General features: G+C 48.7%; 5 protein-coding genes and 1 non-coding gene across 16 annotated transcripts; 5 read left to right on the top strand and 1 right to left on the bottom strand.

Moving 5' to 3' along the window:
- The first annotated feature begins 50,071 nt into the window (after positions 1 to 50,071).
- Positions 50,072 to 133,442, top strand: BICRA (BRD4 interacting chromatin remodeling complex associated protein). The gene is made up of 14 exons (XM_077131313.1): positions 50,072 to 50,103; positions 107,907 to 107,952; positions 108,067 to 108,109; positions 109,973 to 110,038; positions 111,999 to 113,942; positions 114,558 to 114,734; positions 125,907 to 126,539; positions 126,621 to 126,801; positions 127,069 to 127,178; positions 127,749 to 127,810; positions 129,222 to 129,370; positions 129,538 to 129,632; positions 129,812 to 129,914; positions 131,735 to 133,442. Exons 2-14 carry the CDS (start codon positions 107,912 to 107,914, stop codon positions 132,781 to 132,783), a joined length of 4,653 nt encoding a protein of 1,550 aa, XP_076987428.1. The 5' UTR covers positions 50,072 to 50,103; positions 107,907 to 107,911; the 3' UTR covers positions 132,784 to 133,442.
- LOC143658905 (uncharacterized) lies at positions 68,483 to 99,838 on the bottom strand. Of its 8 annotated transcripts, none has more exons than XM_077131314.1 (5): positions 99,639 to 99,838; positions 92,901 to 93,049; positions 92,204 to 92,335; positions 91,295 to 91,331; positions 90,567 to 91,118 (listed from the first exon to the last, which is right to left on the bottom strand). In XM_077131314.1, exons 2-5 carry the CDS (start codon positions 93,010 to 93,012, stop codon positions 91,094 to 91,096), a joined length of 306 nt encoding a protein of 101 aa, XP_076987429.1. In that variant the 5' UTR covers positions 93,013 to 93,049; positions 99,639 to 99,838; the 3' UTR covers positions 90,567 to 91,093. The 8 variants fall into 8 exon arrangements, 2 of the variants coding, with proteins under 2 accessions (XP_076987429.1, XP_076987430.1); XM_077131315.1 differs by having other exon boundaries at positions 90,567 to 91,025; XR_013163361.1 differs by lacking the exons at positions 90,567 to 91,118; positions 91,295 to 91,331 and adding an exon at positions 68,483 to 68,675 and having other exon boundaries at positions 99,639 to 99,837.
- A 4,264-nt stretch (positions 133,443 to 137,706) lies between the features above and the next one.
- EHD2 (EH domain containing 2) lies at positions 137,707 to 155,446 on the top strand. Its single transcript, XM_077131312.1, has 6 exons — positions 137,707 to 137,776; positions 139,886 to 140,344; positions 140,908 to 141,005; positions 145,693 to 146,105; positions 151,362 to 151,526; positions 153,741 to 155,446. Exons 2-6 carry the CDS (start codon positions 139,941 to 139,943, stop codon positions 154,290 to 154,292), a joined length of 1,632 nt encoding a protein of 543 aa, XP_076987427.1. The 5' UTR covers positions 137,707 to 137,776; positions 139,886 to 139,940; the 3' UTR covers positions 154,293 to 155,446.
- A 1,460-nt stretch (positions 155,447 to 156,906) lies between these two features.
- On the top strand, positions 156,907 to 167,050 carry NOP53 (NOP53 ribosome biogenesis factor). Its single transcript, XM_077131311.1, has 12 exons — positions 156,907 to 157,153; positions 157,485 to 157,549; positions 159,071 to 159,176; positions 159,924 to 160,123; positions 160,508 to 160,578; positions 163,471 to 163,566; positions 164,781 to 164,885; positions 164,967 to 165,155; positions 165,668 to 165,843; positions 166,008 to 166,074; positions 166,816 to 166,892; positions 166,990 to 167,050. Exons 1-12 carry the CDS (start codon positions 156,930 to 156,932, stop codon positions 167,048 to 167,050), a joined length of 1,437 nt encoding a protein of 478 aa, XP_076987426.1. The 5' UTR covers positions 156,907 to 156,929.
- LOC143660471 (small nucleolar RNA SNORD23) lies at positions 166,123 to 166,233 on the top strand. The gene has a single exon (XR_013164069.1). It is a non-coding gene; the product is annotated as a small nucleolar RNA SNORD23 (small nucleolar RNA).
- A 28,799-nt stretch (positions 167,051 to 195,849) lies between the features above and the next one.
- Positions 195,850 to 200,772, top strand: SELENOW (selenoprotein W). 4 transcript variants are annotated; one of them, XM_077131310.1, is made up of 6 exons: positions 195,850 to 195,980; positions 197,450 to 197,474; positions 197,599 to 197,652; positions 197,843 to 197,917; positions 198,024 to 198,121; positions 200,369 to 200,772. In XM_077131310.1, exons 1-5 carry the CDS (start codon positions 195,934 to 195,936, stop codon positions 198,102 to 198,104), a joined length of 282 nt encoding a protein of 93 aa, XP_076987425.1. In that variant the 5' UTR covers positions 195,850 to 195,933; the 3' UTR covers positions 198,105 to 198,121; positions 200,369 to 200,772. The 4 variants fall into 4 exon arrangements, 3 of the variants coding, with proteins under 3 accessions (XP_076987425.1, XP_076987424.1, XP_076987423.1); XR_013163358.1 differs by lacking the exon at positions 195,850 to 195,980 and adding an exon at positions 196,560 to 196,986 and having other exon boundaries at positions 197,599 to 197,665; positions 200,374 to 200,772; XM_077131309.1 differs by lacking the exon at positions 195,850 to 195,980 and adding an exon at positions 196,629 to 196,986 and having other exon boundaries at positions 200,374 to 200,772.
- Positions 200,773 to 247,074: the final 46,302 nt, after the last annotated feature.

The raw sequence follows: 247,074 nt of genomic DNA, 5'->3' as shown, positions 1-247,074 counted from the left end.
CTGGGGAAGACAAAAGAAAATGGCAGAGGGGTCTGGCACTTTATTTTTTTATTGAGTACCTGTTCTAGGTGCTGAAATGCATCAGGGGTCCAAGTCAGACAAACAATCCTGACTTCCTGAGGCTTGCACTGTAGGGCAGCACTGTCCAATAAAAAGAGCCCCAAGTGCAAGCCTCATAGGTGATTTTACATTTTCTAGTAGCCATGTTAAAGAAAAAAGGTAAAAAAATAAATAAATAAATAAACAGGTGAAATGTAGATACCATATTTTATTTAACCCAAAATGTCACTTCAATGTAAAAATATTGAGGTAATTTGCATTTTGTTTCATAAAAAGTCTTTAAAAGCCAGTGTGTAATAGACACTCACCAAATAGCTCAATTCAGACCAGTCTCGTTTCAAGTGCTCCAGATCTAGTGGCTGGGTACCAGGCGGCACTGCTCCACAGGGAGGACAGACATTTATGATACAATGTAATTATACTTTAAAGACAGAGGAAAGAGTTTAGAGAACGTCAGAGGGTGCTTTTTTTTTTTTTTTTTTTTTTTTAAAGAAAGACAGAGAAGGAAGGAAGGATGGAAGGAAGGAAGGGAGGAAGAAAGGGAAACATCTTTAAACATTTTCTTATTTTATTATATTTTGTTTGTTTGTTTGTTTTTTACATGGGCTGGGGCCGGGAATCGAACCGGGGTCCTCCGGCATGGCAGGCAAGCACTCTTGCCCGCTGAGCCACCGCGGCCCGCCCAGAGGGTGCTTTTAAATGCATGTCAGTGCAGGACTCTGCTGAGGTGACACTGAGCAGAGACCGGAAGGAAATGAGGAAGGGAAGCATGAAAATAAATATCGGCAGGAAGAGAGGAGAGAGCCGCAAGTGCAGAGGCCCTGAGGCAGGAAGATGGGAGACCCGTTTGCAGGAAAGCAGAGACTAGTGTGTGGCTAGAACCACATGAGTATAGTGTCAGATCATGTAGGGCCTTGTAGATGACAGCAGGAATTCAACACTTAGAAACCATTTAGAAGGAATTCATTTATTGAGCAAACAGTAAAAAAATAATGTTTCATCCACACGATCTCTCCCCAAGGAAACAGGGACCCTGGTCACCAAGTAGATAGTTTTAATTAAAGACTGAAGTTTCTGAGATATATGCACACCATTCTGCCCTTTGGTAAATGTTGAACACTTTGTGAATGACGACAGAAGATACTGACGACATGCCACATAAAGGATTAACACTCAGAATTTATTTCCAAAGCCCTAAAAAGTAATGGGACAACCCAATAGAAACATGAATAGAAGATATGAAGAGGCACTTCATACAAGAGGAAACACATGAAAAGACATGAAACCTCAATTACAAGCGAATGTAAAGTAAAGCCACAAATACCACACCGTACCCCTCAGTTTGGCAAAATCTAATTTTTTTTTCCCTCTCAAGTAGAATGCAGGGAATTCAGATAGCACTGGTAACTGGTAGAATTGGTGGAGTCACCTTGGAGAACAATTTTGCCGTATTGAATAAAATCAAAGGTTTAACATGTTCAGTGCCTCAGCAAATCCCCACAACCAGAGGTTGACCATAGAGAAATTCTTGCCTATGTGCTCCGGAATATTCACACATGAATAGTTATGTGAACAGTGAAAAAAAATCCTGGATTGGGTCCTGGAGCAGAAAAATGACATTAGTGAAAAATGATATTTGTAAAGTCTGCCCATAGTAATGGAGGTATGTTGGTTTGTTAGTTTTGGCAAGTGTGTTAGTTAGTAAGCTGCAGGAATACGATATACCAGAATTGGAGTGGCTTTTAAAAAGGGGAATTTAATAAGTTACAAGTCTACAGTTCTAAGGTGAAAGTGTCCAAATTAAGGCACCAGCAAGAGGTTACCTTCACTCAAGAAAGGCCGATGGGTCAGGAACACCTCTGTCAGCTCGTTAGTCATTTGTGTGGCTCCTTGCTCCTGGGCTCTGTTGCTTTCTTGGCTCTGTCTAGGTTCTGGCTTGCTATATCTCATGGTGGTGTCTGCTGGGCTCCAAGCGTCTCCAAACATCCGTGTCTCTGCTCTCTGAAGCAACTGTTCTCCAAGCATCTACATCTGCTCTCTCTGTCAGCTCTGAGGCTTCTGTCATTTCTAGCTCCCTCTAAAGTGTTTCCTCTTTTAAAGGATTCCAGAAAACTGATTAAGACCCACCTTAAATAGGCAGAGTCACAGCTCCATCTAATTAAAAGGTCACACCCACAATTGGGTGTGTCACATCTCCATGGGGATCATCTAACCAAAAGTTTCCAACCTACAATACTGAATCAGGATTAAAGAAATGGCTGCTCCCACAAGATTGGATCAGAATTAAAACATGACTTTCTAGGGGTATATTTTCAAACCTGTACAGCAAATATGTCATGAGATGCTTATACTGGGGAAACCCTCGTGAGGGGTATATGAGAACACTCTGCATTGGTTTTCAACTTTTCTGTTAATTTAAAGTTATTCCAAAATTAAAAGTTTAGACAAAAACAGGAAAGAAAAGGAATGGAGAAGGGATAAATTGTGGTATCTTTATTCAGTGGAATATTATACAGCAGTGAAAATGAGTCAACTGCAGTTACCTGGATCAAAATGATATGCTCTCATTTACTTATAAACTGTCAGAAAAAAACGTCAAAATTAAGCTATATACAGTTCAGGGAAACAAAATATATGAAATTATTTTTAAAAAACTAACGAGGGTGGGCAATGGTGGTGCAGTGGTAGAGTTCTTGCCTGCCGTGCCAGAGACCCGGAGACCCGGGTTTGATTCCTTGTGCCTGCCCATGCAAAAAAAAAAAAAAAAGCTAAGGAAATAGAAATATAAAATTTGACAAAGTAGTTCCCTCTAGGGGGTGAGGGAAGGGGATGAAGTGCTGAAAACCCATAAAGGGACTTCAAAGGAAGTGGAGTTTTTTGCTCCTTAAATTGGGTAGTGGGGCCATGGATATTCATTTTGTTTTTATTTGATTTTTGTATATCGATATTAAATCATATTTAATTTTATTTTATCTTTTTTATTTCTCTTTCCCTCCTGCATTTAATTTTAAAACGCTAAAAGAGAAATAAGAGGCAGAAACCAGTTGGGGAAATAAGACTATGGCATCTGAAACAATTCAGATGGTCTTTCTATCCCCTCCAAAATCTTGAAAGCCTTCTGGGCACTTCTTTGGAGGACACAGGAAACAGAGGAGATGGGAATGTTGATCACAGGAAGAAAATGGTCCAGTTAGACAGACAGGATGGTGGTTGGACAGACAGGCTTTAAACCCGGGAAGAATTGTTTAAACATTTGTTCCTTGTGTTATCTAACAAACATGAGGAAAATGAGACTCTGCTGGAGCTGGAAAGAGACAAGAAAATCGGGAGACAGTTCCCTGGGCTTGGAGAGTCTACTTCGGGGAAGTAGAACATAGCCCCTGTAATGATTCGAGAATGAATCATTCTTTCTTTACTTTAGCATGCATTGAGTGTCTACTTTGGACCCAGTGATTAGCTTTTCTACAGAAGGGTCAAGACTAAGGAAGGAAGGGACCCTGGACAAGGTGAGAGGGGACTGAAACCTGGTAATGAATTAACAAGAATTCTTGCATTTATTTTAATAGACTTTAAGAAATATTGGAAGTCTGTCTTCTGCTCAGAGTACATGATGAGAGATGAAAAAGAAGAGTCAGAGAGCCTGGTAAAAGCTGGGCAGTCTCAGTGAGGGGTTCTGTCCTTTGTTGACTATCATATTGTGGTTGGCTAAGTGCTTACTTTGTGCCCAGAGTAGATTCCTGCCTGCGGGAGAGCTTACAGGGAAGAGAGAGGTCTCCGACCCCGAGGGTCCTGGGGAGGAGGAAGGTCCCTAGAGATGGTTTCAGAACCACAGCCTTCACCTTGTCCGGAGGTTCTTTTGCCCCTATTTTTAAATGGGGTTAGATTTTTAGGAAAGGTTGTTCCCATTGAGAGAGACAAAAGCACCCCCAAATCCTCAGTCAGCACTATTCACAACAGCCAAAAGGTGGAAACAACCCAAATGCCCATCAACTGGTGAGTAGATAAATGAAATGTGGCATACTCATACAATGGAATATTATTTGGCTATAAAAAGGAATGAAGCACTGATCCATGCTACAATGGGTATGACCTCAAAAGCGTAACTCTAGGTGAAAGAAGCCAGACACAAAAGGTCATATGTTAATGATTGCATTTATATGAATTGTCTAGACAGGCATCTCCATAGAGACCGAAAATAGATTCATTTTGCCTGGAAATGGATACTGGGGAAAGGCCAGTAATGGATACATAATATGCTTTTGGGGTGGGAATAATGTTTTGGAACTAGATAGAAGTGATAGTTGCACAACACTGAGAATGTTCTAAATGCCACTGAATCATTCCCTTTTTTCTTTTTGGGGGGTGCATGGTCCAGGAATCGAACCCTGGTCTCCCACATGAAAGGAGGGCATTCTAACCACTAAACTACCCATGCACCCTGAATCTTTCACTTTTAAAGTGGTGATTTTTTTCTGCATGATTTTTCTGTAAACCTTCAACTGCTCTAATTTTTAAAAAATATGGTAAATTTTATATGTGAATTTAACTGCAATTAGAAAAACAAGAACTTACCTACTCCTGTATCAAAATCACCTGGAGGCTGATATTCTCACAAGCAGTGGGGACAATCAAAGCAATAGGTCAAGCCCTCCATCTTGGGGTTTGCTCATATGAAACTTATCCCCACAAAGGATAGGTCAAGCCTACTTAAAATTAGGCCTAAGAGTCACCCCCAGAGAACTTCTTTTGTTGCTCAGATGTGGTCTCTCTCTCCAGCCAACACAACAAGCAAACTCACCACCCTCCCCATCTCTATGTGGGACATGACTCCCAGGGTTGTGGACCTTCCTGGCAATGTGGGACAGAAATCCTAGAATGAGCTGAGACTCAGTATCAAGGAATTGAGAAAACCTTCTCGACCAAAAGGGGGAAGAGAGAAATGAAACAAAATGAAGTGTCAATGGCTGAGAGATTTCAAACAGAGTCGAAAGGTTATCCTGGAGGTTATTCCTACGCATTATATAGATATCACATTTTTAGTTAAGGTGTAATGGAGAGGCTGGAGAGAAGTGCATGAAAATGTAGAGCTGTGTTCTAGTAGCCATGTTTCTTGAAGAAGATTGTATAATGATATAGCTTTTGCAATGTGACTGTGTGATTGTGAAAACCTTGTGTCTGATGCTCCTTTTATCTACGGTACGGACAGACGAGTAAAACATATGGATTTAAAATAAATAATAGGGGGCAGGCCACGGTGGCTCAGCAGGCAGAGTTCTTGCCTGCCATGCCAGAGACCCGGGTTTGATTCCCAGTGCCTGCCCATGCAAAAAAAATAATAATAATAAAATAAATAAATAATAGGGAGAACAAATGTTAAGATAAATTTAGTAGATTGAAATACCAGTGATCAATGAAAGGGAGGGGTAAGGGGTATGGTATGTATGAATGTTTTTCTCTTTCCTTTTTATTTCTTTTTCTGGATTGATGCCGATGTTCTAAGAAATGATCATGATGGTGAATATACATCTTTGTGATGATATTGTGAGTTATTGATTATATATCAAGAATGGAATGATTGTATGATAAGAACGTTCATGTATGTTGTTATGTTTAAAAGATAAATTAATTTTAAAAAGTCATCTGGAGGACTCCGCTACCACCACCACTAGAGTCCCTGATTCAGTAATCTGGGGTGAGGCCCGAGAATCTACATTCCAAACTAGTTCTCAGGCGATGTGGCTGCTGCTGAACTAGAGGCCATACATTGAAAATCACTATCGTTTGGATCAATAATCTTCTATATGAGTTTTGAGTGCTCTGTTGGCCTTGTTCAAGAGGGACCAGGAGTCCCCCCACGCTCTCAGCACTCTGCTCTGTGCACAGCACTCGCTACCCATCCGGCAATGACCATCAGCAGGAGACTGCATGACAAAAATTGCTGGCTGCCCCTCCACCCTGACAGACAATCTCCGCAGTTATTGACAAGCTGTTTCTGGCTGAAATTAGGACTTCAACAATCCGATGCCAAAAAAGAAGAGGAAAGCAAGCAGCTCTCCTTCTTAATATTTAGCCATGGCAATGCCAAGCCCACAAATGGAATATCATTTCCTTGGCTCAATAAACAGATAGTAAGTGGTGACAATTGTAGGGGAAAAAGGAGATGGAAGACATCTCAGAGACTGGGTAAATTGTGGGCCCCCATCAGCACTATTCCATTTGAGCTTTAATCACTGTGCAAATCACTCAACAAACACCTTTTGACTGCCTGCTATGCACAAAACACCATTTGCTGCAATGTGCGAAACTAACAGCATTCTGTCCTACGGGGCATGCATTTTAGATGTCTAGTTATAGCTGTAACTACTTTATATGTTATAAAACATATTTGATACATTCTATTTTTATTTTACATTTACTTTTATAATTCCTTTGCATCTTGTACCAGACTGCATACTCTTTTTTAAATTTAAAAAAAAATTATTTTTAATTAGCAAGGTTGGAGGTTTACAGAAAACTCAGGCAGAAAATACAGTTTCCATATAGTCTCTCCCCCATTATTAACACTTTACGCTAATGTAGTACCTTTGTTACAGCTGATGAAGGAATATTATTATAATTGTACTATTAACTATACTTCATAGTTTACATTAGGGTTCACTGTTTATGTTATACAGTCCTATGTTTTTTTGTTTGTTTAATTTTTATTCTAGTAACATATATACAAACTAAAATTTCTCCTTTTAACTGCATTCAAATATATAATTCAATGGTATAAATTACATTCACAGTCATATGCTACCATCACCCCAAACACTCTACAAATTAAACCTTAATTCCCCATTCCCTACCCCCACCCTAGCCCCTGATTACCTGTATCCTAGTTTCCGACTTTCTGAATTTGCTTATTCCAATTATTTAATATTTGTGAGATCCTACAATATTTGTCCTTTTGTGTTTGGCTTTTTCTACAGTCAATCTGGTTTCATTCAATGGTGTATGTCCCATAGTAATTAACAAAGCATCTTCTATAATAATAGCTGTCATGGTCAGGTTCATGTGTCAACTTGGCCAAGTGGTGGTACCTGTTTGTCTGGTTGGGCAAGTCAGCACGTGTGTGTTGCTATGAGGACATTTCATAGCATTAAATCATGATCATATCGGCTGCGTCCACAGCTGTTTCCATTTGTAATCAGCCAAGGGGAGTGTCTTCTGCAATGAGCAGTGCTTAATCTAATCACTGGAAGCCTTCTAAGGAGGATTCAGAAGAGACAGGCTCTCTTCCTGCTTCGGCTGCCAAGCTTCCCCTGTGGAGTTCATCCAGACCCTCCATCGAAATCGTCAGCTTCACAGCCTGCCCTCCAGATTTTGGACTCTACATTCCACAGTTACGTGAGACACTTTTATGAACTTCATATTTATGAATATTTCCTGTTGATTCTGTTTCTTTAGAGAACCCTAACTAATACAACTTGATAGCAGGAGTGGGTCTTAAGAAACAGAATCTTAAAAATGGGTTTTTATGAATAGTTTTCTACTCTGACTGGACTCAAAGGCACTAAGGACTCTGATTCCCATAATCAGAATGACACTCCCAATCCTGGGGTGAGTTGGCAAAAGAGATAGTCAAAATATCATCGTTTGATTCTTCTAATGCTTCGCTTGTACGAAGCCAGACTCTGGGGGATAATGTTTTTTGACACCTTTACAGAGTTTTGTGGAACTAGGAGGCTAGAGATGCTGGCTGGTGGTTGTTAGATACACTGGATACATTAATGAGTCAAAGGGATGGGCTTAAGGCTTCAAACGAGAAGTTAAAGTGCCATCTGACAAATGTAGAAGTTTCTATGAGTGTTCTGAAGGAAAATCTTATTTCCTGTAACCGTAGACTTGAGATCTCTGAAAAATCAGACTCAGAATCTTATTGTTACAGTGGCAACTTTACAATGAAAACTGAAATCTCAAGCTTGCATGGTATCTACCGTTAAAGTGAGGGCATTGATTGGAAAGGAGTGGGACCTTGAAAAATGGGATGGTGACATACGGATTGATAATGATGTGTGAGTTTTCCAGTTTATATAGACAGATATCAAGGGAATATGTGTTGCAATAGATTTTAAGGGTGTGGGATAATGGTGGGAGAAATATAAGGTTGGCTCAGGTTGAATTTATTGATATGGGCCCACTAAGTAGAGATTCTGCATCCAATGTTATAGTTCGAGGGGTTAGAAAAGGTATTAACAGTTTGTTTGTATGATTGGTTGAAACATGGATCAAAAGGTGGCCGACATTACCTGAGATTGAAATGCCAGAATTGCCCTGGTATAATGTAGATGAGGAGATCCAGAGGCTTAGAGAGATTGGAATGTTAGAGTGGATTTATTATGCAAAGCCTGCTCATATATCCCAGGAATGTCAGGATGACACACCTTTTACCAGAACAGTGAGAAATAAATTTGTGAGACTAGCACCATCATCCCTGGAGAGCTCTGTAGTTGCGCTTCTCTGTAAGTCAGATATTAATGTAGGAACTGCTGTCACTGAGCTGGAATCCTTAAACACAATGGAGATGACCAGATCCTGAGTTGGCAGAAGCCAGGTAGCAGCACTTAATTGCCAAAGAAAGGATGGACGTGGCTATTATAATAGACAGCAAACTCAAAGCAGGAGTCAAAATAATCTGACTCACAGAGATTTGTGGCATTGGCTAGTAAATCATGGGGTACATAGAAATACAATAGATGGGCAGTCTACTAAATTCTTGTTTGAGCTGGATAAACAAAACAGTTGTAGGTGAAATCAACAGAAATCTAACCTGAATTACAAAAACACAGAGTAATGGCCCCTTAATCCATTTCCAGATTTGAGACAGTTTACAGACCCAGAGCCCCTTGAATGAAGGGGAGGCCAGGTCCCTTTGGGGGAGAACCCTGTTACACTGCCACAAATTTATACTGTTAATCTTCCTCCAAGACTTTCCCAAGGAGACTGATAGCCTTTTACCAGGGTAGCTGTGCATTGGGGAAAAAGAAATGATCAGATTTTTCAGGGATCATTAGACACTGATTCAGAAGTGACATTAATTCCAGGGGACCCAAAACATCACTCTGGTTTACCAGTCAGAGTGGGGGCTTATGGAGGCCAGGTGATCAATGGAGTTTTAGTTCAGGTCCATCTCACAGTGGGTCCAGTGGGTCCTCAGACCCATTCTGTAGTTATTTCCTCAGTTCCAGACTGCGTAATTGGAATAGACATACTGAGAAACTGGCAGAATTCCCACATTGACTCTCTATAACTCGTGCAGTGAAGGCTATTATGGTGGGAAAGGCCAAGTGGAAACCACTAGAACTGCCCCTACCTAGAAAAGTAGTAAATTAGAAGCAATATCGAATTCCTGGAGTAATTGCAGAGATTACTGCCACTCTTAAGGACTTGAAGGATGCAGGGGTGGTGATTCCTACCACATCCCCATTCAACTCTCCTATTTCGCCTATACAGAAAGCAGATGGATATTGGAGGATGACAGTGGATTATTGTAAACTCAACCAGGTGGTAACTCTAATTGCAGCTGCTGTTCCAGATGTGGTTCAATCTGTGATTGAACACAAATCAATACATCCCTGGTACCTGGTATGCAGTTATTGATCTGGCGAATGCTTTTTTCCCAATATCTATTAGTAAGGACAACCAGAAACAGTTTGCTTTCAGCTGGCAAGGTTAGCAATATACTTTCACTGTCCTACCTCAGGGGTATATCAACTCTCCAGCCCTATGTCATAATCTTTTCCACAGGTACCTTGATCATTTCTCCCTCCCATAAGACATCACACTGGTCCATTATATTGATGATGTCATGTCAATTGGACCTAGTGAGCAAGAAGTAGCAACTACTCTAGACTTACTGGTAAGGTATTTGCGTGTCAGAGGATGGGAGATAAATCCGACAAAAACACAGGGAACTTCTACCTCAGTAAAATTTCTAGGTGTCCAGTGGTGTGGGGCACGTAAAGATATCCCTTCTAAGGTGAAGGATAAGTTGCTGCATCTGGCCCCTCCTACGACCAAAAAAGAGGCACAACGCTTAGTTGGTCTCTTTGGATTTTGGCGACAACATATTCCTCATTTGGGTGTGCTACTCTGGCCCATTTATCAAGCGACCAGAAAAGCAGCTAATTTTGAGTGGGGACCTGAACAAGAGGAGGCTCTGCGACACGTCCAGGCTGCTGTACAAGCTGCTCTGCCACTTGGACCATATGATCCAGCAGATCCAATGTTGCTGGAAGTGTCAGTGGCAAGTAGAGATGCTGTCTGGAGCCTTTGGCAGGCCCCTATAGGAGAATCACAATGCAGCCCTTAGGATTTTGGAGCAGAGCCTTCCCATCTGCTGCAGATAACTACTCTCCTTCTGAGAAACAGCTTTTGGCCTGCTACTGGGCCTTAGTCGAGACTGAAAGCTTAACCTTGGGTCACCAAGTTACTATCAGACCTAAGTTGCCTATCATGAACTTGGTGTTGTCTGACCCATCAAACCATAAAGTTAGGCTTGCGCAGCAGCACTCTATTGTAAAATGGAAATGGTATATATGAGATAGGGCCAGATCCTGAAAGCTCAAGTAAATTACGTGACAAAGTGGCCCAAATGCCCATGGTCTCCACTCCTGCCACATTACCTTCTCTTTCCCAGACCAGAGCTATGGCCTCTTGGAGAGTTCCTTACAGTGAATTTACTGAGGAAGAGAAAACTCGGGCCTGGTTTACAGATGGTTCTGCACACCCGAAAGTGGACAGCTGCAGCATTACAACCCCTTTCTGGGGTGTCCTTGAAGGACAATGGTGAGGAGAAATCCTCCCAGTGGGCAGAACTTCGAGCAGTGCACCTGGTTGTTGATTTTGCTTGGAAGGAGAACTGACCACAGGTACGTTTGTACACTGACTCATGGGCTGTTGCTAATGGTTTGGCTGGATGGTCAGGGACTTGGAAAGACCATAATTGGAAAACTGGTGACAAAGAGGTCTGGGGAAGAGATATGTGGATGGACCTTTCTGAGTGTGCTAAAAACACGAAGATACTAGTGACAGAGAGGAGATCAGTGGTTGCCCAAACTGGAAGTGAGGAGGAAGTGAGTGGCAAGAGGAAGGGATTACAAAGGTAGTCGAGGAAACTTTAGAAGTAGGGATATGCTCATTATCTTGACCAGGGTGATCATATCACTATTGTGTACACATGTCAAACTTAACATATGTACATTTATATATTTTATAATGTGTGCAGTTTATTGCTTGCCAATTATACTATAACAAAGCTGCTAAATATATTTAGTAATGTAAAAAATAAATGAAGATATTTTTGTCCCATGTGAATGTGCACCAGAGGGTGACTTCAGCAGAGGAAGATTTTAATCATCAAGTGGATAAGATGACCTGTTCTGTGGATACCAGTCAGCCTCTTTCCCCAGCAACTCCTGTCATTGCCCAGTGGGCTCATGAACAAAGTGGTCATGGTGGTAGGGATGGAGGTTATGTATGGGCTCAGCAACATGGACTTCCACTCACCAAGGCTGACCTGGCTGCAGCCACTGCTGAGTGCCCAATCTGCCAGGAGCAGAGACCCACACTCAACCCTCGATGTGGCACCATTCCCCGAGGTGACCAGCCAGCTACATGGTGGCAGGTTGATTTTATTGGACCACTCCCTTCATGCAAGGGGCAGCAATTTTTTCTAACTGGAACAGACACATACTCTGGATATGGGTTTGCTGTCTCTGTACGCAATGCTTCTGCCAAAACTATCATCCGAGGGCTTACAGAATGCCCTATCCATCGTCATGGTGTTCCACACAGCATTGCTTCGGATCAAGGAACACACTTCACAGCAAATGAAGTGCGGGAATGGACACATGCTCATGGAATTCTCTGGTCTTACCATGTTCCCCATCATCCAGAAGCAGCTGGATTGATAGAACAGTGGAATGGCCTTTTGAAACTCAGTTACAGTGCCAACTAGGTGACAATACCTTGAAGGACTGGGGTGATGTTCTCCAGGATGCCTTGTACGCTCTGAATCAGAGTCCACTGTATGGTGCTATTTCTCGCATGGCCAGGATCCATGGGTCCAGGAACCAAGGGGTGGAAATGGGTGTGGTGCCACTCACTATTACCCCTAGTGATCCACTAGGAAAATTTTTGCTTCCTGTCCCTGTGACCCTGAGCTCTGCTGGTCTACAGGTTTTAGTTTCAAAAGGGGGAGTGCTTCCACCAGGAGAAACAACAATGATTCCATTGAACTGGAATCTAAGACTGCCACCTGGTCACTCTGGGCTACTCATGCCCCTGGATCAACAAGCCAGGAAGGGGGTTACATTATTGGCTGGAGTGATTGACCCTGACTATCAGGGGGAAATAGGACTGCAACTACACAGTACAGGTAAAGAAGAGTTTTCTTGGAATATAGGAGATCCCTTAGGGCGTCTACCATGCCCTGTGCTTAAAAATGGAAAACTGCACAATGAGACTCTGTGAATGTGAAAACCTTATGTCTGATGCTCCTTTTAGCTACTCTATCAACAGAAGAGTAGAACATGTGGAATAAAAATAAATAACGGGGGAACAGATGTTAAAATAAATTCAGGGCGGGCCGCGGTGGCTCAGCGGGCAAAGTGCTTGCCTGCTATGCCGGAGGACCTCGGTTCGATTCCCGGCCCCAGCCCATGTAACAAACAAACAAAATACAATAAAACAAGAAAATGTTTAAAGATGTTTCCCTTTCTTCCTCCCTTCCTTCCTTCCATCCTTCCTTCCTTCTCTCTGTCTTTCCTTCCCTTCCTCCCTCTTTAAAAAAAATAAATAAATAAATAAATTCAATTTGAAATAGTGGTAGGTGAAGGCGAGGGGTAAGGGGTATGGTACGTATAGTTTTTTTCCCTCTCTATTATCGTTTTATTTCTTTTTCTGTTGTCTTTTTATTTCTTTTTCTAAATCGATGCAAATGTATTAAGAAATGATGAATATGCAACTATGTGATATTACGAATTACTGATTGTATATATAGAATGGAATGATTTCTAAATGTTTTGTTAGTTAATTTTTTTTAATTAATAATAAAAAAAAAAGTAAAAAAAAAAAAATGGAAAACTGCAACAACCCAATCCTGGGCAGGACTACCAATGGGTCTGAAACTTCAGGAATGAAGGTTTGGGTCACCCCACCAGGCAAAAAACCACGGCCAGCTGAAGTGCTTGCTGAGGGTAAAGGGAACATGAAATGGATAGTAGAAGAAGGTAGTGATAAATATGAACTACGACTACGTGATCAGTTACAGAAACAAGGACTATGATGCTGTTTTGTTCATGTTGTACTATTTAAGTTGTAAGATATCAAGTTTAAGAATGAATATTACCCAAGAACATGCACCCTATTCTGGAGAGATTTAATGTACTTCCAGTTATATGCAGTTGAGTATTGTTAGGTGAAAGAAAAAAATGTGTGTTTTATTGTTTTTTATTTAGAAATTAGGTATGGTTTAAGGTGATGCGTATGGCTGCCAAGCTGACAATGGGTGGACTGTCATGGTCAGCTTCATGTGTCAACTTGGCCAAGTTGTGGTACCTGTGGGTCTAGTTGGGCAAGTGCTAGCCTGTCTGTTGCAATGAGGACATTCCATAGAATTAGATCATGAGCACATCAGCTGCATCCACAGCTGATTCCATTTGTAATCAGCCAAGGGGAGTGTCTCCTGCAATGAGTGACGCTTAACCTAATCACGGGAAGCCTTTTAAGGAAGATTCAGAAGAGACAGGCTCTCTTCCTGCTTCAGCCAGGGAGCCTCTCTGGTGGAGTTTGTCCAGATCCTCCATCGGAACCATCAGCTTCACAGCCTGCCCTCCAGATTTTGGACTCTACATTCCCACGATTACATGAGGCACTTTTATAAATTTTATATTTATGAATATTTCCTGCTGATTCTATTTCTCTAGAGAATCCTAACTAATACAATAGCAAATACTATTTTAATAATATATATATAATTATATCAGGATGACCAATTCATCCCAGTTTGGCCAGGACTTTCTCAATTTTAGCACTCCACATCCCATGTTCTAGCAAACTTTTCAATCCAATGCAAACTGAGATCACTGGTCACCCTAATTTTACTAGAAAATAGTATAATAAATAGCTAAATTTATTGAGCTCTGCATGCATAACTTCACTCCTCACAACATTTCAATGAGCTAGAATGTTATCTTCATTCTCATTTTGCAGATGAAGAGACCAGCTCAGAGACCTCAAGTAACCTTTTCAAGGCCACATAGCTAGGAAGAGGCAGAGGTGAGAATCAAGGCAAGACAATGGCCTTGGTAAAATAGAGTCCGTCCTTTGTACCACCAATTTACATTGCCTCTCCTGTCCATAAAGGCATACAATAAATATTTTTTGGGTGAATGAGTGAATTAAGAATCCTTAGTACCTGCCACAAAAGACCACAAATCTGGTCAAAGAGATAAGACTCTCTCTTACTTTTTATCTCTATAACCTAGTAGAACCCGATACAGAGTAACTGTAACACACATCCAAAATGTTTAAGGACTTACACCAGCAGATTTGATTACATATTGTTAGAGGAGTTTAGCTCCCACAGGTTGTGAGATGGAGAAGGAGTTCCAACTTCCACTTAAAACCCCTGAGGATCTGCCTGCACTGGGTCCACGTTCCCGCACAGGGACAATAGACTGGAACTGAGAAGTGAAGCTGCCTTTGCACAGAGCCTGCACACTCCACTTTGCCACAGTCTCCACCACTCCCTATTCTCTCATACTCTCCCAGCTCACTCATTTGATGCTCCTGCTAGGCACCCCCTGGAGGCAGCTGATTTAACAGTTTCCCTTGAACAACCCTTCTTTACTCACCTCTCCCAAATCAAACTCTTCAAAATCAAGCTTAAATCCCACCTCTGAGATGGTAAAGTCTGAGATTATTTCTCCCTCCTCTAACTCTGACAAGCACTTGTCTGAGAATCCACGTGGCACTTAATCTGAAATGGCCTCGGAATTTAATCATCTTTCAGGTTCTGCTTTGTTGCCCAGACCAACCCCAGGATGGCTTGGGCTCTGTTTCACATATTAATACTGCTCACAGCATCTTGTCTGGCACAGAACATTGATCACAGAAGGCCCTCAGCATCCCTTTCATTGATGAGTGTCAGGATTCCACTCTGCCACTTCTTTTCCTCTTTGCAAAGCCCCAGTGCATTCTGCCAGCCTTTCTCTTAAGCACCAGCTTCTCCCTTCCCTGTCCACATCAACGTTACCAGGCAGCGAGAGACCAAATTCGAGTTGCAGCAGGTTGGGAAGAGGTAGGGGAGCTAGAGAGACTTGTAGCTTTTCCCTTAACAATTGCAATTTCTTTCCCTGGTGACCTTGATGCAGAACGCAGATAAAAAAAGGCTCTGGACCTAATCTGCGTCATAAAGGGCAGATGGACTGTGGATTCAGTTAGCCCGATAGATATTGATCAGATGCTTCCCCCGTGCAGGGGACTTTGCTCAAAGGCGTCACTGGAGCTGGCGAATCTCCCTACACATTGGTGTGACTCGAAACATGAGCCTGGTAAATTCAGATAGGGGCCAGATTCAGATCTGAGCTGAGGCACAGGCTGGATGGGACCATAATATAACAACAATAACCACAAGAGGATACATTTACAGCGCATCTCGCATCAAGCCCTCTGCAGAACATTCTACACGTATAGTCTCATTTAACCCCCGCAGCAGCCTTACAATCAACTTGAGGCAGGTGCTATTATTCATCTTATTTCACGGAAGGGGAAACTTTGAACAGAATGTGAAAGACAAAGGACTTCTATACTTTGTCCTACAGACCACAGGCCATCCCCTAGAATAGGATTTTCAGTCTTGACACTACTGACGTTTGGGGCCAGAAGATTCTTCGCTGTGCGCGGCTGTCCTGTCCACTGTAGGATGCCTAGCAGCATCGCTGCCCCTGTCCTCTACCCACTGTCCCTGGTACGACAACTCACATGTCTCCAGACGTTGGCAAGGGTCCCCTAAGGGGCGAGATGATGTCTGGCTGAGAACTGCTGTGCTGAGCACCTAGATATCTGGGTCTCCAGTTGTTTCCCTGGGAGCCCAGAAACACAAGCCAGTCAAGATGGGAACTTCAGGGTTCTTCTGCCCTCTATTTATCACTTGCTTTAGATTCTGCCTTTCCATCAGGGAAGCTCAAGGCTTTTAAAATAAGGAGCAGATCTTGACTACTGAGTTTAAATTCTATTGCATAATTTTCTTTTCTGTCTTGTGAGAAGGAAGGAGAGATCTCAAGGGCACTGGACTTTCTCACGGAGCCCAGAAATGGTAATGTGGGTGAGAAGCGGTGATGCACCGGGTTAAGGACTGCAATTCAGGGTTCCCATGAGCACCCTCAGATTTAGTGTTTCACTAGAAGGACACACAGAACCGAGAAAAGTCACTATTGTCACAGAGTTCATGACAGCCAAAGGATGCAGATTTAAATCAGCAATGGAGAAAAGCACACAGGGCAAGGTCTGGAGAGTCCGGGCGTCAGCTTGCGGTAGCCCTCTCTTACTGGAGTCGTGTGGTCCCAGCAATAATCTGTGACAACACACATGACGTTTCACCAGCCAGGGGAGCTTGCCCGAGCCTTTCATGTTCAGCATTTTTACTGGGGGTCAAAGGCATGGCTGGCTGCCCATGCGGCACAGGTGGATCTAGTATGGCCAGGCCCAAAGCTCCGAGGAAACACTTTTCAGGCAGGTTGTTCCCAGGCTTCAGAGGCGACCTCTGAGGAGCTGGGCAAGGTTGAAACCTTTCTGTTAAATGTTCCAGTATGCACAATCCAGGCCTGCTTGGTAGTTAGATTCAGTTGTCAGCTTGGCCAGGTGAAGGCACCTAGTTCTGTTGCTGTGGACATGAGCCAATGGTACGTGAACCTCATCTGTTGCTCATTACATCTGCAGTCGGCTAGGAGGCGTGCCTGCTGCAATGAATGAGTTTGACTTAATTGGCTGGTGGTTAAATGAAAGACCTCAACGTAGCACAACCCAAGCAGCTCAGCATACCTCATCTCAGCACTCACAGCTCAGCCCAGGCCTTTGGAGATGCAGAAAGGAATCACCCCGGGGAAAGTTGTTGGAACCCAGAGACCTGGAGAGAAGGCCAGCAGAGATCATCCTGTGCCTTCCCATGTAAGAAAGAACCTCAGTTGAGAGTTAGCCATCTTTCCTCTGAAGAACTAACAAAATAAATCCCCTTATTAAAAGCCAATCTGTCTCTGGTGTGTTGCTTTCCGGCAGCTAGCAAACTAGAACACCTGCTAAATTAATCCTCTACTGCCCAAGGATTTAGAGCCAGGTTTAGAACCCGGTCTCTGGCCTTCTAATTCAGGCTCCTTCCTCCCCTGCCTGTATGAACATAAGTTGTGTCAGAAGCAGAATTGAAACCTACACCTACAAACACACTCCTTTTCCCTTTGCAGCGTTGCTGTCTACCGCCGTGGGGGCAGCTGACTGATTCAGCGATCTCAGCCCAGCATGGGAGATGCCTGGCCCAGAAGAGGCTCAGGTGAGTGAATATTCTGAAGGTCTTATTTAATCCTTAGACTCCTGCCTTCCTCTCTGGGCTTCAGTGCATTCAGCCATCACGTACTGTGTTCCGTCTGCACACCAGGCACGGTGCTACAACTTGGAGTTTCAAAGATATGGTGCCTGCCCCTCCAGACACTTTCAAGATCCATTGTCTCCTTTCATCCATGAACATGGATCAGATTAGATCTCTCTGAGCTCTTTAAACCCCACAGTGACGCCCATAGAAAAACTTGCACACGAATGCTCACAGCAGCATTCTTCTTAGCCAAAAAGGGGCAACAAAGGAGGTGCATGGGTTGTTCAGTGGTGGAATTCTCGCCTGCCTTGCGGGAGACCACGGTTCGATTCCCAGCCCATGTACTCCAAAGAAACAAAAAAACCTTCGACAATTGGTGCTGTGAAAATGAGATCTTCACATGGAAAAGAATGCAATGCAACTCCTCCCAGCACACAGCTTATATAAAAAAAAAAGTGGAAACGACCCAAATGTCCACCAGCTGAGGAACAGAGAAATAAAATGTGGTCCATCCAAACAATGTAATATCATTCAGCCAGAAAAAGAAATGACGTTCTAATCATTCTAATCAAGGTCACAAGATGGATGAACCTTGAAAACATGACGCTGATTGAAAGTAGCCAGACAACAAAAAGCCAAATACTATATGATTCCATTCATATGAAGTGTCCAGAATAGACAAATCCATAGAGGCAGAAAGTGGATTAGTGGTTGCCTAGGCCTGTGGGGGAGGGGGAAATTGGGGAGGTCATGACTCGGGTGTCTTGGTGGGAGTGATAAAAGTGTCCTAATATATTTCTGAATTGATGCAAGTGTTCTAAGAAATGATGATGATGATGAATATGCAACTATGTGATGATGTTGTGAATTACTGATTATATATGTAGAACGGAATGATATGTTAAGAATGTTTTTGTTCGTTTGTTGTTAATTTTTTTAAAAGTAATAAATAAAAAAACTAAGAGTTAAAAAAAAAAAGTCCTAATATAGATTGTAGTGATGTAGTGAATACAGATTCTCACAATGCTGAGAATATACTAAAAGCCATTGAACTGCACTCTTTAAATGGATGAGCTTATGGTAAGGGAATTATATCTCAAAGCTGTTAATAAACACAGGGACTTCCTGTCATGTTTTGAATAAAACCCACACTTCTTACCCTGACTTTCTGGGCACTCTGTGCCCTGGTCTCTGCCTCCCTCACCTCCCTGGGCTCCTTGCTTTCGCCCCCTGGCCTTCTTTCTCTTTTCTCAATTAAACCAAGATCTCCAGTGCTCAGGACATCAGCCCAGGCTGCTCTCTTTGCCTGGAATGTTCGCCCTGGTCTTTGCATGGCAGTTCCTCCTCCATTACATTTCAGCTTAAATGTCATTGCTTCAGACAGGCCGGCCCTGCCTCTCTTTCCTAGAGTAATTCATCCTACTTGATTGTCCCTCTTTTGTTTTCTTCTCAGTTCTCACCACCATATGTAACTATCTTCTGTGTTGGTGTTTGTCGGGTGTCCTCACTAAAGTGCAAGCACCATGAAAACAGGAAACCTGGGTTTTGTTCTCTGTGCACAGAATTGTGCTGGGACACGGCAGTCTCCAATAAATGGTTGTTGAATGAACAAATGAATAAACGAGTACTCCCTGCCACCCAGTGCAGCAGGCACATAAGGATTCCCTTATGTTCGCCCATCTTGTAGCCTGGATTAGAACTTCATTCCTTTTTCTGGCTGAGTGCTCTTACATTGTTTGGATGGACCACATTTTATTTCTCTGTTCATCAGCTGGTGGACATCTGGGTTGTTTCCACCTTTCCTTTTGCTTGTTTTTTTTTTTTTTGGTATGCTGTGTGGTGGGGGCAGTCATATTGCATTCTTTTCCATGTGAATATCCCATTTTTGCAGCACCAATTGTTGAAGGATTTTTTTTTGTTTCTTTGGAGTGCATGGGCCAGGAATTAAACCCGGGTGTCCTGCAAGGCAGGCAAAAATTCCACCACTGTATAACCCATGCACCCTCTTTGTTTCCACTTTTTGGCTATGTTGACAGTTCATGAAGACACTGTCACTGTAAAGCTAGCTGCTGTGTCAAAACAATTCTCGTTTTCTTAATACAATAAAAGTCTACTTCTAATTCATGGGGTTGAGGGGCTCTGCCTCAAACAGTCACCCAGGGACCCAGGTCGACAGAGGCTTTGCCATCTGCAACACGTGCTTTCCTGGGTTACCTTAAGCATCAAGTTCCAGCCAGTGGGAAGGGAAAGATCATGTAGGACTGGGTGGGGAAGATTTTTCTGGCCAGGCCTGGGGCGGCACTCATCACCTCTGCAGATACCCTGTTGTCCGGGGTCAGTCCCATGGCCGCAGTTAACCGCAAGGGAGGCTGGGAAGTGTAGTCTCACTGCGTGCACATACAGGAAAGGAACCAATTATCGGCTAACCACAGACCACAGGTGAAGTGATGGCCCAAGGCTGCAGGGGGGGGGCTGGCAGAACCAGGACTCGAATCCAACTTGCCTGCCTCCTGGCCCAGTGCTGTGTCCACGAAACTCTTTACATATGTGACATCAGGAAGTTCTTTTTTCCTGGTTTTCTGTTTTGAAAGAAGAGCTGATGTGTTATCTTTCTTTTTTTTTTTTTTAAACATGGGCAGGCACCGGAAATCGAACCCGGGTACTCTGGCATCACAGGCAAGCATTCCTGCCTGCTGAGCCACCGTGGCCCACCCTGATGTGGTATCTTTAATTTGCCCCCCTGCAGTACTTACTGCCAAGGGACCCTGCTTCCTGGAACATCATCCGGCTTAAAGGAGCCGCCCTGGCCTCATGGTTTTTGCTGTCTAAATCTGCTCATCCTTCCAGACCTAGCTCAAATCCGACTTCATCTTGGACACCTTACCAGGTACTCTGGCTCTCCTTCCTCCCCTCTCTTACAGCACTCATTTACCCATCCAGGATTTCTTGGGGCTCATCAAGCTCCAACGGCTTGTTCCCACCCCCACAGACACCCACGGGGCAGCAACTACGCACCAGGCCCTGTTGTAGGCTCCGGGGCTACAAAGCCCTGCCCTTGTGGAGACGCTTTCTACTTTTTATTCCATAGCATGCCATAGGATGTTGAATAGTGGTGCTAGGAAGAAAACTAAAGCAGGTTGTATTCATTTCCTATAGCTGCTGTAACAGATTACCACTCACGTAGAGGCTTAAAACAATGCGAATGCGCTCTCTTAAGGTTCTGAAGTCAAAAGTCCGAAATGGGTTTCACTGGGCTAAAATCAAGGTGCTGGCAGGCCACGTTCCCTCTGAAGGCTCTAGGGGAGTATCCATTTCCTCTTTCCAGCCTCTAGAGGTCGCTTGCATTCCTAGGGTCCTGGCCGCTTCCTCTACCTTCAAAGCCAGCAGTGTGGTCTCCTCACCTCTCTCTCTGGCTTTGATCTTCTGCCAGCCTCTTCCATCTTTTAAGTCCCTTGGTGATTACATTGGGCCCACCCAGATAATCCAGCACAATCTCCCCATCTCAAAATCCTTAACTTAATCCCATCTGTAAAGTCCCTTTTGCCATGTGAGGCAACACAATCAGAGGTTGCAGGATACGGAAACATTGGCAGTCACTCCCGATGCCTCCGTCCCTCAGCTCAGCCCCTGACAATCACTAATCTGCTTCCTATCTCTATGGGTTTGCCTGTTTTAGACAGTCACATAAATGGAATCATACAATGTGTGGCTTTTTGTGTCCAGCATCTTTCACTAAGGATGTTTCCAGGTTCATTTTGCTGTAGCATGTTCCAGAGTGTCATTCCTTTCTATGGCTGAAAAAATTCTGTTGTATGGATTTACCATACTTTATTTCCCCATTCACCCGTTGATGGTCACTTGGGTTGTCTCTACTTTTTGACTCTTGTGAGTAATGCCGCCGTGAACATGCGTGTACAGGTTTTTGTTAGACACTTGTGTGCACTTCTTTGGGATATACACCTAGGAATGGAACTGCTGGGTCTTATGGCACGTCTATGTTTAAATTATTGAGGAGGATTGATTTTGAAAGTAGAGGATTTTCCGGGGAGAGAGAATGAGATGAGTAAAGGATGGTGTCTGGAAAATTGAGCCCAGCAACGGGATGAATGGGTGGTGGTGCACTCACAGCAAGGAGAAGCACAGCACGGGTTGGGGAGGCAGAGGGCAGGTGGGGGCCAGTTATGAGCTCAGTTCTAGATACATTTGGATGCAATGAACCAGGCCCTGCAGTTATAGCTGAGCATGCCAGACCCTGTTCACATAGTCTATAGGGGAGTCAGATATTAAAGAGATAATTATGCAACTGGGTAATGACGGTGGCACGTGTTATAAAGGAGAAGCTGAGGTTCACTGAGAGGGAATACCAGGAGAACCTGGTCTGGCCTGGAGGATTAGAAAAGGATTCCTGAGCAAGGGATGTTGGAGCTGAGACTCGAAGGATGAATAGGAGTTAGCCAGTGTTCCAAACCATCTACTGCTGCAAAACAAATGGCCCTAAAACAGCGGCTTAAAACAATAACCATCACTTACTTTTTTCATGAGTGTGGAGTTGGCTGGGCTTGGGTGGTTCTTGTTCAATGTCTCTCATGTACTTGTGGTCAGACTGTGTCTGGGCTGAAGGCATCTCAAAGGCTTCTGCACCAGCGTCTGGTGGCTGATGCTGGTAGTTGGCCAGGACTCCTGATGGGGTTGTTGTTCAGAATACCAACACACGGCCTGTCCGTGAGGCTGGGCTTCCTGCCGGCGTGGTGGTCTCAGGGAACCTAGACTTCTTACAAAGCAACCCGGGGCTCCAAAGCTGAGGGTCCCAAGAGAACTAAACAGCAACTTCATTACCTTTATATGACCAGCCTCACAGGTCACACGGGGTCACCTTCACCACAGTCACAGCCTGTGCAGATTCAAGGGGAAGGAACAGGGGTCCCCAACACTTAACAGGAGAAGGGTCACATCGTAAGAAGAACATAAGGGATGGGAGATGGTATCATGGCAGTATCTGGAAAATACAAATGTCAAGTGCTAAAGACAAGCTGGGAAAGAGGTATGGATTTTTGGACAAGGGACCTGCTCAGCAACCCTGAAATCATACCATGGATTTTATTCTGAGTACAGTAAGAAGCCATTGCCAGTTGTAAGCGGAAGGCAGGGTTGGGAGTGGAGGTAGGAGTTGGGAATTGTGTTGAGGTGAGACATGATCAGATTTATCTTTTTAATACATCACTTTTGCTACTGTGAGGGGAACTGGATGAGAGTGGGGGTGAGGAGTAGAATTGGGAAGACCAGTTCCAAGACTATAGATCAAGTGAGAGATGATGTTTTGGAGTAGAGTGAGCAGGGGAGATGGAGCGAATGGAGGAGTTCCAGCTATGTCTTAGGGGAGAGCTGATGGGTTAGATGTGGGGTGTGAGGGAAAAGGAAGAATCACAGGAGGGTCTGGCATAAGATCCCCCCTGGGATTGATGGTACAGCCAGTTCTTAGAAGTGGAAGATGGTGGAGGTAGGGGTGGCAAAAGGGGAGGGAATGGGGGGTGAGGAGCATGTTGTAGCAGACATCAGAAGTTTGATTGTACAATTCAACAGCAAAAAGTCAAATAACACATGTTAAAAATGGGCCAAGTCTTTGAAAACTATTGCTTTTTTAATTTCTTTGCTTTGTATATATGTTATATTATAGAATTTAAAAGTTATTTTAAAAATAGGCCAAGTAAGAGTCACCCCCAAGAGAACCTCTTCTGTTGCTCAGATGTGGCCTCTCTCTCCAGCCAATACAACAGGCAAACTCACCACCCTCCCCCTGTCTACATGGGACATGACTCCCAGGGGTGTGGACCTTTCTGGCAACGTGGGACAGAAATTCCAGAATGAGCTGAGACTCAGCATCAAGGGATTGAGAAAACCTTCTCAACCAGAAAGGGGGAAGAGTGAAATGAGACAAAGTGTCAATGGCTGAGAGATTCCAAACAGAGCAGTGAGGCTATCCTGGAGGTTATTCTTACGCATTAAATAGATATTACCTTGTTAGTTAAGGTGTAACAGAGAGGCTGGAGGGAACTGCCTGAAACTGTAGAGTTGTGTTCCAGTAGCCATGTTTCTTGAAGATGATTATATAATGATATAGCTTTCATAATGTGACGTGTGATTATGAAAACCTTGTGTCTGATGCTTCTTTTATCTACCTTGTCAACAGATGAGTAGAACATATGGATTAAACATAAATAAATAATAGGGGGAACAAATGTTAAAATAAATTGAGTAGATTGAAATGCTAGTGATTAATGAAAGGGAGGGGTAAGGGGTATGGTATGTATGAATTTTTTTTCTGTTTTCTTTTTATTTCTTTTCCTGAATTAATGCAAATGTTCTAAGAAATGATCATGATGATGAATATGCAACTATGTGATGATACTGTGAATATATGTAAAATGGAATGATCATTTAGTAAGAATGTTTGTGTTTGTATGTTGGTATGTTTAATAAATGAAATAAATTTTTTAAAAAATGGGCCAAGACCAAAAGGGAGAAAAGAAATGTAATAAAATAAGGTATTTGTGGCTAAGAGAGTTAAAACAGAGTCTAGATGCTATTCTGGAAGCGACTCTTAGGGAAGCTTTAGCTACATAGTGCTAATTACCACGCTTTGCCAAACTCCAACCAAAATCATTCCTGTTAACCCTAAATAATTAGAAGGCGCAGAGTCCAAATACCCCTAAAGATTGGGAGAAGGATCAAAGGAGAAGGAAGAGTTATAACAGAGAAAATAGGATTTAGCAAATGAGCATGACTGCTGAATCGTTATACTGATATTTCTTTTAGTCTCCAGTGTCTTGGAGCAGCAAAAGGAAAAACCTAAAATTGTGGAACAGTAACCCATTCCAAACCCTGAAGTCAGTTCTATTACTACTTGTTACAATGAACTTTGAAATTTATTGCTTTTTTGTATATACGTTATATTTCATAATAAAAGCTGTTTTTTTTTAAAAAAAAAAAAGGGCCAAGGACTTGAATAGACATTTCTTCCGAGAAGACAGTACAAATGGCAATAAGCATGTGAAGGTGCTCATCACAATTAGCCATTAGATAAAGGCAAATCAAAACTACAATGAGATACAACTTCACACCCAGTAGATTGGCTATAATTAAAAAAAAATTGTAAGAGGTGGAAGGAATGTGGAGAAATTGGAATGCTTGGCCTTTGCTGGTAGGAATGCAAAATGGTGCAACTGCTATGGAAAACAATTTGGCAAGTCTTCAAAAATAGAACTATCATATGCTACAGCAACTCCACTCCCAGGTATATATGTACCCAAGAGAATTTAAAGCAGGTATGGAAACTAATGCCTGTAAACAAATGTTCATAGCAGCATTATTCACAATAGCTACAAAATAGAAACAAGTGAAATGTCCGTCACTCAATGAATAGATAAATGTGTATCCATACAATGGAATATTGTTCAGCCATAAAAAGGAATGAAGTGCCAATATATACTACTGCTTTAGTTTCCTAAATGCTAAAACAAATACCATACAGTGGGCTGGCTTAACGGGAATTTATTGGTTCACGGTTTCAGAGGCTAGAAGGCTTGCTTCTTCCTGGGATCAGTATTTTCTGGCTGGCAACCTTTGGGTTCCTTGTTTTTTCCATCAAATAGCAATGCACCCAGCAATGTCTTCTCCTTTCTCTTCCGGGTTCCATTGACTTCCAGCTTCTGGCTGCTCTCTGTATCTTCTCTCTCCATCTGATTTTCACTCTGCTTGTAAAGAACTCGAGTAATCCAGATTAAAACCCCACCTGGGGGCGGGCCACGGTGGCTCAGCAGTCAAGAATGCTCACCTGCCATGCCAGAGGACCCGGGTTCAATTCCCGGTGCCTGCCCATGTTAAAAAAAAAAAACAAAAAACCCACCTGGGGCAGTGCAAGGGTAGTTCAGTGGTAGAATTCTCGCCTGCCATGCGGGACACCTGGCTTTGATTCCCGGACCATGCACTCCCCTCCACCCCACCTCCCAAAAAAACTTGATTCAGCAGGGCTACCTTAACTGAAGTAACATCTTGAAGAGCTCTTATTTACAATGAGTCCACACCTACCAGAATGCTGACCAACTCCAAACACATGTCCAAACTGGGGTGCAGCACAGCTACAATATGGATGAACCTTGGAAACTGTTCTAGTTTGCTAGCTGCCAGAATGCAATATACCAGAAACGGATTGGCTGTCAGTAAAAGGGGATTTATTCAGTTAACGTACAGTTCTTCAGAGGAAAGGCAGCTAACTTTCAACTGAGGTTCTTTCTTACGTGGGAAGGCACAGGGCGATCTCTGCTGGGCTTCTCTCCAGGCCTCTGGGTTCCAACAACTTTCACCAGGGTGATTTCTTTCTGCATCTCCAAAGGCCTGGGCTGAGCTGCGAGTGCTGAGATGAGGTATGCTGAGCTGCTTGGGCTGTGCTACATTGAGCTCTCATTTAAGCACCAGCCAATTAAATCAAATGTCATTCATTACAGCAGACACGCCTCCTAGCCGACTGCAGATGTACTGAGCAACAGATGAGGTTCACGTACCACTGGCTCATGGCCACAGCAATAGAACTTGACACCTGAATCTAACTACCACAGAAACCTTAGGCTGAGTGAAAGAAGTTGGACAGAAAAGGACATATTACATGATCCACTTATAGGAAATATTCAGAACAAGTCGATCTGTAGAGATGGAAAGCAAGTGGTTGCCAGGGACTGCAAGGAGTGGGAAATGAGGAATAACTGCTTAATGGGTTTCCTTTTGGGGTAATGAAAATGTTCTAGAACTAGACAGAGGTGATGGTTGCACAACACCATAAATGTACTAAGTGCCACTGAATTGTACACTTCAGAATGGTTAATTTTATGTTTTGTGAATTTTATCTCAATTTTTAAAAATCAGAGTTTGTTTTGACGTGACCTTTGGGATACTTATGGGGTGTGTAGTTGGAGACGCCAAGCGTGTGGCTGGATCAGCCAGCCTGGAGCTCTGTGGCGATTTTCCGTGAGTCCAGTCACGTATATTGGGCAAAGAAGTGGCCCAGAAGCTTGGCTCTGGGGAACTCCTAATATTTCGAGGTCAAGTAGGGAAAGAGACAACAAGGAAGACTCTCCGAGGTCAGATTCCCCCAGAAGCAGAGCCTAAGGCAGAGGTTCAGTGTGGGTTTTTGAGAACAAGCTCTCAGAAGAAAAGGGTGAGGGAGCAGGACGTAAGCGAGGATGTGGTCTCAGGGGAACCAGCTTCTGCCTGTCCTACAGGGAGGGCCGCAGCATGGGGCCCACCTCCTGTACCCGCTCGGGGGGGCCGTTAGCTACCAGCTGCCCTGGTGTCACCTACCTGGAGAGGGGGGTTGGCTGCAGGCGAGTCTCCTGAAGCCAACAGCAGCCAACACCCATGGCCGCTGGTGGGTGGGAGAGCGACCCTTACTGATGAAAAGGAGCTCACAAAGCAGGAGAACCAGGCCGAGTGTCATCATGGTGGCCGAGAGAGGAGGGCTTCCAGAAGGATGGGGTGGACAAGTTGCAGCGCTGCCCAGGGTCTAATAAGGCGGCCCAGACCCTCCCGGTGGGACACAGTGAGGCAGGAGTAAGAGCAGTACGGTAGAAGCCATTGGGAGAGAGTCAAAGAATAAAGAGGATTTTTAATTTACACATGTTTTTTTGTATCTGAAGCAACTGGCAAAACAAGATTTTCTCAGAGACCGGCAGGTGTTTGGATTCATTTATTTATTTAAAAAGTATTAATTGAACATCTCTCAATTGAACATAAGAAGCACTGACCTACGCAACACAACAGCTACACCCCTGCCCTCATGGAGCTTATGCTCTAATAAGGGAGATGGATGGTAAACAAGCGACAAAGATGTTTATAATACAATGCCAGGTAGAGATAAACATTATGAAGAAAACAAAGCAGGAAGACATGCCAGAGGGGGCACGTGTGAGCAGAGGCACCGAATGAGCCAGCGAGTGTTCCAGAAAGAAGGAAGCAGAAGTAGGAAATCACAGTGTGACCAGGCCGGCAGAGCCACGGGAGGGTTTGGAGTTTTAGTCCATCGTGACTTCCTGATCCTCTGTAGGTCTGAAACGTTTCATAATAAAACTTTAAAGAAAGAACAAGAGGCAATGAAAGCAGAGACAACGTGTGCAGACAGTTTTTGGGTATGAGATGCCGTGGAGCTGGAAGGAGGGGCAGTGGAGTTAAGGGAAGGATTTTTAAAGACATTTTTAAAGAAGCACATGTCCAGGCATATATAAAATTGGAGTAGTAAATTCCAGATATCACATCATTTCATCAACAAAGTCTCTGTCCACATCTTTGAAGGTAAACTCTGTTTTTAAAAACATGACCACAATCGCGTGATCCACCTAAAAAATGCACAATAATTCCTTTACATCATTGAATGTCAGTGTTCAGATTCTCAGATAGCCTCGTGATTCTCTTCAGCACTAGTTTGTTGCAGTCAGGATCCAAACGAGGTCCTCACATTGCATGCAGGGGAGAAGCCTCTGAAGCCTCTTCTAATCTAACGGGTTCCCCAAGGGCAGGATTCTTTAAAAGACAGAGAGACAGGTGATAGGCAGGGACATTCAAGCGTGGTTAGGAGCATGGCCTGGCAGAGGGAGGGAGACATGGATGATGCAGGAGAGAAAAGGAGGAGGAGAAGGAAAGAAAGGAGAAAAGAGGAAGGGAGGGAGGGAGGGGAGAAGATGGGACGAAGGAAGGATATAAAGAGGGAAATAACTTCCATTCTTGAGAGAAGGGCTGTAACCCAGGAAAGGCCTCACCTGGCAGGAGGCGACAAAAGGGAAGAAGCCAAGTGGGGGCTGTGCTCTGGGGGTGAAGAATGAGGAGTTTCCTTCCGATGCTTCTTTTTGTGTGAAGAGGTGTGAGAGGCCGGGCGGTCACGTGGGAGATCCGGAAGGATACTGCCCTCCCGAGAGCAAGCAGTCTGAAAGCAAGCAGAGGATCACCCCGTGCCTGCTCCAGATCACGGGTTTCAGGTAAAACCCGTCGGGCTGGCTGGGCGGGGCCCTCCTGCTGCGTGCAACTGGCACGGGGAGGCAGATGGCTGGGGTTTGGTCTGGAGGAGAGGGACCAGGAAGTGATTCATAAGATGAGTCATGGCTGAGACCCAGCAATTCCACTCCTGGGTTGAGTCGCCCGGAGAATTGGGCACAAGTGTTCAAAAACTAGAGTCAAAAGGCGAAAACAGCCCAAATGTCCACCCACTGATAAATGGACAAACAAAATATGGCACGTCCATATAATGGAATATTATTTGGCCACAAAGAGGAATGACGTTCCATACATGTCACAACATGGGTGAACTTCAGACTTGATGGTGAGTGAAAGAAGCCAGACACAAAGGGCCACATGTTGAATGATTCCATTAGTATGACATTTCCAGAATAGGCAAATCCATAGAGACAGAAAAGCAGATCGGTGATTACCATTGGCTGGGAGGTAGGAGGAATGGGAGTGTCTGCTTTAGCATGGGGCTTCCTTTTGGGGTGTTTGAAATGTTCTAGAACCAACAGTGGTGATGGTTGCACACTATTCAGACTGTACAAAATGTCACTAATGGGAAAGTTCATGCTCTGCACATTTTACCACACACAAAATAAGATGAATCATAGAAAGAAGGGCTGATCAAAGCAAGTGAGTAAAGATGAGAGGAGAAGCCAGTGGCCAGAGTGGACCCCATCCCCTCCTGGAGATCATCTTCCCCTTACCTTCGCTTGGGCTTCACTCTTTGTGGTTTTCCTTCTATCTCCCTGTTCCTCCCTTTCAGTATTCTTAGTGGCTAAATTCTGCTCTTCAAAAAGCCTGGGTTTCTCAGAGCGCAAATCCAGATCCCCTCTTCTCCTTCTAAGTGTTCTTTATGATCACTTTCCCACCCTTCAAAGCGTTCAGTGACCAGACAAGCTCTCAGTGAAAATAATTCTCAGTCTCTCGGCCCCCAGGAGTGCGATCCCAGTTTGAGAAGCACCGCCCCAACCCTCAACAAGATGGTCTGCGCTGAGGTGGGCCAGTGCCAGGAGGTGAACTGACCATGGGGACGGCCCCATTGACCTCTGATCTAGGGAGACCATGGTGGGGATTCCAGTACTGAGATGTTTCCTGCGGTCCCAGTGACGAAATCCCACCCTGGCTGCATGCTGGCATTGCCTCGGGAGCTTGAAATCAAAACAAACCAGTGCCTGCTCGATTAATTCAGAATCTGAGTGAGATGCCATTATCTGTATTTTATTTCTAATTGTAGCAAAATTCATCCAAGATAATATTTACATTTTAAAGTGTACAATTCAGTGATTTCTACTATATTTACAATGTTGTGCCATTATCACCAGTATCTAGTGCCAAAGCGTTCTCATCACTCACCTGCCATGTGGGAGACCCGGGTTCAATTCCTGGCCCATGCACGCCCCACCCCCCCAAAAAAAGAACAAGTTGTGAACAAAATTCCCTATGATATACATATCATAAATAAACCTCTGAGCGTGTGTATGTATAGACAGAGATATACATATATGTAGGGAGATACATTAAAATTTTTTTTCATCACCCCAAAAGAAAACCATGCCCTACTAAGCCGTCACCCCCATTCGCCCTCTTCCCAGTCCTTGGCAACCATGAAAATGCTGTCTCTCTCTAGAGATTTACCTATTCTGGACATTTTATATAAATGGAATCTATGTGTCCAGCTTCTTTCACTCTGCATCATGTTTTCAAGGTTCATCCACCTTGTAGCATGGATCAGGGTTTCACTCTTTTTTATGGCTGAATAATATTCCACTGTTTGGTGTATTTTTTTTTTTTAAGTTCCCCATTGATACCACTGAGCGAAGTGTCTCCTTTCATAAATATATATTTAGTCCTAGTGATGTGCTAGAGCAGAGTGCTAGACTTACTGGCTCTCCAAAGTTAACAAACTTCCTTCCTGTTACCCCTTCAAGCTACCATCTCCCTCCTCCCCTTCACAAGCAAGATTCTTGAGAATTTTCTGCACTTATTGTCCCCATTCCTTCATTTCTCATAAGCTCCCTCACCCATGGTGCTCTGGCCTCCCTCTCTATGTCAGGGCTCACAGGGAGATTATCTTGTGGCTTCCTCCGTGTGTGAATCCAGGGGACCCTCTCTTGTGGATGCTTACCCGACCTGACTTCTTGGAGACAATGGGCCTTCTTCAGTAATCCTCTCCACTCCCCCACCCCACATACTCCTGGTTTTTCTCTGCTCTCTTGGGCTGTTCCCTCTGCATTTGGACAGCCTCTCCTGCCTCTTACTGACCTTTGAATGTTAAGGACACACTCTCTCCAGGGTCCTCTTCCCTGACCCTCCCCCTATCCAGGCCCCAGTATGTTCCCCATGATCCTTTAGTTCTCTGTGCAGCCCAGATCTGCCCCTAAGCGCTGACCTGGGCAAACTATGGCCTGACTGGTGTCTCCCCTTGGCCTACTCCTCCTGGACGTGGCACAGGCACTGTGGATGTGACTCTGCAAACCTGACCTCCCTTGGCACTTCCTGTCCCAGAGATTGAGACGGCAAGTCAAAACTACTGGGGTCATGTGGTCACCTCCCTCCACCCCATGTCCAGCCACATAGCAGGCTGGGTTGATTGGACGGCATCTCACTGCTGCTGCTACCCCGCCCTCATCCAAGTGCATGTCATTGTCCCCTGACAATGGCACCGGCACCCCCGGGCATCCCAGCCCTGTGCCCCCTCCACAGCAACCTCCTTGCAGCAGCCACCAGACTCTTTTTAAAATGAAGATCTGGGCGAGCCATGGTGGCTCAGCAGGCAGAGTTCTCACCTGCCATGCTGGAGACCCGGGTTCGATTCCCGGTGCCTGCTCGTGCTAAAAAAAAAAAAAAAAAAAAAAAAAGATCAGACTGTATTTATTCCCCTGCTCAAAAACCTTCTGCAGCTCCCCTGGAAAAAAAGCCTGAGGTGCTATAGGCTTCTCCAGCTGCTCCAGCCTTCTCTCTCTATTCCCACCATCCAGGACACACCTCATTCCATTCATTCTTAGGTCTTGTTCATTCTCACTCATCTTCTGGACCTTGATTAGATGCAGCTTCCTCAAGGAACTGCACCTGCCTCCCAAGCTCCTTCTGTGTGGGAGGAGCTCAGAGCCAGGCCCAGCCGGGCTCAGGTGAGGCAAGCGAGGCCAGGTGCCCAAGGCGCACATTTCAGGAGGCACTCGGGGCAATCAAGGGTTAACTCAGTGTGGTGGGATGTCCAAACCCTGCACATTCCAAAGAAAGGCCTGGGCCTCGATTGGCTCCTGGGAGGTAACCTCCATGCCTGGGAGTGTCCTGACTGATAGGGATTTCCCTGAGTACCTGGGCCTTGGGCCATGCTGACCATGGGGTTTACGGTGGGGCTTTGGGTCACACACAGTCAGCTTGACTTCCAGAGGGTCTTCAGGTCAGCAGCACGGGGCGTCAGCCATGCTGATGTGACCAACCCCCAGTAGAAACTCTGGGCACCCCAGTGTGCATCTCTGGTTGGCAATCCCTTGTGTGTACTGTCACATGTTGTAGCTGGGGAAAGTAAGTGCTATCTGAACAATGTGCCCCCTCACCTCTTTTTTTTTAATTTTTTAAATTTTTTATTAGGTTATTTTTTTTTTTTAACATGGGCAGGCACTGGGAATCGAACCCAGGTCCTCTCGCATGGCAGGCGAGCATTCTTACCTGCTGAGCCACCGTGGCCTGCTCCCCACCTCCCCCCCACCTCTTGGGGCAGGGACAACTGGAGGCTCATGCCTGGTCTCTCCTGGATCCTGCCCCAGGTGCCTCTTCTTTTTGCTGATTTTAATCTGTGTATCCTTTTGCTATGCGAAATCATAGCTGTGAGTATAACAGCTTTTCTGAGCCCCGTGGGTCCTTCCAGAAAATTACTGAAGCTGAGGATAGCCTTGGGGATCCTGACACCTCTCCTTCTTGAATGCTGACTCTGCACTCATGCAGGAGGGAACTTTGGAGGCAGGGGTGCTTCCCTGAGGACAATATATCTAAGTTGATGTTTCCCAGCCCCGTGCTTAACACCCTGTACTTCCCCTCAGGCATTGATCAAAACTGAAGTCTGCTCAAAAAAACACTTAGAAAGGTCTTCTCACTTGCCAACCCCTACTCTCCACCCTGAAGAAACAGCAGTGACTAAAACAAAGCCCCTGCCTTCATGACAATCTAACAAGACAGGAGATAAGCATTACACAAATAAACATATGCTATAAAAAGAAAACCAAAAAAACATATAATATACCAGGTAGTGCTAAATGCCAAGGCTAAAAATAGCATAGAGAGATAGCATCACTGGGAAAGCTTCTTGGAGGAGGTGGCATCTGAGCAGACACCTGAATGAAATGAAGAATGGAAGTGCGTAGCTGTCTGAGTGAAAAGCATTCTGGGTGCAGGGGCCAGTAGGTGCAAAGGCCCTGAGGTGGGAACAAGTCTGACATATTCAAAGGACCACAAGGTGTCCAAAATGGCCCTATATTGTAGGGAGAATGGTAGAGGATGAGACTGTGGCTTTTACTTCTAGTAAGGTGGAAGCCACCGGAAGGTGACAAGCAGAGGATTGACTTGCTCTAACTTTTATAAAAGGGTTTTAATTTGTCCCCAGCTTTTTATTTTGAAAAATTTCAAAAATGACAGTGTTCTAGTTTGCTAGCTGCTGGAATGCAATATACCAGAAATGGAATGGCTTTTAAAAAGGGGAATTTAATGAGTTGCTAGTTTACAGTTCTAAGGCCTAGAAAATGTCCCGATTAAAACAAGTCTAAAGAAATGTCCAATCAAAGGCATCTAGGGAAAGATACCTTGGTTCAAGAAGGCCGATGAAGTTCAGGGTTTCTCTCTCAAGTGAGAAGGCACGTGGCGAACACAGTCAGGGCTTCTCTCTCATCTGGAAGGGCACATGGTGAACACGGTCAGGGTTCCTTTCTCATTTGGAAGGGCACATGGTGAACACTGGGTCATCTGCTAGCTTTCTCTCCTGGCTTCCTGTTTCATGAAGCTCTCCAGAGGCATTTCCCTTCTTCATCTCCAAAGTTCCCTGGCTGGTGGACTTCGGCTTCTTATGGCTATGTCGTTCTGCTCTGCTCTCTCTGAATCTCCATTCTCCAAAATGTTTCCTCTTTTATAGGACTCCAATAAGCCAATCAAGACCCACCCAAATGGGCGGAGACATGTCGTCACCAACTTAACAACTTAACAACCACTCTTGACTAAATCACATCATCCAGGGAGATGATCTGATTACAGTTTCAAACATACAGTATTGAATAGGGATTATTCTACCTTTACGAAATGGGATTTTGATTAAAACATGGCTTTTCTAGGGGACATACATCATTTCAAACCAGCACAATACATATGCTCGAATATTGTGCTGCTGTAGAAAGGAACAAAGCCATGAGGCATGCTACAATGGGAATGAACCTGGGGGTCATTGTGTGCTGCAAAATAAGCCAGAAACCAAAGAGCAAATATTGTGGTCACATTTAGAAAATACTCATAAGAAAATTGGGGCCTAGACTGTATGCTTTTATAGCAGTCAACAGTTAAGGCCGGAGCTGTAATTGTTATTTCTAGATTTTGAGAGGCTGTGCTTTAAGTATATAACCTGATATTTCCCTGGAATTTTGGGTACCTTTGTGACATCTAAGACTCGGAGTAGGAGTTCTGCAGCTCTGAAGGTCAGCATTACCACATACAATAACAGTTAAAGAAACTGAAAAAGAAATCAGGGTTCAATTAGAGTTAAAAACGAAGCTGATTAGGTCAGCACTAAGGTCAATCAATCAGAATACAGGGGTAAGGAGGACATTGTCTGTATTTTAGAACTAACCTATTCTATGAGACCAAAGGAAAAGAGGCTGATTTTGTCCAAAACCTAAATTTTCTGTAACACATGATCTAACTCAATCTGTCTGGATTTAAACAACTCAAATACATGGAGCCCAGAATGGGAATGAGGGCTTGTCATTCTCTATAGCTTAATGTAGTACCCGGATACATCCCAGAGTATATTGGACAGATAATTAAAAAGTATTGGCAAAGTTCCTTGAGGGATGGGAGATAAAATAGAAATATTAGACTTCGCCATGGGGAAACCCCTGATGCTATCTCAAACATTAGGGACTCCAGTCAATAGTGCAAGCCCTTGATCTTTTTTTTTTTTCTAATTAAAAAAATTTTTTTAAACATAGCAACATACAAACACGAACATTCTTACCATATGGTCATTCCGCTCTTGGTATATAATCAATAACTGATAATATCGTCACATAGTTGTATATTCATCACCACGATCACTTCTTAGAACGTTTGCATCGATTCAGAAAAAGAAATAATAAAAAGGAAAAAACTCACACATACCATACCCCTTACCCCTCCCTGTCATTGACTGCTAGTATTTCCATCTACCCAATATATTTTAGCCTTTGTTTCCCCTATTTTTTCTATACCTCTTACCATTCCCTTTCATTGATCACTAGCATTTCAATCTACAAAATTTATTTTAATATTTGTTCCCCCTATTATTTATTTATATCTAACCCATATGTTTTACTCATCTGTCTGTACCATAGATAAAAGGAGCATCAGACACAAGGTTTTCACAATCACACAGTCACATTGTGAAAGCTATATCATTATACAATCATCTTCAAGAAACGAGGTACTGGAACAGAGCTGTACGTTTTCAGGCACTTCCCTCCAGCCTCTCCATTATACCTTAAATAAAAAGGGGATATCTATATAATGCATAAGAATAACCTCCAGGATAACCTCTCAACTCTGTTTGGAATCTCTCAGCCATTGACACTTTATTTTGTCTCATTTTTCTCTTCCCCCTCTTGGTCGAGAAGTTTTTCTCAATCCCTTGATGCTGAGTCCCAGTTCATTCTAGGACTTCTGTCCCTTGTTGCCAGAAAGGTTTACAGCTCTGGGAGTTATGTCCCACATAGAGAGGGGGAGGGTGGTGAGTCTGCTCGTCGTGTTGGCCAAGAGAGAGAGAGACCACATCTGAGCAACAAAAGAGGTTCTCTGGGGGTGACACTTAGGCCTAATTTTAAGTAGACTTAGCTATCCTTTGCAGGGATAAGTTTCATATGAACAAACCCCAACATTGAGGGCTCAGCCTATTGCTTTGGTTGTCCCCACTGCCAAGCCCTTGATCTTGACGCTTATTCATGTGAAGCTTATTTATGCAGCAGAGAACCTAAACCTACCTATAGGTATGCCTAAGAGTTACTTCTGGATGACCTCTTTTGTTGCTCAAATGTGGCCTCTTTTCTCTAAGCCCAACTCTGCAAGTGAAATCATTGCCCTTCCCCCAACCTGAGTCATGACTTCCAGGGGTGAAAGTCTCTCCGGCAGTGTGGGGGATGACTCTCGGGAATGAGCCTGGCCCTGGCACCATGAGATAGACAATGCCAAACTGACCAAAAGGGGGGAAAGAATTGTAACAAATAAGGTATCCATAGTGGAGAGAGTTCAAATAGAATCGAGAACTATTCTGGAAGCTACTCTTACACAAGTTTCAGCTAGATATTGCTATTTACTATGGTTTGCCAAACCCCAACCAAAACCAGTCTTGCCGACCCTAAAGAATACCTAGGGCTCTATCTGAGATTCTGCAAAGGTTTCATACACTGTGATTACTTTCCCGAAAAGTACAACCTCCAGATGGGTTCGGTTCCAAGGCCAGATAAATCCTGAAACCCAGAGGGGCCAGCCTCTCCAGAACATCAACTAGTTCCACCCCTCATCCCATATTATCGACAGCCCTTTCCAACATTGAAAATACCCATAAAGATTGGGAAAAAGATCAAAGGAGAAGGTAGAGTATAACAGAGAAGATAGGATATAACAAATGAGTATGACTGCTGAATCATTATATTAATATATCTTTTGGTCTCCAGTGTCTTGGAGCAGCTAGAAGGAAAAATCTGAAACTGTGGAACTGTAACCCATACCAAACTCTGAAATCTGTTCTATAACTAATTGTTGTGGTGTGCTTTTAAATTTATTGCTTTTTTGTATATTTGTTATTTTTCACAATTAAAAAAAAATAAGGGGGAGGAATTTAACAAGTAAACAGGATCCAGGTTCACAGATAACCCTCCCTTCCTCACCAAAACCCTCTTGGTTTCCCCAATATGAAAAGAAGAAAGGACAGAACATGGGTGCTGTGGGCCAAAAGCCAGTCCTAACTGGGGATGTACAAGGCTAAGGTTGTTGCATCTCTCACTTCTAGAGGTTATCTGCCATCACATTTTCTGAAACTCACCAAGATCACCAATTCCTCTAAAATTAAGACCACTGTTCCTTTACTTAAATGACATTGGTAGCAACCAGCTAATAAATGACAGAAGCTCCAAAGCTGTCATTCTTTGGCCATGCCATTCTGCCTTTGTTAATTCAGCATCCTATGAAGGGAAATGCACTGTATTATTCGCAGGAAGACGAGATCTAGATATTGGCAAAGAAATTTCAAGGAGAGGAGGTGAAGGAAGGGTGAGAGAACAAATGTTTAATTTCTGTTGTCATTCAATAAGTACTAAAGCACCAGGTGCTAGGAGGGCCCATTCTTTTAATCTTAGTTCCTAGTCTCTCCTTTGTAGCGGTTAGCTAGAGCTGTGTAACAAACCATCTCAAAACTATGTGGCATCAAATAACAACCATTACTTTTTCTCACATGTATTTGGGTTTAAACAGCCAGGCTTGGCTGAACTTGCCTGGGCTCACTCATGTCTCGGTGGGCCTCTGGTACATCAACTGGAGATTGGCTGGTCTAGAATAGCTTCAGCTGGTATGACTCAACTCTTCGTTCTTTCACATCCTTCCAGTAACCTAGTCTAGGTATGTTCTCATGGTGAAGGCAGATGTGCAGGAAGGGAAAGAGAAATACACAGAGCCCAGGTTGAGAACTGGCACAATATCACTTCTGGTTTATTCTGCCAGTCAAAGCAAGTTTCAAGGCCAGCCAGGTCCAGAAGATGGAGTAACAGTCTTCAGGTCTCAATGGGCTCAGCTGCAAAGTTGTATTGTATATGGGGAGGGGAGGAAATCGTGGTCCCTTCTGCAATCCATCTACTACATCCTCATGGCAAAGAAGCATGATAGTTACAATTTCTGGTCTCTGCTCCATTAGTTGGTGACAGCCTGAGTCCCACTGGCCACAATTGCCCCAACTGCACAACCTTCCTAGTTTCTGACCTCAGTCTGCTCCTTGATGCTTTCTGAGGGTCCCTTTGCTATTACAGGGGGTGCTGTCTCCTATCCTTCAGTCCCCAAGCCCCTGACCTCATTTGGGTGCACCATCAGAGGCTGATCATGACGTTGTACTTTAGGACTAGCACTATTCTGGTTTCCCTGCCTCTTCTCTGCATCTTCCATCTCCTTGCCAGAACATTTCTTCTATTCTCGAGGTTAACCCTCTTACAGATTTCTGTGAGGGTTCAACCTGGATTTCTCCCCCTGCCTCCCCCTCCATCCCTCCCCAACCAGCCAGTCACTGTTCCTGCTCGTGCACTGGGCATAGGACCTCTTGGATCCATCCCCATCATCTCTCACCTGAACCAACAATCAACAATGAAGATGAAGGGTGGGGACCCAAGTTTTAACCTATTTCATTGACTTCCTAGCTGGGTAGCCTTAGCAGAGTGACTTTCCCTCTCTGTGCCTCAGTTTCCACCTCTATAAAGTAGGGGTGATAATAATACCTACTTATGGGGCTCGGTATAGGGATGAAGGGTCACAGAATTTGAAGACTGTCTTGAGACAGTCTTGGGTCACTGTGATAGAAGGTAATAAGTGGCGATGACAGGATGGTGTTGGGGAGTTGATGCCAGGTGACGTGTCATGTCTGTGCCACCCTCGAGGTTAGCCCCATTTTTCTGACAAGACAACTGAGGCTCAGAGAAGTTAAGTCACTTGCCCAACGCCACAGTTACACTAAATAACCGAGGTCCATGTAATTCCCTGGCTTATCTAACTGTAAGCATCAGCTTTCTCATCGGCCTTCCTGCCTCTCCTGTTATTACTTTTCCAAGCGATTCTCCCTGTGTCAGCCAAAGGGATGTGGGAAAAGGGAAAGCCGATCAAACATTCTCCCTAAAATCCTTCAATGACATGACTAAATACAGTACACGGTCGCCTTTGGCTCCTGCACCCGGGTGTGTGTGTGTGTGTGTGTGTGTGTGTGTGTGTGTGTGTGTGTGTGTATCATTTCCATAAAGGTATCATTGAGACAAACAGAGAGGTTTGAATTTGTGGATAAAACAATGGTATTATTGTATTAGTGTTACATTTCCTGATTTTGATCATTGTTCCGGAGTTTGTGAAGGAAATATCTCTCTTCTTAGTAGCTCCATGTTTGTGTGCTTAGGGGTCCAGGGACGTGTGGCCTGCTACCGACCCTCAAGTGTCAGAAAACAGTGACATAAAACGAATGTGGCGAAATGTTATTGATTGGCGAATCAAAGAAAGGGGAGCTCTCGTCACCCTTCTTGTTAGTTTCTGTGATTTTGAAAGGATTTCAAGTAAAATACGTAACAAGAACAAAACCAAACCAAAAGGAAAGTCTGAGTGTGCCCACAGGAAAGCTTCCACACCGATCGTCTTCACAGCATTATTCACAGTAGCCAGGAGGGGAAAACAGCCCAGCTGCCCACACAGCTGACGAACAGATCAAGTGTTTAACCTTGCAATGGAATATTACTTGGTTATAAAAAGGAACAAAGCACGGATCCATGCTTTCATCGTGAACAAACCTTGAAAAAACATGATGCTAAGTGAAGGAAACTAGACATAACAGGTCACATGTGGGGGTGCACGGGTGGTTCAGTGGTAGAATGCTCGCCTTCCATGCAGGAGACCCGGGTTCGATTCCCAGACCATGCACCCCCACCACCCGCGCCCCCCCCCCCCAAAAAAAACCCTCACATATTGTATGATTCCATTTATGAAATGTCCAGAATAGGCAATTGTGTAGAGACAGAAAGCAGATTCGTGGTTGCCAGGGGCTGGGGGGCTACAGCAGTGGGGAGAATGACTGCCTAATGAGTATGGAGTTAATTTTGGGGGGTGATGAAAATGTTCAGGATTAGGTAGAAATGAGGGTCATAAAACATTGTGAATGCACTAAAAGCCTTTGAATTATGCACTTTAAATAGTATATTTTATGTTATAGATTATATCTCAATTCAGCACAACAACAAAAAAACCTGCAGTGACTGTAGACTGACTTCAGGGTCAAACCCCGAATGCCTGGTATATCTGCAAGGCCTCTGGACCCTCGTTCCCCCCACCTATCTAAGCCACACTCCCCGCATGCCAGTCCTCTGTGCCCTTCCTTCTTTTCTAATTCCATCGCCTCTGGGCCTCTGTGCTTGCTCTTCCGTGTGCTGGGAACACTCTTTCCTTCCTCACTTGTCTGACGATTCATCCTGCAAGTCCTAGCTTCTCAGTAACTTCCTTCAAGACAGGATCCCCAAAGTCTATGTCATGGATTTCCAAAGTGGTATTTGAGGTGATTTCCAGGCAACTTATTTTAACGGTCATGTGTCTATTTTTAAGTATATTAACAAAAGAAAAGCAACACGGCACACCTGTGATTTCATGGCCATTGCTGCCTACAGTGAGCCTGAGGTGGCCCTATGGGAATCCATTCAAGGAAAAAAAATAAGTTGGTTTCAAGAGTAAATTTAAGTAACTCACAATAGAGGCAGCATTGGGGATTGAATCATAAAGACATGTATGAGTCTTAATCTGTGATCCCATGGGAGCGAGCTCATTTGAAAACAGGAATTCTCATCAGGTAAGATCTGGGCTTACCCTAATCTTGGGGTTTGTTCATATGAAACTTAACCCCACAAAGGATAGGTCAAGTCTACTTAAAATTTAGGCCTAAGAGTCACCCCCAAGAGAGCCTCTTTTGTTGCTCAGATGTGGCCTCTCTCTCCAGCCAATATGATGAGCAGTCTCACCACCCTCCCCCTCTCTGCGTGGATGACTCCCAGGGGTGTGGACCTTCCTGGCAACATGGGACAAAGATCCTGGAATGAGCTGAGACTCAGCATCAAAGGACTGAGAAAAACCCTAGAATGAGCTGAGAATTAACATCAAGAGTCTGAGAGAAACTTCTCAACCAAAAGGGGGAAGAGTAAAATGAGACGAAGTGTCAATGGCTGAGAGATTTCAAACAGAGTCGAGAGGTTATCCTGGAGGTTATTCTTACACATTAAGTAGATATCACCTTGTTATCCAAGATGTAATGGAGAGGCTGGAGGGAACTGCCTGAAAATGTAGAGCTGTGTTCCAGTAGCCATGTTTCTTGAAGATGATGGTATAATGATATAGCTTTCACAATGTGACTGTGTGATTGTGAAAACCTTGTATCTGATGCTTCTTTTATCTACCTTGTCAACAGACGAGTGGAACATATGGAATAAAAATAAATAATATGGGGAACAAATGTTAAAATAAATTTAGATTGAAATGCTAGTGATCAATGAAAGGGAGGGGTAAGGGGTATGGTGTGTATGAATTTTTTTCTGTTATCTTTTTATTTCTTTTTCTGAATTGATGCAAATGTTCTAAGAAATGATCATGATGATGAATATGCAACTATGTGATAATACTGTGAATTACTGATTATATATGTAGAATGGAATGATCATAAAGTTAAGGAAAAAAAAGATCTGGGCTCATTTGTGAAGAGGGTCTTTGAAGATCCCTCTGAGATGAGGCCCGTCAGGGTGGACCTTACTCCACATGAGGCCTTAGCAGAGGAAATTCAGATGCCGTCACCAGTAGAGGCCCGCAATCATCAGAAACCAGAAGAAGCCAGAGAAAGAGCTTGCCGGATGTTGGGGGATCCCCAGGATTGCTGCAGGCCAGCACCACAACACTGCTGACTCCGGGAGAAAGCACGGCCTGGCAGGACTTAGATGCTGGACTTCCAGCCTCAAAAACTCTTGAGCCCAACAACTGCTGTTGCTTGAGCCCACCAGCAGGTGGTATTTGCCATTGAGGGAAGGAAGGCAGGGCCCTGCAAAGAGTGTGAGATGGTCCTTTGGGAATACAGAAATCAGGAAAACCCAGGGCTGGGTTCACGCCACCTGCGCCCCCACCAATAGCAGCCACCAGGCTGAAATCTATCACCGGGGAATGGTTTGTTTCATGTCTGCTGCCTACACTGGGGTGTGAGCGGAGGTGCTGTGAAGGCAGGGCCAGGCCTGCTGCAGTCACCGCTGTGTCCCCAGCACTGCCTGGCACAGGGCTGGGTACAGAGAGGGCCTCCAAGGAGTGTGTGGGGAATGAACAGAAGCCAAGTTAGGGAGCTGTAGACCTGCACTTTCAAAATTCCAGGTTCCCTCACTTACTGGGCCCAGAAAACCAACACCCCTCCCCACACTACCTGCAGTCATTCCTAGGACTGCCGGGATGATATTCTAGCAAACTGGGTGGCTTAAAACATTAGAAATTTGTTTTCGCACAGTTCTGGAAGCCAGAAGTCCCAGATCAAGTGTTGGCAGGGCCATGTTCGCTCTGGAGAATCCTTCCTGGCCTCTTACAGCTTCAGGGGCTCAGGCATTCCTTGGCTTGTGGCCACATCACCTTGGTCTCTGGCTCTGTTTTCACATGGCCTTCTTCTCTGGATGCTGCTGGGGTCTCCACTTCCGTCTTATATGAACACATGTCATTGGATTTAGGACCCACTTGGTTAATCCAAGATGATGCCATCTTGAGAACCTTAATTAAATTATATTCGTGAAAACCCTTTCTCCAAATAGCAGGCACAGGTTCTGGGCAGACACTTTTTTGGTGGGGGGGAGGGAGGTGCGGTGGGAGGCACCATTTAACCCAGTAACCACCTTTCCTTTAGAAAGAAACCACCTTTCCTTCTCTTCCAGGAAGTCTTCCCAAACCCCAGGCTGGGTCTGGGGCCTGTTCTGGTTCCCACAGCCCCCGCCGAGGGTTTTATCCTGGCCTGTGCCCCAGAGACCCAGGAGCTCCACGACGGGGGGCCTGGGCTGCCTCTGTCACCCCTGTGGAATAAAGTTCTCCCCATTCCAAAGGCTTTCCCTCCGCCAGCCCCTCCCCAGCTATTTTCCCTCCCCTCCTTGCACAGGCTGCCATGTGTATTATTTTTTAACTGCTGTGAACTCAACACCGCTGCTTTCTCACCACCTTTCGTGAGCTGACCTCATTGCCTACCGCCTCCCTGAAGCCAGTGTCCCCAGGAGTTATCAGTCCAGTGGTATATCTAATGCGCCCCTCCCCCCACACCCCTGCCTGGTCCTGCCCCTCCCCCTCCAGCCATGCCTGCCCACTCTTGGCCCTCCTTCTTTTTGGGAGAGAAATGGGGGACTTTGAGGCCAGTTATTAAACTTCTCTTTATCTGTGAAAGGGGGATGATAACAATACCTCTCTCGAGGTTGTCACAATGATTGGATGAGTTCATGTGCAACAAGGGTTTAGAGCAGCACCTGGCTGCAAGTACCAGGGAAGTGTTTAATGGTGATAAGGATGAGAACGCCAAGGGCAAAACTTTTATGTATACAAAAGTATATATAGACATATAAATAGATGCTGTGTATATATAATATTTAATATTTTATATATAATATAAAATATATAGTAAATATAAAAGTATGCATGTGTATGTATGTGTGTGTATATATATATATAACGTTTGCCCTTGGTATAAAATTTTGGGAAAAACCTTCAAAAATCCTTTTATTTAAAGCAACAACTGCTGCTGCAGAAAGTGAATGTGAAATCGTTCAGTTTCATTAAGAATTTGCATTAAAAGCTTCTCAGAAGTTTTAAAACAATGCATCCAAGAACAGGAGCTCTGGGGGCAGTGTAAGGCGCCGGGTGAAGCACAGGAACTTGGGAACCAGCGCTGCCTGGGTTAGAATCCCTGGGGCGCGCGAGTTTGGTAATTTTGTAACTTCTCTGTGTCTCTGTTTCCACATCTGCTGACTGGGGCTAGCATTAGCACCTCGAGTACCATCTACTGCTAGGACTTTGGGGGCGATCTGTGAGTTCGCGGCCCCAGCCAGCACGGGTCAAGGGTCACTGACGACGCAGCTATGTCTAAACCTCACCCGAGCCATCGGAGACTTTCAAATCACGTTTCACAGCCCTGCAGCGAACTCAAACAGAGGGCGGTCTCTAAAAGTGAAACAAGCAAAAAAATCTCGACCAGTCTCATAGCCTCCAGGAAGCCGGTCTCCTCCTCTCGTCCAGATCTCTGGGAAACCAGAGTAGTAATAAAAGTCCAAATCCGGTCAACATCCCCCCACCCCACCCCACCCCACCCCCGGCCCGGCAGCTCAGTCCGCCGCGCGTCTTTGTCCGGAGGTGGCCGGCTCCCCTGCTTAAAGGGTTCTCTGGTTCTCACTTTCCCTTCTTTTTCCGAGGAGGTGTAAGGGTTTCTCCTCCACACACACACACACACACACACCCTGGATCTCCTACGAAGGGCCCCACCCCTACCCCCGCCCGCCCAGGGCAGCGATTACGAAATCGCTTAAAAGAACAAACAAATAAAGCCACTCTCGTCTTTGGGTTTGGATAGCTGGTGCTTCACGAGTTATAATAACACTTTATAGATAAGGAACTCATTCCCAGCGTGTCCCCAACAGCCCCAATACCGCTGCTGGGCTGCAGGGAGCCCACATCCTCTCCAGACCGGTCAAGGGTTTGCACAAGGAGAGGCACGTGGATGCCAAGGGCACTCTTTCAGAACTTAATAGCTTTATTTACATTGCGTGTGTTTATTTGAATAGGTAATAGCTTAAAGCCTTACAAAGGTACAAAAAGACCCTCCTCACTCCCGTCTCCCTTCTTCCAGACAACAGCTGTTAATCAACTGCTTTCTGCTTTCGAAGATATTCTGTGCATTTCACAAGCAAAAACCTGTATTTTCTCATCCCCACTCCCACCCCTTTTAAACTTTTATACACTCTGCCCTCTTCTTTGCTTTTTTCCCTTGACTAGATTCACAGGAGCTCGTTCTGTATCGGGTAACACTTCCCCACATTACGTGTCCCAACGTGGGCTGGGCCACTGCTTATTTAATGAGTCCCCGCTCGATGGACATGTAGGTTATTTCCGGCCGTTTGGTTCTTCCTTACGCATTTTCATGAAGACAAATAAAGACAATGTGCTACCCCACTACACCCCACGGTTAGCGTTTATCAAGAGGCTGGCGGAAGCCCCAGTCTTCTGTCGCCCCCCGTATCCTCCAAGGGGTCCCCCCCATGTCCGGGTCGCAGCGCGACGTCCTGTGCCGGCCCGGCCTCACCGCAGCTGTCCGGCGCGGGGCCCTGGGCCCTCCGGAGCCCCGCCTCCGGCCGGCCCGCAGTCAGCCCGATTCAAATCTAGCCAATGGCGGCGTGTAAACAAACCCAGGCCCCGCCCCTCGATGAGTAATACGCCCCGCCGGCTGCCGGCCCATTAAATCGGGTGGGGGCTGGGGCGGGACCGAACAGTGGCTCCGCCCCCAGACCTGGGCCAATGAGCGGTCAGGCCCCGCCCCCCGCACTTGCGGCGCGGAGGACCCGCGGCCGGGCTGGGCTCGGAGCTGCCTGATTTCGTCGCCGCTCGCCGGCTGGGCGCTCGGGCTGGGCGGGGAAGGCCGGGAGCCGGCGCCGGGCGCTCCTGCTAGACCCGCCAGGCCTCCAAGAGCGCGGCCGGAGGGCTCAGGTCCTCGGAAAGCAATGCCCTCCGGTGCCCCCCTTCCTTCTCTCGCCCTGCGGCCAAAATCCGGATCCCGGAAAGGTCTTTCCTGCAAACTTTCTCCCCTACCTTGTCTTCCCAGGCCTTTCTGCCGCCCGTTTGAGGGAAACCCGGGGAGAGGGCCACAGGGCTGTTTTAGGATCGGGCAAAACTCCGCTCCTGCCCCGCGGTTGTAATTGAAGTGTTACCTATGTCTGAAAAGGCTAGTATTGTAAGTGCTCGGCCGAAAACTTAAAAACACCCGTAGCACCAGTGTCCTCCCAGACCGGGAAACGGGACCTGGGTTGGCAAGCTCTTCCCACTTCGCAGCCGCCAGCCGGAGGGAGGAGTCGCGATGGGTATTGCTTTGATTTTCAGAGGCGCAACAACCGCTTATTAAAACAACAGCGACAACAAGAAAGCCCAACAACATCCTTTCTCTGGAGGGTTGGCGATCGGGCTCCCACCACGTATTGATCACGCTCTGGATGGAGCCTGTTCGAGTTGGACGGAGTTAGGACCTGGTTGGGAGAACTGGGGGCGAGGACTAGAAATGTAAGTGGACGGGATAGAAAATGCTATGGTAGTTCAGTGCCGGAAGAGGGGATCTCCGGGCTGCAGGCTTGGGACGGGTAGAGGAACTTGGAGCTTACAGGCCGGATGTGGAAAAGAGCATCAAGCCTTCCTGGGAAAGGGTGGGGTTAGTTCTTCACTGTACCCTGCCTTTGCCTCCTGCCTTTTCAGCTGCACGATTGTAATTAACAGAGTCATTAGATGTTGAGGTGACAAACCAGGAAATCCAAGCTTATGTTGGGACTACGGTTTTCGTGACCCCAGGTCTAATGTCTAGGGCTACACCTGGTGTTGAGTGGCTGCAGGGGCCAATAGGAGAAACAATTTGCCTCCCAGGAAACGCTTTTGGGCCCCTCTGTTCATTCAGTAAGCGTTTGTGAAGTGTCCTTCACCTGCCCAGCTCCGTGTTGGGAAAGGGGAAATTTGGTGCCTGGAATGGGGCCACCCAAGCAAGTCCTAAGTAGGCAGGCACGGATCCCGTGCAGAGAGCCCAACACCACAGGAGGGAGCAGCCTTATTTGCCCGTGCAGGGTGAGTGGTAGGCCTTCTCCCGCTCTGTTTTCTCACATCTGCATGCTGCTTTGTTCCTACCCCATAGAACTTCGCATTTCATTCTCTCCGTTGTCCTCCTAAAGTCTGGACTCGGGACAGAAAGCTGAGCTCGACTGTGACCTTGATTGGTTTAAGACAAATCTCTGAACCTCGGTTTTCCTCCTTCACAAATGGGGACAAGGATAGAATTGAGGTTTGAATGAGATAGGGTTGAGGTTTAATGGAGGTTTGAATGGCAGCCGGAGCCTAGCAGGTTGCTATTATAGTCCTCAGCATTTGTCACCACCGGATGGAGTTCCATTTGCCTGATTAATGGTGGACATGAGCCGAAAAACATCAAAAAAAAGGATGGATGGATCTGTGTGATAAAGCAAGTAGAGTGATGTGTCCATGGCCCACTGTAGGTGGTGGCTATGTGGGTATTTCACTATAGTATTTCTTCTGCTTTCCCATACGTGTGGAAATTTTCATAATAAAATGTTGTGGGGTGGGGGGAGAGGGGGAGCGCAGAGAGGCGGAGATTTTAGCATTTGGCTACATCCTCCTATTGAACAGATGAGAAAACAGAGGAGCCTGAGAGGAAGCAACTTGCCCCAGGTTCACGTGATGACTCAGCCACAAAGCTCAGTGCACCGGGTCAGACCCACCCTGGCTGGGTAGCCCTGGGGCAAGTCCCTGAACCTGTCAACTCAGTTTTTACTGTTTGCATCTGATTCTCAAAGGGAAGGGGGTGGGTTGCCCCCTGAGGATAGGAGGTCTCTTCCCAACCCGGCCCACCTTTGACCTCTATACAGACTTCTGGCCATCCCCTTGGCTACCTCTGAACGCAGAGCATACCTCTGTCACTGCTTCTGAAGCTGTGCACATAACGTACAGCAGCAACTCTGGAGCGTGCTTTAAAGGATGTCAGAGGCCAGAGCAGGAGAGACGGATGACTGATTGTCTGGTCTTCTGGACTTTCCTTTGCTGTACCAGCCATGGTCGTGTTTGGGGCTGGCCTTTTGTTTGTTTCCTAGGTGTCTGGCGAGGCCCCTCCCAGGAGGCCTGTTCTCCAGACCATCTCTCTGGGAGGTGTATGTGAAATGGGTGGGAATGGATTGTCTTATCTCTTTGCTTAGCAAACTTTTCCCCAGCAGTTACAAAGTGCCAGGCAAAATTTTAGAGGCTGGGGACAGCATGTACCAAACAGATCCGGTGCCTGATACAGCAGGTCCAACCTCGGGGGGTTGGGGGGACTGAGGCTAAGTGACTTGTCAATTTGCTCTTGCCTGTGTCCCCTAATAGAGTGTGAACCACGTGGGGACAGGAACCAGGACACTATCCCTGGCATACACTAGATGCTCAAAAAAATATTCCCTTTAATGAGTGAATGAACTTGGACAAGTCATCCCCAATGCCACAAGTCAGTCCCCAAATTCTTAGTCTGCAGCTGGCAGCTAAAACATATACAGAAATGCCACCCACGCCTAACCCCCTTACAGTGAAGTCTTTAGCCTGGGGTGGAATCCACTTCCTGTTTGTGTGACCTTGGGCAAAACACTTCCCCTATCTGAGCCATGTCAGTTTTCTACCCTATAAGACAGGGTAATTAAGGTCTCTTCCTGGTGGCCAGTTCTGAGAATTGGAAACCTTGTACTCACCCCCAGTTAACACTAAAAGTGCGGTGCACTTAATATACCATCACGAATGGAAGTGCGTTTAGAAGGGGAAGGCTATGCAGAAACAAAGTCTAAGCATGTGTATGTCACTGTTTCCCAGGCTCTACTGGCTTATGGAGCCACAGCACAGTTATAGATTTGCATGCTGTTCTCTTTGGGGTAAACCATAATGTGTTCACTCTTGGGATTGATAGTTTCCTTGATGGATAATAAGGCACCATTTACCTGGTATTTCCTGAGGTGCTGCTCTCCCCCATTCCTTTCCTCTAATGGCTCTATAAAGTGGGCCCTATTATCATCCCCTTTTCAGAGATGAGAAAATGGAGATACAGAGAGGGCAAGGAATTTGCCCAAGGTCACACAGCAAGAAGTGGGAGAGGTAAGATGTAAAGCAGGTTGCGGTCAGGGTCTTCTCAGAATGAAATGCAAATGAAAACGCTATATATGTACATATTATGGAGAACACCACCAGTATACTGGGATAAATGCTAAACATTAAAAACACAGATAAGTCTCAATCACTCATTTATGCAACATATTTATTGAATATCTACTGGGTGCTGAGAGCTTTTACAGGGTACTGGGGAGACGGAAGGGAATAAGAGATCAGAAAATAAATTCCGCTGGCCAGTGCGCCCCCGAGGGCAGGTCCGAGCCGTGTGGGTCACGGCCAGGACCCCAGCCCCGCCCGGCACCGCGCATGGCACACAGTAGGCGCTCACCAGTGTTCCCTGAAGGAAAGCGTGAATCCCTGTGTGCCGCCCGCAAGGCGCTGGCCGCCCGGAGGGGCGGAACCTCTGAACTGAGGCAGGGGCCTACCACCACCCAGGCGGCCCAGGGCTTCTGGGAGTTCCACCCGCGCGGCCCGAGAGGCCGTGAGTTGGTTCTGAGACTGGCTCGAACTCCGCGTCCCCGGCGCCTCTCCCCGGAGCCGCGGCGGCTCGGGATGAGTGACCGAGCCTTGTCCGCGGTTCCGGCCTGTCGCCCCCCACCCCCACGCCCACTCCCCGTTCCTCGCCACCTTCCAGCTTTTAGGCTCCGACTCCGGGCTAGCTCCTCGCGGCCCCACCTCCGCGGCCTCCCCTCCTCCTCCATCTTCCACTCCCGCTACCTTTTCGAACCGTCCGCGCTCCCCGGGGCGGGTCCTCTCCGCCCCCCCCACCCCTCGGCGACGGTCCCCCGCGCTCCGGGGGCGCGCCCAGGGCGCACGGGCCCCCCTCCCCAGCCCGGCTGGGCGCTCGGGCCTCGGGAGCGCGGACCCCCTCCACCTTCCCCCAGGCATCGCTCGAGGCTGTCGGCAGGCTTCCCCGGGGACCCGGGAGGGCGGCCCTCTCCCCCAGGCCCCCAGGACTAGGGCTGGGCGACGCTGGTGCGGGGGGCGCCTCCCGGGGCCTCGGCCGCCTCCCATTCGCTGTTGAGCCCGCCGCTCGGCCGCGCCCGCGCCGGGGCTGGTTGGGCGAGGCGCGGGGCGGGGCCTCCCCTAAGCCCGTCCCCCGGCGCGGGCGGAGGGAGGAGGGAGAGGGGGAGGAGGAGGAGGAGGAGGAGGGAGGGAGGGAGAAGGAGGAGGGGGGGCGGGACACAAAACCTGCAAGGGTTTTTTTTTTTTTTTTGCATTTAATTACAATTTCTTTTTTTTTTTTTTTTCCGCCCACCCGAGGGGTCCTCCCCGGCACGGGAGCGGGTCCGGGGCGGCCCGGGCCGCGGCGCAGGGCGGCGCAGGGCCCCGGCTGCGGCGCCGCGCGGGCCGCCATGCGATCAGGCAGTGCGCTGACCGGCCCGGCCGGCCGGCCCCTTCTGGGTCCTCCCTGTGCAGCCCGTGCGGGGCCGTCCCGGAGACCCCGCGCCGACGGCTGCTCAAACATCAGGGTGAGTTTCTCACAATGTAGCAATTTCTCTTTAAATCTCTTAACTCTCTCTACCTGCGAGTCGGGGCTGTGACAGGGCGCCAAAGCGAGGGGGGGAGTGGGGGTTGGCGGCGAGGGTGTGTGTGGGGGGGGGAGCCGGAGCCGGGGCCGAACCCACCCCCCCGACACACACACTCAGCCCCCCAACCGGGGCGCTGCGCCCGCTGCCTCCTCTTTTTTTTTTTTTTTTTTTTTGCTCCGCGCCCACCACCCACCAGCAGTTCCCCCCCCCGCTCCCCTACCCCCACCCTCCCTGGCTCCCGGCGTCTCCCCACCGGCACCGCCGCCCCGATCCGGCGGGGACCCCCCACCCGCCCAGCCCCGGCTCCCCTGCCCCAACCCGGCGCCCGGTGCCTCCCCGGCCCTCCCGCCGGCTGTCGGGGATACAATGGAGCGGCGGAAAAACGAGACCTAATGTTCCACGGGGGGAGGGGCGGGAGACCACCCCCCCAGCGCCCCCTCCCCTCTCCCTGCTCCCCGCCTTTCGGGGGGGGAAGAGGGCAGTGGGGTAGCGGGTGGTGATTTCCCGGCCGGAGACGGCGAGCTTTCTTCCCCCCCTTCTCGCCAGTCCCCCGCGCCCCCCTCCTCAAATCCCTTCCGGGGGTGCCGGGGCGAGCCTGGGCCTCCGGCGAGCCGGGGAGGGCTGGATGGGGAAGCAGGCCACCGGGTCTCCCCCCACCACTAACCGCCCCTAAACAATGAAAGGAGTTGACTTGCCCCCGTCGCCCCCCCCAAGCTGGCTGGTTCCGGGGGAGGGGTCGGCGATACCGAGTGGGGTGAGCCTTACCCCTGTCACCTCCCAGGATTTGGAGGGGGGCCCCCCGTCTCCTCCCCCTCGGCCTGGGCAAGGGAGGCAGCAGGCCCAGCCCGGGCACCGCGCTCGGGTGGTGACCTTTAGACAAAGGCAGCCCTTTCCCTGGGGTGAGCCCGGACGAGCCGGGCCCGCGGCCTCCCCGGGCCCCTGCGGAGGGCGGCCAGGCCGCGAGCCCCCGGAGGGAAGGGATGGAGGAGGAGGGAGGAGGGATGGAGCCATCTGGTTTTCCCATCCCTGTCTCCCCTCGGCTGCTTCGCCGGCTCCTGTCACCGGCGGCCGCGGGAAGACAAGGGACCAGGGACTGCCCGGGCCTTGGTCTGCGGCCGCCGGAGATCCGAGACCCGAGACCGGGCCGAGGAGCCCGCGGGAGGCAGAGGGTTCGGGGGACCAGCGGTGATTGGAAGGCACCGTGGCTCCCTCCTCTCGGCGCCCCTTTGTTTTGCTCTGTGGTTCTGAGCAACTGAACTTCCCGGGAGGTGGGGTCAGAGGCTGCCCTGTCAACTCTCCAGGGGAGGCCAGGGTGACAGCTCCCAGCCCTCTGGTGTCCCCAGCTGTGGGCTGCAGTCCATGCCCAGCCCCATGTCTAGACAATCATTCCTTTTGTGTGTGTGCCCCCCTCCAATAATATAAAAATCTGGGGATGTGTTGAGCGCTTGCATTTCCCTTGCTCCTCTTTTTTGAGGGCACTTGTCCGGGAAACAGTTTGTAGAAATACCCAAGGACTCCAAGGCCTGTGATTTATAAGTTCTTTGTGCTTTCATCCTCCTGATCTGAGGTGGAGATGGGGTCTCCACCTACCCCTGGTGGGGGGGATGTGATGGGGCAGCAGGAACCTCCCCCTCCCCAGGCACCCACCCCTGGGACTTAAGGAGCAAGTGGACCTACCCCACCCTCCTTCATGGCTCCCTGCTCCCAGCAGCCGGAAATAACATCTCCTACCCAGTGAGAATTATGGATTGGCTACTGCTAAGTGCACTGGCCACATGCCGAGGAGGAAATAGTGACCATTATCATCCCCATTTTCCAGACCAGCCACTTGGGGCTCAGAGAGGTTATGCTGCTTGCCCAAGGTCACACAGAGCCTCAACTCATGACCACCCTGAGTTTTTCCGACTCAGCTCCAAACTTTTAAGCCCTCCTGTCCCCCTCTTTGGCATTTTGTCCCTTTGACCTCACTTCACCTCAGTCTCAAGTGTAGACAATATCCCTGCCCTGTACCCCATACCCCACCCCACCCACAACAGTGGTAGCTTAAGCTTTGTGGCTGCTTGCACCTTTGCAAAGAGCTGCTGGAGTTTTGTTGTTGTTCTTTGAGCACTAGTTTTGGGAAGTATAGGGCACCTGCCTAGAAGCTGGGCTGAGGGCAGTTTCATTGCATCTGTGGCTGGAGCAGAGCTTTTGCTTACAGGGGCTAAGAATTGGAGGTGTATGTTGTGGGGTGGGGGGTGCCTCAGGTCTGTCTGTGTGGGTGGGCGATGGGTTGGGGGCACTTATGAGCCGGAACCTCTCTCATCCCCCTCATCTCCACCTCCACCAGCTCCCATCCATTGCTGCCTTGTGACCCACCAGTGGCCCCCTCAAGACAGCTGGCAGAGAAACTTTCCCATCTTTTCTATCCTGGGGGTAGGTCTCAGACCTCAGAATCCCCTGTTCCACTCTGCAATCTTCAGCAGGCCATTCCATTCACGGATCCTTAGTTTCTTCCTCCAAGAAATGGTCATAATTATAGAGCTCCCATAACTGACCTGGAGGTGGGTGAAATGATTGGCCAGACGTGTTAATTTTATTTAGCATTCAGCAGATGGTATATGGAGTGCCTGTGGGCCTCGAGGCAGGGGGAAGGCTGATTGCTGGCCCTTTAAAGGGGAGCAGCAAAAAAGGCCCTACTCTGCAGCAATTTCCGGTAGTCAGCCTGTAAATAAACAGTTCCACTTCAGTGACAGTCCCCTTCAAGCCCCTGGGACTGGGACCCTGCCCCCTCATCACTGACAGATGCTCCCTAGATCTTTTCTAAATCCATATTTAGCTATGGGGCTTGGGGGCGGGGAAGAGGACAGGGAAGACCAAGTTCACCTGGTGAGGTGGTTAATTCGGGTGATCTTCCATTTGACAGATGAGGAAACTGAGGCCAGGGGTTCCCCTGAGTTCCCCACCCAGTTCCATGACTGAGCTGGGAGGCCTAGCCAGATGGGGGCTGGGGGAGGCATTCCCTGGGAAAACAGGGCCTCCTGTAGGGTCTGGTCCTCGGGACTTCGAGGGATCCCCGGTAGTTACCCCCACCCCGGCTTCCATCCAGTTATCTTCCTTCCTGAGAGATGACAGAGCAAAAGCAGTCATCATTCTCTGGGCGGGGAGGGGGTCTGGGGGCAGCACACAGGTCCCTGGAGGCTGAGTGTTTCCTGAAGGTAGGAACTGATTTGGGGGTGTGAGGGAAGCATGAGTAAGGCCCAAGAGGGCCGTCCCTGCGGCCTGCCCCGCTCATAGCTGCCTTCCCTTCCAGAGGCCGCCGGGGTCTTCCCAGGGCTGCTCTTCAGAATGTGGGCTGTCCAAGGGACCATAGAAGGGCCAGGGGGTCAGCGCCAGGTCTGGGGCCACCCGGGGCTGTCAGGTTCCCCAGGTCTCCAGACCTTTTTAGCCCCGGGTCCAGCCACACTGGAGTGCTCGCCAGCCTTCCTATCTCCCCTGAGGCTGCTTTGACTCCTGGTCTCAAGAATGCGGAGGGCTGCTGGGGGGTGGGGGTGGGGGGGAGTTAATTGGAAACAGGAAAACATGGCATTCCTTTCTAGCCGGCCTGGGCCTGGGAAGCCCTGTAAGAGAGAGGGGTGGGGGGCATGCTGTCTTGCCCTGGTGTTTTGTGGGTCTTCTCATCAGGTCCCCTCACTCCCAATGGAAACAGTAGTTATCTGACCTGTGTGTCCAAGATGTCAACTGTTCTCCCCCTCCCCTTGCCCCCAAATGAGGTGCCATCATGTACCCGAGTCTGTCCCCTCTCTTTGAGGGCAGAGGGCTTGCCAGAATTAGCTTCCTGGCATGGGATGCTCAACGCTGGAACCCCTAGGAAATGTTTGGTTGACTTCTTCCATGGGTTGATTTACCCCCCCTCCAACTACCTCCGTCCCCCCAGCTCATTCTCAAGAATTCTCCCCTGCCAGCACCATCACCCTTAGGGGTTTGCCCCAATTGACTTAAGCCTTTGTGTGTCTCAGTGAAATATGAGTTCCCCCAATGGGGAGAGAGAGTTTGGTGACAATTAGTTTTGTGTAGAAGGGTGTGTATTCATGGGAGGGGGAAACACTTTTGGTTGGCAAGGGAAACACTTTTGTTTCTTTTAATTGTCCCCAATTAAACTTGGAAGGGCCTACTGTGTGCCAGGACCCAGCCCTGGAGGAGAAAGGTGGAACTGTTTGTTGCTGTGGTACTTAATTCTGTCTGGGTGGTCTGAGAAGGCTCCAAGGAGGAGGCAACTTCTCTCTCTCTAAGTGGTGGAAGCCCACGGGACAAATTCAAAATTCCAACGATAATAAGACTCCCTCCTCCTTCTCCGTTGCTCCCAGCTCTCCTCCCCAAAGGCCACCCCTCACTTCTCACCTTCTGTGCTTACACATTTGTGTATCTTTTTTTTTTTTTACAGAGAAGCTAGCGTTCTCTAGCCATTGTTCTGGTTGTTTTTTCCCTCTGTCTCCCTGGGAGGTCCCGCGGATCAGTACAGAGAGGTACACAGAGGTCTCCCTTTTTTTTTTTCTTGACAGCGTGGTATTCTCCCGCATGGACACATACCTGTTTACTTAACATGGACGTGGGAATGTCCCCAAACTTTGGCTTCTTTGCGCAGAGCCAGAAGTACCCACGTGTCCTGTGGTGCAGTGGGCTTACAGATGGCATAAATTCCTGCAGGTGGGGGTGGCGAGGCCAGGAGTCTGCGCTTTATCTTTTGGTAGCGCTCAGGAGGCCCCCTGGGGAGCTGGCATCTGGAAGTCTCGTCCGTCCTCGTCACTCTCAGCCCATCTGTAGGCCAGGCTGCCACGGGCCACCTGCTGCACCGTCCTCCCCGCCATGGCCCGAGCCACGTGCCTGCCCCTTGATGTGGAGGTCAAGGGCAGGGATGGGGGGGTGGCCTGCCACTTGCTGGCTGGAAGGCTGTGGGCAAGGGGCTTGCTTGTGCTGTGCCTCGGTTTCCTCCTTTGTTAAAGAGGTGCCCGCACCTCTTTTGTCAGGTTGTGGAGAGCTTGAAATGACAACCTGAAAAGTGCCTGGTAAGCCTCTCGGGTCAGTGGTGATGTCGTCATTCTTGGGGGGCCTTTTCCATCCAGCTGGGCCGTGACCCACCCCCAGCGGCAGGGCCCAGGCCCGGAATGGAATGCTGGCTTTTCCTCTCGTTTCCTTCTACAGAGTGGGCCCGAGAGGCCGTGCTCCTGGGCTCTGCTGGGGGTGCCAGGTGAGCAACTCAACAGCAAGTCAGAGAAGTAGCAAACGATGTCGCTGTTATTGGTTCTCCCTGGGACCCGTGCTGCCCACTCCACTCCTAGAAGTCCCCCATGTCCTCCCGTAAGGCTCACGGGGAACAGCGCTGGCATTCTTACCCGCGTGCAGCTGAGGGCACGTGGCAGGCTGATCCGGCACGGGGCTTACCTGCTCTGTGCCTCAGTTTCTTCAACTGGAAGGATAGGGATAGCAGGAAACTCCTTGGGCACGTTCCTGCATGTTCAGCGCTTCACACAATGTCTGGCATACAGCAGGCGCTCAAAAACGGTTCTCAGTTGTGATTATAATTGTTCTTTTTATTAAGAGTCACAGCTGGGTCTCCCCTGGGATCAGATACCCGAGTCCCTGCTGTTTTCCCCCAAACCCAAGGCATTCAGTGTTGGTGTTTCACACACAAGGCGACGTCCAAAGCTATCAGTTACCCTTTTGCCTCAGTTTCCTCATTTGTGATGGAGCCTCCCTCATTGATGTTGCAAAGTTTAAATGAGACTGAAATGAAGATGCAGAAAGCTTTTAGAGTGAGGCCTGCCTCCCAGGAGGAACCCAGCAAAGGTTTCTTTTGCTTGTTATTGTTATTTTAACTTTTTATTATGGAAATTTTAAAGCACAAGCCAGGAGTTGAGAGAATAGCATAATCAACCCCCGTGTACCCATCCCCAGCTTCAACAATTTTCTTCCAGTCTTTTTTTATCTATTACTCCCTCCTTCCTCCCTGTTTTTTTTTCTCCTTTTTTGCTAGAGTATTTTGAAGCAATTCCAGATTTCATATCACTGCAAATGTATATTATTATTATTCCAAATAGATGTTGTTGTTGTTAATCCTTCCTGGGGTCTGGAGTCTGTTTTACCACCTCCAGGAGCTGCCCTGCCCTGGGAGGGAGGTGGCATTAAAGCCCCTTCACGGTCAGGGGAAACCAAGGCAGTGGGCAGGGAGACAGGTGGGCCTTGGCCACTTGTCCTTTTGCAGCATTTCCCTCCTAGAGGCCTTGGTGAACTCCCCATGTTGGCCTCTCCAGGTCTCCCACCCTAGCGGCTATTTCTGATTCCACGGTTTGGGGTCACGTCCCTGGAAGCTGGCACCGGATGTTCTGCAAGGAAATCGTCCCCATAAAAGGAAGTCGGAGAGATTGGTCTGGAGGCAGGGGCATGGATGGAGTGACCCGGGAAGTGAGGGGTTACTGGGTCAGCTGCTCAGCTCAAGTCCTGTTTCTGCCCCCTTCTAACCTTGTGACTTGGGGGCAACTTCCTTCCCTTCTCTAAGCCCAGGTTAGGGAGCCTAAGTGCAGGTGTAATAGTAGACGCTTCTTTCCAGAGCCTTTGTGCCAGTTAAATCAGGTCCTGCGTGGAAAAATGTTTTGTAAGTGCCTGACCCGGGTTGGTACCCAGTGGATGGCTGTCGCCGCTGCCGTTGTTGTTAGCTGTTGTTTCTATGTGTACCCCCAAGGGGAGAGGAAATGCTCCTTCTAGGAGTAAGTTGATGGCCCTGAGCCCCCTAGCCAGGCTTTCTGTCTCATCCCCTGTGCCTTCTGTCTGTCCCTTCACACTTCCCCTGTTGGCACTGCCTGTGCTCCTGGGATCTGGGGGGCTGGCTGACTTCAGGGTGACCCCCTCCAAGCCCCCTGTGTCCCAGCTTGGCTGCCTTGGGGGCCTAGAGAGGGGCATGCCTGTGGCTGTGGGACCCTCGTTGAATGAGCCCTGGGGCCCTCGAGGGGGGCCCTGGGGACCTCTGGAGAATGGATGCTGCCTTTTGCCCACTGGGCCTGGGATGCACGTAGCCCCTGCCTCCAGCTTGCTGCTGCTGATCGCCGGTCTCCAGCCTCCCTCCTGTCCTTCACCCTACACCCAGCGCAGTGCCTCACCCATCCTGCAACGCACAGGCCAGGTGGTGTCCCTGGACCTGTCCCTATTTACAGAGCCGCAGAAGGGCTCTGCACACATTAGACTCTGAATGGCTGCTGCTATTGTTATTAATGGCACATAGTAGGTGCTTACAAAGGAATCCTTGCTAGCTCTTTAACCTCCTCTCATACCACCTTCCTCTTGGCTGATTTCTCAGCCTAGAATGTTCCCAATGTCCCTCCCTCCCCTTTCTTGGAAAGTTTTTTTTTCTTTTCTTATCTTCCCCTAATCCCTCTTGTCATTGAGATGTAATTTACATACATACAAGAAAATGCACAGAATTTAAGCATGCACTGCTGTGAGTTTGACAAATGCATGCACCTGTGTCACCCATCAAGCTAGAGAAATTGACATCGCCCCCAAAAGGTTCCCTCACTCCCCTTCGTGGTCAGCCCCCTTCCCAGAAGCATCTGCTACACTGTCCCCATCACTATAGATCAGCTTTGCCCTTTCTAGAAGGTTCACAGACATGGAATCATTCAGTGTGTAATTCTTTGGATGGGATGTCTTTGGCTTGACATCCTTATTTTGAGATTCAAACCTGCCCTGTGTCTGCAGTTCCTTTTCATCAGTGCTGAGTGTTCCACGGCATGCTTTTAACTCCTTTCTCTCAGGAAAAGAAGTTTCCTTGCCCCCGTCACCTGGCCCATGACGTCTCTTCGTCTCTTCGATCCTAACCACCCTCCCCCTGGGAATCCTTCCCAGTACCCCCCCCCCCCCAGCCCATCCCCAGGGAGATCTCATAGTTCACCTCACCACTGCGATGTCGTGGGTCTCACTGAGTTTTTCTTCAAGCCTGACTTTCCCAGTAACTCTGAGCTGCAGACCATGGGGAATCAGACTCGTCCAGGCCACGGGGCCCTGTTCTCACCTCCCGGCACTTGTGCTGATCTCCATAGATATTTGTCGAATGAATGCATGTGTGAATGAATGATGGTCATATTGCAGGATGGAGAAAGCGGAGCAGAGCCTGTGTTTCAAGGTCCTAGTCTGGGGTTTCTAAAAAGTCTGAGAAATCACCAGAGGGGTTTGTTAAAAATGCCGATTCTTTCCCTACCCTCACCCCCACCTCCTGGGAATCCTGGTGCGGTGGGGAGGGGGCCAGGAATCAGCTTTGCCTCGAGCGCCACCTGTGCACGCTCCTTTTCTGCAGGCAGCCCTGCAGAGTCCACGTGTGCAGAGTCCACGTGTGCAAATTCACCTCCTCACTACAAGTTATCTGAAAACCTAAAGTCGGTATGTGCGATGCTTTTGTGATCATTTGCGGACCTACACGGAGTGGCGAAAAATTTGAGTTGCCCAACATCCATGTTCCCAGCTGAGGTTGAACAAGGCCATGCTCTGCCTTCTTTCAGCTTCCATCCTGCAAACATGTCCTTTTCCATGGTACAACTAGTGGCACATTTTTCACATTTTTGAGGGTTTTTTTGGGGGGGAGGCTGGTGAATTCGTTTTTCAGAATGGTCCCAAGTGTAGTGCTGAAGTGCTGCCTCGTGTTCCCGGTGCCCAAAGGAGGGACGTGCCCGTGGACACTTGTGTGACACGCTTCATTCATTCAGGAGTGATTGTGCTATCGGCCCTGAGCTTCGTATCACTCCATCAACAATATATATTTAAAAAGGCATCTTTAAACAGAAACTCATATAAAACAAGGTTATGCACTGATGATCAGTTGATGAAAACGTTGTGACCAGAGGCTCGCAGGAACCAAACCCAACATTTCCTCCAGGAGCTATTCAGGGATTGCAGCGACTTTATAGAACAGAACTGCGAATATAAGGGCTGTATATAGATATATGATTTCCCTTCTCATCCCAATCCCCTCCACAGCCCCAAAGACCACCTCGTAATGTATGTAATGTGTGTCATTTATTTCATCTGTGCCCTCGCACAATGTTTGCTTTCCGTGGCGGATTTTGACATCCATAAACAGGATAGCTTGTATTTCACCTCCAGCTTCTTTTTCACCCAGTGAAATGGTTTTAGGCGCCGCCCGTGTTGCTCCTGGTACGTCTGGTTTGTTGTTTCTGAAGGCTGTGGTGCTCCTTGAACAGGCATCAGGGTTTACCTTGCACTCCCCAGGGCCACACCCCCAGGTTGCCATCGTCCGCTGGTATAGCTGGGGTTTGAATCCAGGCATTCGGCTCTGGCCGGGCCAGCCCTGCTGGTTCATTCAGCCACAGGGGTGCCTGGCCTGGCTCCCCTTAGGGAGCAGGGGTATAAATAGCCACAGCTCTGCCCTCAGGGACTGGAGAGGCCAGGGACCGGAGGGAGATAAGCCAGGTACACGCCAATCCTTCTGCAAGGTGTGCAGTGTCTTTTAGAAGGGCTAGCTGGGCCAGCGGAGGTTGGGGGAGGAGGCACTGCTTGTGGGATATGTTAGTGCATCAGGGCAAGCTTCTCGGAGGGGACTGCTGGGGGCATGCTTTGGGCTTCAGACCATTCCCAGCAGAGAGAGCCTGGGTTACTATAAATGACGGCCAGCTGAGGCTTCGTGGGGAAAGAGAGCCAGGATCTTGGGGCTGGGACATGGGTGCCTGGTTTTCTTTGGGGGAAGTGGAGGGGGAAGTAAGAGAAATAGAGAGCCTCAGATGATCTGGAGTTTGGCCTGAGCAACTCCGTGGGTGGAGTCGCCCTTTCCTGAGACAGGGTAGAGATGCCTGTGGTTTGGAGAACACCAGCTGCAGAGGGCAAAGCTCTCATACCTTCTTGGCTGATAGAGAGATGCAGAGAGGAAAGAGGTCGAGTGGATGAATGAGATGCAGGGGTCACGCGTGGAAACAAACACCTTGAGGGGGCACGGCGTGACACCTGAAGGCCCAGGGAGGGGCAGCGTTCCCCAGGGAGAGGGCACGAGGCAGTTGAGAATCCACCTGGTGGCCGCCCAGGTGGAGGGGCAGAAGCTAGACTGGAAAGGACTGGCCGCAACAGAGGAAGCGGAAGGGGAAGGCTGAGGCTCAGGCAGGGTCGGGCTCAGGAGCAGAGAGGGGGCGGGAGGCATCCGGGAAAGTCACCTGCTGCAGCAGAAAGGTCTTAGCTTCCCTGGACTGGGGTTCGAGCTTCCTGGATTTGATGCAGGTGTTCAGGAAGCGAAGGTTTCAGGAGAGAGGTTGGTAGGGGCGGGAACCAGACTGGAGTATAATGAGGGAGCTGTGGAAGGAAGGAGAACAAGCGCTTAGCAGCCAGAGATTTTATTTTATTTTTGGGGGGGCAAAGTTTTTTAAGCCTTTTCTGGAATTGAATTGCTACCAATCTATTGTAGATTTTTAAAAACTTTGTGTTATGGTAACATATACAACTCTAAATTTTCCATTTTAACTGCTTTCAGGTATATAGTACAGTGGCATTAATTACAATCGCTACCATCACCACCATCCCTTACCCCAACTTTTCATCCCCTCAAACAGGAACTCTGTACCCATTAAGCAATAACTCCCCATCCCCTCCCTCCACCCCTATCCTGTAACCTGTAATCTGTCTCTGTGAATTTGCACATTCTAGTTATTTCATATAAGTGAGATCATACAATACAAATATCCCTTTGGCTTATGTCCTGCACTGTGATGTCCTCAGGGTTCATTCATGTCGTAGCATGCATCAGAATTTCATTCCTGTTTATGGCTAAATGATATTCCATTGCATGATAGTATCTCGTTTCACTTATCCATTCACCAGTCAGTGGGCACATGGCCTGCTCCCCCCTTTGGGCCATTTCATGAATAATGCAGTTATGAACATCAGTGTAGAAATATCTGCCCAAATCCCTGCCTGCAGTCTTTTTGTGTATACCTAGGGGTGGGAACTCTGGGTCATAGGGTAATTCTGTGCTCAACTTTCTGAGGAACCACCAAACTGATTTCCACAGTGGCTGGGCCATTTTACATTCTCACCAACAATGTATAAACCAGAGATTTTTTTAAAAAGTCAAACCACCTTTGTGATGCTCCCTGTTGTCCTCAGGTAAAGGTCTGTCCCCTCGCCTCCCCTTGCAGAGCCCACATGGTCTGGCCTGGGCTTTTGTCCCTGACCCTATTCCCTGCGCTCTCTAACAGCTGCCTCCTAGCAGTGCCTCACATTCGCAGCTCGTTCTCATCCCTACCCCTTCCTTGGCTTTGCTGTGCCCTCTGCCTGGAGGGATCTTCCCAGTCTCTGGGGAAGAGGGGCATCTCATCTCTCAGGGTTCTGCTTGAATACCACCTCTTCCTCCGGGAAGCCTTCCTTGACTCCCCTGTCTAACTTCTTTCACTTCACTTGATGTCTTTCCGTCTGAGAATTTGGGATCTCCAGATTCTGACATGGAGTTATTCCCTAATCAATATTTACTGGGTGGATGCGGAGCCAGATGACCTTTACACAGACTGTGATGTGAGGGGCACACTGGGTCGTTAGGATCTGGGCAGTACTGAGAGGTTTCAGAGGGAAAAAGAAAGAGCGAGGGAAGGTTCTAGAAGAGGCAGAACTGTCGTTTCCTCACAGGTCATGAGGTGAGGGGAAAGGGGTATGGAGGCAGGAGAGGTCTGTGCAGTTGGAAAGGTGTCAGAAGCCCATTGTGGACCTTCTTGTAGGCCTGGGGGGAGGGGCCTGTGGTGTGGGGGGAGGGGCGCATTGGCAGCGGTTTGGTCTGGGCTGGGAGAGGCCTCTCTGGTCCTTTTTGGGCGTGAGGTCTTAAAAGCATGTCGTGGTTCTTAATTCTCAGAGGCCACAGACCTTTCCTTAAAGAAATCCGCACCGGAGTCCACATCCCAGACTTGGGGAAGGATTTCAGGAAGGCTGTGGATGTGGTTAGGAACCTCTGTGGGGGTGGCGGTGGCAGTGCACGCTCTTAGGTCCACACTCCCATGTGCTCACCCCGCCCCAGGCCCTGGGCTCAGCCCTTTGCAGGTCTTCGGTAACCTCTTTACCTGCCCAAGGACCTTAGGATACAGTGACCATCCCCATTTTACAGGCAGGGAAACCGAGGCACGGTTAAGGCACACAGCTGCTAAGTGGCAGAGTGGGGACTGGACACGGGCAGTCTGCCTTTAAACCCTGGGGCTTGCGGCCTCCCGTGGTGGGGCCAGAAGCTGCCTTTCTTCCCTCCCTGGCCCCTGGGAGCCTGGCCAGGGCGTGGCCGGGCCCCTCCCTCCTCCTCCCCTTTCCCCTCCTTTGCGTCTCATTAACATAACCTGGCTGGCCGCCGCCTCGGCCCGCAGAGGTGTCCGGGAGCTGGTGGGTGGAAGGCGCTGCCGTGAGTCAGCAGGCGGCACCCACTGAGGCCCGGGGCGCCCTAGGCACGGCCGGCTGGCTTGCAGCCAGCCTTGGGTCTTGGAACGAGGGCCCCACCCTTCCCAGCCTCAGTTTCCCCATTGGCAGGAGGGGCCTGATGCCCTCTCCTGGGAGGTCCCCCTGGAGGTTAAGTTGTGGCAGGAGCCGTCCTTGCACGTGTTGTGAAATTCAGACCCTTCCAGCTAGGGGCATGTGCCTGTGCGGGGCTGCCCCGGTGGTTGGGTACTTCTGCAGCTGTTGACACTAAGAGGGATAAAGGTGGGGAGCTTGGGTCAGGTTTGCTCCCCAAGTGAGTCAGGGAGAAAATAGCTCCAGTTTCCAGAGCTGTTTGGAGTTGGGAATTGCGGATCAGGGGTCACAAATCTAAATGCCTCCCCGGTGGGCTTGTTGTGGGGTTTAATTGGGATCGTGTATAGCTGAGCGAGTGGCACGTAATAAGCACTTTGTAAATGCTTGTTGCTATTATTATCCCTGGTGTGGTTATTATTACGACCCGCCTGCAGTCTACCTCCTGGGACAAGCAGAAGGGGCTGGGCTGGGGATCAGCGGATTCTCAAACTTTCATAGCACCGGGGTCTCCAGGGGATCCTGTTAAAATGCAGGGCTGGTTTTGTGGGGTTTGGGCAGCTCCGAGACTTTCTAACAAGCTCCCAGGTGACGCAGCTGCTTCTGCAGGTGGGGGACCCAAGGAGATGGCTCTTTGGCTAGCAAGGGTGGCGACTGTTTTCCCCATCGTTTTTGAGCTGCTGCTTCAAGAATTCTGCCAGTGAAATGGGGACCTTGGATGCTGGGGCTAAAGTAAGATTCTTCAGTCCTTGGTTTTTGGGTTAGAAAACACCAACTTGCAAGTCTTTTTAATGCCACTGTCTTCCTTCTTCCCCTCTTTAGAAGTGACCTCCCTGAGGAATTTGGGGTGTATTCTCTCAGCCCCCCCTTTTTATAAATACATGTTTTTTTCTCTTGACTACACAAACTTTCTGAATTTTTTCCTTTTTTTTGGAGAGTATAACATATATACAAAGCAAAGAAAGAAAAAAGCAATAGTTTTCAAACACTCTTCAAAAAGTGGTTACAGGACAGATCCCAGAGTTTGTCAGGGGCTACCATACGATCCTCTCTGAGTTTTCCTTCTAGCTGCTCCAGAACCCTGGAGTCTAGAAAGAATATTTTTTTATCATCACAATCAATTTTTTTTCTTTTTATGAAAAGTACCATATATACAAAAAATCTATGCCGTGCTATTTAAAAGCCATTTAACAAACGGCTTAGAGTTATTCCCGTGTCAGCAAGCTAGAGCCCTTTTTTTTTTTTTAAGAAATTTTTACCAAGGTGTCATGTATACAGCATAACATTTCCCCTGGTCACCACCTGTGCAGGTAGAATTCAGTGCTGTTCGTCGCATTCACAGTATCAGACCGCCAGAACGAGTCTATTCTTTTCACACCAAGAATTGTTCTTTAATTTACTTGACTACCCCACATGGATGTTTATTTTGGTTTAATTCCAATTTTTTGCTCTTAGTATATATGTCTTTTTATTTAAACGCATCTGCATATGAAGTGCACTTCCTGTAGGTAGACTGACCATCTCTGTGTGGTGATCAGAATATTTAGACGAGCACTGTCCAATATAAATATGTGAGCCATGAGTATATTATGTTGTTTTAAGTTTTTTAGTAGCCACAGTAAAAGGAAACAATGGGAAATAATGTTAATAAATTTGAGGTAGCCCAATAGATCCAAATTATTTTATCATTTCAATGTATAATCAATATAAGAATGATTAATGAGATAGTTTGCATTCCTTTTTTTTTTTTTTCTATCTTCACGGAGTCTCTGATATCCAGCGTGCATTTTACGTTCTCTGCCAATCTCAGTTTGGACCAGCTCTATTTCAGGTGCCCAGAAGCCACGCGAGGCTCAGGGTGGGCAGTGCAGGTTCGGACCATTCCTTGACATGGTCTGATGCATGTTTGCAACTTGCCAGTTGTTTTCTGTTTGTCTCGTGTATTCCTGTGTCTTCTTCTCCTGCCTCCTTTAGGGTAGTTAAGTGTTTAAGATTCCATTTCACCTCCACTATGGGCCTGTTAGGACTCCCTCTTGCTCAACAGTTTCCATTCTCCGTCCTTCGCCGGGCCTTTGGCTTCGATTCTGAGTGCGCTGGGAGCCACGGGAAGCTTCTGGCCCGGGGGGAGACCCAGCCTGGCCTTCTCGTACCCACATCTTGGGCCACTTGCGCAAGGGTGCTCTGCCGGCCAGATTCCTGGAAGTGGAACTGCTAAGGGAAAGAGGAGCGCGCGTTTGGATTTTGGTAGGTCCTGCCAAATTGCATTCCAGAAAGGCTTCGCCGTTCTCACCCCTTGCAGACAGCAGCCGGGATTTATCAAGCAGCCGCTCTGAGGCAGGCCTCTGCAGGACGCTGGGGATGCGGTGGGAGTCAGCCCGGGCCCTGCTGCTGGACAGATCTCTATCCTGGAGGCTCAGAGCAGCCTCAGGCGATACCTTGGCTCCCAAAGGAAGGCATGGTGGTCAGAGGGGCTAAAGAGGAAGAGGCAGAAAATATTCTAGGTGGCAGAAGGACCTGGCACGTCTCAGGCGTGTGAGCTGGCTGGGTCCTCCGGTGCGGCCGCAGGGAGTGTGGCAGAAAGGCAGACCGTGTTGCTTTGGAGACTGAAGATGTGGGCTTCCCGTTGGCGAGGCACAAGCCAGGGTGCGGCTTTGCAGTTGAGGGGTAAGAGTGATACCTGCTTCATGGGGCTCGTCTGTGAGGATTCGATGAGAAGGCAAAGACCAAGGCGTTGGCACTTCAAGAGCAGGAGTTGCTTGACCGTCTCCAGGTTGGGACAGGGTCACCCCAGGAACGGGGTGACCTGACCTAGAGGCAGGCTTGACCCAGGTTTCGGGCGGTGTTTAAGGTCTGGGTCAGATAAAACTTGGACTAGTCCCAGCTCTCTCCTTCCTTCCTTCGACGGGAAAATAACTGCAAAATCTGCCTCCAGGACTGTTGGGAGCGTGAAATTCAATGAGGAGGCTTTGCACCCTTGCAGACCTGGTCGAGGGAAGGCTCGAGGAGGGCCAACCACCATGGTGATCATTGTTATTAACCCAGGGTGAGCTCGAGGCACCAGTTGTGACCCCCAGGACTGTGGCCCCAGAGACGTGAGGTCAGTGGCTCAGGGTTGAGAAACCGCAGAGCTGGGATTATTCACAGCCAGGTTCGCCCGGCCCAGGCCCATGGCCTTCCCAGGCCTTTGGGGAGCAAAGACCCTCCCCCACCTTACACTGTTAGTGAGTGAGGCGCGCCACCCAAACAGCACCCCACAATTGTGATGACAACGGCCGCTGAGAGCCTTTGGCCAGCTCACTTTACTGTGAATATTCATATTTGGCTACAGAGAGGTTGAGGTTTGATTTCGGAGGGCTGCCCTAGAACCCGCGGGGGCGGGGGCGTGCACCCACCGTCTCCTCGCAGAATCCCAACAGCTGCGTCTCAGAGCTCGTCTCACCTTAAGGGTGTCTGGTTTTTTGAAACCTAAATAACTTCATTGAATATATTTGATAGTCACTCTAATTTATGTTTTACTTTTTAATTTTTTCGTCCATTATCATGAAGCTTTTTTTATTATGGTGAAATGTACATAACAGAAGTCATAAAATAAGTCACCTCGGGGACCTCTTCAAATAGAAATCCTGCACCCCCCTTGCAGACACCCCAGCTTGCACGAGGCCCACCTCCCGGTGCTGTGTTTTATTATATTTACCACTGAGATTCTCCGCTCTTTGCTGGATGGTTTAGAGTGGGCAGTGGCGTCCAGCGGGGATTGGGTGGGAAAGCGAGGCGGAAGGGTGGGGGGTAGGGGTGGGGGGTGAGGTTCTGGAAGCCCATTCTGGGAAGGAGGAGGGAGGTGTGGGTGATGGGCCTGCCTGGAGCCTGCCTGGAGGCGCCCCTGGGGACCTGGGGGGGTGGGTGTTACCTTGGACAGATGCAGTTTTCAGGGAACCAGGGGGACTCAGGCCTTTTCCGTGGTCCCTTGTCCCGTGGAGAAATTAAGGAGAGAGAGCCGAGGAGGAGGTTTCATTTGGTTCCTTGCTTCTCAAACTTGTCTTGTCCAAGCCTGAGCTCCTGGCTCCTGCTCCCTGCCCAGGATAGTCCCCGTTGTGGGTCGTGGTTCCCTGCTGCTCCGTCCTCCCAGCCCGGGGGCCTCTTCCCCTCCTTGACTCAGACTCTCTCCAGAATCCGGCCTCGTCTCCCCACCTCCGCCCTGTCCCCACTGGTCCAGCCACCCACCCCTCCCGTCTGGACTACACCGTCTCCTCTTGGGGCTTCTGGCTCCCTAGTCGCCTCCCCCAGGTGGCCAGAGGGACCCTGTTACAACCCAGCCCAGACGTCCTTTCGCACAGCGTCTCAGAGTAAAGGCCAGGTCCCCGGGAGGCCCGGACCCCGTGGGGCGCGTGTGGCTGCCGGGCATGGGAAGCAGCTGGTCCGGACCGAGGGGTGCTGCGAGGGTCGCACACACGCGGTTTCCAAGGCTTAGAGTGAAGAAAAGAGAAAGAAAATATTTCATTAAAAATATCATAGCATTTTTATATTGACTACAAGTGGAAATGATCCTTAGGTTACATAAAGTATATTATTACATTAATTTCACCAGTTTGTTGTGACTTGAAAATTTAGAAGCAGCTACATGGTTTGTATCCCATTTCTACAGGACAGGGCTTTTCTAGAAGGGTCCTCCCCTGTAGGGCTGTTGGGAGGAGCAAATGAATGTGTAACGCTTTTAGAACAGTGCCGATACCAACATAAATAAGTATTAGCTGCTATTATTTTCATTTAAATTTTTTTGTTGTTATAGTAGTTGTACATTTACAGAAAAAATTATATAGAAAATACAGAGTTGCCATACCCACAGCCCCACAGTTTTCCCTGTTAAGTGGTTATTACTGTTAATACATGATCTATTCCCTGGCTTTCCATCTGAACTCATCGCTCACTAGTACCTGCCCCTCAGTCACTCGTCTCCAGCCGCTCTGGCCTCCTTTCTCCAGCCGGACAAACATCCTGCCCCAGGGCCTTTGCACCTGCCCCCCTGCCCGGAATGCTGTCCTCCACATGCCCACGCGGCTCCCTCCTTCCCCTCATCAACCACGCCTGTCTGCGGCACTGAGACTGCATATCCCTTGCCCTCCTTCATTCCTTTTTTTCCATAACACTGAGCAACTTCTGACAATTACATCTATTTTATAACATTGTTTCATAATATTTGCAGATATTTAAATATTTATTAGCTAATTATAAAATAATTTTATGTATCACACTGGGGTGTTTATATCTTAATATTTATGTATCAGGCTATGTGTTACATTATTTTATAAATGAAATTATATCATTTACATATATTATAAATTAAAGGCATGCAATTAGCCATTTATAAATATTTAATGTAATCGGTTAGTTCTTGTTTCTGTCTGTTACCATTTTCATCCTCCCCCAAATGTAAGCCCTAAGTGAACGGGGATCTCTGTTTTGTTCGCGGCGGTGCCTCCAGCTCCCAGCACAGAGCCTGGCACTACTTATTTTCAGAATGGGTGACTATTTACTGGATGATGAATTCAGGAGGATTTGAATGTGCCAAGAGAAAATGTGCAGTCTGGAGGGATGAGGGAGTTACCTGGGGCTTACCTGGGGGAGGTGGCCCAGCCCTGGGGGGGCTGAGCACCCCGGGACAGGACGTGGGGTCCGCAGTGTCCGTGTTTGGACGTCAGATCTCGCCTTGAAGCCTGGCTCCCTCTCATTTGCTGGGTGACTTGAAGTCGTTGGCATGCCCTCTCTGAGCCTCATTGCCTCGTGTGTAAAAAAGGGAAATCAGCAGCAGCTTGTTCATTTATCTAGTAAATATTTATTGCACATCTCCCAGAAGGTAGGTCGATGACGTGGGCAACGTCCTCACCCTCACGGAGCTCCTGTTCTAGACGCCCACCTCCCAGAGCTGACATGTGAATTCGTGCGTGGTAAACTGCGGTTCCCAGAGCCACATGGGCTCCTTTAGGCTCCCCGTCCTTCATCTGTAGAAGCCCCTGTGTGCAGAATTATGAAAAGAGTAAGTAAGGACTGTTAAAATGCCCACCAGTCCCTGGTTCACGATGAAGGTGATTTATAAATGGGGCTTATGCTATGGGTGCCATATCAGGCTGAAGATAGAGATTGGGGCTTGATCTTGGAGCTTACGTTTCTCCCAAAATACTTAACGTGATGTGGTCTAGAACACTTTGTGGACAGCGCATCTCTGGACCCAGATGTGGCCCTCATGCTTTCTGCAGGCTTTTGGTGGAGACTCAGTTTCCCCTCCACGCTTCTCTTTGGGGAGCTTCTGCCAACGGTCATTCAGACTGCTGTGTTGCCCAGCCTTCACATAGAGGGTCTGAGTTGGTGCAGACCATGCTAGCTGCTGTAACAAACAAGCCCTAATTCTGTGGCTGAACACAATAAAAGTATTTTCTCGCACATGTCATAGACTAGTGAGGGTACTCCTGGTGGGGCCTCAGGCAGCCTTCCCTCTTGTGACTTTGCCTTCCCCCAAGCCCGTGGGTCCACCATAGATGAGGAAAGAGCTTAGAGGAGCACATGGCGGGATGTTTTCTGTGTCAGACCTGGAAAGCATGTGTATCATGTCCACCTACATCCCTACTTTTTTTTTTTGGGGGGGGGGGACCAAATTACTTTATTTGAAGAAATGGTACAAACAAAACAACTTGGTGGGTGTTGATACAACTTAATAGAAAAGGCAAAGGTAAACCCAACATGCATGCACTGCCCTGGTGACCACAGAAGTCACCCCGTGACTCTGGGGAAGACAGCATAAGGCTTAACTCTCATCATCGCTGTTTCCCAGGGTGTGTTTGTCAAAGAGATACTCTGCCAAGCCAGAATCCGGGGCCCCCATCTTGTGCAAGTTGGTCACGCAGTCCTACATCCCAGTGGCCGGAATTCAGTCGTGGGGCCGCACCCAACTGCGAAGGGTGCTGGGGGATGGAGTCCAGCAGTGTGTTGAGATTTGGGTGAACATGCAGCCGTCTTTGCCCATGTGGGCAGCATTTGTAAATGCCAGCATGGCTAGTGGAGTGGGCGGGAAGGACGCGTCTCTAAGGGGGGAGGCATCTGAGCTGACTGTTGTTCTGACTTGTTGGCTTGCAGCCCCACTAAGACATCTATCCCACCCAGAACACACGCACACACGCACACACGCACAGAGCTCTGAAACAAAAGTGTTGTGAAACAGCGTTTAGCCTGACTCTCTGAGTCCCTCAGCCGTATATTATTCACATTCTATTCTCTTTTTTGTGTAATACATTCTACACTTTTTCATTTGTTTCAAAGCTGGTCAAGACCCACTAACTTGATTTCACTACTCCTCAAAGGATTGTGACCTGCAGTTTGAAAAGCACTAAAAATGGGAATGGAAGTATGAAAGGGAAAGATGGGAACATTTTACCTCAGTGGGCAACTTCTGGACTCCTGAGAGTTTGTCTTCATTTCTTCAGGTGTCCCAACCCCAGTTCGAGAAACATATTTGAGGCATCGAGGCAATATCCTACTTCACAGTGATCTAGTTTTGGGATCCCATCAGGTATATTCCTGCCTCAGGGCCTCTGCACTTGCTGTTCCCCCTGCTTGAGATGCTTTTCCCCCCAGAGAGTTGCCTGGCTCTCTCCCTCCCTCCATTCCTGCGTCTGCTTACCTGTCACCTCTGCTCAGAGGCCTTCCCTGACCTCCCTGTTAAAAACTTCCTCATCATTCTCTTCCCTGCGTTACCCTCTCCTCAGAACCCTGCTCCGGTGGCTGATGGTACATTCTAGAGGAATGGGCTCCCTTATTTGAGGTTTGCCCTCCTAGAATTCAGCTCCCGAGGGCTGTGCCGAGGGCTTGGGGCCCACTGGCATCTGCCGAGGGAGCCGGTCACAGTGGGAAAGCCCTTCTGTGCAGTCAGCAGTGTGGGAAGGTGAATTTTCCCCAAGTGTTGGGTTGGAGAGGAGGGTGGAGCGTGCATAGGGGAGAGGGCCACTGGAGCCCCGAAAGCCATTTCCGGGAATGCTCTGGGATCAGTAGCATGGCTGCGTGGCATGAGAACGTATGTCTGTTGATTTATTATTTCATTAAAGAATTGCTTCGGAGCAAACAGCTTCTTCCCCTCCCATCCCGCGCAGTTCCCGAGTGGCACTTGCAAAGGCTGCAGCTGGTTAACCTCCCGGGGACCCTCTCCCTTCCACACCCCCAGTCTGGTTTTCTGTGCGTCTGTCTTTCTGACCTTTTATCAAAGTTTGATGATTTCTGTGGTTTTAATTTTTATTTTTTTCAGTGACGTTTGAAGGGGCCTGTGATGCTTAAACCCGCACTTGACCCGCTCATGGGAGTCCGCGCCCTCAGCACACCCCTCGCGTGGTCCGGGGGGGCCTCTCCATCCTCTCACTGGGGCTGTTTTTGGCTTTGGGTGGGGGCTGAGTGGAGCCTGGGGCCAAAGCCCCGGGGCCCCCCTTCATCGCCCCTGCACCCTGGCCGGCAGCGGGTGTGGAGAGACCAGCAGGTCGGCCTGGGGGACACCCAGGGACACCCCGGCTGGAGCCAGAGGGCGCAGTCCTGCCAGTCTTGACCAGCAGGGAGGAGGGAGAGGGGCAGAGTGGAGGGTGGCCGCCAGGCCCCTTGCTGAGAGGAGAGGCCTGGAGGGTTGTGCAGCCTGAGAAGTGCAGGCTGGGATGAAAGGATCATGGGGGTGATATCATATGACCATTTCTCTTTTTTAAAACCCTTGCTTCAGTTTTTTAACAGCTTTATTGAGATAGAATTCATAGAGCTTGCAGGTAACCATTTAAGTGTACCGTCAGTGGTTTTTAGTACCTTCACCGAGTTGGGCAGCCATCACCACCATCAATTTTAGAACATTTCCATCACCCCAAAAAAAGAACCCTGTACCCTTTAGCAGTTATTTAGTATTCTCCCAGCCCAAACCCCTGGCAGACGTGAATCTACCTTCGTCTCTGTGGATTTGCCTATTCTGGATATTTCATATAAATGGAACATAAAATATGTGGTCTTTTGTATCTGACTTCTTTCAGCATTCTTGTTTTCAAGATTCATTCATATTGTAGCATGGATCATTCCTTTTATTTTTCCGTTGTCTTTTTAAAAATTGAGGTATAATTCACATATCGTAAGATCCATCCTTTTAAAGTGGTCAGTCCTGTGGTTTTTTAATATATTCACAAAGTTGTGCAACCATCTCACTGTCTATTTCTAGAACGTTTTCACCGCTTTAGAAAGAAACCCAAACCCATTAGCAGCGCTCCCCAGTCCCTATAATCTCTAATCCATTTTATGTTTCTGTGGATTTGCCCGTTCTGATATTTTGTATAAATGGTGTCTTCTAATCTGTGATCCTTTTGTGGCTGGCTTCGTTCACTCTAGCCTGATGTCTTCACAGTTTATACACATTGTAGCATCTATCAGATTTTAATTCTTCTTTATTGCCAAAGAGTTTTCCAGAGTATGGATAGACCAGGTTTCGTTTAGCCTTTCACCAGTTGACGGACGTTGGAGTTGTTTCCACATTTTGGTGATGGTGAAGGAAGCTGCTCCAGTGCTCTCCCGTCAGCCCGGGCAGAAGAGGGCACTTCCAGCTGCCCGCCACCCAGGCCTCACCGTGCTGCTCCATTGTGTTCTCACAGGCACACAGAGGCCTCCTTGTCTACTTCCTTCTCCGTCCTCCCTCCCCCCTTTTCTGCCCCCCCCCTGCAGCCCCAGCCCCAGGAGCGTGAGCCTGGAAGTAATTTCCAGGGAGCCCTGGGCAGGTCTCAGAGGCATCCCTGCACCCCCGGGGAAGCCACCGCTGGTTCCTGTCTTGGTTCTTGGAGGGAAGGGAGCAGAAGGGACAGCCAGGGCTTCTGATCCGGCCCCAGGGGAGCTGCGGGGCAGGGCTTAGGAAACAAGACTTTCTTTGGAGTCTTTAAAAGAATGTATGTATTAATTGTGCTTTGTTTTTTGCAACAGAGAACACTTACCCCATATAAAACTCAAACCCAAAGACTTCTAGTGAAAGGTGTCCCTCCTTCCCCTGACTCCCACCACCCACATGTTCATCTTTGTCCCAGAGGCGCCCACCATTACGGTTTTTGGGTGTTCTTCCAAAGAGATGGTCTGTGCGCACAGAAGCACCGCACATGCACAGGACCCACCTTTGGGACACTGGTAGCAGGGTCCTCTTATGTCATGCTGCCTTTTGCCTCTTGCTTTCATTCATCTGTCAGGAGATTCTCATGCATCCAGTCCAGTCTTTTTCCCAGCTGCATAATATTCTGGAGAAAGGACCTAATGTGCTCCCCAGGTCCCTATTGCTGGGTACCTGGTTCAGTTACAGACAAGGCTCTGACGGGTAACCCGGCTCAGACCCTTTTTTTCGTAAACATGAGTGGAGCTGCAGGATAAAATCACAGAGATGAAATAGCTGCATTAAAAAAAAATTAGGGAAACTTCCAAATGTGCACAAAAGAAGAGAGAACAGTACTATAAAACCCCACTGCCATCCCCATATGCCCTAGAGACCTAGATTTTGCCACACTTGCTTTGCTGCTCTCTTTTTTGTTGTTGGCATATTTTAAAGCAAATCTCAGATCTGCTGTCATTTTACAAACAGAAGATTTCTTCATAAACACAGAGACATTCTGAGACCTAATAAATGTAAAAGTTCTTTGGTATCATTGAGGGATGTGCTCTTTTCCTTTTTTCACATTTTAAAATTGAAATGTAACTCACATCCCATAAAATCCACCATTTGAAGTGTGCAATTAAGTGGTTTTAAGTTGGTTTGCAGGGTTGTGCAACCACCGCCACAGTCAGTTTCAGAACATTTTTGTCACCCCAGAAAGAAAGTCCCTGCGCATTAGCTGTCACTTCCCACCCCTAGCCCTAAGGCAGCCACTAATCCACTTTCCATCTCTATGAGTTTGCCTGTCCTGGACATTACACGGTATCTGTCCTTTTGTATCTGGCTTCTGTCACTTAGCATCGTGTCTTCAAGGTCCATCCATGTTGTAGCATGTATCAGAATGTCACTCTTTTTAATTGCTGAATAATAATCCTTTTCCCAGAAAGACCATGTCTTGTCTATCTAGGCATCTGTTGATGGACATTTGTGTTGTTTCCACTTTTTTTGGCTGTTATGAATAATGCCGCTGTGAGCATTCATATACAATGTTTGCGTGGACATGCGTTTCATCTCTCTTGGGCATCTGATCCATTGCGGGAGCAAAGGGAGACTCTGTGTTTAACTATCTGAGGACCTGCCCGGCTGCTCTCCACGGTGGCTGCACCATTTGACGTTCCCACTGGCAGTGTACCGGGCTTCCAGTTCCTCCAAGTCCTCGCCGAGTGTTTGTTCCCATAAACAAGTGTTTATTATCAGTCTTTTTTTAATTGCAGCCGGCCTAGCGGGTGTGAACTGGTGTCTCACCGTGGTTTCGGTTTGCATTTCCTGATGGCTAATGATGTTGGGTGTCTTTTCACATGACGATGTGCATTTAAAGTTCTGATGTGTATCTCTAAATGTGGGACCGGAAGTCTGTTTTTGACGGCTGTGTCAGTTTTGTTCAGCCCCCAAACACTGCCCTTCCCTGCTCAGTTTGTCTGGCCTTTGTCTCTCCCTTTCAGAGAGCCTCACTCACGGTCATGGTTCTCTGTCCTGACCATGTTCTCCTGCAGAGAGACCTCCAGTCCCTCCTCCCTCGGGGGTGGGAGCCCTTGCCCCGCCCCCTGCTTGCTGTGTGACCTGGGGCAAGCACCTTAACTTCGCCAAGCCACAGCTGCTTCCTCTGTAAAAAAATGGGTAGCAGCCACCCTTCACAGGGCAGTCTTGAAAACTGCTTCCTGCTTCCCTTGGGCTTTCTCCTTCCTTCATTTATTGGACACAAGTTACTCCCCAAAACGGGTGTACCTCTGTTCATTTATTTAAGTTATTACGGAGTGCCTGCTGCGTGCCAGCCACTGTTCTCGGTATAGGAATTCGGCCTGAACAAGACAAGACAAAGGTCCTTGCCCTGGGGAAGCTGAGTGCTTCATGGACCAAAAGAACACGGGAAGGAGAATGGAGGGAGTGGCGCCAGTGGTAATTTCAGCCATCCCTCACTGAAAAGGTGATCTTTGAGCAAAGACCTAAAAGAGGTGAGGGAGCAAGCCAAGGGTATTCCTGGCAGAGGGAGCAGCAGGTGCAAAGGCCCTGAGGCACGGGGTGAGGACGCTTGTCCAAGTCACAGCCAGTGACTGGTGGACCCAGAATTTGAACCCGGGTCGTCTGGAGAATGAGTCTGTCTTTTTGTTACTTTATGAACCTTATTGAGCTGTAATTTACGTCCAATGTAATGTACACATTTTAAGAGTGCTATTGGATGTATTTTGACAGACATATGCCTTTGATGCCACCACTACAATCAAAATACAGAACATTTCCATTACTCCAGAATGGTTCTGGTGTCCCTTTGCAGTCAGTCCTAACTGTCAGTTGGTTTTGCCTTTTTTAGAGTTTGGTATAAATGGAATCATTCCTCTTTCAAGTTTGGCTTTCTGAGATTCATCAGTATGGTTGCATTTATCAATGACTTGTTCCTTTTTGTTCCTGAGCAGTAGTCCATGTGTGCACGTATCATGGTTTGTTGCTACATTCACTGTTGATAGACATTTGGCGGATTTCTAGTATTTGGCTGTTACAAATGAAGCTGCTATGAACATTTGTGTACAAATCTTTTTATGGACTTGCACTGTCATTTCTCTTAAGGAAATACCTAGGAGTTGAATGGCTGAGTTGGATGATAGCTGCATGCTTAACTTTATTAGAAACTGCCAGACCGTTTGTCAAAGTGCTTGTAGCATTTTCCGTTATCCCCAGCAATGTATGAGATTTCCTGTTGTCCCACATCCTCGCCATCACTTGTTATTGTCAGTCTTTTTAGACATTTTAGACATTCTAATGGATTTGTAGTGGTATCTCTTTCTGGTTTTGATTTGAATTTCCCTTATGACTGAAGATGTTGAGCAGATTGTGATTTGTGTATCTTCTTTTGTGAAGTGTCTGTTCAGATCTTTTGCTCATATTTAAATTGGGTGGTTTGTCTTCTCACTGAGTTGTAGGAGCTCTTTATATATTCTGGGTACATGCTTTTTGTCTCATATGTGTTGTAGACATTTTCTCCCAATCCACGCCTTGCCTCTTTTATTTTCTTGCTGGTATTGTTTAATGAGCAGAGAGTTTTATATCTCTCAAAGCCAAGTTTATCTTTAGAGCCTGTGCTGAGTGGGCAGTATGGCTGAGACCTGTGTCAGGCCATTTGGCAAGACAGAGATGGTCCCAGACCATGTACCAGCTCTGGGGGGTGTGAGGAGGTTGGGGAGGACGTTACAATGAAAGAGGAGAAAGTGGTGTGAGCCCCAGAAGAAGGGGACAGGGAACACTCCAGCAGGCAGGGTTCCTTCATTTGGTGGGTGGGGGGGTGGGGGGGTAGGCTGCATATTGGTCCCCCAAAGAGATCTGTGTGCATCCTCATCCAGACTGTGAATATGGTCCTCTGATGGCAAAAGGGATCTTCCAGCGGCAGCTAAGTTCAGCATGGTTAGATAGGAGGAGATCCCGGCTGGTCTGGGCGAGGCAAGTGATGTGCCCCACCACCTGCTGCTGCAAATCGTGACGACCCGCTTGGCTTAGAACAATGGAAATCGATTCTCCCGCCATTCTGGACCCCAGCAGTCCCGAACCCATTTCACTGGGTCAGAAGCAGGGTGTGGGAGGGGCGCCTACATTCCCTGTCCTCAGCCACACCCCCTCGCCCCCTGGGGTCTCACCTCCTTCTGCCCACCTCCTGCGCGGTCACCTGGTGGTACATCTAGGGCCCACTGGATGTCCCGACAGTCACCTGCTCTCACAATCCTTAGCCCATCACACCCTTCGCCATATGGGGTGACAACCACGCGTTTCATGGATTGGCGTGGGACTGTCCTCGGGGGGCCGTTTTTCAGCTTACCACACAAGAGTCCTTGAAGAGCTGGGGGCTCAGAGACAGGAAAGGGGCTGTGACAGTGGAAGCAGAGCGAGCTTGAAGACGCTCCGCTGCCGGCTTTGACGCTGAAAGGTGCAGGAAAGAGCCCTGGCCTCTTAAGAAGCCGCGAAGGCAAGAAAGCAGATTGCCCCGGAGAGCCTGCCGAAGGAAGCAGCTTTGCAGAGCCACCTGACCTTCCACCCCCGGAACTGATAACGGAGCAAGATGAGATCCCGCTAGGAAACTCGGGGCGGGGGGGCCGTGGTGGGCCTGAGGGGTTTGGCTGGGGGTGGGGGTTGGAGGTGGACCCCGGAGGCCACAGACACCCCCACCCGCTTCCTTGCTGTGGGCCTCTGGGCAAGCCCCTTGCCCTCACTGAGCCCGGCACCCCTGAAATGCAAAGGGCAAAGTACAGCCTCGCCCCAGCCCTGGTGTCACCCTCAGGAGTTGGGGATTGGTGGGGTGACAGCTCCCCTTTGGGGGTGAGCACAGTGTCCCACGCACCAGGTGGGCTCACGTGGCCCTCAGCAGCCTCTCGAGGGAGGGCTGTGATGGCTGCCGTTGTACAGGTGGGGAAACTGAGGCACAGGCTGGGTGAGAAGCCGGGGAGGAGTGCCTGATTCTGGGTGACCCTTGCAGCCCAGGGTCCTGGGGGAGGCCGAGGTACACTGTCAGAACCCCAGCTGCCGATCCCTGGGGCCTTTTAGGAAATCCTGCTGGTTTTCCAAGTGCTGGGGAGCAGTGAGGCCCGGTGGCGATCACCTCACCGGACGCAGGCCTAACCCCAGATGTGTCTCATTTTTTTAAAAAATATTTTTATTGAGAAATCTCCACACGCGTACAGTCCAACCATATTCTACAATCAGTGGCTCACAATATCGTCACATAGTTGTGTATTCTTCACCATGATCATTTTTAGAACATTTGAATCACTCTAAAAAAAGAAATAAAAAGAGGAAAAAAGAACTCATTCTCCATACCCCTTCCCCTCCCTCTCATTGACCCACAGTATTTCAATCTGCTCAGTTTTTACTCTTTATCTCCCCCTATTATTCATTTTTTATCAACTCATCTGTCCATATTTATTATCAACTCATCTGTCCATAACCTGGATAAAAGGGACATCAGACACAAGGTTTTCACAATCACAGTCACACTGTAAAAGCCGTGTCTTTATACAATTGTCTTAAAAAATCATGTCTACCGGAACACAGCTCTACAGTTTCAGGTACTTCCCTCCAGCCACTCCAAAGCACCACAAACTGAGAAGGGATGTCCGTATAATGCATAAGAATAGCCTCCAGGGTAACCTGTCCTCTCTGATTGAAATTTCTCAGCCACTGAGACTTTATTTTGTCTCATTTCTCTCTTCCCCTTTTTGGTCAAGAAAGCTTTCTCAATTCCATTATGCCAGGTCTTGGCTCATCTCAGGAGTTCTGTCCCATGTGGGCAGGGAGATTTACACCCCTGGGAGTCATGTCCCATGTCGGAGGGAGAGCAGTAAGTTCACCTGCCAAATTGGCTTAGAGAAAGAGGCCACGTCTGAGCAACAAAAAGTGTTCTCTGGGAGTGACTCTTAGCATAATTATAAGTAGGTTTAGCTTCTCCTTTGCAGGAATAAACTTCATAGAGACGAACCTCAAAATTGAGGGTCAGCCTTTTGAATTAGTTGTCCACACTGCTTGAGGGAATATCAGGAATTACCCAGGTGGGGAAGTTGAAATTTCCTCCTTTCTCCCCAGTTCCCCAAAGGGATTTTGCAAATACTTTTTTATTTTTTGCCCAGATTACTCTGGAATACATCAGGGCATCACACTCACTTGTGCAGATCAAGAAGAGCTCACGCCCTATTTAAGATTCCATGTAATTTATGATGCTCAAGTAAACTAACCATACAAGTTAAATTAAATTAGATCATGTGCTACCCAAAATATAAATTTTCCACCAAATAAACATCTCTCCCTTTGGTCATGCACAGAGGTTGAAGTTTGAAAATATGAGCCATTTCATCCTTTCCCCAGTATTCTGATGTACCTTAGTCCTATCCAGATCAGCTTCCTTCATATCTCCAGACAAAGCCAGACATCTCCTAATGCGCCCTGTCTCTTCTGCAGAAGCCCTGGGCCCCCCCTCCCCCCCCCCACTTGCTCCAATTTTTTTTTTTTTGGTAATAGTTTTAAGATAATTCACGTACCATAAACTTCACCCATGTAGAGTATACAAGTCAGTGGCTTTGTATATATTCAGAGTTGTAAGCCATCGCCATGATCAATTTTAGAACCTCTCTTCACCCCCTGAAGGAAAGCCTGTCCCCTGTAGCAGCATTTCCCACCCCCACCTCTCCCCCCCTCCACCCCCTGGCTGCCTCCAGTCCACTCTGTGCCCAGAACCCACCTATTCTGTGCGTCTCCCGTGAATGGGGTCGCACGCTCTGGCCTTTTGTGACTGCCTGATTTTACTCAGCATCACGTTTGCAGGGTTCATCCAGCTCGAGGTCTGTGTCAGAACCTGCGCTCTTTTCTGCGACTGAGTACTGTCCTGTCGTATGGCTGTGCGGGCTGGGTGTGGCGTCTGTCTGCGGACGGGCCTTTGGGCTCCTGCCATGCAAACACCCATGGGCCACAGGGACAGCTCAGGACAGGCCCCCCTGCACCGCCATCGGTGTCTGGTCTCCCCCTCACGGAGACGCTGCAGGGGTCACAGGCACCTGGCCCTTTTTCCAATCAGGAAGCCGAGGCTCCGGGTGCCACAGCTGAGCAAAAAGGCGGGTGCCAGCCCAGGCGGCCCCCGAGGCCCAGACGTGAACGGCCCAGCCTGGGTGTGGGGTGAACCTTAGGCTCGGGGCTGGGGGGCACTGGGGACTGCCGACCACCCCTCCCCTACCAAAAGAACCAGTGGCTGCTCAGTTCTTCGTGTAGGTCAGATATTCCAGTTTCTTTTTTCAAAAAAAGGTCAAAAACCCAGATTCTTATTAAAAACATTTTTTCCCCCTGGTTTCTAAAAATTGGCCCCCAACATAACTCTGTGTAAACCAACGCCAGCACATCCGAGCCTTGGGTTTGTTGCCTGTGTCTGACCAGTGATGACTTTTTTTTTAATTAGTGAGGTTGTGATTTACAGACAATCATGCATAAAATACAGGATTCCCCTGTACTACGTTATTACTACACCTGGCATTGGTGTGGTATATTTGTTACAATCAACAATAGCACATTTTTATAATTGTACTATTTACTGTAGTCCATGGCTTATCTTAGCATTCGCTGTGTTGTACAGTTCCGGGGATTTTTTTTTTTTCTTCCTAGTACCATATATACTACCTAACAATTTCCCCTTTTAAGCACATTCGAATTTGTAATTCAGTGTCCTTAATTCTGTTCACAGTGTTGTGCTACCATCACTGCCATCCATTACTAAAACTTTGCTGTTGTCCCAAATAGAAACTGTACGTTTTTAAGCCAGTCGTCTCCAAGTGATGGATTTAAATGTGCCTCGGGGCCCCGGCTCAGGGCCTGGCCACTGTCCACCGGAGGGCGTCAGGAGGCGCATCGGTCTCCAGGGCCGGACATCTGGCCACGTTGTGAGGTCCCCAGGGTCTAGGCTAGAAGGGGTCCTGGTGGGGGTCACTCATGGCGGGGCCGCCAAGGTCTGCAGCATCAGAGCCAGTGATGAGGGACCAGGACAGGCGGACGAGAGAGACGCCACATTCTTACGGTAGCTGGGAAGACGAGGCATGCGTTTTTTTGTTGTTGTTTTGTTTTGTTTTTATTTTTTTTTAATATTTTATTGACAAAACAACATGCAAACACAAACATTCCATTCATTGTGCACAATCAGCAGCTCATGCAATTTCATCACATAGTTGTGTATTCATCACCGTGATCATTTTTTTGAACATTTGCATCACCCCATAAAAAGAAATAAAAAGAAAAAACTCATACATCCTATACCCCTTATCCCTCCCACTCATTGACCACTAGTATTTCCATCCACCCAATATATTTTAACCTTTGTTCCCCCTATTATTTATTTTTTATCCATATTTTTTACTTATCTGTCCAGACCCTAGATAAAGGGAACATGAGACACAAGGTTTTCACAATCACCCAGTTACATTGTAAACATCATATCTTCATACAATCATCTTCAAGAATCTAAGCTACTGGAACACAGCTGGACAGTTTCAGGCATGTCCCTCTAACCACTTCAATGCACAGTAAGCTAAAAAGGGATGTCTATATAATGCATGAGAATCACCTCCAGGATAATGTCTCCACTCGGTATGAAATCTCTCAGCCACTGATACTTTATTTTGTCTCATTTCTCTCTTCCCCCTTTTTGTCAAGAAGGTTTTCTCAATCCCTTGATGCCCGGTCTTGGCTTATCCTGGGATTTCTGTCCCACATTGCCAGGCAGGTTTATACCCCTGGGAGTCACATCCCACGTAGTAGGGGAGGGCAGTGAGTTCACTTGCCATGTCAGCTTAGAGAGAGGGAGGCCACATCTGAGCAACAAAAGAGGGTCTCTGGGGGTGACTCTTAGGCCTAATTTTAAGTAGGCTTAACCTATCCTTTTCAGGAATAAGTTTCTTAGGGGCAACCCCCGAGATTGAGGGTTTGCCTATTGATTTGGTTGTCCCCACTGCTTGCAGGGGTGTCAGAAATTCTCCATATGGGGAAGTTGAATCTTTCCCCCTGTCTTCTCATCCCCCTAAGGGGACTCTGCAAATACTTCTTTATTCACTGTCCAAATCAGTCTGGGATTTTTGGGGACATCACACTATGATGGGCAAACCAATAAAATCTTAGAGGCATATACTTTTATGGTCTTGGTTTCCTCTGGGGTGATTCTGTCATCCCAGGGTGGCATGGCCTTATTAATAATGTTTCGTTAACAATAACAGTTAACACGGACTGAACATTTTCCAGGCCAGGCACTTGGACTCTTTAAGTCCTGAAACTGCCCTGTAAGCTGGGGTGAGGCTGAGAATATTGAACCACCCAGAGACCCCCGGCTGCAAAGCATCAACTGTCCGGGTAGAATTCCCGTTTTCACAGAAACCAAGGCCCAGGGAGGGGGCTCTAGCCCCAGAGCTTCTTAACTTTATATTTTGAAATTATTTCAAAATTATAGAAAAGTTGCAAGCATAACATAGAGAACTTTTATCTCTGTAGTTTTAACATTTTGCCATGCTTGTTTTTTATGTTCTCTCTCTTCCTGAACACACACACATTATTCTTTATTGTTCTAAATCATTTGAACATGGAAACCATGCCTCGTGCCTTTTTTGTCCCTTGACACCTCAGCCTGTATTTCTTAAGGACAAGAATGTTTTCTTCACTTGCCACTGGGTAGTGATCAAACCCTAGGTTTGAACACGGACACGATTGAGTGCCTTGTCTGCTGTCCGTATTCCAGTTTTATCTGTTGTTCCAATAATGACCTTTGTAGCTTTTTCACCTCCAGCACAGGACTCAGTTCAGGGTCCTGTGTGCTTTTAGTTTAGTAGTCGCGTCTCTTTCATCTCCTTCCACCTGGGACCCTCCTCAGCCTTTCTTTGTGCTTCCTCATAGCGATGTTTTTGAAGATGACGGGCTGGTTATTTTGTGGTGTGCCATCAATTGGGCTTGTCTGACATTCCCTCTCCGTGAGATTCAGGCTGTGCGCCCTGGTCTGGCGTGTCCGAGCCTGCGTCCCTAACCACGGTAATAATGTCCCTCCGGTGCAAGGAGCCCAGCCAGCCCATACCCTCCTTCCTTGCTCTGGTCAGGGGCCCTGTGCATGGCAGTTCCGGTCGGTGATGATCCACTGAGGTTACAGTATGTGTGTTTTCCTGCCTGAGATCCCAATGAAAAGCTAAAGGAAAACACAGTCTCTTAACATATAAAAGTAATACGAGCTCATTAGGACAAACAAAAGCAGGAAAGAGGAGAAAAAGAAGCTGGAATACGCAGACTTCAAAAAACACAGAGAAGGTGGAAACGGCTCAAGATTCTGTCACCCCAAGGTGGCATGGTCTTATTAATGTTTTGGCACATTTCCTCCCAGTCGCATTGCTTTTCCCCTCACCCTAGAGGCTTTCATTCTGGCACAGTTGTCAGGAAAGACGTGTTTCTGAGAGCAGAAGTGGGGAAGGGAAGAAAACGTGGGGTCACAGCTACTGGGCAGACACGTGCTGGGTAGAAGGTCTGTGCCCCGGGGCAGTGTGGACACCGGGACCCCCCTCTGTCCCTGGGGAAGGACTCGTGCTCGCAGGTCCCTGGGGCAGCCAGGGCTGGGTCCTGCTGGAGTCCCTCCTACATCTCCAGGGCGCTTGCAGGAGCTCACAGCCCAGGGAGCCCGGCAAGGGGGCTCTGCTTCAGTCCTCAGCCTCCGGGTGCCATCTCAGCCCGACACACACCAGGCCACAGCACATCGTGTTTAAAAATGTTTTCCTCCCCTGTGTCCAATTTTTTTGAAACCTGGCCCTGGGGATTTGGGAATAATGGATATCACTTATAATAGTGCACGCTCCCCTGTGTGTCCCGTGAGACACAGGTTGTGAACTTTACGTCGTTCATTCGTTCCGTTCATAGAATCCCCACGAAGTTGGTGTGGGCACTGTCAGAAGTGGACGCTGAGGCTGAGGGGCAGTGACTGGCCCAGGGTCGTAGTGGTGGTTGGTGTCCAAGCAGGATTTGAACTCAGGCCATGTGGGTGCAGGGAGGCAACTTCCCAGTTACGCTGGAGAAAGTAGTTTGCTTATTTATCTCATCAGGGCCCCAGGGGCCCATAGAGCACTTTTATTTTTGTTTGTTTTTTAACTTTTTATTTTGAAATACTGACAAACTTACAGGACATTTATGAAAATAGTATAAACCTCATACAGAGAACTCCAACATACTCCCACTCCACTACCATTAAATTTAATATTTTGCCATATTGGTCATATCATTCTAACTGTCCTTCCATCTGTCTGTCTGTCTCTGTCTGTCTGTTTACCACTCCATTTTCTGATCATTTGACTATGGGTTGTGTACATCATTCTTTTGGAACACTTAACATTGCCGTGGACATTTCCTAAGAACAAGAATATTCACTGTGCAACCACCTTAAGTGCAGTTATCAGGGTCAAGAAATTTAACACTGATACAACGCTTATAGTCTGTATTCCAAATTTTTCATATAGCCCACGATGTCCCTTTGAGCCTTTTGTCTTCCCTTTGCTAGATCCCATCCAGGATCATGCATAGCATTTACTTGTCAAAGTCTCTTTAGTTGATCTTTTTCCTGTTTTTTTTTATTTTTAATTTTTTTTTTATTGCAGGACCATACATACAACTAAATTTTCCCTTTCAGCCCCTCCCAAACATACCATTCAGTGGTCTTAATCTAATTCACTATATAGTGGTACTGTCATCGCCTTCCTTTACTAAACTTCCCCACTCATTATACAGAAGCTCTGCACCCATTCTGCATCAGCTCTCCACTCCCCCTGCCCCCGCCCCCGGCAGCCTGTGCTCCACTTTCTGTCTCCATGAGTGTATGTATTCTCCCATGTTTTCTTTTTAGTTACCATGGGGCTAAATTTTAACATTCTCATTGATACCAGCTAAGCTTCAGTTGTATACCCAAACTACACTCCTACAACCTCCATCCCCCACCTTTATGCAGTTGTTATTACAAGTAATATGCTTATATGTCATGAGTCCAAAAATCACTGATTTCTCATTACGTTTTATGCATTTGCCTTTCAGATCCTGTAGGAAGTCAGAAGCGGAGTACTGTACACTGTGCGTTTATATTTACCCGTGTCATTACCCTCACCTAAGAGCTCTGCTTCTTCTTGCAGTGTCACCCCGTTACCCATTCCTTTCAACCTCCCAGACTCTCTGTAGCACCTTGTAGGGCTGGTCCAGTGGTGCCAGACTCACTCAACTTCTGTTTATCTAGGAGAATCTTAATTTTTCCGTCTGGAGATAGAATTCTTTGTTGGCAGTTTTTTGCCTTCAGCACTTTATATATGTCATCCTGTTGCTTTCTTACCTCCGTGGTTTCTGATGAGAAGTCAGCGTTTACTTTTACTGAGACTTCATAGTATGTGACTTGTTGCTTCTCTTTTGTGGCTTTCAAGTTTCTTTTTATCTTTGGCATCTGACAGTCTGATTATACTATGTCGCAGCATGGGGCTGTTTGAGTTTATCCTATTTGGAGCTTGTTGACTGTTTCCTGTGTGTCTAATTACTTCCTTTGTTAAATTTAAAAATGGAAAGTCTCAGCCATTTTTTCCTTGAATATCCTCTCTGCCCCCTTCTCTCTTTCTTCTTCTGGAGCTCCCGCAGTGCATATGATTGCTACTCCTGTTGGTGTCCTGTGGGGTCCTGAGGCTCTATTCACTCTTCTTCGTTCTTTCCTCTTTCTGCTTCTCAAGCTGGATGATTTCAATTGTCTTATCTTCAAATTCTCTGATTTTTTCTTCTACCTGCTCCAATTGCCTTTGAACCCCTCTAGGGAATTTTTTTTTTTTTTTTTTTTTTTTTTTTTTACTGTGGTCTGTGGCTCTGTTTGGTGCCTTTTCATAATTTCTCTCTATATATTGATTTTCTCTCTGTGTTTGTCTGTTGTTTTCTTGCTTTCCTTTAGTTTTTTGTCCATTTTTTTCTTTTAGCCCTTTGAGCATATTTAGGAGCATTTGTAAAAAGTGTTTATCTGTTATGTCCCTGTCTGGTCCTCATTGATGGTTTCTAAAGCCTTAATTTTCTCCTTTGTCTGAGCCATCACCTCCTTTTTCTTTGTATGTTATATAACCTTTTGTTGAAACCTGGACATTTTGGTATTGTATTGACTTGGACATTTTGGTATTATAATGCGTTATCGCTGAAATTTAGATCTGTTCCTTAAACTTGTGTGTTGCTAGTAGTATGACAGAGCTTCCTTCGAATGTCAAGAGCTAATAACAAGAAAAAAAAAAGAAGTGAAGAAAGGAAAATATTTTTCCTGGTCTTTGCAGATCGACCTGTGGGAGTGCTCTCCTTCAGAGCATATCCATATGATGAGTTTGGAGAATAGCTCCAGGCCAAAGCATAGGGGCCTCCCTGATCCTTTCTGGCCTTGTATCTTGTCTTGGATATGTGCACGTGGCCCTAGGAATGCCCCTATTTATGGTTCTGAATGTCCCCTTTTCCCTGGGAAGCAGTTTCCTCACAGTCTGGCCACTGCCCTCCAGGCCCGACAGCCAGCAGTCCCTGGCCCCAGGCAACCATGTAACTGCTTTCCTGCAGCTCTCTGTGGGAGGCCCTGTGTGCGCCTTCTACAGGAGGACAAGTTCTGGGACAGCAGGACCCTCAGGCCACCACCAAACAGATTGGACCAGATGCACAGGCTCCCAGTGCGTGCACGAGGGTTGCTCTGCTTCTTCCGGAGCCCGCGCTGGCGATCCTTGCACTGGGCGCGTGGGTGGGCTCCATCTGCGCTAGGGAAGAGGGGAGGGGCCGGCCAGGGCGCATGAAATCCTACTGTTTTTTTTCTAAATTTAGTGCAGGTCTTGTTCTTGCACTCCTTTAACTGTTTTATAGATCTTTGAGAAAGATGTTTCTGCCAGTTCTTGCTTATTGTTCAGAGTTTCTGCAGGGGGTGTGAGGGACGGAGCCAGGCATCTTACTCTGAGTCGTTGTCAGTTTGGGTCTCCATGTGGTACTTTCATAGAACTAGAAACAGACATGGCTATCCCGCAGCCCTTTGCATCCAACCTGTGGGAATATAGATGCACAAATCCACAGGTAGGCATGGCTCCCCCTAGAGTTGTGCAACTTGTGGTTACTCAATACTTAGTAAATATTTCCCAAATGTCTGCTTCAGAGGCAGACAACAGACAAGATAAGTCAGTAAAATATTTACCTATTTTAGACAGAGATAAAGCATGGGGCAAGGGGGCGTAGTGCTGGGGGGTGGCTGCACTTTTAAATAGGGTCATCAGGAAAGGCCTCACTGAGTAGGTGACATCCAAGCAGTGACTTGGGGGAGGTGAGGGAATGGATCATGTGGGTATCTGGGGAAAGAGCCTTCCAGGCAGAGGAAACAGCCGGTACCAAGGTCCTGAGGTTGGCCCGAGCCTGGTGTGATTATAGGACAGTGAGGAGGCCCCTGCGGTTGGAATCTAGAAAACAAGGGGAAGTGGGCAGGGAGGAAATGGGCGGGGGCAGGGCCGAGTGGCCCACAGAGAGAGCTTTGCTTTTGTGCCAAGTGCGGGGACGCACCAGAAGGCTGGGAGCAGAAGAGGGACCTGAGCTGACCCTTTTATTTTATTATCGTGATAAAATGCACAAAACGTAAATTTACCATTAGTGACATTGAATTACGTTCACAGTGTTGTGCAACCATTAGCCCCGTCTAGTTCCAGAACATTTTCATCACCCCGAAAGGCAACCCTGTACCTGATAAGCAGTCATTCCACATTCCCCTGCACCCCCAACCCCAGCCCTGGCGCCTACTAATTTGCCTTCTGTCTCTAGGCTTTACCTGTTCTGGGTATTTCATATAAATGGAATCCTGTAATATGTGGCCTTTTGTCCTGGCATCTTTTACTCAGCATCATGTCTTTGAGGTTAGGGAATGTCAGAACCCATTCCTTTTCATGGCTGAATAATATTCCATTCTAAGGCTTGACCACATTTTGTTTGTCCATTCGTCAGTTGATGGATATTTGGATTGTTTCTCCATTCTGGCCATTATGGATAATGCTGATACAGACGTCTGTGTAAATGTTTCAAAGCAGAATTGCTGGCTCGTTATGTCAGACCTTTTGAGGAACTGTCAGACTGTTTTCCACAGTGACTGTAGCATTTGACATTCCTACCAGCAGTAGGGTCCCAGTTATTCTTTTTTATTGCTTTCTTCCCCTTTTTGTTGTTTTGGAACTGTTTATTTACTTATGACATAAAGTACACAGAAGTGTCAAAAAGCTAATGAGATTTCAGACTGGACCCACCCACGTAACCAGCCCCCAGAGAAAAGAGCAAAACGTGACAACCCTCCAAAAGCCCCCTCACGTCCTTTCCAGTCCCACCCCAAGGGAACCCCGTCCTGATTCTAACTCCAGGGCTTAGCTTTGCCTGCGTCTGTCCTTTTTATTTGGACTCACACAATGTGTTGTCTTTTGTTCAGCAGAATGTTTTTGAGATTCTTCCATGTTGTGTGTCTCCGTTGTTTAGTATCTTTTTCATTGCTGTGTAATATTCTATGTGGCTTATTCATCCTGCCGTTGTTGGGGGTCTGGGTTGTTTCCAGTTCAGTGGTGTCGGGAACATTCTAGAATGTGTCTTTTGATCCACATCCATCCATTATGCATAAGGCTGGGGTTATTGAGAGTGTAGCCCCAGGCCCTTCCTGATGCCGGGTAGGAGTGATCTGGAGCCTACACCCCACACTGTCGGGAACCCTTCTTCCTGAAGGAGGGGTGGGTGGAAGCCAGGAGGGCAGTCCCGGCTGCTGTTTTGAACTTTTTAAGTCTTGCTCATGGCACCAAGAATTGTGTACATCCATGGCGACTGCCCACACGCTGTCCACATTGTCACTCTCCCGCGTGGGCCTGTGAGTGTCCAGATCTGGAGACCATGCGCCCCTGGGGGGACGTTCTGCACATTTGTCTGGGTTTGGGGGTTTGGGGGTGCCCTTGGCATTTAGTGGGCAGGAGCCACTGGTGTAGACAGGCTGGATTGCTTTGCCTCCTGGTGAGCCCCGGTGGTCTGTGTGGTCGTGGCCTGTGGAGATGTGCCCACCTCCTCTCTCTGTCCCTGTCTTTCTGACTCTCTGTCCCCCTCTGCCTCTCTCTGTAAACTGCTCTTTCCCTCACAGCCTCTCTGCCCTGTCACCACCGCTGCTCAGTTCCCCTTTCCCCTTTGAGCTGCTGTCTGTGCCAGTGCCCAGCTTCACTGCCCCCTGCAACGGACTCAACTTCTGAAACCAGCTGGTCGCCCTGGCTGTGCCCCGCCCCGGTGACCTTTCACCTCCGCTCCCACCTCCAGCTCGCAGGTCCCCGTTGGCTCCCCTGGGTCTCACTCCCATCTGAGTGGCTGGCCCCCCATTTTGAACCCCTGGTCAGTCTGGGTTGTGCCCCCCCCACCCTGCTCCCCTGTTGGGCTTTGATCTGTCACCTCCCCCTGCAGAGCTCCAGCCCCGGCCACCCACCAGGTCCTGGTGCAGCCCCTCGGCCAGTGTTCACACAGCAGGAGCAAAGCAGGCAGAAACCTGCAGCGCTCCCTTGCAGGGGAGACAGGCAGCAGCTGCAGTAAACCACAATTACGGCCTGTCAGATAGTGATCAGTGCCTTGAAGAGAAGCAGAGCAGGAGAAAGGGGCCGGGTGGTGTGAGGGGGATGACTGAGCTGGGTAGGGGGATGGCCGTGCTGGGGGTGGGGGCAGGGAGTATAATAACAGATAGGAGTGAAGTGAGACTCACTGACCCAAGACATTTGAGAAAAGGAAGTAAAGCCAGAAGAGTGCCAGGGAGCAGGCACAGCAAGTGCAAAGGCCCCGAGGCAGACACATGTCTGCTGGATGAGAGTCAAGGAGATTGGCAAGGCAGGAACCGGGGGCAGAGGGTGGGGGCAGATTGTGTGGGGCCTTGTGAGGCCCCAGCGAAAACTTGGGCTTTTATTCTGAGTGAGACCAGAGGCATGGTGGGTGCGGAGCTGAGGAGGGAGAGGAACTGGCTTGAGTGCTAACGGGGTCCCTCTGGCTGCCGTGTGGGAATGAGAATAAAGATTATGGGATGGAATCAGAGGGACAGAGGGCACAGAGCCTGATAGGACCACATAGGAAGGCCACACAACCTTGTCCATCCTGCCAGCCAAACCTTCACGGGACCGCGCCCAGCACTTTTCAGAGGCCGCAGGCCAGAGCTGCGTCTCCAACACTTCTTAAAAATAGATTTATATAATTAGGTTCATTGAAGACTGTTGAGGGTTTTTGTTTGTTTGTTTTTTGGCATGGGTAGGGTTTTTTTTTTAGTTAAATTTTTTATTTTGGAATAATTTCAGATTTCTAGAAAAGATGCAAAGGTCGTAGAGAGTTGCCACATGCTGCACACGCAGTTTTCCTGTTGCTAACATCTGCCATCACCACGGCATGTTTGCCACAAATGAAACCAACATGGTGCGTTGCTGTCAGCCAAAGTGCGGACGTCATTCTGATTCCCTCAGTTTCCCTAATGTGCTGTCCCTGCGCCGGGACCCCACGTCGCATTTAGGCATCATGTCTCCTTGGCCCTGCCTGGGCCATGACAGTTTCTCAGACTTCCCTTGTTTTTGATGATCTGGACGGTTTTGAGGCGACCTAGCCGGATGCTTTGTAGGAGGCCCCGCTTTTGGGATTTGCCTGATGATTTTCTCGTGATTAGACGGGTTCTGGTTTGAGGGGCAGGACCGCGAGGTACACCGGTGCGCTTGTCACTTCCCAGCCTGCGCACGTGCCGTCGCCCTGGCAGTCGCTCTTGACCTTGACCCCGGCCGAGGGGGCGACGCACTTGAATATCAAGGGCACGTGTGCCCTGCTGTGTGTGTGTGTGTGTGTGTGTGTGTGCGCGCTTCAGCTCATTTTAACCCTCATAACCCTGTGAGGTGGGCACTGTTTTAAAACCCATTTTACAGAGAAGGAAATCGAGGCTCAGGGAGGTGATGTGATTTGTCCAGGTTAGAAGCAGAGTGGCATTCGAGCCCAGGGAGTCTGGCTCCAAAGTCCAGGCTCTTAGCTGTCACCCATTTATCCATTTTAGTGTATAATTTAGGGCAGGCCACGGGGGCTCATCAGACAGAGTTCTCGCCTGCTGTGCCGGAGACCCGGGTTCGATTCCCGGTGCCTGCCCATGCAAAAAAATAAAAAATAAATAAAGATAATATATATATTATATATATAAAGTGTATGATTTAGTGGCATTTAGTACATTGACAATGTTGTGTGACCTTCACCTCTCTCTAGTTCCAGGCCATTTTCATCAAGCCACAGGGAAGCCCGTACTGATTAGTCAGTGTCTCCCGTCCCTCTCTTCCCAACTGGAACCATTCATTGGTTTTAGGTCTCCTTGGCTTTACCTATTCTGGATATTTCATATACATGGAATCGTATATGACCTTTTGGGTTTGTACATTATTAATATTATCCTTAATCATTTGGCTTCTTTGTGGACATTTTTTAAAAGTTGATAGTGTAACATAAGTCACCTTAATCGAACACCCAAAAAGCGGGATTGTGTTGTGTGTTGTCAAACGAAGGAGCGTCACTGCTTTCCCCTGGGGGACCGCAGTGCCCTACCCGGCCCCTCAACTCCGCCCGGCGTCAGTCCACATGCCGATTCCCTGTCCGGTCGAATCTGCTTTATCTCCTAGGTTAGAAAATCAATAGAAGTAGACGTTCTCCCAAAGGGATAGAAGGACGAGCCCAGGAGGAGAGTCAGGTGTGTATGGACTTCTGGTCCCTGCCAAGATCAGTGGGGAAGAAGGGGAGTCTTCATAAGGGAAATGGAGCTGGGACCAACCCCTCCCCCGAAAAAACAAGTCATTTATATGCCACAAGAGGAGCCTGGACCCCTCCCGTGCACCCTATACCAGAGTCAAGCCCAGATAGCTTAAGGATTCAAAGTCAAATGCAAACCTGGCGACTTTTTGAGACTTCGGGGTAAAGACAGATTCTGAAACGAGACGCAGAGTGTCAGCAAGGAGCCGGAGGCCTCCACGTCACCTGGGAGTGCTCCCACTTCAGGGGTTTCTCCCGAGCAGCCGCCCTGCTCTGCCCTAGGGTGGGGATGGGGTGGGGGGTGGAGCCCTCTCATAATAAGGTGAGTAGTAGCTTCAGGATGGTGAGGATGACCTCGATGAAGAGTGTGATAGGTGGTGGCATGAGAGAGTTTGCATGAGGTTGTGCTCTTCGTGCCTCCGCGTTGCTGCTGTGTCCTGACTGGCCATCCGCCTTCAGCCCCTCTGCCCTCCTGTCCATCTCAGATACGGAGGCTCACTGACTCTGCTCTCACACCCTTTGCCCGGTCCACCTACAGAGCCCGTAGCGCTGCCATTATCTACAGGATCCGGCCCCTTCTCACCCCGCTGCCTCCCACCTCGACTGTCCCATCCTCGCCTCCTGCAGTCTGTTCTCCACTCAGCAAGAGCCTGTGGAAACCCAAGTCAGGCCTTGCCCCTTTTCTGCTTGGAGCCTTCCCACAGCTCCTGACTCATTCACAGTAACAACCAAAGTCTTTGCTAAGGCCCATAGCCGCCCTATGTGTCCTGGCCCTCGCTGTGTGCCTGGCCTCCTCTCCTCCAGGTACTCCTCGCTTCCTTGCTGGCCCTCCGGCACCCTAGCCTGTTGCTGCCTCAGGACCTTTGCATTACCCTTTCCTTCTGCCTAGAATGCCCTACCCTCAGGTAGCCCCTGCTCATCTCTGCTCAGGTGGCACCTTCTCAGTGAGGCTGTCCTGACCTCGTGAGCTAAAAATGCACCCAGGTGAACCCCCACCGCACCTCTCTCCCTTCCCCATACATCATCCTCCATCCCCCTTGCCGTCACCTGCACTTGGGTCTGTTGTATTTCTTTGCTTACGGTCTGAGTCCCGCTGGTAGGACATGAGGGCAGAGAGGGCAGCTTTCCTTGCTGCTGTAAGCGTTTTGCCCAGTGGAGCAGTAGGGAGTCTGTGAAGGGCTGCAAGAAGGAGGATGACTGAGAAACACGACCTTAAATAAAGCAGATTGCTTTGGCCGCTGAGTGGGGGAACCGAGTTGAGAAGGGCTGGGAGCCTGTGAGGAAGTCCTGGAGGCGTCCAGGCAGTGAGCAGACAGGCTCGATGGTGGTGCTGGTTGCAGGAACTGGAGAAGGGCAGAGAGGGGCCATTTGGAAACAGGAAGATGCCCGGCATCTGGGAGCCCACCAGGGCTGGCTGATTCTTGGAATACATCATTGTCCGGGAAATCAGTCGTTCTGCTTCCCACTCACTAAGGGGGTTTTAGTTTGTGTGCGTTTGGCTGCAAGTAACAGTTAACCTGCCTAGCGATGGCTTAGATAATACTTCTTTTTCTTTTTTTATGTGCTTTTAGAATGGCTAACACATGGGTGAGAAACCAAGCATTATTTTGGAAAGTATACAGTCTCTCTCCCGTCTTTGTCCCCACCTGCCAAGTCCCTCTTCACAGGTACCCAGTGCGTTCAGTGTCTACAGAACCTTCCAGAATTTCTTCAGATATGTGAAAGCATTTAGGATATCAGTTACCGTTCTGTTCTAAGCAGTGGTGAGAGCGTGTTTGTGCGCACTGTTCTGTGTCTCCCCTTTCCAGGTTGCCGCCGTCCTGTCCGGCATCACTCCCTACCAGCACGCCCAGCATGGCTTCTTTCTTCTTTCTTCTTTCTTGTCAATGACTTCTTTATCGAGATAAAGTGAGATGGGTTTTAGCCTCTTCACAGAGTCATAGAACCATCCCCACAATCAATTTCAGAACGTTTTCCTCATCCCCACAGGAAACCCGCCCAGCAGTCACTCCCCATTCCCCCTCCCCTCCAGGCCTGGCACCCACAAATCTACTTTCCATCTCTACAGATTTGTCTACTTTTTGGCCATTTCATATAAAATGGGAGCCTAGAATGTTGGTCTTTTGTGACTGGCATCTTTTCACTTAGCACATTTCCAGGGTTCACGCCTGTCACCACATCTCAGAGCGTCATTCTTCTTTATGGCTCAGTAGCACGCCATTGTATGGGTGGGCCGCAGTCTAAAAATCCAGGCGTCTGTCGGTGGACACCTGGGTCGTCTCCGCCTTTTGGCTTTTATGAATAATGTCGCCATGAACATTCACATGTGAGCTTCTGTGGGATTGTTTTCGGGCCTCTGGTGTACGCCTCGGCGCAGCCTTCCTGGGTCTAAGGCATCCACTTGACCTTTTGAGGAGCCACTGGACTTAATGCACAGCAGGGGGCACTGGTGCACCTTCCCACCAGCAGGTGGGAGAGATCCGGCCTCTCCACCTCCTTTTGGACACTGAGATGTCTTTTTTTTTTTTTTTTTTTTTTTTTTTTTAACTAGGTTTTTTTTTTATTATTAATTAAAAAAAGAATTAACAAAACAATTAGAAATCATTCCAATCTACATGTACAATCAGTAATTCTTAATAACATCACATAGTTGCATATTCATCATTTCTTAGTACATTTGCATCGATTTAGAAAAAGAAATAAAAAGACAACAGAATAAGAATTAAAACAATAATAGAAAGAAAAAAAAACAAAAAAAACAAAAACAAAAAACCTATACCTCACATGCAGCTTCATTCAGTGTTTTAACATAATTGCATTACAATTGGGTAGTATTGTGCTGTCCATTTCTGAGTTTTTATATCCAGTCCCGTTGTACAGTCTGTATCCCTTCATCTCCAATTATCCCTTCTCTTTTTTTTTTTTTTTTTAATTAACGGAAAAAAAGAAATTAACCCAACATTAAGAGATCATACCATTCTACACATGCAATCATTAATTCTTAACATCATCACATAGATGCATGATCATCATTTCTTAGTACATTTGCATTGGTTTAGAAGAACTAGCAACATAACCGAAAAAGATATAGAATGTTAATATAGAGAAAAAAATAAAAGTAATAATAGTAAAATCAAAACAAAACAAAACAAAACAAAACAAAAACCTATAGCTCAGATGCAGCTTCATTCAGTGTTTTAACATGATTACTTTACAATTAGGTATTATTGTGCTGTCCATTTTTGAGTTTTTGTATCTAGTCCTGTTGCACAGTCTGTATCCCTTCAGCTTCAATTACCCATTGTCTTACCCTGTTTCTAACTCCTGCTGAACTCTGTTACCAATGCCATATTTCAAGTTTATTCTCGAATGTCCGTTCACATCAGTGGGACCATACAGTATTTGTCCTTTAGTTTTTGGCTGGATTCACTCAGCATAATATTCTCTAGGTCCATCCATGTTATTACATGGTTCATAAGTTTATCTTGTCTTAAAGCTGCATAATATTCCATCGTATGTATATACCACAGTTTGTTTAGCCACTCTTCTGTTGATGGAGATTTTGGCTGTTTCCATCTCTTTGCAATTGTAAATAATGCTGCTATAAACATTGGTGTGCAAATGTCCGTTTGTGTCTTTGCCCTTAAGTCCTTTGAGTAGATACCTAGCAATGGTATTGCTGGGTCGTATGGCAATTCTATATTCAGCTTTTTGAGGAACCGCCAAACTGCCTTCCACAGTGGTTGCACCCTTTGACATTCCCACCAACAGTGGATAAGTGTGCCTCTTTCTCCGCATCCTCTCCAGCACTTGTCATTTTCTGTTTTGTTGATAATGGCCATTCTGGTGGGTGTGAGATGATATCTCATTGTGGTTTTGATTTGCATTTCTCTAATGGCCAGGGACATTGAGCATCTCTTCATGTGCCTCTTGGCCATCCGTATTTCCTCTTCTGAGAGGTGTCTGTTCAGGTCTTTTTCCCATTTTGTAATTGGGTTGGCTGTCTTTTTGTTGTTGAGATGAACAATCTCTTTATAAATTCTGGATACTAGACCTTTATCTGATATATCATTTCCAAATATTGTCTCCCATTGTGAAGGCTGTCTTTCTACTTTCTTGATGAAGTTCTTTGATGCACAAAAGTGTTTAATTTTGAGGAGTTCCCATTTATTTATTTCCTTCTTCAGTGCTCTTGCTTTAGGTTTAAGGTCCATAAAACCGCCTCCAGTTGTAAGATCCATAAGATATCTCCCAACATTTTCCTCTAACTGTTTTATGGTCTTAGACCTAATGTTTAGATCTTTGATCCATTTTGAGTTAACTTTTGTACTGAGATGTCTTTTGACGCTAGCCCTCCTAGTGGGTGTGAAGTGGTGTCCTTGAGGCTTTGATTTGCATTTCCCTGATGGCTAATGATGTTGAGCATCTTTTCACATGCTGAGTAGCCATTTGTTCTTTTTCACAGCCAGGTCCCCGTGTGGCTGGACCGAAGTTTATTTACTAGTCCCCTACTGGTGGCCAATGGGTTGTTTCCAGGCTCCTGCCGTTACGGACATTGGTGTAAAGCCCCCCAGATGCATAATTTTGGATATCTCTGGGTGAGCTGGTAGGACACGTTCCCTTAGGTGAAATTTGTAGTGGCAGGTAAATGTGTTACCACCTTGATGGGTATTGACATAAGCAGACTTTTTTATAGGCTGGTGGTGCTTTACCAAGGTATAATTCGTGTGCAGTAAGATGCTGGATGTACCCAGTTGATGCATAATCCCCATTAACCCTCATCCCAATCTGGATACATGGAATATTTCCATCACCCACAAAGGTTCTCTCCTGCCCCTTCCCAGTCACTGCTTCCTCCAGCAGAGACCAAACCTGTGACGTGTTGTGTTCCCCCTCTTCATTGTAGATTAGTTTCACCTGTTCTAGAACTTCATCAAATGGGCTCACAATGTGTAGTCTTTTGTGTTTGGCTTCTTTGGGTGGGCATGACGCATTGAAGATTCATCCATGATGTCGTGTGTATAAATAGTTCTTTTTTACTGCTGTGCTGTGTTCCATCATGGGGCTCTGTTTATCCATTTATCTGTTTAGGGCTTTTGTGTGTACAGTTACTGTGAAAACTCTTGTACAAGTGTTTTTGTGGATGTGCTTTTCACTTCTGTTGAGTAAATATCTTGGAGTGGAATTGCTGGGTCATAAGGTAGGTGTATGTTTATCTTTACGTAATCCAGGCTTTTAATTCTCTCCTGAGACCAGACATTTAGCAGAAGGCCATTTCAGAGATGTTTGGCGACTTGGGATTGCCAGGCCTCTGGGTCTCTCGGAATCTCTTGTCCTTCTCTTGAATGAAACCAGACCTAAGCTTTGATTGCCAAGAAGATGGGGTTGGGAGTGACTGCTGGACCCTCAGTATCTTCTTCGGCCCTCCTGAGTCTCAGAGAGAAAGCTGTGGGCCACGTTGGACCCTCAGCATCTTCTTTGGCACTCCTGAGTCTCGGCGAGGAAGCTGTGAGGCCACATTTTTGGGGCCTGGAGAGTGGCAGGGACTGGTGGCTTGTGTTTGGACTGAGAACCAGACCCAGAAGGACCAGCAGAGACAGACAGCGGTTTCTAGAGCAGCGCGCCCCCACGTGTTGCCGTGGCAACAGTGTCAGCATCACCTGGGCCCTTGTTAGAAATTCAAACTCTTGGGCCCCTTCCCAGATCTCCCAGACCTGCTGATTCGGAAACCGTCTGCATTTTAAAGTCCTCCAGATGTCCCTGGTGCAGGCTCCAGTGTGGGACTCCGTGGTCTGGATGCCTGTGCTGGATGTGCCCTGGGCTCTTGTTTCTCCTTTGCTCCTCTTAGCTCCATGTTTTCCTAGGCTCAAAGCTCCCTCCATTGCCTGGTGCTGGGGAGGCCCGGCCTCCACACGGCGCCGTCAAGCCTTTTGTTTTCCCTTCGCTCCACTCCCAGTCCTGCTTCTTTCCCAGGGTTTTCCCTGTTTCTTATAAACTAGCATTAAAAGAAAATCCCAAACCTCTCAAGATACCTGATTTTCTTGGCAAGCTGCGGCTTTATAGCCACATTTAGAACAGTGGTGAATGGCAAAAAGGGAAAAGAAAAAATGCAGGAAACGTTTCTGGTGTGTAACTACCTGTTCAAATGAGGCTTTTAGGAGCTTGACACGCTGGTTGCTTTATGAGCAATCTAAATTTTATAGGTGCCCTTTTCTGTCGTTAAACAAATTTAGCGGTTTCAGAAACCTAAAGACCACTAAAAATAAAGCGTGTGTCGATTTTAGTTGCTCTTCAAATTGTTCTTTTCTCCCTTTCCCAAGAGGGTTGGGCGAGGAATCAGCATTCTTTCCCCTGCTTTTCTTTTCTGGCTTTGAAGTAGACACATCGTGCGGGGGGGCTACATACACAGGACCCCAGCTAGCCCTGTCGGCCTTGGCTTGGCATTGAGAAAGGTGCCTTCCCCAAGAGGGCACGGCCCCGCGAAACCTTCGTCTCAGTTAGGGAAAGCAAGCCCTTTCTCCAGGCAGATGCTGGATTTGAGGCACTTGCCCCCTCGGCCAGGCTCCTTTCTGCAGTGAGCAGCCTGTGCAACTGTGCACTGTGGCCTGTGCATGGCCTGTGTGCCCAGCACACGGTGTGTGCTTCTACTGTACACACTTAGATGCTGTGTCAGTTTTTTGGGCCTGTCATAACAACTTACCACAAATTTGGTAACGGAAAACAACAGGCATTTCTTCTCTCGGTTCTGGAGACTTGAAGTCTAAAACCGAGGTCTTGGCAGGGAAAGAAGCCGTCCTGGCCTCCCCCGGTGTCCGTGCTCCAGGCACTCCCGGGCTGCGGTGTGTCATCACGGGCATAATCTCTGCCTCCATCTCCACGTGGCCGTCGCCGCGGCTCCCTGTGTCTTCCCTTCCATCTGTTGAAAGGACACTTGTCACTGCACTGAGGCCCCACCTGGCTAATCCCGGAGGCGCTGCTCTCGAGGTCCGGAACTTAACCATGTCTGCAAAGACCCTTTGTCCAAAGAAGGCCACGTACACAGGGTCTGGGATGCTGCAGGTGCCTCGGAAACGCGTCAGAGCAGTGCGACTTCCGGGCCTGCGTGCCGAGGCCGCCGCGGGAAGCTGTCCCCTGCCCTGCCCACCCGCGTGTGGGCCGTGAGCTGCCTGAGCCCCGGCATTTCAGGACGGCAGAGAGGAGGAGGATTTGGGTAGGTTGCTGGTGGAAGATGGGGACCAGGAAGGTCATTGCGGCAGGCCCTCGTCAGGGCAGGGCCGGGGTAGAAGGCCGGGCGGGCACCGTCGTGTTCAGGGCTGGCGTTTGAGCCCGGGCCTTGCAGCGCTGCCACCCGTGTGTCCTTCCGCGAGTTAACTCACCCTTCTCCGCCTGCCTCAGTTTCCTCACCTAGGAAGTGGGCACATGTGTGGTAGCATCTGCCTCACAGGACTGGTGCTTAGCCTTCAACAACAGTGGCCATAGTGATGAAGAAGCAGGGAGGTGATGGCAGCCGAGGACAGATGGGACTGCATCTGCACGGTCTCAGACACCCAGACTTCCACGTGGCAGGGAGACGTCTGCAGAGTATTCCCAGGCAGGGCTCGGTGCTGTGGTTGGGGTGGGTCAGGCGGGAGGCCAGCGAGCGAGAGTGAGGATGTAGAGAGGCAGAAGCAAAGGGGCCTCGGACCCCAGGAGGTGGCTTTTATGTGGTCATTTGCATATGGCTTGTCTGAAGATTTTGCTAGAGGCTTGAGCTCCACCAAGGTCGCTGTCCATTTTTGTCCAGCATTGTGTCCGAGCACCCAGCACAGGGTGGGAACATAGGAGGTGCCCAGTGGGGAAGTAGGTGAGTAGGTGGATGCAGCAATGACATTCAGAATAGGTAACCAGCAGTACCGCCGGGGCACCAGGCAAGTAGTGAGTGGCATGCTGTGGAGGGAGGTGGTGCCAGGTGGTGCCTCCCTGTTGTAGGGTCATGGGAGTATCCCAGGAGGTCCCAAGGGGACCGTGAGGTACTAGGAGCATTTACTTACCAGTCGTTAAAGAGCTGTTTCAGCATCTTAACAACTGTTACAACCAGAGCCATGGCGAGGCCTAGATTTGGGCAGGCATGGGGTGACGGAATGGAGGGGTAGATGGGAGAGATTTGGGAGCTAGAATGGATAAAATTTAGGTGGGTCAGGTATGGGGTGTGGGCTGGCCCTTAGTCTGGCAAGCAGGCTGAAGATAGCCGCATCAGTTAGCTGTTGCTGCGTAACAAACAACGCCTACATTTAAAGGCTGTTCTGGTGACTACTGCTACACAGCACAGTACCCCCAGAATGTAGTGACTTAAAGTAACCATTTGCTCTGTGTCTGTGTATTTTCTGGGTCAGGACTTTGACATTGCCCGTCAAGGATGGCACAGCAGGTCTCAGCTCCACAATGTCTGGGGAGACTCAAAGATTGGAGGAGGCTAGATGGGAGCTGAAGCTCCCTCACTTACATGTTTGGCGCAGGGATGGGATGACTTATAGACAGAGCTGCCAACCACGCACCCACTCATGGTCTCTCCACGTGGCTTCTTGGGCTTCCTCATATCATGGCGGCCCCGGGTGGCCAGGCTTCTGGAATGGCGGCTAAGGTTGTCAGAAGTAAATGTTCCAGTGTACAAGGCTGACGTCGACTCGCCTTTTATGACCTAGCCTGAGAAGTCACAAAGCGTGGCTGCCTTACACTCTGTGGTTGAGGGAGTCAGCCTCACCTTGATTCCAGGGAAGTAGTGAGATGACATTGTGGAAGATCATGTGGGAGGGGAGATTTTGTTGCAGCTGTCTTTGGAAAATGCTCAAGTCTCCATGGCTTAAAACAAAATCATGTACTGTTACTAATGATCCTCTTGGTTGGGTTCAGCTGGGGACTTCTGGTCCTGACCAGGTGTCTCTGGTCAGCTATAGGCCAGCCAGGCAGCTCTGCTTCTGGGGCTTGGCTTGCTATTGGCTTGGGTGCTGGGGTTGACAGGGACCTGTCCCCACCCTCTAGAGAGCTACTAGCCCAGGCCTCTGTACGTGGCTGCTTGGCAAAAAGTGCAAATGTGCCAGGTCCCTCAAGGCGAAGGCTCAGCAAAGCGTGCTCTCAATTCCACCCTGTTCTATTGGCAAATCAAATCAAAGGCCAGCTCAGGGTCAGTGGGTGGGGTAGAAGAGCCCATCTCTTGATAGGAGGGGCTTGAAGAGAATGGGGCTAGGGAGGAGAAGAATGTCTGACTGCTTTTGCAATCACTCACAGCGGCCTTAGTTTCAGATCTCCTTTTCTACCCCTCTCCCATTTTGCTGAGCCTCTCATCTCGGTAAGTGGCTCACAGAGTACAGTCCTTGGCTATGTTGGTCTGTCAACCAGACCTCACAGTGAGTTACAGGAAATTAAGAAATGCAAGTTATTTTGTCTTAGGATGTGTTTGGCTGCAAATAATGGAAAACCTAATAATGGCTTAAACCAAAATGATATTTATTGATTACTTAGCAAGAAATCTGGAGGCCCAGGCAGCCCATGAGGAATTGATAAGAACCCAACAGGCATCCTCTGTTACTGGGCTTATCAGCCTCAGGTTCAATGGCTTCTGGTTATGAAATGGCTGCCACAGCTCCAGTCATCTCAGCTGTATTCAAAGCCTGAAGCAGGGAGAAAAAGACTTTATCCTTAGAGAAACTCTCTTTGTATTCTGGAAGAAAAACTTTCCCAAAGCCTCCCACAATCTTCCCCTATAGTCTTATTGAGCAGAACCCAAGTCTATGCACTTAGGGTTTTACTATTTACAGAACTGTGGCTACTGTGGCTGCAAGGAAGGCGGGGAAAGCGAGTGTCCGATAAAGGAGGTAGAGTACTCCTGGCTTAAGTCTAGTGATTTTAAAGCTTTTTTTAAGTTCACAACTCACAGTAAGAAAGAATATTTATGGCTTACATGACTCAAAATACCTGTCCACACCCAGATTGACTTAAGCAGACCAGTTTCACAAATGAATATTTACCTTTGCCATGTGTGAAGCGCTGTAATATTTTTATTCTATACCAATCCATTGTGTTACATACAATTTTTTTTTTTAAATGCTGGCCACAACCTGACGATTTGATTTCATAACCCTCCAAGGCATGACCCATTGTTTTTTGAAGACTGACTTTTTTGTTTACATTTTGGAATGACAAGTGTTACCCTGAACCACTTCAGCCTTCTTGAGCAGGGAAGGAGGAGGGGTGGGGATTTGGTATTTTAAAAAGCAACAGATGGACTTGGCCACATCTTCTTCACTTCTTATCAGCAAGTGATACGATTCTGTATGCTTTTGTTTTTATTACTTGCAAGTAACCTAAGGGCTCCTAAAATTTGTACTGATAAATTAAATCGGCCATTTGGTACTGGATGGTGGTAATGAAGCACAACATGGTGAATGTAATTTAAAATAGCACGTGAATTGTACACTTGGAAGTGGTTAAAATGGTAACATTTTATGTTGTATGCATGTTACCACAATAACCTTTTTAAAAAAAGAAAATTAAAATTAGCCAGTTTCTAGAGTTTAGCAGGGACTTTTAATTCCGTATTCTGCTAAGCAGTTTGGCTTCTGCACAACTCTTGATGACAACGCAGAACTCCTATTGCATTACAAGTGCTGGAGGAATTCACAGAATTTTCTGGAAGGACACTTTGTCATTGTTGCGTCATTGCTGTTCTCTTCAGCTGGCTGTGGTTTTCAGGCCCTGCTTTTCCTGCTTTTTATAGCATGGTGGTTAAGAGTGAGGTTCTTCAGAATCACAGGTCTGGGTTCAAATTCTGGCCTGCAGTGTGATTTGAGGCACCTGTCCTCTCCCTCAGAGTCTCTTGTTTCCTGAGCTGTGAAATGTGAGTTGTGATTCTTCCTGCTTCCCTGGGAATTGGGAAGAATCAGTGTGTATGGAATCACCACCAGGCCTGGTACCAGCAAAGCACTCAGGAAATGTAGGCTCTTCAAGGTGCATATTAGTCAGTTTGGCTAAGCTATGCTACAGTAACAAGTGAACACCCCCCACCCCACCCCCCAGATCTCAATGGCTTTCACTTACAAAGGCTCATTTCTCATGCTCGTGCATGTGCATGTCCATCGTGGGTTGGCAGTGTCCACGCCATTCTGGGACTCAACTGGAACCATGTGATGACTCTTAAATCTTCTGCTCGAGGGGGTACAGTGCATCCACGTCCAATTCGTTGACCAAACCAAGTCACAGGGTGACCCCTGACATCAGCTGGGCCGGAGGTCTCATCTTTCCAGAATAGGCCCACGGTCAGGGGCAGTCAACGATTTGTTGGGAGTAGTCTCCTACCAGGGCTTGTCCGCAAGGTGCTAGCAACGGTCTTGGCTGGACAACTCTTTGCCCACTAATTGTGCACACGCCCCATCACTTTTTCCATAGCTCTTGAGTGTGTATGTGTGTGTGTGTGTGTTGGCGGCTGCAGTGCCAACCCTGGTTGAGAACCACTGGCATGTGCCCCTCAATCAAGCACCAGGTCTGGTTTGCTTGTTGTGGTATCTTCGGTTCTCCCCCATGCTGGTCACACAGTTGGTGCTGAATAAATGTCCTTTTCACCCTTGAATGAATGAATGGATTTGTTTACCTTCCTCTGTGAGTTCATTAATTCACTCCACAGACATTTCCTGTGCTCCTGCTAGCTGCCATACGCTGAGCAGGTGCTGCAGGCTTGCCCAGCTCTCACCCACAACGCTACCTTTCCAGCAAAGGGCTTTTATCTGTTAGGCAAAGGGCACAGGACTGTGCTAGGTGGGTACATGGCAGCGGCAGCAGCGGCAGCAGCGGCAGCTGCACCGGAATCTGGGGGTTCTTAAAAATGCAGCCATCCTGGCCCTTCTGATTTCTGACCTTCAAAATCGGGGAAAGTTTTGATACTTATTGGGAGGTTATGTAGAGATGGGACTGGTGGCCAGGAGGCAGGGCTGGAAGCCAGAGGGAGTTCTCACTAGCCAGCGATGTTTAATAATACAAAATAAAAACTTCGATGCCAGAAGTAGCGACCCCAGCACCTGCTGTGTGCAAACCCAGGCCAGGCCCTTGCTAAGCGCCCCCAACCTCCACGTGAGAGATGGGACTGGAATTAAGCCCGCTTCACTCCCTGAGCCCACTGAGCACCCAGCACCTGCTCTCACCACATCCATGTCCTCCCATTTTTGTTTCTTCTCTCCCTGCACCTACTACCACTCGGTTATTATTTTACAGATTTTTAAATAAAATGTCCTGCAGTGAAATGGACACATCGTAACAAGTTGCATTTTGAGCGTTTGTGTAGCCCACACCCTTATCACAATGGAGAACATTTCCCTCTCCCCAGAAGTTCCCCATTCCTTTCTGTATCTCTACCACTGAAATAAAAATGCAGAAAAGTTCCCAGAGAGCATTGTGGACCCACCTCCTTGAATGCTGCCGTCCACCTGCGGACCCCGTTTGTGGAAGCCGCTGTCCGGGGCTCCCCCACCTCTGCTTCTGGTCCTGCGGGTAGAAAGGTTGCAGAGCTGGGGTCACCCACGAAACTAGAGCGAGGAGGAGGGAAGGGGGCGCGGGAAGCTGGTGGCTCTGGGAGCTGCTGTGGGTTGCCTTCTGTGAGCGTCTCCAGGCCAGGAGCAGTGCACCCAGAGTCCAGGTGGGCCAGGATTCCCCAGGCTCTCGGGATAGATTGTTTCTAGATCTTTCTAGATCTCTCCAGGATCTGGGACCAGAAAAGGGAAGCCGCTTGGAGCTCCTGTTCTGCCTCCCTCTTCTGTGCCACTCTGTGTTTTCAAGTCTGAAATATTTCCAGCACCCGTGAAATGGCAACAGAGACACACAGGCCCATCTCCTAACTTCATCTTATCTCAACTTTTTTGCCATTTTTGCTTCAGGTCTTAAAACACAAAAGAAAACATGATGAGTGGACCGTCTCTGGGATGATGGTAAAGAGTGGGGCTCTGGGTCCAAATCCCAGCGTGGCCTCTTCCTAGCTGTGGGTTCTGGTCTGTGTCCCTCGCCTCTCTGTGCCTCAGTCCCCTCATCTGCAAAACAGGGATTATAGCAGGACCTGCCTCAGGGATTTAGAGGAGGCAACGTATTTAATACATCCTTAAAACAGCACCCACCCCAAAAGGTAAATAAAATCGAATTTTAAAAAGTAGCATTGTAATTTTCTTTAATTAATTGTAACAAAGGCACTTAATCAGAGCTAAATGTCAATAATAGGGGGGTGTAAGGGGTATAGGGTCTTAATTCTTTGGAAGAAATGAGAATGTTCTCACGTTGACTGCAATGGTGAAGGCATAACTATGTGATTATACCAAGAGGCATTGATTGTACACTTAGGTTGGATTGTAAAGTGTGTGAATAAAACTGTTAAAAAGAAACAAAACAGTGCCCACCGTGTAGTGGCCCGCTGTCAGAGACTTACCATTATCACAGTTATGTCATTAGATCAATGCCCTGTGAGTGAGGTAGAGTGTTCTTTTGTGGTTTTGAAGTCATGTCTATCCTCTCCTCTCTCACCCTCTCCTGAGTCCTTCTCTCTCTCTCTCCACAGCCCTCCGCCCCCACCCCACCCCCGTCACTCTCCTGGGCTCCATCGTTCTCTTTTTCACTGACTTTCTCACGGCCCCTCTCTCCTTCTCTCCCCACAGCTGGCCCCTGAAAGGACGATCCCCAAGTCCCCAGCTGGGGGTCCCGCATAGACCTGGAGTGGACACCCCCCTCCTTTCCTTCATGATTCGTTTGTAGCGCAGGTAACCAGGGAGAACCCCCATTCATTCATTCCTGGAGGGCAACCGCTCTTGTTCCACCTCCCTGAGCCCACCCTGGCCCTGGGTGAGGAAGGAGAGTTCCTTCTCAGCAGAGCCTGGCTTAGAGACATCGCTCAGTCCTTCCCTCTCCAGCCTGGGCCCCCTGGGTCATGTGGGCCATCCTCCTGCCTCCACACCAGCTCCCCAACCTTTCATCTTTCCTCCTTTTCCCAGATTTTTTACAGCTCTTGTCCTCTTGCCCCCTGGGTGGTTGGGAAGGCAGGCGCTTCTAGGCCACAGGTCTGGCCACCCAGGGAGAAGGAAGCATAGGTAAGGGGCTAGGACGTGGAGCAGGAGACGTGTCAGCACCACCTCTGAGTGCAGCCAGAGCTGAGGGCAGGGTCTCTAGGCACCACCCCCAGCTCTGAAAGGAAGAGTGATTGTGCACGTGAGAGCCTGCGTGTGAGGTGTGTGTTTCTGTCTCTGTTGTGTACCCTGTTCTAGATTGGGCTTGTTAACCCGGGGCCCATGAAGGGGGGGGGGGTTCATCCAGGAACCCCAGGAAAGCACAAGTAACCTGCCCACATGCAAGTTTCCTGCAAGAGGGTCTTCAGTTTTCATCAGATTCTCTAAAGAATCGTTCAGAGAAGACCTACAACCAACTATGGGAAGTCCCTGTCCGAGACTGTTAGGGGAGTTGAGAGAATGCTGTTGATCCAGCCAAGGGTGCTTTAGGATTTTTTCTGTGTGCTTATATTTGTTTTTATGGGGGTGGGGGACCCATGCCAGCTACCACATCCTTATTGAGGTCAAGCACTTCTGCCCCCCAAAAAAGGTTAAGAGCTCCCTTGCCTTGGGCTGTGCATTCTCTCCATTCAGGAATCAAATCGCATTTCTTATTGTGCCCTGTATGTGTTATTGGGAAGGAAGGACTCCACAGGATGTGTGGTGAGATGGAAGAATGAGAGGATGTAGGGATGGGTTGGTTTGTGAGTTTGCAAGAAGAGAAAGATGGGTGGATTGGAGAGAGGTTTGGAGAGTTGGAAGGATGAAGAGTTGCAGGGATGTGTGGAAGGGTGGGGGGATGTTTAGAAGTTTGAAAGGATGGAGGGAGAGATGGATAGTTGGCTGGATGAGTTGATGGAGGAATGGATGGATGGATGGATGGTTGGATGGATGGATGGTTGGATAGATGGTTGTTTGGATGGATGGTTGGATGGATGGTTGTTTGGATGGATGGTTGGTTGGATGGTTGTTTGGATGGGTGGATGGATGAATGGATGGATGGTTGAGTGGATGGATGGATGGATGGATGGATGGTTGTTTGGATGGATGGTTGGATGGATGGTTGTTTGGATGGATGGTTGGATGGATGGTTGTTTGGATAGATGGTTGGTTGGATGGTTGTTTGGATGGGTGGATGGATGAATGGATGGATGGTTGAGTGGATGGATGGATGGATGGTTGAGTGGATGGATGGATGGATGGATGGATGGATGGATGGATGGATGGATGGATGGATGGATGGTTGGATGGATGGTTGTTTGGATGGATGGTTGGTTGGATGGTTGTTTGGATGGGTGGATGGATGAATGGATGGATGGTTGAGTGGATGGATGGATGGATGGATGGATGGTTGTTTGGATGGATGGTTGGATGGATGGTTGTTTGGATGGATGGTTGGATGGATGGTTGTTTGGATAGATGGTTGGTTGGATGGTTGTTTGGATGGGTGGATGGATGAATGGATGGATGGTTGAGTGGATGGATGGATGGATGGATGGTTGAGTGGATGGATGGATGGATGGATGGATGGATGGATGGATGGTTGGATGGATGGTTGTTTGGATGGATGGTTGGATGGATGGTTGGATGGATGGTTGTTTGGATGGATGGTTGGATGGATGGTTGTTTGGATGGATGGTTGGTTGGATGGTTGTTTGGATGGGTGGATGGATGGATGGGTAGGTAGTTGTTTGGATGGGTGGTTAGTTGTCTGGTTGATTGAAAGAATAGATAGGTGAGAGGAAAGAGTGAATGGGCAAGTATAGAGAATGTCAGTTTCCTTGTTTTAGAATGGATCTCATAATGTCCCTTCCCGCCCTGGGATTGAACACGCTAACATTTGTGGAGTGCTTAGGATAATGCCTGAGCACTTGACAAACATTAACCATCCTCATCTTTGTTACTGTGATGGCAGCTTCACTCCAGTGGCTTCTCTAACTCAGTGCCCATCTCATAGGACTGTCTCCCATTTTTCTGCCTGGGTTCCCCCTTCATCCTTCCCTTCCTCAAGAACCTCACTGCAAAAGTCTTAAAGAAGAGCCTGAAACACTGAGCCATAAGGTGCTTCTTGCTGCCTACAGTGACTCTGTAGGACAAACCCTTGGCCCACTGCCACACTGGGCCAGGTCCTGTGTTCAGAGTGACAGACCGCGTGGTGGGGTGGAACTTGTTATGCAGCTATAGATAGCTGATACAGCTCCTCGTGGCCTCGCCACCTCAGGCTCAGGCGCTCTCCTGCCTGGGTTCAAGTCCTAGCTCTGCCAGCTGAGAGATGGGTAATGGCCATCTGTGCCACTAGTCTTACATCTGTACAGTAGCGGGACAGGACCCACCTCTGAGGATGCTGTGAGGACTGACTTAGTTAGATGTGTGTGAAGCCTTTAGCCCAGATCTTCCCATCAACAGGGCTCAGTCAGCCTTGGTTGAGGTCATTGTCAGGTGCTGGGTAAAGAGATGAGGGAGTATGGGATGCAGGGGAGGGGAAGGAAGCTGCCCCTGGTAGGAGGTTTGGGCAGGGGAGGGAACCTGGGCGGTGCTCCCATCCACCCCTTCCCCTCCCCACAGGCTCAAGGGAGCAGAAACTCTGACCCCTTGGAGACCTGGGTCTGGGGAATGGTCCTTGAAGGGGTGGGGGCTGCCAAGCAAGCTACCAAAATCTAACCTTGTCTCCCTCGCCCTCTACCTGGCCCCTCCCCATCCAGTGGCGATGGATGATGAGGACGGGAGATGCTTACTAGACGTGATCTGGTGAGTAATGGGCTCCCCGCCCCTTGCCCTCTGTCCCAGAGCATCCCTGTCCTTCCCATCACCTTCCACCCCCACTCCTCACCTCCTCAGTGTCTCTTCCCTTCTCTCTTTCAGTGACCCTCAGGCTCTCAATGATTTCTTGCATGGATCCGAGAAGGTAAGTGCTGGGGCAGGGTGAGACCTTACTCAGAGCAGGGGGTGGATGGAATCGGGAGCTGGAGAGACAGGGAGTGAGACACAGCCCCTTGGCTCTGTCTGAGTCTCCCTGTGCCATTTCTGGGCCAGATACCGGGGCTACGGTGGTGATCAAAACAGATGGCAAATCCCTGCCCTCACGCCATAGACATTTCCTTGGTCAACATGAAGCCGTTAAGTAATAAAGGCGATGGCAGAAAGTGCCCTGTAAGATATGATAAGAAATAATAATGGCACTTGTACAACAAAAGAAGTTGAAAAGAAAATGAATGGGGATGAGGGATTTAACTGGTATGCTCAGGGAGGCTCACTTTTGAGGAGGTGACATTGAAGATAAGACCCAAGGGCTCCAACAGAGACGGCCAGGAAGCTCCTGGCAGGGGGAAGAGCACATGGCAAGGTGGAACGTGCTTGGCGTGTTTGAGGAACAGAAAGAAGACTGGTGGGGTCACACTGAAGTGGGGACTTGGTAGGAGGTGAGACTGGAATGGATGGTAGTCACCAGATCATGCCAGGCCTGGAAGCCCCCGGTAGAGAAGTTAAGCTTTTATTCTGAGTGTGGCTGGAAACTGATGGTTATTAAATGGGATAATCTGGCATGCACCCCAGAGAATGGAATAAAATGGAGCCTGCAAGGTGGGGGGTTGGAGGGACTGCATTAGCTAGCTATGGCTGTGTAACAAATTACCCCAACACTCAGCGTTTTGAAACAGCATTAGTTATCTCGCAGCTTCTGAGGGCCAGAAGCCTAGGTGCCACCGAGCTGGGGGGTGTGGCTCCAAGTCTCTCCTGGGGTTGCGTTGGGATGTTGGCGGGGGCCAGGGGACCTGCCGTGGTTAGGCCTCAGCCCCTCGCCACACGGGCCTCTCTGCAGGGCTGCCTGAGCATCCCCCCAGCATGGCAACTGGCTTCCCCCAGAGCCACTGACCAGGGAGAGGGAGCAGGGTGGCCACAGCACCTTTTATGGCCCTGTGTCCAGAGTCACATGCCATCACTTCTGCCTCATATTCTTTTGAAACAAGTCACTAAGTCCAGCCCACGCTCCAAGGGAAGGGAATTGAGCTCCGTCTCTGGAAAGAAGGAGAATCAAATGATCTGTGGGCACGAGGAGACTGCTACAGGGCAGGCAGTGGAGGAGGCATGAGGCTTCGAATTTGGGATCCTTTGGGGGACATGGAGTCAACTGGACTTGCTGGTGATGTCGAGGAAGAGAGAATTGTCCAGGATGACTCTTGGATTTGGGCTAGAGCAGCCGCTCAGATGGTGGTTTGGGGCTGTCGGACATTGGAATCTGGGGTTCTGGAGAGAAACTAGGGAGGCTGCAGCCTGGGATAAGCACTCATGGGCGCATAAGTGGGCGCCACACCCTGATGTTGGCCCTGGCAGCAGAGCAGTTCTCTGCCCCAGAGACAGGGGTGCCGGACGCCTAGGTGGGTTCATGCCAGGTACTGGGGCTGTATAGAGAAAGGAGTGAGTGAGTAAGAAGGGACTGGGGTGGTTGGGAGAAGGTGGCGCCTGGGGCAGGTCCCGAAGATGTGTTACCAGAGAGACTGAGGCAGAGACCCAGATGCTGGTGTCCACGCCGGGCTGAGGGCGCACCTCGGAGGCCAGGCCCGGGCTCAGTGTTGAGGGCGCCTGGGTTTTGAGTCTGTGGCCAAGCCCCTTTCTTGTGGACCTCTTATCTGGGGGCAAAGCTTTTCATATACGCCAGCCCCCTCCTGCGTCTTTTTGTCCCGTGTCGCCCTGCATCAGTGCCGCTCTAGTGCCGGGACCTGCTCGGGCCCTGCTGACGTTCGGCCTTGTTGGGGCGCGGGTTTTGTTGCAGCTCGACAGCGACGACCTCCTGGATAACCCCGGGGAGCCCCAAAGCGCCTTCTACGAAGGTCCTGGGGTAAGTGGCCCTAGGCTCCCAGCTCACCCAGGTTGCCTGTGATGGTGGGGTGTTGGGGCTCATCCCCCTGAGGGTCTTGGCCCAGAGGGGCATGGGGTGGACCTGCCAGCAGCTGGGGTGGGGTGGGAGGCGTGGCTGCTGGGCCCACCTTGGCTGCGCGGGAGGGAGCAGAGGTGGGGGGCTCTGGGTGCCGACTCGGGTAAGGCGGGCCGCACCCCGCAAGCCCTTGGAAGGGGGAGGTGAGGACCAGGCCTAGGTCCCTGGCCTCGGGGCCTTAGAGGGGCAGCTGGCTCACGGCCACCCTGGGGGTTGAGGCAGCCATGGTGCAGGTTCAGTCACCCCTCTGAGCGGTGGGGGAAGGCCAGGTCCAGGGCCAAGGGTCTACTTGCCCACACACCTTCTCCACCTGGAAAGGAAGGCAGGGCTGACGAGTCGAGCCATACTAGGGAGCCCAGTGGACATTTATTGAGCACCTCCTGTATGCCTGACTGATGGGCCCATTACTAAATGCCGGTTGTCCACATGGCATGGTCTCCCTCCTTCCCACTCATGCCCTCTCCCCTCCCCCTTCCCCCTCCCCCCTCTCCCCTTCCCCCTCCCCCCTCTCCCCTTCCTCCCTCCTGCTCCCTTCCCCTCTTCCTCCTTAGAACTTCAATTCTTAGGCCGGGCCCTTTACAGGAATTTTCACTTAATTCTTTCAACCACCCTAGTAACATAAAATCATTTCTCTTTAAGACTAAGTGATATAAGTGATTAAATCTGGAAACTCAGCCAACAAATACCCATCACATTAGTGTTATTAAATTCATAGACCCCAGTAAGAACAGTGGTGCATCATACAGTTTTGTAATCATTATCCTCCTCTCTATCATTTTTTGGGCCCATAGGTGCCCAGTTGTGCTCTGAGCACTGCCATCGTGCGTGAGCACAGAGAGTTTTCTGTTCTGTTGTCCCCATTCAGCAGTCATGAAGCTGGAGGCTCGGGGGCCCAGCAGCCTGCCTGGCTCACCATCCCCTCATCAGCCAGTGACCCGAGCCATTTGCCCGTCCCCTCATGGGGGGCTCTTAACCACACAAAAACGAGAAGGGCAATAATAAAAATAACAATAAAACAAGAGTGGCAGCCAGTGTTGCTCAGACACCTGCTTGGAAGCCCTCCACCCAAAGAAACTTGGAATTTTTCAAACGACAGGTTTTGAACCGTCGCCTGGCCCCTTTTTGGTGGGTGTTAGCTGCCGTGACCATAAGGGATGCGTGTCGAGCGTCACTCACACATGCAAACGTGCATTCCTGTATATGGGGGTTGTAGGTCGTCGTGTTGTGTATTTACGTACTGCACGTGTCCTGCATCGTGGTGGGAAGTTGCCACCAGTGGATGGCACTCGGGAGACCCAGCGCTCACACGGAACCAGCACGCCGCGGGGCTCACAGAAGCCGCTGCTGCCGCCGTGTTATCTATGCTCCGACGGAGCCACCGTCTTCTACTCAAAACCTTTGGAGCCAGATAGGTGTTAGAATCCAGAATCTTTCAGATTCCAGGGCATTGTGGCGTGGGTGCCACGTGTGACGGGACACACGCAGTCACCCTCCATGACACTTTTCATCAGGAATGCCCCAGCAGCCCAGGGCAGGTTTTGGTGCCAAAAGAGTTTTGCCAACATTAGAGCATTTTGGGTTTGGAATCGCAGATAAGGATTGCAGGCCAGTGTTGCTATTACATTTTTTTGTTAAGGACACTGTGCTGATGTGTATACATGGGGAAACTGAGGCCAGATTAAGCAAGCCCCAGGTTGCCTAGCCAACCCCAGTGTAGCTGGGATCTGAATCCACGTCTGACCATTTGCAGACAGTGCTCCTGGCCTTGCTACCCTGGCCCCTGGATTTCCATCTCTCCTACTGTGTCCCAAGTCCAGCCCCTTGCTAACCTCAGCTCTTTCCTTCTCACCTTACCCGGACTCAGCTCCATGTACAAGAAGCTGCCGGCAACCATTTGAACCCAGAGCCCAGCCAGCCAGCCCCCAGCGTGGACCTTGACTTTCTGGAAGATGACATCCTGGGCTCACCCTCGGCAGGAGGCGGTGGCGGGAGCAGTGGGGGAACCGACCAGCCCTGCGACATCCTCCAACAGAGTCTCCAGGAGGCCAACATCACTGAACAGACGCTCGAGGCTGAGGCCGAGCTGGACCTGGGCCCCTTCCAGCTGCCCACCCTGCAGCCCGCGGATGGTGGGGCAGGTCCGACAGGTGCTGGAGGGGCGGCCGCCGTGGCCCCAGGGCCACAGGCCCTCTTCCCCGGTGGTGCTGACCTGCTGGGGCTGCAGGCTCCACCCACTGTGCTGACCCACCAGGCCCTGGTGCCGCCCCAGGACGTGGTCAGCAAGGCCCTGAGTGTCCAGCCCTTCCTGCAGCCCGTCGGCCTGGGCAACGTGACGCTGCAGCCCATCCCAGGCCTCCAGGGCCTGCCCAATGGCAGCCCCGGGGGTGCCACGGCCGCCACGCTTGGCCTGGCGCCCATCCAGGTGGTGGGCCAGCCTGTCATGGCGCTCAACCCGCCCGCCTCCCAGCTCCTGGCCAAGCAGGTGCCTGTCAGCGGCTACCTGGCCTCAGCGGCCGGCCCCTCAGAACCAGTGACCCTGGCGTCGGCCGGAGTCTCGCCCCAGGGGGCCGGCCTGGTGATCCAGAAGAACCTCCCCGCCGTGGCCACCACGCTCAATGGGAATTCGGTGTTCGGAGGGGCAGGGGCCGCCACGGCAGCAGCCAGCGGGGCGTCCTCGGGTCAGCCGCTGGCGGTGGCCCCGGGCCTGGGCCCGTCGCCGCTGGTGCCCGCGCCCAACGTGATCCTGCACCGCACGCCCACGCCGATCCAGCCCAAGCCCGCCGGGGTGCTGCCGCCCAAGCTCTACCAGCTGACCCCCAAGCCCTTTGCCCCCACGGGTGCCACGCTCACCATCCAGGGCGAGGCAGGGGGCCTCCCGCAGCAGCCCAAGGCCCCCCAGAACCTGACTTTCATGGCGGCGGGCAAGGCGGGCCAGAACGTGGTGCTGTCGGGCTTCCCGGCGCCCGCCCTGCCGGCCAACGTGTTCAAGCAGCCCCCGGCCACCTCGGCGGGCGCGGCCCCGCCCCAGCCCCCCGGGGCCCTGAGCAAGCCCATGAGCGTCCACCTCCTGAACCAGGGCAGCAGCATCGTCATCCCTGCCCAGCACATGCTGCCTGGCCAGAACCAGTTCCTGCTGCCCGGCGCCTCGGCCGTCCAGCTCCCCCAGCCACTCTCAGCCCTGCCGGCCAACGTCGGCGGACAGATCCTGGCGGCGGCGGCCCCCCACGCGGGCGGACAGCTCATCGCGAACCCCATCCTCACCAACCAGAACCTGGCGGGCCCACTCAGCTTGGGCCCCGTGCTGGCCCCCCACTCTGGGGCCCACAGTGCCGCCCACATCCTCTCAGCCGCCCCCATCCAGGTGGGCCAGCCGGCCCTCTTCCAGATGCCCGTGTCCCTGGCCGCTGGCAGCCTGCCCACGCAGAGCCAGCCGGCCCCCACTGGCCCTGCCGCCACCACCGTCCTCCAGGGCGTCACCCTGCCGCCCAGCGCCGTGGCCATGCTCAACGCCCCTGATGGCCTGGTGCAGCCCGCAGCCCCCACTGGGGAGGCCGCGCCTGTCCTCGCGGTGCAGACAGCGCCCCAGGTGCCCCCTGCCGTCAGCACGCCGCTGCCGCTGGGCCTCCAGCAGCCCCCCGTGCAGCCGCAGGCCCCGACCCCCCAGGCCGCCGCCACGCCTCAGGCCACCACCCCCCAGCCCAGCCCAGGCCTGGCGTCCAGCCCAGAGAAGATTGTCCTTGGGCAGCCGCCCTCGGCCACCGCCGCGGCCATCCTTACTCAGGACTCCATGCAGATGTTCCTGCCCCAGGTAACCAGGGCCCGCGGGCCGGGGGCAGGGAGTGGCACAAAGGGCCCCCCAGGGGCTGGGGCGGGCAGGGGCCGGGGCTGAGGTGGTAGCAGGGAGGGCTTTCCAAGGCCGGAGAGCAAGTCGGAGACCCATCCGTGCTCCGGATCCAGGGACCCCTGGGAGTCCCAGGGACCGAGAAGGACAGACTGAAGGACTGCCAGAGAGAAAGTAGACAGACTGACGCAGAGAAATGAAACAGTTAGCTGGCTGACAGACAGACAGGGAGACTGACAGACTGATAGATGGACAAGGAGACAGGCTGACTGCCTGACCGCCGGATGACTGGAGGGGGATCACAGTGAGTGAGCAAGTTACAGACAGACAGATGGTGGAGCCGGAAGACAGATGGACAGGAACTTGGAGAGCAAGGGGCTGTCCAGGAAGCGGCCTCCCCGGCACCTCTGCCCCGGGGCCCTGAGCCTCCCCCAGCCGCTGCGTGGGGCACTCCTCCCTCCCGGTTCCCCAGCACCCCCTTCACTGGAGCGCCGGAGGTGTCACTGCGGGAAGGGGGTCTCAGGTGGGGAGGCTGAGGGGCCGTGGGGCGGCCTCTGACCCTGTGTGGGGTGCCCGTTTCAGGAGAGGAGCCAGCAGCCCCTCTCCGCGGAGGGCCCCCACCTCTCCGTGCCTGCCTCGGTCATAGTCAGCGCCCCGCCTCCCGCCCAAGACCCAGCCCCGAGCACCCCCGTCGCCACAGGAGCTGGCCTCGGCCCTCAGGCCCCCGACAGCCAGGCCTCCCCGGCTCCGGCCCCCCAGGTAGAGGAACCCCAGCCCCCCAGTCCCCAGCTGGGACTGAGCCTCACCCCCTCGCCCCTCCCTCCCTTGCGCCCTCCTTGCTCTCTGGCTGCCCTGCCTGCCTCTCTGTCTCGCTGACTTGGGAAATGGCGCTCTCCTCTGCTCCCAGGTAGTTCCTCCGTGTCCCCTGACAGACCTGGAGGCTTCCGACCAGGGCCAGCCCTTGGGAATCCACACTCTGGGCAGGGATATGAGATGCACACAGAATATGAGATAATGGACCTTTATTATTTCCTGAAATTGTAATTTTCATATCTGGTTTACTGATACATTCACAGAGTTCAAACTTTAGAAGTTACAGAAAGATCTCTAGTGAAAAGCCCATCCCCCCCAACCTCGACCTCCTGGTTTCCCCCCTCAAGGCAGTTTCTTGTATTTCTTTTCCTTTCCCTCACACAGACAAGCCAAACCATTATATTCCACAAATATACATTCTGTGCCAGGTGTTTTACGAGATTCATTCCTAGGGTGACCGGATGTCTGGGTGTATCCAGAGCTGGGGCCAATTTTGCACCTTTCTTTTGTCATTTACAACTTGAACTGCGAGACTGGTCTTCATTCTTTTATACAACTGTGTGGTATTCCACTGTATGAATGCACTATTATTGATTTAACCAGTTTCTCATCAGACACTTAGGTCACTTCTGATCTCTAGTTAACACAAATGAGGCTATAAAGAACAACTTTGTACATGTGTCATTTTGTAGGATAATTTCTTTAAAAAGAAAGTGCTGGGTCTAAGGTCTGTGTGTTTGTAGAATTGGCAGGCATTGCCAAATTGCCCTCCATGGGAGACAGTTGGGAATTTTCCATGGAGCATCAGTTGATTTAACCTCTACCAGCGTATATGATTTGGGCCTCTTTTCCCACCACCTCACCAATGAATTGAACTTGGCCAATCTGATAGGTGAAAAATAGTCTTATTTTGTTTTAATTTGTGTATTTTATCATGAAGTAGTTTAAGCAGGTTTTCATATATTAAGAACTGTTCATCTTTTCTTGTCTGTAGGATTGTCTGTTCATACCCTTTGCCATTTTAAAATTTGGGTTAATGGCCATTTTCTTGTTGATTTGTAGGAACTCTTTACGTATTAGGAAAATTAGCCTTTTTATCTCATGTGTCATAAGGACTTGAGAGGTTATGGAAGGCTTACCTTTTAATCTGGAAAATTGGATGTTGAACTGTTTCAAAAATGATCTGAGGGAACAAGCTCTAGATAAATGTTCGCCGTTATTATTTTTAACTATTGCTGTTATGGGGTAGAGCATGAGACCAGTCCAGAGTCACAGTTCAGAGGGACATGGGACCAAGCTGGCACCAGGTCACATCCACCCAGGGAGGAAACCAAGGCAGGAGCAAGAGAGGATGACAGGTGAGGAGCCACCTGGCACATGAGACATGGAAATTGGAAGCACGAGTCAGGCATGGGCCTGGGTCCATGCCCTCTCCAAGCCTCCCCTCCTCACCTATAAGCTGGGCACAGCCTGAATCCCTTCTTCAGTGCTGTGGCTATGAGACAGGTGAGATGCCTGAGGTCAGAGCTCTGTAAATGTGCTCTACCTGCCAATGCTGTAAATTCATCAAGTGTTTGTTCAGCACCTACTCTGTGCCAGATATTTTACTAGATTCATTCCTAGGGTGACCAGATATCCAGGTGTACCCAGGACTGAGGGAGTTCTCAGACCCTCCCAGGTCACCCTACTCCCTCCTTCCAGTGTCTGCTCAGCTCTCCCCATGATAATGCAGACTCTTTGAGGGCGGAGAGCTTTGTTTGTCCTGTCCTGCTGTATCCCAGCACGAAGAGCCGAACCGTGGGTGGACTTGCAGTGAACATTTGTTGAATACACAAATGAAGGAAAGGACCCAGCCATAGGTACTGAACTCCCACTGTGTGCTGGCTCTGTGCTGAGGCTGTCACAGAGAAATCAAAGAGAGAGAAAACTTCCTAAGGGGAGACACTGTTAAAATGCAGTTAAAAAGCCCAATAGATAAAAAGTATTGGCAGTGAGGGCAGCAGAGGGAGCCCACGAGGAGACGAGAGCGGAGGTGCCTGCTCTGGGGAGATGGTCAGGAAAGGCCTCTGTGGCCTGAAGGAAGAGAAGGAAACAGCTCTATAGGAGCAGGTTAGGGTGGGAGCCTCCATAGGTCTGGGCATAGCACAGGCAGGGGATTGTGCTGGAATGTTCAAGGAGCTGAAAGGCAGTTGGAGGGGAGTGGAGGGAGATGAGCTCAGAGAGGTCGGCGGGGGCCTTATAGTCTGAAACCCAGAAGAGAGTTTCCAGCTTGGCCACGGCATGATCTGATTTACACGATTTTTAACCATCCTTGGCTACCAGTTGGAAAATGGTTTAGCAGGAGACAAGAGTGGAAGCCTGAAGACCAGGAGGTGGCTGGTGTAGACGTTCAGGAGCAAGGTGGCCGAGTTCAAAGCTCCGGATGGGGACAGTGGAGACGGAGACAAGTGGAAGGGTTAGGGGCAGTTGGGAACTTGCTTAAGGACTGGAGACCTGAGGAAGAGATGATTTTCTGAATGATAACACATTTTCCCCAGGAACTGTTCCAAGTACTTTTTAAGCATTATCCCATTTGAAACTCGCAACAAAATAGATGCTTTATTATCCCTATTTTACAGACAAAGCTGAGGCACAAAGACATTAAGCAGCTTGCCCAGGGTCACCCAACCAGTGGTAGAGGCTGGGTTCAAACCCTGGTATGGAGTTGCCAGGCACACTTAGGGTCCTGAGAAAGATGGGCCTGGGTGTGAACCCAGCTCTCCTCAGCGCTCTCCGAGTAGCAGTTTACCGTCAGTAAGATGGGAATAAGGCTGCCACCTCGCACATTGGTGCTGCGCAGAGCAGGCGCTCAGGGGCAGCTACTTACTATTCCCTAATAGTGGTGCTGGTGCTAGGGGTGAGCTCTGAGAGGAAAGATCAGTGTTCACAGGTGGGGTGGCAGCAGGTGTGCCAACCACAGCGTCTGGCGTGGTGGAAGGTTCTCAGTGAGCAAGTGGGTGGGTGGATGGATGGTGACTGGGTAGATATGCGGGTAGGAATATAGATGGAAGAACAGATGGATGAATGGACGGACGGGCACGCGGGTGGGTGGGTAGACAGACAGACAGACAGGAGGATGCATGGTTGGGAGGGTAGGTGGATGAACGCTTGGACAGGTGGGCAGGTGGGCAGGTTGACGAAAGAACACAGACATGCACGAACATAAACACGGCCAGCGCACCAGCTCGGAACTTCCGTGCATGTGCTGAGAGCCCTGCCCTCAGGGTGAGCTTTGTGGCCTTGTGTTTCCCTCATCCTGCATCCCCAAGCCCCTGCTCTGTCTTTTACAGGGAAGTTCTGGGAATAGCAGTGACCAAGGTAGCCCTGACCCTACCTTCATGGGGCCCCCAGTACAGGATTGATTTTGTCATCAGCACCTTAGGTCTTGAAATTGTCCCTTGATGGGGCCCTGACTTTCAGGGGTACGTCATTGGCTGCCCCATTCAGGAAGCCCAGGGCCTGTTATTTATTGTCTATATTAGTTTTTTATTTGAATCAACTTTTGTTGTTGTTAGTCAAAAAGTGTCCCATGGTCCTGATTTTAAAAATTCAAATAATTGGGCGGGCCACGATGGCTCAGCAGGCAGGGAATGCTTTCCTGTGATGCCAGAGGACCCAGGTTCGATTCCTGGTGCCTGCCCATGTTAAAAAAAAAAAAAAAAAATTCAAATAATTTAAAAAGAGCAAAGATACAAGTAAGTCTTGCTCTTAGCAGAATTTCTGACCCACTCGCTGGAGATAACCACCCCTCCTAGTTCTTGAGAACCATTGCAGACCAGGGTTTCTCTGTCAGCACCGTGGACATCTGGGCCCTGATCAGGCTTGGTGTCGGGACATGTCCTGTGCACCTCAGGCTTTGACAGTTTCCCTGCTGTCTACCCACCAGATGCCAGCGGCACCCCCCGCATCTGCTAGTCTCAGCAACCAGAAATATCTCCAGATACTGCCACGACTTGTGGGGGGCCGACTCACTCCCCATTGAGAATTGCTATTGTAGAGGATTCTGCACATATACAGGAACCCTTCACTGGCTGAACTCAGCTCTCCAAACTCTGGACCCAAATAGATTCATAGCCAGAGCGTGTGAGTGTGTAGTGTGTGCGCCTTGCATACGAGCATGTGTTTTCCCTTTGTTTTTTTATACACACAGAAGCATGCTTTGCTCACTTAATATCTTGGAGCACTGGCTTTCAAACTTTTTCTCACTGGCACCCAGAATAAGGATTCTATTTTACATCTTACACCCAAAAGACGCACAAGAGTATATGCATCACTGAAACAAAAGTTTCATGAAATAATACCTGTTGCTACTTTCTGTGTGTGTTGCACGCTGGTATTTTTCTATTCTTTTTCCGCTTTTCTTTTTAAATGCTGGTCGCACCCTGTGAAGTGATTTGAGCCATTACTCATGGGTCACCGTGTACAGTTTGAAAACCGTCCTCCAGGTGAATTGTTGCCTGGGTGGTGTAGTGTGGTTGTTAGGAGAGTGGATTCCAGAGCCAGACTGTTGGGGTTCAAATCCTGATTCGGGCACTTACAGGCTCAGTGACTTGGGGCAAGTGATTTTACCTCTCTGTGTCTCAGTGTCCCTACCTGCACAATGAGGATGACGATAACAGCGTCTCCTTCATGGGATCGTTACGAGAAAATTACATAATCTATATACAGAGTGCTTGGGACAGGATCTGGCGAGGCATAAGTGTTCCAAAAGTGAATAAAGCCAGGGATCGGCATACTTTTTCTATAAAGAGTCAGGTAGTAAATACTTCGGCTTTTCAGGCCACACGGTCTCTGCCTGCTGTCTTAACACTAGGCAGCAGCAGACGCACGGAAATGATTGAGCGCGGCTGTGTTCTAATAAAACTTTAGGTATGGACACTAAAATTTGCATTTCATATACTTTTCACAAGTCACAAAAATATTCTTCTGAATTCTTTTTTCAACCATTTAAAGTGTAAAAACCACTTCTCACTTGTGGGCCCTACAAAAACAGGCAGTGGGCTGCAGGGGACCCTTGGGCCATTGTTTGCTGACTCCTGGTGCAAGCGCTAGCTGTACTTATGAGAATATAGAACCCCTCCCTTGTTCTTTTAACATCCTTGGCATATTTCATTATGGGGCCATACCATAATCAATTCATTCTGTTCCTTAGTCATGAATAGATGAGGTGGTGTCCTGTGTGCTTGTTAACAAACAACACTACTATAAATATTCATGCAGCTGGACTTTGCACACATGTGTGAAGATATCCACAGGATAAATTTATAGACATGCAATTACCAGATCAGAGGGTATACTCATTCAAAAGATTTTATGGCGAGTGCTAAACTGGTTGCTCCCCCAAAATGGTTTTGCCAACGAAGGCTGCCTCCAGCAGTTTTCCCAACGCCGTGTGTGCAAATGGCTCACACTTCGCCAGGCTGACAAATGTCCCCCTCCTGTGCTTTTCTTTAATTGTGCATGGAGTTGGGCATGCTGCCGTCTCCACGTGGGCAGTTGGAATTTCTCGATAAACAGTCCTCTCATAGGGTAGCCTTTTTTTTTTTTTATGATTATAAAAATAATTACATGCTCATTTAGAGAATTTAGAAAACATAGAAAAAGAACTAGGAAGAAAAATTAATCACCCGTAATACCACTGTGCAGAAGCTATTTGTAACGTTTTGCTGTGGAGTTTCCTTTTAATCTTTTTTCCCCCTCCCTTCCATTTAGAACATTTTTAAAGAGAGTTATTATATTCAATATAATCAATATTCAATATTGATTATGGATCAATCATCAGAATATATATATATATAAAGTGAAGGAAAAGCCCCCCCCCAGCCCCTCTGCTCTCAGCCCCCTACCTGTCCCACGCCCTCCAGACATGACAGCTGCCTACTCTTTGGAGTTCTTTGTGCACAAACAGCCCAGGGCAAGTGCTGATTCAGGTTCTCTCCCATCTGAACCCAGAAGGTGGCATGTTGCACATTTAATCTGGCAGCCCAGAGAGAGCCCTCCGTTCCTTTGTTACAGTCGGGAAGGGGTCCTCTGCACATAATTCACTCACCCAGAGCCACACTGAGGCACTCTTCGGGCTCTGGCAGCTGCCTATTTGCTGAGCAAAGCCAACGTGCATTTATAATTTTGATAGCACGAATTGCATGCCTCTGGAGTGATATAGCACATTGTACCGATTTACACACTACCCCGCCCCCAACCCCAGGGTCTTTACTAGACTTATTCCTAGAATGGTGGGGGAGAAAATGATATCCTAGGGTAATTTGCTTTGTTTTTACTTTTTATTTTGAAATACTTTCAAACTTACAGGCCAGCTACAAAATCAATTCCAACATAGCCCGAACCGCCCTCTCCCCTCCCATACTCAGATCCATCAGTTTTAACATTTGGTGACATCTGCATATCATTCTCTCTATCTGTGTGTCTATTGTCTGTCTATCATTTATCAGTCCATTTTGAACACTTGAATGCAGGTTGTACACCTTGCACTCCCTGAACACGTAACACTACCGTGCACATTTCCTAAGAACACGGCTATTCACTTAAGCCACCTTAATTGCTGTTATTAGGATCACAAACTTTAACATTGATATAAATGCTACAGCCTATCTTCCAATTTTTTCATATGTCCCAAAAATGTCCCTTTGAGCCTTTTCTCCTCCCTTGTTAGATCCATTAAGGCTTGTGTGTTGCCTTTAATTGTCATTGTCTCTTTTGTTGCTCTTTCTTATTTTTTTTGTATGTGTGGGAACATAAACACAATGTAAACTTTCCCATCTTGATCCCTCCCAAGCATTCCATTCCGGGGTCGAATCACATGCACACTGTTCCTTTACCAGAACTTTCCCATCTCCCCAGCGGAAACCCCACCCCTATTATGTGTTAATCCCCCTCTCCCTCTGCCCCCCCACCCCCCACCCCAGCAGCCTGTACTTTAATGTCTCTATGAGCTTGCATCTTCTCTGATATTTTCTTTGTAGTTTTCTTTGTGCCATAGGGCTTACATTTAACAGCCTAAATCTGTAACAGTCCATTGGCTTTGATACCAACTTTAGGATGTGAACACTATGGTCTGCACGCCTCTGCATCCCCTCCTTTATGTAGCTCTTGTCACAGACTGCATGTCATAGTTTGTGTCTGGAGCCACTGTCAGTACATCGTGTACATTTGCTTTTTAGATCCTGCAGGAAGTAAAAAGTGGAGTTACAGACCAAAAATAGAATAGTACTGGCATTTCTGTTTACCCATGTATTACCCACACTGGAGATCTTTATTTCTTCATGCAGCTTCAATCTGTTGTCCTTTCAGCCTGCAGAACTCTCTTTAGCATCTCTTGTAGGCCATCTAGTGGTGAGAACCCCCCTCAGCTTTTGTTTATCTGGGACTGTCTTAATTCCGCCCTCATTTTTGAAAGACAGTTTTGCAGGATATAGAATTCTTGGTGGCAGTTTTTTGTTTTCAGCACTTCATGTCATCCCACTGCCTCTGGCCTCTGTGGTTTCCAATTTGAGAAAATCTTCTCAAGGCTCCCTTGTGATACGTTGCTTCTCTCTTGCAGCAATCAGAATTTTCTCTTATGTTTGACATTCAACCGTTTGATTAAAATATGCTGTGGCATGAGTCTGTGTGGCTTTATCTTATTTGGAGTTCGTTGAGCATCTTGGGTGTGTATAGTCATGTCTTTTATTAAATATGGGATGTTTTCAACTTTTATTTATTTGCATTTTCTCCTTGCCCTTTTCTCTCTTTCTCCTCCTTCTAGGGCTCCTACAATGTGTGTATTGGTATGCCTGATGGTGTCCCACAGTTCCTTGGGCTCTGTTCACTTTTCTCCTTCTTCTTTCTGCTCCTCCAGCTGGATGGTTTTGATTATCTTACCGTCAGGTTCTCTGAATCTTCTGCCAGTTCCAGTCTGCTGTTGAGTCCTTCTAGGGAATTTTTTCATTTCTTCTTATTGTGATCTTCAGCTTTGTTTGGTTCCTTTTCATAATTTCCATCTCTATATTAATACTCTCTTTGTGTTCATCTATTGCTTTCCTGAGTTCTTTTTTTTTTGTACATTCAATAAGCATTTATTTATTTTATTTATTCATTTTTAACTTTTTATTGTAAAATACAACATATATACAAAGCAAAGAAAAGAGCAATGATATTTTTATCACATAGTTGTATATTTATCATCATGATCATTTCTTAGAACATTTGCATCAGCTCAGAAAAAGAAATAAAACAGAAAAAAATCATACATCCCATACCCCTTTCCTGAGTTCTTTTTGGTCTTTGTCCATGTTTAAATTTAGCTCTTTGAGCATATTTAGGACCATTTTTTAAGTCTTTATGTGAAATGTCCCAGGTCTGAGCCTCCTCACTTAAGTTTCTAATGCTTTAATCTCCTTTATCTAGACGATCACCTCCTGTCTTTTTTGTGTTTTGTAGGCTTTTGTTGAAGTCTGGACATTTTGATATTTTAATATGTTGCCATGAGAAGTTAGACTCTGAGGTGTCTGTTCCTTAAGTTTGTATCCAGCTGGTGTTATGACAGAGCTTTCCTTTAATGCCAGGAGCTACAAAAAAAGAAGAAGAAGAAGGATAAAAAAAAAAGAGAACACCTCTCCCAGTCTTTGCAGATTGACCTCTAGCAGTGCTCTCCTCCAGGCTTATCCATACGATGAGTTTGGAGACCAGCTGAAGGCCGACGCATAGGGTGGCCCTGATCTTTTCTGTGCATGGTCTCATCTTGTGCGTGCATATGTGGCCCTAAGAATCTCCCCATTTACACAGATCCAAATTCCCCCAGTTCCCCAGGAAACAGTTTCCTTGTAGTCCCAGGCACTGCACTGTGTGCAATCCCTTGCTGCAAGGCAGCAGACTTAACTGTCCTCCCACAGTGTTCTGTAGGAGAACTCTGCCTGCTGCCTTCAACTCACAGGGCAAGTTCTGGGACAGCAAGTCCCTCGGGCCACCACCAGGCAGAGTGGGCCCGACCTCCAGGCTCCCGCTGTGTGTACAGGGGTTGCTCTGCTCCCTGCTGTGCCGGGACCTGCTTTCACGTGGTCCTTTTCATGACTTGGCATTCACCCTGTTGCTACAGTCCTTTCACTGTTTCCTGGACCTTGAAGAAAGGTGTTTCTGCCGGGTTTTGCTGATTGATCAAGGCCTCTGTGCATGACGGAGCCTTGAAGCATCGCACTCCACCATCTGGGTCATGATCTCTGCCACTGTGGGGCGATTTTGATTTGTATTTCTCTTATTATGAGTGGAGTTGAGCATTTCTTGAAATAGTTGAGCCTTCTGTCTCCTTTTCTGTGCACTGTCAGATCATATCTTTTGCCCCCTTTTCTCACAGTTGTTGTTCTTAGTGATTTCTAGAGGCTCTCTTTCTATCAGCGACGAGCTCTTTGCATCCGAGTCTTTATCTCACACAGTTTCCAGGGATTAGGAGTCTGGGTGCAGCTGAGCTGGGTGATACTGCATCAAGCTCTCTCATGAGTTTACAGTCAGGGGGTTGTCTAGGCGTGCGGCCGCCTGAAGGCTTGGCCGCGCCAGAGGATCTGCTTTCAAGCCCCCTTGTGTGGCGCCGGCAGGAGGCTTCTGTGTCTTTTCCCTGGGCCTCTCCAAGGGGCAGCTCGCAAGACCCCGCGGCTGGCTTTCCCCAAGGCCAGTGATCCAATAGAGAAGCTGCCCTCCTTCTTGTAACCTAATACCAGAATTTGACCGGCAAGTACCTCCCGGTGCAACGCTGGTCACAGGAACCAGCCCTGGACACGGAGGGCAGGGACTGAGTACCAGAGAGGGTGTCAACACCAGCATGCCCCGCCGAGCCTGTTGTGGACATCCTGGTCTTAGCTGCTTTATCGTCTCCCCACGCCCCCTGCCCCGTATATATATATTTTTTTTTCTGGATCATTTGATGCTAAGTTGCAAACATCATGTCCCTTTAACCCTTAATATTTCAATCTAATAGTTTAGCCCTCGAGAATAAAGATGATCTCTTGTCTCACCTCAGCACAGTTATCAAGTTCAGGGACTTGAGCGCAGACACAGCACTGTTATCTAATCCATAGTCCGTTTCCGGTCTCACCACGTGTCCGTGCATCGTGCGATTTTGTCCTTCTCCTTCTCTGACTTACCTTGTTGGCCACTCTACGTGCCCCTGGAAGCCTGTTCTTAGGGCGATGTGGAAGGACTGAGCGCCTGTCCTGCTCTGGCCCCAGGGTGTTCACTTTTCCCTGCTGTTACTGATTCCCCGATGGCTATCCCTGCTCATCCTCCCCGGAATGTGCCCTGGTCACAGATTGCTGGAGGAAGAGTGGTCAGGTCAAAGATCGTGACCTGTTCATGACAGACAGACTGCCTGCCTGCCACAGGGTTGACAGCTGACAGCCCCTCAGCTGTGTACAGGAGCCCTCTCCTGTCCTCGGAGGTGCCGCCCCTTTGGGATATGTAGCTGTGAACCCAGGCCTGCTCCCCCCACCCCAGTTACCATCCTTATTCTCATCTCCCTGGGGACCCTTAGGGTCCCCATGCCCTCTGGCCATTGTGTTTTTCCTTGAGGTAGCTGGACAGGCAGGCAGGGGCTGGCAGCTGGGACACTGCCCCTGCCCGGCCCCTTCCTCCCCCTGCCTGCTGTGCTCGCCTGCTCCCCGACCCTCCTGCCTTCACGCTGTCAGCTGGTGGGGTGCCCTTGCCACCACCGCTGCCGCCACCACTGCCGCTGCCGCTGCTGCTGCTGCTGCTTCCCCGCTGCTGCCCGCCTCCTGCAAGGGCTCACCTTTGCCTGGAGGGAGTGGGGAGGAGGAGTGGCCAGTGGGGAGGGCCCAGAACGGGGAGGCAAGATGACAGGGCAGGGAAATGAGGAGGGGCTGGGGTGGGGAGGCAAGAGGTGGAGGGGATGGGGTGGGGGGACCCAAGCCAGAGAGATATGGAGGGGGCTGCGGTGGGGAGGTGAGGAATGAGAGGAGGGCATGCTGGGGTCCTTTCTCTCAGAACAGGGGCGGCTGGGGTCCCTGGGGGGCTTGGGGCAGTGGGAGCCAAGGCTGATTCTGACCCCGCCCCCCTCTCCCTCCCTCCCCTGCCCAGATCCCGGCAGCGGCTCCGCCAAAGGGCCCAGGCCCCTCCTCGTCCCCGGCACTACCTCACCAGGCCCCCCTGGGCGACAGCCCCCACCTGCCCTCCCCACACCCCGCCCAGCCCCCTTCCCGCCCGCCCTCACGACCCCACTCCCGCCCGCCCTCCCAGCCCCAGAGCTTGTCCCGCCCGCCCTCGGAGCCCGCCCTGCACCCCTGTCCCCCGCCCCAGGCCCCCCCAACTCTGCCGGGCATCTTTGTCATTCAGAACCAGCTGGGCGTCCCCCCAGCTGCCAGCACCCCTGCCCCCACGGCCCCCGGCCCACCCCAGCCCCCTCTGCGCCCCCCGGCCCAGGCCCCCGAAGGGCCGCTGCCCCCCGCCGCACACCTCCCACCGGCCCCCACCACCACTGTCGCCGCCTCCCCTGAGACGCCCTCCAGGTTGCCGGCCCCTCCGCCGCCCGACTTCCCGCTCCAGTACCCGCCGGGCCAGGGGCCCCGCAAGCTCCCCACCCCCCCGCCGACCCTCCACCTGGTCCCCGAGCCGGCGGCGCCCCCTGCACCGCCTCCTCGGACCTTCCAGATGGTGACCGCCCCCTTCCCGGCGCTGCCCCAGCCGAAGGCTCTTCTCGAGAGATTTCACCAGGTAACGGGAGGCAGGGACCCCAGCGCCCCTCTGCACAGCCTGCCTGCGCCCGCACCCCTCAACCGCCTGTGCCCTCCTCAGGTGCCATCCGGGATCATTCTCCAGAGTAAGGCGGGGGCCGCCCCTGCCGCCCCGCAGTCCGCCGCCGGCCTGGCGCCCTTGGCCAGCCCTAGTGCCTCTGTGCTGGTCAGTGGGCAGGCCCCATCCGGGACCCCCGCTACCCCTGGCCACCCCCCTGCCCCGGCACCCATGGCCTCTGCAGGTAGGGGAGAGGTAGCCCATGCAGAAGAGATGGGGGGCCCTGAAGGTGGGGGGTGGGGGCTCAGAGCCCGGGAAGATGGGCTGCCCAGACCCCGGGGTGCGAAGGGAAGATGGAGGAATTGGGGCAGCCCCTCCAGAGCCGAGGGGCTGCCCCAGGCCCAAGGGCATGTGTCCAGGATACGGGTGGGAAGGCAGGTTCGGGGTTACATATGGAGGGGGTCCTTGCACCAGCGAGCCCTGAGCCCTGTCTGGTGCTCCCCACCCCCAGGCCTCCCTCCTCTGCTTCCTGCCGAGGGCAAAGCCTTTGCCAGCACCCTCCCACCCCTGGGCATGGCCAAGGGCGCGCCTGCCGGGCCCGGGAAATCCTCTGGGCTGCAGGTAAGAGGCCCGCAGCGGAGAGGTGGGCAGCCCCGGGGCATCGTCCGGGAACCGGGAAGTAGGGCCAGCAGGGCTGGGAGAGGCAGGGGCAGATGAGGCTGGGACCTGCGGACAGAGGCAGCTCAGGCACCGAAATGGGACAGTGGGTGAGGGCAGCCGGGCAGGGTCAGTGTGTGGTGACACAGCCTGGCTAGACCGACGGACACCTGGTGGAGACGGGGTGGCTGAGGCGCCAGGACAGCCTCGACGTGGCACGTGAGAGACCGAGGCAGCTGGACGGCCACAGAGGCAGCAGGGCCGAGGGGGGAGTCAGCCGCGAGACGCCATGAGAGCCGAGCTTGAGGAGGGGGTGGGGGGCCCCAGTGGAGGGACCCAAGGGCCTGTCCCCCTCACCTCCCCAGGCCCCCAGCCAGGGCCCAGCCCTAATCTCCCCCTCAGGTTGGGTTTGATGGGCCTAGAACCCCCTGGAGTGAGGCATTGGCCCCAGGGAGGGGAAGGGGTGTGAGGGCTGAGGGAAGGCCTCCCTGGGTGGTGGCCCTCACGCACCTCTCTCCTCTCTCTCCTCGCCAGTACGAGAGCAAGCTGAGCGGCCTGAAGAAGCCGCCCCTGCTGCAGCCCAGCAAGGAAGCCTGGTGAGTTGCCGGGGCCTTCCCGAGCCTGGGGTGCAGCGCCCTTCAGAAGGGGGGTTGGCGGACCTGGGCTCAAAGCCCAGTGCCACCTCGTTAGCCATGCGGTCCGGGGCATGGCGTTCCCCTCACAGATCCTCAGTGTCCCTCTCTGGAAGATAGGGTGGCGTTGGTAGTGGCAACAAGGCAGGGGAGGCGAGCATCTGACGAGACAGGTTTCGGAGCTTCTGTGGCCCTGCCGGGACGCTGACTGCCAGAGGGCAGGGACTGGGCCCAGACTGCTCACTGCTGAACCCCACACCGGAAACAGGGCTGGGCACGGAGGGTGCTGTCCCAGTGATGGGGGCGGGTAGGGGCTGGGGGCTGGACAGGTGCCTGTGGAGAGGCGGCTGCCTCCTGGGTAGGTGGGTGGACAGAAGGGTGTTGGGGTGAATAGATGGGCTGGTGGTTGAAGGCATGGATGGAGAGGTGGGCAGAGGAGGAGTGGGTGTCTGGGTGGTTGGGGAGCTGGTTGAATGGTGAGTGGGTGAGTGTAGAGATGATGGGCGGGGACTGTGGGCGAGGGGACGGGTATTTCTGTGGGTGGGTGGGTGGTGGATGAATAGCTTGGGGTCTGGGTGGGTGGACAGAGGGGCGTTCAGGTGGATGAGTGGGTGGGAGTGTCTGGGTGGCTGGATGGAGGTATGTTTGGATTCATAGGTAGGTAAAACTTGATGCTTGCCTGCCTTCTGCCTTCCCTCCTTCCCTTCTGCCCTCCTCTAGCCATGTGTGTTACATACTCACTCACTGCCTAGCCCTGTGCTGGGTGCTAAGCACACGGTAGTAAACAAAGCTGACCCAATCTGTCTTGCCCTCGTGTGTCGGGGCTGCTGGTCACCAGCAAAGGGTCGAGAAGAGCATGTGTGGTGGGAGGGGCAGAGGTGACACACTGAAGAGACACTACCCACTGCCTAAGTTCTGTGGCAGAGAAACAGCCAAGGGAGGGATTAGGAGCTGAGCCACCAGCCGCCCTCCCCCTTCCCCGCTGCAGGTCCAGCTCAGGCCCGAGGTGGGGTGGGGACTGGCTGGCCCCAGGCGGCAGGAGGCAGTAGAGCGTGGAAGGGTGAGCTTTTGGGCACTCAAGCCTCACTCCCACTTCGGCCCTTCCTGGGGCTTTGGGGTCAAGTGACTTTACTCCCCCAGCCTCAGTTTCCTCATCTGTTAAATGGGGAGAAAGATAGCACTTACTTCCTGTGGTTTTTGCCAGGGTTTCCATGAGAGGAAACAAGCGTATTTAGGCACATGAACACCTGCTCACGGAGTGTGAGCCCTTCTTGATTGTTGCTAGGGCTGGGTTTGGGCTTCTCCTGTGCTCACGGCCTATCTGTGTGCGTGATTGTGTATGTGCTCTCTCCCCACCCACCCCACCCACCCCCAGTTTCCTGGAGCATTTGCACAAACACCAGGGCTCCGTGCTGCACCCTGACTACAAGACAGCCTTCCCCTCCTTCGAGGATGCCCTGCATCGCCTCCTGCCCTACCACGTCTACCAGGGTGCCCTCCCGTCCCCCAACGACTATCACAAAGGTGAGCCCCCCCAGGACCCTTGGCGCATCTGCCAGAGCTGCCCAGGGGCGGGGGGAGCCTGCTGTCCAGCAGAGGGCGGGGACAGCCACTCTCCCCTCGGCTCTGCTTGTGGGCCTGGTGGTCCCGTGCCCACCCAGAGGGCTCTGCATGCTTTTCTTCCTCCGCAGTGGACGAGGAGTTCGAGACGGTCTCCACGCAGCTGCTGAAACGCACCCAGGCCATGCTCAACAAGTACCGCCTCCTGCTCCTGGAGGAGTCCCGGGTAGGCTCTCCTTCCTCCAGGCAGGGGGTCTCCCACACATCCCAGCCTTGGGAGGGAGGGAGGCTGGGGTCAGACCCTGAGGGCAGTTTGGAATCTGCTGCCCAGTGGCCTGGTGGCTGCAGGCTGTCCCTTCCCCGCCTCACCTCTCTGCCTGCGGGCTTCTCCTGTCCCCTCCCCAGAGGGTGAGCCCCTCGGCGGAAATGGTGATGATCGACCGGATGTTCATTCAGGAGGAGAAGACCACGCTGGCCTTGGATAAGCAGCTGGCCAAGGAGAAGCCTGGTGAGAGGCAGGGGAGGGAGGGGTGCCCCCACCTGATGGGTCCCCCCGAATTAGGCCTGGTGCCTTACCACACTCCACCACTAGGCGTCGCCTGAGCCCCATCTTCCTTCAGTGTGGCCACTCTCCTGCCTCTGACCTCAGAGAGGATATAGGTCATCCTCCACCATCATAGTTTGTCAGCCCCACCCCCTCGATCCTGGGATGGGGAAATTTATTCTGCTGCCCCTAGGGGGATAGAAGAGAGGTGAACAGAGCCAGGACTGGGGCAATGCAAACGAGGTGATTAGGGTACAAAATTCAGGTGGCCTTGCCTGAGCCAGCCGCCTGCAGGTTTGTGCCTTAGGTGCCTCACTTGCCTCACCCTAGCCTTGACCCTGCAAGAGAAGGCACAGTCATTGGAATCCAAGCGCTGAGCTTTCCAGAACTTCCCAAAAGCCCTCACCCACATTTGGTTTAAACTAACTCCAGCGCCTCCCTTGAGGAAAATGGAGGGCCAGCCTCTCTGCCTGACTCATCTGTAAACACCAGCCGTGGATTTTTTTTTTAAAGTAGTCATTGGAGACTTGGAGAAATTGTCATGAGTGAGTGGCCGTGATGAAAGAGAGGCAGGGAGAATTCTGAAATCTCAACAATAAGGGTGGGCAAGCAGGATAGCTCAGTGTTTAGGGACACAAATCACATCCCACCTCTGTCCATTACTGGCAGTGCAACCTTAGGCAAATTACTTAACCTCTCTGTGCCTCCTTTGTCTCCTACAAGGTGAGGATACAGTCCCTTATCAGGCACCCTTGGGGCCAGAATGTTACGGAACTTTTTTGATTCTAGAAAGATAGAGACACCTACACTGTCTTCGATCCATTCCCAATGAGCTCTGGAAAAACACTTTGTAATCAAAGACATAGGTATTTCTGCAGTGAATGAGATAAATCAAGACCACAAATAACCTCATGGCACTTCAGACCAGAATTCTGATTCTGATACAAAATGATACCAAAAAAAAAAAAAACCCCAACAAAACTATTGATATTTTTAGTACAGTGTGGTCTGTGAGCGCTTTCTGCACTGGTGAGGATGTGTATGTATGTGTGTTGTCCATTGCACTAGCACCAGCCATATAATGGTTCTTGGGCATTTGCAGTGTGGCTGCTACACCTGGGAAAGTGGATTTTTTTCTTATATGCTTTTTTTATTATTACAGAGACATTTATTGTTGCCCTGCTTATGATAGCAAAAAAACAGAGGAAATGATTTTTAAAAGCATCAGCTGTGGAAGGGTTGAATGAATAAATGACACTCAGCATGACAGACTAGCATCTAAATGCTAAATTTATAATTATGAATAAATTTTAATAATGAGAGAAATAACTTATAATTAAACATGTTTATCCCAGAGCCCAACACAGTGCTTGGCACATAGTAGGAATTAAGGATATATTTATTGGATGAATATCAATGAAAATAATGTCAAACTAAAAAGCAGGATATTCAGTTGTAAATGTAAGATATGTCAACTGTAAAATTAAGTAATGGGGGGGGAGCTTTTTAAAGGCACCCAAGTGGTTTTCTCTGGTTGAGGGTAGGGGCTCTTTTAAGACGTTTAATTACTTTAAATGTCTAAGTAGCCCCTTATGGCTGGTGGCCCTGTGGGTTCAGAGTTTGAAGGATTCGGGACTGGGAAGGAGCCCCCGGCCCCGACGGTGTGTCCTGGGAATTTGAGGATTCAGGGGCTGGGTCCCCCGTGGGCGCTCGGTGCCCCCCAGCTCTCTCGTCCTCACTCACTGAAGGTGGGTTTTCTCTGCCGCCCCCGCCCCGCCCCGCAGACGAGTACGTGTCTTCCTCCCGCGCACTCAGCCTCCCCGCCGCGGCCGCCTCCGACGGGCACCACCGGCTTCCCGGCCACGGGCCGCCCTCGTCCTCGGCAGCGCAGCCCCCTCCGCACCTGCCCACCAAGCTGGTGATCCGGCACGGCGGGGCGGGCGGCTCCCCCTCGGTGACCTGGGCCCGCGCGGCCCCCTCGTCCCTGTCGTCCTCCTCGTCGTCCTCCTCGTCCTCCGCCGCCTCGTCCCTGGACGCGGACGAGGACGGCCCGATGCCCTCCCGGAACCGGCCGCCCATCAAGACCTACGAGGCCCGCAGCCGCATCGGCCTCAAGCTCAAGATCAAGCAGGAGGCGGGGCTCAGCAAGGTGGTGCACAACACGGCCCTGGACCCCGTGCACCAGCCCCCGCCGCCGCCCCCCGCCGCGCTGCCGCCCGCCGACCCCCCGCCGCGCCCGCCGCCCGCGCCCCCCGCCGCCGCGGGCCAGATGAACGGCACCGTGGACCACCCGCCGCCCGCCGCCGCCCGCCAGCCGCCCGCGCCGCCGCCGCCGCACTGCCCGCGCCTGCCCCTGCGCAAGACCTACCGCGAGAACGTGGAGGCCCTGGGCGGCGGGGCGGCGGGCGGCGCGGGCGCCCACAGGGCCCGGAGCCCCGCGCCGCCGCCCACCAAAGTGGACGAAGCCACGAGCGGGCTCATCCGCGAGCTGGCGGCCGTGGAGGACGAGCTGTACCAGCGCATGCTCAAGGGGCCCGCGGCCGAGCCCGCCGCCGGCGCCGCCGAACCCCCGGCCAAGCGGCGCAAGTCCGAGTCGCCCGACGTGGACCAGGCCAGCTTCTCCAGCGACAGCCCGCAGGACGACACGCTCACGGAGCACCTGCAGAGCGCCATCGACAGCATCCTCAACCTCCAGCAGGCCCCCGGGCGGCCGCCCGCGCCCCCCTACCCCCACGCCGCCGCGCCCGCCGCCGCCTCCCCGCTGCCCCGGCCCGACGCCTACCCGCCCTCCAGTCACAACGGCGGCCTCGGCCCCAGGACGTTGAACAGATAACACCGGGCCGCGCCTCCCTTCCCTGGCCCCGGGCCCCCCGACAGTTGTCCTTGCCTAAGTTATTTGAGTCACAGGGGCCTGAGCCCCGGCCGAGGGGCCCGGCCCGCAGAGGAGGGGGTGCCCCCGCCGTGTCCTTCCGTCTCTTCCCACGTCCTTCCACACCCGCCCCTCCGACTGGGGGGCACCCGGGGTGTTCCCACCGCGTCCCTGTGTCCGTCCAGGCATCGGGTCTTTGCGTGGCTGCCGGGATCCGTCGGTGGGGGGCGCTCGGGGCTGAGAGGCTCCCCCCGCCCGGGGACCGGCCGGGCCTGCCCCGTCTTCCCCGACACCCCCACCAGGAATGCCGGGCCTGGCCCCGCGCGTAGCCGCCTGTGCGCGCACCCACCGCCCCCTCCGTGTCTTCCCGTGTGCGCGCGCGGACCCCCGGCCCTCTGCCGAGGCCCCCGCACCTCCACAACCAGGAACCGGGCTCCCCCTCACCCCCTTCCCGGCCGGTCTTCCCACCTGTTCTTCCAGCCTCCGTCCGCCCGCGCCAGATTTCAAAATCTCGGAGACAAAACTAGTACTGTAAGATAAATTTTTTTGTACTGTATTTATTGTGTATAACGATTTTTTTAAAGGAGAATTCTGTACATTTAGAACTCTTGTAAATTAAAAACCAATCCTTTTTTTAAAACTGTACTGGTGGCTCCTCTGCCCCATTGTTTTGGGTCTTTGTGGGGCAGGGTGGGGGAAGTGTGGATGTCTGGTCTAAAGCTGTGTGAGGAGGGGGGTTGCCAGGGCTTTTTACGCATGTATTTATTGAGCACCTAATGGATGCCATCCCTATGTAGGCTCGGTGAGTAAGCTGACAGCCCTGCCCTCAGACTTTTAGTGGGAGAAACAGCAACTAATACGTGCTGTGTTCAGCAACGATGACGATGACGGGGCCTAGGAAGAAAAATCCAACTGGGTAGGCAGGTGGACAGAGCTCCCACTGGCCTGCCGGATGCCTTTGTGTAAATTAGAGAGTGGCCCCGCTTCCTCCCAGGCAGGGTCACCAGCAGGATTCCAGCTCCCTCTCTCCCCAATTCAGCCAGCACCTTGTGCAGTGAACAACTTGCCCGTCTGCAGGGGAAGGTCCTCTGGATTCAGTGACAAGGGAAGGCCCCTTTGTGGTGGGGACATGTGAGCAGAGACAGGTGTGAAATGAAGAGGGAAGCAGCCAAGGCAGAGGCAGACAGCCAGTGCAAAGGCCCTGAGGCAGGAGCAGGCTTGGCATATTGATGGATAGAGAGAGGTAGAGGGTGAGAGGTGAGGTCAGGAGAAAGGGTAAGTGCGGGTCTTGCAGGCTCTTGTGGGCCACAGTGAAGACTTTTTGGTAGGCAGGAGCCAGGAGAGCTGCACAGGGGAGGGAAGCGAGCTCTGGACTTAGATTGTCTCTGGCACCCTCTGGTGGCTGGGTGGCAAACAGGCTGAGGGGCGAGAGAGCAGAAACAACCTGCAAGATGGTCCAGGTGGGCAGGGGTGGCAGCTCCCCGGGGTGATGCACCCTGTTCTCTGCAGGCCCCCGTGGGTGAGAAGCTGAAATGTGGGGTCCCCAAAGGATGGACCTGCCCCCTTCCTAGCTCGCGGACCTAGCTCCCCCAATGTGTGACATGAAGGACGGGGGCAATTTGGAAGCACCCTGGGTCCACAAAGCTCCAGGCACTCCCAGGAGACCCACCCCTTGTACCACACACAAAGCTTTCCCTGTGATGTGCAGGGGCCCGGGGTCTGGGTCTGGAAGGTTAGCTTCAGGGGATCGGGGGAGCAGAGATGGCCAATGTCTATGGAACGCTTATCACCTGCTCTGTCCTAAGCCCCCTGCCTGGCTTAGCTGGTGTGGTCCCTACAGAAGACTTCATGTGGGCATTGGTGGTACCATCTCGCAGGGGAGGCAGCCAAGACCCGAGAACTGCCGTAAGCCCCAGGCTGGGCTACAAGTCAGGCTTTCCGGCTATGAGCCCCTTTTCCTACCTGTGCATACCTTGCTTCACCTGAGTCCTGGGCACCACAGCCGGGGGATGCCAAGTGAGCCACAGAGCAAAGACTGAGCTCAGCTCCTACGAATTGAGCCCTCAGGACAAAACTACTTAGATAACGACTCCAAGATCCTAGCAGCCTCTCAGTGGTCTGTGGGGTATGCCCCCGCCCCCCCTACAGCTGCACCATCTGGAAGAGAGGGAGCCCCAGAATGGTGGATTTGCAGCTCAGGTCAGCCAGGCCCAAAGTGAGGATCAACCCTGCCCTGATAACACCAGGAAGTCCTGCTGCCTTCTCCATCCCATCTTTGACAGATAAAGGAAAGAGGGAGCTGGTAAGAAAAAAAAATTTTTTTTTTCCCCAAAACTATGTCTTGGAAAGAGGGCCCCCAGAGGCTACAAGGGAATCAGGGAAATCAAAAGACAGCCAGGGCTCAGTGGCAGAGTTCTCGCCTGCCATGCTGGAGACCTAGGTTCAATTCCTGGTGCCTGCCCATGCCAAAAAAAAAAAAGACAACCTGGGAGAAATCTTAGAGACTCACAGATTCAGAGTAGCCGGACAGCGGCCCACTTACCAAGTCCTCAAAAGTTACGTTAAGTGGCAGGGTAGTGCCGACAGTAAATGCAGAAAATAAAACCCGCAGAATTACAAGGGAGTCAATGATATTGGAATAAAGTTATCGCGCAGGAAACAAACAAAAACTCGTGGGCCGGTAACATGGGCTCTTGGTTAATGCATTAATCAGAACTGGCGTGGGTCTAATCAGGGAAACAGTCGCTGGAAATCTAGGAAGCAACTGCGACACAATGCAAACAGCTGGGATTCCTATCGGTGACCGTGTCGCGGGTCCTGCTGGCGCCCCAGAGCCTCGTGGCTCACATTCAGGGTGGAGGGAAAGGCTGGATTTCAGCGACAATCCAGATGGCATTTATTCCCACCCCCCACCCCATCCTGAATGTTAACTGCGGGAGTGGCCGGCTGCAAAATGCCAGCAGGGACAGGGGAGCCGGGGCGTCCGGCTCAAATTCCACGTTCTTCCGCTCCTGGGGCAAAGCTGCCTCTCCCACCTCAGCTTCCCCACCTGAGAAATGGGGATAACAGTGGCAGTGACATGAAAGATAACGGGCCTTTCCCTGTCGAGGAGGACGGTCGTCCACATGGAGCTTTGAGAATACAGCCTGGCTCCTGCCGACAAGTCTGTTCGTTATTACTAAGCTTCAGACCTTCTAGATACATTGCTTAGACAGATATATATATATAACCCCGAAATCCATAGTTCATATAATCCACTCATTTAAAGTGTGCAGTGCAATGGTTTTTAGTGAATTCACGGATATGTGCCGCCATCACCATGATAGTTCCATGTTAGACTATTTTCATCACCCCCAAAAGACTTTGGCCTACATTGTGGCATTCGGCCAGTTCAGCATTTACTGAGCCCCTGTGGCGTGTCAGGCCCTGTTCTTGGCACTAGAGATGCTACAGTGAACAAAACAGACAAGATCCCTGCCCTCAGGGAGCTGACATTGAGCAGGGGGAGACTAAAAACAAGCAGATAGACTGTCCCTTGGTGACTCGTGCTAAGAAGGGAAATAAAGTAGGCAGGGGGCAGGGCAGGCCCCACCCATGTGGTACCAAGTGAGCAAAAACCCACGGGAAGTGGTCCTGTGAAGCAAGGACAAAGTCCCATTTTACAAATGGGGAAACTGAGGCTCAGAGAGGCAAAGTCACCTAACTAGAGTTCCCCCGCAAGCAAGTAATAGGGCTGGGGTTCAATCCCAGCCCTCTGAGACCCTGAGACGGAGGGGCCTGGAGGAAAAGCCAGCCCCAGCCCCAGAGAGCAAGGGCTGTCATTTCGTGAGCACTTACTACGTGGCAGGCTTGGCAGTAAGCACTGAACATGTCCTCTGGACCTTCCGAATTCCCTCTTCTGGGACTCAGTCCTCTTGCTTGTAAAATGGGGATGGCAGCATCTGCTTCCTGAGGAAAGGATGACGATTCCATGAGAGAACACATGACAAGAGCTTAGAGCACCACCTCCACGTGAGGGAGCACTCATTAAACATTAGGGATTGGTTCAACAAATACCGACTGAGCCCCAGCGGTGCCCTGGGCACTGAGCTAGGTGCTGGGGATACAGCAGAGAACCCGACAATCAGAAACCCCTGCTGCAAGAGGGGCAGACACCAACACAGTAATGTAGAATAGGTAGGGTGGGATAAGAGCTGTGGAGGAAAATGATAGGATACACAGTGGAAGCTACATTAGACAGGAAGATCAGGGAGGGCTTCCTGGAGGAGGTGACGTTTCAGTAGCGACCTGGAGGAGGGGAGGGAGGAATCTATGCAGACCCCTTGGTGGATGGGGGGCATTCCAGAGAGAGGGATCAGCCAGAGCAAAGGGCCTGGGGCAGAACTATGCCTGGTGTGTTTGAGGAACGGGGAAGAGGCCCCTGCGGCAGGAGCTGAGTGCATGAAAGGGAGGGGATGGGAGAGAAGGGCAAAGAAGGAACAGGCCAGATTTGGAAGGGCCAAGAAGTGGGGAGGGCGGGGCTTTTGCTTTGCCAGAGAAGGGAGCCAGGCAGGGTTGTGAGCAGAGGAGTTTCCTTAACTCACGGTAAAGTTTTTAGATCCTCCCTCCGCTAAGAAGGGAGACCCCGAAAATGAGACGCCTGGAGGAGGGGCCAAACTCACCCAGCCAGCCGACCAGAAGCGGAGGCTGAATTCGAACCCGGACTCGAAAACTCAAGCCCCTGCCCACCTCGCGAAGGCGCCCTCCCCACTGCCCAGCAGGGGGCGCCAGAGGCTGGGAGCCCGGTTTGTGGGGGGCGGCGGGGGGGGTGCCCCTCGTCCCGCCTCCCCCCGCCCCTCCCTCCCGCCTCCCCGCTCCCGGCCCCACCCGGCTCACACAGCTCGGGACCGAGCGCGAGCACAGGCCGCTCCGCGGGCGCCTCGGATCCCAGCGGGACCCCCGCCAGCGCGCCCCGTCGGTGAGTGCTCCCGGGCCCGCGGCCACCGCCTCCCGACTCCCCGCCCCCAGCGGGGGCCCCTGAGCCTGCCCTGCCAGTCACCCCCACCCTGTAACGGGCTCCCCCGGCCCTCCCCAACCTTTCCTGTGTCTTCCAGGCCCTCAGCCCCTCCGAGTCTCCCCATTCCTGTGAGACCCCTCTCCCAAGTCTGCACCAGTTCTCCATTCCCTCCCATTCTCCCCCAGCCTCCCAGTATCCCCCCATCCCGCCCTGGCTTCCCCAGTTCCCTCTCCCAACCCTCTCCCCATTTCCTTCCATTTCCTCCAGCCCCCTCCTACTTCTTCCTGGTCTCCCCCACTTCCCCAACCTCCACCCCTCCCTGCTCCCCCCTTGCCCCATACCCTCAGCTGGGAAGGATCCCCTGGCCTGAGTCTGGCCCTCCACGCTCCCACTCTGTCTTACTTGGCCCCTCCTGCCACCTCCCCCCACCCCAGGTTTCCTCCCCACGGGTCCCCCCGACCCCTCCCTGCCTGGAATGCTGCCCGTGGCCCCTTCCCCTGGCCCCCCTCCCAGGCCCAGGCTCCAGCTTCTCCCCTCCCTGCCTCTCCCAGCCCTCAGCTACTCCTACCCCTGCCCTGATTTCTTCTTCTTCTTTTTCTCCCCTCCCTTTCTGGAGTATCATCAGAATTTCACTATTAGTTGATTTGCAGTTATTGGTAATGCCCAAATTCTCCCGTCGTGGGCCAGCAGGAGCCCCTTCAAGCTGGGCCCTGTGTCCTCGGGGCACTTCCCTGCGAAGCTGGCTCACTTGCCCTGTCCCTGGCCCAGCTCTGGGGTCCAGCCCCAGCTCCAAGAAGTCCTGGTTTCTGAGGGAAATGGTATTTGGACACTGTGATCCGACCAAAAGCTGGTTGTTTGAAAAAATCAGTAAAATGGCTAAGCGTTCTAGCTAGGCTGCTCATGGGTGAGAAAGAAAGAAAGAGAAATAATAAACAGCAAAGACACAAATGACCAAGGCCAGAAATAACAGAGGGAACGTGGCTACAGGTCCCCTGGACAATGCCAGGGCCGTCGGGGAAGTCAGAGAACACGGCCTGGCTCTGGGGGAGCTGGGTGCTGCGGGGTTCGCTTCCGGGGCCCCTTAGACCAGTGCTGGGAGCGCAGCACCCCTGGTTCCCGTGCCAGCACTTTCTACGGCAGCCTGGGAGACTCGCTCTTTTCCTGAGCCTCCATTACCTTCTCAGAGAAGGTAATGGGCTCCGCACAGACCTACCATACAGGATTGGTAGGGAGCTAAGCCACGCCAAGTGCTGAGAGCAGTGTCTGGCCTGGAGCCACCATAAAAGTTGCGCTCTAATTCCTGGTAACGCCTGAGGTCCCTCATTTCTGGTCCCTCCCCCTCGCGCCTCTGGGTCCAGCCAACCTGGAGCTTCACGGTTCCCAGCACCCCAGGGCCTCTCGCAGCCCTGGCCCTCCGCACGCACCGTGCTCTCTGCCTCAGTGCCCCCTTCTCCTGCCCGTACTTGACAAGGCAGCTACGAAGTCAGCTGTGCCCTGGGCTCTGCTTGGTGTCTGTCCACCACGTGCCCTCTGGGTGCCCGCAGGGGCACCGCCTGGCGTCTCCCAGGCCCCCTGGACTCCTCGGTGCCAAGGTCCTCTCCTACCCGGGGGCTTCAGGTGGGCGGGGCCCTGGGCTGTGACTCATTTCTGGGTCCTGAGCTGCTGACACACTGAGCGATTTGGGTGAAAATGTGTCAAATGGATGAAAGTGGGGAAGGGAGGAAGAAAGAGCGAGAGAAGGAAGGAAGACACTCATTTCTTCCATGCAGGTTCAGGCTCCTTCCCTTTACCCATCCCAGGGTGTCCTGCTGTCCGTCCCCCTCCTTCACCCATCCCACCCTTGGTGTCTTCCTCCCACTGCTCCTTGTAGCCCCTCTTCCTGCTTCGGCCCTCGCCTCTGCCACCCCAGCACCCAGCGCTCTCTCCCCCACCCACTCCTCCATCACGCTCTCTCCCTCCTGCATCCGTCCCCCCACCAGCACCTGCTTCACTTCCTCTCTTCGTCTCCCCATCAGTTCCCCATCCTCCGCCAGCCACTGGACCTTTGGCCTCCTCTTCCTCCTCCTCCAGGCAGCCCTCCACCCGCGCCTCCCTTGGCCTGCCTGGTGAGCGGCGAACAGCCATCATGTTCAGCTGGCTGAAGCGGGCCGGTGCCCGGGGCCAGCAGCCAGAGGCCATCCGCACGGTGACATCGGCCCTCAAGGAGCTGTACCGCTCCAAGCTGCTGCCCCTGGAAGAGCACTACCGCTTCGGGGCCTTCCACTCGCCCGCGCTCGAGGACGCCGACTTCGACGGCAAGCCCATGGTGCTGGTGGCCGGCCAGTACAGCACCGGCAAGACCAGCTTCATCCAGTACCTGCTGGAGCAGGAGGTGCCCGGCTCCCGCGTGGGGCCCGAGCCCACCACCGACTGCTTCGTGGCCGTCATGCACGGCGACACCGAGGGCACCGTGCCCGGCAACGCCCTGGTGGTGGACCCCGACAAGCCCTTCCGCAAACTCAACCCCTTCGGGAACACCTTCCTTAACAGGTACGGGGGGAGTGGGGGGTGGGGGGTGCATGGGAGCCGGTGGGGGGGCCCCTGGTGGCCTCAGCCCTGACGTTCTACCTGCTCCAGGGCCCTCACCTTTGCCCCATTGCCGTGTGCTGCACCCCAGGTCCTCCCTTCTCTTCTTTCACCCCCAATTACCTTGTCTCTAGAGGACACTCAGCTGAGTGTTCCCTGCCTGGCCTCTGTCCTCTTCTACCCTGAGTCCCCCCCCCCCGCCCCTTCCCTGGGGGAGCAGCTAAGCTGGTGGAGCCAGTCGGCCTGGGTTCAAATCCTGCCTCTGCTGCTGGTTAGCTGTGTGGCTGCGGGCACATGGCTTAACCTCTCTGAGTCCCCTTATCCCCATCTGAAAAACAGGGGGACACTTATGGAAAGCTTCAGGCCCACAGTGAGGGCTCAGTGGACGCCAGCCGCCTTCCTTCTTAGGCATCCTCTGCCCTGAGCTTCCCCACTGTGTCCAAGATTTTCCTCGTGGCGTCACACCTGAGGGCTCCTCTCCTCCGGCCCCTCCCTGCATTGACCCCTGACCTCCCCCTTGTCGCCAGGTTCATGTGCGCCCAGCTCCCCAACCAGGTCCTGGAAAGCATCAGCATCATTGACACCCCCGGAATCCTTTCAGGGGCCAAGCAGAGGGTGAGCCGCGGTGAGTGGGGCCTGGACCCCGGGGTGTGAGGGGAAGGGGCTGGGGGTCTGGACCCCGGGTGTGAGGGGGAGGGGCTGGGGGCCTGGATCCCCGGGTGTGAGTGGGAGGGGCTGGGGGCCTGGATCCCCGGGTGTGAGGGGGAGGGGCTGGGGGCCTGGATCCCCGGGTGTGAGGGGGAGGGGCTGGGGGCCTGGATCCCCGGGTGTGAGTGGGAGGGGCTGGGGGCCTGGACCCCCGGGTGTGAGGGGGAGGGGCTGGGGGTCTGGACCCCCGGGTGTGAGGGGGAGGGGCTGGGGGCCTGGACCCCCGGGTGTGAGGGGGAGGGGCTGGGGGTCTGGACCCCCGGGTGTGAGGGGGAGGGGCTGGGGGTCTGGACCCCCGGGTGTGAGGGGGAGGGGCTGGGGGCCTGGATCCCCAGGTGTGAGTGGGAGGGGCTGGGGGCCTGGACCCCCGGGTGTGAGGGGGAGGGGCTGGGGGTCTGGACCCCCGGGTGTGAGGGGAAGGGGCTGGGGGTCTGGACCCCGGGTGTGAGGGGGAGGGGCTGGGGGCCTGGATCCCCGGGTGTGAGGGGGAGGGGCTGGGGTCTGGACCCCGGGGTGTGAGGGGAAGGGGCTGGGGGCCTGGACCCCCGGGTGTGAGGGGGAGGGGCTGGGGGTCTGGACCCCCGGGTGTGAGGGGGAGGGGCTGGGGGCCTGGACCCCCGGGTCTTGGGGGGAAGGGAGGAGGGGGCAGGACCTGCTAGGGCCGGGGCAGTCCGGATGGCAGGAAGGAGCAGGAGCGAGGTGTGACCCTCCATGTTGGTGCACGTTGCGGGGTGGGGTGCCCACGTGTGAGCAGGGCCGCGGCTGCATGTCTGGGCGGGTCTGAGGGATGGAAGGAGAGGAGGGGAGGGAAGGGCCCAAAAAGACGGAGACCCAGAGGGACCGGGAGGGAGCAGCAGCGGGGGCCGCAGGAGAGGAGCCCCCGGAGCAGAGGCCGAGCGGGGCAGGGAGGCCCGGGGAGCTTCTGGCTGCACGTCTGGGGCCCAGATGGGGCTGCAGGGGGGGTTTGGGGCGGGGAGCCTGGGCAGGGGCCAAGGCCGGGCCTGGAATTTATAAACAGCTGTGCAGGGGGAGCAGCGGTGGGGGGGGGGGGTGAATTCCAGACGCCTCCTGGGGCAGCGCGGCCCGCAGCCCTGCCCAGCCCGGCCTCTCCGCACCCCCCACTGCGCACCCCCAGCATCTGCACCCCCATCCCCCTCCCCCAGGACTAGGGGCCAGAAATTGGGGCAAAGGAGGCCGCGGTGTCGTCGGGCCAAGGGGACAGGGAGGCTGGGCCGCAGGGGCGGGGCGGGCGGGAGGCCCTAGGCAGCTGCAGGGCGGTTGGGTTGGGAGGGCGCCCGGGTGGCCCTGGGATGGGTGGGGGGCGGGGCGGGAATTCCTGGGGCTCCCACCCAAGGGGCTGGGCCTGGGATAGCGGCAGGACGGGGTCTCCCAGGGGAGCCGCTGGGGGCCGGGAGGAGGGGCGGGGAGAGAATGGGGTCTCCCTCCCTGCCCGTGGGGGACAGAGGAGGAGGAGGAGGGAGAGCCTCTCTGCGTGGGTTTCTGTGTGTGTGTGCACGTGGGTGTGCAGGAGTTTGGGTGTGTATGTTGGGAAGGTGTGTCGTGTGTGTCTGGATGTGGGAGGGTTCCTGGCTTCGTGTGTGCCTGGGAAAGTGTATAATTGTGGGTGTGACAGAGATTGTGCAACTGTGTGTGTGTGTGTGTGTGTGTGTGAGACTCTGGGTGTATGTGTATGTCTGGATTGTACTTGTGATATTGGCTGCACATGGCTTTGTGTGGCCGTACAGAACTGTGGGCGCCTCTGGGGGATTGTGTGTGTCTGCAGGTGCTTGTGTCTCTGTGTCCAGCTTTGTGCCTGTGTGTGCAAGTGTGCATATGAACGTGTGTGTGCAGAAGTGTCTCTTGTATGACTGGGTGTGATTGTGCCAGTGTCTTTGGGTCTGGGAGGCTGTGGGGGTTGTGTGTGTGTGTTCCCTGGCATCTGTGACTTTCTGTGGGTCTTGAAGTATCTGTGATTGTGTGACCACATATATGTGTGTGGGTCCTGGATTGTGTGCACGGGGGTGCTGGGAGCCTGCCTCCTGTAGCGTGTGGCTGTGATTGTGTCCGGGTGTGTTCTTTGGGTGCAGGGGTGTGTGTGTGTGTGTGTGTGTGTGCACGCACTGGTGGGGAGCAGGCTGCCTGGGTGTGAGATATCTGCGCACACACCCGAGTGTGTCTGGAGCACAGGAGAGCTCTCTGCTGGGGTTCAAAGCCAGGCTCTGCTACTTTTATGCTGTGGGGTCCTGAGTAAGCCGCTTAACCTCTCTGTGCCTCAGTTTCCTTCTGTGTAGGAGGGGAATAATCATAGGATCGGCCTCATAGGTTGTGGTGAGGGTACAGGGGGTTAAACGGTGCGGGGCACTTAGGTCAGCGCGAGGCACACAGTAGGTCCACGTAAATGTTAGCGATTACTGTTATTGTCGTCGTTTTTCTGGCGGGAGTGCTGTGACGCGCCCTGGGGTTCCGAGAGGGCTGCCACGTCTCCTGTCCCCACACTGACTCAACCTCCTTCCCTCCATCCCTCCCTGCCCGCCCCATGAGAAGTACTTTCCAATTCCGGGGGCGCGCACGTGCGTGCGTGTGTGTGTGTGTGTGTGTGTGTGTGTGTGTGTGTATGTGCAGACACTGGTGGGAGGGGGGAGCGCAGCTTGCAGTCTCTCCGGTGACCCGGCCCTTCCTCCCCCAAAACAATGCCCACCACCCCCGCCCCATCCCCACAGAGGGAGACTGCTTCCTCCTCCCTGGGCAGCCTGGGGTGGGGGCAGCACCAGCACCCCAGCTGGGGGTTCCATGCCCTGCTCTGCTGCCTCCCAGCTGTGCATCTTTGGGTAGGTCCCTTAACCTCTCTGTGCCTCAGTTTCCTTATCTGAAAATGGGGATCCGTGAAGTAACTGGCCCTTAGATTCGTTTTTCTGTTACGTGTTTTTATCATAGCAGTTTATTCCAAGGCAGTAATTGATAACACATTCAGGTTGAGCTAGGAAAACGTTCATCACCTTATTTTACCTTGCTAAAAGTTGGAAACACCCAAAATGTTATCAGAATAGAGAAATATTTCATTAAATTGTGGAATCTATAGGAGATAGGATACATCAATGCAACCTTCAAAAAGAAATTGTAGAATTACATTTTCTGGAATGATGCACTGTGGTACTTGATAGCAGAAACAAGTTACAAATAGTATTGAGAGATTTTGTAACGCCCTCACGTGCATGTAAGTGTGTGCGTGTGTGCGTGTGTACAATTAATCCCACCGGATGTATGCATGGCTGTCCTAAACGGTAGAATCAGCAACATTTTTTTTTGAGCGGCCTGGGTCAAGTGTCCCCCCACTCCCCCTGGATTCCCGCAGCCCCCCGGGCTCCCCCATCCCAGCCCTTCCAGGGGATGTGAGAACAGGACAGGGTTCTCTGCCTCCGCCGTGTCCCCAGCCGAGTGCAGGTCCTAAGTGGCTGTGGGAATGAATGGGAGGAGGGCTCCTGGGTGGCTGACGGACTCCCCCACAGTGCCCGGCCTGCACAGAACTAAGAACTGTTAAGCACCTACGCGTCTCTAGCACTTTTTAAAATAAGTTTTATTGAGGTTTCATTTACATGCCATAATCCTCACCCAGTGTGTATGCTCTGTATTGCTATGTATATGAACCAGTTTATAATATTTTAATCTTCACAACAGCCCTATGAGGTTGATCTTGTTATGATTTCTACTTTTTAGAAGAGGAAACAGAAGGTCAGAGAGGTGAAGCTACTTGCTAAGGTCACATAGCTGATGGGGGCAGAGCAGGGATCCAAACCCAGGTCTTGCTGACTGCCAAGCTGGAGGGTCTCAACCATTCCTCTCTGCTCTCCCAAGTAGCAGCCTTTGAATGAACTCACCACCAAATGAGTGAACAAGCAAAGGCACAAATGGCATGCATGAATGAGTGAATGAGCAAATGAAAGGCAACAGGAATGAATGAATGAACACAAATGCCAACTAACCGCAGGGATGGATGTCTGGGTTGCCCTGGAGTCCCCAGCACCCAGGACAGGACCCGGCCCACAGAAGGTTCTCGGTAAATATTGTTAAATAAACTTAAAAGATTTAACATCTGCTGTGGCAAGGGCCTAGCCTGAATTGTCTAGTTGCTGGGTTGTGGGGAGATCTCAGGGGTCCTGAGGAGAGGATGGGGTCAGAGAATCTTGGGGGTGTCCCCTCAGGAAAGAAACACATTAGTATGTTAACAATATTGTTAAATATTGTTACCATCTGGATAGATGCACATCACTAAAAGCTGCTGAATGAATGACTGAGTGAATTAAGGTTTACAAAGGGAGGGCGGAGACTGCTCCCTCAGCCAGGTGGCTTGAGGGGTTGGGGCCAGGAAGACTGGGGTAGGGGGAATCGGGGTCCTGCCTCAGGACCTTTGCACTGGCTGTTCCCTCTTCCTGGAGCCCTCCTCTCCCTTCCCACTTTTTCGGTAGACAAGGGCCTCCACTTTTTCGGTAGACAAGAACTCAGCCGGTTCACCAGCTGAGCGTCCGTGCAGGGCGCAGGGCGGTCCAAGGGCGCGGGCGTGGGGAGGGCTGACCCCGGCTGCCTGCGCCCCGGCCCGCCCTCCCCAGGCTACGACTTCCCGGCCGTGCTGCGCTGGTTCGCCGAACGCGTGGACCTCATCGTCCTGCTCTTCGACGCGCACAAGCTGGAGATCTCCGACGAGTTCTCGGAAGCCATCGGCGCCCTGCGCGGCCACGAGGACAAGATCCGCGTGGTGCTCAACAAGGCCGACATGGTGGAGACGCAGCAGCTGATGCGCGTCTACGGGGCGCTCATGTGGGCGCTGGGCAAGGTGGTGGGCACGCCCGAGGTCCTCCGCGTCTACATCGGCTCCTTCTGGTCCCAGCCCCTCCTCGTGCCCGACAACCGGCGCCTCTTCGAGCTGGAGGAGCAGGACCTGTTCCGCGACATCCAGGGCCTGCCCCGCCACGCGGCGCTGCGCAAACTCAACGACCTGGTCAAGAGGGCGCGGCTGGTGCGGGTGAGCCACGGCGGCGCCCGGGGAGGGGAGGGGAGGCCCGGCAGCCCTGCTATCTCCCCCCACCCTCCTCTCCGCCAGCCTTGATGCCTCAGCTCCCTGCCAGGTGATTCTCCTCCAGCTGGGGACCTGCTGGCACAAAGCAAGTGGGGGTGGGGAGACTCGTTCCTCTACCTTTGCTTCCTCATTTTCTGTCTCTTTCTCTATCCTGTTCTGCTTCATCCATCTCCAACCTCCCGTCAGATTGTGTGAGGTCCCACTTCTCAGAAACCTCCCAGGGCTCCAGGCTCCCCTCTCAGCCAGCAAAAGCCAAGTTCTCCCTGAAGCCCTATCACATTCCCTTACTCTCCTCGTGGCCCGCTTGCCGCCACACTGGCCTCCCTGGTCCTGCCTCAGGACCTTTGCACTGGCTGTTCCCTCTTCCTGGAGCCCTCTTCTCCCTTCCCACGCCTCCTGCCACCTGGATAGCCACATGCTCACTCCTCATCTCCTGCAGGTCTTTACTCAGATGTCACCTTCACAGGGAGGGCTTCCCTGCCTTCCCCTTTTATGACTATAACTGCCCCCACGGGGGCAGTCTGGCCTTGCGTTGTCCATTCATTGGTTTTCCTGTTGACTGCCTGTGTCCTCTGCTCCCATTTAAGCTGCACAGAACCAGGGATCTTTGAATGGCTCCTGCTGTATCCCTGCATCTGGAACAGAGGAGGTGCTCAGTAAATATTTACTGGATGAATGACATTCAAGAAATACGTCCATCAACAAAACCTCCTTCATGCCTGGCCCTTATGCTGGGTGGTGCTGGGGACACAGCAGTGACTGAGTCAGCCCTGGGCCCCAACTCTCAGGGGCCAGTGGGGGGGACGGACCCATCCCCAGATGGTGATGACCTAGTGTGGGCAAGGCTGGGATGGGGAGTCAGGGAGGCTTTCTTGGAGGAGAGGGCATCTGAGCTGAGACCTGGAGCGAAGGAGGAGAAGGAGGAAAGGAAGGGAAGGGGCATTAAGCAGGGAGATGAGCCTGGACTGGAGGTGAAAGGGGACATAGCTAGTGCAGGCAGAGAAAAAATGTCCATGAAGTTATAGGTGCAGAGAGCGGGTACCTCCGTTGGAGGTTGGGAGGCCAAGGCAGTCAGACCCGGGGAGGGTGGAGGGGGGTGCTCTGTGGGCACCCTCTTGGAGAGGAGCCTGCGGGCGGACAATGGGGCTGGAGACCAGGGAGGAGGTGGGGGGAGGGCCAGGGGAACTGGGAGAGACATGCCCCGGGGCCTTGGGGAGGGGAGGAGGGGGCACTGGGTTGAGAGGGATTTTGGAGGCTGAGTGGAACATTCCCAGGGAGATCATCAGGGTGGAGGTGGGGCCCCGAGGTGAAGGGGCCTGAGGTGTTGGCTTAGGGAGCAGCCAAGAGGGGTGAGTCAGAGCCCCCTCCCCCAGGAATCCTCCAGCCGAGGGAGGGAGCGGCCCAGTGTGGACTGGGGCTGAGCTCCAGGAGCCTCCAGAAGGCACCTTTCTTTCCTCAGCCCGAGCCTCCGCCCCTTCCCTCTTCCTGTCTCTCCACCAGGCCCCATCTCTACACTTCTTTCCTCCTGGCATTCTCTCTGATCCTTCTCTAACTCCTTATCAATTGCTCTCTCCGCCTGGGCCTCTCCTTCTGTCTTTCCCTCCGGCCCTTCCTCCCCATGTCTCCCAACGTCGAGCTGGTTTCGCCCCCAGTTTCCCACGAACTCCGGTCCACGGGGCCTAGGGGCGGGGTCGGGCCGGACACCTGGTGCCCTAGCCAGGCCGGAGGCGGCTCCGGAAACCCGGACAAACCCCGGAGTCCGGGGCCCGCGTCCCGGCCCGCCCTCGCCGCCCTCCCTACTTATCTCTTCCTGGCACCTTCCCCTGCTTCCTCCCTGGAAAAGCCATCAGCGCCCTCCCGCCGCCCCTCTTCTCGGGCCCCGCCCCTTCCCCGTTGGCCCCGCCCCCGCCTGCCCAGCCACTGCCCAGCCACTGCCCTGCCCCGGTTGGCCGATCGCACCTGTCGGCCACTCCTTCCCCTCTTCCCAGTTGCAACTGAGGACCCAGGAGCTCTGGGTGTGGCATTCAGGGGTCGCTGTGACCTGGCCTGCCCGCCCCACACCTGTGACCCTGCCACCTTTGGTTCAGTCCCCCGCCAAGTAGCCCACGAAAGGCTCTCCCGAAAGGTGCACTGGACACTCCTGGTAACGTCCTCCCCATCTTCTCCAGCTCTCTGTGCCTCAGTTTCCCCTTCCGTACGATGTAGGGTGTTGGGTGAGTCCCTCTGGCTCTGCCCTTCAGTTGAAGTGAAAGCTGCGAAGAGGGATGAGTCCAAGGTGGCAGTGAGGTCAAGATGTTGGGATTCTATGGTAAAGAATGCCGCAGAGGAAAGGGAGGAGAGGATGGTGAGGGGCCACGCTAGGGAGGCCTTGCTGAGTGGGTGACATTGGAGCAGACATCTGAAGGAGTCGAGAGGGTGCGCTGGATGGAGATCTGGGGGAGGACAGGTCCAGGCAGAGGGACTAGCAGGTGCAAAGGCCCTGGGGCATGAATATGCATGGCTGGAGAAGTGGGGGGCAGGACGTGGAGATGAGGATTCAGAGCCTTCCAGGGGCCACCAACATTTCTAACATTCTAAGCCTATGTTTTTTTTTGTTTTTTTTTTTTTTTTTTTAAGAGAGAGGGAGGAAAGGAAGGAAAGACAGAGAGAAGGAAGGAAGGATGGAAGGAAGGAAGGGAGGAAGAAAGGGAAACATCTTTAAACATTTTCTTGTTTTTTATTGTATTTTGTTTGTTTGTTTGTTTTTTTTACATGGGCTGGGGCCGGGAATCGAACCGAGGTCCTCCGGCATGGCAGGCAAGCACCCCGCCCGCTGAGCCACCGCGGCCCGCCCCCTATGTTTTTTCAAAGGGATTTTTTAACAAGTGTTTTTTATAAAAAATTTAAGACCTTCCCATCGTTGAACATTCATGTTTTGTAAAATGGACTCCCTCCCACTCCTGGCCTCCTGCCAGCCCTCAGGGTCTCTTCCCTAGAGGCCATCCCCATAACTAGTTTTTTGTGCCTTTTCCAGATATATTCTATTTTTATACAAGCATATCTATTTAATTATTAAGCCCCCCCAATAGGACACACTGATACACATTATCTTGCCTTCCTTTTATTTATTCCTTTTTTTTTTTTTTTTTAATAATCTGTAAGATTTGTGGCTCAAAAGTTCCCAAGTTCACTGGCTGATTCCACAAGTATTTCTTGGGTGCTTGCTGTGAATATTGCTGCGGTGCTGGGGAGACAGGGAACAGACAAGCTCCCAGCCCTCTTGGGCTCATATTAGGATGGAGGGAGACAGAACAGGCAAATCAACAGGTAAATAAAATAATGGCAAGTTACAATGAATGTTGTGGCAAAACAAAAAAGATAAAGAAAATGATTGGGGGGGGCACCTGCTTTTCAGGGGGCCAGCCTCTGGGAGGAGGGAAGTGACATTTACAGGATACGCAGGGAGCCAGCTGCGGGAGAATGGGCAGAATTCCAGGGGGTGGGAACAGCATGTGCAAAGGCCCAGAGATGGGAAAGGCTTTGGCAGGTGGGAAAACAGGGGATGTGGGTGAGGGTCCTGCTTGGGGGGAGATGAGGTTGATGGATCAGCAGGAACCAGTGCTATAGGCAGAAGTTCTTAAACCCTCTGGTCTCATCTCAGAACTTATTTATATTCTTACAAATTATTGAGGACCCCAAAGAGCTTGAATTTACATGGATTACATCTTACCACTATTTACTATATTAGAAGTTAAGACTGAGAAAAGATATTTTGTTGTTTAGCTCAAGTTTATTGTACAAAAAAGAATCAAAACTGTATTTCATCAGTTCTAACACACTTATTTTTATTTTGTTTAGAAAAGCTTTAAATGGCTATAATTCAGTTTATTAGTAAAGATTAATTATGTAGTATTATTTAAATTTATTTATTAGAAATAACAAGATTTTAAAATATTATTAACTTATATTCATTAATTTGGTAGTAATGATTCATATTATTAATATTTCATTTGAAAACAATAATGAACCTAGTACGTGTTGACCTAAATAATGCATTTTATGAATACTATTTTCAAACCTGCCCCTTCTCAAATTAGTGAGAAGAGTGGCCCTGTTTGACATTTTTTGCAGAGCTCCTCCCTGCCTGGTGGCTGGGTTCTCTCCTGCGTTCAGGCAGTTGCAGTATCACACATCTTGTAGCCTCTCTACAGCCCCAAGGTTCACTTGGAAGGAAATGGGAGTTAAAAGCGAAGTCATGCCTTATATTAAGAGAGTCTGGGCTGTGCACTGAAGGACTCCTGGGGACCCCCAGGAGTCTCAACAATTGAGAGCTGCTGTTGCCTGGTCATGGCTGGGAATCGAACCTGGGTCTCCCGCATGGCGAGAATTCTACCACCCCTTTACCATAGGATTACTGAACCTGGATAAGAAGCAATTCAAGACTTTTGAGCAAGGGTGTGACACGACCCCTTGTACATTCCTAAAACCCTCCTCTGGTTGCTGCAGCTGCATGGAGAGGCTGCAGGGGGCAGGAAGGAAAGCTGGGAGATCAGTGGGCTGCCCAGTGTGTCGGACACAGGAAATGATTGGTACAGGAATGGTGGCAACTGAGGCAAGGGAAATGGAAAAGCAGGGTTGAGATTTAGGAGGCAGAGAGAGAAGGACTTTCCGCCACACTGGATTAGATGTGGCTGCTGAGGACTGATAACAGTCCAATCAAGAATGACTTCCAGATTTCTGGCCTGAACTGGGGAGTGGCGGGGGTGGGGGTACATTCCCCAGGATGGGCAAAGCTGAGAGTGACAGGGCTCTGGGGCTGGGCCAGGAATTGTGGTCAGGGCGTCAGGAGATGGAGCTGTCTGGGAATGTTGACAAGGCGGTTAGCTCTCTGAGTCTTGAGCTCAAGGGAGAGGCTGAGGCTGGTATGTTAAGTCTGGGAGTGGACTCATTAGAGTTTAAAGCCATGGGAGGCTGAGATTAACCAGAAGAGAGGAGAGGCCGAGGCCGAGCTCCAGCACGATATGGCAGTAGGTCTCAAAATGTGCCACCCCCCACCCCCCACCAACAAGCAGCATCAGCTGAGAACGTGCCAGGAATACAGATTCTCAGGCCCCATCCAGATCTGCTGAATCGGAAACTCTGGGAGCTGGGACTGTAACCCATGTCTGAACCAGCTCCCCAGGTGATGATGTGTGCTCAGGCGAGGACCACCCTTCTCCCCAGGTCCATACATACATCATCAGCTACCTGAAGAAGGAGATGCCATCTGTGTTCGGGAAGGAGAACAAGAAGAAGCAGCTGATTCTCAAGCTGCCCGTGATCTTTGCAAAGATCCAGCTGGAGCATCACATATCTCCTGGGGACTTTCCGGATTGCCAGAAGATGCAGGTGGGAGGCCGCCGGAGAGGGAGGCTGGGGGGAAGATGGGATGTTTGCCCTCTGTGAGCTCCGTCCTGGAGCTATGAAAGCTGGAGGATGGGTGCTAGATTCTGGGCTCCTGTGAATGGTTCCGCGTAACAGTGGTTTTAAGAGTTAGGATAAGTGAGTGAAGAGAAAGCCATAAATCACAGGAGGTTAACTAAGATAGAGATTTCTCACCCTCATCAAAGTCTCAGAAGGTGGTCCAAAGCTAATTTGGTACTTTACAGAGCCAGGAAGCCATTCTTCTTCTATCTTATTTCACCATGCCTGGCCTCCACACCTAAGAAAACCTCATGGTGCAAAATGACTGTGGACACTCCAGCCATTGCATCTGCATTCCAGCCAGCAAGAGGCAGGGAGGAGAGGGGAAGAGATAGGTTTAGGCTCTCTCTTTAAGGCCTCTTTCTAGAACAGCACTATCCAATAATACTTCCTACAATGATGGAAATGTTTTATGCCACACTGTCCAGTATGGTAGCTATTAGCCCCATATGGCTATTGAGCTTTTGAAATGTGGCTGGTGCAGCTGAAAAAAAAGAACTTAAAATTTTATTTAGTTTTTATTCATTTACATTTATATAACTACGGGTGACTAGTGACTACCACATTGAACAGGATAATTCTAGAAGTTGCCCAGGCAACTCGTTCTTACATCTCACTGGGCAGAACTTCGCTGTAAGGGCAGATGGGAAGTTTCGTTTGACTCCGGGCAGCCAGAGACCTGGGTTTCCTTCAAAGATTCCAGTACTGGGTGAAAAGGGACAAATGGCTACTGGAGGATAACTGGGAGGCTCTCCCCCATTCAGGCCTTGGATTATCATGTGAAGGAAAGCCTTGGGCCGGGGAGAGCGGGGGTGGAGGGTGGCCCGGAGCAAACCTGTCGCTGCTGGAGGAGGGCAGGAGTGACCAAGCGGAGGTGGACACAGAGGTCCAGCTCTGGCATGGAGGCAGCGAATGAGCGCCCTGGCCCAGCCCCTGTTCTGAGACTGAATTAGGCCGGGACTTTGAGGCCTGAGCTCTTTCCAGCCTGTCTCAAAGAGGCCACAGTTGAGTGACTTCACCTTAGCCGCTTAGGAGCTCTGCAAGCTGCGACACAGGACTTCCCTTTGGTGGACCTTTCACTTCAGTTGGAAAATGGGCATCAGGGCTGCTTCAGGTTGTGGGCGCTGAACCAGCTAATGCTTGCAATCCCCTTAGAGCCCTGCCCTGCACATAGTCTGGGCCAGATCAGGGTTTCTCAGCCACCGCACTACTGATCTTTGGGGTAGGTCACCTCGGGTGTGGGGGCCTGCCCTGTGCATTGTAGGATGTGAGCAGCGTCCTCGGCCTCTACCTTCTGGACGCTAGTAGCACTCCCAGTCGTGACAGTAGGACCCTCAGTCGTGACAACCAAAAATGTCTCCAGACATTACCAGATGTCCCCTGGGGGACATCACCACCCCTGGTGGGAAACCATTCATCTCTAGGTGAATTCATTTAGCTTTCCCCACCCCCTAAATAAGTGTTGCCACCCTGCTTTACAAATGTGGAAACCTGAAAACACCTGGCCCAGAGAGGTGGACTGAGGACACAGTCCGAGTGGCAGAACCCAAGCGGCCTGGCCCTAGGGTGCTCACCCCTTTGTGACCCTATCAGCCACCTCTCTGCTGGGGCACAGTAGATTTACGTGGTGCCACCGCGTGAATCCATCCTTGCGGTGATTCTCCCGGTGCGCGACCACAGATGCACACCCATGGCTGCCCAAGCACAGAACGGCTCCTTTGGGGTCCCAGGAGCCCCTCACGATCCAGTCATTCTAAATCGAACCTTCGCGACTGGCAGCATCCACTTAGCCTCTTTCTAGGTGGCAGGGTGATGATCGCAGCAGACATTTAAGTTTCTTAATTGGCATAATGGCGGGGGTGTTGGCTGGGCAGCTGGGGCGGGTGCCTGGGGAAAGCTGTACCTGATGATAAAATATTGAAATTCTTCTCTGCCATTTGGTAAACAAGCTGCTACTCTGGGTGACCTGAAAGCCCCAGCCTCTCCGCCACCGTGGGAGGGTCCCCAAGACCCTGATGCCTGACTCTCTTCCTGGTGGCACCAAGCTGAACAGGTCATTCTGATATTCAAATACCTCGGCGCCTGCTGATGCAGGGACGGCACCCCTGACTTCTCGTCCTGTCCCCCACTCCCCCACAGGAGCTACTGATGGCACATGATTTCACCAAGTTCCACTCGCTGAAGCCGAAGCTGCTGGAGGCGCTGGACGAGATGCTGACGCACGACATCGCCAAGCTCATGCCCCTGCTGCGGCAGGAGGAGCTGGAGAGCACCGAGGTGGGCGTGCAGGGGGGTGCGTTCGAGGGCACCCACATGGGCCCCTTTGTGGAGCGGGGGCCCGACGAGGCCCTGGAGGACAGCGAAGAGGGCTCGGACGACGAGGCCGAGTGGGTGGTGACCAAGGACAAGTCCAAGTACGACGAGATCTTCTACAACCTGGCGCCCGCCGATGGCAAGCTGAGCGGCTCCAAGGCCAAGACCTGGATGGTGGGCACCAAGCTCCCCAACTCGGTGCTGGGCCGCATCTGGAAGCTGAGTGACGTGGACCGCGACGGCATGCTGGACGACGAGGAGTTCGCCCTGGCCAGCCACCTCATCGAGGCCAAGCTTGAGGGCCATGGGCTGCCTGCCAACCTGCCCCGCCGCCTTGTGCCACCCTCCAAGCGACGCCACAAGGGCTCAGCGGAGTGAGCTGGCTGGCCCTCCTCCTCACTTGCCCGGCTGTGGCTCCCCAGCTCGGGTCGGCTGCACGCAAGCCCCCTCCCCAGAGCTCACGCTCCCTGCCTGCCTGCCCTGCCCCACTGTCAAGGACAAGCTGTCTCCCTGTCCCCCAACCCCCTCCCAGACACCTGCGCTGCCATGTTTGGTGGGGCCTCGGGGGAGGGACAAGTGTTCACTGCCCACCTGTCCTTACCCTCTGCCTTCACCTATACCTGGGCACATCACATGAACACTAACACACACAGGCATCCAGCCAGGCTTCGTTCAGATATTTATTGAGCAGCTTCTCTGTGCTAGGTGCTGGGGATGACAGCAGAGAACTAAACAGACAAACCCATCTGCCCTCATGCAGCTGACAGTCTCAGGAGGGCAGGGCACCATAAGAGCCACACCCTCGGCCCTAACCAGGCTGACCCCTGATGCCAAGAGGGACCTCTTGCTTCTCCCCACAAATGAGCAGCTGCTTGGTTGATGTGGCTAATAGACAAGCCCCCTTGACCTGAGCCAGGCAGGGACCCCTACCCCACCATGTCCCCAAGCCTCGGGGGTCCCTGCGAGCTCAGAGGGGAGACACAATCTTCAGCTTCTTTAGATGGACCTCCTCGTTCCGGGCACACCATTTCTCTAATAAGGATCCTGCGGCACAGAGAAAAGCCCTTTCCATCCTTGCTTCTCCTAGGCTGTGCCCACAGTGAAGTATTTCTGTCCTCCAGGCCTCCTGCAGGCTCCCCACACCTGGGGTCCTGATTTTTGGACCGCGGGGACACAGCCTCTCTATCAACCTTCAGTCCGTATTTAAGTAGAGCCCGGCCCACTCAGAAAAGTCTGTCTTTTAGCCAGTACCCTTCAGGGAGGTCGTGGGGGGTGGTTTTTGGTGCTACACACCCCCTCCTCCTTTCAGAGTGACCTCTCACCTCCCCACGCCTTTTCCTGCCTTCACCACACATTAGTGCTTGTACCCGGCAGGAGGCCCATGTTAAAAATGGGGAAAAAAGCGATGATGCCCTTTCCGGATTGCTCGCCAGGATTCCCACGCCCACCACTGACCCCGCCCCAGGGCCGGGAGGGGCCTGTGAACAGAATTGTGTTCCCACAGAGCGAATAAAGGCAAGGCTTCTTCCCGCGCTGGACTGAGGCTGACTTGGGGTGGCTGCGGCGGGGTCGCCTCCCTAAGGAGTGAAGGCCCCGGGCAAGACTCGGGGTTGGGGGTGGAGGGGTCCCCTGCAGCCTCCGGGGGATTGGGGTGGAGTGCATGACTCAGTCCAGCCAAGCTAGTGACTCAGGCCTGGGCTGGGGGCCAGACCAACATATTTTCCAAAGAAAAGTTACTCTGGGCCCTTTCTACCCGCCCCCGCCCCCACCTCGACCCCTGGGACATCCCTCCCTCCTGCCTCCCAGCCGCGGGGGCCTGGGAACCAAGCCCTGGGGCGCGGGGTTGTTGAGCACGAGCGAGTTTGGACACCACGTGGTCGCCCGCAACTGACATAACACCCCGGGGCCCACGGGCTCCCCACGGGGAGCAGGTGACACTGCCGGCGAGGACCGCCAGCTGCACAGTCCTTCCACGGTCCCGGCTTGGGGCTCCTGGCCTTCGCCCCGCCCAGAGGCCCCACCCTCCCACCGCGCCCCGGGCCGCGCGCTCTTCCCGCCCACGTGCGCCCGCGTCCGCGGCCCACGACGCCACCTGGCGGTCGCTCGGGAGCTTGGCGGCCGGTGCCCGAGACCCGGGTCCGAGGGGGTCCGCGCCCGGGGCCTGCCGTCTTCCCGACGCTCTGCCCTGCTCCGCTGTGTGGCCCCCGTGCGGCGCCTTCCCTCTCTGTGCCTATTTCGTTTGGAACTCGATGGGTGGTCTTTATAAGACCCTGGATCCCTCGGGATGGCTGCCAGGTCGGAGCTTCCTTCCTTATTTGTAAATAGCGGAGATTATTAGTTGATTCTAAGACAAAATCTCAGGGGGCGAGGCAGTAACAACGGCCAAGGCTTGGATGCCAGGCACAGTCTTAGGCACTGTACGTCTATTACCGCATGTGGTCTTCAGAACGACCCTACGGGGCGGATGTATCACCATCCCATTTTACAGATGAGGAAACTGAGGCACAGCGAAGTCAGGGAACCTGTCTACATTCCTATGGTTTCTGCTAGCCTACAATTCTACCATTCCTCGAACATATCGTTCTGTGCCTCCCGCCTCGACATTCCTAAAGTTTTCTGCTTTCCAAGATTCTAGGACTCCACTTCTAAGAGTGGAGCACGTCTTGGGTCGAATCTGCCACGGAGGGTTCGTTTTTTTCTTTGAAAAAAAAAAACGAGACTAAAAATGTAGTAACCCTCTTGAGCAAAAACCTCGGACGACCGGGAAAGGCGTTTTACTTAGAGCGAGAGCCGAGAACCTGGAGACCTTGGCCGCAGGGAATCTGCAGGTTCTGTTGCACAGACCAGAGGAGGGAGGAGCCCTTTACCCTTTACCAAGATGGCAGCTTCCGAGCTCCAGAAGCTTTACCAAGATGGCGGCCGAAGGAAATACGTCACAAAAGGGCGGGTGCTCTGCGCGCGCACATCCCAAACCGGATTTAGGGACGTCTGCAAGAGAATTCTTCCTTTTACAAGATGGCGGCGGGGGGCAGTGGTGGGAATGACAGACGGGGCTCAAAGAGCTCAGCCGGTTCTGGCTTTTTGGGACTGCGGCCCACTTCGGTGGACCCGGCGCTGAGGCGGCGGAGGCGAGGCCCAAGAAACAAAAAGCGGGGCTGGCGGCGGCTCGCGCAGGAGCCGCTGGGGCTGGAAGTAGATCAGTTCTTGGAGGACGTGCGGCTACAGGAGCGCACCAGCGGGTACGTGGGGCGGGACTTCCGGGAACGGGGTTGGAAGGCCATGAATGCTTGGGGGAACTTCCGGGGTGGACTCATCTGTGTTACGGTAAATGGTACTTAACTAAGGAATTATTTGCTGTTTATCTGAAATTCAGATTTAACAGGCTGTCTTGCATTTTTATCTCGTAACTCCCAAGTTGGTACGTTTTAATAATTATGTCCTGGTAAACTGAGAGGGCAGATCTTAGTCTGGAAGAGTTCCCTGGTGGAAAGAGGGCCCGTGAATGAGAAGGGGTTAAACTCAATTCTTCCCCGAAGTCTCTGCCTGATTTTCTGCATTTCCGTCCCTCAGTGGCCTGGTGTCGGAAGCCCCCGATGAGAGACTGTTTTTCGTGGACACTGGCGCCAAGGAGAAGGGTGAGGAGGGGGTTTTGGGGTCATGTCATGGTAGTTTATCCTTATCTAGGCCCCCCCCAACGGAGATCAACGTGTTGATTAGATAACTTCGAAGAATCCACTTAAGGGCCTGCGAAGAAGTGTCTTGTTTAATATCAACGAGAGGGCCTTGAATGACCAGAAAGCAAGTTAAAGACGAACTCAGAAGGAGTCCGATTTTCTTTGATGTTTTAGAAATCTTGGTGCACAGAGAAGCCAGGCAGTGTTCTCCCGGGAGGAATAGGCTAGAAAGTGGGTCCGCAGTTCACTTGCAGTAGAGCAAGTCAAGGACTTGCTGTAAGGAATCAAGTCTGTTTTGATGTCTGCTTTGATAAAAACAAGAGGATCTATTTTATTGAGTAGGTGAGAAACTAGTCTTAACCCGCGTGTTTTGATTTGCCAAAACGAGATTGGGACCTGATGAACCTAGTGGACGAGCAGTGAGTGAGAGTTGCTTCAATGAGAAACTGGGTTTATGTCAAAATGTAGAAAAAGAGACAGAAAAGGATCTGCCCTTAAGGGGTGATAGAAAATTGATCTAAGGGGTCTGCTGTAGCGCCAAACCTGATAATTTTCATGAGCCAAATGCAAGCTGCTTAACAGCAGGGCACCTTTAACAAGCAGAGATGACATCAGCGAAGGTGTCCATTTTAATGACAAGAGGTCCTGCTTTGAGGAGACTTTGAGCTAGCAGGTAAGAGTGTCTATGAAAGGAGGTTGACTGTAACACAAATGAGTAGATTTCAAGTCTGAACAGAAGCAGGAGAACCAGGGACCTGCCCTCCTGAACAGATGGAAAAAGTAGTTAAGAGCCTGCTGTTGTGCTTAGGAAGTCTTTTGGGAGCAGAGGACAGTTTATGGATTCTGTTTTCGAAAAAAAAAAGCATAAAAAACAAACGTTCAAAGAGAACAGTGATGTGAACACGTCGCAGGTGGTCTTTGAGCTTTATAATGAAGTCCCCACAATACCCCCACGCAGAGGTGTTCATCTTCTCATGTAGGGGGCCTAAAGGAGCAGTCTCTTGCATGAGATCCCTTGGTATAGAGAAGGGTAAGGTTTTGGGTCTAGTATGTTTTGTTCCTTGCCCTTAACTGTTAGGATTTGCAAGTAAAAGACAAAGAATGCTGTGCTGAGAATTGGCCACCCCAGGTCGACCTCTGTGGCCCCCTGGGCCTCGAGATCACCTGACTGACTGTTATTTTCCTCCCCCACGTTACTGGTCTTGTGGCCTTTGCCTGCCGCATCTGGGAGCATCTTGTGTTCAGGCCTATGGGTCTAACCCCTTCCGGACCCCTGGTGGTGGTGGGCACGTTTGGGCAGCCTTGAGCCCTGCCCTTGGGGGCCTCTTCCCTCAAGTGGGAGTTGGAATCAGCCTGGATACCTCTCCATCTGCCCCGAGCTGCAGGTCTGATGGCTCCAGTGAAGCTGAGATGGGGGTGATTGGTTTCTGGCAGTGGGGAGGGAAGGGCTGAGGCCCTGACACCTCCTCTTTCCCTTCCCAGACCCAAAGAAAAGGACCAAAGGCCAGAAGAAGTCGCTGCTTCTCAAGAAACCCCTGCGGGTTGACCTCATCCTTGAGAACACGTCTAAGATCCCTGCCCCCAAAAAGTGAGTATGTCACTACCCTCATATCCCTCTTTCCCATCAGCCCCAGCCCCATACTCTTCTATGCACAGCCCCCTCCCTAAAGGAATTCCGTGGGGTAGGGGATAGATGAGGGCCATTCGGAGGGGAGGGTTGGGGACAGGGGAGGGATTCACATTTGGGCTTTGGGGAGCATGAGCCTTGAGGCCAGGGCCAGTGGCTGAGATGAGGACAAGGACCTGGACCAGGTTGCGGGCTGGAGAGGAGCCATGTTCAGGACCAGGCGGAGCTTATGACTGACCACCAGGAAAGGGAGGGGCTCAGGATGAGGACGAGCAGGATAGGAAACGGAGTGGGGTGGGGAGCTGCCCCTGAGATGGGGCTATGGGAGGCAGAGTGGGTTTGGGGGATGATGCTGAGGTCGGTGTTAGGGTGGTAAGTATGAGGTGTCTGCGGGACATCCAGGCTGAGGGTCCCAGGAGACAGTTGTGTTACCATGTCGGGCTTAGGAGACAGACCTGGGGAGATGGTATCAGAAGCTGTGAAACAGGTGAGGAGCAGGAGGAGCTGTGAGGAGCAGGAGGAGCCATGAGAAGCTTTGCCGTTTGGAGGCAGCTTGGAAGGGCAACGCTGCAGAGCTGCTGCTGGGATGGTACCGGAGAGCCAGGGGATGTCAGCGAGCAGGGAGAGGGGTCAGGCGAGGAGGGGGCCGGGCCACTTCTCCAGCTGTGGCCTCACCTGCTGCCCCTGTGCTGTCTCTCTCCACCCCAGCATTCTTGCCCACCAGGTCCCCAATGCCAAGAAGCTCAAGCGGAAGGAGCAGCTGTGGGAGAAACTTGCGAAGCAGGGCGAGCTGCCCCGGGATGTGCGCAGGGCCCGGACCCGGCTCCTCAGCCCTCCTGTGGTCAAGGCCAAGCCTGGGCCCCAGGATGCCGTCGAGCGGCCTTTCTATGACATCTGGGCCCTGGACAGTGAGTGACCCGCTCTCACCTGTGGGCTGGGGACAGAGCTGCCACGTGCGATTGTGTGTGTAGCGCACTGCACAAGGCATCATGTCTGGGAGTGCCCTGCGGGGGCAGCTCCCGTGATCCTCCAGCGCGTGTCCAGACTTCTTGGAATGTTTGTATTTCCTTTGCTTCAGTGATGGGGGCTCCTTCTCCTTAGCCTTGAGTCCCCTTTGCCTTCCGGGTCCCATCTATATGCCGACTTGTCTGTTGTTCGATCCCCTTGGGTCTGAGAATCGTCCTTTCCTGGCTTTGTTTGTGAAATGAAGAGGGTTGGGAGGGAACCCACTGGGGACACATGCCGTCGTCTCACTGGAAAGCCCCCAGCACTGTCCCTCTCTCTCTCCACAGACCCTCTGGACCAGCCGTTGGTTGGCCAGGACCCCTTTTTCCTGGAGCAGACCAAGAAGAAAGGAGTCAAGGTGAGAATGTGTCCAGAAGGGTGTGATGGGGCTGGGCGGTGGGTGTGTGGGTTGCAGAGTCTGTTTCGGAGCCATGTCTCTCTGAGACAGAATCTGTTCTGCAGCCAGGCTGTCTGGGCTTCATTCCCAGCTCAGAGGTGCACTGAACTCAGCGCCACCATTCAGGGCACCCCCGAGCCCGGACTCTGAGCGCGGGTGGGAGCAGTGCTTAGTTTGAAGCGGGGTTGGAGAATGTAAAGAGTTAGTGTGTGACAAGGCTGAGTACGGTTCTCGGCCCATAGTGTGATAAACGCCTGGTTGTTTTACCTTATAGTTTGTAGCCCTCTTCATCTTGGGCTCTCAGAACTCAAGAGTGTTGGAACAAAGGTGCTTTTTTTTTTTTTTAACTAAAAAAATTAACAAACAAAACATTAAGATATCATTCCATTCTGCATATACAATCAGTAATTCTTAATATCATCACATAGTTGTATATTCATCATTTCTTAGAACATTTGCATCGATTTAGAAAAAGTAATAAAAAGACAACAGAAAAAAAAATAAAACGATAATAGAGAAAAAAAAGAGATTATACATACCATACCCCTTACCCCTCACTTTCATTTACCACTAGCATTTCAAACTAAATTTATTTTAACATTTGTTTCCCCCTATTATTTATTTTTATTCCATATGTTCTACTCTTCTGTTGATATAGTAGCTAAAAGGAGCATCAGACACAAGGTTTTCACATTCACAGAGTCTCATTGTGAAAGCTATATAATTGTTCAATCATCATCAAGAAACATGGCTACTGGAACACAGCACCACATTTTCAGGCAATTCCCTCCAGCCTCTCCACCACATCTTGAACAACAAGGTGATATCTACTTAATGCATAAGAATAATCTCCAGGATAACTTCTCGACTCTGTTTGGAATCTCTCAGCCATTGACACTTTGTCTCATTTTACTCTTCCCACTTTTGGTCATGAAGTTTCTCTCAATCCCTTGATGTTAATTCTCAGCTCATTCTAGGGTTTTTCTCAGTCCCTTGATGCTGAGTCTCAGCTCATTCCAAGATTTCTGTCCCACGTTGCCAGGAAGGTCCACACCCCTGGGAGTCATGTCCCACGCAGAGAGGGGGAGGGTGGTGAGACTGCTCGTCATGTTGGCTGGAGAGAGGGGCCACATCTGAGCAGCAAAAGAGGTTCTCTTGGGGGTGACTCTTAGGCCTAAATTTTAAGTAGACTTGACCTATCCTTTGTGGGGTTAAGTTTTATGTGAACAAACCCCAAGACTGGGGGCTCAGCCTATAGCTTTGGTTGTCCACACTGCTTGTGAGAATATCAAGAATTCAACTTGGGGAAGTTGAATTTCTCCCCGTTCTCACCACTCCCCGAAGGGGGCTTAAAGATACTTTTCCGGTCACTGATCAAATCACTCTGAGATTCATCGGGGCATCACTCTGGACAAACCAACAAAATCTCATGTCCTACCTGAGATTCCGAATACTTATGACATTCAATTAAACTATCTACATGAGTTATATTAGGAAATGCTCTAGTCAAAATATAAATTTTGTAACGAACATTTACAAAGGTGCTTTTAAATCTGCAGGGTCCAACTTCCTTTAACTAAAATAAGTATCTTCTCCACCAGGCTCTACTGAGGGTATAGCAGGGAGCAGAGTGAATGGGGTATCACCCTTACAGGCTCCCATCTAGCCCGGGGAGGCCTGCTAAGAAGCCAGTGAACACGGCAGAGTGCCGTGGCAGTGCCGCGAAGGGAGAGAGCACGGTGGTCACTGAGATGTGCTTAGGAGGTTGGGGAAGCCCTTGTCAAGGAGCAGTTGGTAATGATCTGGGTTAGAGACTTGGAGGAGGGAAGGGGCGGGCATGAGGGCAGCCAGTGTGGAGGCTGTGAAGTGGGGCTAGTGAGTTCCAGGAAGAGTGAGGAGGGTGGTGGTGGGGGGGCAGGGGGTAGGGAGCTGAGACCAGATTGTGGGTTTAATTTTCATGAGCCAAATGCAAGCTGCTTAACAGCAGGGCACCTTTAACAAGCAGAGATGACATCTCGAAGTGTTGGGGACTGGGGGTGGGGGGTGGGGGCACCAGAGAGTGTCTGGGAGAATGACAGGATCCAGGTGGCTGTGCCCAGGGGGATGAGTTGTAGGGGAGGCCCACAGGCCCCAGAAGCCTAAGGGTGCAATGGTGAGAGGTTGGGGTGGGCTGGAGAGCGGTGGGATGACCCAGGGCAGTTGCAGGGCAGAAGTTCCAGGACTTGTCGGCAGTCAGGTATGAGGACGTCCAGGGTGGCTGGTGGCTCAGACTTCAGCTTGAGCAGAACAGCTCGCTGCAGGGGAAGGCGAGGAGTGCTGTTTGGAGCAGTTGCTGCTCAGACTGCTGGCTGCCTCAATTAGCCGGTCCGTGTGGATCTGGGATTCTGTGTGTCCTGGCAGGTTCCCCAGGCCCACGGGCCACACTGGGCAGCGAGGCTCTAGGAGGTGGCCTCTTCAGCTCTTTGTCAGCCAGTCCCTGCTCTAATAGACCAAGGGATTCTCCTGTGCACTGCAGACACCACTGAGGTTGATACCTACAAACAAGGCCCACCTCCCTATGTGCTTTCCTGAGTGCCCCCCACCCGCCTGGGGACCCCTGTGTGGACTCTTCCCAAAAAATTCAGGCATAGCCCCTGCTTGTAGGGAGCTGCTACTCCTCAGAAACGCTGCTCCTGGGGTACCGGAAGCAGGGCATCGAGGTACCCGGTGCCCCAGCTGCCTTCCGGCTCTCAGCACTGGTTGAGGGTGCACACAGCCCACCTGCTGCCTGCAAGCCTGGAGTCTCTGTCATTGTGAGAAACTGAGTTACACGGGTTCCAGGGCTCACCATGTCTCTGCCCTGTCTTCCTCCAGCGGCCACAGCGTCTCCATACCAAGCCCTCCCAGGCGCCTGCCGTGGAGGTGACGCCTGCTGGGGCCTCCTACAACCCGTCTTTTGAGGACCACCAGGTACACAGCATGGGTCCCAGCTCAGCCTCTCCGCAGTCATTGCTCGTCCGCCCAGGCAGCAGCCTTCTCCAGGAGCTTCCCCTGTGTCTGCGCTCCTGGGGCTCACAGCCCAGTGGGGGAGACAGGCCCGTCCGCGGAGTGGGCAGGACTCGGGTTTTGGACCCTGTGGACCCCATAGCAAACACCATGCAGTAGTTTGGCTTAAACAATGGGAATTTATTGGCTAATAGTTTTGAGGCTGAGAAGGTTCAAATCAAGGCATCAGCAGGGGGAAGCTTCCTTCCCCCGCATTCTGGGGCTGCCTGTGGCAATCCTCGGTCCTTGGGCTCCTGTGTCACCTGCAGCCTCTCCTGGCCTCTCCCTTCTCTTCTAGGTTCCGTTGATATTCAGCTTCTGGCTCTCTCTCCCTCTGAATTTTATTCTGCTTAAAAAGGACTCCAATAATAGCATTAGACACTCCAAATTTTATTTCGTTTAAAAAGGACTCCAGTAATAGAATTAGACCCTCCAGTAATAGAATGCTCATCTGATAACATGTTCAGCACATTCATGATGAAAAGTACTCTCGGCCAATTAGGGTGGAAGACAGAGTTCCTAATCCAGTTGATGGCGTCAACGGAAAAGCACATGTATGCAGTGTGGAAAGGGTGGCCAGAGCGCAGGGAAGCCGCCGAGTCCAGGCTTGCTCGGTGTTGGGCTGGACAGTCTCACAAGGGCAGCTGGGTGGGCGCACGGAAGAGGCATAAAGACGGAGTTAGAAAACAGTTTTTATTTTTAAATATCAGCTTTACTGAAATGTAACTCACGTATCATACAGTTCACCCACTTCAAGCAGAGGGTTCATTGGGTTTTAGGAGATTGAGGGTTGTGCATCCATCCTCAAAATCCATTTGGAACATGCTGGTCAACTCACAGAGAATTCCAGACTCAGCAAGCAGTCTCTCTCCCCAGCCCCCAGCAGCCACTAATCTCCTTTCTGTCTCTCTGGAGTGCTTGTTCTGGTCATTTCACCTAAATGAAAGCACGCAGGCTGTAGAGGCCAGGGGGTCTAAAGGGAACCAAAGAGCAGGTGTGAGAAGGAGTAGAAAGTGCCGCCCCCTCCTCAGCTGCTGGGTGGAGGGTGGGCCGAGGCTGTAGCTCCTGAGACCAGGGATGGGAAGAGGGGCCGGGGCGGGGCCTCCATCCTCACCCCACCCCACCCCTGCCCTGCCCAGACCCTGCTCCTGGCGGCCCACGAGGTTGAGCTGCAGCGGCAGAAGGACGCGGAGAAGGTGGAGCGGCAGCTGGCCCTGCCCACTGCCGGGCAGGCCGCCACCAAGGTGAGCCTGCACCTGTCCGCCCGCCCTGCCCCCCTCCCAGCCTGCCTCAGGGTGGCCCTGACACTCTCTCCCTGGCCCCAGGAGTCTGTGTTCCAGGAGATGTGTGAAGGGCTTCTGGAGGAATCAGACGGGGAGGGGGAGTTGGGCGGCGGCCAAGGCGAGGGCCCCGAGGCTGGAGGAGACGCGGCCTCATCCACGCCTGGCCGTCCAGCCACCACTGAAAAGAAGACAGAGCAGCAGCGGCGCCGGGAGAAGGCTGCGCGGACACTGGTGAGCGCCCCAGCCTGGGGCTGCCTTCCCTGCAGCACCCCTTCTGGTTGGGTTAGCTTCTGGGACTCTTGCCCTCTTTTCTCACGTCTTCATTCCACCTCCTCTGGTCCCTGCAGCCTGCTGCTTTATGCTGCTGGGGATTCCTGTGGCTGCTTTGTCAGCCGGAAACCACTTCCCAGTGCCCTCCTGGCTCTAGGCGCAACTCTGGGCTCAGGGTACAGTGGAGGACTGCCTAGACGAAATCCTTGCTGCCCTGGTGCTTTATATTGGGATAGGGGAAGGATTATGGACCGGACACAGAGAAACAGTTTCAGGAAACTGCTGTAAAGGAACTGGAGCCACTGATGTGTCAGAAGGGAGTGGGTGGTCAGGGAGGGCCTCCTGGAAGAGGTGGCGTTGGCGGGTAAGGGGGTTGCTGAGAGAAGAGGAGAAGCCAACTGTGCAGGGGGGTGCTCAGGCCAAACCACCCCACCCCCACGCACCCCACCCCCGGCTCCTGCTCTATCTCACAGCGAGTGCAGCAGGCTGCACTGCGGACCGCCCGCCTGCGGCAGCAGGAGCTCTTCAGGCTGCGCGGGATCAAGGCCCAGGTGGCATGGCGGCTGGCGGAGCTGGCACGGCGGCGGGAGCAGCGGCGGGCACAGCGACTGACCGAGGCTGACAAGCCCCGCAGGCTGGGACGGCTCAAGTGAGGCCCGGGTGGGGTCCCTGAGTGCATGGCCTGGCTATTCCCGGCCTGGGCACAGCCTGTGTCCCTCCCTGAAGGCCGTCCCTTCTCCCCACATCCCACTGTTCCCGGTGGCCCTGGGCCCTGCCAGACCGACCCCTGGACCCTCTCCTCCATGTTTTCAGGTATCAGGCCCCTGACATTGACGTGCAGTTAAGCTCGGAGCTGTCTGACTCACTCAGGACCTTGAAGGTACCTGTCCCCCTGGGGGCACGGGGTCCGGTGGGGGGCAGGGTGCTGTGCCCAGTGATGACACCCATCCTTGCTCCTCGTGTCCCTCTGGGGCTGTGGGCGACACCCTGGCTACCCTTGGGCTGGGCCAGTTGGGCCGATGCCTGGGGGCTGAGGGCACAGGGCCCTGAAGTGGGGGTGCTGGGGGTGAGGGGCCAGGTGATGGTTTGAGCCTGTGACACTTAGACCCCTGTCCCTGGTCTCCCAACCCCACCCACCTCAGTCCTGGAGGGTCTTCCCAAAGCACAGATTTGACCCTGTCCCTCCCGTGCTCTGAACCTGTCGTGGCTCCCCAGTGCCCCAGGAGAAAGCCCACCTCCTCACTGTTGCCTGTGGGCCCTGTGTGGCCCGGCATCACCTCAGCCCTCCAGGGGCCCGTCAGGAACCGGGCCCCCTGCTCCATTGGCTCCTTGAGCTTTGCTGTGCTGCTTCCTCTGCCAGGTGTCCCCTTTCCCACTTCTTTGCTAACCACGTTCGTGTTCATTCCTCAAAACCCAGTGCAGAGGCGGCCCAGAGGTCCATGGGGATTGTCCCCCAAGACTGGCCCCTTTGAGCTAAGGCTTGGACATGAGGCAGAAGTGGGGGTCTTGGTTGGGGTGCGACAGCAGGGGCCTGAGCCCTGGCTGGACGCCTTGGAGAGGTCAAAGGCCCTGGGTTTCCGTCGGTCACCCCCTCGTGTCTCCCTCCTTCTGTGTCCCGCAGCCTGAGGGCAACATTCTCCGTGACCGTTTCAAGAGTTTCCAGAGGAGAAACATGATCGAGCCCCGGGAGAGAGCCAAGTGAGGAGCCCTGGGGCCGCCTTGGGGGCAAGGGTCATTTGGAAGCCCCCTCTGTCCGTGTTGCTGCTCACTGACCACCGTCTCTTCCCTTCTCCAGGTTCAAGCGCAAGTACAAAGTGAAACTGGTGGAGAAGCGGGCCTTCCGCGCAATCCAGTGAGTGACTGTCCCTCCCCAGCCCTCTTCCCTTCCCGTGCCCTGTCATGCTGCTCTCTTGGCTGGGACAGAACCGCAGCTCTAACCTGCTTAGACTGGAGGAAACAAGCTCTGCCCCTTCCCGGGGGTATCTGCCAGGCCCCCCAGGGTCCACCCCAGGCCCTGCAACATAAGAGGGGTCAGCCCACCGGACGGCCCTGGGCCCGGAACCGGGAGGGCGAACACCAAGCGGGCCACAAGCAGGGAGAAGCACAGCGTGCCCTCTCCACTTGTCCACCCTCAGCCCCTCTCTTCTCTCCACAGATTATAGCCGCTACTGGACACCCGAGCCCCCACTCGTTAATAAAGCGCTTTCTGACCAGCGTCTTGGGCTCTGTGTGACTGACTTCCTCCTTCCCAGGGCAGCCCATGCCCCATCGCCTTGTCTCTCTCCGCGTGGTCGCTCTGAACCTAGTGTCTGAGGCTGTGGATGCAACTTTTTTTTTTATCTTTAACTTTTTTATTGTGCAGTATAACATATATACAAAGCAAAGAAATTTAAAAAAGCAGTAGTTTTCAAAGCACCCTTCAACAAATGGTTACAGGACAGATCCCAGAGTTCGTCGTGGGCTACCATACAATCCTCTCATATTTTTCATTCTAACTGCTCCAGATTATAGGAAGCTAGAGGGCTTAAATATTTTTTTATCATCACAGTCGCCTTTTTTTCCTTCTTTTTTTTGGTGAAAAAGTATACAAAAAAGCTATAAATTTCAAAGCACAGCACCACAATTAGTTGTAGAACATATTTCAGAATTTGGTATGAGTTACAGTTCCACGATTTTAGGTTTTTACTCCTAGCTGCTCTAAAATACTGGAGACTAAAAGAGATATCAATTTAATGATTCAGCGTTCATATTTGTTAAATCCTATCTTCACTGTATAACTCTGCCATCACCTTTGATCTTTCCATTCCTCTCTTTGGGGGAGTTTGGGCTATGGCCATTCTAAATTTTTGATATTGGAAGGGTCTGTCACTGATACGGGGTAGGGAGATGGAGTTATCTGATGTTCTGGAGAGGCGGGGGCCTAGGTTTCATGACTTATGTGGACCAGGGACCCATCTGGAGGTTGTAGGTTTCTGGCAAGTTACTCTAATGCCTGGAACCCTTGTGGAATCTTATATATTGCCCTAGGTGTTCTTTAGGATTGGTTGGAATCGTCCTGTCGGGGGTTGTATTAGGGTTCTCTAGTGAAACAGAATCAACAGGAAATATTTGTAAATACACAATTTATAAAAGTGTCATGTAACCGTGGGAATGTAGAGTCCAAAATCTGGAGAGCAGGCTGTGAAGCTGACGATTCTGATGGAGGGTCTAGATGAACTCCACAGGAGATGCTTGTCTGCTGAAGCAGAAAGAGAGCCTGTCTCCTGAATTCTCTTTAAAAGGCTTCCAGTAATTAAATTAAGCATCATTCATTAAAGAAGACTCTCCTCTTAGCTGATTACAAATGGAATCAGCTGTGGATGCAGCTGACCTGATCATGATCTAATTCTATGAAATGTCCTCATTGCAACAGACAGGCCAGCACTTGCCCAACCAGAGAAACAGGTACTACTACTTGGCCAAGTTGACACATGAACCTGACCATGATGGTTTGGCAAGGTCTACCTGAGGCTTGCATAAGAGCAATCTCCAGAGTAGCCTCTTGACCCTATTTGAACTAACTCCCACTGATACTTTATTAATTACACTTCTTTTCCCTTCTTGGTCAGGATGGAATTGTTGATCCCACGATGCCAGGTCTGGATTCATCCCTGGGAGTCATCTCCCACGTTGCCAGGGAGATTTTCACCCCTGGATGTCATGTCCCACGTAGTGGGGAGGGCAATGATTTCACTAGCAGGGTTGGGCTTAGAGAGTGAGGCCACATCTGAGCAACAATAGAGGTCATCCAGAAGTAATTCTTAGGCATGTTTATAGGTAGTCTCAGTGTCACTACCTGCATAAGCTTCACGAGAGTAAGCTTCATGATGAGGGCAGGGCCCATTGATTTGGGTGTCCCTAAAGTTTGGCACAGTATCGGGATTCCCTGATGGTAAGGTTTACACAGTTTCAGATATTCTTTCAACCCTCAGGGGACTTTGCCAATACTTTTTGATTATCTGTTTAATATACTCTAGGATATGTTCAGGCATTACAATAATCTATACAGGATTGAAGGACCTCATATTCTGTGCTCCCTGTGTTCAGTTGTTCATATGACCTATACAGATAGGTTGAATTAGATTATGCACTACAGAAAATTTCAGTTCCAGACCCAAATAAACCTTTCTTCCTTTGGTCTCAAAGAATATGTGTGGTTCTAAAATACAGACACTGTCTTCCTTACCCCTGTGTTCTGAATTACATTAACCCCAACCTGTTCGGCTTCGTTCTTATCTCTATCAGGTGTGGTTCCCCTACCATACCCCCTAGAATTTAAAACAGCCTCTCAAAATCCAGAAATAATAATCACCACTCGGGACAATGTGCCTGCTCTGAAAGCTTTCAATCTAGGATCCTGTTTTCTTATACGCAGTTTCTAAGGGTGACCACACCACTCTTGTTCTTTTGTTTCTGGTTTATTTTGTCTCACCAAGTGTTCCACGCGTTCATTCACACATTGCATACCTCACAACTCTGTTCCTTTTTGTAGCAGCACAACCTTCGTTCATAAGTCTACACCATCGTTGGCCAATCTACCTCTCCATCAGTGCATCCTTCAGCCACCTGCATTCATCGGGCATCACAAGAACATTTTATAGGTGAGGATACTGCATTCCATAAAATGAGGGTAATTTTCCCCTACCTAACCCCCAGTTCAGACTGTGAATCATTAGTGGTTTTAAAGGAAAGCAGTGTGTTCCTGCCTGTCCCCACACACCTATTGAAAGATTGTCTTGAGCCTTCATTCTACGGGTGATGTAGAACCGTTCTAACTGAAAATCAGTGAAATGTTTTAGAAAGATAACAAAAAGAAAAACCACCCACCTGTGAATCCGCCCTTCACCTTTGCCCTCCATTCCAATCCACTCTGCTCTTTGCAGAGGCAGCTTTCACCGAGGTTTAGTGCAAGTGATTTGTTCAGTAGGCAATTCTCTTAAATTGTGTACATATACAAATGGAAATAGACCTGTTTTGATTTTTGTTTCTCACATGGGATCAGACTGTGTGATTCTGCAACTTTAGTTCATCTTAGAGAGCTCGGTCTGTATGGAAACCTTCCTCATTCTGTTTTCAGAGTTGTGTAGACTTCCGTTATATGGGTGTGCCATAATTTTAACTAACCAGGCCCGTATTCACCCTGTGAATGAAGCTGGAAGGTCTGTTATAGATGCCATTTCCTATGTGCGTCTGTGAGATAAACACTTGAAAGTGAATCACTGCACTAAAGGAGAAGTGTGTTTGGAACAGGTTCCCTGATAAACTTAATTAAACTGCCCTTCATAAGGCTGGAGTAATTCTTGCCCCCCACAGAGGGGCCCATTTTAAGCCTGGTCTATTGGTTGAATGTTTCTTCATAAGATTACTGACCATTTGAAATTCTCTTCTGTCCTGGTTCAAACATTTTTTAACAGTTTTTACTCCTGGGTGCCATTTGTCATGTTCTTGTTTATTTGCAGTTGCTCTTTATAAATTCTGGATCCGAGGACCGTCATATGTATTAGCAAACGCTATTCCTAGGCTGTTGTCTTGACTCTGTAGCTGATGCCTTTTGTCAAACAGAAGTGTTGGTTTTGTGTTGAGTCAGATCTTTCTCCATGGCTTTTGGAGAGGTTTCTTCAGTACAAGATGTTTATAAAAATATAGCAAGCATAGCCTCCTATATTCTGGAGCAGCTAGAAGGAAAAATCTGAGAAGATGATATGGTAGCCCTTGACAAACTCTGGGATCTGTCCTGTAACCACTTTTTGAAGAGTGCTTTGAAAATGATTGCTTTTTTATTTCTTTGCTTTGTGTATATGTTATACTATACAGTAAAAAACATTTAAATATATATATAGCAAGCGATTTTTGAAAGAAATAAAGGAGATTTAATGTCAAAGTCTTCCCCTACCATACCTGCTAGAATATCTTGGTTTGACAGACTATTCCTGCGGCTTCTCCCCCTGTCTTATCTTAAAAATAAGATAGGAGATACTATATGATTTCACTAATTTGAACCCTTAAAAGTGTAAACTCAGAGCTGGAATTTAAATGTATGAGCATGTATAGAGGTGTGGTAGCACACTAATGGGATTATAAATAATAGTGAATATTGAAGGTAAATAAGATGGAAAGTGTCTGCTTAAAGCAATTTATCTCACAGATGAGCACTGCAAGTATAAATAAGTTCTTGTATAAAAAGAAAGAAAGGAAGGAATGTTGTACAGACCAGGAAACGCTCATTCTGGCATGTGGGGGCAGGAGGGAGATGTGAAATGGAGGCCATCCAGTGGCTCCAAAAGAGCCTTAAATATGCCCCCAGCCTCTGGCCCAGTAAATCCCTTCTGGGGAGGGAGACTGCAGGAATCTTGCTAGAAGGGGAGGGGACATTTAATGCCCAGAGATGGCCTTCAGGGGCAAAGTCCACAACTTGGGCCTTAGCGTGTCCTCAGAAAGTCCTTGCTGTGGAATTGCCTGGGGAAACACGTCTGTTCCCAGGTACAAAGCATGGCAAGCTGGCAGCAAAGGTACATTTGCATTTGATCATGAACTGCATTTCATGATATGTAAATTTTACAGCAAAAAAAAGCTCAGAAATACTGAATTCCAGTTAGTTTGCAAGCTGAAGTGTTTGGGGGGTGCGTGTGTTGTCTGAACTTTGAAGCACATGAGGAAATAGGATTACTGGATGGCGGGAGGGGTCCGGTGCTCAGAGGTGGTATAAAGCAACTATAGTAAAATGCTCGGGTGCACGGGCAGCTCAGCGGTAGACCACTCGCCTGCCTTGTAGGAGACCCGGGTTCGATTCCCAGACAGTGCACTCCCCCCCAAAAAATGTTAATGCTAGACTCTAGGTAATGAGTATGGGTGTGTTCACAGAAAAATCATTTCACCTTCATTGTTAGAGAATTGTCAATAAATTTGGGGGGAAAATGACCATTGTGGGATTTCCTTTGATACTAGTGGAGAGTAAGTTTTGGGGGAACTGTTGCCCCTTTCAACACCCTGTACCTCCTTTTGAATTTGTAATTCAATGTAAAACATGTCTTGTGGGAACACACATAATGCCGCATTTCCCATTTTAATCCCCTAAATAAGCATATGATTCAGTGGCCTTGATTATGTTCAGGGTGTTGTCCCAGCATCGCCACCCCCCCCCCCCACCACACCAAAATTTTCTCATCCAACTCCCAGCAGAGTCTGTGCCCATTAAGCAATAACTCTCCCCTAAGCCCTTGGTAACCTCTCATCTACTTTCTGTCTCTAAGAATTTGCTTATTCTAGATATTTCACATGGGTGGAGCCATACAATGTGTCCTTTTGTATCTGGCTTATTCACTCAGAATGCTGTCTGCAAGGTCCAGCCAGGTTGGAGCATGTCTCACAATTTTCAGTTTTTCCTATGGCTGAAGAATGCTACATTGTGGCCTGGTATTTGTCTGTTGACGGGCATTTAGATTGCTTCCACCTTTCGTCTCCTGTGAAAAATGCTGCTCTGGATGGGGCGGACACGTATGTTGGAGTCCCTATATCCAGGTCTCTCAGGTATATAAGTAGGAGTGCAATTCCTGGGTCCTATGGTAACTCTACATTTAGTTTTCTGAGGAACCACCAAACTATTCCACAGTGGCTGCACCATTTTACATGCCCACTGTAATTCAGGTTTTGAATTTGATATTATCTTTCCTAAAGCGAATCTCCCACATAGTTAGAGCTTCAGGCACCCTAAAACCTGGATGTGCCGCTGACTGTGGTATCAGAAAATTGGAATCACTGCCCTCCAAGTGGGTCATGGCTGAGTAAATGGTTCGCATGTGTATGCTGTGAAAGAAGCACCAGTTGTCTGTTAAAAAGGGTGGAGGCTACCTATGGGCAGCATGAAATCGTGGTTAAGGACATGGACTTGGGGACCAGGCAGCCTGGATTCAAATCTCAACTCTGTTACATGTTCGCTGTGTTACTCGGACAGGTTACTCAACCTCTCTGTGTCTCAACTTTCCCCCCTGCAAAATGGAGGTACCGATAGTACCTACTTCACTCTAGGTTATTGCAGGGATTACAAAACAATGCTAGATAAAGAATAACGATGGTGACAATAAAAAAAAAAAGGAAAGTATGGAAACTTGTAATCTGTGCCAAAGACTCCTCACAAGTGTTCTGCCTTTTGACCCAGTGATTTCACTCTTGGGAATGTGCCCTAAGGAAATGGCCGGAAATTTGGGGAAAAGCATAATGCAAAGGCAGGTCTGTCAGAGTGCTCTGTAGAATGGAAGGAAATGTGGTCATGGACACGGGTCAGGTCCCGTCCACTCGGGGGCGGCCTCTGTGGCTATTAACCGCGGGGTCGGAGGCTCATGTGATAACCCCGGCCGTGTTTATGTTCCAAGGCTTTGTGGAAAGAAGCAAACAATCTACTGCGGTCCACGCCAGAACTCATCAAACCAACGCTGAGCCAGAAGGCCTCTCGGGTATGGGGATTTCAGGGGATTCTTCCGCCTTTTTTTTTCTTGTTATTGTTTGTTTCTTTTCCCCAAGTTTTTCCAAATTTTCTATGAGGGTGAAATCTTTTTTTTTTTTTTTTAAAGGGAATTCAAAACGTGGACACAATTTTTTTCTGGAAAGGGTGTTTGCAAAGATATTCACTGCCTTGCTATTGGGAAGATTAAAAAAACAAACACACACCAAAAACACGGAAGCAATCCAAATGTAAACTGATAGGAAAGTGGTACATCTACACAATGGGCTATTTCACAGCCATTAAAAAATTAGCTTTGGGAAGATTTTTTTAATGATCTGGCTCATGGAAATGCATGACCTGGATTAATTTAAAAGTGTCTATAAATAAATACCTGGCCAGAGAGAAAATAGTTTGGCGGGAAATAAAGCTCATCGTTAGCAGGGACTTCCTCGGGTGGTGGGTTTTGATGTCTGTTTCTTTTCTTCCTTAAGTCTGCTTCTCTGTTCCTTCTCCATTTCCCGTCACTGTGGTGGTCCTGGATGGGTGTGGCTGCCTCCCTCCAGCCTCCTCTCCAGAACAGACTGGAAAGCCACGAACTGCACTTCCCAGGCTCCCTCATGGCTGGGCTGCTGAATGTAACGTATGTTCCAGCATTCTTGTTATGGGTTGAATTGGGGCCCCCCAAAAGATATGTCCAAGTCCTAGCACATAACTCAGAATGTGGTCTTCCTTGGAAGTAGGGAAAGAGGAACCAGGTAAGTGACAATGCACTCGTTGCTGGAGTAGGGAGGGGGGCCCCTAATCCAATATGAATGCTGTCCTGATAAGAGGAGGACATTTGAACACAGAAGTCAGGCAAGGGAGTCCGAAGTGTGATGGCTGAGGACACGGCCAGCAAGCTGCCACCAGCTTGGAATGTTCTCACCGACAGGTTTCACAGGGTGTGTGGCCCTACCGACCCCTCTCGCCTCCAGAACTGTTGTTACACCGCCCTAGGAATCTGAGGCCGGTGGCAGTAGTGACCCGGGGATGACGGCCATGCCAGGGCGTTCTCAAACCCAGTGTTTCCAATGGTGGCCTCAGAGGCTCCTGGTGGATCAGTTCTGTGCTTCTGTCCGGGTGTCATTCCCGAAGGCCCGGTCTGGAGCTCCTGCCTCCAGCCCTTTCAGCAATTTTGTAAGCACCCAATTCCCTGTATTAAATGCCTTCCTGTTTAAAACACCTAGATCGGTTTCTACTGACAGTTCAGATCCCTGACCAAGACAATCAGGCTTTGCTTTTGTACTCAGGACAAGAGAGAAAAATTATAAAAGCTTTCCAAGGTCTGCATACAACTAGATCTCTGTGAAAGGTTGGCAGTTTGTGTTCATTTGTCAACAAAAGGAACAGGTGGCCTGGAGAGGGCAAGGGCTTTCCCAAACCACACGGAAGTGCTGAGTCAGATTCCAGCCAGGACTTTATTGCACAAACAGGGGGCCCAGCCGTCGCCAATGAGGTGGACAGCAGAGGGCACCTCTGCCCTGCTCTGCCCTGCTGTGCCCCAGCTGCTCATGTGTGCACAGGGGTGGTGTGGGGTCGGGGAGGGTTGACTGATGACCTAAAATCTCTGGTGGCCCCAACACTGAATGACATTCACAAAAGCCCTCCAGGCTTTGCCAGACCCTGGCAACACCATGCATTCCTCTCTCTCCTTTCATTATAATATCTTTTGAAAAATTAGCACCAAATCTGGAGAAATGTCTATTCAAATCTTTGCCCACTTTTTAGTTTGGAAGAATATTAATAGCTAATAAGCACATGAAAAGATGCTCAGCATCATTAGTCATCAGGGGAAATGCAAATCAAAACAACAATGCGCTACCACCTCACACCCACCAGGATGGTTTAATTAAAAGACGGAAAATGACAAGTGTTGGCCAGAATGTGGGGAAACCTCATGCATTACTGGTGGGAATGTCAAATGCTTCAGCCATTTTGGAAAACAGTGTGGCAATTCCTCAAAAAGTTAAACATAGAGTAGCCATGTATCCCAGCCTTTTCTCTCCTAGGTGTGTTCACAAGAAAATTGAAAACATATGTCCACACAGAAGCTTGTACACAGATGTTATTGGTAGCAGCATTTGGTATGGCCAAAAAGTGGAAATAAACCAAGTGTCCATCAATTGATGAACAGGTAAACAAAATAATGGAACAGTATTCAGCCTCACAAGGAATGAAGTTTTGATACATGCAATATCATGGATGAACCAGAGCTAGTCACAAAAGACCACATATTGTACGATTCCATTTATTTGAATTATCTCTAACAGGCAAATCCACAGAGACAGAAAGTAAATTAGTGATTGCCCACACCCCCACCCCCGCCAAGAGAATCTCTTCTGTCTCTCAAGAGAACCTCTTCGTCTTCTTTTTTTTTTTTTACTGCTTGTGAGAATATCAAGAATTCAATTTGGGGAAGTTGAATTTCTCCCTGTTCTCACCATTCCCCGAAGGGGGCTCTGCAAATACTTTCCCACTCCCTGATCAAATCACTCTGGGTTTCATCAGGGCATCACTCTGCACAAACCAACAAAATCTCATGTCCTACCTGAAACTCCAAGTACTTAGGGCGTTCAATCAAGCTATCTACATAAGTTACATTAGGAGATGCACTAGTCAAAATATAAATTTTGTACCAAATAAATATTTTTTGCTTTAGTCTCACACATAAGTTGAAATTTTAAAATATTAATTACCATCTATTTTCAGCACCCTGCAGTAATGACATTCCTTTGTTCTTCCTCATGCACAAACATTTAAAAAATTTGTACATTTAGTCACTATCATACACTCTAGGCATTCCTAGATTATACCATCTCAGTCTTTATCGTCTATCTTTCTTTCTGATTTCATTTGTGCCCCCAGCCCTCCTCCCTCTATCATTGTCACATTCAACTTCATTCAGTGTTTTAACATAATTGTATTACAGTTAGGTAGTATTGTGCTGTCCATTTCTGAGTTTTTGTATTTAGTCCTGCTGCACAATCTGTATCCCTTCAGCTCCAATTACCCAATATCTTACCCTATTCCTATCTCCTGTATGGCCTCACTGATACGAACTCACTGTGCCAGTCTGAATCTGTGGTGGACCCCAGAAAAGCCATGCCCTTTGATCCTCATTCAATATTGCTGGGTGGGAGCATTTTGATTGTTTCCATGAAGATGTGACCCACCCAATTGTGGGTGGTAACTTTTGATTAGATGATTTCCATGGAGGTGTGTCTCCACCCACTGAAGGTGGAGTTGCTTACTGGAGTCCTTTAAAAGAGGAAACATTTTGGAGAGAGTCCCTTTTTTGGTAGAGCCATGAGAAAACCAGTAGACGCCGCCACGTTCGCCATGTGCCCTTCCAGCTGAGAGAGAAACGTCACACGTCGTTGGCCTTCTTTTTTTTTTTGTCTTTAAGATTTATATTTAATTTTGCATAAATGTCACTTCTTACAATTCTGAGTTTTGACAAACATACACTCATGTAACAGAACACTGAAGATGTAGAACAGTTACATCACCCAAAATTCTCCGAGAACCTCTTACAACCCCTAATCTCATCCCAGCCTCTCATAATCTGCTGTTTTCTATTCCTAGATTTTTGCCTCTTTCAGAATGTCACCATAATTGAATCATTTGAGCCTAGCACTTTAACTTAACAGGAGATCTAAAGGGAATGTATGGCTTATGCCGTGATGATGTTTACTTTTGTCAGTTTTTTCAGGGTGAACCTGACAAAATGTAAATTTCATGCAAACATGTATAACTGTGTACATGTATCAGAGATATGGTAAACTCATTAACAAGGGAAGTGGCAGGGGCTGGAATAAGATTGCAAAATAAGAAATCTGGTCATTGCTTTTCAGGGCACCTTTGGGGTTCTCTTTTCTACTGTATGGAAGTCATTTGCAATCTTCTACAAATTAACATCTAACTTTGTAGAGAGAGTTTGGGCCTACTCCAAAGTAAGTCAAACGAAAGTCATGTTTCCCTAGAGCATCACATGACCCTTAGGTGTCCTTATTAGATTGTAGGATGACCCTGAAAGGGCCTTCAGTAAGTGTGTGAGAAATCTTAACACATATACAATTTATCCCAAGTATACCGTCAGTGGCTCACGCTATCATCATATGGTTGTGTATTCATCACCATGATCATTTGTAGAACAATTTATTCCCCCTTATCCCCCCTATTATTTATTATTTATTTATATTATCCTTCTATTTTACTCATCTGTCCATACCCTGGATAAAAGGAGCAACACACAAGGTTTCCACAATCACATGGTCATATTGTAAAAGCGAATATTGTTACACAATCGTCTTCAAGAATCATGGCTACTGGAACACAGTTCAACAGTTTCAGGTACTTCCCTCTAGCCACTCCAATACACCATAAACTAAAAAGGACTATCTACATAATGTGTTAAGAATCACCTCCAGGATAACCTCTTGCCTCTGTTTGGAATCTCTCAGCCACTGAAACTTCATTTTTTCTCATTTCTCTTTTCCCCTTTTTGGTCAAGAAGCCTTTCTCAATCCCTTCTTGTCAGGTCCCAGCACATCCTAGGAGTTCTGTCCCACATTGCCCGGGAGATTTACACCACCAGAGGTCATGTCCCACTTAGGGCAGTGAGTTCATCTGCTGAGTTGGCTTAGAGAGAGAGACCACATCTGAGCAACCAAAGAGGTTCCCTGGGGGTGACTCTTAGGCACATTCATAAGTAGGCTTAGCTTCTCCTTTGCAGAAATAATTTTCATAAAGTCAAGCCCCATCAAATTGGCCATCCCAATGATTGTGAGAAAATCAGGTCTTCCCCAGGTGGGGATGTTTAATATTTCCACCTTTTTTTCCCAAGTTCCCTCAAGGGGACTTGGAAAATACTTGTTTATCTTCTGCTCAGCTTACTCTGGGATGTACCAGAGCATCACACTAACCTGTACAAACCAGCAAGATCTCACTCCCTCTTCAAGGTTCCATGCAGTAATGGTATTCAAATAAGTTAAATTAGCATGCTACCAAAAATATAAATTTTGCACCAAATAAACATCTCTTCCTTTAGTCTCACACAGAAGTTGAAGTTTTAAAATACAGTCAGTATCATCTTTTATCCTTTAGTCTAATTTACCTGAGTCCTTCCCAGATCAGCTTCATTCATATCTCTAATTGAATTCTGGTCACTTTTTTCAGTGTTTTTAGTTTTAACAGTTAGGATAATGTTTTTATAGCTGCAGAACTCTAGCTCTGAGTCTTAGATGTCACACAAATACCTGAAATTTCAGAGAATAACCAGATTAAACACAAAGAGCTCAGCATCTCAGAATTTAGAAATAGCAGTTGCAATTCTGGAATAGATGTGACTGCTGTAAGAGCTTGCAATCTAGGAACCTTTACAATAGGCCTTCACCTGATAACCTATGCCCTGAATTCAGTTCTCAGAGTTTGGCCATTATAGATAGTTCATATTATTGAGGTGTTATAATATTTGTCTTTTATTTCTGGCTTATTCACCCAATCTACTGTCCTAAAGTTTCATTCACTTCATTGCATGCCTCACAACTTCATTCCTTCTTGCAGCCACTCAATAGCCCATCGTATGTATGTATACAATTCCCCTCACATTCCTCAGTCAATGGATTAGGCCACCTCCGTCCATCCCATAACACAAACACTGCCACTATGAATGTGTAAATGTCAATTCGTGTACCTGCTCTCAGTTCCTCCAAGTATATACCTAACTACAGGGTTGCAGGATCATATGGCAACCCCACCCCTAAACTCCTGTGGGACCACCACACTGTCCTCCAGAGGACCTGCACCACTCAACTTCCCTACCAACAGTGAATAGGTAAATTTCTCTCCACGTTTTCTCCAGCACGTGTATCTCTCTGTTCATTTTTTTTAATTGTGAAAAATAACATATATACCAAATAAATAAATAAATAAATTTCAAAGCACACCAGAACAATTAGCTGTAGAACAGGTTTCAGAGTTTGGTATGGGTTACAACTCCACAATTTTAGGTTTTAACTTATAGCTGCTCCAAGACACTGGAGACTTACAGAAATATCAATATAATGATTCAGCAGTCATACTTATTTGTTAAATCCTATCTTTTCTGTTAAAACTCCATCTTCTCCTTTCATCTCTCTCCCAATTTTTAGGGGTATTTGGGCTATGCCCATTCTAATTCTTTCATGTTGGAAAGAGCTGTTCATAATATGGGATGGTGAGTGGAACTAGTTGATGTTCTGGAGAGGCTGGGCCCTCTGGATTTCAGGAATTATTTGACCTGCTTAACTGGCAAACCATGATAAGTAGCAATGTTTAGCGGAAGCTTGCACAGAGTAGCCTCCATAGTCACCTCTTGACCTATTTGAACTCTCTCAGCCACTGATACCTCATTTTGTTGCAATTCCTTTCCCCCTTTTGGTCAGGAGAGCATTGTAGATCCCATGGTGCCAAAGGCAGGCTCATCCCAGGGAGCCATATCCCACATTGCCAGGGAGACTTTCACTCCCTGGATATCACCCCACTCACTGGCCTTCTTGAACCAAGGTATCGTTCCCTGGATGCCTTCAATTGGACATGTCTATGGACTTGTTTTAATTGGGACATTTTCTCGGCCTTAGAACTGTAAACTAGCAACTTATTAAATTCCTCTTTTTAAAAGCCATTCTGTTTCTGGCATATTGCATTCCAGCAGCTAGCAAATGAGAACACTCACTGTCCTCCCCCTTGTCTATGTGGGACATGACTCCCAGGTGTGTGGACCTTCCTGGCAACGTGGGACAGAAATCCTAGAATGAGCTGAGACTCAGCATCAAGGGGTTGAGAAAACTTTCTCGACCAAAAGGAGGAAGAGTGAAATGAGACAAAATAAAGTGTCAATGGCTGAGAGATTCCAAACAGAGTCGAGAGGTTATCCTGGAGGTTAGTCTTACGCATTAAATAGATATCACCTGTTTAGTTAAGGTGTAATGGAGAGGCTGGAGGGAACTGCCTGGAAATGTAGAGCTGTGTTCCAGTAGCCATGTTTCTTGATGATGATTGAACAATGATATAGCTTTCATAATGTGACTCTGTGATTGTGAAAACCTTGTGTCTGATGCTTCTTTTATCTACCATATCAACAGACGAGTAGAACACATGGAATAAAAATAAATAATAGGGGGAAACAAATGTTAAAATAAACTTAGTAGATTGAAATGCTAGTGATCAATGAAAGGGAGGGGTAAGGGGTAAGGCATGTATGAGTTTTTTTCTGTTTTTTTAATTTCTTTTTCTGAATTGATGCAAATGTTCTGAGAAATGATCATGATGATGAATATACAACTATGCAATGATTTTGTGAGTTATTGATTTTATAACAAGAATGGAATGATCATATGGTAAGAATGTTTGTGTTTGTATGTGGTTATGTTTCATAAAAAAATGATTATGGTGAAGAATGCACAACTATGTCATGACATTGTGCGCCATTGATTGTATACCATGTATGGACTGTAGGTGAAGATTTGTCAGTAAATTTGTTAAGAAAAAAATTAGTGGTTGCCGGGTGCTGGGGAGAGAGGGGAATGAGATGTGGCTGCTGAAAAGTTCCAGGTTTCTTTTTGGGTTGAAGAAAATATTCTGGAATTAGATAGTGTGATGGTTGCACAGCTTCATGAATATACAAAATCCACTGAATTGTAGCCTTTAAATGGTTTGTGAATTATATCTTTAAAAAAAATTTTTTATTGATAAACAACATATATCACAAACATTCCATACATGGTGTACTGTGAATGACATCTTTTTAAAAATTTTTAAATTAAAAAAATATGACAAGAAAGAAATACAAACATTCTTAACATATGATCATTCCGTTCTACATATATAATCAGTAATTATGAATGATATCTTGGTAATAATCATCATAAATTAAGGCTAGTTCTATATGTAGAAAGCTGTCTCTACCCCAGGTCCTTGTACCCACCACAGTGAGGCAAGTACCACCGTGACCCCATTTTACAGCCTAGCAAGGAGGCACAGAGGGAAAGTGACTTGCCCGAGAATACACGGCTGGGGATTGGCAGAGTTGAGATTTAAACTGAGGTGGTACCAATTCTCCCTTTTAAATAGCTTTCCGTTTGTCCTCACTCCCCCTCGCACACCCAGCTTACTAAGCCAAAATACTGGGTCTACTCCAAAGAATCGATATTTGAGCAGAGTTTGGGAAAAAATGAGGAGGGCAGGGTAGCCATGAAAAAAATCACAGGGACGAGCTTTCCAGGTAGTGGGAAGGGCAAGTGCAAAGGCCCTGAGGTGGGAACCTCATGGAGGGCCAGACAGCCGGGGTGCCTGCAGCCAATTGCATCCCAGGGAGAGTGTGGGAGGTGAGATGCGTGATGCAAACAGGGGTCAGATCCTGCGGGGCCGTGAGGATCTCAGGAGGATTTCACTTACACCGGAGTCTCTGTGTGGGAAACCGACAGTAGGGGGCATGCGGGGAAGCAGGGAGCCCAGGGAGAAAGCAACTGGAGGTGCCGGTCAGACCTGGGCAGGCACGGAGGAGGTGAGAAGTGGTCAGATTCCGGGTGCACATTGGAGGTGGAATTGGCCGAGGGCTGAGTAACTGGGAGCTCAGGGGAGCTCAGGGGACCCGCAGGGCTGGGGAATGGTTGGGGGTGTCAGTTTGTGCGTGGTATTTGAGACGGAGGAACTGGGTACCAGGATATGAGTGCAGACAAAAGACTGAGGGAGAAGCAGGGAAGGAGGTGGGAGAGGATGGGTGGGGGCGGGGAGGGAAGGGGGAACCCGCAGAGGGACCAGGAGAGGCGGCCAGGGAAGTGGGAGAGGGCCAGCGCACTGGGTGCCCCCCACCCCTTCCTCCCGCTCCCCCTCCTCCTGCCACACAGGACAGGCTGCAAGCCTCCCTGGGGGTGCGTTGGGGATAGGGGGTGGGGGGTAGGTTCAGCTTGGAGGGGGGGTGGTTCCTGAGACCTGCCGGGGCGACCCAGCAGCCGGGAGCAGGTCCCGTGGCGCCGCCCGCGGTCGCGCGTGCACACTAGGGCGCCCCACCTTCCGAGCACCCCTAGGGGACGGTGGAAAAGGGAGGGGGGGGAGGCGGAGGCCGCGAGACCCGTGGAGACCCCGGAGGTTCCCGCGCGGTCCCGACTCCCCCACTCAGGACCCCTGGGGGCGTCCACTGCTGCAGGAGGGCTGAAAGCCAGAGCCCCGGGGGACCCACGGCGGACCTGCTGCTTTGGGAACGGGTGGAGCAGACCCCAGCACACATCCTTCCAGGCCCTCCCGCAGTGGCTCCAGGGGCTCTGGGGGTGCAGTGTGGCACCGCCCGCCACCCTGTCCCTTTCCCCATTGCCAGGCTTCGGCCCTTGCCAGAACCTCTAGGTGCCGCCAGGCACGAGTCTCAGGCTGTCGCAGACCGGACAGCTGTGATGCTCGGGGGTCCCACACAGAGCTTTAGGGAACCTGAAGAAACAGAGAGGCAATCTGCGGGGCATGGATTCTTTTTGTTTGCTTTAATTTTTTTTAAACATGACAACAAACAAACACGAACATTCTTACCATATGATCATTCCATTCTTGGTATATAATAATAACTCATAATATCATCATATAGTTGTATATTCATCACCATGAGCATTTCTTAAAACATTTGCATCCATTCAGAAAAAGAAATAAAAAGAAAAAAGAAAAAAACTCCTGCATACCATACCCCTTACCCCTCCCTCTCATTGACTGCTTGTATTTCCATCTACCCAATTATATATTTTAGCCTTTGTTTCCCCTATTTTTTTTCCATACCCCTTCCACTCCCTTTCATTGATGACTAGCATTTATATCTACTAATTTTATTTTTTATTAATTAATTTTTAAATTTTTAAGAAAATATGACAAGAAACACAAACATTCTTAACATATGATCATTCCATTCTACATGTATAATCAGTAATTCACAATATCACCACATAGTTGCATATTCATCATCATGATCATTTCTTAGAACATTTGCATCAATTCAGAAAAAGATATAAAAAGACAACAGAAAAAATTCATACATACCATACCCCTTACCCCTCGCTTTCATTGATCACTAGCATTTCAAACTAAATTCATTTTAACATTTGCTCCCCCTATTATTTATTTTTTATTCCATGTGTTCTACTCATCTGTTGACAAGGTAGATAAAAGGAGCATCAGACACAAGTTTTTCACAATCACACAATCACATTGTAAAAGCTATGTCATTATTCAATCATCCTCAAGAAACAGGGACATGGATTCTTAATAGCACCACCTGAGCTCCTGGATCTAGCTGTGCCTGAAGTCCACTGATACTATATGCGCTCTGGGATCTTGCTATGCTGGAAATCCACCCTTGCACTCTTTGGTTATGGGAACAAATTGTTTAAGCATATCACAACTGGATATCAGTCACTCGACTCAAGAGTCTTGTCTAAAGCATACCCTAAGGCTCTATTCTCCATTCTAACTGCCTTCCCCAGACATCTCTTCTGTTCCCTCTTACTGGAGGGACCACATCTGGACTTGAGTCTGGCCTTTGGGTATCGTGTGCACCTGCATTGCCTGCCTTTGAATACCCCACCTAGTGGAAGAGGCCTGATGAGAACTTGGTGGGTCTTTGAAGAAACCTGCCCCCAGTGTGAGAAAAGCCTATGAAGGCCAACATAAAAGCTTTAAAATCTGCAATATGCCTTTCCCTTTTAAGGATGTAAGTCAGCTTCTTATCAGTTATGAACTTGTCCAAAAGGAAAGGAAATCTGTCTCCGCACCTCCAAAATGTCCAAATTCTAAGGACCTAGCACTTGCCTAGAAAGAGATAAGAATTAAGGCAGGGAGAGGAAGATAAGAATTATCTTGGAGCAAACAGCTCAGTCTGTTTTCCTGTTTCACGTAAGGTTTTTTACATGATTCAGTTGTTAGGAATGTTCGTGAACATTAGGATATTGACAGCTTTTATGAAAATGAAGGCTCACAATCATATCCATTGATATCAAAGTGACTCGACACTAAGGTTACTAAATATTTTCTAAATATGCACTGAGCTGACAGGTATCTGCTGAGTGTGAGCCATGGACAACTCTCTGCTGGAGGGCTGGCTGCACACATGTCAGGCGAGAGGATGGGCTACTGTCAGGGGGGTAACAGCCTTGAAAATCATAAGACACGTAAAATGTCAAGGGTGAAACATACCATGAAAAAATGGGGTGCAGAGTGCAGAGCAGGTCGCAACTTTAAATAAGATGTCAGAGAAGATTGCATTGAAAAATGACATTTGAGCACAGCTATGAAGGAGCTGGGAGCGGGCCCTGTAACAGTCTGAAGGTGAAATGTTCTAGAAGAGTGACCAGCAAATGCAAAAACTCCCAGGTGGATCCATGCCACAGCATAGAGGAACCTCAGAAATGTGATGCTAAGGGAAAGAAGCCAGACCAAAAAAAGGCATAGGTGCTGTGAGCTGCTCTGATCAGTTGGGAAAGTTCTAAATCAGCTCAGGGAGCTGTTTGCCTGCCATGTTCCTGGATGCAAGCAGGCTTGTCTAAGGAAAGCAGTCTCAGGCCTGCTATGTGAATTATTTCCTGCATGTCAGCCCCCCTCCTCGATCTTTATCTTTAAAAAACTTTTTTTAACTACATAGGCCTAGAATCAAACCTGGGTTTCATGCAGGGCAGGCCAGCATTCTCCCACGGAACCAGCCGTGCACCCATCTTTAGCTTATGGAGACCAGGTGGCAGTGATGGATTAAGACAAGAAGCCAGATAATGAAAGGTAAAATGTAAAAGCTGAAAGTATAAAACCTTTGTAAGAAAACATGGGAGAAAACCTTAGTGAGCATATTAGCCAGGTTCTCTAGGAAAACAGGACCTACAGGGGGACATCTGTAAATATTATGAGATTTTATAGAAAGTGTCTTATGCAGCTATGGGGATGCACGAGTCCAAATTCCATAAGGCAGGCTGCAAGCTGGAACTCTGATGAAGGTTTTTGATGAGTTCCCCAGAAGAAGCAGGCTGGCTGAAGTGGTGATGAAAATTATCTTACTGCTGATGTCACACTTCCTTCAAAGCCTTCAACGGATTGGATGAGATGTCTCTCATTGCTGAAGAAACTGTCCTTAGTCGATTGTAGATGCAACCAACTTACTCATCATTTAAGTCCTTGAAATGGCCTTGTGGTAGCAGGTCAGAGCTTATCTGACGAGATTACTGAGCAGCCTCACCTGGCCAAGTCAACACGTATCTAACAATCACAGCGACCTCACATTCGATAAAAACCCTTAAGATAGGGCACAAAGAAGCATAAACTATAAAAGGAAAAAATAAATTGGACTTCATCAAAGTAAAACTCTTTTGCTCTTCTGAAGACCCTTATAAGATGAAAAGGCAAGCCACTGATTTGTGAAACATTTGCAAAGCATAGATCTGACAAAGAAATTTTATCTAGAATATATAAAGAACTTTTCAACTTAATAAAACAGACAACCCAATTTGAAAAACGGACAAAAGATTTGAATAGAGACTTCATCAAAGACACAGGATAGCAAGCAAACGTGGAGAAAGATGCTCAATATCATCAATCTTCAGGGAAATGAAAAAGTTGCGATGAGATACCACTATGTACCATTAGACTGGTGCGGTGGTTTGAAGCTGAGTGCACCCCAGAAAAACATGTTCTTAAATCTGATCCATTCCTGGGGATGTGAGCCCTTGTCAGGAGGATCTTTGGATGAGGTGACTTCAGGCGTGGCTCACCTCAGTTAGGATTTTTAATCCGGTTCCTGGTGTCCTTTTTGAGAGAATGAAATTCAGACAGAGAGAGAGAGAGAGAGAAAGCCACAGGAAGTGATAAGCTGAAACAGAACCCGGGAGAGAAAGAAGAGACCAGAAGACGTTGCCAGGTGCCTTGCCAGGTGCGACAGAAGAGCCAAGGGTTCCCCGGTCGCCGGCCCCAGAATGCCCCGGTGCTCAGGGCAGGAAGCATCCCCTTAATGACACTTTGATTTGGACATTTTCCTGGCCTCAAAACTGTGAGCGAATAAACTCCCATTGTTTAGCCTGACCCACTCTGTGTTTGGTTAAGCAGCCTAGGAAACGAAAACAAACGGCCCAAATTAAAAAAAAAAACAAAAAAAAAAACGTACCGCGCCGGGTGTCAGCGAGGGACCCGAGCTGAGCTCTTTCACACCGCTGGTGGGAATGGAAGGCGGGGCAGCCCTTTCGATGTGGCAGTTTCTGCAAAAGCTAGCCCTCCACCCACCGTGGGCTCCAGCCATTCCATGCACAAGAGAAGGGAGAGCATATGCCCACGTGAAGGTTTGTGCGTGAAATGCACGGCAGCTTTGCTTGTAAGACCCAAGTCTCGGGGTAGGTGCTTTTCGCTAATCAGGAACTTGACCCAGCTGCCTGCCTGGCTCCTCGCAGGCACCCCCCACCCCCACCCCGTCCCCTCCTGGGTCCTGACTTACCTTGAAAGGAACCTTGCAGCTGTGAGACTGCAGAGAAAAACAACTCGGTTTTGCAGGGAAGTGAAAAATAAGGAAAAGAAAGACAACCACAGACCCTAGCTATTCTAAAATATCAATCTTGCCCCTGACGGCCACTCCCTTCGCCCCTTCACTGGACCCCAAAGCTACCCAGGTGCTTGAGAAGTTCCTAAATCCACAAGTCCTTATCTCCTTCCTCCTTCTCCCAGTAGACTCCAGGTGGCCTAATGACAACAAAGGAAAACATTCCCCAACCAAGTGGTCCTAACTGCAACTCAGCCAATTCCTCACCCGCCCCCGTGAGCAACCCCTTACTCTCTTCCAGGTGTCGACCGAGAAATAACAGATCAAGCTGCAAGGCAACGGAGACATTTATTTGGGGTCCTAGATTGCAATTCAGGGAGCGCAGGTTTCAGGCAGCAGCCCAAATCGTGCTCCCTCTTGGTTTTTCCAGGCAAGGGGATTTTTTTTTTGTTTATTTTATTTTTTATTAATTTTTAAAATTTTTTTAAATGCCCAAAACACCAAACAAACGCAAACATTCGTAATTTAAAAAAAAAAAAAATTTTTTTTTTACATGGGCTGGCACCGGAAATCGAACCCGGGTCCTCTGGCATGGCAGGCAAGCGTTCTTGCCTGCTGAGCCACCGTGGCCTGCCCCATTCGTAATTTTTAATCATTCTGTTCTACATATAGAATCAGTAATTCACAATATCATCACATAGTTGCATATTCAGCATCATGATCAGTTCTTGGAACATTTGCATCTATTCAGAAAAAAAATAAAAAGAAAATAGAAGAAGATTCATACATACCATACCCCCACCCCTCCCCCTCACCAATCACCAGCATTTCACTCTAAATTTATTTTAACATTTGCTCCCCCTATTATTTATTTTTATTCCATATGTTTTACTCGTCTGTTGACAAGGTAGATAAAAGGAGCATCAGACACAAGGTTTTCACAATCACACAGTCACATTGTGAAAGCTATATCATTATTCAATCATCGTCAAGAAATGTGGCTACTGGAACACAGCTCCACATTTCCAGGTAGTTCCCTCCAGCCTCTCCATTACATCTTGAATAACAAGGTGATATCTACTTAATGCATAAGAATAACCTCCAGGATAACCTCTAGACTCTGTTTGGAATCTCTCAGCCATTGACACTTTGTCTCATTTCACTCCTCCCTCTTTGGGTGGAGAAGGTTTTCTCAATCCTTTGATGCTGAGTCTCAGCTCATTCTAGGATTTCTGTCCCACGTTGCCAGGAAGGTCCACACCCCTGGGAATCATGTCCCACGTAGACAGGGGAGAGGGTGGTGAGTTTGCTTGTTGTGTTGGCTGGAGAGAGAGGCCACATCTGAGCAACAAAAGAGGTTCTCTTGGGGGTGACTCTTAGGCCTAATTTTACGTAGGCTTGACCTATCTTTTGTGGGGTTAAGTTTCATATGAACAAACCCCAAGTTGGGGGCTCAGAGCTATAGAGCTTTGGTTGTCCACACTGCTTGTGAGAATGTCAAAAATTCAACTTGGGGAAGTTGAATTTTCCCCCATTCTCACCATTCCCCGAAAGGGACTTTCTAGGCAAGGGTTCTTAAAGGAAAAGAAGAAAATTAGACAAGTGGGTTGTGGTTGGTTGTTATCTGGGGTACTTTAACAGTCCTTGGGGTTAGAGAGTTAACTGAGTTCTTTACCTTGTGGCTTGTTTCTTTTTTTGTTTTGTTTTTTTTGTCCAGGTGTCCCTGGGGCGTGGGGGAGAGCATCGATGCATGAGGCTTGCGCCCTTTGACAGTTTGGGACAATCTGGTTGAGACCCATTTAAGAGTAACCTCCAGAAGGACCTCCCAGCTGCGTTTATTTATTTATTATTTATTTGTTGTTTTGGGGGTGCGTAGGCTGAAAATAGAACCCAGGTCTCCTGCATGCCAACTGCATTTTTTATCTCTTTGCTACAGTAAGTCTATATATTTTAAATTTCTTTTAACAAGGGCCTTCCCTCCAGCCCACTCCCAGCCCTTTAAAAAGCTGTCTGTCCTTTGTTTCGACTGAGTTGTCTTACTGTTTCCTTGCTGCTGTTGCTGCTCCTGAGTAAAATCACCCTTGCCTGTTTCACGTTGTCTGGTGCGGTTTTTAATAGGACACTAAGACCGGAGTCCCTGGGCACGGCTCCACTGGCCCATGCCACCCAACACACCCCGGGTGGGAAGGGCACGGCTCCGCAGGGGGTGGGGGAATGGCCTGGCCCGAGCCCTCCCAGGACTCCCAGCCTGCAGGTGCCACATCGGCAGCACCGGCAAAGGCGAGTGTGGGAAGGAGCAGGAGGCACCCTGAGGTCACAGTGTCTCAGCCCCCCACATCTCTATGGGGGCTTCTCTACCGCCACCTGGGCTCACTGTACCTCTGGACCCTTCGCTGTCCCTGGCCTCCTGCTCCTGTGCGTGCAGCACCTCGGGCACCTCGGGACTGTTGGTGAAGACACAAGTTGGGTGCAGCACGGAGCCCTGCTTGGCCCGGGTGTGGAAAATCTGCAGAAGCCAAAGGCAGGCGCTGGGAAGCGAAGATCTGCTCTGCCCGCTGCCGGACACTTGCCTCCCTCTCTAGGCCCCCTCCTCCAGGAAGCCCTCCCAGACTGGATCAGTTGGCCCCTTGGGGCTCCCCCAGCTTCCTGGGCTCCCCTCATCTCAGCCCTGACTCCCTAGATCTCTTCTGTTTGGGCACAGAGCAGAGTCTCAGTGGATGTTTGTTGAATGAATGAATGAACGAATGAATGAATGAAGATGCAGTGGCTGGTCAGATTGTATACCCCAAAAAACACGTTCTTAATCTTAATCAGCATCCCTGTGGGTGTGAACCCACTGTAAACAGGACTTTTTGAAGATGTTATTTTTAATCAGGTTGTAGGGAGCTGAAGCAGGGGGGTCTTAATCTTATAAAGAGAACCCAGAAGTCACAGAAGCCAGAAAGGAGAGGACATCACCGCATGGCAGGAGGCAGAGGCACAGCCAAGGAGCCCCAAGGATTCCAGGCAGCCAGCACCAACATGTACAGACTCGGGGTGGGGGTGGAGGGTTGGGGGAGCGGAGTGGGGGATAAAAGAGCCTTGCTGATATCTTGATTGTTATCTTTTTTTAGCCTTAAAACCGTGAGTCAATCAACTCCTGCTGTTTAAGCCAACCCCAGGTGTGGTATTAATGACAGCAGCCTGGAAACCAAGACAGAAGGCAAGCCCAGGAGTTTGGATTTGTCCAGAAGCCCTGGGGAACCAGAGAAGGGAGTGTCAGGGTCAGATCTGGGCTTCGGGACACACAGCAGACCCCTGCTGCCTGCACCCTCGGGCCTTTGCACGTGCTGTTCCCTCCGCCCCAGGGAACAGACACTCGACTGCCAGCCCTAGACTGGCCCAGTCTGCAGAGGACCCAACGGTCCTTGCAGGGGTGGGGGTGGGTGCACAAGGAGGAGCCACAGCCTCGGGGAGACCCTGACACCGTGCAGACAGACAGACAGAGGTGGGCCTGTCACAGCCTCACCTGCACCTGGGTAATAAGGACACGGAAGGATGAGAAGGGGTTGCCCTGGCTACCCTCCCCAGAGCACCAGGGGCGGTATCTTCTCTGAGGCTGAACCTCCCAGACTCTGGGGTGCTCAGGCCTCCTGAACCCCTAGGAGCTCTCAACCCCCCACCCTGTTCCCAGTGGCCCCCATCTCCCTCCATCCTGCTCATACGGGCTTCAGGAAGGGGGCTCGGGACCCAGCCTCCCGAGCCAGTGGGTTTCATGTGCCACACTTCGTCCATATGACCTCAGGCCAGTGCCTCAGTTTCCCCATCTGTGAAATGGGATAATTGCAGCCCCCACCTCTTAGGCCCAGGAAGTAGGCACAATTCAGCCTGAACAGAGTGCATCTTTGTTTATGCTTCCACTCGCCCACCCTCCTGCACAGAATGTGGGCTTGAGGAGGCAGAGCCCACGTCCGTTTGCTCACGGCTGTGCTGCCAGGGCCGCGGCCCGGCTGGCCGTTTGGGCCGCGGCATCCCTGCGGGGTCCCCAAGAGGGCGGCTGGAGGTGGTTTGTGGGCCCCGGGCGAGGCCTTGTCCTGCCTCGAGCTTCAGGGCCAAACGCATCCGGTTGCTTCCATGGCTGCTGTGACAAAACACCCGCAGGGACCCGCACTTAAAGCCTCAGGGCTTGACTCTGTCCGGGTCCCGGAGAGCAGGCTCCGCAGTCCGCCAGCTCCGGGAGAGAATCCACCCTCCCCTCTTCCCGCCTCGGGGGCTCCAGGCGCCTCACGCCCACCTCTGCCCCCCTGGCCTTCTCCTCCTGGGTCTCTTTGTGTTGGTGGACAAAGGCAGTGGGTTCTTGCCGATGCACTCAATGACAAATTCCTGAGACAGGGGCTTCCAAAGAGAGAAAGACTTTATTTCTGGGCGCGTAGGAAGAGAGCAGATGGCCTCGAGGCCCCAAAACATATCTCCCTGAACTGCAGTAATTCTGATTGTTTTATAGCATCAAAAGATGGGCAGGCTTTAGGATAATGAGCACCATTGCCCCAGGTGGTGTAATTAGAGGGGATCTAATTATTGAGCATGTGCAAATTGATTACAGGCTGAATCACAGAACGCAGGTAAGGAAATGGCGGCCTTTACGATGATGGGTGTGATTGATGGGTGTGATTCTAGTATTATAATGACTTCGAGGTGACTTGTAGGTTAAAATCTAAGCTACTGTGCATGTCTGGCGGGCCCATTTTGGTTGGATCCAGTCTTGGTTATCAGGATAACTTTGGACTCGGGGTGGGTTAGCTCTGGGCTGACCCAAGATCCTTCATTAATAAACATCAGGGGCTGTCTTTAGTGATCACAAGCTTTTAAAGTTGAAAAACTGGATAAATGGGCACAGGTGAAGCTCAGTCGCAAGGCTTTTACAATCACAAGGGCATAAGATAAAAGCCATACAATCATTATCAGAGATCAGGGCAGCTGGATTGCCGTCCAGAGATTTCTGGAATTTCCCTCTGTCTACTCCAATATACCTGAAAGCAAAAAGGAATATTTATAATGATTCAGTCATCAAAATCAGCCCTTAAATCCTGATTTCTCGGCTACATTTGAAAGACACTTGCCCTTAGATTTAGGTCTCACCTTGGTGGCTCGGGAGGACTGTTTCTCCATGTCCTTAACTTATTCACACCTTCCAAGACCCCTTTTCCAAATAAGGTCATATGCAAGGTTCTGGCGTCAAGACATGGACAGATTTTTGGGGGCCACTTTTCACCCCTCCACAGTGAGGCTGGGTTACTGTCACCTGGGGCCATTGTCCTCATTATCCTAAAACCTGCCATCATTTTTTGGGGGGGGGGGGGCGGTTTGCATGGTCTGGGAATCGAACCCAGGTCTCCCACATGGAAGGCGAGCATTCTAGCACTGAACCGCCCGTGCACCAAAACCACCTGCCCATCTTTTGATGCTACAAAACTATCAGAATTACTGCAATTCGGGGAAACAGAGTTTTGGTCCAGTAGGTCTCCTGTTTCAAATCTGGTAATAAACTCTCTCTTCAGGTTGCAGTGCAAGTGTGTGTATCTGTGCCGTTGTGTAGCGAGGTCCACCTCCGGCGCAGGAATGTGTGCTGGACACTGTGCATGGGTATCTTGTCCCTGGCTGGACGACGGTGTGTGCTCTTGTGTCGCTGTGGGGCTGTGTGTCTGGAGTTGTGCGTCGGTGGACATTATAATAATTGCATCTGTGTTGTTGTCTCTACCAGCACCTGTGTCCGAATCAACAGCCTATGCTTGTGCTTTTGTGTGATTTTGCGTCTCGGTGAGCTTGTTCCCAGGGTGGGCTGTGGTGCACCTGAGCGGATTGTTGTGCGTCTGGGTTACAGCTGTGTTTCCCACCACGTGGTGGGGTGCAGGAGGCTCTGCTGTGCTTTATGCATTAGGAGGTGTGCTGTGAAACTGTTCGGGCGCAGGAGTCTGAGGCACACACAAAGTATGAGCCATTGGGTTGCTGTCTCTGACTGGGTTGTGGCTTGTCTGGACGTGTGATTGTGTAGCCGGCTGAGGGTGGACGCTGCGTGTCGCCATGCGTCTGTGTGTTTGCGAGAGAGAACCATTACTCATTCCTGCAGCCGCCCTCACTTCTGGGCAAACAGAGACTGGCTTTGTTCTCGGCGATGGAAGAGGGGGTGTGCGTGTCTTTCCTCCCAAGGCTTCTGGCAAGTTCTGAGAGCTCTGAGCCTGGTCAACAAAACACCCTCTGAGCCTCCTCCCCGAGCCTGGCACTGTCCCGGGTGTCCTGGGGACAGCAGCGCCGGGGGCTCACAGTCCTAGCGAGGAAATGGATCTGTGACAACCAGAGTGGTCGGGAGGGGTGACAACCAGTTCAAAGGTGAATCCAAAGAAAAGACACATTAACAGATCAGGAATATTGAAATCAGTGTGCAAAATAGAGGCCAAACATTCGGTGGGGAGAGAAAGTTGTCCCTCCACCAGACAGAATTCATTTGCATGCTTGGAGCACTTATGTATAATTTAAGGAGTTTAAAAACAGTCCCCATAGAATCAGGTAGTTCTGAAGGATGGGCTATAGGAGTGCATAGTCTTCCCCGGAAGCATGTGCTTTTCCCTACGATATGTTGGAGGGGGTTTCTGGAGGATGAGTAGGAGTCAGACAGCACAGGAGGGAAGGGACAGCATGTACAAAGGCTCAGACACAGGAAGCTCGGCCATGAACCAGTGCTTCTAAAACCCGTGAGCACGGAGCATCCAGAGAAGGGGTGAGTGAGGAAGGGGCGGTGTCTAGGGGCGGACGGTGCCGGGGTTTGGGTTTTTGTTCTGATGGCCCTGGAAGTCCACGCAATGAGACTCTACGCATGGGACCCTGTCTCTGTGCCCTCCCCAAGCGCTCTGCATAACTGTGATTATCAAATGCTCCCAGGACACCCGGATCAGGGCGCACAACAGGCTGCAACGGAGATGGAGTGGGATGTGGGTGTTGCCTGCCACCTGCCCTGAGGCGTCGGGGCTCCAGGAGGAGAGGACCAGAGCTGTGGAAAGAGAGAGGTGCCGAGGGCAGGAAGACATGGCAGTTACATTTACTGGGCCACCCCGTATGACACCAGGCACTGTGCTAATTCTCTCTGTCTGTATGAACTCATTGAAAGCTCATATCAACCCCCGAAGGAGGTACTTTTTAATTTTGCTTCACTCCCTTATTCCCACCTGCCAGATCATTCCCTTGAGGGAAGGGGACTTGGCCTCTTTTTTTCCCAACGCTGTGATGATACCAATCAAAACTGGTGGCTTCTATGCCTGATGCACTCAGATGACCAATTCCTGAGACTCTGAGGTTTCAAAGAGAGAGTTTATTACCAGATTTGAAACAGGAGACCTACTGGACCAAAACTCTGTTTCCCCGAATTGCAGTAATTCTGATAGTTTTGTAGCATCAAAAGATGGGCAGGTGGTTTTGGTGCACGGGCGGTTCAGTGCTAGAATGCTCGCCTTCCATGTGGGAGACCTGGGTTCGATTCCCAGACCATGCAAACCGCCCCCCCCCCCCAAAAAAATGATGGCAGGTTTTAGGATAATGAGCACAATGGCCCCAGGTGATGTAATAGATGTGATCTAATTATTGAGCATGTGCACATTGATTACATGCTTAATCACAAAATATATATAAGAAAATGGCAGCTTTCATATGATGATGGTCGTGATTTTTAGTATTATAATAAGGTACAGGCAACTTAGAGGTTAAAGTCTAAGCTACTGTGCATGTCAGGAGGGCCGATTATGGTTAGATCCAGTCTCTGTTATCAAGATAACTTTGGAATTGATGTGTGTAGGTCCTGGGCTGGCTCGATACCCTTAAGTAATAAACATTAGGGGCTGTTTTCAGTGCTCATGGGACTCTAAAGTTGAAAAATCGGATAAAAGGGGTGCAAGTGGGGGTCAGTCACAAGGTTTTTACAATCACAAGGGCATGAGATAAAGGCTATACAATAATTATCAGAGATCAAAGCAGCTGGATTACAGTTGAGAGACTGGAGGCATTTCCCTCTGTCTACTCCTGTATATCAGAAAGTAAAAAGGAATGCTATAATGATTCAATTATAATCATCCCCCAAATCCTGACTGTTCCGTTACAGTACTCCAGAACCTAGGGCTGCAAGTGGGGTGTTCAGTATATATTTGTTACAGGAACCAACATTCCCTGAAGGCGATCACGCCCATTTTCCAGACTGGGAAACTGAGGGTCAGAGAGGCCAAGCACCTGCGCGCCCTGGCCCCACCCCGCCCCTGGGAGCCGCCCCACCCCCAGGCCTGGCTGCCCAACGACGCATTTACGAGGCCGTTTCCCGCCAATCGCCTGCGTCCTTAACCAGCGGCCCGTGAGGCCGTACCACTCCGGCCCAGGACGGGGTCCCCGGGTGAGAACGCGCAGAGGGCTTCTCCCAGGGACCACCCCTGCCGAGGCGCTCTTGAGTCCAACAGGGGTACGAAATAGACTCTTCCGTGGGCGGGGGCCCAGGGTCGCTGGCCTCAGGCCCCGCCGTCCCAGTTTCGGGACCTCCGGCTCCGCAGCGTCCCCCTCGCGGACGCGTTGGTCTGCGCCGGGGCGTGCCGCGTTGCCGTGGTCTGTGCGCACGCGCCGCCCGCCGGGCGCTGGCTGAGTGTGGGGCTTGCAGGGCCGGGACGCTCGGAGGGTCCGCGCTGCGGCGCATGTGGCCCTCGCGCATCATGGCTCTCGCCGTCCGAGTGGTTTATTGGTAAGCGCTGCGGCCGGCTTCCCCGACCACCGCCCCGAGGCCTGCCCGCACCCCCTCGGAGCTGGCGGCGGGGCCAGGGTGGGGTGGGCGAAGCCCGGGGTGGGGGTGGGGGTCGTTGGGCCTCTCTCCCCGGTTTGTGACACCCTAGAAATCCCCGACGTTCACTTTTCCCCCGGGAGACCAGGGCCGGGCCCCGGAGCTCATTTTGGGGAGGGTGTCACAAAGGGTCACCTTTGTTCTGCGGAGGCGCCTCCGTCACCCTTAGGCTTCCCCTCCCCCACCGCAGTTGTGGGGGTGCAGAGGGAGTCGAGAATGTTCCTGGGTGTGCTTGGAAAGGACTTGAATGCATGCGTTCCGGGCCTGTGCCCGGGGGTGCCCTTGGCCGCCAACACCACTCCCTTTCTGCCTCAGTTTCCCCATCTATAGGAAGGGGGAAGGTGACCTTAATAGTTCCCTTGGAGGTTGGATCTAATTTCCACCCCAGAGTGAAAGCCCCGAGAGGGCAGGGGATTTTCTTTCTCTTTTGTTGACTGCTGCATCCGGCTGACACCTAGTATAAAGCCGGGCACACAGTAAGCGCTTAATAAACGTGTTCGATGAGTTTCCCCTTTTGGAAACCTCGTGAAGAAGGGGAGTTTTAGCTCCGTTTTATAGTTGGCGAGGAAAAAGGCTGGGAGTGGGCTGGGGTGGGGTCAAGTTGGGAGCTTGCTGCCCAAACGGTAGTTTCAGGGAGAGGGCCAAGTGAAACTTGGATCTCCTGGCTGTAATATCTTTAGTAATGACCATCGGGGGCAGCCTGGGGCTTTCAAAGTCTCAGATGGGTGGCAGCTTCAGAAATGCCCCAGCCCGTGTGCCAAAAGCAGAGGCTGGAGTGGCATTTTGAGACCTCCCCACCCCCCAACGGGGGCCTGTGCACCAGATTCCAGTCCCAAAATAGCTTACAGTGGGGATGGGGGAAGCGTTTGAATTTCAGCCTCAGGACTAGGAAGAAATTCTGGATCCAGGAGTAATTGGGTTTTCCTAAGACCCTCTCCTTGGGCCCGGGGTGGGATGGGGGAGTGAGGTGGTGGGATGGGGAGGCTATTATTCATACAGTTTTTATCCTAATCCATTTCCCTTTTTCCCTCCCTCTCTGCTTCTCCCCCCATGTACCCCCTTTTTCCATCCCCCTTTTTGTCTTTTGACTCCCCTCCTCTGTTGGCTTTTCTCCTCTCTTGGGGTGTCCACCTCCCTCCTGGGTCCCTGTCTCCCGATGTTCTCTGTCTCTGTGCTGTCCCCCAATACTCTGTGGGCATCTGGTGTCTGTGTGTCTTTCCCCTCCTCTCTTGAGGGGAGCTTTGTCCTTCTCTGCCTCGTCTGTGTCCGTTTTCACCTCTTCCTGGCCGACATCTTGTTCCCTTCCATCTCTACCCCTTTCTCCCCACCCATCTGTCTCCCCCCCACCTTGGACTCTCACCCACCACCACCAGTGGCGCTTGAGGCTACAAGCCCAAGGTAAGCAGAACCTGGGTAGCCAAAAGACATCCTTGGAGGGCAATGGTGAGGGAGGACGGAAAGCACATATTGGGGGCAGAGCTGGCTGGTGTGACCCCCGTGTGACCTCACACCCCACTTTCAGTATTTACAGCTCAAGAAGAAGTTAGAAGATGAGTTCCCCGGATGCCTGGACATCGTGAGTCTTGAGGGTGAGGGTGGTTGAGGTCATCCGATTGCCAGGAAACAGTTCCCAGCCTAACGGTCCATGTAACTGAGTGTCAGTCACAGGTCACAGAGTGCTGTGAGGCATTTCCATGCCCACACTTCCTGGGAAGTAGGGGAGAAAGTGTTCCCAAGAGGCCATCTCGGTCTCTCCCTCTCCTCAGAGCGGCGAGGGGACCCCCCAGACCACCGGGTTCTTTGAAGTGATGGTAGCTGGGAAGTTGGTTCACTCTAAGAAGGTATGTCTGTCTGTCTGTCCCGTCTCTTTTTTGGGCTAGTGTGGGATGGGGGCTGAGGTTGGAGTCCTGGCCGCAGCTTACCCTTTCCCTCTCCCTCCAATCCCAGAGAGGCGATGGCTTTGTGGACACAGAGAGCAAGTTTCTGAAGCTGGTAGCTGCCATCAAAGCCGCCTTGGCTCAGGGGTAGAGGCCCCGAAGGTAGAGGTGAGAGGGCCTGAATGAAATCCAGGGCGGAAGGAGTTTCTTGTCATCCTCTGATCCCCCCCTACTCCACTCACTGACTCCCCAGCTCAGGGTGGAGAGGGGTGCATCCAGAGTAGGAGGGATGGATGTTAGATCTGGGGTGGTTCCGGATGAGGCCTGAGATTGTGATGGGGGTCAGGGGCTGCCCTAAACCGGCTGCTCTGGTTTGGGAATGAAAGGTAACTGTGGGTCTTTATCTGATTGCCAGGAAACGGTTCCCAGCCTAATGGTCCATGTCATAGAGCACTGTGAGGCATTTCCATGCCCATGCTTTCTCATTTAGAGGTTGTCAACAACAGCCTCTGAGCCTGAGAACTGGTTACAGGCATGTTCTCAAGTTGACCCCGACTCCAGAACACCCCCCTATAGGACTGAGTCAGTCCAAGAATGCTCTGGAAACAAACGCTAGCCTTAAAGCTGATTATCTGTTCCCAAACTACTCCAGAACCTACTCCCAGCAGCTCAGATACAGTCTAGAATCTAATACCCGCTCCCAGCCTGGTATTTGAGAAGTGGGAACCAGGTCCTAAAACTATTAGATTTGAACTAGTTTTAATGTATTCTGAGCTCAAATATTAAGTTTCTAACTCAGTGCATTCCAGAACAAATAGCAATTATTTTCTGGAACCTAGAACTGCTTTTCAGCATCTTTTGGACCTAATTTTCAGTTCTCAAGCCAGTACATTCCAAGTGCACTCTGAGCCCCACCTGCTGTAGCACTGGGCACCAGCTTCCAGCACAGTCCAGAACCACGTTTTGGATCCTGCCACTCTAGCACCCAGAACCACTTTCTGTCACCCTCTCTGCCTAGGGACTGGTTCTTAGCCCACAGTGGTCTAGAATTCAGTCTCCCAAGTACCTGCTCCCAGCATGCTTTGCATCAGAAAACTGCCTCTCAGGTGCATTTCCCGGAGTTCTGGTCCAGAGCCCAGTGAGGCTACATTTGATGTGAATTGTGTGTGACCATTTGAAATAATGCAATAGAAAAATGCGAATGTTTGCCTCTTGTCCAGATCTGCAATGAAGTGGATTGCCCAAAATTAAAAGGAAAAAAAATTGCATAATTTCAAAGCTGAGTGAGCAGAATAAATTGTGAACAGCTGCTGTGAGGGAGCTGGGTTGGGGTGGGGAGGGGTGTGCCACCAGAGGCGGGATTTGAATTCTTGAAGAATAAAACGGTGCCCTACCCTTGCATAAATACACCCTCTGTGCCAGTTACAAACTGCCAGTGACTCAGAGTCTAGTTAATTCAGCCTGAGGCCTGCTTGCATTCCGGAGAGGCCGACAATAGATGATTTCATCCAACATAAGACCAAAAATGGGATTTATGTAAGGAGAGAGGGGGAGAAAAATTGCAGACAGTTTGATGGGAGAGACTACATTTCCTCTGAAGTATTAGGGTTCTCCAGAGAAAGTCAACAGAATATATGTATGTATGCGTATATATATATAAACATTAAGACATTTATTGAAAGGAATTTGCTTGTGATTTATGGTGGCCGATGAGTCCAGGTTCTGTGGTTCAGGTTGGAGGCTGGAAATTCCTGGAGGAGTGGAGGTGTAGTCTCGAGGCAGAATTCCTTTTAGTTATTGAAACCCTCGGTTCTGGCGTTTAAGACCTTGAACTGAAGAGCTGAGGCCCACTCACGTTGCCTTAAAACCGACTGATTGTAGATGCTCATCCCATCTGTGAAATGCGTCCTTGGTCCCAGCCAGTGGGTTTGACCAAACAACTGGATGCCAGAGCCTGGCGGAGTTGACACAAAGTGAACCTCACAATGGGTGAATCGGTCAGCTGCTGGCCGGCAGGGCGGGCCGTCGGGGCGCTCAGAACTGGAGTTGGCCCTGTTGGGAAAGGCGGAAGGAAGCACTAACAGTTGCTGGTGGGTCCTTTGGAAACCCTGGAGTTTGGTGGCAGGGCGCAGCTGAACTGCTGGCTGCAGGGTCTGCTGGAGGCAGCCCGCCAGCACGTCCAGCTCCGACCCAGCCCGCAGCGTTTCCTCAGCAGAATTTTCTCAGAACCAACTGCTAACAGCTGGGTCTTGGCCCACCTCGCCTTGTCTGGCTGCAGTTTCTTTCCTTCATGGGCCTCGCGGTTTCTCTGGGCCCCACTTTCTCCCCAGGTCTGCAATGCCCTCCGTCTCCCCCTTACCTCTGTTTCCTTTGTCATACACCCCAGCCCCCTGACCACCTCCCCTCTCTCCACAGTCCAGGAGGAGACTTGGCCCAGCCACGCTCGGCAGACGCTCCATGAGGGGGAGGACTGAAATGTCTCGCGGATGCCTGGTCCTCCCCTGATGCTTCCGCGGCTGCTGGGTGGGCAGGGTGGGTGCCCCTGGTCTCTGCCTCTGTGTGTGTGTCGTGTGTTTGTGTCCCCTGGAAATCTAGTTTTTCACACCTACTGTCCTCCCATACCCCACTTTTGCCATCTCTCCGTGAATCCCCCCGAGTCTCCTTTTGCCCCCCACCCCAAGTTCTCTGCCCTCCGGAGCATGCTGGGGGCAGGTACTTGGGCCCCTTCCCAAGGGGAGGGTCAGGATGAATGGTTGAGTGAGTGTCTCAGGTGATAGCAATGGTTCATAGCTCAATAAATGTGGAGCAGTTTAACAAAATTTACCTGTGTCTGAGTGTATCCTGTATTCCCCGGAGCCGCCTCCCTCATTCCCAGAACGGAAATTAGCAATCACATATTGAGCACATACCTTGCTAAGCAGAGCACCTGACAAGATACTGAGGCTATGCAGATTTGAACCACAGGTGCAGTAGTGATGTAAATTTAAATGAGACCAGACTCCCAAGTGCCTTGCTTAAATAAGGAATCTTGTGGCTCCGAAGTCGTTGAGGAGACACCCATCGAGAGTTGGAGTATGCTGCTCCCTGGAATCTGAGCAGGCTCAGGGTTGCATCCACCAGCAGTGTGGCAGAAGTGGCACTGCCAGGCTGCCAGGGCCATATCTGCAAAAAGCATGCAGCTTCCCCTGGGCCTGGGAGTACTCGCTCTCTGGGGGGGTTCCTCTTAGGACACTTCTGAGAACCCCCCCACTTAAGGAGGCCACGTGCAGGAGTGCCAGTCAATAGCTCCCCGAGGGTCAGCCTTGGGGCCTCTCCAGTCCCAGGCACCAGGCCTGTGAGTGAAGGGGTTGAATTGTGTCCTAAAGTTAGGCTGGAGTCCTGTGAATGTGACCTGATTTGAGAATGGGGTCACTGCAGATGGAATGAGGTTAAAATGAGGAGTGGGGTGGACATCCAATGCAACTGGTGTAAGGAAAGGAGTTACTGGAGAAGGCCAGGGAAGGTGGAGGAGGTGGAGACGAGGGCTGGCTGCATCCTTAGCCTGTGGCTGGAAGAGGAACAGAAGGAGTCTCCCCTATTCCTGACATCCTGATTCCTGGCAGTAAAACAATAAATGGTTGTTTTAAGCCACCCGGTTTGCGATGCTTGGTTACGGCAGCCCCGGGGGGCCCTGGGTCTCCAACCTCAAGGCTCTGGGTGATTCCAGCCTTCAGGCCTTGATACCAGACGAAGGAGCAGACACAAACTGTTCTGCTGTCCCTGACTGAGTTTTGATCCACGGATTCGTTGTACCACTAAATTGGGATGGTTACGCAGTACTGAAGAGCTGAAACACCCCATTTGTTTCACTTCCTGCATGTTGAAGACAGGACGTGCAGAGAACTAAATCCACAGGCATTTATGCCAAGGAGACAGAAACAAGGACAATAATATTCTCACGTGCTTGGCACCATTCTGCACTCTTGATGAATATTAACTCATTTAATTCTATGAGTTAATCCCGCAACTCACGAGGTAGAAACAGAACTTTTTCCTGCTTTCCACACAAGGAAACCGAGGCACAGAGATGCTGCTGATTTCATGCCCACTTTGTTTTATATTGAGAAATTTCAAACTTGTAGAACAGTTTAAAAATTACAAAGACCCATATGTGTCCACCTTGAATTAATGATTATTTTCCATTTTTCTCTCAATGGATAAGTTTGCTTTTCTTTCTAATTTTTTTTTGCTGTCCTTTTTGGAAGTTGTTAGCAGACATCTCAATAATCCATCCTTAACTACTGGTGCATGCAAGAAATGCTTTTTATTTACATGAGGCAAGCTCTCAAGTTCTTACTAAGAGATAGAGCAATTTTATTTTCCCTCCTGTGATGCACGTGAGAAGGAAAGAGACATATCCATGAATTCCCCTTGTTAGAAAACATGCTTTAGATGATTCAGAGTTGACACTGGTTTAGAGTTAAATACCCCAGATAAAACGTTCTTAATCTTAATCCATTCCTGTGGGTGTGAACCCATTAAAAATAGGACCTTTTGAGGAGGTTAACTTCAGTTAAGGTGTGGCCAACTGAATCAGGGTAAGTCCTCATTCTTTTATTAGTGGCTGATGGAGAAGGCCACACAGGGAGATGCTATGGGGAGCATCTGGGAGCCGGAAGTCAACGGAACCCAGAAGAGAAAGGAGAAGGCGCTGCCATGTGCACTGCCTTGTGACAGAAAGCCAAGGAACCACGAAGATTGCTTGTCAGCCAACAGACCCCTACCCAGGAGGAAGCAAGCCTTCCATCCTCCGAAACCATGAGAGCAGGAGTGTGAGCCCGGGAGACTGGAGAACATGTTTGACAAGCTCTCCAGGCACAGAGCCATCCAGCTCAGGTCCCCTCGGGAGGCCATGTGCGGACCACGGCGGGGCAGCCCTATGCCCTCACCTGTCTGAAAAGGGCAGCTCTTTACCCAGGGCCTCAGGCCACACCAGATAGTTTGTGCTAACAGTATGATTTATGGAAGGGACAGATTATAATCACACTGTTAGCACAACTACAGAAGGGCGGCCTTGGGCCACACAGTGTCAATTTGACCTTTGGAGAGTCTACAAACATAGCTCAGCCCTGTGGGTGGTCAGCCATGCCTATGACTGAACCCCAATAAAACTAGGTGAGCTTACCTGGTTGGCAATACTCTGTGTGTGCTGTCGCACATCGCTTCTGAGAGAATTCAGTGCTGTCCACACAACTTCCCTGGGAGAGGACAACTGGAAACTCACACCCGGTATCTCCTGGACTCTGCCCCATGCACCTTTGTCCTTTGCTGATTTTTTTTTATTAATTAAAAAATATATAAGAAAAAAACACAAACATTCTTAACATATGGTCATTCTGTCCTACATATATAATTAGCAATTCATAATATCACATAGTTGCATATTCATCGTCATGATCATTTCTTAGAACATTTGCATCAATTCAGAAAAAGAAATAAAAAGACAACAGAAAAATAAAACAAAAACAGAAAAAAACGTTTTACATACCATACCCCTTACCTTCCCTTTCATTTATCACTAGCATTTCAAACTAAGTTCATTTTAACATTTGTTCCCCCTATTATTTATTTTTATTCCATATGTTCTACTCGTCTGTTGACAAGGTGGATAAAAGAAGCATCAGACACAAGGTTTTCACAATCACACAGTCACACTGTGAAAGCTATATCATTATACAATCATCTTCAAGAAACATGGCTACTGGAACACAGCTCCACATTTCAAGGCAGATCCCTCCAGCCTCTCCATTACATCTTGAACGAGGTGACATCTACTTAATGCGTAAGAATAACCTCCAGGATAACCTCTCGACTCTGTTTGCAATCTCTCAGCCATTGACACTTTGCCTCATTTCACTCTTCCCCCTTTTGGTTGAGAAGGTTTTCTCAATCCCTTGATGCTGGGTCTCAGCTCATTCTAGGATTTCTGTTCCACGTTGCCAGGAAGGTCCACACCCCTGAGAATCATGTCCCACGTAGACAGGGGGAGGGTGGTGAGTTTGCTTGTTGTGTTGGCTGGAGAGAGAAGCCACATCTGAGCAACCAAAGAGGTTCTCTTGGGGGTGACTCTTAGGCCTAATTTTAATTAGGCTTGACCTATCCTTTGTGGGGTTAAGTTTCATATGAACAAACCCCAAGACTGGGGGCTCAGCTATAGCTTTGGTTGTCCACACTGCTTGTGAGAATATCAAGAATTCAACTTGGGGAGGTTGAATTTTCCCCTGTTCTCACCATTCCCCGAAGGGGGCTCTGCAAATACTTTCCCACTCCCTGATCAAATCACTCTGGGATTCATTGGGGCATCACTCTGGACAAACCTACAAAATCTCATGTCCTACCCAAAGTTCCATGTACTTATGTTGCTCAACCAACTATCTACATAAGTTATATTAGGAGATGCTCTAGTCAAAATATAAATTTTGTACCAAGTAAAAATTTTTTGCTTTAGTCTCACATATTAGTTGAAATTTAAAAATATTAATTACCATCTATTTTCAGCACCCTGCAGTAATGACATTCCTTTGTTCTTCCTCATGCAAAAACATTTTTTTAAATTTGTACATTTAGTCACTATCATTGTACACTTCAGGCATTCCTAGATTATACCATCTCAGTCTTTATCGTCTATCTTTCTTTCTGATTTCATTTGTGCCCCAGCCCTCCTCCCTCTATCATTCTCACATTCAGCTTCATTCAGTGTTTTAACATAATTGTATTACAGTTAGGTAGTGTTGTGCTGCCATTTCTGAGTTTTTACATTCAGTCCTGTTGCACAGTCTGTATCCCTTCAGCTCCAGTTACCCAATATCTTACCCTATTTCTATCTCCTAATGGTCTCTGTTACCAACGAAATATTCCAAGTTTATTCACTAATGTCCATTCCTATCAGTGAGTCCTTTGCTGATTTTAATCTGTGTCCTTTTGCTCTGATAATCATAACTGTGAATATAATGGCTTTTCTGTGAGTCCCTCTAGCAAGTCATGGAAGTTGATGTGGTTTTAGGGACTCTGAGCACAGGTTGATTGCAGGTTTGACTGTTATGAGCAGTCATATAACCTTTCTTGGCTCCATCTTTGAGTAGACTTAACATTTGCCTCTTCTGAGTGTATACAGGAGTGGAATTGCTGGGTTGCAGTGTGCGTGTGTGTACATGTCTGTGTGTTCAGCTTTAACAGAACCTAGAATCATTTTGGTTGTAGAAAGCTCTACGCTCTCCTCAGAACAAAGGAATGTCAATAATGCAGGGTGTTGAAAATAGATGGTAATTAATATTTTAAAACTTTAACTTATGTTTGAGACTAAAGCAAAAACTGTATATTTGGTACAAAATTTATATTTTGACTAGGCATTTCCTAATATAACTTATGTGGACAGCTTAATTGAACACCATAAGTACATGGAACCTTGAGTAGGGCATGAGATTTTGTAGGTTTGTCCAGAGTGATGCCCCGATAAATCCCAGAAGGATTTGAACAGTTAATAAAAAAGTAACTGCAAAGTCCTCTTGGGGTAATGGTGAGAAAGGGGGAAAATTCAACTTCCCCAAGTGGAGAATTCTTGATATTCTCACAAGCAGTGGGGACAACCAAAGCAATAGGCTGAGCCCCCAGTCTTGGGGTTTGTTCATATGAAACTTATCCCCACAAAGGATAGGCTAAGCTTACTTAAAATTAGGCTGAAGAGTCACCCCCAAGAGAACCTCTTTTGTTGCTCAGATGTGGCCTTTCTCTCTCAGCCAACACAAGAAGCAAACTCACCACCCTCCCCCTGTCTGCGTGGGACATGACTCCCAGGGGTGTGGACTTTCCTGGCAACGTGGAACAGAAATCCTAGAATGAGCTGAGACTCAGCATCAAGGGATTGAGAAAATCTTCTCGACCAAAAGGGGGAAGAGAAAAATGAGACAAAATAAAGTGGCAATGGCTGAGATCGCAAACAGAGTCGAGAGGTTATCCTGGAGGTTATTCTTACGCATTAAATAGATATCACCTTTTTAATTAATGCATAACAGAGAGGCTGGAGGGAACTGCCTGAAAATGTGTGTTCCAGTAGCCATGTTTCTTGAAGATGATTGTATAATGATATAGCTTTCACAACGTGACTGTGTGATTGTGAAAACCTTGTGTCTGATGTTCCTTTTATCTACCTTATCAACAGATGAGTAAAGCATATGGATTAAAAATAAATAAATAATAGGGGGAACAAATGTTAAAATAAATTTAGTAGATTGAAATGCTAGTGATCAATGAAAGGGAGGGGTAACGGGTATGGTATGTATGAATTTTTTTCTGTTTTCTTTTTCTGAATTGATGCAAATGTTCTAAGAAAAGATCACGATGATGAATATACAACTATGTGATAAAAAATGAATGTTCATATTGTATGTTGATTGGTTTTATTAATAAAAATTTTAAAAAAAAGTGATGATGGTTTGGAGAGGAAAAAAAAAAAGTAAGAAATCTCTTCGCTCTCCTCTGCAGCTGCAGGGCAGGGAGAACATTTCCCCCATTTTGTCTTGCTGAACTTTCTTTCACCTGTGATTTTTTTTTTTTAAGACTATATCATTAAATTCTATAATTAGCCCTGAGAGAAAAAGATCAGGCATAGAAGGTCAAAACTTACCTTATGGAAGAGAAAAGGAGCAGAAGAGGACTATTAACAAATGCTACATGGACTACAAAGGTTTGTTTCTCCAGTTCCCTCATCAATTTTTTTCAGCTATTCATTGAGCACCTGCCATGTGCTAGGTACGGTTCTCCATGTTTGAGACATGTCAGCGACCAAAACAGACAAAAATCCCTGTCCTTATGTGAGCCCACATTCTTCCTCCGCTTTAGCAACAATTTGGAGGCTTATTTGTTACAGCAGCTGGTGCTATTGTTTAGTTTTAAATTTGTATTGCATCACAAATTACCACAAACTTAGCAATACAAAGCGATCCACATTTATTATCTCAGAGTTTTGTGGGTCAGGAGTCCAGGCACAGCTTGGTTGTGGCTTCTGCTCACGGTCTCGCAAGCCTGCCATCAAGGCATGTTGGTTGAGAGGCCTTCTCACCTGAGGCTTTACTACTGAAGAATTCATTTATAAACTCAAGGTTTTGGCAGAACTCATTGCTTTGCAGTTGAGACCCCGGCTTCTTGCTGGCTGCCAGCTAAAGGCCACTTCAAGCACCTGGAGACACCTGTAGTGCCTTGCCGAGTGGGCTTTTCCCACACCAAGCCAGCAAGAAGTCTCCAGAGTGAGCCTGCAAATATGTGATTCCTTCATCACATGTAACTTAAGGAGTGACATCCCGTGACCTTTGCCCTGGTCTTTTGGTTAGAAGCAAGTCACAAGTCCCACCCACCCTCAAGGGGTGGGCGCCAGTCAAAGATGTGAACCCCAGGAGGTGGGATCTTGGATGCATCAGTTAGTTGCTACAATATAACTTTACAGGAGTAGTTGTGTCCGTTTGAAGTTTTTATATACCTCAGAAAAGCCATGTCCTTTAATTATCATTCACTATTCTGGGTGGGATCTTTTTTATTGTCCATACAGATGTGACTCACCCAATTGCGGGTGGTAACTTTTGATTAGATGGGTTCCACGAAGATGAGTCTCCACCCATTCAAGGTGGGGTTGCTTACAGGAGCCCTTTACGAGGGAAGCATTTTGGAAAAAGTGTGAGAGCCCACATAGCCAGAGACCTTTGGAGATGAAGAAGAAAAATGCCCCCCCAGGGAACTTAATGAAATCAGAAGCCTGGAGAGAAACCTAGCAGACATCGCTATGTTCGCCATGTTCGCCATGTGCCTTCCCAGGTGAGAAAGAAACTCTGAATGTCATCAGCCTCCTTGAACCAAGGTATCTTTCCCTGGATGCCTTAGATTGGAGATTTCTATGGCCTTGCTTTAATCTGGACATTTTCACAGCCTTAGAACTGTAAACTTGCAGCTTATTAAATCCCCCCTTTTAAAAGCCGTTCCGTTTCTGGTATATCACATTCTGGTAGCTTTCAAACTAGAACAGTAGCCTTTTGAATGAAGCCTTCGTTTGGTTGATTGTAATATTGGTCCAAATCTCCATCCTTCCTGAATCTGCATCCTTACCATCACTGCACTGAGGTGGCGGTGGGATTGTATTTACTTGCCTCTTGGATACATGACTCACCTCGGCCAAAGATACATGGGCAGAAGTGACTGCAAGCCAATTCCAAGCCTGGGTTTAAAAGAGTCTCTTGTGCCTCTTGTCACCACCGTGAGAAGAACACATCCCCATTAGCCCATTATTAAGAGAACTAGAGATATGTGGTGCAGAGCTGCTTTAGCAAACAGATGTACAATGGAAAGCAGAATCACCCAGCAGAGCCTGCCTAGATTATTCAAAACCCCAGCTGGCTTGCAGATTCATGGGCATACCTGTGCAAAGTCGCTAACATTTTGAGTTATTTTTTTGGACAGTAATAGTTAACTGATACACCTGGGTGTGGTTAAAAGCAAGGGTTTCCATGAATACATACCCTTGCTGACATATAACTATAATCCAGGGACATCATTTGCTAAATCTAAGACAAACAGGGCATTTTGACTGTACAGGACTCGACTCGGGCCATACCCTGGCCATTTAGGGAAGTTTATACCTCCAGTGGTCCAGCTGCCACTCATATGGTCCCAGGGGAAAGGTTTTGGTTCATTGGAATCTCTCCCTCATCACTGTGCAGTCTGGGTACCACTACCCCAAGCACTGAGAAACATTTATGTCTTGCATTTTGATGCCACAGTCAAAGGAATGTGTTGCTATTATGTCTTTGAACTTCCATAGAGAACAAAACAGGAGCAAACTCTGTATAGGTCAAATATATTTGGTATATATATGTCTTACTCAGCTTCTTTCCCCTTAATTTTGGTGACTGATGTTTATTTTTAGTGCTTTTAAATGTTATACTGCAAAAATCATACCCTAAATCCCATCCAGGGTGGAAGGGGTTGTGGCCGGATGGAAAAATGTGTGAAGCAAAGAGAGATGAGGGAGCCTCAATTACATGGGGCATTTGCTCAGCTTTTGATGGTGAGACATTTTCTTTGTATAGTTGAGAACTGTTATGCTTGGGTTCATGTATCATCTTGGCCAGCTGATGGTGCCCAGTTGTTTGGTTGAGGAAGCATTGGCCTAACCATTACTGCCAAGACATTTCATGGCTGGTTAATAAATCAGAAGGCTGGCTTATTAGGACATCAGCACATTGATCTGCATTCGGTCAAGGGAAGTATCTTCTGCAATTAGTAATGTTTAATCTAATCAGCTGAAGCCTTTAAACGAGAAGACAGAAGAGAGAATCTCCCTCTCTCTGCTTCAGCCAGACCAGCCTTTTCCTCAGGATTCACTGAAGACATTCACCGGAGCTGCCAGCCTGCAGAATTTGGACTTGTTGCATGTGACACTTTTATAAAATCTCCTATGTACAGTTATCTCCTGTTGGTTCTGTTTCCCAAGAGAACCCTAATACAAGAACCAATGTCCAAACCAGAAAGTTCAGGTGAAACAGCCTGGCAGCCCCCAGCATACTTGCTCGTGTCCATGTCCTGTCCATTCCCATGGAGGTCACCAGGCCAGTCTTCTTCAAAGAGACAAGAGGACATAGCAATCCCACTTGGTTTCCCTTGTACAAGTCTCAGGGAAGGTCATAAAATGCTTCATTGGCTTGAAAACAACAACCAACTGTTTCTACAGACCTGGAGGTCTGCTAAGCGTTGGCTGGTCTGGGCTGGACTTGTGGGCGCAGTTTGGTTCTGCTCTATGTCCTCTTCTCCTGGGGGCCTGGGTGTGGTCTCCTCCTGGAGCACTTTTCACGCCTTTGCTTGCATCACTCCAGCTGACATTCCACAGGGCTGAACCCAAAGTGAAGGGCTGGGGAAATCTACTAACATACTCTACCTCCTTGATAGGAGGGATTGCAAAGTACATGGGAAAGGGTGTGAAAACAGGGAGAGCTGAAGAACTCAGACCAGTGATGCCATCAACCAGTCTCGGCCATCTCTGGGCCCAGTTTGGAGGAGACCAAGGCTGAACTTCCATAGACGAAGACCACTTGCAACCCCATTGTTAGGTCTCAGAAAACAAATTCTAAGAGCAAAAGAAACTCTTGATGCAGAGACCTCTCAGCCCCCTCCTCAGCATCCTTGGAAGGTTCAAGAATCCAAATATAAACTTGTTACAAGCCCCCATCCAATCAGGAAACAACACATCACCTAATGAGCACCTTTCCCTCCTAGTGTCCCTTTCCGTTTAAAACACAGCTCCCAGAGTAAAGAACCTGAGCCATTTTCCCTTTCTTCCTGCTGGCTCCCCAGGCAGGAGCCAATTTCAGGCTCCTATCTGCTTTCTCCCTTTTGCTCACCCACCTGCTTCCTCCCTACTTTATTCCTTCAATAAATACGTTTATCTCTAACTCATGGAGTCTCGTGAGGACTCCATGCTAACACCCATTAGGAGCAAACGGGTGAAGACAGGACCAGGGACTCCTTACTGATGGACAGACCAAGTCCTGTCCTGTGGCAAAGTTCCTTGAGCCTTCCTGGTAACCCCACTTGTAGCAGGTCTCTGGAAAGTTGTTGGATACCAGGATACCTTTGAGTTGAATTTTGGTGGTCAGTCGGCCAGGATCAGCAGGTTCTTGGGACACTACCAAAAGCTTTCTATAACCAACAATGGCATGGTCCTCCAGTGAGAAGTGGCTCCCCAATTCCTGTGTTGAGGAGGAAAACAGGCTATTTGGAAGAAGATGCTAAATGGGTGGTGGGGCAGATTGCATATTTGGCCCTGTTTTCTTCACTCCTCTTATCTTTGCCTTTTCCCCTGTACAGTCCTCCCACTAGAGATGAAGTGTACTTCCCTGCCTCTTAACTTTGGGTTTGACCACTTGATTTTCCTTGGCCAAGAGAATGAGAGAGAAGCACCAGCATGCAAGTTCTGAGCCTGGGCTCTAAGACACCTTGTGTTTCTGCTTGCTTTTGTGCATCTCTCCCACTGTCACGAGAAGACCAAGCATGGGCTGGCCTTCTGGTTCTCAGAGGAGGATGAGAGACACGTGGACGGGAGCTGCCCCAGCTAAACAACCCTAGCCAAGCACAGCCTAGAGCAGAGCTCCCTAACCCCTGCCCCAGCCACATAGACACATGAGCAAGCTCAACTTAGCCCAATCGAGAATGTCCTAGACCAAAATAACCCCCAGCTATGCGGTGCATGAGCTGTCATAATGCATTGTTGTTGTAAGTCACTGAATTTTGGCTGACTTGTTATGCAGCAATAGCTAGCCGATATAACAGGGAACTGACATTTCTTACAATGGGAGACATTGGATCCCAGACAGATGCCTCAGCACTTGCAGCTAAAATAGGAATTGACTAGTTTTGATGAGCTCCTTCTCGAAAGATTCAAGGAATACCTTCCACCATTGAAGCTTGATGAGAATGTAGCTGTCAACCATTACACCATCCCACCATGCCAGCTGCTAGAGCCACTTACGCAGAAGGTGAGTACTCCAACACCCTTCAGAGCTGTGTAGTGATGGCCTAACACACGGATCTCCTGTTGCTATGAGGATGCTGGGAAGAGACCAGAAATTGCACAGGCCCACCAATCAGTACTCTATGGGGTGAGATTGCTTGTTAGAGTGAAGGGAGTCTGGCCTCTTTAGTCCTGCTTCTGTACAGAGGCCAGCCAGTTAACTGGATGAAAACTCCATTCCAACATCCCACCTCCCCGGCTGATTCTCCATGATGTGGCCCATGATGAGTCAGTGAGGGTTTAAAAACTGCTTTTATAATCCATTTTATAAAGGGTAGGTTCTGGTGGCTCTTAGTCAATAAAGATATTTTGAAACCAGAATTAGGGTCCTCCAGAAGTCCTTTGACTTAGGGTTATTGCGTCAACTTCAACGCATCCACCTTTCTGAAAAGTTGATACAAATCACTAAAACACATGAACAAATTTTGCTGGTATAGAATCGATGGGAATAACTAGGGAAATCCCCCAAGGCAGGAGGATGAGTTCCAGTTTTTGTTTTGAAAAACTCTCACTCCATCATGGGCTGACACATTGGGAGCTCTAGCAAACCTGCTGGAAAAACTCTGGAAAATTTTGTAGCAAACCAATCATGCCTAATTATGTTCAAACTCCGCTCTTTGGTTATTTGAACAGCCATGGGTGGCCAGGGTGAGGTGAGGTAGGTCAACACCGGGGCTACAAAGAGGAGTCTGGGAAGTGTCACGGAAACTCCAGCTGCAAAAGTCTCTGTCAGTTCCTGAGGGGTCTGAGTTTCAGCTTGATTTAGAGAAAGGAAACATCTCTGAAAACACAGATGGAAAAGGCTTAGGTTAGTTGAGGAAGACAAGGGGAAAAGTTCAAAAATAAGAAAAGGTAACAGCCTCGGCAATGATACATGTTTTTTCTTTCTTTCTTTTTAAACAGCTTTTTTTGAGATATAATTCACGTACCATACAATTCACCCATTTAAAGTTCTATCCAATGGTTTCTGGCATATTCACAGATATATGCAGCTGTTCTAGTTTGCTAGCTGCCGGAATGCAACACACCAGAGACGGATCGGCTTTTAATAAAAGGGGATTTATTTTCTTAGTTCTTCAGAGGAAAGGCAGCTAACTTTCCACTGAGATTCTTTCTTACGTGGAAAGGCACAGGATGATCTCTGCTGGTCTTCTTTCCAGGCCCCTGGGTTCCAACAACTTTCCCCGGGGCAAAGGCCTGGGCTGAGCTGCGAGTGCTGAGATGAGGTATGCGGAGCTGCTTAGGCTGTGCTAGTTGCGCTCTCTCATTTAAGCCCCAGCCAATTAAGTCAAACGCCATTCATCATAGCAGTCATGCCTCCTAGCTGACTGCAGATGTAAATCACAACAGATGAGGTTCACCTACCATTGGCTTATGTCCGCAGCAACAAAACTAGGTATGCTCACCTGGCCAAGTTGACAACTGAATCTAACTAACACAGCAGCCATCACCACAGTCAGTCTTAGATCATTTACATCACCACAAAAGGAAACTCCTACCCCTTAGCAATCATCCCCTTCTCCCCGCCTGCCCTAAGCAGCCACTGATCTATTTTTCTGTCTCTCTATTTGCCTACTCTGGACATTTCATATTAATGGAATTATATAAATGTGTGTTTTCATGTGTGTGTGACTGGCTTCTTTCATTCAGCATAATGTTTTCAAGTTTCTTTACATTATAGCATGTGTCAGTACTTCATCCTTTTTCATGGCTGAATAATATTCCATTGTATAGATGGACCTATCACATTTTGTTCATCCATTCACCATCAGGACATTTGGTTGTTAACCTTTTGGCTATCTTGAATACTGCTGCTACGAACATTTGTGCTCAAAATTTTGTTTGAAAACCCGTTTTCAATGATTTGGGGGCATATACCTAGGAGTGGACTTGCTGGGTCAATAGCAATGATATTTTATAACTTCCATGGCAGAAGTTCACATGAAGACAATTAGCGGTTTTAGTTTCTTCAGAATTGAGGACATATTAATGTTATTTTAATTATGGATAGCCACAAAGTAGACACCCCAAATCAGATGCAATTTTAACCTGGTAACTTTCAAACCTTGAGCCATTTATTCTAGAGGAACACAATTAAAATAGTTCCTCCCTAAGTCAAAGGCCAATGACCCATGAACCTGCCAGTGTTGTGGGAACGCAGATCTAGTAGAACCTGAGAAAAACTACCAGACAATAGCAACATGAAACGAAATCATGAATGTTTTCACATCTAATGATTCTATTTTCTCAGTAAAAAATTCTTTGGCCATGTGTCCTAAGCAGGTCAAGATCACAGAGGGAGGCAGGTGGCCACCAGAGAACTGATGGTTAATCTTAACCCCACTGTGGCAGCTCGACTCATATTTGGGGTCCGCAGGGCCCCACTCTCCTGGGCTCTCACCTCTCCATTTGGAGAGCTCATGCCTCATGGAGAGACCATTTGATAATTTCACTGATTCAGGATTCTCAAGTTCTTTGTTGAAGCTAGACTGGCTTATGCTGCAGTGGGGTAAAGCCAACCAACCAACCAAACAAACAAAAACAACCAACAACCCCACAACAGGCCCCCCCAAGCCTCCCAAGCTCAAATCTGGATTAAGACAACACATGCAAAGTCCTTTCCAGGGGAACTATCCAGGATACATCGACGCAGCAGTCTAGACCAGTTCTGTCCAACAGACCTTTTTGCAAGGTCGGAATTTCCCCTGTATTTGCCATGTAGCTACCAGCTCTCTATCACTTGAAATGTGGGATGTGCGAACGAGGAACTGAACTGGACGTCTAACTTAATTTAAATTTACATTCAAATAGCCATACCAGGGGCTACTGTATTGGGCAGTGCAGCTGTGGACTGATAGGGCTCCACTTTCCCGTGGTGGGACCATCCGGAGGTGCAGCATCCTCAGCCCTGGAAAGGACCACGCTGGGGGAAAGGACCACAGCACCTCAGGCACCACCTCTTAAGGGCAGCAACCCGGAAGTGACGCTTCAACCCTAGTCGAAGCCCATTGGCCAGAGCCAATGTCATACGGCCCCGCCCACCCGCCGAGGCGGGCTACGGAGCTTTGTCTTCCCTGTGTTTAGGAGAACGGGGAAAATTTGTGAGCCCTAGGATTATCTACAACAGTCCTTTTATTTTATTTTACCTAATGCATGGAGGAGGGAGAGGAAGTGCCGTGATAGTGTATTTGGCCCAACCAAGCCAATTCACAAGGTTTTGCAAGAAAAGAGAATTAAACAAGAAAACTGAGTTTAAACTGGAGACATAGTGAATTCTTTTCTAACAGTGCCACCGTGTGGCCACCTCTGGGAACTGCGTCTTCTCAGATCACCTCGGATCACTTCGGATACCGCTATGAGAAAACATCGCAGATCCCAGGGGATCCCCATGGATCGCTGTGGATCACCAGGAATCAAATTTATTAAATCAACGTCTTTGGCTTGATGATGTGATATTTATCAAAGAAATCAGAAAAGGTGGGGAATAGGCCATTCTTCCTCAACTTTTCCCCCTTCCCAGGCCCCTTCCATTTAATCTAGAATCCGTCCTACCTTCATTACTTGGGCACATGGGGAAAAGCATGGGCCAAGGTCATGTGCAAAAAAAGTCCACCCCTGACTCGGAGAACTGCCCATTATACCTCCCGACCCTTCTCACTGCTCCCCATCCAGGAAAAAGACTGAGTCCTCCCCTCCCCTCAGCCCAAGTTTGCAGTATATTATGACAGGCTCAATCCCCTTTAAGAAAAGATCAGATTTTCAGTGACATTTATTGCTAAGAAGTCTCAAGTAACATAATCAAGGTTTCAGCATTTTTCTATCTTTCCATTCTTGCACCTTTAGCTTGTTGAATGGTCATCTGTCTCATGGTGGCAAGATGGCTGCTTCAGCTCCAGACATCAAATCTGTGTTCAAAGTAGGAAGAAGGAAGGATCTAGAACCACAGGCTTGACCAGTGATCATCTTCTGCCTGTGCTTAAGCTCACATAATTGTTTAAATTCATTAAAATTAAATACAACTAAAATTCAGTTCTCAGTACCTATGAAGCAATAACTCCCTATTCTTCACTTTCTTTTTTGCAAGAATATATATTTTTTGAATTATAAATCACCACTTTATTAGATCATAAATAAGGTCAATATGTTACAGATAAGTTGACATACTAACAAGTTTTTGCTTTCACTTAACAGCAAAACAGTTGGTATACTTTTTTTTTAATTAATTAAAAAAAATTAACTAACACAACATTTAGAAATCATTCCATTCTACATATGCAATCAGTAATTCTTAATATCATCACATAGATGTATGATCATCATTTCTTAGTACATTTGCATCGATTTAGGAAAAGAACTAGCAAAACAACAGAAAAAGATATAGAATATAATACAGAGAAAAAAATAAAAATAATAATAAAAATAAAAAATATATAAAAAAGAAAAAGAAAAAAAAAGACAAACAAACAGACAGACACAAAAAAAACAAACCTATAGCTCAGATGCAGCTTCATTCAGTGTTTTAACATGATTACTTTACAATTAGGTATTATTGTGCTGTCCATTTTTGAGTTTTTGTATCTAGTCCTGTTGCACAGTCTGTATCCCTTCAGCTCCAATTACCCATTATCTTACCCTGTTTCTAACTCCCTTTTTTGCAAGAATATTTGCAAGCAAATCTCAGCTGTCAGATCATGTCTCAGTAATATGGCGGCACCACGCTCACATTCAAATTAGTTAAAATTAATTGAAGAGTCAAATTAATTTTAAATTAATTTAAAACTCAGTTCTTCCATCCTGGTACTCACTTATCAGGTGCCCAATAGCTCCTTGTGGCCTGTGGCTACCCAACTGGGTAGTGTAGACACAGGACGTTTCCATCATTCCAGAACATTCTACCGGGCAGTGCTTATCTAGACGCCTTATTTCATAGGAGAAGCAAAAAGAGATTTCCTAATTCTATCATTCCTTCCTCATTTATTGGTTACAACTGTTCTATAAAGAGGAATCTCCTCTCTTCAGCTATTCCTGCTTCCCCTAAATTATAATTTTCACACGTGATTCTTCTTAATTAAGCGATTTTCAGAATTTCAAATTGAAGCCTTAAGTTCTTCTAGTTTTTCTTCTCTTTTTTTTGAGGACCATTGCGAATTCATGGATTTTTATGTGTTTCACTTCTTTTGATCCATTGCGGCGATTATTCTTTGGAAGCTCAAATTGCCCCATCTTTGATTTATCCAAGCTGGCGCCCGAGTGGTTCACACACAACCCAGGAATCTCTGACAGCCCAGTGTTTTCTGGTGTGACGAGATGTTCCAGGCTCATCTCAGCACATGCTGACACAGACTAAAGGCAGGCTTTTCCTCTGGGCGGAGGACAGACATTCTAATCCTTTCTATACCTCTGCCCCCCGGCCTCCCCCCTCCTCTGCCCCCCGGCCTCCCCCCACCCGGCCTCCCCCCTTCTCTGTCCCTCGGCCTTCCCCCTCCCTCCCCTCGTCTCTTCTTGCAGTCGCAGTGTAGTTTCGTGTCTGTATTTCCCAGGGCCCCTGATAAGCAGGAGGGGCTCTCCTTGCATCCCTCCCTCCACACGCAGCCTGTCACCGCCCCTCATCTTATCCATTGCCATCTCTGCTCTGCCCAGGCTGCGCTGGCCTAAGAGGATCAGAGCATTTGCTAAGTGAGCCCAGGACGGGGACAGAACGTGCGGTGGGGAGACCCGGGAGCCAGGACCCGCCACCAGGGGGCGACAGAGGAAGCGGGGCGGGGGTGGGGGGGCTGGGTATACCAGGAGGCGGCACGTGGATGGGGGGTCTGGGAGAGGGGAAGGTGGCCAGAGAGGAATGTTTTCCCTGGCTGTGCTGGCTAATAGCATTTACATGGTCATGGGATGTATGTTGAAAAAAGAAAAAACGGTCAAGTATAAAGAAAGAGGGCGGGAGGCACCCAGGGGTGGAGGAATCGGGAGAGCAGGAAACTGCCGGTGTGTTGAACAGTAGGTCCTGGTCATTGTGGAAATGATCCCAAAATCCTCTTAGTCTCAAACCTGTTTATATATAGTATATATTTATAATTTAAAATAAAATATGCATAACATAAAAACCACTTGAACTATTTTGAGTGGACATTTCTTTGACATTCAGGACACTGAAAGACTATAACTTTCACCGTATATACAGACAGACCATTTTCATCCTTTTAAACCAAAAGTGATGTTCATTTAGCTGCTCCCGCCAGCCTGGTAACCCCTGTTCTGTTTTCTGTCCCTGTGAATTGTTGGATATATTTAATCCCCATTTTGCAGCTGAGATGACTGAAGCTCAGAGAGGTGCAGCGTCTTGCCTGAGGTCACACAGCAGATGCCAGGGTCTGCTCTGAACGATTCTGCATTACAGAGACACAGGGTGAGAGAGATACAGAGAGCCAGAGAGAGAGTCAGAGCTGGAGAACGGGAAAGGTGAGGGAGAGGGCTGCAAGGCAGATAAAGACTTTCCCCTCTACCCTGGGGAGGAGATGAGAGACCAACAGAGAGGAAATTCAGAAAGGAAGACAGACAGGGATGCGGCAGGCAGAAGGACAGAAAGACTCAGAGGTAGAGAGATACAAAATTCTTTATACAATTATATTTTTAGCCATGAAAATGGCAGATAACATTTACTGAGCATTTATCATGTGTCAAGATCAGTTAAGGGATTTTTTTATGATTTAACTAATTTACTCTTTTCCAAATCCCTCCTTCTCATCAACACATCCCTCATATTAAATACAGATAGTTTTTCATAAATAAAAACATTTTTAATTGATGCTTAATTTATGTTAAATAAAATGCAGAATTCTTAAGTGTTAATATAATTAATTTGATAAATGTTTATAACTGTGATACCAGCACCCAAGACAGCAAGGACTTAGAACCCCAGAAAGCTACCAAGTCTCCTTGGGCCCCTGTGTGGTCCTTTTCTCCCCATTTCCTGATTGGCAACCACTGATATGCTTTGCGTCATATGGATTAGTTTTGCCTCTTCTGGAATTTCACATTAATGGAACCACACGTTAATAATCTCTTGGATATGGCTGCTTTCACTCAGCATGATGATTTTGAGATTCTAGTCCATTGTCATATGTATCAGTAGTTACTTTTTATTGCTGAATAGTATTCCATTGTATGGATGGACTATAAATTGTTTATCCATTCCCCTGTTGTTGGACACTTAGGTTGCTTCTATTTCTATTTGTTTTATATAAAGCTGTTATGAACATTCTTGAACATTCTGCAATGAACAGTCTTTTTGTGGATGTATGTCTTCATTTCTCTTGTGTAAATTCCAGTAGTAGGGTTTCTGGGTGAGTGCATGTCTAACTTCATGAGAAACTGCCAAATCATCTTCCAAAGTGGCCGTACCGTTTACACTCCCACCAGCAAGGCATGAGAGTTCTGGTTGCCCTACATCCGTGCCAACACTTGGGGTTATCTGTCTGTTGACTTTAGCCACACTGGTGGATGTGAACTGGTAGCTCAGCTTGATATTAATATACATTTCCCTGATGCCTAATGATGTTGAGCATCTTTTCATGTACTTGTTGATCTTTCTGATTGTGGTTAGAGGGCCGTCTTAGAGGGCGCCTGTTCCCTTTCCCTGGACCCACAAATACAGCCTGTGCGCAAGACCAGGTGTGCTATCCCGGCCAGATAAAGCACATTCCCGTAGTAGATAAGGGGGCTGCTGGTGCATTCCTTCCCCCATTGTCCCAAGCACGTGTAGACATCTACTCTGACTCTGGTAGGCATGTTTTACCAGCTCCAGCTCACACCTTGATGGGGCCAGAGCTGGGAGCAACCAGCACCCATCTGGGGAGACTGACCTGGCTTTGTCACTTCTCTGTGTGAGGAAAACATCCTTCCACCAGAGCCCGTGCGGGGTGTGCTGGCAATCCCGATACCGGTGTTGGAGTGCATTGCCATCTCTTTAAGAGTCTCTCCCAACAGACATGAATATCTGCTTCTGTGAGGTGTCTCCAAATATTTCATCCATTTTTTTTTCTTTTTTTCTTTTTTAGGTGTGAGCAGGCTCTGGGAATCAAACCCAGGTCTCCTGCACAGCAGGTGTGAATTCTACCACTGGGCTCTCCTTGCATCTCCTATTTTGTTCATTTTTAAAGCTGTATTATTTGTCTTTTCATTGTTGATTTGTGCAATTTAAAAATATATTCTGGATGGGATTGTTTTTTTTTTTTTTTATTTATTTAACGTTTTGTTGAGATACTTTTTTTTTATTAATTAAAAAAAGAATTAACAAAACAATTAGAAATCATTCCAATCTACATGTACAATCAGTAATTCTTAATAACATCACATAGTTGCATATTCATCATTTCTTAGTACATTTGCATCAATTTAGAAAAAGAAATAAAAAGACAACAGAATAAGAATTAAAACAATAATAGAAAGAAAAAAAACAAAAAAAACAAAAACAAAAAACCTATACCTCACATGCAGCTTCATTCAGTGTTTTAACATAATTGCATTACAATTGGGTAGTATTGTGCTGTCCATTTCTGAGTTTTTATATCCAGTCCCGTTGTACAGTCTGTATCCCTTCATCTCCAATTATCCCTTCTCTTTTTTTTTTTAATTAACAGAAAAAAAGAAATTAACCCAACATTTAGAGATCATACCATTCTACACATGCAATCATTAATTCTTAACATCATCACATAGCTGCATGATCATCATTTCTTAGTACATTTGCATTGGTTTAGAAGAACTAGCAACATAACCGAAAAAGATATAGAATGTTAATATAGAGAAAAAAATAAAAGTAATAATAGTAAAATCAAAACAAAACAACACAAAACAAAACAAAAACCTATAGCTCAGATGCAGCTTCATTCAGTGTTTTAACATGATTACTTTACAATTAGGTATTATTGTGCTGTCCATTTTTGAGTTTTTGTATCTAGTCCTGTTGCACAGTCTGTATCCCTTCAGCTTCAATTACCCATTGTCTTACCCTGTTTCTAACTCCTGCTGAACTCTGTTACCAATGACATATTTCAAGTTTATTCTCGAATGTCCGTTCACATCAGTGGGACCATACAGTATTTGTCCTTTAGTTTTTGGCTGGATTCACTCAGCATAATATTCTCTAGGTCCATCCATGTTATTACATGGTTCATAAGTTTATCTTGTCTTAAAGCTGCATAATATTCCATCGTATGTATATACCACAGTTTGTTTAGCCATTCTTCTGTTGATGGACATTTTGGCTGTTTCCATCTCTTTGCAATTGTAAATAATGCTGCTATAAACATTGGTGTGCAAATGTCCGTTTGTGTCTTTGCCCTTAAGTCCTTTGAGTAGATACCTAGCAATGGTATTGCTGGGTCGTATGGCAATTCTATATTCAGCTTTTTGAGGAACCGCCAAACTGCCTTCCACAGTGGTTGCACCCTTTGACATTCCCACCAACAGTGGATAAGTGTGCCTCTTTCTCCGCATCCTCTCCAGCACTTGTCATTTTCTGTTTTGTTGATAATGGCCATTCTGGTGGGTGTGAGATGATATCTCATTGTGGTTTTGATTTGCATTTCTCTAATGGCCAGGGACATTGAGCATCTCTTCATGTGCCTCTTGGCCATCCGTATTTCCTCTTCTGAGAGGTGTCTGTTCAAGTCTTTTTCCCATTTTGTAATTGGGTTGGCTGTCTTTTTGTTGTTGAGATGAACAATCTCTTTATAAATTCTGGATACTAGACCTTTATCTGATATATCATTTCCAAATATTGTCTCCCATTGTGAAGGCTGTCTTTCTACTTTCTTGATGAAGTTCTTTGATGCACAAAAGTGTTTAATTTTGAGGAGTTCCCATTTATTTATTTCCTTCTTCAGTGCTCTTGCTTTAGGTTTAAGGTCCATAAAACCGCCTCCAGTTGTAAGATCCATAAGATATCTCCCAACATTTTCCTCTAACTGTTTTATGGTCTTAGACCTAATGTTTAGATCTTTGATCCATTTTGAGTTAACTTTTGTATAGGGTGTGAGAGATGGGTCTTCTTTCATTCTTTTGCATATGGATATCCAGTTCTCTAGGCACCATTTATTGAAGAGACTGCTCTGTCCCAGGTGAGTTGGCTTGACTGCCTTATCAAAGATCAAATGTCCATAGATGAGAGGGTCTATATCTGAGCACTCTATTCGATTCCATTGGTCGATATATCTATCTTTATGCCAATACCATGCTGTTTTGACCACTGTGGCTTCATAATATGCCTTAAAGTCAGGCAGCGCGAGACCTCCAGCTTCGTTTTTTTTCCTCAAGATGTTTTTAGCAATTCGGGGCACCCTGCCCTTCCAGATAAATTTGCTTATTGGTTTTTCTATTTCTGAAAAATAAGTTGTTGGGATTTTGATTGGTATTGCATTGAATCTGTAAATCAATTTAGGTAGGATTGACATCTTAACTATATTTAGTCTTCCAATCCATGAACACGGTATGCCCTTCCATCTATTTAGGTCTTCTGTGATTTCTTTTAGCAGTTTTTTGTAGTTTTCTTTATATAGGTTTTTTGTCTCTTTAGTTAAATTTATTCCTAGGTATTTTATTCTTTTAGTTGCAATTGTAAATGGGATTCGTTTCTTGATTTCCCCCTCAGCTTGTTCATTACTAGTGTATAGAAATGCTACAGATTTTTGAATGTTGATCTTGTAACCTGCTACTTTGCTGTACTCATTTATTAGCTCTAGTAGTTTTGTTGTGGATTTTTCCGGGTTTTCGACGTATAGTATCATATCGTCTGCAAACAGTGATAGTTTTACTTCTTCCTTTCCAATTTTGATGCCTTGTATTTCTTTTTCTTGTCTAATTGCTCTGGCTAGAACCTCCAACACAATGTTGAATAATAGTGGTGATAGTGGACATCCTTGTCTTGTTCCTGATCTTAGGGGGAAAGTTTTCAATTTTTCCCCATTGAGGATGATATTAGCTGTGGGTTTTTCATATATTCCCTCTATCATTTTAAGGAAGTTCCCTTGTATTCCTATCTTTTGAAGTGTTTTCAACAGGAAAGGATGTTGAATCTTGTCGAATGCCTTCTCTGCATCAATTGAGATGATCATGTGATTTTTCTGCTTTGATTTGTTGATATGGTGTATTACATTAATTGATTTTCTTATGTTGAACCATCCTTGCATACCTGGGATGAATCCTACTTGGTCATGATGTATAATTCTTTTAATGTGCTGCTGGATACGATTTGCTAGAATTTTATTGAGGATTTTTGCATCTGTATTCATTAGAGAGATTGGTCTGTAGTTTTCTTTTTTTGTAATATCTTTGCCTGGTTTTGGTATGAGGGTGATGTTGGCTTCATAGAATGAATTAGGTAGTTTTCCCTCCACTTCGATTTTTTTGAAGAGTTTGAAGAGAATTGGTACTAATTCTTTCTGGAACGTTTGGTAGAATTCACATGTGAAGCCATCTGGTCCTGGACTTTTCTTTTTAGGAAGCTTTTGAATGGCTAATTCAATTTCTTTACTTGTGATTGGTTTGTTGAGGTCATCTATGTCTTCTTGAGTCAAAGTTGGTTGTTCATGTCTTTCCAGGAACCCGTCCATTTCCTCTAAATTGTTGTATTTATTAGCGTAAAGTTGTTCATAGTATCCTGTTATTACCTCCTTTATTTCTGTGAGGTCAGTAGTTATGTCTCCTCTTCCATTTCTGATCTTATTTATTTGCATCCTCTCTCTTCTTCTTTTTGTCAATCTTGCTAAGGGCCCATCAATCTTATTGATTTTCTCATAGAACCAACTTCTGGCCTTATTGATTTTCTCTATTGTTTTCATGTTTTCAATTTCATTTATTTGTGCTCTAATCTTTGTTATTTCTTTCCTTTTGCTTGCTTTGGGGTTAGCTTGCTGTTCTTTCTCCAGTTCTTCCAAATGGATAGTTAATTCCTGAATTTTTGCCTTTTCTTCTTTTCTGATATAGGCATTTAGAGCAATAAATTTCCCTCTTAGCACTGCCTTTGCTGCGTCCCATAAGTTTTGATATGTTGTGTTTTCATTTTCATTCGCCTCGAGGTATTTGCTAATTTCTCTTGCAATTTCTTCTTTGACCCAGTCGTTGTTTAGGAGTGTGTTGTTGAGCCTCCACGTATTTGTGAATTTTCTGGCACTCTGCCTATTATTGATTTCCAACATCATTCCTTTTTGGTCCGAGAAAGTGTTGTGTAAGATTTCAATCTTTTTAAATTTGTTGAGACTTGCTTTGTGACCCAGCATATGGTCTATCTTTGAGAATGATCCATGAGCACTTGAGAAAAAGGTGTATCCTGCTGTTGTGGGATGTAATGTCCTATAAATGTCTATTAAGTCTAGTTCATTTATAGTAATATTCAGATTCTCTATTTCTTTGTTGATCCTCTGTCTAGATGTTCTGTCCCTTGATGAGAGTGGTGAGTTGAAGTCTCCAACTATTATGGTATATGAGTCTATTTCCCTTTTCAGTGTTTGCAGTATATTCCTCACGTATTTTGGGGCATTCTGATTCGGTGCGTAAATATTTATGATTGTTATGTCTTCTTGTTTAATTGTTCCTTTTATTAGTATATAGTGTCCTTCTTTGTCTCTTTTAACTGTTTTACATTTGAAGTCTAATTTGTTGGATATTAGTATAGCCACTCCTGCTCTTTTCTGGTTGTTATTTGCATGAAATATCTTTTCCCAACCTTTCACTTTCAACCTATGTTTATCTTTGGGTCTAAGATGTGTTTCCTGTAGACAGCATATCGAAGGATCCTGTTTTTTAATCCATTCTGCCAATCTATGTCTTTTGATTGGGGAATTCAGTCCATTGACATTTAGTGTTATTACTGTTTGGATAATATTTTCCTCTAACATTTTGCCTTTTGTATTATATATATCATATCTGATTTTCCTTTTTTCTACACTCTTTTCCATATCTCTCTCTTCTGTCTTTTTGTATCTGACTCTAGTGCTCCCTTTAGTATTTCTTGCAGAGCTGGTCTCTTGGTCACAAATTCTTTCAGTGACTTTTTGTCTGAGAATGTTTTAATTTCTCCCTCATTTTTGAAGGATAATTTTGCTGGATATAGGAGTCTTGGTTGGCAGTTTTTTTCTTTTAGTATTTTAAATATATCATCCCACTGTCTTCTAGCTTCCATGGTTTCTGCTGAGAAATCTACACAAAGTCTTATTGGGTTTCCCTTGTATGTAATGGATTGTTTTTCTCTTGCTGCTTTCAAGATCTTCTCTTTCTCTTTGACCTCTGACATTCTAACTAGTAAGTGTCTTGGAGAACGCCTATTTGGGTCTAATCTCTTTGGGGTGCGCTGCACTTCTTGGATCTGTAATTTTAGGTCTTTCATAAGAGTTGGGAAATTTTCAGTGATAATTTCTTCCATTAGTTTTTCTCCTCCTTTTCCCTTCTCTTCTCCTTCTGGGACACCCACAACACGTATATTTGTGTGGTTCATATTGTCCTTGAGTTCCCTGATACCCTGTTCAAATTTTTCCATTCTTTTCCCTATAGTTTCTGTTTCTTTTTGGAATTCAGATGTTCCATCCTCCAAATCACTAATTCTATCTTCTGTCTCTTTAAATCTATCATTGTAGCTATCCATTATTTTTTCTATGTTTGCTACTTTATCCTTCACTTCCATAAGTTCTGTGATTTGTTTTTTCAGTTTTTCTATTTCTTCTTTATGTTCAGCCCATGTCCTCTTCATGTCCTCCCTCAATTTATCGATTTCATTTTTGAAGAGGTTTTCCATTTCTGTTCGTATATTCAGCATTAGTTGTCTCAGCTCTTGTGTCTCATTTGAGCTATTGGTTTGTTCCTTTGACTGAGCCATATTCTCAATCTTTTGAGCGTGGACAGTTATCTTCTGCTGCTGGCGTCTGGGCATTTATTCAGATTTCTCTTGGTGTTGGACCCAGCAAGGTTGTAATATTTTTCTGTGAAATCTCTGGGTTCTGTTTTTCTTATCCTGCCCAGTAGGTGGCGCTCGTGGCACACGTTTGTCTGCGGGTCCCACCAGTAAAAGGTGCTGTGGGACCTTAAACTTTGGAAAACTCTCGCCGTCCTGGGGGTTCGCTAGCCGAAGCGGCTTGAGCCGGCCCGGGGTCCGAACGCAGGGAGGGTTGCTGGTCGCCGCAGCCAGGGAAAGAGCCTGTCTGAATTTCCTAGTCGGCCCTGGGCAACAAGCGTGGCGGGAGGGCGCCAGCGGCAGCGGCCCGCCCGAGAGAGTGCACGTTCCCCGGGAGTCACGGGGTCACCGTTCTCCGCGGCCTGGGGGTTTCCGATCCAATTCTCTCAGTTGGTCCGGGGGCTGCGCGTGGTGTGGGCGCCAGTCGCCTTGGTTTCAGGGGACCACCTCTCCAATTCTCCCAGCCGGCCCGGGAAGGGGGAAGGGAGTAACTCCGGCCGCTTGCCACCCCGCCCGGTAAGGCCCGCGCGCCTCGGCGATCTCACCCGAGCTGCTTCTCTCAGCCAGCCAGCCGTTCCAGGATGGGGTACGCTGTCTTTTTTATCTCTGTTGTGGCTTTGGGCGCTTTCTGTATCGTTTCTACTCCCCTAGTAGGTGTCCTGGAGAAGAAACTAAGATCCGCGCGTCTTACTAAGCCGCCATCTTCCAGCGGGATTGTTTTTTGATTGATATATATATATGGTGAATATTTTCTCTAAGTTTGTGGCTTCTCTATTGATTTTATTAATGGTATCTTTTGGTGAGCTGAACTTTAAAATTTTGACCAAGTCCTACTTATTATTTTATGTTCAGTGCTTTTTTGGGTCCCGTCTGAGTAATCTTTGCTCTTCCCAAGGTTATGAAAACATTCTCCCTGTGGATGCTTCTAGAAGATTTTTAGTTCTAACTTTTAGCTGTATGATCTATCTCAAATTAATTTTTTTTTGCATAAGGAGTAAGACGGGAGTCAAGGCTCATTCTTTTCCCATACAGTTGTCCAATTATTCCAGAGCCCTTTGTTAGTGCCCCATTGGATTTAACTGACCCTCAAAACATGGTGACTGTTTATGAGGAGCTATTTCTGGATTTTCTCTTCTGTTCCTCCTTCTTGGAGGCACCTGCTGCCAAGAGGTGCCCGTGTCTTCTGAGGCAACCCTTGTGCATGCCGGGAAACACCATCAAAGCCCACCCGCCACAGACCGCCAGGGACATTTCTGGAGTCCCTGTGCAAAGTGGGGTGGTTTCGTCTGCTCCAGCAGAGGAGAACGGTCCTCAGGGAGAGCCTGGAGGGCCGCAGGAGGTGGGGAGCTGCGAGCTCACCAACCCAGCTCTGCCCCCCATCCTAGGTGCAAGGGCCATGGGTCCACGGACCCCTGAAATGTCCCCAGGTCCCAGTGGGAGGAAGCCTGTCACGTGGCATGGGATCCATGAACATCGCTTTGCATGTGGGAAAGAAAGCTGTGACAATTTCACTGTGCACGTGTGTCCCCAGAAGTTGTGTCCTTGCCACTAAAGCCCGACCCACCGGCCTTTGGTGACTCAGCCTCCTGGAACCAGCCCCAAACCCGGCCCAGGAAGCCTCGGCTTGGGTCTCCCCTGGAATGGCTGTGGGCTTGCCAGGCAGTCGGGTTCTTTGGTAACAGAAATAGGGACCTTCAGGTTCCTCCCTTTCAGTTCAGTGTCTGCCCTTCACCCTATGGTGGGGAGCACGTGCATGAAGAATAAATTTGACCTGGAAATATATTAGAATGCTCACGGTCAAGGGAGAGCTCACAAGCAAGGAGATGCTTCAGTCTGGGCTGTCCCGAGGCTGACCCTGAGGCGGGGATTCTTGTACAAGTGGTTTATATGCGACCTGCTCCCAGGGGACCCATCGGGGAGGCAGCCAAGCAGCGGTGGGATTTCAGGCCAGGTCCCTGGAGGACAGCGTAAGCCCCATCCTGCAGCGGACTCTGGGGTGTAAGTCATTGTATTACCGTCAGACTCATCAGATATGGGTTAAGGGTTAAAACTCTGGGGTCCTCAGTGGTTAACACCCAACACGGTTTACCAACTCCCCCCCCCCCCCCCCACCGGGCCCCCAGCCCACAGCAGGAAGGGATCATTCTAATCCTCTTTGTGCCTTGGCCCCTTGGTCATTCCGCTCCCTGCCCGTCCATCTCCCCCTCTCCCTGCCCCTCCATAGCCTGCCGTCAGCGCCCCCGAGAAGAAGCATTGCAGACGGCACCCAGGTATGCTGAGTGGGGCTGTGAGAATCTGAGCAAAACACCAGCGGTGTCCCTTATCCGCCCGGTGGGAACTAACCACAAGAGAAAGTGAACAGAGGGGTCGGTTTAGCTCCAGCTGGTGTTTGTAAGATGCAACATAACACGACACGCGTTTGTTATAGGGTTTTGATCACAGATGCATAAAGTGGTTGACCCATGCTAGGAACAAAAGCGCCTGGATTTGGGATTATCCCAGCGAAAGACTCTGACAGCTCCAACAAGGAGCCCAAACCACCGCGCATGTTAGGATGTGAGCACACCAGCCCGCGCAGGGCCAGTGTGTGGGCCACGCGGTGGGTGGGAGTCCACAGTGGAGAAAAAGGGGTCCAGGAGGAGACTGAGAGCAGCCAAGAAAAGGAACAAAAAATGGAAGCTTCAACACTTTGGATTCAACGTGCAAGTGCAAGCAAGTGTGTTTGCACCACGCACAGCCCAAGTCGGTGGGGAGAAAACAGGACGAGGGGGTCCTGCGGCTTTGTCTCCCCCTTCCCGCTGCGGTTGCGTCTTGCAGGGGGCGGGCACGTAGCGCCCGGCATGGCGCCCACGGCTGTGCGGCCAGCGAGAGGCGCGAAGACCCGCTCCGGGGGTCTCCTGCAGCTGGCTCTCCCGGGACCGGGCTGAGATCCTGCGCACGCTGGTGTGCACGGCGTCCAGGGGTCGGATTAGGTCGAGAAGAAGGGAGGGAGACCAGAGGAGCGCAGGGTGGGGGAAGCATGAGCGGAGGCGGGGGCGTCAGAGTTGGAAAGCGATGGGGGTAGGAGGGTCCTGAAGGGTAGAATGAGCCCGCCCCTTTCCTCATGCCTCCACGTAATTCACACCCCGCGTGGAGAAGGTACCAGTTGGGTTGTTACCCAAAATCACGTGGACGTCCAGCTGTCCATGTGTCCTTCTTCAAATAGGTTCAAGAAGGAGGTCGGCTCAGCAGAACTTGCCCGAGCGTGGGGGCTAAGGGCTGCGCTCTCCAGCTGGGCAGTCTGGTTCACCCTGGGCGCAGATGCCTGCTGTCTCCTCAGGAAGGCACTTAAAAGCTCTGATGCCTTGTATAACCCCCTGCTGGCAAGAGATTAGGGCTGTGGGCCTCAAAGGACCTTTGGCAAGGACATTGAAGCATGAAGAACAGATGCTGTCGCACGGAACGTGTCACATGCAAGGGTCCCCCTGCCTCGTTTGGTTTTGAGAGCAAGGAGCTCCTGTGCCTCAAACTCCCCTCTCTGTGCCCTTTGGTGCCCCTGTTTCTGTCCCTCTGTCTCCTTAAGGGGGACTCTGTGCTTTTCTGTGTACATCCTTACCAGGGTCTCTCTGATAAGCAGGAGGGCTTTTCATTATGTCCTGGCAGACTGTATCTCCCTCCAAATACATCCTGTCACTGGTTGCCACAAATCCTCCTTAATTCTCCCTGTGTTTTGCTGAGGCTAGCCTGGCCTAAGAGGATTGGAGCATTTGCTAAATGAGAGCGGAACAGGGACAGAGAACCTGCTGTGAGGAGATCCCGGGGTCAGGGTGGGCCACCAGGGGGCAGGAAAGGAAGAGAGGAGGAGAGAGAGAAGGGCAGAGAAAGGGGTGCAAAGAGCTCCCACTTGAGGTGGGGAGAAATGGACAAAGGCGGTAAGATATGGAAAGAGAGGTATGCTCTGTGGTTGCGTAGGGGGCATTCTCAGAGTCACTGTGAATTTTAGCGCTTTTCAAATTTTAAAGTCCAAAAGAGCCTACAGGTAAGTTATATTTAGTAAAAGCTTAGCAAGGTTCCTGCATGCAAAATAAATATAAAAATATCAACTGATTCCTATATAGAAGATAAATGGATTAAAAGGGAAGTTAAGATGTACCATTTAAATATTGTGAAATAATATAAAGTACTAAAATTAAAATTTGAGTGTCAATGGAGACCAAGTGGGAAATCTGGATTTCTGCCCCCACTTGGCTGTGATTAGGTAGTATCCATCCTCTCCCCTGACAGAGCAGTGTCAAAGGAAAACAGCTAAAACAGAAAGTTTAATAAATAAGATCCAGAATGTCATAATATAATACCCAAAATGTCCAGTTTCCATCAAAAGTCACTTGTCATACCAAAACCCAGGAAGATCTCAAACTGAATAAAGAAAGACAATCAATAGATACAAACACTGAGGTGACCGAGATGTTAGAAATATCTGACAATGGCTTTAAAGCAACTGCCATACAAATATTTCTGTGAGGAATTAGGAACATGTGCAAAACAAATTTAAAAAATAGAAAGCCTCAGCCAAGAAACAGAAGATATAAAGAAGAAGAACCAAATGAAAAACACAGTAACCAAAATAAAAAGAACTTATGGATGGGCTCAACAGAGGAATCAAGGGGACAAAGGAAAGAATCAGTCAACTAGAAATAGAATGATAGAAATTACTTAATCCGAACAACACAAAGAAAATAGTCTGGAAACAAAAAAGAACAGAAACGCAGGGAGCTGTTGGACTATATTGAAAGATTTAACCTTAGAATCACTGGAATCCTGGAAGGAGAAAAGAAAGAAGGCAGGGGTGAAAAATTGTTCAAAGAAGTAATGGCTGAAAACTCAACTTTGGCAAAAGCATAAGTGTACAGATTCAAGAAACCAAGTGAAACATTAAGAAGATAGATTCAAAGAAATCCACACTTAGACACACCATTGTCAAATTTCTGAAAGCTAAAGACAAAGAAAAATTCTTGAATTCAGCAAGAGTAAAACAACACTTTACCTCTAGGGGAAAAACAATTTGAACTGCATATTACTCAACAGAAATCATGGAGGATAGAAGAAAGTGACACAATATTTGTTAAGTCCTGAAAGAATAGAACTGTTAACCTATAATCCTACACCCAGTGAAGCTATCCTTCAGGAGTGAAGGGACAATGAAAATATTCTCAGATTAAGGAAAACTAAGAATATCTGTCACTGGCAGGCTTACCCTAAAAGAACGGTGAAAGGAATTTCTCTGAATAGAAAGCAAATGATAAGAGGAGGGAGCTTGAAACATCAGGAAGGATGAAATAACATAGTGAGCAAAAATATGGGTAGATAGACTTTCCTTCTTCTCTTGAGTTTTAAATATGACATTTGACTGTTGAAGCAAAAACTGTAACAGTGTCTGATACGGGTCTAATTTTATGTAGAAGAAATATTTAAGACAATTATGTTATAAATGGGAGAATGTAAAGGGTCATAAAGGGAGGTAAGGTTTCTATGCCTTACTTGAACTGGCAAAATGGTATCACCAGTCGATGGTGATAAATTATGTATTCATAATGCAATACTTAAAGCAACCACTAAAAAAACCACACAAAAAGATATGCTCAGAAAAAAGCTATAGTTAAGTCAAAATGGAATTATAAAAAATGTTCAAGTATCCCACTGGAAGATAAGAAAAAGAAAACAGAGAACAAACTGGAAACAAAAAGTAAAGCTGCAGACCTAAGTCCTAACATATAAAAATTACAATAAATGTAAATGGTTTAAATGCGCCAATGAAAAGACAGATTGGTAGAGTGGACTAAAAAATGACTCAATTTTATGCTACTTCTAAGAAACTCACTTCAAATATTATCTAGGCAAGTTGAGAGTAAAAGGACGACATGGTAGATTGAATTGTGTGCTCCAGTTGGGACATAGGTCTTGGTTTTGATCCACATTCCAGTGGGTGTGGACTATGGTAAATAAGTTCTCTTCAAGATGTTAGTTCAGATTTGGTGTGGCCCAAGTGAATCAGGTTGGGCTTTAATCAGGATTATTGAGTCGTTTATAAGGAGAGTGAAGGTCAGATAGAGGGCGAAGCCACAGGGACCACTCAGAAGCTGGAAGTCAAGGACTTGGAAGAGAAAGGAGGCAATGCTGCTGTGTGCATCACCATGTGATGGAAAAGCCAAGGATCAAGGATTGCTGACAGCCTTCTCCAGAACACCACAGTCTTCGGGGAGAAAGCATTACCTTGCTGACACTTTGCTTTTGGATTTCTCCTAGCTTCAAGACCTTGAGCCAATAAATGTCCATTGTTCAAGTCAACCCACTGAATTTTATTTCTTTTTTTTTTTTTTATCATTCTGTTCTACATATGTAGTCAGTAATTCACAATAGCATCACATAGTTGCATATTCATCATCATGATCATTTCTTGGAACATTTGCATCTATTCAGAAAAAGAAATAAAAAGAAAACAGAAAAAAATTCATACATACCATACCCCCACCCCTCCCCCTCACCGACCACCAGCATTTCACTCTAAATTTATTTTAACATTTGCTCCCCTTTTTATTCATCTTTTGAATTTTATTTCTTGTCACAGCTAGGGAAGTAAAACATTTGGAAAAAGATATGTCATTCAAATCTTAATTACCCCCCCCAAAAAGCAGAAGTAGTTATATAAATACCAAATAGCTTTCAGAGTAAAGTAAATTTCAAGGGAAAGAGAAGGACATTATATAATAATAAAAGGTCAATACACGAAGAAGACGTAGCAATTCTAAATATATGTGCACCACAAAACAGAGCTACAAAACTGACAATATTGAAAAGAGAGTCAAGTTTCCAGTTATAATCAAAGACTTCAATACTCCCCTCTCAATAACTGATAGACGAACTAGAAGGAAAATCATCAGAGATATAGAAGGACTGAACACCACAATTGACTAATAGGATCCAATGGGCATTTACAGAAAACTCTACTTGATGACAGAATACACATTCTTTTTAAGTGCCTACAATGTCATACAACAAACCTCAACAAATTTAAAAGAATTGAAATCACACAGTATGTTCTCCAATCACAGTGCCATCAAACTAGAAATCATTAGTGGAAAACAGGAAGATATACAAACTTGGAAACTGAATGACACATTTCTAAATAAAAAGAAGGAATCTCAAGGGAAATTTAAAAAATACATTGAACTGAACTGAAAATGAAAATTCAACAGATCAAAATTTGTGGGACACAATTAAAGCAGCCCTGAGAAAGAAATTTATAGTATTAAGTGCATAAATAAGAAAAGAGGAAAAGTCTCAAATCAATTATCTGGGCTTCCATCTCAGGAACCTAAAAAAAAAGATAAAAATAAACAGAAAAATAATAAAGAAAGCCAATGAAACAAAGAGCTAATTCTTTGAAGAGAGCAATAAAACCCATGAACTTCTAATAAGACTGGCAAAGAAAAAAAAGGGAGACGATTAAAAAAATACCAGCATTAGGAATGAAATGGGTTATCTCTGCAAACCTTGCTGACATCAAAATGATAATAAGAATCTACTAGAAAAACTCTATACACATACTTTTGACAATTTAGATGAAATGAACCAATTCCTTGAAAAACACCAACTACTACAACTCACACAATATGAGATAGATAATTTGACTAGTCCTGCAACTGTTAAGGAGATTGAATTTGTAATATAAAAGCTCCCCCAAAGGAAATTCTCCAGATGATTCCCCTGGAGAATTCTACCAAACATTAAAGAAGAATTAACACCAATTCTATACATTTTTTTTCCAGAAAATAGAGGAAGGAATTCCCAATTCATTTATAAATCTAATATTACCCCAATACCCAAACCAAAGAGTTTACAAAAACAAAAAACAACAAACAAAAAATTACAGCCCAATATCTTTCATAAATATAGATGTACAAATCTTTAAAAAAATTTAAATTGTGAGATATAACATTTACACAGAAACCCAATAAGTTTTAAAGTACATTTTAATAAATAGTTATAGAACAGAATTCAGAGTTTGGTATGGGCCACAGTTCCACAATTTTAGGTTTTTCCTTCTAGCTGATCTAAGACACTGGAGACTAAAAAGAAATATCAATATAGTAATCAGCAGTCACACTCATTTGTTATATCCTAACTTCTCTGTTGTAACTCCTCCTTCTCCTTTTGATCATTCTCCCAGTCTTTAGTGGGTATTTGGGTTATGCCCTTTCTAACTTTTTCATGTTGCAAAGGGGTGTCAATAATATGGGATAGGAGATGGATGTGGTTGATGCTCTGTAGAGGCTGGGCCTCTGGGTTTCAGGAGTTACCTGGCCTGGGAACCATCTGGAAGTTGCAGGCTTCTGGAAAGTAATTTTAGTACGTGAAACTTTTGTATAATCTCAGACAGAGCCCTAGGTGTTCTTAAGGGTTATCAAGAATGGTGTTGGTTTGGGTTTGGCAAGTTGTGACAATTAGTAATATCTAACTTACACTTTCTTAAGAGTAGTCTCCAGAATAACCTCTCAATTCCATTTGAATTCTCTTAGCCACTGATGCCTTATTTTGTTACATTTATTTTCCCCCTTTTACTCTGGAGGGTATTGTTGATCCCACGGTGCCAGGGCTAGGCTCATCCCTGGGAGTCATGTCCCACGTTGTCAGGGAGACTTTCACCCCTGGATATCATGTCCCACGTAGGGGGGAGGGCAATGATTTTCCTTGCAGAGTTGGATTTAGAGAGAGAGAGAGGCCACATCTGAGTAACAAAAGAAGTTTCCTGGAAGCAACTCTTAGGTGTAATTATAGGTAGTCTTAGCTTTCCACTACAAAAGTAAGTTTTGTAAGGGTCAGCCTCAAAATCAAAGGCTTGGCCTATTTTATGGGGAGTCCATAATGTTTGAGAGAGTACCAGGGGCTTCCAGGTGGGAAGGTTTAGTAGTTTTGTATTTTTTCTTCAAGCCCTCAAGGGACTCTACCAGTACTTTTGAATTGCCTCATTCCTGTTCTGGGCTCCACGTGTTTTGTTTTGTTTGTTTGTTTGTTTGCATGGGCAGGCAGTGGGAATCCAACCCAGGTCTCCGGCATGGCAGGCGAGAATTCTGCCACCGCCGCCGAGCCACTATCACGCCGCTTATGTTTGGGTTTTTAAATGAGTTATCCAGGCAGGTCAATTTGATGATTTGTTACAGAAGATTTAGGTTCTAAACATAATAAATCTCTCTGCCTTTGCTCTCACTCAGTAGGTGAGGCTCTAGAATATGCACACTACGTCCTTTGCCTTATATTCTGATTTACCTTAGTCCCAACCAAATTAGCTTTGTTTTTTTTTTGTCTCTAACTGAAGCCCGACCCCTTTTTCAGTTACTTTAACTGTTGTTGTATGTAACAATGCTGACTTTTAGAGCTGCGGAGCTCAGCTCTGCATCTTAAGTGTCACAGAGGTGCCCAAATATCCAGGAAAATACCGGCTTACATAGCACAGCATCTCAGAATCTAGAAACACACTTACAACTCCAAAGGCTTACAACCTAGGCTCCAATTTCTTATGAGCATTTTCTAAAGGAGACCATACCACATTTGTTACTTTGTTTCTGGCTCATTTTGCACAACACAATGTTCCCATGATTTAGTCACTTCATTGTATGTGTGCTGGTTTGAAAGGATGTATGGACCCTAGAAAAGCCATGTTTTAATTAAAATCCCATTTCATAAAGGTAGAATAATCCCTATTCAATACTGTATGTTCGAAACTGTAATCAGATCATCTCCCTGGCGATGTGATTTAATCAAGAGTGGTTGTTAAGCTGGATTAGGCAGAGGCATGTCCCTACCCATTTGGGTGGGTCTTGATTAGTTTCTGGAGTCCTATAAAAGAAGAAACATATTGGAGAATGAAGGAGATTCGGAGAGAGCAGAGAAGGCTGCAGCACCACAAAGCAGAGAGTCCACAAGCCAGCGACCTTTGGAGATGAAGAAGGAAAATGCCTCCCGGGGAGCTTCATGAAACAGGAAGCCAGGAGAAGAAGCTAGCAGATGATGCCATGTTCGCCATGTGCCCTTCCAGATGAGAGAGAAGCCCTGACTGTGTTTACCATATGCCTTTCCAGATGAGAAACTCTGAACTTCATTGGCCTTCTTGAACCAAGCTAGCAAACTAGAAGAGCATGCCTCACCACTTCATTCTTTTTTGTAACCACACAATATTCCGTCATATGTATACATCATAGTTGGCCATTCTGCTTTTCAGTCATCTGAGAACTTTCCCTCCATCTATTGGTGTTCAGTTTGCTAGCTGCCAGAATGCAATATACCAGAAACAGAATGGTTTTTAAAAAGGGAAGTCTAATCAAATGCTAGTTTACAGTTCCAAGGCCGAGAAAATGTCCCAATTAAAACAAGTCTTTAGAAATATCCAATCTAAGGCATCCAGGGCAAGATACCTTGGTTCAAGAAGGCCAGTGAAGTTCAGAGTTTCTCTCTTATCTGGAAAGGCACATGGTGAACACGGTCAGGGTTCCTCTCTCATCTGGAAGGGCACATGGCGAACACGGCGTCATCTGCTACCTTCTTCTCCTGGCTTCCGTTTTGTGAAGATCTCCGGGAGGCATTTTCCTTCTTCATCTCCAAACATTGCTGGCTGGTGAACTCTGCTTCTCATGGCTATGTCATTCTGCTCTGCTCTCTCTGAATCTCCTTCATTCTCCAAAATGTTTCCTCTTTTATAGGACTTCAGAAACTTATCAAGACCCACCCAAGTGGGTGGAGACATGTTGTCACCTAATCCAGTTTAACAATCACTCTTGATTGGGTTACATCTCCAGGGAGATGATCTAATTACAGATTCAAACATACAGTATTGAATAGGGATTATTTTCCCTTTACAAAATGGGATTTTGATTAAAACATGGCTTTTCTAGGGGACATACATCCTTTCAAACCAGCACAATTGGGCATGATGGATGATGTTCGAAATAAACAATCCATGTCTTACGGTGCCCTCACTTAGTTGCATAATCATCAACACTCAATTTTAGACAATTTTCATTGGTGCAAAGAGACAAAAAAAATGGTAAATACAGCCTCACCAAATATCAAATCGAAACCCCCCTTATTACTTGTCCCCCCTTCCCCTATTAATTACCCCTGGTATTACTGTGGCACTGTTGATGTCTTCCTGTTAATTATAGGCCATGGTATGCAATGTTAGTTTTCCTCCTTTACCACTTTATAGTTGACTCTTTGTACAAGATCAGACCTTTGAAGTAGTTTGTACAAGAACTTATTTATAATTGTAGAGTTAATCAGTGGGCTATATGGCTGTATAGAACCCTTTTCAGTCCTATTCACCTTCAATATGACAATGTTACTTATAACCCCACTAATGAACTACCTTTACTTCTATCCATTCCCTTACAGTTAAGTACAACCTCACTGGGTAACTCTTCACCCGTCTCTGGCTTCTGTGTAGCGCTAGGCCCCTATGGTATAAGCGTCTGGGATTACCTTTACCAGAGTCATAACAGCAGAAATTATGCAGTGTCTGTTCTTTTGTTTCTGGCTTATTTCACTCAGTATTATGTCCTCAAGTTTCATCCATGTGGTCATGTGCTTCAGGACATCATGTCATCTTACTGCTGCGTGATAGCCACCGTGTGTATATACCACATTTTGTTTATCCACTTGTCTGTTGATGGGCACCTGGATCGTTTCCACCTTCTGTCAATTGTTAATAGTGCCGCTATGAATATCAATGTGCAAATGTCTGTTCATGTCACTGCTTTCAGCTCTTCTGGGTAAATACCAGGTAATTGGAATTGCTGGGTCATAGGGTAACTGGATATTTAGTTTTCTGAGGAACCGCCAAACTGTTTTCCACAGCAGCTGCACCATTATACATTCCCGCCAACAGGGAATAAGTGTTCCAACTTCTCCACATCCTCCTCAACATTTGTAGTTCTCTGTTTAATAGGAGCCATTCTTACAGGTGTGAGGTTATGTCTCATTGAGTCTTGATTTGTTTTTCCCTTATAGCTAAGGAAGAGGAGATAATAAACATGTTTATTTTTTTGTTATGGAGTTGTATAATTTCTTTTTTACACAGGATATCAAACCTTTGTCCAATATGTGGTTTCCAAATAGTTCCTCTTATTGAATTGGCTGCCTCTTCACCTTTTTGACAAAATCCTTTGAGGCACAGACGCCTTTTTGGTTGATGAGTTCCATTTATCTATTTTTAATTCCATTGCTTGTACTTTTAGGTATGAGGTTTAAGAAGCTACCTCCTATGACTAAGTCTTGAAGCCGTTTCTCTACATTTTCTTCTAGGAGTTTTATGGTACTATCTCTTACATTTAGGTCTTTGATTCATTTCCAGTTAATTTTTGTATAGGGTGTAAGGTAGGGGTCCCTTTCACTCTTTTGGCTATTGATATCCAGTTTTCCCATGCCCATTTATTGAAATGACTATTTTTCTGACAGTAAAAATGACTATTTCTGTCCCTGTTCAGTGGATTTGGGGACCTTGTTAGAGATCCACTGACCGTAGATTTGGTGGTCTGTCTCAGCTCTCTCAATTTGACGCCAGTGGTCAATATTTCTCTCTTTGTGCCAGTACTATGCTGTTTTGACCACTGTGGCTTTATAATAAACTTTAAAATCAGGAAGTGTTAGTCTTCCCACTTTGCTTTTTTTTTTTTAAAAGGTAGTTTTAACTATTTGAAGTCTTTTTCCCTTCCAATAAATTTGATAACTAGCTTTTCCAAGTAGGTCGTTGGAATTTTGAATGGTATTGCATTGAATCTGTAGATCAATTTGGGTAGCAGTGACATCTTAATGACATTCAACCTTCTTATTCATGAACATGGAATGTTTTTCCACCTATTTAGATTTTCTTTGATTTTTTTTAGCAATGTTTTGTAGTTTTCTGTGTACAGGTCCTTAGCATCCCTGGTTGAGTTTATTTCTAGGTACCTGATTCTTTTAGTTGCTATTTTGAATGGAATTTTTTCCCTTAATTGTCTCCTCAGATGGGTCATTACTTGTATATAGAAACAGGATTGATTTTTGCATTAATCTTGTATCCCGCTACTTGGCTGAAATTGTTTATTAGCTCAAGTAGCTTTTTCATAGATTTCTCAGGGTTTTCCAAGTACAGGAACATGTCATCTGCAAATAATGAAAGTTTTACTTCTTTCTTTCCTATTTGGATGCATTTTATTTCTTTTTCCTGTCTAATTGCTCCAGCTAGGACTTCTAGTATGATGCTGAATAACAGTGGTGACTGTGGGCATCCTTGTCTCATTCTCAATTTTAATGGGAAGGTGTTCAATTTCTCATGCTTAAGTATGATGCTGGCTATGGGTTTTTCATATGTGCCCTTTATAATATTGAGGAAGTTTCCCTCGATTCTCACCTTTTGAAGTGTTTTATCAGACAAGGATGCTGAATTTTGTTGAATGCTTTTTTAGCATCAATTGAGATGATCATGTGATTTTTCTCTTTCAATTTGTTAATATGCTGCATTGCACAGATTGATTTTCTTGTGTTGAACCATCTTTGCACTCCTGGTATAAGTTCCACTTGGCCATGGCGTGTAATTATTTTAATGTGTTGTTGGATTCAATTTGTTAGTATTTTGTTGAGAATTTCTGCATTTATGTTCATTAGGGAGATTGGCTTATAATTTTCCTTTTTTGTAAGTCAGAGTGATGTTAGCTTCATAAATGTGGTAGGTAGTGTTCCATTTTCCTCACATTTTGGGAAGAGTATGGACAGGGTTTGTGTTAGTTCTTTTTGGAATGTTTGATAAAATTCCCCTGTGAAGGGCGGGCCGCGGTGGCTCAGCGGGCAAAGTGCTTGCCTGCTATGCCGGAGGACCTCGGTTCGATTCCCGGCCCCAGCCCATGTAACAAAAACGGAGAAACAGAATACAATAAAACAAGAAAATGTTTAAAAATGTTTCCCTTTCTTCCTTCCTTCCTTCCTTCTATCCTTCCTTCCTTCTCTCTGTCTTTCCTTTAAAAAAAAAAAAAAAAAAAAAAAAAAAATTCCCCTGTGAAGCCATCTGACCCTGAGCTTTTCTTTGTAGGAAGATTTTTGAGGACTGATTGAATCTCTTTACCTAAAATTGGTTTATTGAGATCTTGCATTTCTTCTCGAGTCTTTGTAGGTTGTTCATGCACTTCTAGGAATTTGTCCATTTCATTTAGGTTGTCTAGTTTATCGGTGTGTAGCTGTTCACAGTCTTCTCTTATGATTCTTAAAATTTCTTCAGGATGCATGACGATCCCCTTCTCATTTCTGATTCTATTTATTTGTATCCCCTCTCCTTTTTTCTTTGTCCGTCTAGCAAGGGGTCCACCAATTTTATTGATTTTCTCAAATAACCGACTTTTGGTTTTGTTGATTCTATTTCTTTTTTGTTCTCCAGTTAGTTTATTTCTGCTTTAATCTTTGTTATGTCTCTTCTTCTATTTGCTTCGGGGTTAGTTTGCTGTTCTTCTTCTTGTTCCTCCAGGTGAGCATTTAAAACCTTGAACTTTACTCATTCTTCTTTTTAATATGGGAATATAGGAGAATATACTTCCCTCTCTGCACAGCCTTTGCTGCATCCCATAAATTCTGATATGTTGTATTCTCATTTTCATTCCTCTCCGGATATTTACCAATTCCTTCGTTGACCCACTGATTATTTAGCAGTGTGTTGTTTCATCTCCATGTATTTGTGAAAATTCTGGTTCTTTAATGGTTATCGATTTCCAGCTTAATCTCCTGTAGTCTGAGAAAACGCTTTGAATAATTTCAATCTTATTAAATTTATAAAGACCTGTTTTGTGTCCCAGCATATGATCTATCCTGGAGAACTTTCCATTAGCACTAGAGAAAAATGTATATCTTCTTGTTTTGAGGTGCACTAATCTGTATATGTCTATTAGGTTTAATTCCTTTATCACATTGTTTGAGTTCTCTGTTTTCTTGTTGATCCTCTATCTGGTTGTTCTATCTATAGAGGAGAGTGGTGTTTTGAAGTCTCCCACTATTATTGCCTATTTCTTCCTTCAATTTTCCCAACATTTGCCTCCTGTCCTTTGGAGCTCCTTGATTGGGAGCATAAAGATTTATGATTGTTATTTCTTCTTGGTGAGTTGTCCCTTTTATTATTATGTAGTGCCCTTCATTGTCTCATATGACATCTTTACATTTAAAGTCTACTTTATCTAATATTAGTATAGCTACTTCTGGTTTCTTTTGGTTACAGCTTTCTTAGATGATCTTTTGCCATCCTTTCACAGTCAATCTATTTGTGTCTTTGGGTCTAAGACGAGTCTCTTGTAAGCTGCATATAGATGCATAATATTTTTAAATCTATTCTGCCAAGCTGTGTCTTTTAATTGGTGAGTTTAGTTCATTAGCATTCAAAGTTATTACTGTAAGAGCAGTTCTCGAGTCTACCATCTTATCCTTTAATTTTTATTTCTCAGATCTATGTATTATTTTCCCTCTCTCTCTTTTTATCCTTTAAGTTACCCTTACTGATTCTCTTCAGTTCTTTGCTTTTCTCCAGAATTTCGTCTCTTGTTTCTCTCTGTCTGTTTTTTGTTTTGTTTTGGATGAGCAGGTCCTGGGAATCGAACCTGGGTCTCCGGCATGGCAGGCGAGAATTCTGCCACTGAGCCACCATTGCACCACCCGCGCCTGTCTCTTTTTTACAGTGTATCGAACTCCCTTTAGTGTTATTTCTTGTAGGGCAGGCCTCTTGTTGACAAATTCTCTTAGCCTTTGCTTGTCTGAGAAGATTTTGATCTCTCCCTCAATTTTGAAGGACAACTTGGCTGGATAAAGAATTCTTGGGTGGAAGTTTTTTTCATTCAAGATCTTAACTTTTTCATGCTACTGCCTTCTCACTGCACGGTATCTGCTGAGTAGTCTGAACTCAGTCCTATGTGCTTTCCCTTGTATATAGTGGGTCACTTTTCTTTTGATGCTTACAGGACTTCCTGCTTCTCTTTCACATTTGACAATCTGATTAGTGTGTGTCTTGGAGGAGGGCTATTTGAATTTATTCTATGTGGGGTTCATTGGGCTTCTTTGATTTGCATATTTATATTTTCTAAGGATTGGGAAATTTTCTTCCCTTATCTCTTCAACTACTCTTCCTAGCCCTTTACTCTTCTCCTCTCCTTCTGGAACACCAAAGATTCTTATATTTGTGCTCTTCATGTTGTCAATCATTTCCCTGAAATCCTGTTCCATTTTTTCCCCATCTTTCTTGCTATTTGTTCTTCTGTGCACTTGAATTCAATTGTCCTGTCTTCTAGCTCACTTATTCTTTCTTCTGACTTTTCAAATCTGCTGTTGTGCGTATTTAGTATATTTTTAATTTGGTGTACAGTATCTTTCATCACTGTGAGAGCTGCTATTTTTTTTTTTTTTTTTTTTTTTTTTTTTTTTAAGGAAAGACAGAGAGAAGGAAGGAAGGATAGAAGGAAGGAAGGGAAACATTTTTAAACATTTTCTTGTTTTATTGTATTCTGTTTCTCCGTTTTTGTTACATGGGCTGGGGCCGGGAATCGAACCGAGGTCCTCCGGCATAGCAGGCAAGCACTTTGCCCGCTGAGCCACCGCGGCCCGCCAGAGCTGCTATTTTTATATTTATTCTTTCAAATTCTTCTTTATGCTCTCCCAGCATCTTGTTTATATCCTTTATGCCCTTATGAACATTTTTTTATTTTAACATTTGTTCCCCCTATTATTTATTTTTATTCCATATGTTCTAATTGTCTGTTGACAAGGTAGATAAAAGGAGCATGAGACACACAGCCACATTGTGACAGCTGTATCATTATTCAATCATCCTCAAGAAACATGGCTACTGGAACACAGCTCTACATTTTCAAACAGTTCCCTCCAGCCTCTCCATTACATCTTGAATAACAAGGTGATATCTACTTAATGTGTAAGAATAACCTCCAGGATAACCTCTCCACTCTGTTTGGAATCTCTCAGCCATTGACACTTTGTCTCATTTCACTCTTCCCCCTTTTGGTTGAGAAGGTTTTCTCAATCCCTTAATGCTGAGTCCCAGCTCATTCCAGGATTTCTGTCCCACGTTGCCAGGAAGGTCCACACTCCCGGGAGTCATATCCCACGTAGAGAGGGGGAGGGTGGTGAGTTTGCTTGTTGGGTTGGCTGGAGAGAGAGGCCACATCTGAGCAACAAAAGAGGTTCTCTTGGGGCGGGGGGGCACGCAACCAGGACCCGCAGACTGAGGCGGGAGAAGAGGGGGAGCCGGGTTGGGGGGCACAGGCGCCGGGCCTCGAGTGGCACGTGCGGCTGGTGGATGGGTCAGAGAATCAGTTCCATGATGATTCTGGACCTGAGGCCGCCAGACCCGGTCCCACCCCTCCAAGAGGGGCCTCCCTCTCGCCATAGGGCGGCGGGTCTGGGGAGAGACCCGGCTGGGGAGACCCGCTCTGCCCCTGCCTGGAGAAAGCGCTCCATAAGGTTTCCTTCACTCGTCTAAGATTTTGTACTTGCCTAGGTTTGCACTGAAGGTCCCCTTTTGCACTTGGCTTGTCAGTAATTCCCCACCACCAAAGCTCATATGTCACGGAAGCAATTCTATTTGAGGTTTGCCAACAGATGATGCTCTGGAGCCACGTCTTGTCCTCAGTTCTGCCCCTCGCCGACTGAGCAAGAAGACCCCACGTAAGTCCAGCCAAGGCTACTGATCTCAATGCGTGCTGAGAGCCACCAGCCCTGGGGCTGGGGTGGGCAGTGGGCGCCTCAGTGGAAACTCCACTTATAGGTCTGATGGCTTTGGTGGCCTCCAAGCTCCTGCTTCGGCTGATTTTGAGCTGTGGAGCCGGGTATTTCCGCTGTCCCTGCCCACGGCCAGCCTGGAAATGCCTGGTGTCTGGCCCCCGAGTGGAGTAGGGTGGCTGATCACAGCGTCCCGTGCAGAGGCTGTTCCGTGTTGGCTAGTTTTTCCTGATGTCCCCAGCGCTGCCAGCAGTGCCGCTGAGCCCCTTTCCACTCTAGATGCACAGATCTTTAACAAAATATTATCAAAAGAATTACACACCATGACCAAGTGGCATTTATTCCAAGGAAGTAAGGCTGGTTCAACATTCAAAATTTAATCAGTGAAATCTGCTGTATTAGGAGATTAAAGAAAAATTTCATGATCATATCAATCCACCAGATAAAGCACTTGATAAAATTTAATACCAATTCATGATTAAAAAAACTTCTAGAATAATAGGAATAGAGAGTAAACTCTATTCCTCTGTTTGATGAACATCTACAAAACAACAATAAAAACAAACCTACAGTTAATATAGTTAATGGAAAGATTACGTGCTTTTCTCCTAAGATCAGGAACAAGGGAAGGCTGTCTGCTCTCACAAATGCTATGCAGTACGGTACTGCAAATTCTAGCCAATGAAATATGTCAAGAAAAGTAAATAAAAGACATACCAGCCAGAAAGGAAGAAATTGTTCCTGTTTGTGAATTTCTATGTCAAAAATCCCAAGGAATCACACACAAAAAAATCTCCTGGAATAAATACCTAAATTTAGCAAGTTCTCGGGATACAGAATCTACATACTAAAATCAATTATATTTTTATATGTCAGCCATGACCACCTGGGCACTGAAATTAAAAATATTGTACTATTTATAATTGTTCAAAATAAATGAAATTCTTAGGCATAAATACAACAAAACATGCATAGGACTTGTATGCTAAAGATAGGAAACACTGATGAAAGAAATTAAAGACCTATATAAATGCAGAGACATGCCCTAATCGCTGAATTGGAAGATTCAACATGGTAAAGATGTCACTTTTTCCAAAATTGATAAACAGGTTTAATGCAATTCCTATGAAAATCCCAGCAAGATTTATTCAGTAGATACAGGCAAAGTTATTCTAAATTTTTTTTTGGGAAACCAGAATAACTAAAACAATCTTGAAGAAGAATAAAGTAGACGAAATCAGTCTACCTAATTTTAAGGCTTATTTAATAATTACAGTAATTAAGATGTAATTTATACAGTAATTAAGTAATTATGTACATCTGAATTTTGACAAGCAGCAAAGCACCTCAATGGTGCTATGATAGCCTTTTCAACAAATGGTACTTGAGCAATTAGACATCCATAGATAAAAAATATACTTCCATTTATGTCTCACACCAAACGCAAACATAAGTCAAAATGGGTCATGGAATTAAATGCAAAAATGGAAAGCTACAAAACTTTTATACTTGATCTAAAAAAAAACCTTGATAAATTTAAACTTCATCAAAATTAGAAACTTCTGTTCTGTGAAGGCCCCGTGAAAGGGATGAGAAGACAAGCTAGAGTCCAGGAGAAAATATTTGCAGGCCACATATCTGGCAAAAGACTGGTACCATAATATTTAAAGACTTCTCAAAATCAACAGTTAAAAAAATACAATTAGAAAATGGACAAAAGGCATGGAAAGGCATTCCACTGAAGAGGATATACAGATGGCAAGTAAGCACGTGAAAAATATTCAACGTCATTAGCCATTAGGGAAATGAGAATTAAATCCACAATGAGATACCACTTCACACCTATCAGGATCATTAAAATAAAAAACAGTGATCACACCAGATGCTTATGAAGACACAGAGGAACAGATCACTTGCACATCGCTGGTGGAAATGTAAAATGTTACAGTTACACTCTGGAAACAGTCTGGCAGTTTCTTAAAAACTAAATTTGCAACTTCTATTCAACCCAGAAATTGCATTCCTGGACATGTATGCCAGAGAAATGAACTTTTATTCACAGAAAAAACTTTACACAAATGCTTTGTATTTGCATTTGTAATAGCCAAAAAACTGGAAACAACACAGATGCCGTTTAGTAGTCAAATGGTTAAACAACTTGTGGTACATCCACACCATGGAACTGCTACTCAGTATTATAAATTGATAAGCATGACAACCTGGATGGATCTTCAGAGAATTAGGCTGGGTATAAAAAGCCATAAGTATATAGTTCACATATGTACATATTATCTAATTCCATTTATATAGTAGTCTTTCCATGTATGGACCATACTTTCCTGTTTCTTTGCATATAATGTAATTCTTTTTGCATCAAAATTTTTGTATCTTAAATAAAATAATACGGTGTTCTGGAACTCAGAATCCCCCCCTCCTTCCCCAGGGTTTGTTGTTGTTTGTTTGTTTAGTGACGTTCTAGAACTAAATGTGCTGATTCCATAAAGTCTGTGTTCCTTATCACATGTAACCACTGAATTTCCCTGTTAGTGGTCAGCTGACGACTTATGGAAACTTCCATAAGTGCTTTGAGCCATCAAGTCTCCCAGCCTTTGTGGAGGGTACATTTGGGGTGCGTCTTCACCATGAGTGGGGTCACAGCTCTGCCTTAGCTTTCACTTCCTACTTGTTCATATCTTCAAAATCAGGCAGAGGCAAGAGATGAGGACCTTTCCAGGTCTTTCTTGGGTTTACACACAGCTGCTCATTCCTGACCCCTAGGAATACAGTATATTGGGGCTTTTCAAAGCCCCTGTGGACTGCTCATCCCCCGATTCTCCTTTTACATGTTTTGGGCAGCCTCCTGTTTTTGCTAACTGGGATTACCACCTCGGCAGTTTGACATTAAAGAATTTCCACTGAATTTTTTGACAAAGACCCTGGATATAGTGCTGTTTACAGAGTGAGCTCTGGGGCAGGTCAAGTAATGACAAGTCCTGTGAAGAGGACTTTTCCAGAGAGTTGCCAGTGAAGTAGCGACAATTCTCTGGGGAGTTCCAAATCTATTCTGCCCCCTCCAGCAGCTGTCAGGCTGCTGTTGTGGGAGGCAGTTGGTTTCTGAGGTTTTCAGGGGGCTGGAAAAAGGGGAAGCAGAATAGGGCAAATTCAAATGTGACAAAACTCAACTATTTCTGTTGAGATTCAACCATTTTTCTTGAATTAATGCTTCTCATTAAGCCAGGGGTCTGAAGAACTTGATTTTGACAATTTTTAAACCAGCATTCTTAGGACTTTTAGGGAGAAGCAGATTTTTAGAGACCTTCATTCTACTATACTATTCTTGAAATGACAAAATTGTAGAAATGGAGAACAGATTAGAGGTTACAAGGGTTAAGAAAATGTAAATTAAGACCACAATGAGATGTCATCACATGTCAATCAGAATCACTCAACTAAAAACTTATGAACATACCAAATGTTGGTGAAGATAGGAGAGAAGTGGGTATGGTAATAGAAGACCCACATAATGGATCCTTGAGGTGATAGATATAAGTGTATTTTGATGTCAGTATTCTGGCTGTGATATTGTATTCTATCTTGCAAGCCGTCATCATCAAGAACAATTGGGTAAAGAGCATTTCTGTAATTTCTGTAACTGTTTCTTACAACTGCTTGTGAATCTATAATTACCTTGAATAAACAGTTTACTGTAAAAATAAGAGCTCATGAAATAAGTGTGCTAAAATCTATAGAAATATTTTCAAGACCTCTATGGTTAGTTTAAACACTTTATATTAATTTAAAAGACTTAAATGAATGGGGAGACAA

This window comes from Tamandua tetradactyla, chromosome 16 (genome assembly GCF_023851605.1).
Source record: "Tamandua tetradactyla isolate mTamTet1 chromosome 16, mTamTet1.pri, whole genome shotgun sequence".
Classification (NCBI taxonomy): domain Eukaryota; kingdom Metazoa; phylum Chordata; class Mammalia; order Pilosa; family Myrmecophagidae; genus Tamandua; species Tamandua tetradactyla.
Note: the sequence above shows the minus strand (reverse complement) of the source record. Positions and strands in the feature narration are given on the sequence as shown.

Excerpts from the sequence above, each read along its gene's own strand:
- EHD2 (XM_077131312.1), top strand. The coding sequence starts at position 139,941 with ATGTTCAGCTGGCTGAAGCGGGCCGGTGCCCGGGGCCAGCAGCCAGAG. Across the intron at positions 140,345-140,907 it reads GGGAACACCTTCCTTAACAG|GTTCATGTGCGCCCAGCTCC; the intron begins GTACGGGGGGAG and ends CCTTGTCGCCAG. Across the intron at positions 146,106-151,361 it reads AGAGGGCGCGGCTGGTGCGG|GTCCATACATACATCATCAG; the intron begins GTGAGCCACGGC and ends CCTTCTCCCCAG.
- LOC143658905 (XM_077131314.1), bottom strand. The coding sequence starts at position 93,012 with ATGCTGGGCGTGCTGGTAGGGAGTGATGCCGGACAGGACGGCGGCAAC. Across the intron at positions 91,332-92,203 it reads TACAACAGACCCAAGTGCAG|AATCTGTCTTTACCCCGAAG; the intron begins GTGACGGCAAGG and ends GTCTCGTTTCAG. Across the intron at positions 91,119-91,294 it reads AAGTCTCAAAAAGTCGCCAG|GGACCAGAAGTCCATACACA; the intron begins GTTTGCATTTGA and ends TGATCTTGGCAG.
- BICRA (XM_077131313.1), top strand. The coding sequence starts at position 107,912 with ATGGATGATGAGGACGGGAGATGCTTACTAGACGTGATCTG. Across the intron at positions 126,540-126,620 it reads TTCTCGAGAGATTTCACCAG|GTGCCATCCGGGATCATTCT; the intron begins GTAACGGGAGGC and ends TGCCCTCCTCAG. Across the intron at positions 127,811-129,221 it reads CAGCCCAGCAAGGAAGCCTG|TTTCCTGGAGCATTTGCACA; the intron begins GTGAGTTGCCGG and ends ACCCACCCCCAG.
- NOP53 (XM_077131311.1), top strand. The coding sequence starts at position 156,930 with ATGGCGGCGGGGGGCAGTGGTGGGAATGACAGACGGGGCTCAAAGAGC. Across the intron at positions 160,124-160,507 it reads TGACATCTGGGCCCTGGACA|ACCCTCTGGACCAGCCGTTG; the intron begins GTGAGTGACCCG and ends CTCTCTCCACAG. Across the intron at positions 163,567-164,780 it reads CGTCTTTTGAGGACCACCAG|ACCCTGCTCCTGGCGGCCCA; the intron begins GTACACAGCATG and ends TGCCCTGCCCAG.